Here is a 206,955-nt window from a genome sequence, read left to right on the forward strand (position 1 = left end):
TGGCTCACAGCGCCTGCTCCGAGCTTGACCTCGCTCAGCAGCTGCTGTCAGAGATGTGAAAGCTGCAGGGTGGGGAGGCCCCCACACCTGGGGAAGGGGTGGCAGGGATAAGGCCAAGGCTCCATCTCCTCCCCAGCCTCAGGACAGCGCGGGACACGTCCTCCGACGCGTCTGGAAGCCAAGACCTCGCCTGTGGGACGCAGACGGCACGGCAGAGCAGAGCCAGCCGCGGCAGGGGCCAGCTCCTTCACCCAGAGGCCGCAGCTTTCCCACCTCTGCCAGGGCACGGTCGGCCGCCGGCCGTCCTCCCGCAGCCCCCGGACCGGCAGGACGCAGCCCCGCGGAGATGGCTCCGGGGTGGGGACGATCCCACTCCCTGCCTCGTCCCGAGCACAGGCCTTGCCTCCGCGCACCCCGGGCCGTGCACAGCTGGGCGGAGGGGGCTTCTGGCAGGGCCGGCACGGCACCGGGCGCCGCGCCGTCAGCTGGGGGGGGACGCGGCTGCGGGGGGACGTGGGCCAGAGCCCCGAGGAACGGCCCAGAGACCCCGCGGGTCCTTCCCGAGACCCCGGAGGGGAAGCCGCATCCCAGGCACCCGGCGCCGCCGCATCGGGCAGCGGCACTCGTGCACGCGCGCTACCCACGTGCGGTGCCAAGCGCGCGCGGGCACCCACGCCACGGGCGTGCCGCACGCGCGCACACGCGCGCAGAGCCTGCCCCCCCTCCCTCCCTCGCCACGTGCGTCCCCAGCGCGGCCCCGCCCCGGCCCCGCCCCCAGCGGCGCGGGTCGCAGCGGGCGGAAGCGCGCGGGGCGTCGCGGCGCGGGATGGACCCGCCGGCCAAGGAGGGGTCGCTCCTCGTGCAGCACAGCCACAAGTTCGGCACCAAGGTGGGCGGCCGGCCGGCGCGCCCCTCTCGGCGGGCCGGGACGGGGCGGGCGGGGGCCGGGACTGGGGCCGGGACCGGGACCGCGACGGGGCTCTGGCTCTATTCCTCCCGCTCGGGGGCCGGGGCCGCGACCAGGCTCTGGCTCTATTCCTCCCGCCCGGGGGCCGGGGCCGGGGCCGGGACCGCGACCGGGGCCGCGACCGGGCTCTGGCTCTATTCCTCCCGCCCGGGAGCCGTGCGGGCTCCCTACCGCCGCCCGGGCCGGGCCCGCCGTCCCCGCTGCCCGCGGCCGCCCCGGCTGGGCGCGCTGCCGGGCCGCGGGCGCCGCTCGGCGATTGGGGAAGTGGGGCCGGGGCTTCGCCGGATCCGGCCCGGCGGCGGCCGGGGGGGTGCCGCGCCCGCCCCTCCGTCTGCGCCGTCTGGGCGCGGGGGTGCCGGCGGGCGCGGCCCGGGGCAGGTCTCCGTCGCTCGGCGGCGGGGCGGGACGCGGTAGCCGGGCCGGGGGCCGCCCCCCGTGAGCTGCCAGCCCGGCCGCCGCGCCCCGCGGAACATCCCGGGCGCCCTCGGCGGAGCCTTTCCCTGCGCCGCCCCGCCGCCGCCGCCCGGCCCGGTCCCGGCGTGACCCCGCTGCCTTGCAGAGGTGGAAGCGGAGCTGGTTCGTGTTGTACCCGGCCAGCCAGCACGGCGTCGCCCGCCTGGAGTTCTTCGACTGCAAGGAGCCGGCGGCACCGCCCGAGCGGCTGGGCACCAAGCGCCTGGACAAGACGGTGGTGCGGCTGGCTGACTGCACCAGCGTGGCCCCCGTGGCCGAGAGCGGCCCCCGGGCCGGCATGTCTGTTTTCCGCCTGGAGACCAGCGACAGGAGCTACCTCTTCGCGACCGACAAGCAGCAGAGCGAGGAGTGGGTGGCAAAGCTGTGCGAGATCGCCTTCCCGGTGAGCCCCGGGGTGAGCAGAGGGGCATCCCGGGCACCTCGCCGGGGCCTGGCCACACCACGGCTGCCCCCGGGGAGGAGGGCAGCTGCAGGCAGCTTGCGCGGGGTGGAGGGGCCGGGCATCAGAGCATGTGTGGTGGGGGTGGGGGTGCGACCCCTTCCTACCCAGCAGGAGGGCCCGGCAGCATGGGGAGGGAGACCCTAAGGCACACGTGAGTGGTCCTGGGCGGTCGGTCAGAGTGCCTGGACCTGGGACTCCGGTCACCTCTGAATAGCTCCCGCTGTGCCAGCAGCTGGGTGGGTTGCAGGACTCCTCAGCATGCTGTCAGTAATTCTTGGTTGCAGCTCCAAATTTCAAGTCAGGCTCTTCTCCGCTGGTGTGGAGCCTGTCCTCGCCCCCTCCAGAGACCTGGCGGGGGCCGGTTGATGGCTGAGGAGCGTTTCCTCTTGGCCCAACCACCGCTGCCTTTCCTGCCACAGCAGTGGCGGAAGCGGAGCCCTGAGCGTGTCGCAGTGCCTGGCTCCGGGACCCACCTGGCTCCTGGGTGGCAGCGCTAGCAGCTGCAGGGCCAGTGCACCCCCTTGCCCAGCCTTGGGGCTTGTTCCTGCCTGCTGTTGGGAGCACCCCATCAGTGCTGGGCCTGCGGCACAGTCCTCCAGCCCCCCCACCCCGGTCCTCTGCCTGCAGCCCCACAGCAGCTCTGTAGCCTTCCCTGGAGCTGATGGTCAGCCAGCGTGATGGCTCCCTGCGAAGGCGGTTTGGACAGCGGAAGGCCCATGAGTACGGTCGTCCGCTCCGCCCCGTGGGTCCCCTGCTCTCCCTCCTAGGAGATGTTTGCACAGCCCTGGGTTGTGCTCTAGCTGACTCCAGGCTTTGAGTGCTGGGCAGGGCTGCTCACAGGACAGCTGGCTGCACAGCTGGCAATCCCAGATCTTCCCACAAGGACGCAGGTGTCTGCCGAGTGTGACTTACCTTAAGCCTTTTTTTGTCCCTGCCTGCGTCTCCCTGCAGTCAGCTGTCAAGCCAAATGTGTCTGTGCAGCAAGTGCCCTGCTGACCAGGCCAAGAGGCACTGGTGTGGTGCTGGAGATTACTCCACCTTCATGCCCGTGTCTGTTTGGCGCAGACAGCGTTGCAGCCTTTGTCCTGGAAATGGCCTGGGGGGCTGAGCTAGGGACACAGCACACGCCCTTGGAGTGGTGCGGGGTAGCTGCAAGGCAGGAGAACATCTGCTCAGAGCAGGGCTGTGCTCATACCTTCTTTCACACGGTAGCTGTCAGTTGCGTGCTTGAGGTCCAGAAGCAAGCTGATGGTTTAGGAAGCGGTGAGCAAAAGGCTGCAAGGATGGCATGTGTTCTAAAAAGGCTTGGCCAGGAGCAAGAGGCACAGGAGCTGCACGTGGCCTCTCTGCAAAAAGCTGAAGATCCTCAGTTGTGATTTCTGGCCATCCACATGGAGGTCGTGCTTTTGTGTCATGTTGTTTGTTGCTGCCCAGAGGGTAAGCAGGGTCCAGTAGCTTAGGAGCTGGGGCCAGAGATCGTTTGGAGTTCAGAACAGAATTTCTTTTTCCTTTGAAAATGAGGGAAAGTGCAGTCAGAGCCCTAAGGTGCTCTGGCAGATTGCCTGGCCATTGATTTCCTGATCCCAGGCTGGAACCCTGCTGCATTAGATGCTTTAGCTGAGCAGGAGCTGCTGCTATCAGCTCTAAGGACACTAGGCTTTAGCAGTCCCCATTCTATTTAGGAGCCAAACAGGAGGGCCTGATGGCCCTTTTTGGGTCTTGCCTCTTGTTAAGAAGCTCATGTAGTTGGGTTTTAAACTGAAAGTGTGACAGCTTGCCTGCTGCAAGATGTACAGTCTGCTGCAACCCTATCCCACGTGACCCTGAGAAGCAGCTTCCAGCTCCCGTCCAAATACAGACCCTCATGCAACGGTGCAAACTCTGCTGAAGCAGCTCTTGCAGGGCATCTGTGAGCCTTTGATTTGCGTGGGGCTTCCCTGGAGGAGCATCTTTGCTCTTTGGTGGTAGCACCAAGGATGCATCCCCCACACAGGCCCTTAGGGGACCCTACTGCTGGGACATAGTCGCTGACAGAGTGTCTGCGTTGCACTTTCAGTTCTGCATGCACTAAAATAGAAGTGCTTGCTTCCCTTCTGTGGGCTGTGCACTGATACTGGCACCACCTTCCTGCCTGTGCAGAAGCAGCACACAGGCCCTTGAATTAGTGGGTCATCTCATCAGCTCCCTCCCTTGCTCATACCACTGGGAGAGCGTGCCTGGGCCTGTGCGATGATTTGGGAGCAAACGTTGCCTGCGCTGGAGCACAGTGGTGGGGAAGCAGAGCTGTTCTCTGCCTCGGCACCAGGGCGCCTGCATGGGCACACCATAGCAGTCAGACAAGCAGCAGGGGAGTGGGACACATGGGACCCCCAGGTGCTGCCCCGCAGGAGGCTGTGTCTCAGGGCTGGCTTGTGCTGCACTGGAGGGTAGGGTCTGGAGGGTAGGGCTGCCAGGAGTAACTGCTTTCTTCTGCACCCTGTCCAATGCACAGCCCAGCTGGGACCCAGGGTCATGCCAGGAGCTCCAGGGAAGGCCCTCCTGCACTGCCTGGCTCTGTTCATCTGTGTTCATGTTGGCTCAGGGTGGGGGCCCTGGGCTCTGTTGCTGGCTCTGGGCAGGGAAGGGCTTGGTATGATTGCAGGACAGCCAAGTTGTGTGGGGCTGGGGCCCCTCGGGGAGGGCAGTGGGGCCCAGGTGATGTGGGGATGGGGGGCAGTGGTTGCAAGGTGCTGATGTGGGAAGAGGGGGCTGGGGCTGATCTGCTCTCCCTTGTCAGGGCAACGGCCCCAGCGATGCTGGTGCGGCGGCACGGCGTGGCAGAGAGGGCAGCGGGCAGGCACCGACCCTGGAGATGGCTGTGAACTCCATCTACTACTCGAGAGACGAAGGTGGGACCTGCCACTGCCCTGACTTCGGGCCACCTTCTGCGGGGCCTGTCCTGCTGCTGCCCCATCACCGGGGCTCCGGTGGGCAGGGCGAGGTCTTGCCTGGAGCTGGGGACGTGGCTTCCTCTGCCCTCTCCTAAGCATCCCTGTCCCCACAGTGAATGCCTTCTGGGTGACAGTGCAACGGACTGAGGCCGCAGAGCGATGCGAGCTGCACGGTGCCTACGTGCTCAAGGCTGAGCGTGACAGCCTCGTCCTGAAGGACCCACGGACAAATGAGATCCTCTATGTCTGGCCCTACCGGCTGCTCCGGAGATACGGCCGGGACAAGGTGGGGGATGGGGGGGGGCCCTGCGTGCCATGTGCTGAGGCCTGTTCCCCTGCAGGCTTTCCCTGGCCAAAGGGTAAGGAGCTGATATGCCTGACCAGCCCGTGGAAGCTGTGCAGTGGGCCCTGCCAAATGCCTGAACTGCTAGAGCCCTCCGCAACCACAGGCGGGTCCCCAGGGGCATCTGTGATCCTGTCTGTCCTCAGCTCCCACCTGTGTCACCACACAGGAGTGTGGGCTAGCGGGACACCTGTCCCCACCAAAGGCATGTCTGTTCAGAGCCCCTCTCTGTGTGGTCCCTGCCCTACTCCCACTGGGGCCATTGCAGCCCTTGTTGGCCCCTCTGCTGGAGATCCCTTCAGCTGGCTTGCTCCTGTTCTCCATCCCAGCACTCCCCAGCCCATGCTGTGGGCAGACATGTCCTTCTGTGCTCCGCACAAGCTCTCCCTAGCCCTGGGGACCTTGGCTCCCTGCAGTCCTGGCTCTGCCCTGGATTCAGTTCATCCCTCCTAAAGGATGATGGCCAGAGCAGGAGGGGCTGTTTGAGACGCCAGTTACTCTAGATTTGTTCACCTTACGGGGCATACTGCTGTTAGCCTGGCTGACCTGCGTAGGTCTGTCCCTTCCCCAGTGTCCTCCAGCAGTGGTTCCCTGACCTGTCTTGCCACTACCCTGAGCGCAAGAGGTATCTGCCGGGCTGGATGGGGAGGAGGTGATCTCCCCAGGGCTGTTTGTAGAAGTGATGGTGTTGGCTGCAGTCTGCTGATGGTGCCTTCTGTGGCACTTTACCAAAACAGAAGTGGAAACTGAGCTGCTCTTGGGGAGGCATCTGGTTTGTCCACAAGGTCTTTGCCAGGGGCATGACGAGAGCCACGTGGTGTGAGGAGCAGGCAGCTGCACCCGCAGGTCCCCGAGCAGTGATAGGTTGGCTGTGCTTGTGTTTGGCAGCATTGACCCACAAAAGGAAGTCTGGCCCCAGAGGCTTTTGCAGCAACCCCAGAGGCAGCTGCTGCGTGTGAGAGAGCACCAGTGAGGCAGAAAATCTCACCTGGATTCAGGGACGGAGGTTCAGGAAGGGTGTGGGCATCTGCTGGTGGGAACCTGTGCATGAGTGTGTTCAGGCCTGAGGAACACAGCCTTGGTGCGAGACTTCTCTTTAAAGTGCTTTATACCATTAACAGAGTAATGCTGATAAGGCAAAGGCTTTGCTTACTATTGGTAGCCAAGTTGCTGCTTCTGGCTTTTTTCCTGTGGAAAGCCATGTTCCTCTGTCTTGTATCTCTTGCCCCTGGATCGCTTCCCTTCTGCCTGACTAATGCTGACTTACCCAAGATGCCCATAATAGTTTCCCCTGCTGAACTGTCACTCATCTTCTTGCCCTACTCTGTTCTCAGTGCTAACCACATGTTATTTCCTAGACTGTCTGGTGCCAGTTGCTGGCCGTGCTGGAATTCCTCAGGTAAGGCAGCAGGTCTCCAGCAGGACCTGCAGCTCTGGCTCTGAGGGATCTTGCAGTGATGTCCCCTCAAGTGTGCATCCCACTCCAGTTTCACAGCTTGTTCTGGGCTGCTGGGCAGCGCAGCACAGCATGGCCCTGGGGTGGTGCTCACTGAGCTGCGGCCCTTGCTGGTGGGAGCGGAAGGAGCAGGATGTTGAGTGAAGTCTCTTGCAGGCTGTGCAGTATCAGCACCGCAGCCACGCACCCTTCAGCAGGAAGCACAGCCTGCACAATGCGCTGGGTTGGCAGGTGCTGGGCAGGATGTGACCCTTCCACTTCCCCTGCAGGTGATGTTCTCCTTTGAAGCTGGCAGGCGCTGTGACTCCGGCCCAGGGAACTTCACCTTTGAGACCAAGCAGGGCAACGAGATTTTCCGCCTGGTGGAAGCCTCTATCCGGGAGCAGAAAGCACAGGTGGAGGAGAACCGGCAAAGCTGTGGCTCGCTGGATTCGGATAGCCCCAGTGTGGTGCTGATCCGCCAGGCCCTGGCCGACTCCCTGAGCCTGGAGCTGCCTGCAGAAGGGGATGACACCCTGGCACCCAAAGCGGTGCTGGCACCCAGGCCCAGTGTGGCGGCAGAGGAGAGAGATGCCACGTCTCTGCTGAAGACCCGGACTCTGCCAGAGCTCCCTGTGCCACAGGCCAAGCCTGTGGTTCCAAGCACACCCCCGCTGCCGAAGGTGCCCTGTGCCGTGCTGCCGGCTGAGGACCCATCCAGTGTGTACTCGGAGCCCCTGGACTCGGTGAAGGGCTTCCGGCCCTGGCTGGACCCTCTGTATTCGGACCCCATAGACAGCAAGCCTGTGAGCGGGGCCAAGGCGCCCAGCAGTGCCTCGGACGAGACAAAACACCGACTGCCGGCGCCGCAGTACTTGTGCACGTACGAACAGGTCCGGGCTGACGGACGCAGCCAGGCCACTGCGGTGCCTGGGCGGAGGGAGCACATCTATGATGAGCCTGAAGGTCGTGCTCCCCGCTCGTTGCCCCCCCCACCTTACATCTACGATGAAGCGCGGCCCACAGGTGATGCCTGGCGCACCCAGGGCCACGATGGCAGGGGCGGCTATGAGTATCCCTACAACCCCAGCACTGATGACTACTCAGTACCTGCCTTCCAGGCCAAGGCCAAGGGCCCCAAGCCGGTGCCTGCCCCCAAGCCCCAGACGGCCTTTATCCCTAAAGGTGCCGAGAGGAGTGGGGATCCTGGCAGGCGGCGGGGGAATGCTGCTCCTGAGAAGGCAGTCGTCAAACCCAGCCTCAACAGCAGCAACAACAATAATGTGGAGGTGCTGTACAGCCAGGTGGTGAAGCCCCAGCATGTGCAGAAGGAGGAGCAGTCTGTGGATGAGTGCAGCTTGTCGCCTGTCTATGAGGACTTAGGAGAGATATAGCATGGTGCTGCTGCTCTGTACCTGCCCGGGAGGGACTGGGGAGCCCAGGCCTGTTCGTGAGCAGTGCCAGCTGCTGTCCCCCACAGGTCCTGGGGGTGGCTTGGGGCCAGGGCTTGTTCTGGCTCAGGCAGAGCCCCACTTGCTCGCCAATGCTGAGGGGCTGCATTTCCCCGGAGGCCCTTTCCACAGCAAGAGCAAGAGACCTGTGGCTGGTGCAGGTGCCAGCGTGCTTTTCTGGCTCTGGAGCTGGCTCCACTGCCACCTCCTGATCCACAGGAGGGCTGGCTGTGTTGCCATGTGCCTGCTGCTCTGGCTCTGCTCTGTCTTCCTCTCTGACCAGGCTGCAGGGCTTCGATGCCCATTGCAGTGCATGGAAGACTGCTTGCTATCAGTCTCCAAAGGTATTTTTATACGAAGTTATTTTAATATTAAAATCTGTATGTCTCAGAATGAAACATTTGCCTGTGGCATGTCTGGGCTGTCAGGCATACAGCTGGGGAGATGCTGGCGCAGTGCTGCGGAGCAGGGTGGCCTGGTTGAGCAGTATTCGCATGGTGGCATGTTTGTGTCTTGTGCCAGAGCTACTGAGCTAAGAGGAAACCGCAAAGAAAAGCGTGTGTGAGGTTCAGCTGTGGCTAGGATGCCCTGATGCCAGGGGATTAAGGGTTATGAGAATCAGGCTCACAGATACCTTTATGTCCTGATTGGGGCACAAAATGTTGTGATAACCTCTGAGTGTAAGGCTGGGCAGGGCCATGCTCCAGCTCTGCTGCAGCTCAGTGACAGTCGATTAGTCACAGGATCTCTCCTCCCCCAGCCTGATCCTGCTTCTGATTTCCCCTTGCTCCCAGCTGCTCTTGAAAGGCCTGGGATGGCTCAGTCTGGATCCCACTGACTTTAATGGCAAAAACTCTGATCCCTGCTGTGTGGTCTGAGGCCAGGGGTTTGGCTGCAATTGCTGTGTGGCCAGCCTTGGGCAGAAATCTATGCAGGAGCAAAAACAGGTTGTTCTTTTGGTGCTGGTAATGGTTTTGAGAGATTTTATGTCCTTCCTGTGTGGGGCTAGACCAGGCACCCTGGCATTGGCTGTTCCTGAGTCTGGATGGGGCTGCTCATGACTTCTGCAGGTTTACCAGCCTGCTGATACAGACAGCAGCAAAACAGCCAGGTGACAAGCAGCACTATGATGTACCTGTGCAGAGGACCAAGCCTGACTTGTGAAGCCCCAGCTCAGACCCAGGGAGCCACAAACCGTTGGGGAAGTCTGGAGGATCAGGTTCAGGTCCCCAGACTGGTGACATGGTGGTGAGCTTTGATCGGGCATTTGTCTGATGCCCAAGTTGCAGGGGGAGAGCCTCAGTGCTGTAACAGTACAGCACAGCTGTAGCCATGACCAATTTGTAGCTGTTCTCCTGTGCTGGGTCCTCTTATCCACTGGGGTTTTGCTGTGGGAGAAGGGAAAAAGCCTAAGGGACTTTGGGAATCTGAGGGAGGCTGAGGCGGTTCCTGCCTGGGATGAGAGGCATGAGCAGCAGGCATCTGCTTCTCATGATTGGCTGCTGGGTGGTCCCGTGCTTGTGTTCCTGTCCATGGCAGGCCCATGTATGCATCCCAAGAGCAGTTCTGCCCACCTGCTCCAGAGGAGAGCTCTGGGCATTGCTTAGCAGGGGGCCCAGGCCACCTGCCCATAATCCTTGCTCGTCACTCCAGTGTGAGGCTCTAAGACTTAAATGATGAAGAGCAGCGTCCCAGGAGCAGAGCCCCAGGATCTCCCTTCTGTATGGCCATGGGTATGTGTGCATCTCCATCACTGCGGTCACTGTATCTCGGTGCACTGTGTCCACTCTGTCCTGCGGAGCTGAGTGTGGTGGACACGCAAAGTGGCTGACCCAGCTTTCACTAAAGAGGGTGATGGTGAGGAAGGAAAATGCTCCAGCATCTGTGCCAGATCAGTGGTCCCTGCATAGCCCTGCACTCCTCTTGGCTGAGAGGAAAGGATTTTTATTTTTCTTGCTTCACCAATGACATCATCTCTCGAAACAGCTGACTTGGGACTAAGACATAAGTGTGCAAGACAGGAGGAACGCTCCTACGTGTGGCCTGCTTTATTTATGCACCCTGCCATGTGATGGAGAAGTGCGTGCAGCGGGGAAGGCTCATAGTCTCTACTGATCAGGAGAGATGGTCCATTCTGTTCTGGCTCAGTGTGGTGGACCAGACCTGTCGTCTTGCTCAGACTGCTGCTCTGTGCTTCACCTTACCTCCTTTCTGGCAGCAGTTCAGGGTGTAATAGATGCTTTGGGAAAGCATAAGAAATAAGGTAAATGCAGAGTAAGCCTTTGACTCGTCGCAGCCTTCCTGTTGCCAAAGCAAAAGTCTGCAATGAACCCTGACTTCAGGACCAGGAGATGATCTTTCTGCCTAGATTAGGATTTCTTCTGTCTGCCTTTGTAGAATCATAGAATGGTTTGGGTTGGAAGGGACCTTAAAGATCATCTAGTTCCAATCCCCCTGCCATGGGCAGGGACACCTTCCACTAGACCAGGTTGCTCAAAGCCCCGTCCAACCTGGCCTTGAACGCTTCCAGGAATGGGGCAGCCACAACCTCTCCGGGCAACCTGGTCTAGTGCCTCACCTCCCTCACAGTGAAGAATTTCTTCCTTATATCTAATCTAAATCTACCCTCTCAGTTTAAAGCCATTACCCCTTGTCCTACCACTACTTGCCCTTGTAAAAAGTCCCTCTCCAGCTTCCCTGTTGGCCCCCTTTAGGTACTGGCAGGCTGCTGTAAGGTCTCCCTGGAGCCTTTTCTTCTCCAGGCTGAAAAAAACCAACTCTCTCAGCCTGTTGTCATAGGAGAGGTGCTCCAGCCCCCTGATCATCTTCGTGGCCCTCCTTCTTTCCCTTTCCTTTGCCTCACTTCCACTGTCTCCTTACAACTAATTTCCATGTGTTGAACAGTGAAGCACCTGGGTGCAGCTCAAACACAGCCATGGCACATCACAGTGGTCATGTTCCGTGGCTGAATTCAGTCTGTGTACTTGGAAAATGGCATCCTAGCAGCCGGTCCTGAACAAGGCTTTGCTGAGGTGCTTGGGGATAGGTGGCTTATGCTTGGCTGCTCACTCTGCCCATTTATCACAGTGCAGAAATGGTCCTGGACGAGCATCTATCTATGCTTTCTGCCCAGTCCAGGTGCTGTGGGCCAGACAGGGTAGTGCATGGGAAGTCCTTTGGATATCAGGCTTCCTCATGGGAGGACAGCCTGTTTGCCTCCTGTTCTCTGCTAAAAGCATGTGCCCCAGGTTAGCTGAGAAATATCAGAGTAGCAGTCTAGCAGCCACAGCTGGGATGCAACAGATGTAGAAGCCTTGGTCTCTGTAGGCCAGGTGGCAGTTTTTACCAGGAGAAAATTACTTGGGAGCTGCTTCAAAGCCCAATGAATCTCTTCCCCTTGGGGCTACTTTTTTCTGTTTCCTGTTCTGAAAGATATGTCCTTTTATAACTGCTACCTCCTCCCCGTTAGGGCCTAGTGTGGTGCAGGCATGAGACAACTGTTCTGCCAGGATATCTGTTTTCATGCTGGCATTAGGGAAAGCACCCAAGTTTCCTCTGGCTGGCAAGAGTTGGTCAGAGCAATAGCACAGTTGTTGCCCTGCTTCACACTGTGGTGATCAGGTGGAGGGCTTTTCAACAGGGACCCCCAAACAGCCCCAATTTTCTGATTTGCTTCCTCTTATGCCCCCTTTTCCCTCTTCCCAAGTTTCCCCTTTAGCAGCTTCCTTGTATCAGCAATAAATCACAAGCCCCTGTTTGTTTACCCCTTCCCATTGTCAAAGTGTTTTGTTGACTTTGTACCCCAGTTTGGTATTTATGATATAGTTGCCAAAGTAATTTCCACCTGCATCATCAGTTCAGTCAAGCTAATCCCCTGTCATCCCATTTGTGTGTGCCTTACTGCCCTTTGCTACTGCTCCTTCCCCAGTTCCTTATGCTGTGAGCTTGTTAGAGACAAGCAGGGGTTAGCCACCAGCTTGCACGCACTAACAAACCTGTATCCCTGTGCCTGCAGGGGTGTTTGCCCTGTCCTCAAGGTACCTGCCTTTGACATCTTGCCCCAAACAGCTGCCTGAGATGCAGCCTTCTGCCAGGCATGGAGTGCTGCCAGGGCATGGGAAGGGTAGGTCCATGCCCTGTGTGGCTAGCAGAGCGTTTTACTGAGCTGGGATCCCAGGGAAAAGAGATGGCTCTGATGGCTCTGCTCTCCTGCTGTAGCACTGCTCTGAAGAGCACAGTGTTCACATCATGCCCTTGGTCAACTGCAGCTGTTTCTCAGGAAGTACAGGTCAGTGCTGGGATTGCTGCATACAGTGCACATTATAAACTACAGGCAGTAAGTGGACGTTATGGTGGATAACTTTATTTTGAAACAGCTTGTCAGAACAAAGTAGAACACAAATCCCTGCTGGTGCTTTGCATCCAGGAAGCCCAATAAGACCACCCTACCTTGGCTCAGTCAAGCTGCCCTCAGCTCCTGCACAGCCAGGGGCAGCTGTCCTATGTCTGCACTGAAAAACAAGCTAGTATCTGTGCAAGCACTGGGCAGAAGCTCTCTGGAAAGTTCCAAGCCACCTCCCCCCATCTTCTGAACCCTGCCAAAAAGTACTTGCCGTGTTGGCTTGCAGAACAGCCCCATAGGCACAGGCGGGCCATAAGGAGGAGAGCATCCAAGCAGCAGTTGGCTCGGAGAAAGGTGCTGTGCTGCAGCTTCTCCAGCTACAGTGAGCTGTCACTGTGTAGGAGTTGGGCAGTGGGACCAGTTACGGAAGCAAGCAAATCAGCATCATCCTGGGTAGTGCTGCTCTCAGGAGGGCAGCATTCTGGGCTTTAAGATTAAATTCAAAAGCCCTGTTTTATGTCTATTCAAACATCCTGCTGAACCTGCTCCTGCAGGATGAGGGCAGCTTCATGTTACTGCCTACTTTATCTAGCTGCTTGCAGCTTTTCTGCACCCACTGACAACAATCTGTGGTTTGTGGCCTGTACTAGCCTAGTCTCAGAAACCAAAATGTGAGGCATCTGGTGATGTGTGAGACAAGAATGGGAGATACAGGGTGTTGTGGGGAATAGCTGAATCTCTGGACAGAGGGCCCCAGAGTAGCACGCTTCCTGCAGACTAACTTGGTGACTAACAAACCCATAAAACAACGAGGAACAAACAATGGGAAGTGCCCATCTGACCAAGGCCAAGCTTAGTGTCTTGCCTGACTGCTTCTGGCCCAGTGTGTAAGGCTTGGCACCCAAGCCATGACTGCACGTGAGCAGGCTCAAGCAATGTCCTGGACTTCACTGCAGGAACTCGTCATACTCTTTGGGGAGCAGGGAGCGCTCACAGGAATCTTTCCTCACTGCTGCTGGTCTGAACACTTGGACTGGAGAAGGAGCCATCAGAAGGGGTGCCACTGTGGCTTTGGCTCTGCTCTGTTGCTACAATACAGGGACAAAATATGAATGCATCTTGTGGAAGGAGGCACCGGCTTGTCCAACAGCACACTGTCCAACTGTGTCTGCATGGGCCAGCTGTTGAGCATCCCTCTCCTCAACTGCATGAGCTTATGCTATGCCTATCCCTCTGCCAGCTGCAAGTGAATGTTGCCCCTGCCATATGCTGCCTTCCCTGTACTGCTAGGGTATCAGGGAGCTGCCCTCAGTCCTTCTGTGGGAAGCAGACCAGAAGGGCAGAACAGAGAATATCTAGGCTAGTCAAAGGCAAGAGACATACCTGCTTGGGTTGATGCCGCTCTGGTCGCTGGTCCCTGGGCTGGGCCTGCTGTCTGTGCAGAGGTTTGTACAACATACTCTTCAGATACATGTAGAGGTTGCTTTTTAGGTGCAAGGGGTTATAAGCAACTTCCACTTCCAAGCTGTTCAGGGCACTCTGCTCAGAGAGAAGAAAGAACCTAGTGGCTATGACATGTGACAGGTAGAGGCTGTGGGGTTTGATTGGGTTTTTTTGTGGGTTTTATTGTTGAGGGCTTTTTTTTGTAGAGATGAGTGTTACAGACCCTCCACAATACCTTGCAGTGATGGGAGAAGGGATCTTTGGTTGTGCTGCTACCCACAAGGACCACTCTTAGCAGTGTATAGAGCAAGAGGCATCTGCAGCCAGGTCTAAAATGGATTTAAGCATCCCCTTGCAGGATGCACTCCTATCCTCCCCCATGCCCAGAATCAGCCAACAAGCTGGAGCACCCTTTCTGGGCCCCATCACCCTCAACTCTCTGCTTCATAAGGCTTCTTCCCCCTCCCCCCAACAGACATGCAACATTGTTCCAAAGGACAGCCATTTGCTGTCCATGAAAAAAGCTGTAGGATATATTGGCTGCTGGGAAGAAGTTTTGGAGTGCTCCATCATATTCCAGCTGTCACTAGACATCTTCACAGCTGTTTCCTCCTCTATTCATCTGCTAAGACCTACAGTGAGGGCTTTGCCCTTCCTGGCATCACCTGAAGCAGAGGCAGACAACTGAGAAGAACATATGGATGCACAGCAGGAAATCAGAGGCCTGTATCTATTGGAAGAAACAGAGACGCTTTATGTATTGATTTATCTTACACCTAAAGCACCTCTCTCTGCAGTCTGAGGAGATCCATGTTCCCCAGCAATGAGGGAGATAGATATATCTTCAGCAGCAGCTGCATGTCCTGTGCATAAAGACTGATCATTATCCTGATCCTTGCTTGTACAACTGGGATCCTTTCCACAGATTTGTGCAGGGCTGTCAATGACTTACCTCTATAGGGCCATGCACTCTCTCAGGATGTTCAGCAAGGAGGGCTGGGAAGGTTGATGGCAGCAAGAGCTCTCTGATGGCGACTGCTTTGACAAGTAGAGTGGCGGAGTCAGAAGGGACAATGATGTAGTAGGAATGCATCATAATGTTCCAGTTTTGACTAGTGTTCTGTGGCTCACGTTTGGCCAAAAGTATCCACTTCCTTTTCTAAATGGCAAAAGCCAAAACCAATGTGAACAATGGGCAATAGCCACTTCCTTCAGCACTTTTCACTGTAGGGGCTACAGAGTTCAGGAGCAGAGACATTCATACACATTAGAATAAGAACACTATTCTGCATTATGGTTGAAGATAGTATGTTGTTTGTTTAGTTTTTTTTTAATTGAATGTAAGACAATTCTTAAGAAAAACATTCAATTTTGCTTTACAACTTGCCAGTAATGGCAAGTCCTTCACATCCCAAGCCTTGGTTAATTATTTTCACAGTTAAAGATGCACATCTAACTCCAACCCTGACTTTTGGACTTCATACCTCCAAACACTGGATTTCTGGTAAGCTAGAGAATCTTCTCTAAGGTTTGATGTGCTGTAGTGTCTTTCCGGTGGATGCATTGCCTGGAAGGATTTACAAGACCAACGCTGGCCCATGAGATGAAGCTGCAGCTTTTGAAACATGTTTTCTGGTGCAGGCTAGACAGATCTTACCAGATGTGCACTAACTATCCCTTTCTATGGCAATGCCTCCCCATGATACTGCAATTTTCACACACTCACCAGAAGACTATGACATAGAGCATGGAAGCTGTGCTGGTTTATCTCCAGTTCATCCCAGTCTAGCTGCCAGCAGCTTGTGGGCTTGATGATGAAGGGCAGGCCATACACTACAGACTCACAGACCCCTTCAGACTTCAGAGCCCTGTAAATACACTGCTCATGTTAGTGAAGCACAGCCAACATGAAACCAGCAAGAAGACTCTACCGGGAGATGACTAGCTCAAGTGGCTATGGCAGTTATCAGCTGCAATACTGCTACAAGCATTTAATGTCTATATTGCTGTGGCCTGTCACTATGAAACTTTGCAGAAAAGCCCAACTGCAGTGAAGAGACTTTCTTGCTCATTTCCAGGTTCCCTTGTATCTGCGTTGACAAGAGCATGCCAAGAAGCAAATCCAATCTTCATGCATTTTGTATACAAACCAGATTGTTAATCTGGCCTCTTGGGCAATAACTCACCCAGGCAATTACATGTCTTCCTAAGGGATTTTTACTGGATCATTATCCTTCACTTAAACTGACATGTGCTCTACTCCTGCACAGAGCCAACATCCCACCACAAACACCACTACAGACTTTACAGTGCTTGACATTGCCTGTCCATAGCACACTTCTGCTTCACGACAGGGCATTATTAAGTAGCTTCAGTGCTTTGGCTCTGGGCCATCTACGCACAGTTCCTGAGTGCTCTTCAGCTACTGACAGGATGAGAATAATTTTAAGAACATCTGTACAGTTCAGACATTACACAATTTTTTTCCTATAAATAAACCACAGAAAAGACACTAGAGAGCATCACTCTTCTTGTTATGCTCGGTGCTTACCAGCCACAGACTGCTGATGAGAAAGCAAAGAACATGAAGTCACACAGCACTGTGAGGCTTTGCTTGCTTTTTTACTACTAGTTAACTAGTTAGCTCAGGCTCTGACATCCAATTAATTGCTGTGGCCTCATTGGGTAGTGAGAGAACAGCAGAATTATATATGGAGCAATGGCTGCAATCTACACAACTTCACACTGGAGGGAAACAACTGTTGCATGAAAAACATCAATGGTGTTACAGTCATAAAGTGCTAGTGTCATGGTTAACACTGGTTTTGAATCTGCACTCCTGTCTGCATGTGTGGGATGTACTGTTCCATAACACTAAGAGTTACGGGGATTGAGGGTATCTTACATCAGAATTTTGCTCACTAGCACTTTGAGTCTCCCAGCTCAAGTCTGCCACCATCACCAGTATGGTGATGCTACTAGGACTTAGTTGAAATTGCACAGAAAGAGTGAAGGCTGCTATTATGCCAGCCTTCCAGTTACCAAGCGCAAAGCACATAACAACACTTACTTTACAACCTGGAGTTTATACAGCACTGTAGCTGGCCAGGCTGCCATCTGGCAGGGTGAATTCAAATCTGCTGCTCTCATGGTGCCATCAACCATCCCAGAAAGTAGAGCTGGGTCGAGCAGTCTCTCCTGCAAATCGCACTTCAGGCACACTAGGAGAAGGAGATTGGTTTAGATTGCTGGAAATGGCAATGTTTAGCACATGACATGCTCAAGGCACTCACAATCACTAAGTTAATGTTTTCGAGCAACAACAACTATTAAGGGAAGAATAATACCGAAGCCTGTGACACAGGACAACAATCTATGACCATTTTACACACAAGGGGAAATACCACATGCTCGGCATGTTCATGAAACAATGATTGGTTGGTAACCGGGCAGGCAAGTTCCAGTTTTAGCAATGAGTGGCCAGTTGTAGTGGGAGCAGAAGCTTGTTTCCCAATGCCACACTGGGTTCAGGGCCACAGATTTCCTGCCAGCTTTTCAGTCTGTGTGGAGAAATCCAGCATACTGATGACACTAACTCTGGTATAATATGATTATATAGCTGCATACAATTTCTCTGGCCTTCTACAGATTTCTTGAGTTCAGGAAGGTGAAAAAAACTGACTGCAGTGTAACTTGGTTTGTCTTGCTAGCTATAATAAAACAATGCATCAAGTATGAAATTCAATGTTACGATGAAGGAAAATCCACCTTTAACAAAATATCATAATTGCCTGTGCTGGTATGGAGACTGTAATGGTAGCTACTACAGAAATAAAAAGTCACACCAGGCTTTCTGATCTGCTTGCTATGGAGCATATCTGCAAAAGCCACCAGCAACTCTCTATGAGCTTTGCTTCCAGTCTGGAACTGGCCTGTGGATCACCCGAAGAAAACAAGTGTGCTTCTGCTGTGATGGCGATGGGAACCTGCACATGAGTACCATGTTGGAGTGGCATATAGTACCATATTGGAGAGGCATGGAAAGGGGATTGCTGTAACTGCATGAGCAGATTCCCATGGCAGTGCAATGGTGACAATACAGTGAACAACTTATGAGAAACACCTATGTCTGCTGTAGCTGTTGGCATTTTCAGTGCTCACCCCAAGGATCAATTAGGGGTTTGGACTTGGACTAGTAAAGGAAAAAAAAATTACAGATTCCTTATAAATTTTCCCATGCATTATTATAACTGTTGGCAGCTCCAGCTAGAACATTAGCTATTTTAGGGCTAAATCAATAGATATAAATACAGGCCAAGTCCCTTTGTAAGACAGCCTTTATTTAAGTGCAGCTCTGGCACACACTTTTAGCATCAAACACAAGGAACACAATTTTTAGGGCTATACAACTGAGCCAGAAGGTCCTTGGCTCTCAGCAGGTAAGGGCCCTTTTACCTTGACTAAGTGGCTATAAATACACATATTCTTCAAGGCACATTTATGCTGCAGAATGGAAATGAATTGCAGCATCAACAGCCATAGGACATGACAGCAACCTAGAAGTAACCTAAGCAAATGGCCCCTCTCAGCCTGAGACCGCAGAAACTCCAGACAGCTTTCCAAGTCACCCAGAGATATTACTTGGGTCTCTAAATGTGAGGGAACATGCTCATAGAACAGGCCTGGGTAATTTTTAAGGCTGTGGAATTTAGGAGCTCCCTGCAGAGGGGAGAGAGAAAATGAAATACTTAGGGTGGTCTTGGGTGCAGTGTCATGACTGAAGCCTCCTGATGGAAGGAGGAGATGGAGGTGTTCTCTCTCTGTGCCATAGTCATGTAGCCATGTTTTAAACAGCATCTCCAAGCTGATGACATTGTCCTCTATGGTTTGCACATCAATGTCCATTCCCAGGATTGCAATGTCTGCAGGAAAAAATGGTGAAAAAGCACAAATATTTTCAACCATAGAAAAGAACATTCTTTTGCATTTTCCACTACACTATACCTCCTTAATCCCTCAAGTGCTTTCACGTAAGACATATAAACAAGTGACATGTCTCACTGAAAGCTTGAGCCAAGTGTCACAGCTGCCACCTCCCTAATGGCTAAACCTCCAGCTTGTTGTCTGTGGCTTCCCCAGTGCAAGTGTCTGTCTTGAATACAACATTCAGCAGCATATTCAACACTATAGGTATTTTTTTCTTGCATAAATAGAAACTTCGAGCCTTGACCAGCTATTTAACAAGCCCAGTTCAACAAGGCTGTTTCTGTGTTGTCTGACATTTGCCAAAGACAACTGCTTCATAGAGACATGGAACAACTGCACAAAAGTGCCCCAAACCCTGTTTTTATCTTACATTCATTAATTAAAATTTGTCTAATGTCCTTAAATTTCACTTCCAAAATTCCTTAGAGTGTTGAGGCAGGAGGAGGGAGAGAAGCTAAGTATTTAATTCCAATAGCTATATCTCAATATAGGTTTGTTACTCACAAAAGTGGTCTGCAGATGTACAGGATTTCTTTAAAGACAAAAAGAGATGATAGACCCCATAGCAACAGAGTCACAAGTTAAGTGAAAACAGGCTCACTTTTTCTTTTCTCAGGATAGTGTAAGCCCAGACCAGTTTCCTGATATCGAACAGTTTTGATGAAGGAATGGAATGGAAGGGAGGGATTTAGGACTGTCTCTTTCAGTAACAATGGCTTATACAGTACATGAAATTACAACTTTAGTTGTTCCTGGAAATTTTGGCAACTTCTTTCTTTCCAGTATGCCCTGAATACCAAGTCATAATTGTTAACCATGTCTTAGAGCTTCCAAACATCCTTTTATCAAAAAAAAAAAAAAAAAAAAATTAAAAAAAAATCAAACTTGCATTTATTCCAGTTATCTCATAAACATAGAAGGTCACAGAAGATCTAAACATAGACATGATTTATAAACATAGTTCCCAGCTCCTTAATTCTTAATTTAGCTGTTTTCCTGTGGTATGGCTTTTATATATAGGTATATATGTCCAATAATCTCAGTTTTGTCATCAAAGGCTTAAAACAACTGTGTTACAAGCATCAGAGAGCATGGGATTGGTTTTCCCTATCACACCATGATAGTAGTTCTCAAGCAATATAACATCTGTTGCTATATTTGCTGAAACAATTTTGTGAGCTGTTGCCAGTTGCTTCAGTGAAGCAGATTGTCTAGTAAATGTTTTCAGTTAATGTAGCAAGCTGTTAGGATACTTCTTCCATTTTGAAAGCAAGATTTTGTGATGCTTTTCAAAATGTCATTTAAGAGAAGTATGCTGTGCTATTAAAATGTAGTAAAGGCAAAGGTTTATTTCCTATTCAATCACTCCATGTTTCAGCATCAGCCATTCTTGGAAATCCCACATCCTGCATGGGATTTCCAGTAAGTTTATTCTATTTTTTCCACCTTTTCCTAATATATTTAGTCTGTGTCATTTTGAAGGTCACTAAATTAATAGTTTGGTTTAAATACACATGATGTTCACCACTACCTAACTCATACTGTAAACATTTTTGCAAACTGGGCTTAAAATTTCACTTTTGTGTCACCTTAAATAGTGTAACCATGCATAATGAAAGAGATTATTGGCTCGTTTTTGAGGTTTGGAGAGGATAAAACTCAGCACTACTGTTGCATGCAAAAGAACTGCCTGAATGCACTAATGTTATTCTTGAGTATTTACCTGTTACTTCCTTTCAAGGAGTCTGCCAGTAAGAAAACTTGGGTCCTTGGGTGAAAAAAAAATAATCTAGTAGTAATCAAGAGCTACAGGTCTTCATTGTTACTCAGTCCACATTTCTATTGCTTCCAAACTTGGCACTCGTGCTAATGGATGGCTGTTGCTGGTCTATAACAGACTTCTCCACCTTATTTCTTTACCTCAAAACTAGATGTTTTTCTAAAGGTTCTTGATTCTCCAGAAACTGTGGGCTTGATTCAGAAATCTAATAAAACTGTACCCCCATGTTATGAAGGGAACAAAATTAGGTCATATTCTGGAAGTTTGTCAGTATTTAAAAGACAAAACAAAAAATCCCTTACTCCAGTTGTGTAATGGCCAAGAGAGTTATCTCCCAAAGGAAATATGACATGCAGTCTGTTAAAAGAAAAGATTAATGCATCCAAGCTAACCGGGAAAGAAAGATGAAACACCAAACAGACCACCGTGGTCTATTCTACCAAGGTCCAGGTCAGTCATTACAGACAGATGGTGGATGTATTTATGAAAGATGGGTGAAGCTAGGAAAACAACATGTTCCTGTTGTCCTTCTTGAAATCAGGAGTTGTGGATATTAAGTCAGGAGAGAAAAAACCCCTTGATTTTAAGTATGTTTTATCAGAAAGTTCTGGAGAAGCAGAATGTTGGGCTTAGGGAAGAACATGTAAGGATTACTGCAGTGAATGTCAGAAGTCAAATATGGAGGCACTCAGACCCTTCATGCCCAAGAAACATCCATACAAGAGAAAGGGGAGAGATGCCAGTAACAGCTGCCTCCTACCACCCTCCCTGCCTGACAGGAAGGCTGTTTTGAAAGTAATACCCAGAATGGCTGGATAAAAAAATCAGTGTATGGTCTGGTCAAAAGGTGCATTGGACAGGAGAGCCTCCTGATTTGGGGACCAGATTTAAACCATGCCTTTTGAAAATTTGGAACAGTGAGATGAAAGAACTTTGAGGAAGTTTGGCTAGCAGGACACAGCTAACTGATCCTTAGAAAGCAGACATGAGGTCCAGCAGCTGGAACAGCAGAAAGAGACAGAAGCCTGCAATGGTACAAAGACTTTTCATGAAACCCAGTCAGAAAATATTTCCACTCTCATTGGTACATATGGAGGCTCTTAACTGTTAAGACTTCAAAACGAGGATGATCAGGCCAACCAAGAAGAGAGCTCAAACTCTAGCAATCTAACATTAAAGCCCTAGAGCATGTCAGAAGAGATTTTGAGAGCAATTTACCAAAGCCTTACAAATAGGTTAATTTTTTTCAGGCTAATCAGATTCACATTTTAAGATCTCTGAGCTCTGTAGTAGAGCTATATAAAACAATAACAGAAAAAAATAAATTGGAAACTGTTCTTTGTTTCCAATAAGCTGAGATGAAGAGAACACAAAATGAATTTCTCAGGCAGAGGATTTAAAAAGAGATGATTTTTCGATGTGCTACAAATATAAATGTAGGATGCAATATCACAGCAACGGTCTGGATATTAAACATGTAAGTAGGTTCAAACAGCCACTAAACAAACTAATGGAAGAAATATCCACGGTGGGATGAACCTTATAATTAAGTAAGTGCTACATCACAATATTTGTTTTGTAGTGGGGAATGGGCTGCAGTTGAACACAGCGCTAATTCTTGCACTTCCTGCATGCTAGATCTTGCAACTTCAATGTTCTTTACTGTAATTTTTTTCTAATACTTTTTTTTTTTTCAGAAACAGAGGAAAGGAGCTCCAACAGGTTAAAAAACCTCTTAATAAATCAGCTGGGCTCCTTTCTCAAATTATTTGGACTGTCCATTCCCCGGTGCTTCTCTTAGAGAGCAAATACATCATCTGAGTCTTCTTGTAAGTAGAAGACTCAGAAAATTAGAATTTCATCATCTGAAATTTCAGTCACCTTTGTGTCCCCATTTATGTTTTCATTCCATTTATTGGGTGAAAGGGCTACACAACTTCATTTTTTAAAACAATATGGTGGGCTTTTGCATGCTCTAAAGCAGTCTTGTGACTGAGAGGCACACAGCATCTCCTGTTCTGTGGTGTCTAGTTTTCCAAGGCTTTCTTGCAGGGTTCTGTGCAGCACCAGCTTGATGCAAGGTCCTGACAATAATCCTCCTCACCTGAGAAGCCAGCATTTGCAGCCACCCAAAATACTGCCCTCTTCCCATATGGTCATGTTTCTGCTGGTGCCTTGCCCTAGTATCCAGGATATGGTAAGGGGTTTCAGAGTCTCTTGATGTAATAGATTAGTCTTGAGGGCAGTGTGATTTCTTTCTGGTGCTGTTAAAGAATACCTCAGCCTTGGAGCTGTAAGCAACAGTTCCTTCCACAGTTTTGTAACTTCTGGTTTTGGTGTGGTTTTGGCATGTTAAATTAATTCTAAAGTCATGTCAGAGTGACAAAACCTTGATCCTCTTCCTTAGGACTCACCATTAATGTTAGTGGTAATGGTGGTGGTCAGAAAGAGAAGGTGCTCCCTTTCTCCGGGCAAGCAGTTTTACCCGTAGAGGTGAGCACTCTCCCCGAGGCCTCTGTTTTCAAACAGGCAGAGTCCAGAATAACCAGCTATGTCTCGTTGAGGGAGACTGCCCCTTCAGGGCAGGAAGCTTTTAATAGGTAGTAAGAGGGCTGATATATCTCTAAGTGCTTGATTATACAACTCAGTGTTTGATTTGGTCTGCCACCAGATTAGTGGGATGCAGAAGCAGCAGTGAGAGCAGCCATCATCTGCAGCAAGACGCACCTAGTCGGTGCTGTGCTGCAGATGGGGAAAACCAGTGCAAACTCCTGCTATTTAGCAGTCATTTTATTAGCCTATAGAAAGAGCTGAAATAAATGAGCAGATTCAAAAGTTAGGTAAAACGAAATACAGAAATGAAAGTTGCAGTTATAGCAGCATTGCAAGGTACAGGCTTCTACCACTGAACTGCTGTGGTACTGGACTTTTGATCACCATCTGGCTGGTTTATTTAGAGTCTGCTCAGCACCTTTTGCTTTGAAACAAAAAGGTTCAAAACAGGAGCTAACAGGAATCTCTGTTTCTGAATTTCTCATCACTATAGCTTAAATTCTCACTGCTGAAAACTGTTAGATTAAGGGAAGAGTTCTTCAGAGATAGGGCCTGGAAAAATAACATTCAGAATCTGGGGTGTACTTGCTCTTTCACTAATGAAGCATGTGGCCAGGTATATGAGGGACAGGGCAAAAGGGAATCTGCGATCTACCTAAACATTGCGAGCCCATACTCTGCCAATTGACCAGAAATTTGCAACTGCAACCAGAAAAGAAGAACAGCTAGAGACAGGTAAGGCAACAGCATCCAATGTTGCCTGTCACTCAGTAAAAACAATATTATCATTACTAGTAACAAATCTGACACCAACTTTGCAAGGCATCAGGACTCAGGTTTTTAAGCTTGTTATCAACTTGTGAGAACTTGCTGTGTGAACCAGAGATTGGTACCAGGTGTGTCTTGTTGATGGGGAGTTTAAGTGTCAGCAGTAAAGGCCTCTGAAATGGAGACCTGGATTGGAAAGCAGAGGCTGCAGGGCTACAAAGAACTGATTGAGGTGCAATTACTGGTTACTGAAGAAATATAACTTTAAGAGCTTGAGAAAAACTGCTCTAAGCATAAAGAAAAGCAGCAGCTATGCAAGAGCAGAATCAGTGGCAAAAAACCAGCTAATCAACAGGGTAAGTACCTGACTTGGTCTGGGAAAGAAACTCTTCCTGGCATTGTGCAATATGTAGTCTGGGGGAAAGGGCTAAAGGCTAAGAATTTTCTAGAAACCAAACATCTTGTAAAAGGACAAGATCTTGAGTTGGTGAGGGGGAGGAGGGGATTATCTCTGTAGGATCATTGAAACTGTAAATGGCCTGCCTGCTTCTCCTTCTCTCCCTCCCTTCTGCCTCTCTGCTTGCTTTTCTCCTCCCCCAACTACCTGCTTCAAGGATTCTGGCTGCCTCTACATGCACCAAGGACCTTTTGATCAGCCAGTCAGTTCCCCAGGGTGATGTTCAGCAGTATGAGTATATGTGTGTCTGAGAGTGTGTTAACCCCATAAACTCTATGCATTTTTCTTTTTAATCCCTCAATAAAGCTGTATTGCACATGAAGCCAATTTTAGGTAATATCAAGAGATGCAGTAATGCATGTTAATTTGGGCCAAACGTGAAAAAGCCCCAGAGAAGTGCTGTGGTACAAACTTTTTGCTGTTCCTCTGGGCACAGCAGTTTCCACTTACATGAGTGACACTAAATGGCACAAAGGAAAGTGGCATGTATCAGACCAAAGCAAGAACTAGTGGTTGTCCTGCTGTCCAAAGCCATAACTTCCCCGAGTACCCTGTCTGTCTTGTGCTCACCGTTGCTGCTGGGCTCTTCTGCTGGCATGTGCTGTTCTACGTCCTCAGGCTCCAGAAAGTCTCTCTTCAAAATTTCAATTACTTGTATTCTTCGCAGACTCACAAGGTCTACATCTTTTAACTTATTTTCCAGCTGCTTTACCATTTCTTTGCTGGACTGGCTAGTCAAAATTGTGATCTGAAACACAAATCAGAGTGTGCAAGAACTGCCTCTACCCTTGTCCTCTCTTGATAGGTGGTAATACCTGGTCTGTTTGAATAGCACAGGTCCCACTATGGAGAGAGGAGAGAAATCTCGCTAAAATATCTCATCTATTCAAAAGCAGATTTAAAAGCATTTTTTTCTTGAGCTTTGGCTTATATTTAAGCCAATATGAAATGGATTGAGAGGTTCATTGTAGGAACACCAACAGGTTTTGTGCTACTGCTGGAAGAAGATGAAACAGTCCATAACTGTCTTGTATTCTGTGCTTTGCACTTACAGTCAGCAAGTCTGTGTGTATAGGAGGGACTCTGGACTCTGCCTGAGACTTTCTGAGGGACAGCACCACTTCCCATTACTGCATCAGTTATAGTTCAAGTAGACTAAAGTTGGCCTTCTTACTTGAAGGCTGAATGTTTTGGTTTTTTTTTAAAGTAGTATATAGTCTATTCTGAAGATGTTTTTTAGGGGAGCAACAATAGGTGTGATTCCCATCTCCCAGTTTTGATGTAATACTAAGTGACTGCAAAGGGTTTCTTCATCACTGACAATCAGCAACAGTTTCTAGAAACATCAGTCATGTTTGACACCAGTTTCTACCCTGAAAGAGTAGTTAGGTGAGAAAGTTTTGCATTCCAACCTTGCCTGATATTTAGTGATGGTGAAGTAATGACTCTTCTCAGCACATCTGCTCATTGCTCCAAATGACTATTTAACAACCCTAAAGAAAGGATAAGGCGTATTTTAGGTGGGGCTGCTAACAAATGTCCTGTAGGGACCATTTGGGGAAACAACAGTAGACCTTCACAAATTAGTTCTACTACAAATATATTAAACAATGCCCACAGAAGTGACAGTTCAAGGGTTAGGGGTTGTTTTTGTTGTTTTTTGGGATTTCTTTTTGGGGAGGGGGGGGGGGGGGGGCGTGCAGAGGTCAGGGAACATACCTTCTCTACCCAGATCTATTCTTATTGTTAGTGTTTATCTATGAGATATTGGAAATGAAGTAGTAACTATGATTTCCTTTATGAACAGACAAATGTAGATAACAAGAACTGTTCTTGAGCTGTGGGGAGCAGGACTATCTACAGATGTTTTTTTTAATTTTTTTTTTTACAGATATAGATAGAGTATTTCCTACACTAGTATACCTTAATTTCACAAAGTCATTTAGGTTATGTAATGGAAGCTCGTCTACACACCCACGAAGGAGAAGAGAGACACAGTGACAGGCAGAAGAGCCCAGCTAATGCCCTGTCCTGGCTACTGCCCTCAGCCCGTCAAAGGCCCATTTTCCCCAAGCCTAAAGGACCACAGGGGCACAGTGTCAGACCAGGAAACCAAATTAGGGGCTTTGAGGAAGGGACCCCTCTGGGGGCTGCTGCCTGGGCTGTCCCCAGAGAGCCCTTGTCCAGGTGTGAAACCCGTGAAGACGAGTCAAACCTGGAGCACTTTTCCAACTGAAGGGGGGTTGCTCCCTGGGGGTGTGGGACACATTATGGATGCAGGGGAAGAGCAGCTTGAGATTGCACAAGGCTTATTACAGGATGTCCAGGGGAGGAACCAAGAGTGGGCAAAGGGATGGAGCTAGGTGACTTGGGAAGGAATGAGTGTGGGAAAACAGAGGAGTAAGGGGATAAAAAGAGCCGGTCCCGTGTAAACAGTTCGCTGGTCAGTATGCTTGCCTGGCCAGGCCCTGCCCTGATCACCACAGTCTGTCCCATCTGCTTCTTCAATTCCCCCCCAGCTCTGTCCTGGGTGAGGGCTCTCTTCTCTGTGCACGTGTGTGAGGAGCCACACCACAGGTTGGAGGCCCCTGTGTCTGTGGTGCAGTGGCTGGAGCAAGTGCGAGTGAGCATGTGATCGTCAGCAAAGATCAAAACGGACCAGCTGGTGAATAGGTGAAATGACCTGGGAGCAAGGGGTTCTCTAAGGGCAAAACCACAGGAGGAGCTGGCTATTGGAGGGACGAGGGGAGTCCTGGCCAGGTGTGTGTGTGTATGATGGTCTGTACCAGCAACTGGAGTGGGGCCGCAGCCCTGGGGACTTGTATGTCCAGATGCCAGCAACTGGGGAGACTGGGATCCAGGAGCAGCTACTAGGCAGACTGAGTGTCTGAGCCCAGGTGCTGGAGGGATCCACATGGTACATATGGAGACGGATATGTGCCTGTGCGTGTGTATATATATATTCCTGCTAGTGGATCTCCATCCTGCTCAGCCAGAAAGGGGAGCAGGCTGGGGCTATTGGTGCACTCTGTGTTTGTGTGAGTGCTCTGAGTGTCTGGCTGTGATCAGTGTGACCAAGCATGCATGTGTGTATGTGTTATATACATGTGCTCTGTGTGCATGTGCCTGCTGGGAATACATGCTCAGCCTCACAACTGGTTGGGCCTGGGAGCATGGAGCTGTGGCAGCCTTGCGGATGTCAGATCAAGCCTGATTTTCCTAACAAAGTTTACCTCTCCAGCTGAACTTAGCCCTAGTGTTTGCCTCTGAGTTACTGGGAATGAAGAAATTATTATGGGCTCCTTTTAGGAACTAATGAAAATGGCTAACAGGGACTGTTCTTGAGTTGGGGACAGCTGAGTTGTCTAAAAGATATATTATCTTTTGCAGAGCTATAGATGGAGTATTTGCTACACTGATGTACCTCAAAACCATGGCTGAGTTACATCTGTAGCCTATCACCTCCAATCTACCCTTTTCACAACCTGAGTCACACTAGCATGTGCTGGTCAGAGACTAGGAGAAATATTTTGCCACATACAAAAACTGAGGTAGCTACTGTGACTTCCCTTCATATTACCACAGTTTCTAGGTATAATCCCTTGATGCCATTACACTTCCTAATCTGACAAAAAAAGGGCTACTGGTGACTTGAAAAATGCTTTTCATCCTATTTCAGACTGGCCACATTTCCTGCCCTGTAGCTGCTGCTGAGACTTAGCTTTGCTGATGCTGCTGAATTTTCCCTTCTGAAGTCAGAATCTCAAAAGAGTAAGCATTTTCAATACTTTTAACAAATATTTGGGGTTTAAATGATTGCAGGTTATAATGAAGTCTGCCTCCTATGCTTCCTAGGCAGCTAGGAATCTTCTTGCCTCTTTGGGGGCTTAACGGTTAGGAAAATGCATGGTTGCCTAAAGACATCAGATTTGCACAAGTAAATTGCCAGTGGTGCTCTGGTACTATAAATACCGGCCATCGTGGTCTCATGCTAAAGAAACGGTACTTCTAGTATAACAGTAACGGCTCCTTAAAGCACTAGCGCTTCTGCTAGCTCACATGTAAGCGTACTTCTGCAACAGCTTCCAACACGCTGTGTTTCCTCGCCCTACTGCTGGTCGTAGTCCTCTCCTCTCCCTCCTGCCTCTTTCCGCGGAGGAGCCACCGTGTGCCCGGCTGCCCACCGCGGGCTCCACTGCGGCTGCTGCCCTCCCAGCTTTGCCTGCGGCGCAGTGGCCCTGCGCTCCAGCTCCAGAGTGGTCTTGTCCACATGGATGGAAGCATGTGGAAAGCTTTTCGGTTTAACCTGTGTCGCTTTAGAAGGGTAACAGCAAAAGAGGAAAAAAAAAAGCCCCTCTTTCAGAAAAGAAGGCTCCATAAACAGAAACAGCAACTTCCTCTGCTGAGAGGAGCCATGCACCTCAGGGACAGGTCTGGCCACTCGCTGGCTGCTGCTTCTCCTCCTGCCCCCTCTGTGCGTGCTCCCTCTGCTCAGCATCTTCCCTCTGCTGCAGGATTTCACAGCTAGTGATCTTGCTTATTCCCAATTACTTACTCCTCAGTTGCTTACTGACTGTAATTATATGTCTGTAATTTGCTGTTCCAGCCAGCAGCATGGGTTGCTGTATCTCAGTAACAGGGCCCCTGAGATGTCAGCTTGGCAATCAGGCACTGATGCACCAAAATGACACCAAAAAGCATTACATTTTGATGAATAACAAATGCTCCAGCTAAGTCTTATGTTAAACCTCAACTGCAAAATACTGGAATCAACTGATTTTATGAGGGCACTTGATTAAGGCATGACGCTCTTGAAACAGGAGGAAGAAATTGTATTGGTAGAACCTGGCATTCATCCCATTGAAAAGCAGATGGAACCAGCAAGTTCCAAAAATTTTATAAAGTAGGGCATATTTTCTCTTGTCCATGCCTTTTTACTTCTTTTTACTCTGAAAACTGATTTGAAGAGGACTGTGCCAAGACAATGACCATTTTGTAGGCTCTTCCTGTCCTTTGCAACTATACCAACTACTCTCAAGATGAAATGCATTTCTTTTGTCTGTAGGAGTTTGCTTTCAGGCACAATGAGAACCTTCGTACAAACATCCTGTTGTATCAGTGGAAGTTCCAGACACTATAACCGCAGAAGGTAACTGCAGTCTGAAAGGAAAATCATGTCCATAAGTACTGTGAATGTCTTTGCCTTTGACATAGTTCTGCTGTGAAAGTAATCAAAATAAAGCTGAAAAAACATCCAATCTTAAATGCCTGGAAATCAAACTCATTTTTCTATACTGTAAAGTCAGTCTCTGTACCTGAATCTGTCTAGTTTCTGTGAGCATTCAGAGATTGCCGCGTGGGGCTTTTTTGGAGGGCTTATTTTCTTAATTATTCTCTCCCTCCTATGGATCTTGGATATCAAACAGACTATCATCTTAATGTGCTAACAAGTGGCAAGTCTGGTGGATGGCTCCCCCTACCTTACCAACACTTTCTTACCTCAACAGAACTATTTGTTGAGCCTCCCGCTGCTGTGTGTCTGCTATATTGTTTGAACTGTTGCAATCCATCCTGCACAGCTTGTACCACTCCATTTCCCCCCTGTGGGAAACAGCCTTCTCTTGGTAGTGAACGGAGCTCCGAAATGCAGGCTTGAATTCGTGCAAAGTTTTCTTTCACTTGCTGCAAAACAGTATTCAATGAAATTGAAAGACTGGAAATGTCAAACTGATAATATGAAATATTTTTCCATAATCATAGAATCATGTAGGTTGGAAGAGACCTTTAAGATCATTGAGCCCAGCCATCAACCATGCCCACCAAACCATGTCCTGAAGTGCCTTGTCTATGTGCTTTTTAAATATCTCTAGGGATGGTGACTCAACCACTTCCCTGGGCAGCCTGTTCCAATGCCTGACACCCCTTCAGTAAAGAAGTTATTCCTAATATCCAACCTAAACCTCCCTTGCCACAACTTGAGGCCATTTCCTCTCATCCTATCACCAGCCATCTGACAGAAGAGACCAACACCCACCTCACTACAACCTCTTTTCAGGTAGTTGCAGAGAGTGATAGGGTCTCCTCTCAGCCTCCTTTTCTCCAGACTAAACAACCCCAGTTCCCTCAGCCGTTCCTCATAAGACTTGTGCTCCAGGCCCCTCACCAACTTGGTTGCCCTTCTCTGGACATGCTCCAGCACCTCAATGTCTTTCCTGTAGTGAGGGGCCCAAAACTGAACACAGTACTTGAGGTGCAGCCTCACCGGTGCCAAATACAGGGGAACGATCACTTCCCTGCTCCTGCTGGCCACACTGTTTCTGATACAGAAATGTGGAAGGAGGGTTTTGAATTCACAGCATCGAGATAAGACTGGGGGCGGGAGCCAAGCTATAAAACAGTAAACAGTGATATGAATCAAAATGAGCTGATTGTTATGCTGGTAACAACACACATGATCACTCAAGTTTTCAGCTGTCTACTTATTGCCTGTGGCTAGCCAAAATGTAGTAGTTCGGCATGCCCCCCTCCTCTGGCCCTGCATAACATGGAGGCAGAATATAAATAGGAGCACTGAGGTGGTGTGATATTGCCAGGCCATAGTCACCCCTGCCATATCCGTACACCTTTACTTATCAAGCTGTGGACTTCAGGAACCTGTGTTCAGGAGGGTTTGGGGTCAGACTATGGCAACAGCTTCAAAAAGGGGTTCCGCAAACTCATGGGTAACAGGTCCAGAAGCAGATACCAAGAGAAATAGCCTCAAATGTATCCTCTATCATTCTTAATACAACAGTTGTGGAACTAGGGGAGTTCTGTGAGGAGAATGAACTGCAGAAAGTGATTGGGCTGGGGCACGCCCCCAAAATAGCTTTTCCTTTTGAGACTGGGCTGGTGGACCATTGGTCTGACTCAGGAGGGCATTTCTTACGCTCTTATGCTGGTCTTTTAGGACATTCACCACAGTAATGATTATCAAAAAAGCAAACTGACGGAAGGTCTGTGGACCCTCCTGCTTCAAAGATGAGCTACCAGAGCAAGTGTTGAAAGGAAAATTTATTCTATAGCTGGTATTTGTAAAAATGTTTTATTCCTTCAGGCAACAGCTACCACTGTACAATGGCTGCCCCAAGGACAGCTGGTCTGACTCATTATGGCAAGATGACCACTATAAATGCACAGATTATTAACCCATTATGCTCCACTATGATGCTTTGTGCCAGTCTCATGGATTGGAGGATATTGGGCCATATTCTTACTGCTTGCTATGGTGATTTAGATTACCTGCAGTCCAGGGCTGCTGAACCCTTATATCACATATGTTGCTCAGCACTTCCTTGAACTTGGTATCACTTTATGGCGGTCACCTAAATCCACAGAAGGCAGTCTGAATATGAACCAGGCTGGCCAGGATCATGGTAGAGCCATCTCATACTCTTTCTCCATGCAATATTAGCTGAGACTACCTGGGATCTATTACCCAGCCATGACCTTTCCTTAGCATAGACATGACAATGCTAGGTAGCACCCAGGATCCAAAGGTGTGTGGAGCACCTCAGCTAGTGTTCACAGAGATGCCAGCTCACCTGAGCTTCAACGAGAACTCAAAGGACTTGACATACCCATCAGGTAAACTGGCAAATTTTGGCCACAGGAGAGATTATTAGTGAATTCTACCAAATCTGTTTGAAGCAATATAAGACACTGCTACCAGAGGTCACCTTCCTCACAGAAGAGGCAACAGATGAACATATGACTCCTTTGCTTCAGATGCTTGGAGCTCTGACTCACTTAACCACTCCTGAGAAGCCATGGTTTAGAGCATGGTCTTTCAGTGTGACCAAGTTATGAACCAGGGGGCTCAGAAATGTGTTCACAAACAGCTCTGGTGGTTCTGCAAATAAGGTGGGGAAGAAAGCTGGGATGGCTCAAACCTTGCCTTAGAATGGTGAAGAGAGCAGTCTTAAGGAAAGACACCGCATTTTGTACTCCACAGTGCAAGAAGTGTCTGGCCCATTACATCAATTCTGCTGTAAGGTTAGCAATCTTCGATAAATGCACCAAGCAGATGCAGCCAGGAGCCTCTTCAAAGTGCTACAGCAAAATTCCCTGCAGTTCAGATGCCTGCCCTGCAATCCCAGGAGGCAGTTGCAGCTCATGCAGACATAAACCAGCTGTCTCAGGTCAAGTATTGCTCCTAACTGTGGCAGAACAGGGCTTAGCAAGGGCTGCAGGGCAGCCTGAAGTCCAGTTAAGTACCTGTCCTTTGGAACTGGCACCAGCAGAGTTGCATTTTCTCTTGTATATGCACAGCTACTTTAAATGTTAATTTTGGGCAAGTCCACACAAGCTGCAGTTTCAACTCTGGAATGTGCTTGGGACATAAGTTAAACTTCTAAGCACAAATTGTGCTGTTTATTTCTGACTGCACCCCTGTTCTGGGCACTGATACCTAGCCCAGTGACATAGGCCTTGACATGTCTCCTCACATGTGACCCTGCTCCTTCATTGCACAACTCCAAGAATTCATGACTTCACACTATGTGGCCAGCAAAACATTTTAATCTGCAACACTACATTGCTTCCAGAGAAAAGCTACCAAAATGAGAGATCAAAGCTGGCCATGAGCTGCAGTAGGCACTGTGCTCTTGGCCCCATCTGGCTCCTTCCACATGTTCTACCCTCACCCACTTCACTTTCTTAATTTGCTTGTCCCTGTAATGAGTATCTTTCTCCCTTGTTTCTTTTCAGCCCTTTTTGTCAGGGAGGGTCTGGTAGTTGGGGGTATGGCTGCCTATCTCAAGGGAAAACCAGTAGGAACAGGTCCCCTCAGCTGGAGGAGTCCTTAGTCCCACATTAAATTTTTTTGATGCTTTAATCAATGCTCATTTAATGCTCATTTCCCCTCTTGTCACCATCTATTGTCCTCCACGGTTATTTACTTTCTTCCTTTTCTTTGGCATCCTGCTGCAGTTTCCAGGGAAGCTCTTTGGACTTGCTAGAGTTAGGCCAATAGGGGAGACCAGTAGGAAAAGAGACCATAAACAAGTGCTCAGGAAAGACTAAGAAAAGGGTAACCATATATGACACTTCCCCATGTACTCTCCCAATCTCTATTTTCAGCTCTGGGACTTTCCTGACTTCATATGATTTGTCTAATAAGCAACCTTTAATATAGCTCTATCTTGGTTCCTCTTTGAGAAGTAAGTTTTTCTCTAGCTAGATCAGAAAGTCAATGTGATAAACAGCATGCCCTGTTGAGACAAAGGGACAAATTCAGGAGTACAGAAAAAGCAATGGAGCCCTAGTATTTCTGAAGAAGGCTGAAACGGAGCAGATGTTTATCAGATAGAGATGTAGAACTGCTCCTGATTCTGGAAGCTGCAGAGGACCAGATATCATTATCAGTGAAATTAGGTCCATTGAAGAAGATAGTCATCTTGCTATACTTTACTGTTCCTAACAGAGAAAGAACAGTCCTGAAGAACAGCCTTCAGTACAACAGCGGATGTCTAAAATAAAGAGATGGCTCACTAGGCAGAACATCCAAGCAAAGCTGGGGAGAAAGGGAGTGGGGACTCATACTAGAGTTGTGCCTATCAACCAGGTCTTTGAGTCTGAACTTTGCTGTCTTAGACAAGTCCCAGAGAAGCACAATATTATGGCAAAAAAGCTGATGTGATTACCAGTTATGCAGACAGGAGGAGGGGGTATTTTTTAGCTCTCTGTACAGCATTGCTGAGTCTGGTATTGGAATGCAGCATCCAAAGAACCAGAGGAGGGAATACATAGAAGGGCTTGGAGGTTATTAAGGGCCTGTAAAAATGCCTTGCAGTTAGACATACTTTGTTCTCTTTCATTTACCAGTTAGAAGATTAAGATGGGACCTGCTTATGTTTAGAGGAAGAAAGTGTAAAATACAAGCAGGTTCTTCAGTCTAGTCAAAAGAGGAAATATATTAACAAATCCCTGGAAGCTAAAGCCAATAAATGCAAATTAGAAACCAGGTGAAAGTTTCACAATGGCAATGATTAACCACTGGAAGAAATGATTAACTGAATTACTTGATTCTCCATCTTGTAATACCTTCAGATCAAAACTAGATGTCTTCCTGGAGGAAGTGCTTTAATGATGTATGGGTACTTTAGTGAAATATAATAGCCTGTAATATGAAGGTAGCCAATGTTCTAAGGGTTTCTCTGTCTTTAAAAAATGTGATTATCAAAATGAGGAATTGTTGTTTAAATAAAAAAGACACCCTATTATGAGCAGAAGACTCGTATGATGAGGCAAGTAGAGGGATTGTGTCAAAGTGCAGTTGTGCTCTGGTGACCCATGATTACCAAATGAGATCTGAGGTTGCTGTCAGCCAGCACATGGATCAGTGTCAGGACACACCTAGCGAATACAAGAGCAGGGATTTGGCCCCAGACACTTACAAATTAACTTGGCCATAATGCAAAATCACAGAAAACAGGCCTGGAACCCATTGTGAAACAACTACCTAGTCCATCCTACAGTGACATGCCAAGATGAATTACATGTAAATTATTCCTAGGAAGCAAGAAAAGTGTCTGTTCTTAAAGCTCCTAAGCAGAGTGATCTCACAATATCTCCAGAAAATGTTTCTTTGGTATCCCCTTAGTTATCCTTGTCACATTATCTATAACCTATTCTACAAAATAAACACCACCATTAGCTACAGTCTTCTTGCAGATCAGACTTGCTAAATTACTGTTGACCTCTGATTTTTCTTTTCCCAGTTGGCCTCTATTTTTCCTGAGATGTGAATACTTGACAAAACATTTCAGAATGTTTTCACCATTGCTGAATAAGGTGGAAGGGTTAATACTGTGTGTTTACACTAATGTAGTGTAAATGAGAGTGCTCAGTATGACTGTTTATAATAGTATGACTTCATAGATTCTTGTGAACTTTATGATACTTTGTAATCCCAAACTTTTATTGTAGAGCTGCTAGTCGTTCTCCATCCATATTTATTATGCTGCATATCCCTAGATGAGTGAAATACTTGTTCTTACTGACATAGATCTAGATATTTAAAAGATGTCTAGATGTGGCACTTAGGACATGGTTTAGTAGTGGACTCGGCAGTGTTAGGTTTATGGTTGGACTCGATGATCTTAAGGGTCTTTTCCAACCTAAATGATTCTATGATTTCACGTATTTCTCAAATTTGGCAAAAATATTTTATATTCTGATACTTTCCCCTTAAATGTCTGGAACCTCTCCCAAAGTGGTAATATTTGTGTAATCAACAGGTATACAGACCACTTCACCATCCAAATTATTACAGCTGCAGAGTTGTGTTTGATAATTTTGATAGAGAAGCAGTATAGAGAGTACAGAAAGTAGCATATGAAAGGGAGGTACAACAGATGTTTTAGAAGGGAACAGCACAAAACCTAATTTATGCACATGAGCAACTTCACAGATCAAAGATATGACACTCCTCCTTTTAAACATTCTTTCATAAAATTCACCTCTTCCATGAAGTCTGTGAAACTATGCTCTTTGAGATTCATTAATTTTTAGATATACATTTGTAGTAAATCATAACTTTATTTACTGAACTGCAACGATGTATTGCATTCATGTCTGTTAGATCCCAAGAGACATGATTCCACACATACCGTAAAAGGAAGCAGGCACTCCTGCTGGTTCTGCACCACGTAGAGGCTCAGCAGGGGAACACGGCAAGGGCCTGTCAAACTGCATGCCAAACAGAGAGTGTTTTCCAGAGCTTCAGAGAGTACAGAGCAAGTGCTGGTCCAGGAAGCTGATGTGACATCCACAATGAGAATCCGTAATGGCTGCTGGCAGTGTACTTTAGGAGCAGGAAAGGTTCTCTGCGTTTCTGAGAATAATTTTCTGGAATTCATGGCTTCTGAACATGGGTATTAGATGTCCAGTTATTCAGCTGCATCTGAACAGGAAAAATTAAGAAATAATAGCAATGAGTGAGACTCTCCCTTTCCCATTCACTTGAAAGCAACCTGAGACATAGCAGACAATAATGAATTAGACCTCTACAGCTTTTTCCAAAGCAATCATTGTCCATACTCTAAGATAAGCCCACACAAAGACAAGGGAAAATGTATACAGTCAGAAAACAAAATGGTTCAACTAAAGAAAATGCATGGCAGATACACTCTTACAGATGCAACTAGAGCAGTTAAAGATATTAATAGCATAGCCATGCCTAGCCCATGGATGAGCTGTGTGATATGTCGCATGATCCTTCAGTATGGTTCAGGTGCATAGCAGCAATCTCCAGCAGAGAAGTGATCTCCAGCAGCTGGTGGATAGCAAGACATTGAACTCCTACTTCTGCAATGGCCAAGTGATTATACCCAAACACCCTGAGGAGGACACAGTCTCCCCTCCTTGATACCCAGAATAAGACAAGTAGCTGTCATATCCAAAAAAGGCAAGCATGATGCAGCCAGAAAATATTGCATATACATAAATTTTACTTTGTGGGTGGTGGAGAACCAACGACCTTTGTCCTTCAGAGTATCTAGCACCTGGGGTTAGCTCTCTGCACTGACAAAAGCCTCAATGAATGCAGCACTAAGGTTGCCCAGCAGTATCTCATACTGTTCAAGAACATGGGAGTGCTGCATGCCTTAAAAAAATCTGTAATGTCTGAAACTCCAACAGAAAGTATTTTCAGCCAAACACCAGCTTTGATTCCCAGAGTTGGCTGGAGATGCTGGGAATGCTATGCATGGAGGTGGCTGTGCTTCATGTGCCACAGAGCCATGCCAACAGCTCAGTGGTGCTGTCAGTGTTGCAGGCAACAGCTTGCACAAGGAAGGAAAGGAAAGATTAGGGTTTCTCAGCTCCTGGGTCCTGTGTGTGTGGGAAGAGAAGTGGTTCTTGTTGCAGTACCCTGGGAGACCAGAGATCCTTTAGGCGCATGAACAGAGTGTGTGGTCAGGACACACTTCTCCCCCACCTCTTTTTGTGTGTCTCCTTTCAAATGTCCACCCTTTCATCCAGCAGCACCACCACATATCTCTGCATGCATATGGCTCAACCGGTGCTGCTTTGAGAGACTTCCCCACAATCCTTAAGAAAATTTGACCATTTCTGTGAAATAGTAAGCAGAGAAGAAGTGAGAAGCAAACAGGAGGAGTGTGCTGTCAGGTCTTGTGTCTTTGCTGTGCCTCACATGTACAAAACAGAGGAAACAGCTGAGCCCTGAGCGAACACCTCGTAGTTTGGGTCAGAAGTTTAGAGGCAAAGTATTCACGTGCACTCATCCTCAGACCTTAAATATGACATTTGTTCCCACTCCGCCATTTCTCTTCAATGCATACATCTTAAGCACAACAGTCAGCATTTTCCTGTTAAAAAATTATTTTTCTTCCTTCATCATGAACAAAGATCCTGCCTGAAATCTTCTCTTCATGAAATCTGAACATATCTGCACAAAGCACTCAGTGCTGTTTCTAAGGATATAGAAAATGCTTTAAAAATGTGTCTTGGTCTTGGTAAAACTGTAGTATGTAACCATACAAGCCTACTTATGCCCAGAAAAGTGTTTGTATAACTGCACATACCTTCTCAATATGAACTAGAAAAAATTCTTTCTTCCTACAGCTGTGTAAATCCCTGGCAGGCTTTGTAAAAGTTTGAAGTGACTCTGGATTTACATAGTTGGGCTCTGGTCAGAACCCAGGCCCGTATGCACTCCTATAATTTCTGTGGTATGTTCAGCTGAGACAACTCTTTTATGTTCACTGAGGAGACAAGCTACTGTATTTCCTACAGCCTCCAGCACTTTGGAGTAAGAATTTCTGTAAGTCTTGAAAAGAGCAAGAAATGTATTTCTATTGATTTAAGTATCATCAGAGAAAAACCTCTGTATTTCTAGGATGTTTGTCAGTGAAGGCAAAACAGAGTGATCACAGATTGAATTTCAAAACTGAGGTTAACATTTCAGAACTGGTGAAAATGTTATATATATAGAGAGAGATCATGTACATATGTGTAGGTATCTTGCTTTGACTAGTAACCTAATATAATTTAATTGGAAAATGGAAAACTGCCAGGTACCACTTTAATCAGTGTCTCTTCTGGAGCTTTACAATTTACAGGAGAGTTTACTAAATTACTTCATTGAATCTAGGAAAATATTTGTCTGTCTGTATTTTTTGTGATGAGGCTTCATACTACTGAACTCTGCAAGCCCCCAGTGCTTTCCCAAAGAAGGAAAGAAAACCCATCCGGCAGTCAGAAATCTAGAAGAGCTGGGTCTTTGATTTGCATTGGTTTCAGAGAGAAAAATGAGCCTTGATTCTGAAAAAGACACAGTTTTCCTAAATTTGAGTGAATTCTCTCATTCTTGACACTGTACAGGACTATGCTTATTTTAAACTGCTTTAGTAGAATGGATCCTGCATTAGCTATGCTCTTTATCAACTGAATGAATTTAATTTCTTCATAATTGTAGTGTCATGATCTCTGCTTAGAAATTTTCATATGATTTATATGCATATATTCTCTGTACAGTATTTGACATACTGTGTAAGCTGCCCACCTTTTGGATATGACAGACTACACCAGTTACACTTAGCTGTGATGAGGCTGGATAACTGAAGAATTCTGTATAGTAGTCTAACTGGTTGCTATGGTAAAATCACATCTTCATTTAAGCAGCAAGTGAACTGATGGAGATCCTAGCCTAAGGGACTACACCATAATTCAGTGTGCATGAGTGAAAACCTTTAGTTCTAGCAGCTGATATGACATTAACTTATTGCTCAATAAAACAGGACTTATCAACTGTCAGAACTAGTTGCTAACGGTGATGTACATCTTCCTCAGTGCAAGAAGACATACATTTTTCAGAACTAGAAAGACAGGGACAGAAAGAAAACTTTGCCATTTTGAATGACTTGCTAGTGCTGATGACATTCTGCAGTTGCATATTATCCCTATGTACTTAATTTGTTCCACTTATACCAAACCATCAAATAATATCAAAGTCTAAAAAAGTGTAAATGAGAGGCAACACCAAAGCCACTGGTTAAAGAATACTAGGGATAGTCTCCATCTTCTTTCTGATATAAGAACCAGCAAAACCTGGATCCATCCTCAGTCTAAGTGGGAAGAAAAAAACCACAAAAATGTGAATAATGAGTTTAAGTTAAGAATGCCTTACTGGGTAGCTAAACCCTACAGGCCTACAACTACGAAGACAACTACTTTAACAGTGGTCTGTTTACGGAGAAGTAGGGAGTAAACCCAAGAAAACCTTGAGATGCGATGATAACACAAGCTATTGGCAAGAAAATGCACACAAAATGGTGAACAAAAGGCACCAACAAACAGTAATAGTCAACAGGTTTAAGCACAATAAAAACTTATTCTGTAAATTATTAAAGAATAAAAGCTACTCCTTAAACACATCAAGAACAAAAGACAATCTCAAAATAGCATAAATCTGCTATTAGCTTATATGATTTTCTTTAATGATGCAGAAAAAGTGTTCAATAACTATTTTGATCTGAATTTAGAAAAAAGCACTGATAACTAATTATTTTCTTTTCCATTAGTGGTTAGAGAGGATATTAACCTGCACGTGCTAGGACTGTGAGTTTTACATTTCTGAAAGGGGATCTTTGTGCCCAGGAGCTCTTTGAACCATTCTTGTTAACATTTAACTCATCCCAGAGCTGTGCAAGTTCCAGAGTAACTATAATGTTCTTCTCAAAGAGCGTGCAAAATGACTCAGATAGCAATAGCCTATATGTCATAATTTATGTACCAGGCAAATTCATAGGAACAGTGATATAATGCAGTCAATAACAAATTAAAAAATAGTTGCATGATTATGCAAATAAATCTCATTAATCAATACATTTTAGTAGCATTACATATAGGCCTAAGTGGTCGAGACAGGAGTGTCAGCAGAGTATAATTTGCCTCTATGAAGCATTCAATTTAAATACGCTTGCTTTTAGTCACCATATCACTATAAAAAGCAATGAATCCCCTCAATTAGTAGATTAAGAGCTCATTAATGGAGAAATTGCAGATATCTATAAATGAGGATTATTCAGTAAAATATCTCCACTGCAGTTATACAGCAATCTATTTTTTACTTAATTAGGTAGAAACCAGATGATACACAAAAATTTACCTCATAAAATTTACAGAAGACACAAACACTGACATTGCAAAGAAGAATCATTTATAAGGGCTAAACACAGTTGCTTATCAAATTGGGCTTATTCGCATACTAGACATTTTAATATAGCCAAATGCAATTAACCAAAAGAGCAGCAGAGGTAGTGGAAGATAAGAGCTTATGTCACCCTCAAGTCAGGAAATCCCCGAGCTGCAAATAGTTGGAGGCAGAGAGAGTAGGCACTCTTCCTACACTCTTCCCAGAGCATTTGCTGTGGGCCAGAAATTCATGGACAAGATGGATCTTGGGTCTTACCTTATGTCACTATTTTCATATATTTACCATTAGGAGTTTCAAACTAGCTGATTTAAAACCGTGCCATTTTCTGATTAAGCTTCAAGACCCTGGGAAACATGAATATTTGCATGTGCAAAGCAGATCAAGCTGCATAAGTAAGTGGGTTTACTAGAGAAAAAAACAGCAAGCCAAGGAGAAGCCTGAGCCATGAAGTGGCTATGCAGTGTGGATGGCCTCTGGTGTATATCTGTTTGTCTACCTAGCCTAGAAAGGAAGGCATTTATTTAAAAAGGTCAGGATGAACAGAAGAATAAAAGCAAACAAACAAAAAAAGTTAGCATAAAATCAAGCTACTGAAAACAAAATTATTCAAGATCCTATAACAGAAGATATTACATGTTTTTCTATACACAAGTGCTATAAACAATAATAAATAAGTGGCTTTAGGCTTGTGCTTTTATTGACATAAAATCACCAAATCTTAATAAGAATAGTCACTTTATCATAGTGTTAAAATAACTCATTATAACCTTTATAGTTTTTTTTTTCTTGAAAGAAGAATTATTATAACATCATAAGAGTTTAGAAAAAGGCATTTTCTAATTCTGAATCACTAAAAATGATGCAGCAAATTATTGTGAATGCTTATCAACCAGTGTCTTGACAGATAAAGCAAAACAAGGACAAGCTGATGCATAATGCATATGCCCAAGTGCCCCTATAGAACAACCAGCCAACTCATAAAACCCATCAAGAATGCTCTGAGGAAAGTTGTGTTATCATGAGGGACTTCTGTTTGAGTGATGTGCTGGAACTCTCAGAATTAAAACTTTTAGGTATTGTAATATCTTTTTGATGAGATTATATGTATGATTAATGAAGCCTCATAGGGCATATACTCTATCCTGCCTGGCATCTTGATTAAGAAACTAGAATGATATGAAGTCAACACACACATTAAACAGATAAAAACCTGCATAATTCATAAGCCTCAACACATAACCATAGACAGGCAATCATCACTGAGGGTGCTTTCGTAAGCACGGATGAAATCGTGAGATACATGCACTTATCAGAGCAGATTAGAATTGTCCTGCATAGTAATGCCTTACAGACAGACAGGTTCACTTTCATTTTCTTTCTCCTACTCCCTGACACAAGGCATCTTGAATCCTTTCAATGCAATGAAACAGGATGAAGCAAGAGGGGACTGTTATCTCCCTTTCATCACACCTTGAAATATGCTTTAACCTGATGGTCAGGGCACTTTTCTGAGAGGTAGGATATCTTATGTGAACTCTTCACCCTAAGAACAGCATTGAAGCCATAACTCACACATTCTGAATGTCTTTTCTAGCCATTCATCCAGCGTATGAAACAATTAGTGGCAATAACCACGTCAGCTTAAGCAGAGGAGTGATCTCTTCTGGTTTTTTGAATGCAGCAACTTAGTTAATGGCACCAGGAGAGAACTCTGGTGTGTGCATCCTCAGTGGAAGCAGCTGCCTCACTGTAACCCAGACCTGAGCATTTACATGCCAAAGAGGGTAGGGTTTAAGATACCGCTTTCCCTTCTCTACTCCCACTTGGCCAGCTGAGGTAATTCCTTTCTCAGGATTAGACCCAGAAATCTAACACCGTGGTCTGGGTTCTGCTTTGGTTCTGCACAGGATCTTCCCAACCGTGACTGAATAGGGCTTGTACCTGAACGACCAAAAGCAATGCTGAAATCACAAACATCAGACCAAAGAAGCCAGTCTTCTCTTTCTCTGTCAACACCAAATTCTGCTGGACTGTGGACAGCAAGAGGCTGAATCAGACAGAACTGCTGTGGTGAGGGTTTTGGGAAGGAGGTTTGGAACAGCTGCTCCTCTCAAATCTGCCCTGTGGGGAGGCAGTAGCTGGTACAGGAGAGCAGGAAGACATCCTCACAGATCCCAAGGCCTGCATCCTCAGGAGAAGTACACACCAGCCTGTGGTGCAGATGGATTCCTCAGATGCTACAGCCTCCCTTCTTATGCAGCTCCCCCACAAGCTGCAGTGTAACACAGAAGAGCTAGTAGGAGTTAAAGTTGCTTCACGGCAAAACTCATGACCAGATTTACAAAGGAAACCCGCAGTTTGGCAGGGGACAATGCTGTGGAGAGCAGCCAGTCCCCTGCTCCAATCTCTCCCTCTTCAAACCACTTTCCTCTACCAAATAAAAATTGGTGCAAGAAACAACAGAAAAACAAAGGGGCTTCTGTCAGCTCCTGGGCAGAATAATGTAGCAGGGGGCTGCGTCTCCCTGCTCTTCCTCCTTCCTACCTTCAAAGCACATGACACTCTTTTGAAGGTTGCACATAATGCTGATGGCCAGTTGCAATTTATCTCAAGTGATATGATTTCAGGTTATGCTAGAAGCAGTCTCATGATAGGATGTGTAAGACGTTAATGTCATGCTGTATTAGGAATATGGGATTGGTCAATGAAACTTTCCATAATATCACAGTTAGTGTGTCATGGAGTTTCCTTGTTAACTGGTCAAGACTTACTTTTAAAGTAGTTAGGGCTTCCTGTCCCACAGGAAATATTATCGTCGTCATCGTTGTCTTCTATTGTCTTTCTGTCTTCTGTTGACAGACTGCTCCTAAACCTCAGTGCTCTAGTGATGAGAAACCTTCCAGTAATTTCCATCCAAAACATGTGGTGTCTGGCCATTTTATACCATTGTTCTTGTGCCAGCATTTTTCTTTCCTTCCATAACTTTGCTCCTGCCTCATTATTTACACATTTTACATATTTCTAGACAAAAATCATACCCCCACTCAGCTTCTCCTTGCCTTTTTTCAATGGCTTTCAATTTTCCTAAGGTGTAGCTTAGGATTTTTCAAGTCTGGAAGCTGTCCTTGAGAGGTTTTAGAGAAGAATAAACAAATTTTACTGGACACAAGTGGCAGAAAACACCATTTCTGTGTTAATGATGTGTTATTAACAATTCTTGTTAATCAAGAATAAAATCCCTAGAATACTTATGTATGCCTGCTGCTTACAAACACAGTTCTGTGTGTTTAGATGACATTCTACAACCCAAACTCCTTGTATCCTGAATGTGACCTCTGAGTCTCTAAATTTTCAGACTCACTGTAACATTCTCATACGTTCATATTTCCTGTACTATTTTTATCAAAAGCTTTAGAAAGCAATACTATTTCACTCATGAGCCCTGTGACTGGATACTCAAAATAAGGGAATACAGCACAGCAGCCTGCTGCACTTGTCCTCTGGCCCACAAGATGGATACAGTAAAATCTGCACATTTTAACTGCATGTCCCACCTGGAATACAAGGAAATGCCAAGGCAGCTGTGGCAGTTGAGGTCTCTAAATTAGGCAACCTCCCCCGCTGCAAGCCATGTCTGTTCTGCTGCAGTGCTGTGGTAACAGCAGAGCCTCTCTGCTCTGCCCACGGTGGGTGCCCACTGGAGAAGGCCATGTGGTTAATACGGCAGGTTTAACACGGCAGGTTTCACAGCAAATGGGCAGGCTGGATGAAATCGGTGAAACACTGCCGGTGCCATTCCTCCTCCAGAACAGAATCGTAGAATCATTTAGGTTGGAAAAGATCATCAAGTCCAACCATTAACCTCATGCTACTAAGCCCACTGCGGAACCCTGTCCCTAAGCGCCATGTCTACAAACATGGGGAGGAGGGTCAGGACGAAGCTTCTCCCCATCCATGGGGACCTTGCCCCTGGGGGATGTGCCTGTGGCAGCCACCTTGGGCTGGGCAGGGCCCTGCTGTAGGGGATGTCCCAGCCGTAGCCATGCTGGGCTCGGCCAACTGCCGACCAAAGCACCCAGTGTGGGCCTGTGAGGGGCCTCCGCGGTCAGCCATGCTGGGCCTGTGACACAAGGGGAGCCCTGCACGGGCAGGTGGCAGCCGGCGCTGCGGTTACCTGCACAGCAGTGGTCCTGGCAGCTGTGCCCAGAAGCAGCGCAGCAGTCCTGGCAGACGGATGGCTCTGGCTGTCCTTGCTGAGGGCTGCCTCCGGCAGGGCGGCAGCCCGGGCAGCGGTGCCGGGCGGCCAGACCCTCCTCCCTCCAGCCAGGGCCGTGTTGCACACCCTCACCTGCGCACTGTGGTGGGTTGACCCTGGCTGGATGCCAGGTGCCCACCAAAGCTGCTCTATCACTCCCCCTCCTCAGCTGGACGGGGGAGAGAAAAATATAATGAAAGGCTCGTGGGTCAAGATAAGGGCAGTTTAATAAAATGATAGCAAAGGTTGCGCACGAAAGCAAAGAAAAACAAATGATGTTACTCTCTACTTCCCATCAGCAGGCGATGTCTGGCCACTTCCTGGGAAGCAGGGCTCCAGTACACGTAGTGCTTGCTCCGGAAGACAAAAATGCCCCCCCCTCCGTCTCCCTTCACTTAGCTTTTATATCTGAGCTGACGTCATATGGTATGGAATATCTGTTTGGTTAGTTTAGGTCAGCTGTCCTGGTTATGTCCCGTCCCAAGATCTTGCCCTGCCCCAGCCTGCCATTGAGGGGAGGGCAAAAATGTTGGAGAGACAGCCTTGATGCTGTGCCAGCACTGCTCAGCAGTAGCCAAAACACTGGTGTGTTATCAACACCTTTCTAGCTACAGAGCTGCAGAGCACAGTGCTATGAGGGCTGCTATAGGGAGTACTAACTCCATCTCAGCCAGACCCAATACAATCTCCACCCCTTATTCCATACCATTTGCGTCCTGCTCAGGTCCCACATAATTTAATACAGATATCTTCTAACCATACTATTGTATTTAATTCTCATTACTGAAATCCTTTCTTACCAACACTTACAACTGAAACTACATACTTAAACAACTTTTATACCCAACGTACAGATTTATACATTCTTATTAATTACTATCCCTTGTCCTTTAAGAGATAGATATTCCAGGGGCTTCTTCCACTCCTTCAGATGTTCACACACAGGTTATGACTTGGGCCCCATCCATCAAGATGAGTGGTCAGGACAGGAGAAGCAGTACGTTCAATCGTTGGGCACCAACGTCGGCTTGGTTTGGGTCACCGATGCACTTGTCTGGTTCCTTGCGAAGTTCACTCCTCTGCAGTTCACGTCATTCCTGCTTCATTACTTCCTGCAACATACAACTCACATCACAGATTATTTTTCCCCCAAGGTTAAATGTCCTTGAGGCACACACTGGGTCTCCCCATCCTTCCGCATTACCCACCAAGTACACCCAGGTCCCTGAGCAAAGACAATCCCACGAATGGGTTTGCCTTTCCCATGGGAGGTGCAATCCACACTGCCTTCCCCAGCCACTTCCCCATGTGCACCACGGGGACCTTATCTCCTCCCACAGTATGTAGGGGTTTTGTCTGGGCAGGACCAGGACGGTTAGCAGATCCTCTAGAGTTAACTAGCCAAGTGGCTTCTGCTAAATTTGCATCCCAATGCTTCCATGTCCCATTGCCTAGCGCTCTCAACATACTCTTCAACAGTCCGTTATATCTCTCAATTTTTCCAGATGCCTGCGGGTGATAGGGTATGTGGTATACCCACTCAATGCCATGTTTCTTTGCCCAGGAGCTTATAAGGTTATTTCGGAAATGAGTCCCATTGTCTGATTCAATTCTTTCTGGGGTACCGTGTCGCCATAAAATTTGCCTTTTGAGGCCTAAGATGGTGTTTCGGGCAGTGGCATGGTTTACAGGATATGTTTCTAGCCAACCAGTAGTTGCTTCCACCATGGTGAGTACGTAGCACTTGCCTTGGCGTGTTCGTGGCAGTGGTCCAATGTAGTCAATTTGCCAGGCCTCGCCATATTGAAAGCCCAACCACCGCCCTCTGTTCCAGGGAGACTTTACTCTGGTGGCTCTTTTGATTGCAGCACATGTTTCACATTCATGAGTGACCTCTGTGATGGCCTCCATGGTCAGGTCCACCCCTCGATCACGAGCCCACCTATATGTTGCATCTCTCCCTAGATGTCCCGATGTCTCATGGGCCCATCGAGCTACAAATAGCTCACCCTTACGCTCCCAGTCCAGGTCCACCTGAGCTATATCTATTTTGGCAGCCTTGTCTATCTGTTCATTATTTCGATGTTCTTCAGTGGCACGGCTTTTGGGCACATGAACATCTACATGACGTACCTTTAGAGTCATGTGTTCTACACGGGCAGCAATGTCCTGCCACAATGCTGCTGCCCAGATGGGTTTACCCTTGCGTTGCCAATTGGTCTTCTTCCACTGCTGTAGCCACCCCCATAGGGCATTAGCCACCATCCAGGAGTCGGTATAGAGGTAGAGTACCGGCCACTTTTCTCGTTCAGCAATGTCTAGAGCTAGTTGGATGGCTTTCACTTTTGCAAACTGACTTGACTCACCTTCTCCTTCAGTGGCCTCAATGACTTGTCGTGTGGGACTCCACACAGCAGCTTTCCACTTCCGATGGTTCCCTACCACACGACAGGATCCATCAGTAAACAAAGCATAACACCTTTCATCTTCTGATAACTCATTATATGGTGGTGCCTCTTGGGCACGAGTCACCTCCTCAGGTGATGCTCCAAAATCTCTGCCTTCTGGCCATTCCATGATCTCTTCCAGAATTCCTGGGCGGTTAGATTTCCCCAGTCGAGCCCATTGCGTGATCAATGCTATCCACTTACTCCATGTAGCGCTGGTTGCATGATGTGTAGAGGGGATGTTTCCTTTGAACATCCAGTGTAGCACGGGCAATCGTGGTGCCAAGAGGAGACATGTTTCTGTACCAACAACTTCTGAAGCGGCTCGAACCCCCTCATATGCTGCTAATATCTCTTTTTCAGTCGGGGTATAGTGAGCTTCTGATCCTCGGTACTCCCGACTCCAAAACCCTAATGGTCGACCTCGGGTTTCTCCTGGTGTTTTCTGCCACAGGCTCCAGGTGAGACCATGTTCCCCAGCTGCAGTGTAGAGCACATTTTGTACATCTGGTCCTGTTCGGACGGGCCCAAGAGCTACTGCACGAGCTATTTCCTGTCTGATATGCTCAAAGGCTTGTTGTTGTTCAGGGCCCCATTCAAAATAGTTCTTTTTCCGTGTTACTCGATAGAGAGGGCTCACAAGCTGACTATAACCTGGAATATGCATTCTCCAGAACCCCACAAGGCCTAGGAAAGCTTGTGTTTCTTTCTTGTTAGCTGGTGGAGACATAGTTGCTATCTTGTTAACCACATCCATAGGGACATGACGGCGACCATCCTGCCATTTTATTCCCAAGAACTGAATCTCCTGTGCAGGTCCCTTGACCTTACTTTTCTTTATGGCGAAACCAGCTTTCAGAAGAATCTGAATTATTCTTTTTCCCTTCTCAAACACTTCTTCTGCCTTGTTGCCCCATACGATGATGTCATCTATGTATTGTAAATGTTCAGGGGCATCGCCTTGTTCCAGTGCCATTTGGATTAATCCGTGACAAATGGTAGGGCTGTGCTTCCACCCCTGGGGCAGCCGATTCCAGGTGTATTGGACACCTCTCCATGTGAAAGCAAACTGTGGCCTGCACTCTGCTGCCAAAGGAATGGAGAAAAATGCCTTGGCAATATCAATTGTAGCATACCATGTGGCTGCCGTTGATGCCAGTTCATATTGAAGCTCTAACATGTCTGGTACAGCAGCACTCAATGGCGGTGTCACTTCATTCAGGCCGCGATAATCTACTGTTAACCTCCATCCTCCATCAGACTTCTGCACTGGCCATATAGGGCTATTAAAAGGTGAATGAGTCTTGCTGATGACTCCTTGGCTCTCTAGGTGATGAATCAGCTCATGGATGGGAGCCAGGGAGTCTCGGTTTGTCCGGTATTGCCGACGGTGCACTGTCCTGGTAGCGATAGGCACCTGCTGTTCTTCAACTTGCAGCAATCCCACAGTAAAGGGATCTTCCGAGAGGCCAGGCAGGGTAGATAGCTGTTTGATCTTCTCTGCATTTACAGCGGCTACACCAAAAGCCCACTGGCACCCCTTTGGGTCCTTGAAGTACCCTCTCTTGAGGTAGTCTATGCCAAGGATACAAGGGGCCTCTGGGCCGGTCACAATGGGGTGCTTTTCCCACTTGTCCCCTGTCAAGCTCACTTCAGCCTCCAGTATAGTCAATTCTTGGCATCCTCCTGTCACTCCAGAGATCCAGATGGATTCTGTGCCCCTGTATCCTGATGGCATCAGTGTACACTGTGCACCAGTGTCTACCAAAGCCTTATACTTCTGTGGGTCTGATGTGCCAGGCCATCGAATCCACACAGTCCAGTATATCCGATCATCCCTTTCCTTCTCCTGGCCGAAGGCAGGGACCCTCTATTGCTGTTCCTCATCAGAATATTCACTGTCCGATCCTTGCGGTACCAGACCAGAAGTCCCCTCACCAGAATCAAGGGAGGTGGTTTCAGTTCTTCTATGCCTGGAGGATCGCTGAGTGCCTTCTTGGGCCTCTACAGCAACTACGCTGACAGCCTTCTTCTTGGGTGACCCCTTCTTAACAGCTGTCTTCCCTCTCAGTTCACGTACGCGGGCTTCCAGCTTAAAGGTGGGTTCACCATCCCACTTCCTCATGTCCTCCCCTTGGTCACGCAGGAAGAACCAGAGTGTACCACGTGGCATATGCCTTAGGCTCCCTTTCCCTCTGACCGGGGCAGGGGAGGACTGATTTCTTGCAGCATCCCTAACAGCCAAGGCACTGTCCTGTAGGGATGAGGAGACACAGAGATTTTCCTCAAAGTTTTGGAGCCAAGACGACACTTTCTCCACAGTTGGTGTTTCCATATCTGGACAATACATTGCTGCCAAGCTGTTAGAATACGACGCTGGGGCACCTTGAATCACCTTTCGCCACATGGCTCGTGTGCACAGGACATCCTCTGGGTCTTTGGAAACTTCCTCGTCATCTAGATCACTGTAGATGACTTCCACCACTGCTAACTCTCTCAGGTACTGAATGCCTTCATCTGCAGTAGTCCACTTTTCTGATGAATTTACAAGATCTTCCTTGAATGGATATCTTGCCCTCACACTTGAGAGGAGCCGGCTCCAGAGACTGCAAATTGCTGCCTCTTTCCCAATTCCTCTTTCAATTCCCCGGTTTCTAGCGAGGGATCCCAGCTGTTGCGCTTCCTTGCCTTCCAGTAGCTGACTATCAGCCCCGTTATCCCAGCATCGGAGCAGCCAGGCAGCAATCCGCTCACCTGGCTGGCGGCTGTAATCTTTCCGCAAGTCCCGAAGTTCTGAGGACGTCAGGGACCGGGTAGTTTCTGCTTCTTGTTTAAGTTCCCTCACTCCTTCCTCCAATTTCTTTATCGAAGGACCAGCTTCTAAATCAAGCCTTTCCTCTTCTTCTTCTTCCCTCACTAATTGATGGTATGGACCCGTTGATCTCCTTGTCCACTGTTTCCGTTTCACTACTGGGGCAATTACTGTAGTTGTTGTTTGGGTCCCTATCTCGAGCATGGTGTCCGCAGGCTTGTTTCTCTTACATGTTCTCACTCCTCACTCCGGCGGCAGTTTCTCTCCGTCCCAACTTTTTTTCCTTCTTAAAAATGTTATCACAGAGGCGTTACCACTATCACTGATTGGCTCGGCCTTGGCCGGCGGCGGGTCCGTCTCAGAGCTGGCTAATATGGGCTCGCTCTCTCTCGAACACAGGGGAAGCTTCCAGCAGCTTCTTACAGAAGCCACCCCTGTAACCCCCCCCCCGCTACCAAAACCTTGCCAAACAAAACCAATACACGCACACAGGTATGCGTGAGGTGTGCGTGGGCACGCAGGCACGCCGGGATGTGCCCACGCAGCCACAGGCAGGCATAGGCACGTATAGGCTGCCATACGCGCCTGTAGGCGCACATGGGCAGGCAGCAGGAACCTGTGAGGCTGAACAGGGAGAAGGACTGACAGTCACTTCTGCATCAAAGGTGCTGCATTTTTTGTCTGTGCCCTTGCCTGCTCATCTATTAGGAAATGGATGTTTAAAGGAAAACCTGCATTTTTCAGAAGGGATTTTAGTCTAGGAATACATGCTGGAGATCTCAGGCTAAAATCACTGAAGATCCTTGCCATTTCAGAACATTTTATACTAATTTATAAATGAAGTATGCCAGTTAAATAATAAACTCAATAAAACTATAAACTAAGCTAAAATAAATATGCATTGAATCTCTATTACACTCTGATACCTCATCAGATGTTTCTGATCAGATGCTACAACAATCTCTTATCTCCTACGTCTTTATCATTCATTTGAACAGATGTTTCTAGTCATTGTGGATGAAGATTATAGATAACAGAATAACCAGAGCAGTAAATAATAATAAATACAGATCATCTGGAATAGAAATGTGTAGGACTTATTTGCAGGTTGCAGCACATTTGTGGGAAACTAGAAGAGAATGTGGATCATGGTGAAAATTATAGAACATCTTAGAGTGACATAATTGTTAAGAGAGGCAGTGCTATCCTCTTACATAGTTAAGGAGATTTCAGATTAGAAGTGCAGAAGCTCATTGTCTCTGTATCCTAGTGGAGAGGATTCTTTAATCTATCAGACTGAAGAACAGCAAAACCAATGACTGGAAGCTGAAGCTAGAAAATTATTTAAGTTTTAGAATGTTTTCTTAGGGAAAGCGTGGCTGGAGTCTCTGAATCTTTATTATTATTATTATTAGTAGTGTGTTTATATTATAATATATATATTATACAGTCATCTATCTGGACTTAATGGCACTGAACACTTCAAACATGGAACAAAAAACTGAGAGACTACAGAAAGCCAGGAGTATACAAGTGATTAACATTGCAGAAAACACTGTTTTGCATTGTGTAAGTCCACTGTGAAGCCATTTTTAGAGAATTCATGCTCTTTTGATGCTGCCATCTTGAAAAGGATAAAGTGCGGTTAGAAAAAGTCAGGGAAAACCAATGGTTATGAAATACATGTCAGAGTTTCTGAATAATGAGAGATTAAATAGATTCTGATTCCTTAGCTTCTGAAAGAAATGGCTTCTAAAAGACATGGGGATAGGTGACAGAACCACTTAAGGTTGTGAATGTTGTTGAGAAAGCAAAAAGAAATGCTTATTCATATTTCCCTTAACAAAAGAGGTAGGAGACATTGAATAAAATTATCTGGGCAGCATTTTAAAACAAAAAAATAAAGCATTTTCTCATACAGGGCAAAATTAGAGTTCATAGGCAGAGGATGGTGTAGAGGCCAAAAACTTGGCCTTGACACTTGAATGTGTTCCAAATGGTTTTGGAATTACTTCATGAAATGAGACTCCATCAGTGGCTGTTAAACTGAAAGACGCAGATAAAACCTTTGTCCTAGAAAAGTTCCTAATCTGGAGAGGTTCCAGTGGAGTTATCACCTGTATGTGCTCAGTTCTTACATTCCTGCTGTCAGCATCTCCTCCCGACTGCTGCCGGAAGCACCATACTGGGCAGACAGGGCCATAATCTGACCCAGCTCCCGCGAGCTAATTCATGATGATAAGCAATAGGCTCAGAGTATTATTTGCCAACTGTTATCAAGATTCTTAAGATATGGGATGAATATAATTTATAACATGCAAGGAGTTATAAAAATATACAACTGCTTTCAGGGGGCTAGTGTTTTTGTTTTGTGGATAGTGAGAGTAAAAGCACAGCATGAGGGGAAAAAAAAAAAAAAAAAAGGCAACAAAACCCCAAACCCAAAGACTGTCCATAGAGATTATATTTTAAGGCTTATTAGAATTAGAAGCTGAATGTATGACACTGAATGAGAAAAGGGCAATAGGTGGGGGATGTGCCAGGTCTCCAGGTGTACTATAGAAGCTAAGTCTAGTAGAAGGATTGGGATATGCCCCCTCTGGTCTTCAAGCATATAAGGAGATGATGCAAAGAGGAGGAGAATAAACCCCATTTTTCCCAGTGAACAGGCCAAGACACAGTGATGTTTGGATAAAAGCTTTGTAATAATGAAACACTGCAAATATATTACCTGCGGAGACTATGGCATCTCTCTTATTGGAGGTCAGAGAAGTGGTAGTGATATCTAACACGAGTAAGAAAGGACTTATTTGGAGAAGTTGGGAGTGAGGAAATACAAAGTTTGGTTTTAGATGTAAGGCACTCAAATCATTTTCAAAGAGGAAATGTTAGGGCCTGAGAATTTGGTTTCAGCAAACCTGAAGTAGTTTGGTTCATCTGTGAATCATCAGCATTAATTTACTTTAGTCCACAGAATCTGTTTGCATATGAGATCACACAGAGATCATGGAAAAATCAAAAAGAGAATTGAGGCCAGAGACCCATGGAGATGCATCACATGAAAGAAGAAGATAATTTCTGGAAAGACATCCCCAGAAAGGCATATGGAAAAGGAGCAATTACATAGGAATTGATGATTCATCCAGGAAATGCAAGGTCAGATAATATGTCAAGGACAATGAAATGTGTCCAGTCTGTGTAAGAAGGATAAAGATGGAGCAGTGCTGTGAGCTTTAGCTAAGAAGAGACTTGGGTGAGAGCAATGACAGAAGCTGGAGCAGAAAAAGAACCTCAAGTAACAACAGCAAAAAATGCATGCATGGAAAAGCAATGAAAGAAATGGTGCGATAACTGCAGAGGTAGGTGGAGTGATGATAGCTTGGGGGATGGCATAGATTTAATTGAAGCTACAGTAGGTACCGAGAAGTTCTGTTAAGGAGATGGAAAATATGTCAACAGATGAGCTCAGTTCATTTAGGTGGCAAAACAAAATGTGTGAGATGCCATGATTGTTGTTACAGCTATTTCAATGGTCAAACAATGCAAAGAGCTATTAAAAATAGAGGACAATGATGGATAACAAAAATTAAGTGTAAACTATCTGTGAATAAAGTTTGAGTTAATGGTTGGTTGTTAAATACCCAAGTACCTCAGTTCCTTTGTGGCTTCTGTGACAGTTGTTTGGCTAGGTGATGGAAGCTCATCTACACACCCACGAAGGAGAAGAGAGACACAGTGACAGGCAGAAGAGCCCAGCTAATGCCCTGTCCTGGCTACTGCCCTCAGCCCGTCAAAGGCCCATTTTCCCCAAGCCTAAAGGACCACAGGGGCACAGTGTCAGACCAGGAAACCAAATTAGGGGCTTTGAGGAAGGGACCCCTCTGGGGGCTGCTGCCTGGGCTGTCCCCAGAGAGCCCTTGTCCAGGTGTGAAACCCGTGAAGACGAGTCAAACCTGGAGCACTTTTCCAACTGAAGGGGGGTTGCTCCCTGGGGGTGTGGGACACATTATGGATGCAGGGGAAGAGCAGCTTGAGATTGCACAAGGCTTATTACAGGATGTCCAGGGGAGGAACCAAGAGTGGGCAAAGGGATGGAGCTAGGTGACTTGGGAAGGAATGAGTGTGGGAAAACAGAGGAGTAAGGGGATAAAAAGAGCCGGTCCCATGTAAACAGTTCGCTGGTCAGTATGCTTGCCTGGCCAGGCCCTGCCCTGATCACCACAGTCTGTCCCATCTGCTTCTTCAATTCCCCCCCAGCTCTGTCCTGGGTGAGGGCTCTCTTCTCTGTGCACGTGTGTGAGGAGCCACACCACAGGTTGGAGGCCCCTGTGTCTGTGGTGCAGTGGCTGGAGCAAGTGCGAGTGAGCATGTGATCGTCAGCAAAGATCAAAACGGACCAGCTGGTGAATAGGTGAAATGACCTGGGAGCAAGGGGTTCTCTAAGGGCAAAACCACAGGAGGAGCTGGCTATTGGAGGGACGAGGGGAGTCCTGGCCAGGTGTGTGTGTGTATGATGGTCTGTACCAGCAACTGGAGTGGGGCCGCAGCCCTGGGGACTTGTATGTCCAGATGCCAGCAACTGGGGAGACTGGGATCCAGGAGCAGCTACTAGGCAGACTGAGTGTCTGAGCCCAGGTGCTGGAGGGATCCACATGGTATATATGGAGACAGATATGTGTGTATATATCTATCTGTACCTGTATCTTTATCTAGAACTCTATCTATATCTATAGCTATACCTATCTGTGTATTCCTGTTAGTGGAGAAGATCATAATACATAAAAGGGTAGCGCAGAAATTATTGTGTGGATCATGGTAGTACTATGGGCTGTAGGCAACAGTAATAGATTTGAATAGACTTTAATATCTATTTTACACTGAATACTTTAGGTTAACAGTCCATTCCATTGCCATGAAGCAACTCCCTATCCCTTTTCAAGGCCTGTGTGGGAACTTGCAGGCCCAGGGAAACTTCCTTTGACTCTTCCACTAGCATTGTCATAAAGGCTTTCCTTTCCATAGCTTTGGGTGTCATTCTCCTTGTATTAGTTTTGTGTACTTGGGTAAAGTAACAGGTTTTCCAGATGTTTCATGTTAAATCCACATTTGTTAAATGAAATGTGTGTTTTTCCTTGCCAGGAATATAGGCACACTGTTCTGCCAGCTCTGATACAGTCTACACAATCACCTTTACCCTCTGTATGTCTCAGAAAATATTTGCCTTCTCTTCTCCCTCTCCCTCTTTTTTCCTTTGCCTCTCCTCCCCTGCTCCCCACCTTTTCTCCCCTCTTCTACCCTTTCTAATGTGACAATAAGAAAGTCACAGCTTGTGTTCAAATACCAAACAAAGGACTTTGTTAGAATAAGGAATATACCCAGTAATAGTTTCCTGTCTACTATGGAGCTGTTACTTCCCTCTCTTCTGACAGTTTTTTAATCTTTTTTTTTTCTCTGCAGAATTATAGCTACCAGTGACCAGCCTATTGTTACCCAACGGAATGGAGACATGGCAATCCAAGCATCAATTTTATTACATGGGGAAAGGCGCCTTGCCAGGGTTGATAAGGCAAACTGCTTCTCCCATCAGAGTTCGTTGGAGTGTGTACAAGCAGGGAAGCCAAGCTTCAAAGGGGTGGCAGGGCAAACCAGCAGCTTTGCTAGAGCCTTTCCCATACCATTTGTGTTTTTTGTACGTTATTCCATGCTGTTGTGGCATCTTTCTCTATACTTACACAGCTTACTCTGTGAGGCATGGATTGGGGAGGCAAGCACTACATGTTTGTTTCTTTTACAAGCTTCATGAAATTTTGGCAGGGAAGCCATCAATTAGTCACTTGCTGGTCACGACCCCTGCCAGTGAGGATTGGTGTGCAAAGGACTCCCTGTTCATCCTCCCAGGGTGCTTTCTGCAGTGTAGGAGGGATGTAGTTACTTGGCTCCAAAGGGGTCCCCTTATGTCTCTCCAGAGGGATACAGCTTTTCCCCGACCTGGGACCTTGAATGTGCATTTAGGCACTGCAATGAAAGCAAAAGCAGGAATGAAACCCTCTGCCTGATCTCTGCTCTTTTGATTTCTTTTTAAGGTATACCTTCCACTCCTGAGTTATTAATGTTTTTTGAAATTCGTTTGGGTTTTTTTTCACATTCACCCTCAAGTTTGCCATATGTTAATCAGTGCCTAATGCTGCTGTTCTTTGGGGTTTGGATGCCTTAAATGCATCTAAAGGGTAGGAAAAGTAACAAGTAATTATTAACTGTTCAGTGTGGGTAATAGCTGCATACTCCTGCATTTACCCCATTATTTTTCCTTTCAAATACTGAGAATTCAGAGATTATTAAAATGGAATCACCTCCAGGATGGTGTTTTCTTGGTTTTCTTTCAAACCAAAAATACCTGAAGTCAGTAATAGTACAAACTCTTCCAATGCATTTATTCATGACTGGTGAAAATACTGTACAACACCCAAGAAACACAGCAGGGGAAGGCAACATATTAATACTTGCATAGAAGATAAACCTGTTATACATAATGTAGAAACCTCTTTCCCCTTTTCAAGGCACAGGCACAGGACTTAACTTAGGTTCGCAGTTGATTTGAAAAATCCAGACAACCAAAGCAGTCAAGGCTTTCTCTCCACCATGGACCAGATTCAAGACCAATTCTGTGTTCTGGGTGCCCATACATACCTTAACATGCTGTGCTATATCCAGCAATCTGTCTCTTTTTCCCTCTCACTTTCTGTCCAGTGTCCTCTCTCTCTTGTTCCTCTCTTGTTCTGTCCTGCTCCCCATCCCTATCCCATTCCCCATCACTATTTTGGTCTCTTGTTTTCTGGTTGTTTTTTTTTTTTTTTAAAAAAAAGTTCCCCGTGCCTGTTCTTTCACTCCCCCATTCCTCCATCCTGTGCCATGTCCCATTTTTGAGGCCATGGAAGTGACATCAGGAGTGTGACAGGTTGTCAGAAGCAGGTCCTCCAGCCCATTGTTGTTTATACCTTCTCCATCTTTGTCCCAATCTACACCTCTCTATATGTTACTCAATCCCTCTTCCCTGTTCTCTGGCCTACTTCTTCTCCCTCCATGTATCCCACTCCCTGTCCCCATCTTTATCCTTCCTTCCTTCTTCCTCTCCTTTTTCTCTGTCTGTCCTTTTGTCCCGCACCCTAACCCTATTTCTTCCTCCATCTAATTGTCCTTTCCACTGTATCTGTCTTCTCCCTTGTCTTACTTTTCTCCTTATAATCCTCTGTCCTACTCCCCATCCCTCTTTCTCCTTCTCTCACCCCTGCTCCCATCTTTCTCTCTCACCCCACCCTCCACCATGCCGGTCATTACCTTTCTGTCCTCACCTCTCTACCACTGTCCTGCTCACTGCCCCTCTTTTTCTCATTCTGTCCCAGCATCCTGCTCCCTGCCCCTCTTTCCCTCTGTTGCTCTGTCCTTCTCCCTGCCCCAATTTGTCCTGCTCCCTGTCCCATCGTTTCTCACTGTATCCCTCTGTCCTGCTCCCTGCCCCGTTTTATTTAATCCCTCTCTGTTGTGCTGTCCATCCCAGTTTTTTTCTCCATCCTGCTCCCTGCCCTGCTCTTTATCTGCCCTGCTCCCTCTCCCTCTTTCTGCCCCTCTTCCTTGGTCCCTGCTGCTTCAGTCCCTGCTGCTTCTTTCTCCATCTCTGTCCTACTCCCTTTTGTCTTCCCTCTTGCTGTGCCTCTGTCATTTTTCCTGTACCTGTCTTTCTCTCGTGTCCCATTCCCTGCCTCGTGCTTTCTCGCTACACCCCCCCTGTCCAGCCAGCTGCCGCTTTTTTCCTCTCTTCTAGTGTCCTGCTCCTCGTTTTTGGCAGCCTTTGCCTCTGCCCAGCAGCCCATCGCTCCAGGAGCCAGCCGACCGACCGTGCGTTCCCCGACGGACAGACGAGCGTGGCTCTGGGACCGACTGCCGAGGTGTCCGAGGGGCAGGGGGAGCGCCGGGGGGCGCCCCGAGCCCCGGAGCAGACTCGCTGGCAGGACTCGATAGGCGCGCGACTGACTGAATAGACGCTGGCCGGCCGGCCCCTTTGCCCTCCGGGCTGCGTTTGCGCTCCCTCTGCACGGGGCGAGGGGCTGTGAGGGAGCCCAGGGGAGGAGGAGGAGGTGAGGCGCTGGGGGGGGTCGGGCCGTGCCCCCCCTGTTCCTGCTGGGCTCCGGCTGCGGGCCGGGGCTGGAGGAGCCCCAGGTGCGGGCAGTGAGGCTGATGGCGACGCCCTCTCCCTGGCAAGGGGAGGGGCTGCCGGGAGAGGAGCGGCCGCCGGGAGCGCAGGCAGGAGCGGAGCTGAGCGGTGACCGGGCTGCGGCTGCCCCGAGGGAGAAAGTGAGCGGGGCCGGGCGCCCCTCGGTACCGCGAACGTCGGGGGCGGGGGTGGCCCGGGGGAGGTGGGGGCCGCCTGTGCCGAGGCCGGGGGGGAGCCTTGGGGGCTCACAGGGCGGCTGAGAGAACGTGCGCGCGGGGGGGGGCTGCGCAGTCGGCCGGCGGGACCCGGGGAAAGCCCCGAGGAGGACGGCGGGGTCCGTGTCGGACGCACGGAGCGCCAGCGGGGCCATGCTGTGGCGGAGCGGTGGCGACGAGTGCTGCCCGGAGCCGGAGCCCGGCAGGGGGAGCGCGCCGGAACTGCCCGGAGCGGCGCTGGGGGCTCGGCGGGAACTGCGGCTGCGCCGGCTTGGGGGGGGGGGGGGGGGGCCGGAAAGGGAAGCGGCGTCCCCTCGGGGTCGGGCAGCAGGGCAGGCTGTCTCCCGGGGCATGCTGGGAGCTGTAGTTTTCGCGGACTCGGTTGCTGGGCAGCAGCGTGGCTCGGGCGCGGCGTAGTCCTCGCGGCCCCCGGAGTCCGACCAGGTCAGACTCAGGAGCGTTGCCGGTTTCGCGTGGTTTTCCGCGGGCTTCCCGCTGCGCCCGCTCCCCGACCAGCCGTGCGGACGCGCATCCCTGGCGCATGCGCCGTGCTTCGCGTGGGGCAGCCCGGCGTTCGCGCGCCGGCTCTGAGCCCGTCGGCGCGCATGCGCGGTCCCCGGGAGCAGCGTGGCGGCGCGCAGGGCGCGGGTGTCGGCGGCAGCGCGCGAGCGTCGGGACTGCGGGTGAGGCGAGCGATCCCCTCCGGCGGGGGCGGCGGGTGCCTCCTGCCCGCTGGCCGCCCGGGGCCGGCGGGACGGGAAGCTGCGAAGCGGCCGCCGCGGCAGGCTCCCGGTCCGCCGGAGGCGAGCCGGGCCAGGGCAGCGCCGGGCAGGTCCCCGAGAGCCGACAGAAGGGAAGAGGGGACGGAGGCGGGCACCCCCCAGGCGCGGCCAGCGAGCGCCTCCCCGAGTCGCCGGAGCTCCCCCGGCCCCGCTCGGCCCGTGCGGCTGCCTCCAGCTGCAGCCCCTCCCTTGAAGCCTGTGCTGCAGCCGCAGGCAGCCCCCGAGCCCTGTCGTGAGGGCGGCAAGCTGGCCCTCCGGTGTTCTCGAGTCTCCCTTAACGCGGGTGCCGTTAGCAGCGGCGCGGGGAAGGAGCGGCGTCCGTCTGCGGAAGCCCTTGCGGACGGAGGGGCTCCGTCCAGGGCGGAGCTGCGGTAATAACGGTCGCTGCTGCCTCTTTCCCTCTGCCAGAGGCCACGCTGTGAGCGCGGTTCTCTCTAGTTCCCTCTTTGGTTTTCTTGTTTTCCGGGTGGTTGGGCCCGGCTACCCGCGGGGGCGCTTCGGCTGGGGGGTTTGGGGTGGGGTGGTCTGGCCGTGCCGCTGATGGCGGGGAAATAAAGCCTGAAATGGCAATCAAGAAGAGGTGCCCTGCCTGTGCTGGGGCTGCCCCACAGAGGCGTGTGGCCGGGCCCTCCGCAGGTCCCGAGCGCTCCCTGCAAATACGTGTGGGGCCCCGGGGGTGCAGGGCCGTGGGGTGGCGACGCTCGGCGTCGCCCGTGGGCGCTGCAGGGTCAGAAATGGAGAACAAGTTTTCTGTTCCTGGGGCTTGACAACAGGCTCACATGGCTGATGTGGGGGCTCGGAAACAGACCGAGCTGCCCGGCTTTGGGCCCAGAAACAGAGGTCCGGCCCTGCGTGTTTGGGCCTTGAGAACAGGCTCAGCAGCCGGGTTTTTTGGTTCCCAAATGGGCCCCGAGTCAGCTGGTGTGGGGGCCAAAAGCAGGAGCCGGCTTGGCTGGTTTTGCAGGTGGGTGGGAGGGTGTTGGGGGCTGCGGGGGGGAAGCGGGGGGCAGCGGGGGGCGGGCAGGGTGCGTGGACCCTCCCCAGAGATGGGGGTCTGGTTGTGTCGGACACCAAAGTTCGGGAGGCCAGCACGCAGTGGGCCGAACTCAACATCTGCGGTGGTCTGTGGGGGGAAAGGCGCTTTTCAGACCCCACGTGCCCTCTCAGACTCCAGCTCTTCTTTCTGTGCTGCTCAGAATAGTTGTGAAGTAATTAATCACCCAAACTAACGGATATTTACTTGGTGTGTAACTCTGATGTTTAATCCTAATGCTCCAGTTTTGACAGCAGTTGATATACAGCCTGATGGAAAGCCCAGACCGTTGCACGTAGCTGGAGCTTGTAAGGAGAAGCAGCTGAAATCAGCCAGAGGTTCAGTGTGGAGCTGGGGCTTCAACAAGCCAGAACTGTAGCAAGCAGGAGCTGGAACGAGATGGGGTGTCCACTGGCTGGAGCGTGCGTTAGCCAGAGGCAAAAGTACCTGCGGCTGTAACAAGCAGGAGGCGCGATTAGCTGGAGCATCTTTTCGCTGGAGCGTCTGTCGGCCAGACTGCGCTCCCAGCACAGCCGAAGAGCGGCCGGGTGCAGGCAGGGCTGTCCACAGCAAGCAGCTCCGAGCAGCGGGGGGGTGAGTTGTCCTTCTGCCAGCAGGGAGCCCGGCCTCTTCCCTCGGAGATGCAATCCACGCCACGCTCCTCTCTCTGCGTGGAGGGTCTCGCCCGGTCCATTCCCGCGGGCAGAAGCGAGGTGGGGGTCCCCCAGCTCTCCTGGGGCAGCCTCCCCTGCAAGGGGGCACGGGCGAGTTGTCGTTGTCCCCTCGGTACCGGGCAAAGGGGAGAGAAACCGGCCAGCAGGAGCTCCTGGGGTGCAGAGCCCTTCCAGCAGAATCCTCCCCTGTCTTTTCACTGTTGGCTGGGTGTGACAAGCAGGTTCGTTTCTTTGTCTCCTCTTCTCCCAGTGTCACCTTCCGCGTCACACAAAGAAAATCCTGCGTGGTCAATGCCGCTTGCTGCTCAGGTAATCGCACGTATCGGGCTGGGGGAGCGGAGAGAAACGCTTGCGAGTTTGAGGGCACTACAGATGCTCCATGTTAAACCCACAGAGAAGGCAAATTTGCTGCTAGTGCAGAAAAGCTGATGGAAAAATTGCTGTTAACAGATCGTGCCCTGTTCCTGAACTGGTCCCTTGATGTGTTTTTGTTTCATGCAAAAGAATGAAATTTCCTGTCTGGTAAATTCAGAGCTGCCTGTTAGCTTCTTCAGGGTCGAGTGTTTCTCTTCTCTCTGTTCATGCTGATTTTATGGGCAAGTTGGAAATAGCCTTTTACTTTTTTATGTATAACTGAATTTTTAGGAATATGTGGTGTCCCTGTAGTTCATTTTTGAGCACCTAGATGCCAGTAGAAATGTAATGAGTGAAACATGATGGGAACTGGTACTTTAAACTTGATTTTTATTTGTTGGGGTTTGTTTTTTTTTTTCTTCCCCATTAAGAGTGTTGATGGCATGTTGTCTCATGGCACAATCCCCATTCCGTTCAGCGGAGTCTTCAGTCTAGGACTTTTAAGTAAAAAAGTTTGTCCTTCCAAAAAGGGGCTAATCATTCCTAGGACCGAGGCATAGACTTGGAGAGTCACTTAAGTACGTGATCGGAATTAAAGCCAACTTTCAGTTGAAGTTGCTGCTGTTGGTCTTTGCTTTCATTGATTTCTCCACCACTCCCTCGTGGTTGGAAGCTCTGAATCGTAACGTTTTTCAGTCTCTAACACATTTCCACCCCCACCCCCCAAAAAAAGGAGAGGCAGTGTCTAGAAGTTAATTAGTTTCCTCACAAATGCGTGAGTACATAAAACTTGAGTTATGATGATTAAAACCATAAAAATGACACCAGTCTTGCAGATCTGGACTATTTCTGGACAGGCATTCATCACACACAAAAGTCGTCAGGGTACGGATCACTTGTGCTTCATGCTCTGACAAGACAAAATGCTGAGGCAGGGATGAGCTCTGAAAGAAGAAAAAAAAAAAAAGGAGGATACAGGGTCACAGTTTTGTTGTGTTGTTGTTTGTTTTTAGAGAGTGCAATATTGACTGGTGCCAGCCTGCAGAGCTCTTCTGCTGCCTGACCTCTCCTTCTCTTTCATGGCTGTAATTGTCGTTTGGATAATTGTAGAAGAGCAGTTAAGTTACTTGCCTCTGTGAATGTGCTGGTAATACCAGGAAGGCAAATGCTTGAACCAGTAGTGAATAACTTAGCTACAGGTAGAATTTCTGAAGGAAGAACAGCAGCAGCAACAGGAAGCAAATAGCAAGTGACCAAAAACTTGCGTGTGTCAAACGCATCAAAGCTTTATTGCCGAATGTTGTTTGGCAATATGTTCCAAATGGCATTTTTTGGTAAACGTAAATATTCAGGAAGTTCAGGGTTGCGTGTGGCAAAACGTGTCCCTCTGCGTCCGCGTCCTGCTACGTAAATAGCATGGGTCGATGGCAAGTCCAGTGGCAGGGCTGCCGTTCCCTACTCTCGATGTTGTCTTAGTAGTGTTGCAGCATTTAGACCTTAATGGACGGGCTGAGGAATGGAAGGAGAATGCCTGTTTTCTGTAAGGGCTCAGAATGCCAACCCTTTTCTCTGCCTGCTGCTCCCTTGTGCGTGAGATGAAGTTGTTTTATTTTTCTCCCTTGTTCCTGGTCTAAATATTTCTGGAGCTGTTGCTGCTGTGGGTTTGCAATTGGTGTTACTGCGTTTTTGTAGCATTCTAGCGATGGGTCGTTTCTGCTGTGGCGAAGCGTCGAGATACGGTTTTCGGTGTAAAGTGTCAGAAACTACATTCACTGAAACCGGTAACTCGCGGTGCAGGTGAAACCAATCTGGTGCGTGCAGCTGTGCTCGCAGGGATGCTCGGTGGCTCCTCATCAAAATGGCAGGCTGTGTGCGTGGACGTCCATAGGGTTGCTCTCTGGGTCCGAGAGAGTTAACGTATTTTTGCTGTTGGAAGGTGGAATGGAGCGTGTGCCTGTTAAATCTCAGGGCGGTCAAAAGCTAGGAGGGACCCTGAGCGGGTTTGGTGGCACAGCTGCAGTTTTAAAAGATCTTGCCTGTTTGGAGCAATGGACTGGAAAAAATGACTCCTTTTTTGCAACAAGGCAGTTCACAAGGACAGATGTGTCGCTGTGCTCTTTAGCAAAAATACTCAACTTGGGACGTATAGGTTTGATGGAGCCTTGGCTGTACTAAAGCTTGAGAAAATATATGTAGATCTCTGGGTGTGTCACCTGCGTGTATCTAGGAAAGTGAGTTCTAGTGAAAGTAAAGTTGCCAATGAGTCAAAAAAGAAAGGAGAAAAAAAAAAGTACAGTTGTCTGAAAGATGCAAAAGCTCTAGTGGCCTGTGTCAACAGCTGTACCGAAAATGACGCAAAAATACTTTTTCCTCCGCTCAGTCATACTGTCTTCACAAACCTTCACAAACAAAAAGGCAGCTTTGGCTTCCTACCCAGCTTTGTGCTAATGTTTTTTTTCTTCTCTCAGCTGGATGTCAGCTGGCACCGATTCGTCGTGGTTGCCCTTTCTTCTGCCGTGAAGGTACGAGACAGATGGAAAGATTCCATAGTGGCCTGCAAGTACAAGGTACGCCTACAATGTGTGTCTGCATTTTTCCAAAGGTACTTGCAGTATGGACTTTAACATTGAGTGTGTGCCAACTCTCCTTCTACTTTTTTTACCTTAAATATTTTAACACAAATACTAAAAATAAGTTCTGTTCCGGAGCATGTTACACCTATACAAAGCTTAGTTCCCTCAGTTTATTTTCTCTTCCTGAAAGCATAATCATCTGTTTCTGAGTGCTTGCTAGTAAATGATACTGTGAAAATAATTTTGTACTAAAAGAAGGAAGAAACTGTTCATAAGAGTTCAGGTGTTCAGAAGAAACAGACTTTGTTTTCATGATAAAAGCTTTATGCTTTTACAGTCAATGAGTTTTTTAAAATATCTTATACTAGTACTCAAAAATGTTACGGGGATAATTAGCATCTGTACTAAAAGCAACCAAGGTCAAAGAAGAGACAGGGGACAAAACAGGACAAACGGGCGTTGCATCTGTGTGTTTCCCAGGCTTTCCCAGGAAGCATTAGCAGCCTTGTGACTAGTGACAGTGAGCCCTGAGGTGTTTTTGATGAGTTACTGCTTCAGGAATGTATTTTTTCCTTTAACCTACAGTGTGTAATTTTGACTTCAGTTAGAAAGAGATTTTCCAAAATGGAAGTCTTTCTCACTCAAAGAAATTTTGTTTTATGAACTTCCCATCAGAGTGGATCTTCAGAGGTGATTGACTTGACAGTAGAAGTCATCAGTAACGAGACTTTTCACTCTCTTTAAAAAAAAATAAAAGGAAGAAAAAAAAAAAGTCCAAAGACCCAAGCACAGCCCATCTTCCTAAAGTTGATGGCATCACTGGTCTTTGGCTTCTCAGTTGTAACAGTCGAGATAACATGAAAACGTGTTACTCTGCCTGCTTCAGTACCGCCAAAAGCATTAGGAAATCCACCAGTGCTTTTTGGTAGTCTGAGGTATTGCAGCACTGGGGATTTTACAAACTGACTTGCATTGTTTAAACTGTAACTGCCAAATAGCTGTAGTATATGATGTGTTAGGTGTATGTAAGCAGTTAGGTATTTTTCTAAACGTTTAAAAAGAGAGGCAACTGAATGTTATGGGGTTTTTTTCCTGTTGTTTTGACAGAGTGCTCTGAAGTACTTTCTTTCTGTCTGGCTTTCAATGGTGCATTTCCCTGGCAGTTCAGTAGCGCCTCTCTTGGGCAGCTCAGCTGGCCAGGTGTCCCTCCACATTACGCAACATGCACAAAACCCCCTAGTCCCATTATAACTGTGTACTTTGGAGAGGGATAATTTAACGGTACGAATTCAGAGCTGTGCAAGTTAAGGTAATGGGAAAGGGAAATCAAATACTTTTACAGTATAAGTATTTTCATTGGATGTATATAAACATGGGCACACTTTTTCAGTGTGAATTACTGAGATTTATTCTTTATTTATCATTTTGCTCTTTGAAGTTTTCTACTTCACTTTCAGCTTTATTCACCAAACAAGCAAGATGCAAAGCAGCAGCAGCAGCGCAAGGGCTGTAGCTGTTGTGGTGGATCCGTAAGTGTAGATTCTGATTGTGTACGACCTCGTCCCACAGCCTCCCAGGGTTATCTCCCTGCAGCAGTGCTGTAAGGGAGGAGACGTTTTCCAACAGGGGCAAGAGTGTTTATTTGTATGCTAAGAAGGTGTTCAAAATGGTATTGATTAGCCTAAATGCTGATTTTAAGTGTTCAAATCGCTCTTAACTTTTAGAGGAGGTGGTGTATTTCGAGCTGACCTTTTTTACCTGGAATCCTCCTTTAGCTCAGCGACTCTTCTTGTGCACCCCCAGCCTCTGCTGGCAGGGCGGTATGAGAAGCTGGAAGGTCCTTGACTTAGTATAAACACTGCTTAGCAACAACTATGGCATCGGTGTGTTGTCAACATTATTCTCATCCTAAATCCAAAATGGCCCTGTACCAGCTACTCAGAAGAAAATTAACTTTATTCCAGCCGAAACCAGGACAACCCCAAACCCCCTGATTCTGGGTCTGCAATGGAAAAAAACAAACGACTTTGGGACTCCTGGGAAAGCCAAATCCACCTGGATTTGTGCAGCTGGAAAGCAAAAACCCCACCCCATTTTCATGCATAAACCACAACCAAAAGATCACCCCTTTTTATGTTGTGGAAAAGCACTGAAACACACCCCAAACTGAGTATTTTGAAAGAGCAAAAAACTCCCCAGTTTGGGGAAGATTGGGGGTGAAGCACAGGCAGTTTGAGGGGCGTTGCTGGGGGTCCTCCCGGCGTGGATGATCTGGTGTGGATGCTCTGTTGCGGGTTATCCCAGCTGAGTTACCTGCTGTGGATCATCCTGGGTGGACTCCCTGGGGTAGGTCATACCCACCCGTGTCCCCCCATGCACCTTTGTACCCTCACCTACCCTCTCCCGGGCGTGTGTTTCTCCCCCATATGCCCCCCGCTGCTCCAGCCCGCCCCCTTCACCCATGTGAGTTTCTAACCCACGCGAGTTGTTTCCCCCTGCATCCCCTGCTCTCCTATCTCCTGCCTCCCCCCCTCCCCGCTTCCTTTCCCTCCTCCATATTCCACACCACCACCCCCATCATCCATCAGGCTCCAGACCCCTGGTGTGCTGCCTGCACCCTGTTCTCTGTCATTTTTTTTCCTTCTTTTCCTTACAAGTTGTTGTTGTTGTTTCTTTTTAATGATGATTAAACTGTTTTCATTTCAAGCCACGAGTTTTCTCACTTTTGCCCTTCCGATTGTCTCCCCGTCCCGCTGGGGGCGGGGGAGCGAGTGAGCGGTCGCGTGGGCCTTCGTTGCTGGCTGGCGTTAAACCACGACACGAGGTGAGTTGCAAGCCCTGCCTGGCTAATGCTGGAGGCGCTCTGTGTTCCTCCTGCCATCTCACCGGGCCGTCCTTGTTCTTCATCGCCGCTTTATAGCGAGCGCCTCTCGCTCTGTAAGCGGCAGTACTGGGGCCGTGTTGCAGGCGGCAAAGGGCAATTATGACGCTTGCTGGCAGGAGCGGCAAGGAGTGCAGAGCCACGCTCCTGTAGGGAGCAAAGATGGAACCTCGAGGGCTCTGTGGTCCTCTGCTGAGGACATCTAATATCCCGACAGGCCTCTCTGCTTTCCCTGCCTCAACGTCTAATTATGTTGCACACCGGAGGGCAGGATGGTTAAGTAACACCGTGCAGCGCCTCTTTGATAAGAGACAAGCCCCGCGCAAGGAGCCTTGCGTGCGTGCAGGATTAGGAGAGCAGCGTTCTGATAGCACGGAGGTGCCCACCCCGACCGAGCCCCAGGGTCGCCGGGGTATTGCTCGCTTGCAGGTGGGCCGCTCGCATCTGGTGCGCTGGGCCGCGGCCTTTCCTGCCGAACAGGGCTGCCCCTCTGGCACGAAGCAGCTTTGGGTCTCTTGTGGCCTGCCTTCAGGCTGTCACCTGAACCAGGCATTATTTTTTGTTGTAAATCTCTCGCCAGCGTCTGCTGACTGGCTGCTGTCGCTCCCGCAACCCTGATGCCACATGCAGAGGGATACAGCAGTCCCTGGGGCTTGCTCTAGGGGACACCCCCCCCCCCCCCCGCCCCCCCGCAGGTTCCCTGTGCTGCTTCTCCTCTCCAGATAATGGGGTGGGGGGGCAGGGACAGAAGCGGCCGCCCGAATTGTCTGTTCCTTGCACTTGACTGCTGTAAACGCTCCAGCTGCTCGGGTGCCTTTTGGAAGGGAGGCGATGAAGAGGCCTGCCCGGGATGCGAGTGGGGAAAGGGCAGGGCGACGTCAGCCCTGTGCCCCCAGTAAGGAGTTGCCGCCTGCGGCTGGTCTCTACTGGGCTGAGCTGTCAGTCGTCCCTCACGCAGCTGACGCTCAGAAGAGGATCGTTGCGGGGGTGCGGATTCTGCTGCCCCGTGGCCGAAGGTGGGAACTGGCGTTGGGGAGGCGCGCATGCGCGGTGGCGTGTGCCGGTGGGCTCCTGCTGTTGACGGGTAACCGAGATGCGGTAAGGCATCGCGATAGGCGTGTATTGCACGGCGTTCGACTCTGTTGCCTGGCAACTGGAGCACATTACGGCAGCTCGGGATCCGCGCATACGCACTACGCTTAGTACGTCGCACGCCGATGTTGCCTGGCAACCAAAGCTCGACACGACGCCTTGGTAATCGCGCATGCGTGGTGTCGCGGTTTACGGCGCTCCTCCTGTCGCCTAGCAACCAGAACGAGTTCGGCGACGGCTCATGCGCCCTGCGGCTTGTACGGCGCTCGCCGCTGTTGCCTGGCAACCAAAGTGCGACCGGAGACTCGGTAACTACGCACGCGCGGCAACGTTACTGGTGTTACCTAGCAACCAGAATGCGTTACGGCAGCTGGGAATCCGCGCATGCGCGCTGCTCCTTTTACGGAGCTCTACGCTGTTGTCTGGCAACTAGTGCGCGACACGGCGCCTTGGTCAGTGCGCATGCGCCGCGTCGCAGTTTACGGCGCTCCTGCGGTCGCCTAGCAACCACAAAGTTATGTCAGCTCGGCAACTGCGCATGCGCGCTACGCTTTGTACGGCGCTCGACGCTGTTGCCTAGCAACGACAATGCGTTACGGCACTTCTGCATCGGCGCATGCGCACTGCGCCTTGTACGGCGCCGCCGCTGTTGCCTGGCAACTAGAACGCGTTACGGCAGCTCGACATCCGCGCATGCGCGTCGGCATTCCTGGTGTTACCTAGCAACCAGTATGCCTTACGGCAGCTGGGAATCTGCGCATGTGTGCTGCACCTTGTACGACGCTCGCCGCTGTTGCCTGGCAACCAGTGCGCGACACGGCGCCTTGGTCAGTGCGCATGCGCCGCGTCGCGGTTTACGGCGCTCCTGCTGTCGCCTAGCAACCAAAAGTAGAAACGTCGCTCGGCAACCGCGCATGCGCGCTGCGCTATGTACGTTAGTCGATCATGTTGCCTGGCAACCAGAATGCGTAAACGGCAGTTGTGCATCCGCGCATGCACGCTGCGCCTTGTACGGCGCTCGCCGCTATTCCGTAGCAACCACAGCGCGACACAACGCCTCGGTCACTGCGCATGCACGTCGGCATTCCTGGTGTTGCCTAGCAACCGGAATGCGTTACGGCACTTCTGCATCCGGGCATGCCCGCAGCGCCTTGTACGGTGCTCGCCGATATTGCCTGCCAACAAGAACGCGTTACGGCGGCTCGGCATCGCGCATGCGCGCTGCGCCTTGTACAACGCGAGCGGCTGTTGCCTGGCAACCAAAGCGCAATACGGCGCCTCGGTAACTGCGCATGCGTGGTAGCGTTCCTGCAGTTGCCTAGCAACCAAAACGCGTTACGGCAGCTTGACATAAGCGCATCCGCGCTGCGCATTGTACGGCACTCGCCGCTGTCGCCTGGCAACCAGCACGCGTTACGGCAGCTTGGCATACGTGCATACGCGCTGCGCCTTTTACGGCGCTCGCCGCTCTTCCATGGCAACCAGAGCGCGACATGGCGCCTTGGTCACTGCGCATTCACGGCGTCGCGGTTTACGGCGCTGCTGCTGTCGCCTAGCAACGACAACGGGTTACGTCAACTCGGCAACCGCGCATGCGCGCTTCGCCTTGAACGGCGCTCGCCCCTGTCGCCTGGCAACCAGAACGCGTTACGGCAGCTTGACATCCGCGCATGCGCGCTGCGCATTATACGGCACTCGCCGCTGTCGCCTGGCAACCAGCACGCGTTACGGCAGCTTGTCATATGCGCATGCGCGCTGCGCCCTGTACGGCGCTCGCAGCTTTTGGCTGCCAACCAAAGCGCGACACGGCGCCTCGTTAACTGCGCACGCGCGGCAACGTTCCTGGTGTTGCCTAGCAACCACAATTCGCTACGGCAGTTCTCCATGTGCGCATGCGCGCTGCGCATTGTACGGCGCTCGCCACTCTTGCCTGGCAACCAGAGCACGACACGGCGCCTTGGTCACTGCGCATGTGCGGCGTCGCGGTTTACGGCGCTCCTGCTGTCGCCTAGCAACGAGAAGGAGTTACGTCACCTCGGCAAGCGCGCATGCGCGCTTCACCTTGTATGGCGCTCGACCCTGTTGCCTGGCAACCAGAACGCGTTACGGCAGCTAGACAGCCGCGCATGCGCGCAACGCATTGTACGGCGCTCGCCGCTGTTGCCTAGCAACAAAAGTGCGACATGACGCCTCAGTAACGGCGCATGCGCGGAGTCGCAGTTTACGGCGTTTCTGCTGTCGCCTAGCAACCAGAACGCGTTATGGCAGCTCGGTGACCGCGCATGCGCGCTGCGCCTTCTACGGCGCTCGCCGCTGTTGCCTAGCAACCACAACGCGTTACGTCAGCTCGGCTTTATTTAGTGAATAATAATGTGTCGTTCTCAGAGTAGCTGTTTGCATTTCACCATGATGCAGATGCTTTTTATAGCAGTTGTGTTGGCACATGTCTTAGAATTCGGTTAATCCTCTCCTGAACTCATTTAAACTTTTGGCTTCAACTGCATCACTGACAGTGTGTTTCACAATAGAAAAATTATTTCCTTTAAAAAAAGGGGGGTTGGGGGGAGAAGAAGAAGGGGTGGAGGAAGTGGGGATAAAAAAATCTGCTGTCTGCCAGTGCTGTGGGCTGCTCACTCATTTTTGTGTAGAACTCCTGGGGTTTTTGTTGTTGTTGTTTTTCTGCCTTAGCCTATTAGCCTCTCCTCTGCACCTTTGGTAATTTCCTGAAGTTTGTCTGTAGTTTCCTACATTAGCAGGGAAATGTATCTATTTTACTTTACAGAGCTTTGATGGTTTTTTAAATTGTACAAGTAATTTAAATCTTGGAACAAATGTCTTTGCTTATTGATTTTTGTGAGTAGCTGCAAAATCTTATTTATTAGTTGCCCCTTTTAAAATTAAAGTAAAAATGAATGCTATGCAAGAAACACGTTGCAAGTAACTGTTAGGGTCTTACTACTGCTCACTGTTGAGAGATCGTGGGCAGTGCAGAGAATTTGTGTTAAAAGTTATGGGCATTTGTCAAGATAGTTTTCCAGGTCTGAGGCGTGCTGAAATATCTCTTTCCTATGATGGTGTGTTTAGTTTCATTGACTTCAGTGGAACACACAGGATACATTGACTTAAACTAGCTGAGAATCTGATGATAAGGTTTTATACTCTACCTAACATAGTGTTGTGATGAATTGTCCTCTGAACTCAAAATTATGTTTGATGATCTTAACAGGAGGCCGGATCTTTGATCTGGAAATTATGCTGATAGTGACGTTACAGAATCCAGGCTTGTAACTTCACTGGTTTCTTGCAGCCCCTCAAGTTCATGAAGGACAATAAAGACCCATTCTTTTTTGTTCTTGTGCTATAATCAGTGATGGAAGTATGACATTGTCAGTTGTAAGAAGTGGCTTAACTGCTGTTGGAGTCTGCTTTTATGCCTGAAAAACCTGTTGATTTACATGGGTTTGCACAGCTTATGCTAATGATATGGCTGGAATGAGACAGAATCTTGTGTAGTCTGCAAGGGCTGTATGTAGTCCTGGTTTATAGCTGGATGGGAGGGATTGGTTCAAGTTACTTCTTATTTGCCCTATTTAATATCTTAAATAGGAGTCAACAGGGTGATTGGAACGGTTTCATTTTTACAAGAGGACATTTATAAATCGGTTTTTATCCTGTGTTAGAATTAAGATATGTATTTACTGGAGACAAGGAGTCTAGCCTGAACACTGAGACACCTCCGTCTTGGGCACACTATTAGAACTTTTTTAAAATTTTCAAATCATAACAGTCTGTCAGTTTATGCTTGTTGAGTCTGAGACATTACATGATGCCCTTTGAACAGGTAAATATTGCTAGTACTTGATACTTGGTTTGTAGACTATACCTTTTGTATGCTCTGAAATTGCATATAAATAACTTCTGTTGTTTCCCTTTCATTTATAAAAGCTCTGTTCATCAAACCATATAAGCACAGACCTAAATTCAGTGTTAAACATCCCGAATTGCTCTAAACTATTGTGTTGCTGTAAACTGTTTTGGCTGATAAACCTAAGCGGTCAGCTTGGTATTCCTCCATGTATATGTGATTAAGATGCAATAGCTCAGAACAACTTACCAGGCAACTGCATGCTCCAGCTGCAGAGGGGGCACAAAGCAGCTGGCCCGTTCCTTGTAACCAGTGGGAAAGTACAGATTCTCCTGTGACCTTGGTCACTCTTGTCTATAACATATTAGATAAGAGTATTTTGATACTCCTCTCGCAGTGGGAGAAACACTGCTTGTGTCTGTGCAGTGTGTGAAAATCACTTTACCAAGATGCTTTTATTTCTAAAACCCTTGGGAAAAAAACTCAAAACAAAGCGGAATTTTAAAACTTCTTTAATCCAAGGCAGACTTCAGGATTCTCATTCTTACAAAGTATTTTACAATTGTGTAACCTTGTAGACTGCACGGAGAATGAGGATCTTGCATGTGACATATTCAAAAGTTTCATTTTTGGTGTTCTACGCGCTTCTACTGATCGCAGTGCCTTTGTTTCCTAAGGGCAACTGGCAACAGACAATGTGTATGGGTTTCAAGGCCCTGTGGAACAAAGAAGGTAGTTTGCCAGTGTTCTTACTGCTGTTGCAGACATTGTTTCAGTGGATTGAAAGTGGCACGTTCCAAGTACCTTTTCCTACCATTACTGCGTTTTTTTTTTTTTAATCCAGAAGAATGTTTCTATACTTCCCTTCCCTATAGGTGCATGTTGATTTACATTGCATGCTATTGCAGTGTTCTTAGTCTACCAGTTACAGATTACTCCTTTCAGTTCTTGTGCATTTATGAATGTGTATCTACCTATACACCTACTAAACTCACATTTATTCAGACATGATATGCGACTGCTACGGAAGTCAGCTATTGTGCTAGTTATGGTGTTTGCCCCGTCAGTTGTTTTACTATCTAATAAGTACCTGATGACAGAGAAGGGGAGTGTCAGAAAATAGACAAGTCAGGCTTTATATTAGAGATGGTTTTCATAAGATTTAAGAGAACGCAGTTTTGGCATAAGGATTTACATACCGCTCCCGGTGTTCTGTTGGGCTAACGTTTTGCAAGAAGCTGAGGTGTTTAACTTTCAAAAGCTGTTTATGTAAATTGGCTTACCTATGAGTACTCTCCTTCAGCTGTGTGTAATGAAGAAATAAATGTGTGCATATCTAGACATGTGCATATGCATATAAAATTGCAAGTGCACAGCTGGGGATGATGCTTGTGTTTGATAAGGGTAGAAATACGGAAAGGGACAGCAGTGGGGAAAGAAGAACCTTTAAAGATAGTCTAGCGTTGCTCTCATTCTAGAGGTGAATGATCAACTTTCTGTACCATTCTTGACAAATGCTTGCCTAATTTATTCTTAAAAATTTCCTGTAATTATTACTACTGTTGCAAAGATTGCTACATACTCTAAGTTTTTCAAGTTGTAATTTAAGCCCCATGATTCCATGTAACTGTGTGCAGTGGATGTACACAAAAGTTCTTCCTTATAGCTATCTTTTAGAGTTTAAACATTGTTATTTCTCTTCAGTATTGCCCTTTCCAGGTTAAGCGGCTGTTTTTCAATTTACACTTTGAAGTCCGACTTTTGTACATCATTGAGCACCTTCTTGGACTTACTGTAGACTCTCGCCAGTTATACTACACCCTTCTTGAAAAGCAGTACATCATCTGGAGGGTTCAGCAGCTAATCCGTGCAAATGTAGCGCTGCAGAAATAATGCTTGGACGTACTAACTCCAGTGTGATGTGTGACGAGGAATCACTGGGCCTTTTGATTAGCAAGAAACGGTACATAAGAACTAGGTGACAGAAATAGGACATGAAGCTGGCTCACCGGCCTTCAAGCTTACAGTGCAGCTCCGTGGGCTTTGGCTGGCTAAAGAAGAGCATGAGGCACAGGAGAGAACTGCTGCTGGATCTTAGTGAAGGACGGTAAAGTCATTTGGAGAGAGGTTTTCAAAGCCAGGAATTCAAGTCGGGTGCCCGATTCCAGATTGCCTGTGAAATCACGGTGTACTGCCCTCGCTTGTCTAACTTTGTGTTGTATATTGTCTAGCAGCTTTTCTTTCAAAGTTAACGAAGCTACACTTGTGTGATAGGTGATGTAATGATCTCATAATAATAGGCAAAATCCAAGTCACAGAAAATGGCAGCATTTGAAAGAGAGCCCTGATAAGTTGCTAGTGCCTTATACCACTGCCACTTACCAGGCCTTCCATGTTAGAGCTGTCTTAATCATTGATGCTGTTTCCTCAGACTTGGAGCTGTAATATCTGCTTCTTGTTTTAGGGTATGTTATGAAGTTGCTGATGGTACTGCCTTGGACCTTTGGCTAAGAAGAAGAGCAAATAATTTGTGGATTATCCGTATAAGCAGCAGCCAAACATCATTCTCTTGGAATCAATAGGGAAGAAAGCTGCTGCACCGGTTTGTCTGGGTTCCCTCCTACCGAAGGTCTTTCTCACATTTATTGATCCTTTTATATTTTCCAGCTTGTTCAGGGTCCTTTGATGACCAGAGCGAACTGTCATGTCTTTGAAAAGTGCTTGTAACTGTGAAAAGAGGTTTGTTGACTTCCTCACATGATAAGTAGACATTGAAGAAATTGCATGTTGCTCATCTCTTAAGTCAGAGACAGGAATTGGATAGATACCGTGTTACTAGAAAATAAAATACAACTGGGCCCCTTGAGACAGAAATGTAGTGATGAAATCATGTAATATATTATCACAGAGACATAGTGACTGTTTTCTCAACTAACAAACAGATCCTAGGCAGAAAAAATGTTTGTTCCAGGTAATTCTGGTCAGTCTCCCAAGGCGGTGGATCTGCTTTGCAAATGAGAGAAAGTGGACCTAAATATTGAAACAGGAAGGGCTATTTTTCTTCCCCAGTTCAAAATGGGCACGGCAGAGCCTCTATAGTTTTCAAATTGGTAGCAGCTCCTTCGCCTGCTTGTTAGCAGACAGAGCAGAACCTGTACTTTCTCCTGTATGGCTCTTGAAAGGAACTTGGTTGAACTCGTTTGCTTGTTGGAAAAAGAAGTGGGATGTTGGATCAAGTGCAACTGTAGCAAATACTGACCTTCCTGAAACTATTTAGAGTTTTCATGTGTTGATACTCATTAGAAAAAAAACAAAACTTGAAAAAAATCCTATAAGGTTTAAGCTATAAGATTGTTTTCGGGGGGGGGGGGGGGGGGGAAGGAAAACTAAATGGAAGATAGTTTTAGAGAAAGTAACTTTCATAGCACTTTGAGGTAACATAGCTGTCTGTAAACAGGATGTTTAAGGAAAAGATACTTGGTCTGTTTATGATTCTTTCTGTGGCCTTCTAACTGAAAAGTCTGACTGTGTGAACCCTGGTTATCTGTGTTACGGAAAACTGATGTGCTTTGCAAGCTGAGATTCTTCTGAAACAGAGGAAAGTAGGAGAGACATGGTCTTGTGGTTTGGGTTACTATCATGTAATTTACACAGACTGTGTAACAGCGAAATCTTTTTGTGATTTAAAAACTTCATTTAACTGCATAAAGGATGAATGTGCCCCATGAATAGTTTCTCGTGTTCATGCACATTGCCAGTGATTTACCACTGAGAGAAGTCCTAGCAATTGTAAACAACTAGATAATTCATCAGAACATCACACATATAAAAATTATTTGAGATATATTTATCACAGCTAGTCTAGTGCATTAACTTTTTATCTGTGGAGCTCTTCCGTAATAATCTCCTTCTCATTTTATGGGATAGACAATGAAAGAATTTCTTGAAATATCTAAAAGAAAACATTGGATGACAAAAGGGGAGAGACAGAATGGGTTTGGAGGTGTCGATGCAGTATTACAGATTGTGTTGCCATTCATAGAGGAGAAGACTACTTTGGTTTTGATACCAAAAGATTTCTCTTCCACATCTGTAAGCTACACTAATTATTTTACGCTTAGAAGCTTAAAAGATCCTGAGAAGGTAATTTCAACCTCTTAATAAAGGCTACATGGCTAACATGATATTATTCACTTTGTGTGATTTAGATTAACACATATCATTCTCAGTGAAAACTGTTGAATTAAGAGTTTTATTTTCACATATCCTGGATATCAGAAATTATAAGACTATGTAAATTGTCAGAGGTTTCAGTTTGCAAGTCTACTGAAGCTTTTAAATGCCTGATTAATGTTTAAGCGCATAAGAAACCCTACTGAATTCAGGTGGGACCGTATTTCTGTGAAGCAGCACGTCTGGTTTTAGTACCCCGCCATGCACCTTTGTACCCTCACCTACCCTCCCCATTAGGTCCATGTCTCCCCCATGCACACCCCCATCTCCTGCTCCAGCCCACCCCCTTCACCCACACGAGTTTTTAACCCACGCGAGTTGTTTCGCCCTGCGCCCCCTGCTCTCCTATCTCCTGCCCTGCCTCCCTCCTTTCCCTCCTCCATATTCCACACCACCACCCCCCATCATCCATCAGGCTCCAGACTCCTGGTGTGCTGCCTGCACCCTGTTGTCTGTCATTTTTTTTCCTTCTTTTCCTTACAAGCTCTTGTTGTTGTTTTTTTTTAATGATGATTAAACTGTTTTCGTTTCAAGCCACGAGTTTTCTCACTTTTGCCCTTCCGATTGTCTCCCTGTCCCGCTGGGGGCGGGGGAGCGAGTGAGCGGTCGCGTGAGCCTTCATTGCCGGCTGGCGTTAAACCACGACACGAGGTGAGTTGCAAGCCCTGCCTGGCTAATGCTGGAGGCTCTCTGTGTTCCTCCTGCCATCTCGCCGGGCCATCCTTGTTCTTCATCGCCGCTTTATAGCGAGCGCCTCTCGCTCTGTAAGCGGCAGTACTGGGGCCGTGTTGCAGGCAGCAAAGGGCAACTGTGACGCTTGCTGGCAGGAGCGGCAAGGAGTGCGGAGCCACGCTCCTGTAGGGAGCAAAGATGGAACCTCGAGGGCTCTGTGGTCCTCTGCTGAGGACATCTAATATCCCGACAGGCCTCTCTGCTTTCCCTGCCTCAACGTCTGATTACTTTGAATGCCGGAGGGCAGGGCGGTAAGTAACACCGTGCAGCGTCTCTTCGATAAGAGACAAGCCCTGCGCAAGGAGCCTTGCATGCGTGCAGGATTAGGAGAGCAGCGTTCTGATAGCACGGAGGTGCCCACCCCGACCGAGCCCCAGGGTCGCCGGGGTATCGCTCGCTTGCAGGTGGGCCGCTCGCATCTGGTGCGCTGGGCCGCGGCCTTTCCTGCCGAACAGGGCTGCCCCTCTGGCACGAAGCAGCTTTGGGTCTCTTGTGGCCTGCCTTCAGGCTGTCACCTGAACCAGGCATTATTTTTTGTTGTAAATCTCTCGCCAGCGTCTGCTGACTGGCTGCTGTCGCTCCCGCAACCCTGATGCCACATGCAGAGGGATACAGCAGTCCCTGGGGCTTGCTCCAGCGGACACCCCCCTTCCCCCCCCCCCCCTCCCCTTTGCAGGTTCCCTGTGCTGCTTGTCCTCCGCAGGTAATGGAATGGGGGCATGGACAGGAGCAACCCCTAGACTTTTAAAGCATTTCAATGCAAGGGATGGCAACACTCCAGCCACTCGGGTGCTTTTTGGAAGGGAGGCGATGAAGAGGCCTGCCCGGGATGCGAGTGGGGAAAGGGCAGGGCGACGGCAGCCCTGTGCCCCCAGTAAGGAGTTGCCGCCTGCGGCTGGTCTCTACTGGGCCGAGCTGTCAGTCATCCCTCACGCAGCTGACGCTCAGAAGAGGATCGTTGCGGGGGTGCGGATTCTGCTGCCCCGTGGCCGAAGGTGGGAACTGGCAATGGGGAGGTGCGCATGCGCGGTGGAGTGTGTCGGTGGGCTCCTGCTGTTGACGGGTAACCGAGACGCGGTAAGGCATCTCGACAGGCGCGCATGCGCAGTGGCGCATGCGTGGCCCTCGCCGCTGTTGCCTGGCAACCAAGGCGTGACACGGCGCCTCGGAAACCGCGCATGCGCGGCGTCGCAGTTTACGGCAGTCCTGCTGTTGCCTAGCTACCAAACCACGGTACAGCAGCTCGGCAGCCGCGCGTGCGCGGTCGCGGCCCTACGCGCCAGCGCTCTCTTTTGCCACCTAACGACCAAAGTTCGATACTGCAGCTGGGGTGCCGCGCATGCGCGCTGGCGCGTTCTGGCAAGCCCTCGCCGCTGCCACCCCGCGGCCAATGTTCGGTACTGCAGCTCGGAGGCTGCGAATGCGCGGGGCTGCCCCGGTCCTGCACGTGCCGTCCGACGGTGCTGGCAGTGCGTCCCCGGGGGAAAGTGCCGCCGTGCTCGTTGCTTCCTCCCTCCCGGTAAGGAAAGGCCGCTGCCGCCCCGCGGGCGCGGTGTCGGCGGGCGCTCCGGGCGCAAAGCGCCGAACATGCAGCGCCGGCACCGCACAGGTGCGCAGCAGCAGCGCCGCCACCGCTGGTGCCGCCTTGTGGGCAAAGTGCGGTACTGCAGCCCGGCGTTCGCATGCCGGCTCTGAGCCCTCCGGCGTGCCGTCGTACGGCCGGCGCGCATGCACGGTCCCTGGGAGCAGCGTGGCGGCGCGCAGGGCGCGGGTGTCGGCGGCAGTGGGCGAGCGCCGGGACCGCGGGTGAGGTGAGCGATCCCCTCCGGCGGGGGCGGCGGCGGGGGCGGTGGGTGCCGCCTGCCCGCTGGCCGCCCGGGGCTGGCGGGATGGGAAGCTGCGAAGCGGCCGCCGCGGCAGGCTCCCGGTCCGCCGGAGGCGAGCCGGGCCAGGGCAGCGCCGGGCAGGTCCCCGAGAGCCGACAGAAGGGAAGAGGGGACAGAGGCGGGCACCCCCCAGGCGCGGCCAGCGAGCGCCTCCCCGAGTCGCCGGAGCTCCCCCGGCGCCTTCCCTTGGCCCCGCTCGGCCCGTGCGGCTGTCCCCAGCTGCAGCCCCTCCCCTGAAGCCTGTGCTGCAGCCGCAGGCAGCCCCCGAGCCCTGTCGTGGGGGCGGCAAGCTGGCCCTCCGGTGTTCTCGAGTCTCCCTTAACGCGGGTGCCATTAGCAGCCGCGCGGGGAAGGAGCGGCGTCCGTCTGCGGAAGCCCCTGCGGACGGAGGGGCTCCGTCCAGGGCGGAGCTATGGTAATAACGGTCGCTGCCGCCTCTTTCCCTCTGCCAGAGGCCACGCCGTGAGCGCGGTTGTCCGTTCGTCCCCGGGGATGCCGTTGACTGCAGCAGCCTCAGGCTCGCGTGGGCTGTCTCTGCCCGGCCTCCCTCTCCTCGCGGCACGGGAGCACAGAGGGACAGGCGGAGCGCTTACTGGCTGCGGACGGGAGCTGCTGAAGCTGGAGAGGCCACAGAAAGTTAAAGAAGAAGAAACGGAAGGCCATCTGGCTGGCAGCTGCCTCCCGCTGCAGGCCAGAGAGACCCTGCCTCTGTGGATGTGGGAGGATCCCTCCTCGTAGTCCACAGCAGGTCAGACCGCCAGGGTCTGTATGCGTGACCAGCAGCGCGGTACGGCCACGTAGTGAGTGAGCGAGCGAGGCTACATGTCTAGGAGGCCTCATCTTGTAAGAGCTGCGAGGGGCTCGCGTGTTCCACTATGCGGAGGACAGCCAAGCGACTGGAGTTACAGAAGAGGAAGGGAGGAGAGAAGGAGAAAGAAGTGGCTGAACTGGCAAAGTCTCCTGGCAGCGCCAAGAACAAGAGCTGCGGTGAGCCCCGGGCCCTCGGGGCCCTGTCTCCCGTCTTCGGTGTTGTGGTCCCTCCCTGCCCCTCCGTCCCCTGGTCCCCTCTCTTTCCCACACCCCGGCCTTTTTTTTTTTTTTCCTTTCCTCCCTTGTACCTCTGATACTGAAAAGCCGGTCGACGAAACTCCCTAAGACTCGTTTTGGAGTTTTAGAAAGGAGGCGTTCTTCAGTGCAGCGCTGGATGCACGGGGTATAGTTCCACCTGGCGTGCATGCCACAGCTTTAGCACAAACAGGTTATATAGAATAACTAATTGCTTATTAATCAGATTAGTATACATATACATAAAAACGACGGCAACCGATTATCATAGCACTGCCTACATCCGATCACGCGCAATGACGGATCCATTTGAGACGAAGGGGTGCTTTTGCGACCACCGACCCATTTGAAGTTCTTGCTGGCTGTCCTCGAAGTCTTTATTCTTGTCCTTGTTCTTTGATCTGAAGCTTAACGCAGTTTCAGTCACATGTGGTCAGTTTCAGCATTGTTCCCATTTAGCTTACAGGGGAACATCTAGTCCTAAGAGCAAAGAACTGCAAAACTTAGGAGTACCTACCTCTGCTAGTTAATTGCTTGGCTATACTTTTGTCTGTTGTTTCAGTTGTAGCGTTAGTATGAGATTTCTAACAATTATTTACCAAATCTCACTTTTACAGTCACCTAGCAGCAAACCACAGCTGGTACAAAGTATTAAAACCATCCAAATATTTAGACGTGCCATACAGAACGTATGGAAATATGCTATCAGAGGTGTCTGAGGGGCAGGGGGAGCGCCGGGGGGCGCCCCGAGCCCCGGAGCAGACTCGCTGGCAGGACTCGATAGGCGTGCGACTGACTGAATAGACGCTGGCCGGCCGTCCCCTTTGCCCTCCGGGCTGCGTTTGCGCTCCCTCTGCACGGGGCGAGGGGCTGTGAGGGAGCCCAGGGGAGGAGGAGGTGAGGCGCTGGGGGGGGGCGGGCCGTGCACCCCCTGTTCCTGCTGGGCTCCAGCTGTTGCAAATATTCTGGTAAAGAAATCAACATTTAATCACATAGAAGAGTTAGGTTTGATGAAGAAGTAAAATTGTGAAGCATAACGTATAGGATTGTTAAGTTTGAAACGTAGCTGTAGAAACTTTAGGAGCTGTGTTATGCGTGACACTAGGAACCGTAATATTGTTAAAGTTTGAAACAGCTAACCCTAGAGACCTCAACAGGAAGTTACTGTTTTTTCTGCATGCTGTTTCAGGAAACTAAGGAAACCGTCGCGGACACCAGTTTGCTGCCTGGAAACCCCCTTACCCTTCCCATCTTGATTTGAGTATCGAAGATGCCAGTCAGCAGAGCCAAGTGTCACTGACCAATGATTGTTTTTAAATAAGAATATTGATAAGGTTATATAATCACAGGACCGATCGTTACAATGGCTAAATTTGAGAACGAGCATAGTATGCGTTTTTACGGAAGGAGCTTAGGTAAAAATGACCTGGCGGGAAAAGCCTGAAAAAACTGATGGATTTTGATACTAAGTGGGACACGCCTTTGGAGGAGCGATCCCCCGTGTCCCCAGCGCTGCGATAAACAAAGTGCCTGCTTCTTAACTTCACGCTGGTGTTAAGGAGTTTTATTCTGGATTTCGGTAACGCTTTTGGCGACCCAGATGGGACCTTGGGAGTGAGACTGGACGAGATCGAGTGTCGATCGAACTCTGGCCGGCACCGAGGTATTGTCGGGGAGAACCGTCACCCTCGACACGCAAAGCTCCTCGCAGCGTCCCCTGCAAAAAAGGTAAGGCGCTGCTTCTTTGGAATTTGTTTGGAAAGCCTGCCCGTGAGGCGCGGCGAAAGCTTCGCAGGGTTGGGGCTTGGAGGGTAGCCGTCTGCAGTGGAAGCCTAGGCGTCTGCCCGTAAGTCATAAGCGAAAGCTATTGCTGGGTTGGACTTTGTGTATTATTTGGGACAGCTGTCGTTTGCATTTGTTTGGTATTTGGTATTTGAATGTATATAAGTATAATGGCATTAGCAAAATTGTTTAAGAATAAGAGTGCAGGAAATAGAACTGCTGATGAAAAGTTACCAGAAACATCACCGTTGGGATGTTTATTGGCCCATTGGGGTGAATTGCAGGAAAAACGGTAAACAAACAGAACTTTGAGTTACAATACTATATTGCTATTACTGTTGTTTTGTAGGAGAGCAAGTAAATAGAATAAAGTGCCATACGTAGATTTGTTCTTTTTAAGTGAACGTATCTGATGGGGACCGGAGGGGAGTCTCCCAGCAGAACCTCTGGTTACAGCTAAACTGGGAGAACAGAAAATTGAATTTGAATTGACACTAGAGTCACCTTTTCAGTTTTAAATACCTCAGAGGGAGAGTTAAGTTTTGAAGAAATTGGTGGTGGTGGTGCAACAAGCCAACGAGAAACTAGACCCTTCTTTAAATCTTTTAACAATGAAATTAGGAAAGCAATGGGTCACTCGGCAGTTTTTGTATGTGCCAAATTCTCCTAAACTCCTGTTAAGGAGAGATCTATTTGAGAACTTAGAGGCAGAAATTAAATTTAAAAATGGAAAGATTAAAATTTTAATTCCAGAAACTAAACGTATCAAAGCAGTGGCTTTGTTGTTAACAGGATGTTTACCGAAAGCAGAAGATTATACCAGTCCAAGTGTAATGCTGTCATTCCAATCGTCTGGACTGGGAAGTTCCTGGTAAATCCAAAAAGCAGAACCTGTGAGAGTTGATTTAAAGCCAGGATCGAATCCGGTAAGAATGAAACAATACCCCCTAAAACTGGAAAGTCGGAAAGGGTTAGTAATGGTAATACAAAAATTTTTAAGATACAAATTGTTAATAGAATGTGAATCCAGATATAACACCCCGATCTTGCCTGTTAAAAGGCTGATGAAAAAGATGACAGATTAGTTCAAGGCCTCCTCAGAGCAATAAATCAAATGGTACAAGATATTCATCCGGTAGTGGCAAATCCTTATACTTTGTTAACAACCCTAACGGAGAAACGAGAATGGTTCACAGCGTTAGACCGAAAAGATGCCTTTTTCTGTATTCCCTTGGCTCCCAATAGTCAAGAGGTTTTTGCTTTGGAATGGGAAAATCCTGAGACTGGGAGAAAAACACGATATACGTGGACAGTCTTGCCTCAAGGCTTTAAGAATAGTCTTACCATTTTTAGAAATCAACTGGCACGAGAATTAGAGATTTGGAAGAAAGAAAATAATCAAGAAATCTTGCTGAAATATACGGATGATCTGTAAATTGTAGCTGAGAAGCAAGAACAATGCACAAAGTTAACTCTTAACTTGTTGAACTTTTGGGGAATCAGTAGATATCGAGTGTCAAAAGAAAAAGCCCAAATAACCCAGAAAGAAGAAACTTATTTGAGTTTTAAAATCCTAAAAGGACAGAGGCAATTGGGAACTGAGAGAAAAGAGGCAATGTGTCGTCTCCCCGAACCTAAGACTAAAAAAATTAATGACAAGCATTTCCGGGAATGGTCGAGTGGTGTCACCTGTAGATTGTAAATTGTGGCTTGCTGGCCTGACCTTTATAGGAGCAGCTCAAAACCTCAAACAATGGATTGGACCGATGCCGAGAAAGCTACTTTCCAAGAATTGAAACAGGCTGTAATAGGGGTGCCAGCCCTAGCTTCTGCCAGATCTCACAAGAGACACTTGAACTTTTTGCTCATGAACGAAGAGGTAGAGCTCTGGGTACCCTGGCCCAATATTTAGGGCCAAGTGGGCGAGCTGTGGCCTACTTCTCGAAGTGATTAGATAATGTGAGTCTGGGATGCTCTGGTCGTCTGAGAGCCGTCGCTGCAACTGTGCTACTGATCCAGGAAGCTCGTAAGTTCGCCTGAGGACAAAGGATTACTGTACGTTTCCCATATGATAACTGTTGTGCTAAAACGGAAAGGGGGGCACTGGTTATCCCCTAGCAGAATGCTGAAATACCAAGTGGTGTTGTTGCTGGAACAAGATGATGTTTACCTAAAAACTACTACCGCCGTTAACCCTGTTGCGTTTTCAACAACTGACCAAGTTAAAGGAGAACTGGAACGTGACTGCTTGCAGGCAATCGAAAGAGTTTACTCCAGCTGACTGGATCTCTGAGATGTGCCACTAGAAGAAACAGATTAGGAACTATATGCCGACGGAAGCGGTTCCATCTATGAAGGAAAACGTTTATCGAGATAGACAATAACTACTGAGGAGGTAATTGCATTGCCAAGTTTGCCTTCGATGATATCTGCCCAAAAGGCTGAATTGATAGCTCTTACTTGAGCTCTGGAACTAAGTCAAGGAAAGCGAGTCAACACTTGGACAGACTCAAAGTATGCTTTTGGAGGAGTACGTGCGCATGGGAGCGATACGGGGAGAAAGAGGACTGTTACCTGCACCAGGAACCACTGTTCAGCACGCAGAACAAATACTGAAATTGTTGGAAACCATTCAAAACCCAACAGCAGTCACAATAATGCACTGTAAAGCACATCAGTTAGGCAAGACCGGTCCTAACGCAGGTAACTGACTGGCTGATAAAGCTGCTAAAGAGGCTGCAGAAAAAGGCATCCTAGCACTAGTTCCAGAGAAAGGTATAAAATTGCCTAAAGAAACTCCAAATTATAATGAAAAAGATGAAGAATTAATTATTAGATCGCAGGCTAACAAAATGAAATAGGATAGGCTGTAACACCGACAGGTCGAATAATAGTCCCACCCACCATAATAAGAGAAATTGCCCCACTCAACATCACAAAGTATATTGGGAAACAGAAAGTGAAATATGACAAAGATTGTTTAAACAATTATAAGCGGACGTGAAATGTATATGTAAAATTATCCCCGAATCAGTTATAAGATCATCTTTGGGACTATTAAATAAGGATTTTTTTTAGAAGAATATTAGCAAATTGATTTTATAGAATTGCCTTGAAAATAAGGATATATCCTAGTTTTAGTTGATATCTTTACTGGGTGGCCCAAGGCTTTCCCTTGTCGCACCAACAAAGCAAGGGAAGTAGTCAAAGTCTTGCTCAGAGAGATAATACCGAAATATGGGGTGCCTGTAAGAATGTCATCTGACAATGGCCCTCATTTTATAGCAAAAGATTATGAGACAAGTTGAGCAAAGTATTATCTATGGATTGAGACTATCACACCCCACATAGACCACAAGCAAGTGTGTGGGGGGGAGAGAGAGAGAACGAACTATCTCCTTAAGCAACAGTCGAGTAAAATTTGTCAGGAAACCTCACTCACATGGGTTAAAGCGTTATCCGTGGCTCTATTAAGAATCAGAGTATAGCCAGAAGAGAAAGAAAAGTCAAGTCTTTATGAAAGGTTGTATGAAAGACCATATCAAGAGTCCTGTGTTCTGAGTATCTTGAGTGCCTTTGGAGATATGTTTTTAAAAGGTGTTATAATTTCTTTAAGCAGTTCTTTTCAAGAACTTTGTCAGTATGTCTCCACAGCTGGACCCTTAGAATTGGACGTAGCAGCGCATCCCTTCCGACCAGGAGATTGAATATATATAAAATCACCGAGAAGTGGAAAGGACCGTATCGAGTCATTTTAACAACACTTGTAGCAGTAAAGGTCTGGGAGAAGAACCGTGGCTTCATTATTTGAGAATAAAGAAAGCACCCAACAAGAAACCGGAAGTCTAAAGAAACTGGCCCTTTAAACCGGAAAATCTATAAGTAAGTTTCACGTTATCTATTTGGGAAAACAGTTGTGTAAAGTTTATAATGTTGGGGTTGCTATTAGGAATATTGTCGAGGGCAATAATCTTTTTGTGTGTTTAGAGGGTGTATGTATTTTTTTTGAGGGGTTCTAAACATGAGATAAGCAAAATGAAACAATTATTGTTTGAGCTATTAATCTTGATATTAACCGTTTTGGATTAAAAAAAATAATCTAGTTTTGTAACTGATTCAAAGTTTTGTAAAGACACAAAATTTAACCTCAGTAACAGCCTGCCTTCCGATTCCAAAGTCAGATGAAAATCTAGTTCCGTGGAGAATACTGACATTGAATTTAACCAAAACTTGAGAAAAGAGGTAGAACAATGAGAATCATTTTAGCTGAGTAAATTGGATGGATTTAAAAGGCAATTTTCTTATTTTAAAATTTGAAAAAAGGAATTATAGCGTTGTGAATTATAACGTTACCAAACCATCCACCTCACGGACAAAAGAATTAATTTACTCGCCCTTCGGGAGAAACTTGTACAAGCACCCCTTGGGGCTGTCAGCTGCCAAAACCGTAGAGACAAGTGCAAAAAGGAACTTGGGATCACGTTTAAAATATAAAACGATGTTTAGAACTTACCGGAGTTCCAGGATCCTTGTTAGAGCCACCCAGAGTCGGGACCATCTGTGGAAGTTTAGACCAGTTTAGACAACCAGAGAAACATCACACATCCTAAACAGAGCTGTATGAAAGTTTATACTTGCAGCTCCTCTGACCCCAAACTCCCAAGACTTTCTCTAGTAGCTAAAGCTCTAAGATGGGGGTGTATTTGTAGAAAGTATAATAATATTTCACATGGTCTTTGGTCCCCTCTTAATAACGGGAAAAATTTAGCTTGGAATTGACTGCATTAAAGGACAGGTGAAAAGTTCAGGGTTAACTGCTTGGGTGACTAGTGATGCTATATGATCCACTCACCTTTTCATGAAGGAGAAAAGCAAATTGTGGTCTTTAGACTTAATAACTCTATCCTCTCTCTGGAAGAAATCTCCCTTGTGGCCTCGGTCGCTGGTGGACCTGGGGAAATCGAAAAGGTGATACCTGGCAATCGCCAAGTCTTAGAACTAAAATAAGATGGGTATTAAAATCTGTATTTTGACCCCAGTTAAAACCTCTTCCACATCAGATGACTCTTGACATCTTTCACTCAATCAAGGCAGTGCCTGCTGCTTCACTTCACCTTGGTGTTGAGGGGTTTTGTTCCGGGTTTCGGTACCACAGCTGCGGGCCGGGGCTGGAGGAGCCGTAGGTGCGGGCAGTGAGGCTGAAGGCGACGCCCCCTCCCTGGCAAGGGGAGGGGCTGCCGGGGGCGGGGCCGCCGGGAGCCCAGGCAGGAGCGGAGCAGAGCGGAGCTGAGCGGTGACCGGGCTGCGGCTGCCCCGAGGGAGAAGGTGAGCGGGGCCGGGCGCCCCTCGGACCGCGAACGTCGGAGGCAGGGGTGGCCCGGGGGAGGTGGGGGCTGCCTCTGTGGAGGCTGGGGGGTGCTCTGGGTGCTCACAGGGCGGCTGAGAGAACAGGCGCATGGGGGTGGGGGGGGGCGCTCAGAGGGCGGCTGAGAGAACGTGCGCGCGGGGGGTGGGGCGTTGACAGGGCGGCTGAGAGAACGGGCGCGCGGGGCTGGTGGGGGCGCTGACAGGGCGGCTGAGAGAAGGTGGGCGCGGGGGGGCTCAGCGTGGCGGGGCTGCGCAGTCGGCCGGCGGGTCCCGGGGAAAACCCCGAGGAGGACGGCGGGGTCCCTGTCGGACGCACGGAGCGGCAGCGGGGCCGCGCCGTGCCGGAGGGGCGGTGGCGGGAGCGCGCCGGAGCTACTCGGAGCGGCGCTGGGGGCTCAGCGGGGACTGCCGCTGCGCCGGCGTGGGGAGGTGGGGCGGAACGGAAGCGGCGTCCCCTCGGGGTCAGGCAGCAGGGCAGGCTGCCTCCCGGGGCATGCCGGGAGCTGTAGTTTTCACAGACTCGGCGGCCGGGCAGCAGCGTGGCTCTCGGGCGCGGCGTAGACCTCGCGGCCCCCGGAGTCCGAACCAGGTGAGACTCGGGAGCGTTGCCGGTTTCGCGTGGTTTTCCGCGGGCTTCCCGCTGCGCCTGCTCCCCGACCAGCCGTGCGGACGCGCTTCCCGGGCGCATGCGCCGTGCTTCGCGTGGGGCAGCCCGGCGTTCGCTCGCTGGCGCAGGCGCCGTCCCCGGAGTTTTGTGATGTTGGGAAGCCCATGTCCTGGATAGCTGGGGTTGTGGCTTGCAAGCCTGTGACTCCCACCGAGTTCCCAACGAATTCAAAGGTAGAAATTGTGCATCAGCCCTCCTCGCCCCCTCCAAGCTGGTCTGTTCTCTGTGGTCACCATTAGTAGCCTCTGTTATAGACACTCATGACAAATTGGAGGAGCCAATTTGTAGTGAATAAAAAAGGTCAAATTTATTAGCGAGCTATAAAAGAGCAAAACAGCGCTGGGCGGCCGGGGAGGCAGTGCTCCGCCACAAGCTCGCAACTTTAGGTTATAGTTACATTCCTTATATACATTCCATGTATCTCTTTCTTGCAAGTCTCCGCCTTGTCCTGCTTCTTCTTTCTTCATTCGTGCAGGTCTGTCACTAGGCAGATTCGGTCTATCTTCTCAAGGACGAGTGTCTTTTGATATAGAATGTCCTTTGATGTAGAAAAGTGCAGTCTTGGTGGAGTCCATCCCGTTATCTGGTAAATTATAGTTGTTATTCTTTTCCCTCCTTAGCTAGTAAGTTATAGCCGTTGCCCTCTTCCCGTGACCTTTACGCACCAATTAAGCAAGTTTTGTTATTTACACAAGGCATCTGCTAACTCTCAATATGTCTCTTCTCCCTTCCCGATTTCATGAACAAAGTTAACTCATTCATTACAACTTTACCAAGATGCTTTTATTTCTAAAACCCTTGGAAAAAACCCTCAAAACAAAGTGGAATTTTAAAACTTTTTTAATCCAAGGCAGACTTCAGGATTCTCATTCTTACAAAGTATTTTACAATTGTGTAACCTTGTAGACTGCACGGAGAATGAGGATCTTGCATGTGACATATTCAAAAGTTTCATTTTTGGTGTTCTACACGCTTCTACTGATCGCCGTGCCTTTGTTTCCTAATGACAACTGGCAACAGACAATGCGTATGGGTTTCAAGGCCCTGTGGAACAGAGAAGGTGGTTTGCCAGTGTTCTTACTGCTGTTGCAGACATTGTTTCAGTGGATTGAAAGTGGCACATTCCAAGTACCTTTTCCTACCATTGCTGCGTATATTTTTTTTTAATCCAGAAGAATGTTTCTGTACCTCCCTTCCCTATAGGTAGGTGCATGTTGATTTACATTGCATGCTATTGCAGTGTTCTTAGTCTGCCAGTTACAGATTACTCCTTTCAGTTCTTGTGCATTTATGAATGTGTATCTACCTACTAAACTCACATTTATTCAGATGTGATATGCAACTGCTACGGAAGTCAGCTATTGTGCTAGTTATGGTGTTTGCCCCGTCAGTTGTTTTACTGTCTAATAAGTACCTGATGACAGAGAAGGGGAGTGTCAGAAAATAGACAAGTCAGGCTTTATATTAGAGATGGTTTTCATAAGATTTAAGAGAACGCAGTTTTGGCATAAGGATTTACATACCGCTCCCGGTGTTCTGTTGGGCTAACGTTTTGCAAGAAGCTGAGGTGTTTAACTTTCAAAAGCTGTTTATGTAAATTGGCTTACCTATGAGTACTCTCCTTCAGCTGTGTGTAACGAAGAAATAAATGTGTGCATATCTAGACATGTGCATATGCAGATATAATTGTAAGTGCACAGCTGGGGATGATGCTTGTGTTTGAGGGTACAAATACGGAGAGGGACAGTAGGGGGGAAAGAAGAACCTTTAAAGATAGTCTAGCGTTGCACTCATTCTAGAGGTGAATGATCAACTTTCTGTACCATTCTTGACAAATGCTTGCCTAATTTATTCTTAAACATTTCCTGTAATTATTACTACTGTTGCAAAGATTGCCACATACCCTAAGTTTTTCAGGTTGTAATTTAAGCCCCATGATTCCGTGTAACTGTGTGCAGTGGATGTACACAAAAGTTCTTCCTTATAGCTACCTTTTAGAGTTTAAACATTGTTATTTCTCTTCAGTATTGCCCTTTCCAGGTTAAGCGGCTGTTTTTCAATTTATGCTTTGAAGTCAGACTTCTGTACATCGTTGAGCACCCTCTTGGACTTACTGTAGACCCTCGCCAGTTATACTACACCCTTCTTGAAAAGCAGTACATCATCTGGAGGGTTCAGCAGCTAATCCGTGCAAATGTAGCGCTGCAGAAGTAATGCTTGGATGTACTAACTCCAGTGTGATGTGTGACGAGGAGTCACTGGGCCTTTTGGTTGGCAAGAAACGGTACATAAGAACTAGGTGACAGAAATAGGACACGAAGCTGGCATCCTGGTCTTCAAGCTTACAGTGCAGCTCTGTGGGCTTTGGCTGACTAAAGAAGAGCATGAGGCACAGGAGAGAACTGCTGCTGGATCTTGGTGAAAGATGGTAATTCATTTGGAGAGAGGTTTTCAAAGCCAGGAATTCAAGTCGGGTGCCCAATTCCAGATTGCCTGTGAAATCACTGTGTACTGCCCTCGCTTGTCTAACTTTGTGTTGTATATTGTCTAGCAGCTTTTCTTTCAAAGTTAACAAAGCTACACTTGTGTGATAGGTGATGTAATGATCTCATAATAATAGGCAAAATCCAAGTCACAGAAAATGGCAGCATTTGAAAGAGAGCCCTGATAAATTGCTAGTGCCTTATACCACTGCCACTTACCAGGCCTTCGATGTTAGAGCTGTCTTAATCATTGATGCTGTTTCCTCAGACTTGGAGCTGTAATATCTGCTTCTTGTTTCAGGGTATGTTATGAAGTTGCTGATGGCACTGCCTTAGCCCTTTGGCTAAGAAGAAGAGCAAATAATTTGTGGATTATCCGTATAAGCAGCAGCCAAACAGCATTCTCTTGGAATCAATAGGGAAGAAAGCTGCTGCACCGGTTTGTCTGGGTTCCCTCCTACCGAAGGTCTTTCTCACATTTATTGATCCTTTTACATTTTCCAACTTGTTCAGGGTCAGTTGATGACTGGAGCGAACTGTCATGTCTTTGAAAAGTGCTTGTAACTGTGAAAAGAGGTTTGTTGACTTCCTCATGTGATAAGTAGACATTGAAGAAATTGCATGTTGCTCATCTCTTAAGTCAGAGACAGGAATTGGATAGATACCATGTTACTAGAAAATAAAATACAACTGGGCCCCTTGAGACAGAAATGTAGTGATGAAATCGTGTAATATTATCACAGAGACATAGTGACTGTTTTCTCAACTAACAAACAGATCCTAGGCAGAAATAATGTTTGTTCCAGGTAATTCTGGTCAGTCTCCTGAGGCAGTGGATCTACTTTGCAAATGAGAGAAAGTGGACCTAAATATTGAAACAGGAAGGGCTATTTTTCTTCCCCAGTTCAAAATGGGCACGGCAGAGCCTCTATAGTTTTCAAATTGGTAGCAGCTCCTTCGCCTGCTTGTTAGCAGACAGAGCAGAACCTGTACTTTCTCCTGTATGGCTCTTGAAAGGAACTTGGTTGAACTCGTTTGCTTGTTGGAAAAAGAAGTGGGATGTTGGATCAAGTGCAACTGTAGCAAATACTGACCTTCCTGAAACTATTTAGAGTTTTCATGTGTTGATACTCATTAGAAAAAAAACAAAACTTGAAAAAAATCCTATAAGGTTTAAGCTATAAGATTGTTTTCAGGGGGAAAAAAAAAGAAAAAAAGGAAAACTAAATGGAAGATAGTTTTAGAGAAAGTAACTTTCATAGCACTTTGAGGTAACATAGCTGTCTGTAAACAGGATGTTTAAGGAAAAGATACTTGGTCTCTTTATGATTCTTTCTGTGTCCTTCTAAATGAAAAGTCTTGACTGTGTGAACCCTGGTTATCTGTGTTACGGAAAACTGATGTGCTTTGCAAGCTGAGATTCTTCTGAAACAGAGGAAAGTAGGAGAGACATGGTCTTGTGGTTTGGGTTACTATCATGTTATTTACACAGACTGTGTAACAGCGAAATCTTTTTGTGATTTAAAAACTTCATTTAACTGCATAAAGGATGAATGTGCCTCATGAATAGTTTCTTGTGTTCATGCACGTTGCCGGTGATTTACTACTGAGAGAAGTCCTAGCAATTGTAAACAACGAGATAATTCATCAGAACATCACACATAAATATATCTCAAATAATTTTTATATCACAGCTAGTCTAATGCCTTAACTTTTTATCTTAGGAGCTTGTTGGGAAGTGGCTTGCTGAAAAAGGACATGGGCCTGTGGAAAAGTTGTGCGAGCAGAGTTCTGTGTGAAAGAATGTCAGTTTGAGCAACAAGACTAGGCCTTGGCTGAAAATAGCTGGCTTTACTGATATTGGGAGAAAATCAACAGCTGGTCTCGCTGTTATCAGGAGAAAGACAGGGACGGTGTGACCTTGGCATAACTTCACAAGTAACTTTTGAAGAAGTTCTCATGAGAAAGTTACTGAACACGCGTAGCTGCCAACCACAAGTGGGTGTGTTTTAGTAATGAATAAACATTAGCAATGTACCAATCGTATTAGGACTAGTAGGCATAATTATCGCAAACTGTATAAATATGAGCTATCCGTGCAAATAAAGTTGAATCACTTCTATCACTCATATTGGGTCGACTTATGTGTATTCCTCCGCCGCTCCAACAGGAGCTCTTACATAATAATCTATTGCTCATATTATGGGATAGATAATGAAAGAATTTCTTGAAATAAACAAAACATTGGATGAGAATAGAGGAGAAACAGAGTGGGTTTTGAAGTGTTGATGCAATATTACAGATTGTGTTGCAGTTCACAGAGGAGAAGACTACTTTGGTTTTGATACCAAAAGATTTCTCTTCCACATCTGTAAGCTACACTAATTATTTTACGCTTAGAAGCTTAAAAGATCCTGAGAAGTTAATTTCAAGCTCTTAGTAAAGTCTACATGGCGAACATGATATTATTCCACTTGTGTGGTTTAGATTAACATGTATCTTTCTCAGTGACAACTATTAAACTGAAAGATTTATTTTCACATATCCTGGATATCAGAAATTATAAGACTATGTAAATTGTCGGAGGTTTCAGTTTGCAAGTCTACTGAAGCTTTTAAGTGCCTGATTAGTGTTTAAAAGCAGAAGAAACCCTACTGAATTCAGGTGGGACCGTATTTCTGTGAAGCAGCACATCTGGTTTTAGTACCCCCCATGCACCTTTGTACCCTCACCTACCCTCCCCACTATGTCCGTGTCTCCCCCATGCACACCCCCATCTCCTGCTCCAGCCCCCCCCCTTCACCCACACGAGTTTTTAACCCACGCGAGTTGTTTCCCCCTCCCTAAGACTCGTTTTGGAGTTTTAGAAAGCGGGCATTCTTCATTGCTGCGCTGGATGCACGGCGGATAGTTCCACCTGGTGTGCATGCCACAGCTTTAGCACAAACAGGTTATATAGAATAACTAATTTCTTATTAATCAGATTAGTATACATATACATAAAAACGACGACAACCGATTATCATAGCACTGCCTACATCCGATCACGTGCAATGAAGGATCCATTTGAGATGAAGGGGTGCTTTTGCGACCACCGACCCATTTGAAGTTCTTGCTGGCTGTCCTCGAAGTCTTTATTCTTGTCCTTGTTCTTTGAACTTGAAGCTTAACGCAGTTTCAATCACATGTGGTCAATTTCAGCATTGTTCTCATTTAGTGTACAGGAACATCTAGTCATAAGAGCAAAGAACTGCAAAACTTATGAATAATTACTAGTTCATCACTTGACTACACTTTTGTAATTATGTCCCCAGATACCCTTTGTCTACTGTTTCAACCATAATGTTAATATATGATCATTTATCAAATCTCACTTAAACAGTTATCTAACAGCAAACCAGTTTTCCTCAGTCTACATTCTAAAGGATGTGTTGTATTGTGAGCTGGCCTGTTTAGCTCGAGTCCTAATTAGGGCACCTGCTAGCCTCTCCCTTTGCTGGAATTCCTCTATTCATTTGGTGTTATTTTCTTAATATGCTGAAATACAGTTTGTGATTTTAATTTTTTAGATGTGGTGTCGTAAGGATGTGGTGATGCTCAGCAGATGCCCCATCCTGTGGGAAGCACCCCCTCCATGGGGCAGGCAGTGTGGATTATCTGGTGTTGGGTCAAGAACCCAGAGTGGAACTGCTGTTGCAGATTATCCCAGATGCGGTTACCTACTGTGGATTACGTGGGTTGAGCCCCTGGTGAAGGTAAACCTCATGCATGACCCCCCCAGCCTGTGCATGTTCTTGCGCACATATTTTACCACCGTAAATTATCCATCTAACCCACCATCCCTGTGAGTTTTTTCCCATGCCGATTAGTGAGGGCATCACCCCCTTCCCCCCACCAGCCATGTATCCCCGAAGTTCCATGTTGTCTTGGTGTCATTTGTGGCTGCAGCCCCCTCCCCCCCGAACCGTGGGGGTGTGGCTTCTGCTGAACCTTTCCTGCATGACTGCAGGGGCAGTCATTGCCCCCCTGCCCTGCCCTGCTCTGTCCTTGTGGGGCATGGCTACTGCCTGGTCCCCCCCATGTATTTCCATGGGGTTTTTTTGGTGTCTTTTGTGCTTTGAGGCTCTTGTACCTCTGTTAAGGGAGTCAGCTGGAGACATGCTCAGGGGGACTCTGCATCATTGGCTATTCACAGTAAATAACTTGTTTTGCAACCAGAGATATTTTGGAGATGGAATTCTTAAGGGATCGAATTCTGCTCTTTGATTCATTCCTATCCAGAAGGTAGTTCTGGTAGAAGTAAGGTGGTATGCACAGTCTTGCTAGAAATGAAGCATAACCCCAGAGTGTTTTGGCTTTTTTATAAGAAACTAAAGCACATCATTTTTTTATAACAACAATGTCATTGCATTTAATGAGCTAGTTTCTTACCTAGTTTAGAAGGGCATCTATTGTTTTCTGTCTACAACCCAGACAAATTAAGTTGAATTCCCTACCTGGTCCCATTGCTGATGCAATAGGTGTAGCTGCAGCATAGGAGCAAGTAGTGTCATTTCCTGGGGAGTTACCTTCTCTGTTCAGGGTCTCATTTGCTGTAAATTTAAGGCAGGTGAGAACAGTGCTGCTGCTCCTCCAGATGACTCTATAACTGCTGGTGGTTTGCCCTTCCCCTTTCCCAGGTGATTGTGGTGGTGGAGGCTCGGGGCTATTTGAGCCACAGCCTCTCCTGAGGGAGCTCATTGTGCTCCTGGGTTTCTCTGGTGTTGGTGCTCAGCTCTTCCTTGAGTGCTTTGCAGCTTTTGAGCTGGCTCAGCCCTTTGGGAAGAGGTGTCTGCCTGAGGTAAGAGCTTCAGGACCAGTCAAGGTTCAGCAGCATGTGCGGTAGAAAGTAACACTTGTATAAAGCTGCTTTTTTTTTTTTCCCCCTTTTTTCAGGTCAGTAATTTTGTTTTGAGTGTTCAGGGGTAGAAAGATGGTTTAATAGTATGTATTGTATTTTTTTTAATTCTTCATGTATTGTGTTTCCCTGGAATTCCCAACTTCACTGAAAAAGGAAACTTGTTTTCTTCACCGGTTCTGCTATATGCTGTCTACATTGCTGATATTTCTCTTAACGGGACTGACGGTGACGTTGTTTAGCAGGGATTACAGTGAATGTCTTGTATGTATTTGTATATAGAGATTTAGTATTTCTGAAGAAAGTAGAAAGGCTGTGAGGCACAACCTTTCAGGGTTTGGGATGCCTCGTTGCCTTTCCTCATTGCCCACACAATGCCACGTTATCCTTAGAATCTTTGCAGCTGGTGGCAGGCCCCTCATAGATTACAAGCCTTGGGACTTGAGTTTATTTTGTGGGCATGGAGCAGAGCTCGGAGTCTCTGGGGAGCTGTAGGTTAGGAGGTGCCCCCAGAATTTGGGATGTGGCTCAGAAGAGCGGCTCCTGAGGAGTAGCCACTGAAGGGGGTTCAGGGTCGCAAATTGAGGGCAGGAGGTGTCAGGAAGCAGTGGGGTTCCTTTCCTGACAGTTGAGGAGAAGAAAAGGGGTTTCTTAAGTTTTGGGACTGCTGGGGAAAGGGAGGAGGGTTCACCAGCCCTTCTCAGAGGAGTTTTGTAGTTGGATTTGAATGTCATAGAATCGTAGAATGGTTTGGGTTGGAAAGCACCATAAAGATCCTCTAGTTCCAAGCCCCCCAGGGACACCTTCTGTGAGACCAGGTTGCTGAAAGCCCCATCTGACTTGGCCTTGAATGCTTCCAGGCAGGGAGCATCCGCAGGTTTTCTGGGCAACGCGTTCCAGTGCCTCGCCACCCCTAGTGAGAAACGTCTTCCTAATGCCTAAACGAAATGTACCCTCTTTAGGACTAAAGCCGTTACCGCCTTGTCCTATGGCTGTACACCCTTGTAAAAAGTCCCTCTGCAGGTTTCTTATAGGCACCCTTTACGTACCGTCAAGTCTGCTATAAGGTCTCCCGAAAAGCTGCGTGCCGGTGAGCGGTCCGAGAAGGTGAGGCGGTCGTCAGCCGGGTCGGTGTTGAATACCAAAGTATTATGGGGCTGCTCGGTTCAGCGTTTACCTTCTGTTGTGGAGGTGCTGTGTGGGCTGTCTTTGAATTGGATGAGCGTTTGAGGTGAGCTGTGGATTAGCGAGGAGGAGCGTGGGGCCGATGGCTTCTCATGAGTGCCACGCTAACGTGGTTTCTCTCGGTACCTTAGGTACCACGAGTGATGACGGCTGCAGGGTCTGAGTCTGGAATGAGCGGGGAAGCGAACACAGTGGCACTCGTGAGGAGGGGGGAGTTGGGTGTTGGCTAGTGGGATGCCTACGCCCTTTTCTGATTTGTTTGTGTTTGTTTTTTTCATTGCAGATGTTGAAGAGCAATGTGTCCCCTTGAGGAACATCCCAGTTAGCCCGTGTGGTTTTGTGGAGGATGGATTTGGACCCTCGGCCCTCTGAAAGCTAAGTTGAGGGACCAGGCTGGGAGGAAGGGACAAAGCTGGGACTTGCAGGGAGGAGTTTTAAAGTTAGCGCAGGAGAGAGGGCTGTCCCAAAGCAGTCGCCTTTGCGCAGGCGAAGGGGGCGGGTTGCTTTTCTGCACGAGACCCGTGTGTGCCGGACCGGGCAGTTCCAGCCCGTGTCCGCGGTGGCGTGTAGTTTGTGTAGTCTGTCTTGTGCGCTTAGACCTTCCTCGGGTCTCGATGTCCTTGTCGCGCTTTGCGCCAGAGGAGCGAGGCATGTGCTTCGGGTGCTGTCCCTAGGGTTTCGAATGCTCTTGCTCATCGGCCCGGTGCCAATCAGGTGCTTCTTTTCTTGTACTCGGCGCTCTAAAGCATGGATCGGTCTCGGCGGGTTCCGGTCGGTGCTCTATGGCAGCATTCTTTCGGGCTGCATCGGCAGCTCTGCTCTCTAGCTGTCCGTTTTCTCGGACCGGGACTTCTTACCCGCATCCTGACATCCTTAGGTCTTGACGCCAGGCTACTGGCGCATCTGTCGTCTGGGTTTTGACAGTGCTGTCTTGTAACGGGCCGTTCCGTTTGACTCCTCTGGGTCTGCCGTGGAGCCTCCTGGCCTCGCGGTTGTGGCCCCGTAGGTCATCTTGCTCGACGGCGCCTCCCGTCCGGGGGCATTCTTCTTGCCGAGAGTTTTCTCTCTCTTTGAATCACCTCGTTGGTAGCGTTCCGCGTGGTGACGTTCTGCACGCGGTGTGCTTGGCTTGGAGCTGCTCTGCCCGGGGATGTAGAGTCAGGGGTAGGTGGAACAGCGATAAGAGTCTACGGGTGAAACGTTGATGTTCCTAGACCGTTTAGGCGAGGGTTGTACAGTCATCTGGGCTCGAGTAGCCATCAGCGGGCTGCGTGGACAGCCGTGCCGATAGTGTTTCACGGAGACGATTGGAGCCGTGTGGCAGGGGCTGTTGAGGGGCAGTGAAGCGGATTTGAGTCTCTAAGGTGTTAAGACTTGCACGTGATGGGCTTCAAGTTTGGCCCTGGGTTTTTTTTTTCTGGTTGGTGGGGTGTAGGGTTTAGGGTTACTCCGTGCGGGGCCCGGACGATAGAACACCAGTATGATGATTAAAGTCGCCCCTTTATTGAGCTTAGCTGATCATCCTTATACAATTCTCTAAGTTGTTTAGAAGCTTTGATTGGCTGCTGCACGCAAGCATGTGGTGTCCACGCGCACAAGCATAAGCGGTGATTGGTTACATCGATACTGTCCACGCGTATAAACCTAAGATACAGTTAGTTATACTCGCTCTGTACACGCACATACACACAGGATATAATTGGCGATGTTAGAGCATGCAAAACTTGTCTTAGTCCAATCGGTCGAGATAAGCCCCTGAATTGAGGTCGGTTGTGCCAAGTTCCCTTTATCGTGGAATGTGCACCTGTGTTTTTCTAATCGGGATCTTTCTTCTATCTTCTTGTTTGTTCTGTTCAGGGCCTTCAAAGGTGTCTGGAAGGCTCTTGCGACCATGAGCTACTTTCAGGCCCAGTAACTAAGTTCCATATAATTGAACCCTACAGTGGGGGTGGGGGGGGATTGGTTTTTGTTGTTGTTTTTTGTTTGTTTGTTTTCTGGTTTTTTTTAAATGACAGGCTGTAGCTGGACTCCAGATGGACTTTGTAGATGGAATCAAGACCTCTGGAGTTGTGAAGCTCTTGCTCTGCATCCAGGTGACTCGTTCAATATGTTTGTGGGGGTTTTCAGATGTGGAGGGACAAGATGCATCCCAGCGAGCGATGCGGGAAGGCAGCAGAGCGCTGTAAGGAGGTGGGTCCGTGAGTGGACTCTGAAGGAAGATGGGTCCGGTGGCTCTATGAGACTGCTTTGCTTTGCTGTGTTTTGCAGTTTTCTTGCATTGTATTGGTCTGTATTTGCCTTTGCCCTGTGTTGTTTTGTTGTGTATTTGTATTGACTGTCATGTGAGACTGTCTCGCGTTGCCTGGCCCTGCATTGTGTTTTGTATTGCAGTGCTCTGTACTTGTATGGATTGCCACCTGAGACTGCCTTGCCTTCTATGGTTCTGTATTGGTTTTGTATTGTTTTGGTCTGTACTTGTATTGACTGTCACGTGAGAGTCTCTTGCATTGGCCCTGTTCCGTTTTGTCTGGTATGGCAGTGCTCTGAGTTGTTTTGCCTTGACCGAGGTAAGAGTACTGCCTTGTATGGCATTATATTTGCACGTGAATTACATGGCTCTATGTTCGTGTGTGTCTTGTATGGCATTGTAGAGGCAGCATAGAAGGTTTAATGTCTTTGGGCTCTTTGCATGCAAAGAGTTGAGGGGATCGCAATTGGACTGTGAACTAGCATTGAGTAAGGCAGGAACTGGGCAATGGTGTTCATCTTGTTTACGCGGATGCTTTGTGGCAGGTCTCTAGAACTGGTCAAGGCCTTGAGGTCTGAGTAGCAGCGTGATGGGTCTTGGAGCGATCGGTAACTTTGGGAGAGCTCTGTGTTTGTGATGCTCTGTTTTTTTTTTCAAGTGCCATGGAGGACACTGGCTGTGAGGATGTGTTATTTTTGGAATAGGTGGGAAGCAGGGTAGGGGAGCAGTGGAGGACTTGACTTCTCTCTCAAGGATGAAGTGTCTGTTGACAAGCTTTGTGTGTTGTTTTTGCAGGTGATGACAGGGCATGAGAGGTGCTTGAAGGAACCTTGCGTTTAGGTGACATGGCTGCTACGGAGGTTGGACTGTGACACGTGGCACTGTGAAAGCTCAGTATCGGGTTGAACATGCACGGATGGTGGAGATGATGGTGCGTATTGAAACGTTGGTGTAACGGAAGGGCAGTTTGTGGGGAGGTCGGTTGGAAGGAGGTTGGGCTGGGGCCCGGGTTTTTGCAGGTAGGGCGATTTTTGAGGCCTCCGCTGCCGCAGGCACGGGGTGACGGCCTCTGCAGGCCTGTGGGCGGTAGGATAGATGAGGTGGGAGTGAGGGCTGGCGTGCATGTCGTGTGAATGTGTGGTGTGTTGTGAATGTGTCTAATCTTGTTTAGGGTTATGTGGTTTAGACTTTTTGGTTTGTTTTTTTTTCCCTTTCAGGTTGGATGTAGAGTTGAGATGTTTTTTCAGGGAATTAGGAAAAAACCCCAAAAACTTAGAATAAAAAACCCCAGCTGGGATCTGGGTTGGTTTTTGGTGTGTCCTCCCCTGCCCCAATTTTTTTCCTTTCCCTGGTCCCAGCTGCTCCATGAGGCAATGTTGATCGCCAATGTTTGGACTGGGGTCTGCCTCGGGCCCGGGTTTTCAGAGGCAGGGCGATTTTTTTTTTTTTTTTTTTTTTTTTTTTTTCAAGGCTCCCGGGAACGCCGTTCCCGTGGAGCGCTCCCCTGGAACCTGGTAATTGCCAGTCAGCACAGGGAAATATGTTGTTCGGTGGATGGTGTTTGGAAGACAGTTGAGGATTTTGTGGGCGAAGGGTGGGGGGAGTTGGACTAGATGGCCAGCATGGAGTAGGCCAGGGTTGTGAAGTGCGTGAGCGTAACTCTATTTGTCTGTGGTGGGTTTGTAAAAAAAAAAAAAAAAAAAAAAAAAAAAAAAAAAAAAAAAATAATTTGGGTGCTGTTTGTAGTTTGTGATGTAATGATATGTTTCAATTTCTGGTTTTGTGTCGAGGTGTGGAAGTGGACGGTCCGTCAAGATGAGCGGAGCTCACTCGTTTGCTGCCCGGGAACGGGCATCGTGCAGGTAATGTCACCTCAGGGAGTAAAGCTTCTGGATGTGCAGCGACGGATGTAATGGGAGCGAGGAATGTGGAAAAGACCACTCCGTAGAGCATTGCAGGTACTAAATAGTGGCATTTCTTCTTCAGGTAATGCTAGATTTTTTTGGAGTTTAAATGTATTTGTAAAAATAAGGATTAAAAGAGGACTAGAACTAATAGTGTCAAATATTTGATGAGTGAGGCCGTAAAGTCTTTTCTATATATTGTAGAAAAAGAAGGTTGTAGAATTTGACTTTAAATACTGACATAGCTGAAAGTATGTGGAATGAGTAATGGACCAAATGAAGCACTAAGAACAAAATGAAAGAAAGACAGGTAATTAGGTGTCCTTGTGGGAATCACAGTACTAATGGCAATCACAAAGGCAAGTGCAGAGCGAAGCATGTGCCCATAGGTAGACTTAGCTGTTGAAGTGAGTGAAAGTGTCTGTTGGAATTAGTCATCCAAGGGCGAGTTGTAGATACCTTGAGGTAAATGTAGCTGCTGCTGGGTTAATGGAAAGGGGGTGCATTCCTGGCTCTAGTGATTGCACAACTTTGAAATTGGAGCTGTAGCTCCATAACCGTGAAGCGGGCTCGGGCGCGGTGCGGCGCCGAAATGGGCTCGGGCGCGGTGCGGCGCCGAAATGGGCTCGGGCGCGGTGCGGCGCCGAAATGGGCTCGGGCGCGGTGCGGCGCCGAAATGGGCTCGGGCGCGGTGCGGCGCCGAAATGGGCTCGGGCGCGGTGCGGCGCCGAAATGGGCTCGGGCGCGGTGCGGCGCCGAAATGGGCTCGGGCGCGGTGCGGCGCCGAAATGGGCTCGGGCGCGGTGCGGCGCCGAAATGGGCTCGGGCGCGGTGCGCCGCCGAAATGGGCTCGGGCGCGGTGCGCCGCCGAAATGGGCTCGGGCGCGGTGCGCCGCCGAAATGGGCTCGGGCGCGGTGCGGCGCCGAAATGGGCTCGGGCGCGGTGCGGCGCCGAAATGGGCTCGGGCGCGGTGCGGCGCCGAAATGGGCTCGGGCGCGGTGCGGCGCCGAAATGGGCTCGGGCGCGGTGCGGCGCCGAAATGGGCTCGGGCGCGGTGCGCCGCCGAAATGGGCTCGGGCGCGGTGCGCCGCCGAAATGGGCTCGGGCGCGGTGCGCCGCCGAAATGGGCTCGGGCGCGGTGCGCCGCCGAAATGGGCTCGGGCGCGGTGCGCCGCCGAAATGGGCTCGGGCGCGGTGCGCCGCCGAAATGGGCTCGGGCGCGGTGCGCCGCCGAAATGGGCTCGGGCGCGGTGTTACTTTTCTTAAAGGGGCTGAGGTACTGTGTAACTCTGAAGTGGGCTTGATAGTGGATGAGATGTGTGTAATATGTGAGGGTTTTTTTATTCTGTATTTCACTGTCCCTGTTGTCCTTCCTGTTCTTTTCTTTCCCTGACCCTTTGTGGTGCTCCCTACTCTTTTTATTCATGTCTTCTCTTTCTCTCTCCAATCTCCTGTGCTTTTCATAGTCTCTCTCTATCTCTTGTCATTATTCTCATCTGTCACGCTATCTTACTTTCTGTCCCATCGTATCATGTTGTATCTGCTTTTTTCTCCATTTGTCCAGAGTCCTGTCCCTTTTTTCTTCTATTGCTGTCCGTCTGCCCTGCTTCCTCTTGTGATCTTTTTTGTATTTCTCTGTTTCCTTCCCTCTTCCATCCTTTCTAACTGCATCCCCCTCTCGAGCTAGCTGTCCCTTCTGTTCTCTCTTCCTCCATATCTCTCTCACAGCCTATCAATCACAGTTGTTTTTTCCTCCAGTGCTGTCCTGCTCTGTCCCTTGTTTCTCACTCTCATTCTGTCATGCTCCCTGTGTCTTTTTTGAAGTCCTCCATCTCTCTCCTACAGCCTATCGCTATTTTTTTCCTCTGTCATCCCTTTGTCCTTCTTCCAGTCTTTGTGTCTCTCTCCCTTTGTTCTCCCTCCCTTCCTTTTTTTCCTTTCTTGCTACGTTTCTGTTCTGCTCCCTAGAATAGAATCAAATCGTCAAATTTGGAAAGGACTTCTAAGATCATTAAGTCCAACCACCAACCCAACAGCACCATGCCTGCTAAATCATGTCCCGAAGTGCCACATCTACGTGTGTTTTGAACACCTCCAGGGATGGTGACTCCATCGCTACCCTGGGCAGCCTGTTCCAATGCCTGACAACCCTCTCAGTAAATAGGTTTTTTTCTGATATCCAATCTAAACCTTCTCTGGCGCAACTTCAGGCCATTTTCTCTCATCCTATTTCTAGTTACTTGATAGAAGAGACCGGTACCCACCTCGCTACAATTTCCTTTCAGGTAGTTGTAGAGAGCGATAAGGTCTCCCCTCAGCCTCCTTTACTCCAGACTAAACCACCCCAGTTCCCTCAGCCGTTCCTCATCAGACTTACGCTCCAGGCCCCTCGCCAACTCGGTTGCCCTTCTCCGGACACGTTCCAGTAACTCAACGTCTTTCCTGTAGCAAGGGGCCCAAAACTGAACGCAGTACTCGAGGTGTGGCCTCACTAGTGCCGAATACAGGGGAACAATTACCTCCCTGCTCCCGCCGGCTACACTATTTCCGATACAGGCCAGGATGCCACTGGCCTTCCTGGCCACCTGGGCACACTGCTGGCTCACATTCAACCGGCTGTCAACCAGCACCCCCAGGTCTTTCCCTGCCGGGCAGCTTTCCAGCCACTCTTCCCCAAGCCCATAGCGCTGCACGGGGGCGCCGCAACTGAAGCGTAGGACCTGGCACTCAGCCTCGCTGAACTTCATACAGTTGGCCTCGGCTCATCGATCCAGACTGTCCAGATACCTGCGTAGAGCCTTCCTACCCTCAAGGAGATCGACCCTGCCTCTCAAGTTGGTGTCGTTTGCAAACTTGCTGAGGAGGCACTCGATCTCCTCGTCCAAATCGTCGATAAAGGCGTTAAGCAGAACCGGGCCCAACACCGAGCCCTGGGGAACACCACTAGCGACCCGCCGCCAACCGGATTTAACCCCATTCACCACAGCCCTCTGGGCTCGTCCATCCTGCCAGTTTTTCACCCAGCAAAGAGAACACTTGTCTAAGACAGGACATGACAGCTTCTCAAGGAGTATGCCATGAGAGATGGTATCAAAGGCCTTGCTGCAGTCAAGGTAGGTATCATCCACAGCCTTTCCCTCATCCACTAGGTGGGTCACCTGGTCATAGAAGGAGATCGGGTTGGTCAAGCAGAACCTGTCTTTCATAAACCCACGCTGACCAGTCCCAATCCCCTGCTTGTCCCAGACTTGCCACGTGAGCGCTCTCAAGGCAAACCGTTCCATAATCTTCCCCGGTACCGAGGTCAGGCTGACAGGCCCGTAGTTCCCCGGATCCTGCCTCCGAACCTTCTTGTAAATGGGCGTCACACCGGCAAGCCTCCAGTCCTCTGGGACCTCCCCCGTTGACCAGGATCGCCAATAGATGACGGAGAGCAGCTAGGGAAGCACCTCTGCCAGTTCCCTCTGCCCTCTTGGATGGATTCCATCTGGTCCCATAGATTTGTGAGCATCCAGATGGAGGATAACTGGTCTCCCTATTAAAGACTGAGGCAAAGAAGGCATTAAGTACCTCGGCCTTTTCCTCATCTCTGGTGGCAACGTTCCCTTCTGTATCCCTTAAAGGATAGATATGTTCCTTGGGATTCTTTTAACCATTAATGTATTTGTAAAAACATTTTTTGTCGTCTCTTATGACAGCGGACAGATTTCCTTCTAGCTGAGCTTTTGTCTTTCTAATTTCCTTTCTCTATGACCTAACAAGATGCCTGCACTCCTCCCAGGTTGCCCGCCCTTTCTTCCAGAGATGATAGATTCTCCTTTTGTTTCCCGACTCCTAGCAAAAGTTCCCCGTTCAGCCAGGCCGGTCGTTTTCCTCGGTGATTCGACTTGCGGCACGGGGGAATAGCCTGGTCCCGAGCTGTTAAGATTTCCTTCTTAAAGAACGTCCGTCCTTCCTGGATCCCTTTGCCCTTCAGGACCGTCTCCCAAGGGACTCTCTCAACCAGTGCCTCAAAGAGGCCAAAGTTTGCCCTCTGGAAGTCCAGAGCGCTGGTTTTGCTAACCCCCTTCCTTGCCTCACCAAGAATTGAGAATTCTGTCATTTCACGGTCGCTAAGCCCAAGACGGCCTGTGACCATCACACCTCCCACCAGTCCTTCCCTGTTCGTAAACAATAGATCTAGCAAGGCTCCTCCCCTGGTCGGCTCACCTACCGCCTGTGTTGGGAAGTTATCTTCCACACGCTCCAGGAACCTCCTAGACTGTTTACTCTCTGCTGTGGCATGTTTCCAGCAGGTGTCTGGACAGTTGAAGTCCCCCACGAGAACAAGGGCACGCGATTCTAAGACTACTGCCAGCCGCTTGTAGAACGATTCATCCGTCACTTTGACCCGGTCGGGCGGTCTGTAACAGACTCCCAGCACAATATCTGCCTTATTGGCCTTCCCTCTCATCCTTACCCATAAGCACTCCGTCTTGTCATTGCACTCGGGTAGCTCTGTACGGTCCAAACCCTGCATAACATAGAGAGGTACCCCACCACCTCTTCTACCTTGCCTATCCCTTCTGAAGAGCTCGTAGCCATCCGTCGCAGCACTCCATTCACGGGAGTCGTCCCACTGTGTTTCTGTGATGGGGATTAAGTCATATGTATCCTGCAGCGTGATGGCTTCCAGCTCCTCCTGTTTATCGCCCGTGCTGCGTGCGTTGGCATAGATGCATTCGAGCTGGCCTATCGAATCCACCCCTAACATCAGCACACGCTGCCCCCAGGCTCACCTGGTGCACCTAGTCTTATCCCTTACCCCCTTCAACCCTAGTTTAAAGCCCTCTCTATGAGCCCCGCTATCTCACAAGCGAGGATTGTTTTACCACTTTGAGATAGCCGGATACCATCTGTCACTAGCAAGCCCGGTGCCGTGTAAACCTCCCCGTGATCAAAAAACCCCAAATGCCACCGATGGCACCAGCCTCTGAGCTACGTCATCACCAGGTGTGGTTTCCTGTTCCTTTCAGTATATTTCCCTGCCACTAAGGGATTGAGGAAAACACTACCTGTGCTCCTTCCACTAATCGCCCCAGTGCCCTGCCAGCCGCTTGTAGAATGATTCATCCGTCTCTTCAACCTGGTCAGGCGGTCTGTTACAGACTCTCAGCACAATATCTGCCTTATCGGCCTTCCTTCTCCTCCTCATCCTGTGGGATGGGTCAGGACTTCATATTGGGCCCTCTGTCCCCCTCAGAAGGGACTCGCCTATGACAATTACCCTCCTTTTTCTTTTTTTCAGAGGCTGTGGGAATGCGTGGGGCTGCCCGACTGAGCCTAGGCGCCTCCCTGGATAGGGCTTTGCCTACACCCTGATCTTCACTGACCTGGTCCTCAAGTTCCAGAGCCACGCTCCTGTTGCGTAGGGGAAACTGGGAAGGTGAGGGAGACTGGGAGGGGACTCGCCTGCCTCCCCGAGCAGGGACCTGTATCCATTCCCCTGCATCTCTTAGGTCCCCTCCTGCCCGGTGGCGATGGGGCAGGGGAACCTCCGCTTCTCGCGGAGCCTCCATCCGCTGCCTCTGCCCCAGGGATGGTAGGGTGTGGGTCCACCAATCTATCTCCCTCTCACGCTCCCTGATACTCCTCAACCTTTCCACTTCCTCCTTCAGCTCTGCCACCAGGCTGAGCAGATCCTCTACCTAGTCACATCTCACACAAGAGGTGTCCCCGCTGCCCTCCGGCATCAGTGATAGACTCAGGCACTCTCCTCAGCCAGATACCCGGACAGCTGCACGTTTACATGGGAGCTCAGCCCGCGTCACCACGTTTTTCCTAGCGATGGCTTTCACCTCAGTGGCAGCCATACCGGGGTCCCCTTCTGAGGACGATGCCCACCGCTTCAGTAGCCTGCTTGAGCTGGGAAGGGGGGGGGCTGCGCCCTGCCTGCACGAACTGCCACGCAAAGTGCCGCACCACTGTCGCGGTAGAGACGGACACGACAAGTAATGGATCACGCAAAATGGCTACTTTATTGTTCTAACACACCTTTTTATCCCCTTCTTCAGAGTATGTGTTAGTATATGATTGGCTTAGTTAGTAACTAACAATTCACGATTGGTGAGTTTGTCAGGACGGTTCTTCTTATCACTATCTTGTTTTCGTACTGGTCTTCTCGGATCTTTCCAGACTTCTCAAGGATATACTATAAGCTGCTCAAGGTCGCGCTGTTCTTGAACTGTCAGGAATTCCGTAGACTCATTGCATCCCCCGACACACCACGGCACGCCTTTCTGACGCACCACGCCCTGCTTGCCAAGCTCCCGGTCGCTGGCGCTCCTCAGGGCCATTTAAATCTCCCACGGTTGCCCCGGCAATGCCCACGCCGCGTCAGCCTCTCTCGCGAGAGCTGCCGGCTTTGCACGGTTCCTCTGCTCTTCCCCAGGGCTCCTGGGCCTCGGGAACCTCCTGGTCCGCCTCAATCTAGCGCTTAGCTGCCAACTTACCATTGTGTCTGCTGGCCTCGCCGGTGACCGATGTGATTTTAATAACTACATTGTTATTGCATTTAACGAGCTAATTTCCTACCTAGTTTAGAGACACAAATGTCTTTTTCTGTCTGCGCCTCAGAAAAATTAAGATTAACTCCTTACCTGGTCACATTTGCCGATGCAATAGTTGTAGCTGTAGTACAGGCGCAAGTAGTGTCATTTCCTGGGGGGGTTACTTTCTCTGTTCAGGGTCTCATTTGCTGTAAATTTAAGGCAGGTGAGAACACTCCTGCTGCTCCTCCAGCTGATTTTATAACTGCTGGTGGTTTGCCCTTCCCCTTTCCCAGGGGATTGTGCTAAGGGTGGTGGGCGGAGGCTCGGGCCTATTTGAGCCACAGCCTCTGCTGAGGGAGCTCATTGTGCTCCTGGGTTTCTCTGGTGTTGGTGCTCAGCTCTTCCTTGAGGGCTTTGCAGCTTTTGAGCTGGCTCAGCCCTTTGGGAAGAGGTGTCTGCCTGAGGTAAGAGCTTCAGGACCAGTCAAGGTTCAGCAGCACGTGTGGTAGAAAGTAACACTTGTATGCAGCTGCTTCCCCCTGCCCCTTTCTTTTTCTTCAGGTCCGTAGTTTTGTTTTGTGCGTTCAGGGGTAGAAAGATGGTTTAATAGTAGGCATTGTTGGTTTGTTTTTAATTCTTCATGCAATGTGTTTTTTTGGAATTCCCAACTTTATCGAAAAAGGAACCTTGTTTTCTTCACGAGTTCTGCTGTATGCTCTGTACATTGCTGATACCTCTTAACGGGACTGATGGTGATGTTGTTTAGCAGGGGTTAGGGTGAGCATCTTGTATGTATTTGTATATGGAGTTTTAATATTTCTGAAGAAAGCAGAAGGGCTGTGAGGCACAGTGCCCTTCAGGGTTTGGGATGCCTTTCCTCATTGCCCACAGAATGCCACGTTGTCCCTAGAATCTTTGCAGCTTGTGGCAGGTCCCTTGTAGATTACAAGCCTTGGGACTGGACTTTATTTTGTGGGCATGGAGCAGAGCTCGGAGTCTCTGGGGAGCTGTAGGTTAGGAGGTTCCCCCAGAGTGGAATTGCTGTTGCAGATGATCCCAGATGAGTTTACCTGCTGTGGATTACCAAGTTGGAGCCCCTGGTGAAGGTAAACCTTATGCATGACCCCCCCAGCCTGTGCATGTTCTTGCGCACGTAGCTTACCACCCACCGCAAATTATCCATCTAACCCACCTTCCCTGTGAGTTTTTTCCCATGCCGATTGGTGGGGGTGTCACCCCCTTCCCCCCGCTGGCCGTGTATCCCCGAAGTTCCATGTTTTCTTGGTGTCATTTGTGGCTGCCCCTCCCCCCCCCCCAAAGTGCAGGGGTGTGGCTTCTGCTGACCCTTTCCTGTATGACTGCAGGGGGTGTCGTTTCCCCCCCTGCCCTGTCCTCGTAGGGCATGGCTGCTGCCTGGTCCCCCCCCCATGTATTTCCATGGGGGTTTTGTGGTGTCTTTTGTGCTTTGGGGCTCTTGTACCTTGTCGTGGTTTCAGCCCAGCCGGTAACAAAGGACCATGCAGCCGCTCACTCAGTCCTCCGCCCCCCTCCAGTGGGATGGGGAGGAGACGAAGGAGAGAAAAGAAAAAGAAACTGGAACCTCGAGGGTTGAGATAAAGGCAGTTTACTGGGACAAACACAAAGAAAAAATTACAACAACAACGGTACTAATGAAAAAGTATACAAAAAGAGTGATGCACAGTGCAACTGCTCACCACCTGGGACCTTACACTCCACCACTTCCCCCACTGAAAAGAGAGAGCACCCTCTGGCCCGCTCCCCATTTATATACTGAGCATGATGTCATATGGTATGGAATAGCTCCTTGGCCAGTTCAGGTCAGCTGCCCCGGCTATGCCCCCACCTCCCAGGTTCCTGTAAAAATTAACTCTATCCCAGCTGAACCCAGGACATTATCCACCCCTTATTCTATACCATCTACATCATGCCCAGATCTTACATTTTTTTCCCAATCAACCACTACTCCTTTCCTTGTCTTATATATAAGTATATTGACTCCGCTCCGACCTTGCACACACACAGACATGGTGTTCTTTTAGCCTATGGGCTATCCCTCTAATGTGTCCATCGATTTTGGGGCTCTATCTGTTGTAACAGTTCTTCCAGGATAAGAGAGAGATGGTGAGATGTTGGGTCGTTGTATGTTGTCTCTGGAACTTGTGGCTAGTATAGTTGGTGCAACTCACGCCCTTGGTCTGCAAGTCAAAGATGTTGATCTTGAGGAAATTGCTGGGTGCCAGTTCAAGTTCTATCGCTGTTGTACTTGGCTCAGTTTCAAATGTCCATTCTGTAGTCATTTGGATAATTCTCACAATAATACCCTTGATATGGCATATAGACACTATAGATACAATGACATGCATTGGCAGGTTATTTAGCAGTTAAATATCATACAGCCCAATTCACTGGCTATTCTCTCCCAAAATCAAATCTCCCTGAGGTACACATCGAACTTCCCCATCCTTCTGCATCACCCACCAGGCGTACCCAGGTCCTTAAGCAAAAACAACCCCTTGAATGGGTTTGCCTCTGCTTGAGGGAGGACTAACCCAGACTGTCTTTCCTAACATACTCCTCATGCGCACTACAGGGGCTTTATCCCCTTCTACAGTATGTGGAACTCTTGGTTGGGCGGGGCCAGCCCGATTGGCGGATCCTCTAGTATTGACTAACCAGGTGGCTTTTGTTAAATGTGTATCCCAATGCTTGAAAGTTCCACCCCCCATCGCTCTCAATGTAGTTTTCAGCAGTCCATCGTATCGTTCGATTTTTCCAGAGGCTGGTGCGTGATAAGGGATGTGATATACCCACTCACTGCCATGTTCTTTGGCCCAGGTGTCTATGAGGTTGTTTCGGAAGTGAGTCCCGTTGTCCGACTCGATTCTTTCTGGGGTGCCGTGTTGCCATAAAATTTTCTCTTCAAGGCCCAGGATAGTGTTCTGGGCAGTGGCATGGGACACAGGGTATGTTTCCAGCCATCCAGTGGTTGCTTCCACCATTGTAAGCACACGGCACTTGCCTTGGCGTGTTCATGGGAGTGTGATATAGTCAGTCTGCCAGGCCTCCCACTGTTTATATTTCAGCCGTTGCCCTCCAAGCGCCAGGGGTTTTTGCCGCTTGGCTTGCTTAATTGCAGCACGTGTTTCACATTCACGGATGACCTGTGCAATAGTGTCCATGGTCAAGTCCACCCCTCGATCTCGAGCCCATCTATATGTGGCATCTCTTCCCTGATGGCCTGAGGTATCGTGGGCCCACCGAGCCATAAATAGCTCACCCCTACGTTGCCAGTCCAGGTCTACGTGAGACACTTCAATCTTGGCAGCCTGATCTGCCTGCTCACTGTTTTGATGTTCTTCAGTGGCTCGACTCTTGGGTACATGAGCATCTACATGATGTACTTTTACCACTAGCTTCTCTATCCAAACAGCAATATCTTGCCACAGTGCGGCAGCCCAGATGGGTTTACCTCTGCGCTGCCAGTTGCTCTTCTTCCATTGCTGTAGCCACCCCCATAGGGCATTTGCCACCATCCATGAGTCAGTATAGAGATAGAGCACTGGCCACTTTTTGCTTTCAGCAATGTCTAACGCTAGCTGGATGGCTTTCACCTCTGCAGACTGACTCAATTCACCTTCTCCTTCAGCAGTTTCTGCGACTAGTCGTGTAGGACTCCATACAGCAGCCTTCCACCTCCAATGTTTTCCCACAATGCGACAGGACCCATCAATGAACAGGGCATATTGCCTCTCATTTTCTGGCAGTTTATTATACAGCGGGGCCTCTTCAGCCCGTGTCACCTCTTCCTCTGGCGACATTCCAAAATCTTTGCCTTCTGGCCAGTCCGTGATCACTTCTAACATTCCTGGGCGACTGTGGTTTCCTATGCGAGCCTGCTGTGTGATCAGTGCAATCCACTTACTCCACGTGACGTCAGTCGCGTGATGCGTAGAGGAAACTTTCCCTTTGAACATCCAGCCCAGCACTGGCAGTCGGGGTGCTAAGAAGAGCTGTGTTTCAGTACCAACCACTTCTGAGGCGGCTCGAACTCCTTCATATGCTGCCAAGATCTCTTTTTCAGTTGGAGTATAGCGAGCCTCAGATCCTCGATATCCCTGACTCCAAAACCCCAGAGGTTGGCCTCGGGTCTCCCCAGGTGCTTTCTGCCAAAGGCTCCAGGTAGGGCCATTCTCACCAGCTGCAGTGTAGAGCATATTTTTAATATCTTGTCCTGTCTGGACTGGCCCAAGAGCTACCGCGTGAACAATCTCCTGCTTAATCTGTTCAAAGGCTTGTCGTTGCTCAGGCCCCCATTTTAAAATCGTTCTTCTTCCGAGTAACTTGGTAGAGAGGGCTTACAATTTGACTGTAATTTGGAATATGCATTCTCCAAAAGCCCACAACACCTAAGAAAGCCTGTGTTTACTTTTTGTTAGTCGGTGAGGACATAGCTGCTATTTTGTTGATCACGTCTGCAGGGATCTGACGATGCCCATCTTGCCATTTTACTCCTAAGAACTGGATTTCCTGCACAGGTCCCTTGACCTTACTTTCTTTTATGGCAAAACCAGCCTTCAAAAGGATTTGGATTATTTTCTTCCCTTTCTCAAAAACTTCTTCTGCCGTGTTGCCCCATACAATGATGTCATCAATATATTGCAGGTACTCTGGAGCTTCACCTTTTTCTAGTGCAGCCTGGATCAGTCCATGGCAAATGGTGGGGCTGTGTTTCTACCCCTGGGGCAGTCGATTCCAGGTGTACTGGACGCCCCTCCAAGTGAAAGCAAACTGAGGCCCGCACTCCGCTGCCAAAGGAATGGAGAAAAATGCATTAGCAATGTCAATTGTGGCATACCACTTAGCTGCCTTTGATTCCAGTCCATATTGAAGCTCTAACATATCTGGTACAGCAGCGCTCAGCGGTGGCGTGACTTCATTCAGCCCACGATAATCTACTGTTAGTCTCCATTCCCCACTGGATTTCTGAACGGGCCATATGGGACTACTAAAGGGTGAGTGAGTCTTGCTGATCACTCCTTGGCTCTCCAATTGGCAAATCAGCTTATGGATGGGGATCAGGAGGTCTCGGTTGGTGCGATATTGCCATCGGTGCACCATCGTGGTAGCAATTGGCACCTGTTGTTCTTCAACCTTCAGCAACCCCACAACCGAAGGGTCTTGGGAGAGACCCGGCAGGGTAGACAGCTGTTCAATCTCCTCCGTCTCCAATGCAGCTATACCAAAGGCCCAACGGTACCCTTTTGGGTCCTTGAAATACCCCCTCCTGAGATAATCTATACCAAGGATGCACGGGGCCTCTGGGCCAGTCGCAATGGGGTGCTTATGCCACTCATTCCCGGTTAGACTCATTTCAGCTTCCAATATGGTTAGCTCTTGGGATCCCCCTGTCACACCAGAGATACAGATGGGTTCTGCCCCTTTATAACTTGATGGCATTAGGGTACATTGTGCACCAGTGTCCACTAGAGCCTTATATTCCTGTGGGTCTGATGTGCCAGGCCATTGAATCCACACTGTCCAGTAGACTCGGTTGTCCCTCTCCTCCACCTGGCTGGAGGCAGGGCCCCTCTAATCCTGGTTAGAATATCTGTTACTTTCTGCACACGTGAATCAGAAATCCCTACAAGGGGATCAGAAATGAGATCAGCCCATCTGCTGCGTCTGGGGGACTGCTCACGGGAAACTGGAGCAGCAGTTTTCCAAGAAGAATTCTCTTTTCTGGTTGCTTTTTCTCGCAACTCCTGTACCTGTGCATCCAAGACTGAGGTAGGTTTTCCATCCCACTTCCTCATGTCCTCTCCATGGTCACGCAGGTAAAACCACAGGTTAGCCCGTCGTGTGTACTTTCTCTCTCCTCTCTCTTGGGCAGAGGAATGCTTACTCCCAATAACTGCGATGCGGGCCTGTACAGGTGAGGAGGAGGACAGATCCACTTTGAATTGCTGGAACTCTCAGGACAACTCCTCTACAGCTGAGACACAGGCCCGTAGGGAGGAAGAGAGACTTCCTTTGTATTGCCGGAGTTGGACAGCCAATTCATCCACCGTTTGTCCATAGCCTTCTTTCCAGGACAGTACTGCCAATGAGTTGGCATAGGTTGGTGGTGCACTTTGTAGAAACTTCTGCCACATGGGTTGTGTGCATTGGACTTCATCTGGGTCTGTGGGTGACTACGCATTTTCTGGATCATTATAAATCACCTCCAGCACGGCTAATTCTCGCAGGTACTGGATATCTCTCTCCATGGTGGTCCACTTGCCTTGGTGACATGTAACTTCATCCCTGAAGGGGTATCTTTCCTTTACACCTAACAGAAGTCGCCTCCAGAGGCTGAGGACTTGTGTTTTTCTCCCAATTGCCTTGTCGATGCCTCCTTCCCTAGACAGAGATCCCAACTGCTTAGCTTCCTTACCCTCTAATTCCACACTACTAGCCCCACTATCCCAGCATCGGAGCAGCCAGGTAACAATGCGCTCACCTGGGTGGCGGCTAAAATCTTTTCGCATGTCACGCAACTCACTCATGGATAGAGATGGGGTAATTATTTCAGGTTCTGCCTCTTCCTCCTGTTCTCGCGATGACCCTGGTTCATCTTCATCTTTCGCTAAGCGAACTGATGTCTTTGTGTGTTTCTTTTTCTGTACAGGGGCGACTGATACTGGCACAGGTTGGTTCTCTGGTTTAGCCGCGGTGCCTGTTGTCAGGGTTGAGGTAGCCGCGGTGCCTGTTGTCCTGTTTTCCATCTTTTCTCCCTGAGGGTGCTGCCTAGTATCAAGCAGTGTTTGGTAGATACTGGCCAGGGCCCAGCACAATGTAGTGAGTTGTGCGTCTCTGGGATAGCCACAGCATTTTTCTTTCAAGTATTCTATCACTTCATGAGGGTTCTGTAGTTGTTCGGGAGTGAACTTCCAAGTCACTGGCGGTGAGAAGTTCTCTAGGTAACTGCCCACATCCTCCCACATGCCGTGCCACCCATGAGTATCCAGCTTTGGGGGAGATCTCTGAGTGGTACTCTTAAAGAGCCTTTTTGTAGCCCTAAAGAAGACATGAAACATATTCAGGAGGCATAGCACTAACAGCACACTGGCTTGCGCATCCCAAGGATGTTCAAAATTCTCAAAAGCTGTTGTAATTAGTCGGAAGGAGAAAAGGGAGGTGAACGGACGGGGGGAGGTATCCCCCCCTAATTTCCCCATGGATTGGGTGTAATTACCAATAAAATCCGACAAAATGTGCCCAAAGTATGGAAATGATATCACTGCCTCATACAGATACCAGCTTGACCTCATGACCAGTGATGTAATCATTTCATAAGTCGACATTGCCCAGTACAGCAAAATGATAATCCCAATCACTCTCCCAGAGATGAGATACGCAACTACAGGCAATACATAGAGCATATAAGAGCTTACAAAATGCCACCATGTAAACAAATGAAACAACATTGTGACTAACATCTATTTATCTAAGAAATGCGTTTGGCAAATTTGTTTCAACATGCTCTGGCCAGATCTGTCGTTATCGCAACCCTTCGTGCCCCACATTGGGCGCCAAAAAAAGACTGTCGTGGTTTCAGCCCAGCCGGTAACAAAGGACCACGCAGCCGCTCGCTCACTCCTCCGCCCCTCTCCGGTGGGACGGGGAGGAGACGGAGGAGAGAAAAGAAAAAGAAACTGGAACCTCAAGGGTTGAGATAAAGGCAGTTTACTGGGACAAACACAAAGAAAAAATTACAACAACAACCACAACGGTACTAATGAAAAAGTATACAAAAAGAGTGATGCACAGTGCAACTGCTCACCACCCGGGACCTGACACTCTGCCACTTCCCCCACCGAAAAGAGAGAGCACCCTCTGGCCCACTCCCCATTTATATACTGAGCATGATGTCACATGGTATGGAATAGCTCCTTGGCCAGTTCAGGTCAGCTGCCCTGGCTATGCCCCCACCTCCCAGGTTCCTGTAAGAATTAACTCTATACTAGCTGAACCCAGGACATACCTCTGTTAAGGGAGTCAGCTGGAGACATGCTCAGGGGGACATTGCATCATTGGCTATTCACAGTAAAGAATTTGTTTTGCAACCAGAGATATTTTGGAGATGGAATTCTTAAGGGATCGAATTCTGCTCTTTGATTCATTCTTATCCAGAAGGTAGTTCTGGTAGAAGTAAGGTGGTATGCACAGCCTTGCTAGAAATGAAGCGTAACCCCAGAGCGTTTTGGCTTTTTTATAGGAAACTGAAGCCCATCAATTTTGATAACAACAATGTCATTGCATTTAATGAGCTAGTTTCCTACCTAGTTTGGAAGGGCATCTATCGTTTTCTGTCTACACACCAGACAAATTAAGTTGAATTCCCTACCTGGTCCCATTGCTGATGCAATAGGTGTAGCTGTAGCACAGGAGCAAGTAGTGTCATTTCCTGGGGGGGGTACTTTCTCTGTTCAGGGTCTTATTTGCTGTAAATTTAAAGCAGGTGAGGACAGTGCTGCTGCTCTGCTGCTCCTCCAGCTGACTTTATAACTGCTGGTGGTTTGCCCTTCCCCTTTCCCAGGGGATTGTGCTAAGGGTGGTGGGCGGAGGCTCGGGGCTATTTGAGCCACAGCCTCTGCTGAGGGAGCTCATTGTGCTCCTGGGTTTCTCTGGTGTTGGTGCTCAGCTCTTCCTTGAGTGCTTTGCAGCTTTTGAGCTAGCTCAGCCCTTTGGGGAAGAGGTATCTGCCTGAGGTAAGAGCTTCAGGACCAGTCAAGGTTCAGCAGCATGTGTGGTAGAAAGTAACACTTGTATGCAGCTGCTTTCCCCCCCCCCCCCCCCCCCGTCTTTTTTTTGAGGTCAGTAGTTTTGTTTTGAGTGTTCAGGGGTAGAAAGATGGTTTAATAGTAGGCATTGTTGGTTTGGTTTTTTTAATTCTTCATGCAATGTGTTTTCCTGGAATTCCCAACTTTATTGAAAAAGGAACCTTATTTTCTTCACCAGTTTTGCTGTATGCTGTGTACATTGCTGATATCTCTGTTAACGGGACTAATGGTGACATTGTTTAGCAGGGGTTAGGGTGAGCATCTTGTATGTATTTGTATATGGAGTTTTAGTATTTCTGAAGAAAGCAGAAGGGCTGTGAGGCACAGTGCCCTTCAGGGTTTGGGATGCCTTTCCTCATTGCCCACAGAATGCCAAGTTGTTCCTAGAATCTTTGCAGCTTGTGGCAGGCCCCTCGTAGATTACAAGCCTTGGGACTGGACTTTATTTTGTGGGCATGGAGCAGAGCTCAGAGTCTCTGGGGAGCTGTAGGTTAGGAGGTTCCCCCAGAGTGGAATTGCTGTTGCAGATGATCCCAGATGAGTTTACCTGCTGTGGATTACCTAGTTGGAGCCCCTGGTGAAGGTAAACCTTATGCATGACCCCCCCAGCCTGTGCATGTTCTTGCGCACGTAGCTTACCACCCACCGCAAATTATCCATCTAACCCACCTTCCCTGTGAGTTTTTTCCCATGCCGATTGGTGGGGGTGTCACCCCCTTCCCCCCGCTGGCCGTGTATCCCCGAAGTTCCATGTTTTCTTGGTGTCATTTGTGGCTGCCCCCCCCCCCCCCCCGTGCCGAACTGTGGGGGTGTGGCTTCTGCTGACCCTTTCCTGCATGACTGCAAGGGGTGTCGTTGCCCCCCTGCCCTGTCCTTGTAGGGCATGGCTGTTGCCTGGTCCCCCCCATGTATTTCCATGGGGTTTTTGTGGTGTCTTTTGTGCTCTTGTACCTATGTTAAGGGAGTCAGCTGGAGACATGCTCAGGGGGACTCTGCATCATTGGCTATTCACAGTAAATAACTTGTTTTGCAACCAGAGATATTTTGGAGATGGAATTCTTAAGGGATCGAATTCTGCTCTTTGATTCATTCCTATCCAGAAGGTAGTTCTGGTAGAAGTAAGGTGGTATGCACAGCCTTGCTAGAAATGAAGCGTAACCCCAGAGCGTTTTGGCTTTTTTATAGGAAACTGAAGCCCATCAATTTTGATAACAACAATGTCATTGCATTTAATGAGCTAGTTTCCTACCTAGTTTGGAAGGGCATCTATCATTTTCTGTCTACACCCCAGACAAATTAAGTTGAATTCCCTACCTGGTCCCATTGCTGATGCAATAGGTGTAGCTGTAGCACAGGAGCAAGTAGTGTCATTTCCTGGGGGCGGGGGGGGGGGTTACTTTCTCTGTTCAGGGTCTTATTTGCTGTAAATTTAAAGCAGGTGAGGACAGTGCTGCTGCTCCTCCAGCTGACTTTATAACTGCTGGTGGTTTGCCCTTCCCCTTTCCCAGGGGATTGTGCTAAGGGTGGTGGGCGGAGGCTTGGGGCTATTTGAGCCACAGTCTCTGCTGAGGGAGCTCATTGTGCTCCTGGGTTTCTCTGGTGTTGGTGCTCAGCTCTTCCTTGAGTGCTTTGCAGCTTTTGAGCTGGCTCAGCCCTTTGGGAAGAGGTGTCTGCCTGAGGTAAGAGCTTCAGGACCAGTCAAGGTTCAGCAGCATGTGTGGTAGAAAGTAACACTTTGTCCTGGGTTCAGCTGGGATAGAGTTAATTTTTACAGGAACCTGGGACGTGGGGGGCATAGCTGGGGCAGCTGACCTGAACTAGCCAAGGAGCTATTCCATACCATGTGACATCATGCTCAGTATAGAAATGGGGAGCGGGCCCAGGGAGCGCTCGACTTTCGGTGGGGGAAGTGGCGGAGCGTCGGGTTCCAGGTGGTGAGCAGTTGCACTGTGCATCACTCTTTTTGTTTACGCTTTTGTTAGTACCATTGTTGTTGTTTTTGTTGTTGCAATTTTGTTTTGTGTTGTCCCAGTAAACTGCCTTTATCTTAACCCTCGAGGTTCCTTTTTTTTTTTCCCTTTTCTCCCCTCTGTGTCCTCCCTATCCCACCGGAGGGGGGCAGGAGGAGTGAGCGAGCGGCTGCGTGGTCCTTTGTTACTGGCTGGGCTGAAACCACAACACACTTGTATGCAGCTTCCCCCCCCCCCCCCCTCCCCTTTCTTTTTTTCAGGTCAGTAATTTTGTTTCAAGTGTTCTGTTTCTCGAAATGAGCATTCGGCGATGGAGTTAAGTATTCTTTATTGTAGCGCTGGAAGCACGGGGGATCACTCCTCCAAACGTGCTTCCTGGCTGGGACTAATTGTATAGGTTAAATACATGTCTTACATATTCATAAAATTTCTGAGAAATAATATACATATTCATTGATTTTTCTGAGAAGTCATTAGCATATTTAAATGTCCTTTACGCATGCGTGTTGAAGGTCTTCGGTGGTCTTCTGGAGTCCTCTGGTGGTCTTCCATAGTCTTCCTCACTTGTCCGCTGTTTGGACTTTGTTGTATGAGTTTGCGCAGTATGATCCCCTTCTGGGCCCCACAAACAACTTCTCTGCTTATCACCTAGCTTTTGGCTCAGTCATCACAAGAGACAACATATTTTCTTATCAAACAGAATACCTCCTCAAAGAGGGCATGTTATTTTGTCTTATATTACAGACACGGGAATCCTGTGCTTTATGTCCTTGGCTTGTCTACGTAAATCAACTTACAGAGGCAGTTGTTAACCTTCTAACAAATTCCTGAGTCTTTTATTTAGCAATACACTGAGTCTAAACATACGTTCTATTTCTACATCTACTAGGCCTAGTGTCAGTCTCTGCATCAGTTCAGGGGGAGAAAGATGGTTTAATAGTATGCATTGGTTTTGGTTTTTTGGTTGGTTTTTTTTTTTTTTTTTTATTCTTCATGCATTGTGTTTTCCTGCAATTCCCAACTTTACTGAAGAAGGAACGTTGTTTTTTTCACCAATTCTGCTGTGTAAGTTGTTGATATCTCTCTTAACGAGACCAATGGTGATATTGTTTAGCAGGGGTTAGGGTGAGCATCTTGTATGTATTTGTATATGGAGTTTTAGTCTTTCTGAAGAAAGCAGAAGGGCCGTGAGGCACAGTGCCCTTCAGGGTTTGGGATGCCTTTCTTCATTGCCCACAGAATGCCACGTTGTCCCTAGAATCTTTGCAGCTGGTGGTAGGCCCCTCGTAGATTACAAGCCTTGGGACTTGACTTTATTTTGTGGGCATGGAGCAGCTCGGAGTCTCCGGGGAGCTGTAGGTTAGGAGGTGCCCCCAGAATTTGGGATGTGGCTCAGAAGAGCGGCTCCTGAGGAGTAGCCACTGAAGGGGGTTCAGGGTTGCAAATTGAGGGCAGGAGGTGTCAGGAAGCAGTGGGGTTCCTTTCCTGACAGTTGAGGAGAAGAAAAGGGGTTTCTTAAGTTTTGGGACTGCTGGGGAAAGGGAGGAGGGTTCACCAGCCCTTCTCAGAGGAGTTTTGCAGTTGGATTTGAATGTCATAGAATCGTAGAATGGTTTGGGTTGGAAGGCACCATAAAGATCCTCTAGTTCCAAGTCCCCCAGAGACACCTTCTGCGAGACCAGGTTGCTGAAAGCCCCATTTGACTTGGCCTTGAATGCTTCCAGGCAGGGAGCATCCGCAGGTTCTCTGGGCAATGCGTTCCAGTGCCTCGCCACCCCTAGTGAGAAACGTCTTCCTAATGCCTAAACGAAATGTACCCTCTTTAGGACTAAAGCCATTACCGCCTTGTCCTATGGCTGTACACCCTTGTAAAAAGTCCCTCTGCAGGTTTCTTATAGGCACCCTTTATGTACCGTGAAGTCTGCTATAAGGTCTCCCGAAAAGCTGCGTGCCGGTGAGCGGTCCGAGAAGGTGAGGCGGTCGTCAGCCGGGTCGGTGTTGAATAGCAAAGTATTATGGGTCTGCTCGGTTCAGCGTTTACCTTCTGTTGTGGAGGTGCTGTGTGGGCTGTCTTTGAATTGAATGAGCGTTTGAGGTGAGCTGTGGATTAGCGAGGAGGAGCGTGGGGCCGATGGCTTCTCATGAGTGCCACGCTAACATGGTTTCTCTCGGTACCTTAGGTACCACGAGTGATGACGGCTGCAGGGTCTGAGTCTGGAATGAGCGGGGAAGCGAACACAGTGGCACTCGTGAGGAGGGGGGAGTTGGGGAAGTAGTTGGTGTTGGCCAGCGGGATGCTTACTCCCTTTTCTGATTTGTTTGTGTTTGTTGTTTTCATTGCAGATGTTGAAGAGCAATGTGTCCCCTTGAGGAACATCCCAGTTAGCCCGTGTGGTTTTGTGGAGGATGGATTTGGACCCTCGGCCCTCTGAAAGCTAAGTTGAGGGACCAGGCTGGGAGGAAGGGACAAAGCTGGGAATTGCAGGGAGGAGTTTTAAAGTTAGCGCAGGAGAGAGGGCTGTCCCAAAGCAGTCGCCTTTGCGCAGGCGAAGGGGGCGGGTTGCTTTTCAGCACGAGACCCGTGTGTGCCGGACCGGGCAGTTCCAGCCCGTGTCCGCGGTGGCGTGTAGTTTGTGTAGTCTGTCTTGTGCGCTTAGACCTTCCTCGGGTCTCGATGTCCTTGTCGCGCTTTGCGCCAGAGGAGCGAGGCATGCGCTTCGGGTGCTTGTCCCTAGGGTTTCGAATGCTCTTGCTCATCGGCCCGGTGCCAATCAGGTGCTTCTTTTCTTGTACTCGGAGCTCTAAAGCATGGATCGGTCTCGGCGGGTTCCGGTCGGTGCTCTATGGCAGCATTCTTTCGGGCTGCATCGGCAGCTCTGCTCTCTAGCCGTCCGTTTTCTCGGACTGGGACTTCTTACCCGCATCCTGACATCCTTAGGTCTTGACGCCAGGCTACTGGCGCATCTGTCGTCTGGGTTTTGACAGTGCTGTCTTGTAACGGGCCGTTCCGTTTGACTCCTCTGGGTCTGCCGTGGAGCCTCCTGGCCTCGCGGTTGTGGCCCCGTAGGTCATCTTGCTCGACGGCGCCTCCCGTCCGGGGGTCATTCTTCTTGCCGAGAGTTTTCTCTCTCTTTGAATCACCTCGTTGGTAGCGTTCCGCGTGGTGACGTTCTGCACGCGGTGTGCTTGGCTTGGAGCTGCTCTGCCCGGGGATGTAGAGTCAGGGGTAGGTGGAACAGCGATAAGAGTCTACGGGTGAAACGTTGATGTTCCTAGACCGTTTAGGCGAGGGTTGTACAGTCATCTGGGCTCGAGTAGCCATCAGCGGGCTGCGTGGACAGCCGTGCCGATAGTGTTTCACGGAGACGATTGGAGCCGTGTGGCAGGGGCTGTTGAGGGGCAGTGAAGCGGATTTGACTCTCTAAGGTGTTAAGACTTGCACGTGATGGGCTCCAAGTTTGGCCCTGGGTTTTTTTTTTCTGGTTGGTGGGGTGTAGGGTTTAGGGTTACTCCGTGCGGGGCCCGGACGATAGAACACCAGTATGATGATTAAAGTCGCCCCTTTATTGAGCTTAGCTGATCATTCTTATACAATTCTCTAAGTTGTTTAGAAGCTTTGATTGGCTGCTGCACGCAAGCATTTGGTGTCCACGCACACAAGCATAAGCGGTGATTGGTTACATCGATACTGTCCACGCGTATAAACCTAAGATACAGTTAGTTATACTCGCTCTGTACACGCACATACACACAGGATATAATTGGCGATGTTAGAGCATGCAAAACTTGTCTTAGTCCAATCGGTCGAGATAAGCCCCTGAATTGAGGTCGGTTGTGCCAAGTTCCCTTTATCGCGGAATGTGCACCTGTGTTTTTCTAATCGGGATCTTTCTTCTATCTTCTTGTTTGTTCTGTTCAGGGCCTTCAAAGGTGTCTGGAAGGCTCTTGCGACCATGAGCTACTTTCAGGCCCAGTAACTAAGTTCCATATAATTGAACCCTACAGTGGGGGTGGGGGGGGATTGGTTTTTGTTGTTGTTTTTTGTTTGTTTGTTTTCTGTTTTTTTTTAAATGACAGGCTGTAGCTGGACTCCAGATGGACTTTGTAGATGGAATCAAGACCTCTGGAGTTGTGAAGCTCTTGCTCTGCATCCAGGTGACTCGTTCAATATGTGTGTGGGTGGTTTTTTTTCAGATGTGGAGGGACAAGATGCATCCCAGCGAGCGATGCGGGAAGGCAGCAGAGCGCTGTAAGGAGGTGGGTCCGTGAGTGGACTCTGAAGGAAGATGGGTCCGGTGGCTCTATGAGACTGCTTTGCTTTGCTGTGTTTTGCAGTTTTCTTGCATTGTATTGGTCTGTATTTGCCTTTGCCCTGTGTTTTGTTGTGTATTTGTATTGACTGTCATGTGAGACTGTCTCGCGTTGCCTGGCCCTGCATTGTGTTTTGTATTGCAGTGCTCTGTACTTGTATGGATTGCCACCTGAGACTGCCTTGCCTTCTATGGTTCTGTATTGGTTTTGTATTGTTTTGGTCTGTACTTGTATTGACTGTCACGTGAGAGTCTCTTGCATTGGCCCTGTTCCGTTTTGTCTGGTATGGCAGTGCTCTGAGTTGTTTTGCCTTGACCGAGGTAAGAGTACTGCCTTGTATGGCATTATATTTGCATGTGAATTACATGGCTCTACATTCGTGTGTGTCCTGGATGGCATTGTAGAGGCAGCGTAGAAGGTTTAATGACTTTGGGCTCTTTGCATGCAAAGAGTTGAGGGGATCGCAATTGGGCTGTGAACTAGCATTGAGTAAGGCAGGAACTGGGCAATGGTGTTGATCTTGTTTACGCGGACGCTTTGTGGCAAGTCTCTAGAACTGGTCAAGGCCTTGAGGTCTGAGTAGCAGCGTGATGGGTCTTGGAGCGATCGGTAACTTTGGGAGAGCTCTGTGTTTGTGATGCTCTAGGTTTTTTTCAAGTGCCATGGAGGACACTGGCTGTGAGGATGTGTTATTTTTGGAATAGGTGGGAAGCAGGGTAGGGGAGCAGTGGAGGACTTGACTTCTCTCTCAAGGATGAAGTGTCTGTTGACAAGCTTTGTGTGTTGTTTTTGCAGGTGATGACAGGGCACGAGAGGTGCTTGAAGGAACCTTGCGTTTAGGTGACATGGCTGCTACGGAGGCTGGACTGTGACACGTGGCACTGTGAAAGCTCAGTATCGGGTTGAACATGCACGGATGGTGGAGATGATGGTGCGTATTGAAACGCTGGTGTAACGGAAGGGCAGTTTGTGGGGAGGTCGGTTGGAAGGAGGTTGAGCTGGGGCCCGGGTTTTTGCAGGTAGGGCGATTTTTGAGGCCCCCGCTGCCGCAGGCACGGGGTGACGGCCTCTCCAGGCCTGTGGGCGGTAGGATAGATGAGGTGAGAGTGAGGGCTGGCGTGCATGTCATGTGAATGTGTGGCGTGTTGTGAATGTGTCTAATCTTATTTAGGGTTATGTGGTTTAGACTTTTGGTTTTTTTTTTTTTTTTTTCCCTTTCAGGTTGGATGTAGAGTTGAGATGCTTTTTCAGGGAATTAGGAAAAAAACCCAAAAACTTAGAATAAAAAACCCCAGCTGGGATCTGGGTTGGTTTTTGGTGTGTCCTCCCCTGCCCCAATTTTTTTCTTTTCCCTGGTCCCAGCTGCTCCATGAGGCAATGTTGATCGCCAATGTTTGGACTGGGGTCTGCCTTGGGCCCGGGTTTTCAGAGGCAGGGCGATGTTTTTTTTTTTCAAGGCTCCCGGGAACGCCGTTCCCGTGGAGAGCTCCCCTGGAACCTGGTAATTGCCAGTCAGCGCAGGGAAATATGTTGTTCGGTGGATGGTGTTTGGAAGACAGTTGAGGATTTTGTGGGCGAAGGGTGGGGGGAGTTGGACAAGATGGCCAGCATGCAGTAGGCCAGGGTTGTGAAGTGCGTGAGTATAACTGTATTTGTCTGTGGTGGGTTTGTAAAAAAAAAAAAAAAAAAAAAAAAAAAAAAAAAAAAAAAAAAAATTTGGGTGCTGTTTGTAGTTTGTGATGTAATGATATGTTTCAATTTCTGGTTTTCTGTCAAAGTGTGGAAGTGGACAGTCTGTCAAGATGAGCGGAGCTCACTCGTTTGCTGCCCGGGAACGGGGATCGTGCAGGTAATGTCACCTCAGGGAGCAAAGCTTCTGGATGTGCAGCGACGGATGTAATGGGAGCGAGGAATGTGGAAAAGACCACTCCGTAGAGAATTGCAGGTACTGAATAGCAGCATTTCTTCTTCAGGTAATGCTAGATTTTTTTGGAGTTTAAATGTATTTGTAAAAATAAGGATTAAAAGAGGACTAGAACTAATAGTGTCAAATATTTGATGAGTGAGGCCATAAAGTCTTTTCTATATATTGTAGAAAAAGAAGGTTGTAGAATTTGACTTTAAATACTGACATAGCTGAAAGTATGTGGAATGAGTAATGGACCAAATGAAGCACTAAGAACAAAATGAAAGAAAGACAGGTAATTAGGTGTCCTTGTGGGAATCACAGTACTAATGGCAATCACAAAGGCAAGTGCAGAGCGAAGCATGTGCCCATAGGTAGACTTAGCTGTTGAAGTGAGTGAAAGTGTCTGTTGGAATTAGTCATCCAAGGGCGAGTTGTAGATACCTTGAGGTAAATGTAGCTGCTGCTGGGTTAATGGAAAGGGGGTGCATTCCTGGCTCTAGTGATTGCACAACTTTGAAATTGGAGCTGTAGCTCCATAACCGTGAAGTGGGCTCGGGCGCGGTGCGGCGCCGAAATGGGCTCGGGCGCGGTGCGGCGCCGAAATGGGCTCGGGCGCGGTGCGGCGCCGAAATGGGCTCGGGCGCGGTGCGGCGCCGAAATGGGCTCGGGCGCGGTGCGGCGCCGAAATGGGCTCGGGCGCGGTGCGGCGCCGAAATGGGCTCGGGCGCGGTGCGGCGCCGAAATGGGCTCGGGCGCGGTGCGCCGCCGAAATGGGCTCGGGCGCGGTGCGGCGCCGAAATGGGCTCGGGCGCGGTGCGGCGCCGAAATGGGCTCGGGCGCGGTGCGGCGCCGAAATGGGCTCGGGCGCGGTGCGGCGCCGAAATGGGCTCGGGCGCGGTGCGGCGCCGAAATGGGCTCGGGCGCGGTGCGGCGCCGAAATGGGCTCGGGCGCGGTGCGGCGCCGAAATGGGCTCGGGCGCGGTGCGGCGCCGAAATGGGCTCGGGCGCGGTGCGGCGCCGAAATGGGCTCGGGCGCGGTGCGGCGCCGAAATGGGCTCGGGCGCGGTGCGGCGCCGAAATGGGCTCGGGCGCGGTGCGGCGCCGAAATGGGCTCGGGCGCGGTGCGGCGCCGAAATGGGCTCGGGCGCGGTGCGGCGCCGAAATGGGCTCGGGCGCGGTGCGCCGCCGAAATGGGCTCGGGCGCGGTGCGCCGCCGAAATGGGCTCGGGCGCGGTGCGCCGCCGAAATGGGCTCGGGCGCGGTGCGCCGCCGAAATGGGCTCGGGCGCGGTGCGCCGCCGAAATGGGCTCGGGCGCGGTGCGCCGCCGAAATGGGCTCGGGCGCGGTGCGCCGCCGAAATGGGCTCGGGCGCGGTGCGCCGCCGAAATGGGCTCGGGCGCGGTGCGCCGCCGAAATGGGCTCGGGCGCGGTGCGCCGCCGAAATGGGCTCGGGCGCGGTGCGCCGCCGAAATGGGCTCGGGCGCGGTGCGCCGCCGAAATGGGCTCGGGCGCGGTGCGCCGCCGAAATGGGCTCGGGCGCGGTGTTACTTTTCTTAAAGGGGCTGAGGTACTGTGTAACTCTGAAGTGGGCTTGATAGTGGATGAGATGTGTGTAATATGTGAGGGTTTTTTTATTCTGTATTTCACTGTCCCTGTTGTCCTTCCTGTTCTTTTCTTTCCCTGACCCTTTGTGGTGCTCCCTACTCTTTTTATTCATGTCTTCTCTCTCTCTCTCCAATCTCCTGTGCTTTTCATAGTCTCTCTCTATCTGTTGTCATTATTCTCCTCTGTCACGCTATCTTACTTTCTGTCCCATCGTATCACGTTATATCTATTTCTCCTGCTTTTTCCTCCATCTGTCCAGATCCCTGTCCCTTTTTTCTTCTATTGTTGTCCATCTGCCCTGCTTCCTCTTGCCATCTTTTCTGTATTTCTCTCTGTTCCCTTCCCTCTTCCATCCTTTCTAACTGCATCCCTCTCTCGAGCTAGCTGTCCCTTCTGTTTTCTCTCTTCCTCCATATCTCTCTCACAGCCTATCAATCACAGTTGTTTTTTCCTCCAGTGCTGTCCTGTTCTGTTCCTTGTTTCTCACCCTTGTTCTGTCATACTTCCTGTGTCTTTTTTAACTCCTCCATCTCTGTCCTGCAGCCTATCACTATTTTTTTCCTGTTATCCCTTTGTCCTTCTTCCAGTCTTTGTGTCTCTCTCCCTTTGTTCTCCCTCCCTCCCTTTTTTTCTTTTCTTGCTACATCTCTGTTCTGCTCCCTACAATGGAATCAAATCCAGCCAGTTTTTCACCCAGCAAAGGTTACGCTTTTCTAAGACAGGAGATGACAGCTTCTCGAGGAGTATGCCATGAGAGACGGTATCAAAGGCCTTGCTGCAGTCAAGGTAGGTAACATCCATAGCCTTTCCCTCATCCGCTAGGTGGGTCACCTGGTCATAGAAGGAGATCGGGTTGGTCAAGCAGAACCTGTCTTTCATAAACCCACGCTGACCAGTCCCAATCCCCTGCTTGTCCCAGACTTGCCACGTGAGCACTCTCAAGGCAAACCGTTCCATAATCTTCCCCGGTACCGAGGTCAGGTTGACAGGCCCGTAGTTCCCTGGATCCTCCTTCCGACCCTTCTCATAAATGGGCATCACACCGGCAAGCCTCCAGTCCTCTGGGACCTCCGCCATTGACCAGAATCAACAATAGATGATGGAGAGCAGCTTAGGAAGCACCTCTGCCAGTTCCCTCTGCCCTCTTGGATGGATTCCATCTGGTCCCATGGATTTGTGAGCATCCGGATAGCGTAGTAGGTCACTATTTCCTTCCAGATTAATGGATTAAGGGGTGCGTGTGTGTGTGTGTGCATATATTCTGCTCTTCATCCTCACCTTCCAGCTCAGGAGGCAAGAGTACCCTGAGGACAACTGGTCTTCCTCTTAAAGACTAAGGCAAAGAAGGCATTAACTATCTCAGCCTTTTCCTCATCTCTGGTGGCAACGTTCCCTTCTGTATCCCTTAAAGGATAGATATGTTCCTTGGGATTCTTTTGACCATTAATGTATTTGTAAAAATATTTTTTGTCGTCTCTTATGACAGCGAACAGATGTCATTCTAGCTGAGCTTTTGTCTTTCTAATTTCCTTTCTCTATGACCTAACAAGATCCCTGCACTCCTCCCAGGTTGCCTGCCCTTTCTTCCAGAGATGATAGATTCTCCTTTTGTTTCCTGACTCCTAGCAAAAGCCCCCTGTTCAGCCAGGCCTGTCGTTTTCCTCAGCGATTCAACATTGTGGCACGGGGGAATAGCCTGGTCCCGAGCTGTTAAGATTTCCTTCTTAAAGAACGTCCGTCCTTCCTGGATCCCTTTGCCCTTCAGGACCATCTCCCAAGGGACTCTCTCAACCAGTGCCTCAAAGAGGCCAAAGTTTGCCCTCTAGAAGTCCAGAGCGCTGGTTTTGCTAACCTCCTTCCTTGCCTCACCAAGAATTGAGAATTCTGTCATTTCACGGTCGCTAAGCCCAAGACGGCCTGTGACCATCACACCTCCCACCAGTCATTCCCTGTTCGTAAACAATAGATCTAGCAAGGCTCCTCCCCTGGTCGGCTCACCTACCGCCTGTGTTGGGAAGTTATCTTCCACACGCTCCAGGAACCTCCTAGACTGTTTACTCTCTGCTGTGGCATGTTTCCAGCAGACATCTGGACACTTGAAGTCCCCCACGAGAACAAGGGCACGCGATTCTAAGACTACTGCCAGCCGCTTGTAGAACGATTCATCCGTCACTTCGACCCGGTCGGGTGGTCTGTAACAGACTCCCAGCACAATATCTGCCTTATCGGCCTTCCCTCTCATCCTCACCCATAAGCACTCCGCCTTGTCATCACACTCGGGTAGCTCTGTACAGTCCAAACCCTGCATAACATAGAGAGCCACCCTGCCACCTCTTCTACCTTGCCTATCCCTTCTGAAGAGCTCGTAGCCATCCGTCGCAGCACTCTGCTCACGGGAGGCATCCCGCTGTGTTTCTGTGATGGGGAGTAAGTCATATGTATCCTGCAGCGTGATGGCTTCCAGCTCCTCCCGTGTATTGCCCGTGCTGCGTGCGTTGGCATAGATGCATTCGAGCTGGCCTATCGAATCCACCCCTAACATCGGCACATGCTGCCCCCAGGCTCATGTCTGGTGCACCTAGTCTTATCCCTTACCCCCTTCAACCCTAGTTTAAAGCCCTCTCTATGAGCCCCGCCATCTCACGAGCGAGGATTCTTTTACCCCTTTGAGATAGCTGGATATCATCTGTCACTAGCAAGCCTGGTGCCGTGTAAACCTCCCTGTGATCAAAAAACCCCAAATGCCACCGATGGCACCAGCCTCTGAGCCATGTAATCACCAGGTGTGGTTTCCTGTTCCTTTCAGTATATTTCCCTGCCACTAAGGGATTGAGGAAAACACTATCTGTGCTCCATCCACTAATCACCCCAGTGCCCTGCCAGATGCTTGCAGAATGATTCATCCGTCTCTTCAACCTGGTCAGGCGGTCTATTACAGACTCTCAGCACAATATCTGCCTTATCGGCCTTCCCTCTCCTCCTCATCCTGTGGGATGGGTCAGGACTTCATATTGGGCCCTCTGTCCCCCTCAGAAGTGACTCGCCTATGACAACTACCCTCCTTTTTCTTTTTTTCAGAGGCTTTGGGAATGCGTGGGGCTGCCCGACTGAGCCTAGGCGCCTCCCTGGATAGGGCTTTGCCTACACCCTGATCTTCACTGACCTGGTCCTCAAGTTCCAGAGCCACGCTCCTGTTGCGTAGGGGAAACTGGGAAGGTGAGGGAGACTGGGAGGGGACTCGCCTGCCTCCCCGAGCAGGGACCTGTATCTATTCCCCTGCATCTCTTAGGTCCCCTCCTGCCCGGTGGCGAGGGGGCAGGGGAACCTCCGCTTCTCGCGGAGCCTCCATCTGCTGCTTCTGCCCCAGGGATGGTAGGGTGTGGGTCCACCAATCTATCTCCCTCTCACGCTCCCTGATACTCCTCAACCTTTCCACTTCCTCCTTCAGCTCTGCCACCAGGCTGAGCAGATCCTCTACCTGGTCACATCTCACACAAGAGGTGTCCCCGCTGCCCTCCGGCATCAGTGATAGACTCAGGCACTCTCCTCAGCCAGATACCCGGACAGCTGCACGTTTACATGGGAGCTCAGCCTGCGTCACCACGTTTTTCCTAGCGATGGCTTTCACCTCAGTGGCAGCCATACCGGGGTCCCCTTCTGAGGACGATGCCCACCGCTTCAGTAGCCTGTTTGAGCTGGGAAGGGGGGGGGCTGCGCCCTGCCTGCACGAACTGCCACGCAAAGTGCCGCACCACTGTCGCGGTAGAGACGGACACGACAAGTAATGGATCACGCAAAATGGCTACTTTATTGTTCTAACACACCTTTTTATCCCCTTCTTCAGAGTATGTGTTAGTATATGATTGGCTTAGTTAGTAACTAACAATTCACGATTGGTGAGTTTGTCAGGACGGTTCTTCTTATCACTATCTTGTTTTCGTACTGGTCTTCTCGGATCTTTCCAGACTTCTCAAGGATATACTATAAGCTGCTCAAGGTCGCGCTGTTCTTGAACTGTCAGGAATTCCGTAGACTCATTGCATCCCCCGACACACCACGGCACGCCTTTCTGACGCACCACGCCCTGCTTGCCAAGCTCCCGGTCGCTGGCGCTCCTCAGGGCCATTTAAATCTCCCACGGTTGCCCCTGGCAATGCCCACGCCGCGTCAGCCTCTCGCGAGAGCTGCCGGCTTTGCACGGTTCCTCTGCTCTTCCCCAGGGCTCCTGGGCCTCGGGAACCTCCTGGTCCGCCTCAATCTAGCGCTTAGCTGCCAACTTACCATTGTGTCTGCTGGCCTCGCCGGTGACCGATGTGATTTTAATAACTACATTGTTATTGCATTTAACGAGCTAATTTCCTACCTAGTTTAGAGACACAAATGTCTTTTTCTGTCTGCGCCTCAGAAAAATTAAGATTAACTCCTTACCTGGTCACATTTGCCGATGCAATAGTTGTAGCTGTAGTACAGGCGCAAGTAGTGTCATTTCCTGGGGGGGTTACTTTCTCTGTTCAGGGTCTCATTTGCTGTAAATTTAAGGCAGGTGAGAACACTCCTGCTGCTCCTCCAGCTGATTTTATAACTGCTGGTGGTTTGCCCTTCCCCTTTCCCAGGGGATTGTGCTAAGGGTGGTGGGCGGAGGCTCGGGCCTATTTGAGCCACAGCCTCTGCTGAGGGAGCTCATTGTGCTCCTGGGTTTCTCTAGTGTTGGTGCTCAGCTCTTCCTTGAGGGCTTTGCAGCTTTTGAGCTGGCTCAGCCCTTTGGGAAGAGGTGTCTGCCTGAGGTAAGAGCTTCAGGACCACTCAAAGTTCTGCAGCATGCGTGGTAGAAAGTAATGTTTGTATAAAGCTGCTTTTTTTTTCCTTTCTTTTTTTTCAGGTCAGTAGTTTTGTTTTGAGTGTTCAGGGGTAGAAATATGGTTTAATAGTATTCATTGTTTGTTTTGGTTTGTTTTTAATTCTTCATGCGTTGTGTTTCCCTGGAATTCCCAACTGTTTTGAAAATGGAACCTTGTTTTTTTCACCAGTTCTGCTGTGTGCTGTATAAGTTGATGATATCTCTCTTAACAGGACTGATGGTGACATTGTTTAGCAGTGGTTAGGGTGAGTGTCTTGTATGTATTAGTATATGGAGTTTTAGTATTTCTGAAGAAAGCAGAAGGGTTGGTGAGGCACAGTGCCCTTCAGGTTCTGGGATGCCTCGTTGCCTTTCCTCATTGCCCACGGAATGCCACGTTGTCCCAAGAATCTTTGCAGCTGGTGGCAGGCCCCTCGTAGATTACAAGCCTTGGGACTTGACTTTAATTTGTGGGCATGTAGCAGAGCTCGGAGTCTCTGGGGAGCTGTAGGTTAGGAGGTGCCCCCAGAATTTGGGATGTGGCTCAGAAGAGCGGCTCCTGAGGAGTAGCCACTGAAGGGGGTTCAGGGTCACAAATTGAGGGCAGGAGGTGTCAGGAAGCAGTGGGGTTCCTTTCCTGACAGTTGAGGAGGAGAAAAGGGGTTTCTAAATTATTGAGACTGGTGGGTAAGGGAGGAGGGTTCACCAGCCCTTCTCAGATGAGTTTTGCAGTTGGATTTGGGTGTCATAGAATCGTAGAACGGTTTGGTTTGGAAGGCACCATAAAGATCCTCTAGTTCCAACCCCCCCCCCTCCGGGGAGACCTTCCGTGAGACTAGGTTGCTGAAAGCCCCATTTGACCTTGCCTTGAAAGCTTCCAGGGAGGGAGCCCCTGCAGTTTTTCTGGGCAACGCGTTCCAGTGCCTCGCCACCCCTAGTGAGAAACGTCTTCCTAATGCCTAAACGAAATGTACCCTCTTTAGGACTAAAGCCGTTACCGCCTTGTCCTATTGCTGTACTCCCTTGTAAAAAGTCCCTCTGCAGGTTTCTTATAGGCACCCTTTACGTACCGTGAAGTCTGCTATAAGGTCTCCCGAAAAGCTGCATGCTGGTCCGAGAAGGTGAGACGGTCATCGGCCGGGTCGGTGTTGAATAGCAAGGTATTATGGGCTGCTTGGTTCAGCATTTACCTTCTGTTGTGGAGGTGCTGTGTGGGCTATCTTTGAATTGGATGAGCGTTTGAGGTGAGCTGTGGATTAGTGAGTAGGAGCATGGGGCCGATGTCTTCTCATGTGTGCCATGCTAACTTGGTTTCTCTCAGTACCTTAGGTACCACGAGTGATGACGGCTGCAGGGTCTGAGTCTGGAATGAGCGGGGAAGCGAACACGGTGGCACTCGTGAGGAGGGGGGAGTTGGGGAAGTAGTTGGTGTTGGCCAGCGGGATGCCTACGCCCTTTTCTGATTTGTTTGTGTTTGTTGTTTTCATTGCAGATGTTGAAGAGCAATGTGTCCCCTTGAGGAACATCCCAGTTAGCCCGTGTGGTTTTGTGGAGGATGGATTTGGACCCTCGGCCCTCTGAAAGCTAAGTTGAGGGACCAGGCTGGGAGGAAGGGACAAAGCTGGGAATTGCAGGGAGGAGTTTTAAAGTTAGCGCAGGAGAGAGGGCTGTCCCAAAGCAGTCGCCTTTGCGCAGGCAAAGGGAGCGGGTTGCTTTTCAGCACGAGACCCGTGTGTGCCGGGCAGGGCAGTTCCAGCCCGTGTCCGCGGTGGCGTGTAGTTTGTGTAGTCTGTCTTGTGCGCTTAGACCTTCCTCGGGTCTCGATGTCCTTGTCGCGCTTTGCGCCAGAGGAGGGAGGCATGCGCTTCAGGTGCTGTCCCTAGGGTTTCGAATGCTCTTGCTCATCGGCCCAGTGCTAATCGGGTGCTTCTTTTCTTGTACTCGGAGCTCTAAAGCATGGATCGGTCTCGGCAGGTTCCGGTCGGTGCTCTTTGGCAGCATTCTTTTGGGCTGCATTGGCAGCTCTGCTCTCTAGCAGTCCGTTTTCTCGGACTGGGACTTCTTCCCCGCATCCTGACATCCTTAGGCGTCGATGCCAGGCTTCTGGCGCATCTGTCGTCTGGGCTTTGACAGTGCTGTCTTGTAACGGGCCGTTCCGTTTGACTTCTCTGGGTCTGCCGTGGAGCCTCCTGGCCTCGTGGTTGCGGCCCTGTAGGTCGTCTTGCCCGACGGCGCCTCCCGTCCGGGGGTCATTCTTCTTGCTGAGAGTTTTCTCTCTCTTTGAATCACCTCGTTGGAAGCATTCCACATGGTGATGTTCTGCACACGGTGTGCTTGGCTTGGAGCTGCTCTGCCCGGGGATGTAGAGTCAGGGGTAGGTGGAACAGCAATAAGAGTCTACGGGTGAAACGTTGATGTGCCTAGACCGTTTAGGCGAGGGTTGTACAGTCATCTCGGCTCGAGTAGCCATCAGCGGGCTGCGCGGACAGCCGTGCCGATAGTGTTTCACGGAGACGATTGGAGCCGTGTGGCAGGGGTTGTTGAGGGGCAGTGAAGCGGATTTGAGTCTCTAAGGTGTTAAGACTTGCACGTGATGGGCTCCAAGTTTGGCCCTGGGTTTTTTTTTTGGTTGGTAGGGTGTAGGGTTTAGGGTTACTCCATGTGGGGCCCGGACGATAAACACCAGTATGATGATTAAAGTCGCCCCTTTATTGAGCTTAGCTGATCATTCTTATACAATTCTCTAAGTTGTTTAGAAGCTTTGATTGGCTGCTGCACGCAAGCATGTGGTGTCCACACGCACAAGCGTAAGCGGTGATTGGTTACATCGATACTGTCCACGCGTATGAACATAAGATACAGTTAGTTATACTCGCTCTGTACATGCACATACACACAGGATATAATTGGCAATGTTTGAGCATCCAAAACTTGTCTTAGTCCAATCGGTTCGGATAAGACCCTGAATTGAGGTTGGCTGTGCCAAGTTCCCTTTATCGTGGAATGTGCACCTGTGTTTTTCTAATCGGGATCTTTCTTCTTCTATCTTCTTGTTTGTTCTGTTCAGGGCCTTCAAAGGTGTCTGGAATGCTCTTGCAACCATGAGCTACTTTCAGGCCCAGTAACTAAGTTCCATATAATTGAACCCTACAGTGGAGGGGGGGTGGTGGTTGGGTTTTTTTTTTGTTTGTTTTTTGTTTTTTTGTTTTTTTTGTGTGTTTTTTTTTTTTTTTTTATAAATGACAGGCTGTAGCTGGACTCCAGATGGACTTTGTAGATGGAATCAAGACCTCTGGAGTTGTGAAGCTCTTGCTCTGCATCCAGGTGACTCGTTCAATATGTGTGTGGGGGTTTTTTTTCAGATGTGGAGGGACAAGATGTGTCCCACCGAGCGATGCAGGAAGGCAGCAGAACCCTGTAAGGAGGTGGGTCCGTGAGTGGACTCTGAAGGAAGATGGGTCCGGTGGCTCTATGAGACTGCTTTGCTTTGCTGTGTTTTGCAGTTTTCTTGCATTGTATTGGTCTGTATTTGCCTTTGCCTTGTGTTGTTTTGTTGTGTATTTGTATTGACTGTCATGTGAGACTGTCTCGCGTTGCCTGGCCCTGCATTGTGTTTTGTATTGCAGTGCTCTGTACTTGTATGGATTGCCACCTGAGACTGCCTTGCCTTCTATGGTTCTGTATTGGTTTTGTATTGTTTTGGTCTGTACTTGTATTGACTGTCACGTGAGAGTCTCTTGCATTGGCCCTGTTCCGTTTTGTCTGGTATGGCAGTGCTCTGAGTTGTTTTGCCTTGACCGAGGTAAGAGTACTGCCTTGTATGGCATTATATTTGCATGTGAATTACATGGCTCTACATTCGTGTGTGTCCTGGATGGCATTGTAGAGGCAGCGTAGAAGGTTTAATGACTTTGGGCTCTTTGCATGCAAAGAGTTGAGGGGATCGCAATTGGGCTGTGAACTAGCATTGAGTAAGGCAGGAACTGGGCAATGGTGTTGATCTTGTTTACGCGGACGCTTTGTGGCAAGTCTCTAGAACTGGTCAAGGCCTTGAGGTCTGAGTAGCAGCGTGATGGGTCTTGGAGCGATCGGTAACTTTGGGAGAGCTCTGTGTTTGTGATGCTCTAGGTTTTTTTCAAGTGCCATGGAGGACACTGGCTGTGAGGATGTGTTATTTTTGGAATAGGTGGGAAGCAGGGTAGGGGAGCAGTGGAGGACTTGACTTCTCTCTCAAGGATGAAGTGTCTGTTGACAAGCTTTGTGTGTTGTTTTTGCAGGTGATGACAGGGCACGAGAGGTGCTTGAAGGAACCTTGCGTTTAGGTGATGTGGCTGCTACAGAGGTTGGGCTGTGACACGTGGCACTGTGAAAGCTCAGTATCAGGTTGAAAATGCGCAGATGGAGGAGATGATGGTGCATGTTGAAACGTTGGTGTAACGGAAGGGCAGTTTGTGGGGAGGTTGGAAGGAGGTTGAGCTGGGGCCTGGGTTTCTGCAGGTAGGGCAATTTTTGAGGCCTCTGCTGCCGCAGGCACGGGGTGACGGCCTCTTGAGGGCCGTGGGTGGTAGGATGGATGAGTTGAGAGTGAGGGCTGGCGTGCATGTCGTGTGAATGTGTGGTGTGTTGTGAATGTGTCTAATCTTGTTTAGGGTTCTGTGGCTTATACATTTTGGGTTTTTTTTTCCTTTCAGGATGTAGATCTGAGATGTTTTTCAGGGAATTAGGGAAAAAAACCCCAAAAATTAGAATAAAAAAGCCTAGCTGGGATCTGGGTTGGTTTTTGGTGTGTCCTCCCCTGCCCCTGGCTGTTTTTTTTCCCTGGTCCCAGCTGCTCCATGAGGCAATGTTGATCGCCAATGTTTGGACAGGGGTTCGGCTCGGCCCTGGGTTTTCACAGGCAGGGTGATTTTTTTCCAAGGCTCCTGGGAGCGGCGTTCCTCTGGAACGCTCCCCTGGAACCTGGTAATTGCCAGTCAGCACAGGGAAATATGTTCGGTGGATGGTGTTTGGAAGACAGTTGAGGATTTTGTGGGCGAAGGGTGGGGGGAGTTGGACTAGATGGCCAGCATGGAGTAGGCCAGGGTTGTGAAGTGCGTGACTGTAACTGAATTTGTCTGTGGTAGGTTTGTAAAATATTTGGTTGCTCTTTGTAGCTTGTGATGTAAATATATTTTTCAATTTCTGGTTTTCTGTCAAAGTGTGGAAGTGGACGGTCTGTCAAGATGAGCAGAGCTCCCTTGTTTGCTGCCCGGGAACAGGGATCGTGCAGCTAATATCACCTCAGGGAGTAAAGCTTCTGGATGTGCAGCGATGGATGTAATGGGAACAAGGAATGTGGAAAAGACCACTCCGTAGAGAATTGCAGGTACTGAATAGCAGCATTTCTTCTTAAGGTAATGCTAGATTTTTGGAGTTTACATGTATTTGTAAAAATAAGGATTAAAAGACGACTAGAACTAATAGTGTCAAATATTTGACGAGTGAGGCCGTAAAGTCTTTTCTATATATTGTAGAAAAAGAAGGTTGTAGAATTGGACTTTAAATACTGACATAGCTGAAAGTATGTGGAATGAGTAATGGACCAAATGAAGCACTAACAACAAAAATGAAAAAAAGGTAATTAGGTCTCGCTGTGAGAATCACAGTACTAATGGCAATCAGAAAGGCAAGTGCAGAGCGAAGCATGTGTCCATAGGTAAACTTAGCTGTTGAAGTAAGTGAAAGTGTCTGTTGGAATTAGGCATCCAAGGGCGAGTTGTAGATACCTTGAGGTAAATGTAGTTGCTGCTGAGTTAATGGAAAGGGGGTGCATTCCTGGCTCTAGTGATTGCACAACTTTGAAATTGGTTCTGTAGATCTATAACTGTGATAGGGGCTTGGGTGCGGTGTGGTGCCGAAATGTGCTTGGGCATCGTGTAAGTTTGAAATTTGCTCGGGTTCTGTGTGCTGCCGAATAGGGCTCGGTCAATGTGTTACTTTTCTCAAAGTGGCTGAGGTACTGTATAACTCTGAAATGGGCTTGATTACTGGATAAGATGTTTATAATATGTGTGTGTGGGGTTTATTCGGTATCTCACTGTCCCCATTGTCCTTCCTGTTCTTCTCTTTCTCTGACCCTTTGTGGTGCTCCCTACTCTTTTCATTCATGCCTTCTCTCTCTCTGCAGGGGTCCTAATCTCTCTCTCCCCCCTGCCCATCCTCCTGTGTTTTCCATAGTCTCTCTCTATCTCTTGTCATTATTATAATCTGTTGCTCTGTGTTATTTCCTGTCCCATCGTATCATGTTGTATCTGTTCCTCTTGCTTTTTTCTCCATCTGTCCAGATCCCTGTCCCTCTTTTCTTCTATTGCTGTCCCTCTGCCCGGCTTCCTCTTGCGATCTTTTCTGTATTTCTCTCTGTTCCCTTCCCTCTTCCATCCTTTCTAACTGTATCCCCCTCTCCAGCTAGCTGTCCCTTCTCTTTTCTCTCTTCCTCCATATCTCTCTCACAGCCTGTCAATCACAGTTGTTTTTTCCTCCAGTGCTGTCCTGTTCTGTCCCTTGTTTCTCACTCTCGTTCTGTCATGCTCCCTGTGTCTTCGTTGAACTCCTCCATCTCTGTCCTGTAGCCTATCATTATTTTTTTTCCTCTGTCATCCCTTTGTTCTTCTTCCAGTCTTTGTGTCTCTCTCCCTTTGTTCTCCCTCCCTTCCTTTTTTTCCTTTCTTGCTACATCTCTCTTCTGTACCACAAAAGCACAGAGGGTGTTTAGTAACAGAGAAGAAGGATATAGGCAAGGGCAAAGGAAATTAATGGCTGTTATTCGGGAAGAAAGAGGAAGAGGGCCTAGACGAGACTTGCCCTGACTGGGCAAGGATCAATGCGCTTTGTGTAAGAAATTCAGTCATTGGAAAAGGGAATGCCCAAGGAACAAGGAGCATCAGAGGGCTCAAACAGGAAGAACGGTAGCCTCTGTGAAGGGAGACTGACGAGAACCTGGGGAATCTACCCTAGCGGATCCACTGGTTATAATTAAGCTAGGGAAAACACACCAAGAGGTAGAATTTTTGGTAGATACAGGAGCAACATACTCGGTTTTGAATCAGGCTTTGATGCCCCTGGGAAATGATTATGTCACGGCGAAAGGAGCGACTGGCCAAAGTGAAAAGGCATAATTTTGTAAACCTTTAGAATATAAATTAGGAAAACAGTGGGGCATTCATAAATTTTTATATATGCCCAACTCCCCAAAGGCACTTTTGGGAAGGGACTTGTTGGAACCATTGGGAGCAAAAATTGTGTTCAAGAAGGGAGAAATTACTCTGGAGGTAAAAGATCAGCAAAATATTCAAATATTGAGCCTAACCTTAACCAGTCTCCCCCTAGAAGAAAGCATTAATGAGGACATCTTAAAGCAAGTGTACCTGGGGGTATGGCCTACCGATGCACCTGGAAGAGCAAAAAGTGCTCCACCTGTTGAAGTTAGGATCAAGGAAGGCCAAAAGCCAGTAAGAATTAAACAATATCTCCTAAAGAAGGAAGACAGAGAAGGAATCCGGCCGGTGATAGAAAAATTCTTGTAGTTGAGACTATTAAAAGAGTGTGAGTCTGAATTCAATCCCCCTATATTACCTGTTCGGAAGCCCGATGGGTCATATCGGGTGGCCCAAGACTTACGGGCAGTGAATAAGATAACTGAAGATCTTTACCCGGTAGCGGCCAACCCATATACCCTGTTAAGCGTACTAACACCTGAATTGACTTGGTTTAGTGTTTTAGATTTGAAGGATGCTTTCGTTTGCCTCCCTCTCCATGAAGCCAGGCAAAACTTACTTGCGTTTGAATGGGAAAACCCCAAGAGCGGTCGAAAGACCCAGCTCACTTGGACGGCCTTGCCACAAGGATTTAAGAATAGGCCTACCGTTTTTGGCAATCGGTTTGCAAAAGACTTGGAATCCTGGGAAGCCCCGTCTGAGGAGGGGAAGCTGTTGCAGTATGTGGATGATATCCCGATCACCACCAAAACAGAGAAAGATTGTATGACGTGGGCGGCGAGTCTGTTGAATTTCCTGGGACTTCAGGGGTACCGGGTATCCAAGAAAAAGGCACAGGTAATGCAAGGCAAAGTGAATTATTTGGGCTATGAAATTAGTGCGGGACAAAGAACTTCGGGACAGGCCCGTAAAGAGGCAATATGTCAAACTGGGAGACCTCAGACAGTAGAAGAGTTACGGACTTTTCTGGGAATGACAGGGTGGTGCCGATCGTGGATCGATAATTATGGATTGCTTGTTAAACCACTGTATGCGTTGACAGCCACTGAGCAGAAACACCTTGAGTGGAATAAGGAGACCGAACGAGCCTTTGAGCTACTGAAAAAGGCTTTGATGTCGGCCCCGGCCTTAGGACTCCGAGATGCGAGTAAGCCGTTTCTTCTTTACTCCCATGAGAAGCAGGGCATTGCCCTGGGAATATTAGCACAAAACCTGGGCCCGTCTCGACGGGCAGTTGCCTATCTCTCTAAGCAGTTAGACACGACTGCAAAAGGTTGGCCTGGATGCCTGCGGGCGGTTGCGGCTGTGATACTAAATACAAAGGAAGCCCGAAAGTTTACTCTGGGCCAGAAGATGACTGTTCTGGTGTCTCACGCAGTATCAGCAGTACCGGAAGCAAAAGGCAGACACTGGCTCTCTCCACAGAGATTCCTGAGATATCAAGCTATATTGGTAGAGCAGGATGACGTGGAGATTGTAGTCGCTAACATTGTCAACCCAGCTTCTTTTCTCAGCAGGAACACAGGAGAACCGGTACATCGTGACCGTTTGGAATCCATCGAAGCAACACGCCAGTCGCCCAGACCTGAAAGACGGCCCCATGGAAAACGGGGAAACTCGCTTCACAGACGGAAGCAGTTACGTCCTAAACGGTAATCGACACGCGGGATACGCCGTCACCGCCAGCCAAGAGGTAATAGAATCGGGGGCTTTGCCCGCGAACACCTCCGCACAGAAGGCAGAAATAATTGCTCTAACCCGCACCCTGGAATTGGCCCAGGGCAAAGTTGTGAACATTTATACAGACTCAAAATATGCCTTTGGAGTTGTACACGCACATGGAGCAATTTGGAAGGAGAGAGGACTAGTGAGTTGTCAAGGGAAAAATATCAAACACGCAGAAGAAATTCTGAAGTTACTGGAAGCTGTCCAGCTCCCTAAGAAAGTGGCAATTTTCCATATTAAGGCACACCAGAAAGCGAGCTCAGATTTGGAAAAAGGGAATGAGCTGGCGGACAGAGAGGCAAAACAAGTGGCCAAAACACAGGTAAAAACAGAAGGGGCCTTAATTCCTGATAGGCGGATTTCCCTAGAAGGTAAGCCAGAATACACTAAGGAAGATCAAAAGCTCATTACAGGTTTAGAAGGGTCATATAATGAAGAGGGGTGGGCTCATACCCCACAGGGAAAGCTAATCGTTCCCTCTTGCTTAGTATGGCATTTGATACGGGAGGAACATAGGGAAAGACATTGGGGAACAGAAGCTCTGTATAATCATTTGATAGGAGAAATTGTGGCTAGGAATTTATACACCACAGTGAGACAGCGTGATCACACGACAGTGTGATCTTTGCCTCCAGACTAATCCTAAGAGCACCCCCAAGCTGGAAATGGACCAGATTAAAAAAGGCAATGGGCCTGGACAACAATGGCAAATTGATTTTACAGACCTTCCAAGAAAAGGGGGGGTATCGATATCTATTGGTATTAACTGATACCTTTTCAGGTTGGCCAGAAGCATTCCCAAGAAGAACGGCTAAAGCTCGGGAGGTAACTAAAATACCGGTACAAGAGATAATACCACGTTTTGGGGTTCCAGCAACCGTATCCTCTGACAGAGGACCACATTTTGTCTCAAAAATAGTACAACAAATTAGCCGCCACTTGGGTATAGGTTGGCAGCTTCATACTCCATATCACCCCCAGTCGAGCGGTCAAGTGGAAAAAATGAACCCCTTAATCAAACCGCAAATTGTGAAATTAGGACAAGAAGCAAATTTGACATGGCCTCAGTCTCTCCCTTTAAGCCCTTCTGCGTATACGAATGAGACCAAGGGCGAAAGGAGGACTGAGCCCCTTTGAAATTCTGTATGGACAACCCTATGGGATACAGAGAGGGGTGTCTGTACAAGCGGGGGATGAAATTATGACTTCTTACATGGTGGCGTTAGGTAAGCAACTTAATAAAATCAGGAAGCATGCGGTAGGGTCTCGAGGGAGAGGTTTGGATGGGCCTGTGCATAATATACAGCCAGGAGATTATGTGTATATAAAGTCTCTTACAGAAAAAACTCTGGAGCTGCCATGGGAAGGACCATTTCAAGTACTACTTGCCTCCTTCACCACGATTAAGATCAAGGAACGGAACGCCTGGATCCATCACGCTAGGGTGAAGAAGGCACCCAAAGGACAATGGACTTCACAAGAAAAAGGACCTTTGAAGCTCAAATTGGTGAGACGTTGATTGTTACGTTCCCGAGTTGGACCTTGTGCAAGGGGCAGGCTTGGGATCGAAATACTTGTTTAAATATGACAGAGAGTATCTTGATGGTACTAAGCTGTTGGGAATTGGCTTGATGAAGAAGGACACGGGTCTACAGAAAAGTTGTGCGAGCAGAGTTCTGTGTGAAAGAATGTCAGTTTGAGCAGCAAGACTAGGCCTTGGCCAAAAATAGCTGGCTTTGCTGATATCAGGAGAAAAACAACAGCTGGTCTTGCTGTTATCAGGAGAAAGACAGGGACGGTGTGACCTTGGCATAACTTCATAAGTAACTTTTGAAGAAGTTCCCATGAGAAAGTTACGGAACACGCATAGCTGCAAATCACAAGTGGGTGTGTTTTAGTAATGAATAAACATTAGCAATGTACCAATCATATTAGGACTAGTAGGCATAATTATCGCAAACTGTATAAATATGAGCTATCCGTGCAAATAAAGTTGAATCACTTCTATCACTCATATTGAGTCGACTTATGTGCATTCCTCCGCCGCTCCAACAGCAGCGGCTGTAAGTCTGTATTTGTAATACCACAACAAGGTCGAATCCACTGTAGGTCTCCATTTAAATCTTTCTCCCTCTTTTTGTTTTTGAGCAATCCAGGCTTGCTTAATAACTTGGGATGCCATTTTCCTTAATAAGCTGAACAAGGTAAAACTATTACAATAGCTAAAATCACAGTAACTACAATAATGCCCATAATTCTTTGAGCCAACCTGTTACCCCTAATGACCCAGACCATGAGGACTATGAGGAAAATGAACCATCCATACATTCTTGTGCCATCTTGCTCCACGAACTCAGCCCAGCAATCAGTAGGTGCCAGCTTTCCGTGGGCATCCCCACAGAGGCAACGATGGCCTCACTGTACACCAGCCCGATGCTCTTCGGAAAATCCTGGTATTTATACATTTGCAGAGGAACGGGTTTTAGCACACGTGGCCAGCGGGTGCCAAAAGTCCGCCTCTGTTGCAATCTATGACACATGCGCTCGCTGGCCAGGCGCGCTGCAGGAGTCATAGCCATCTTGTCTATTGGTTCGTGGGCTTTATGATACAGTTGCAATGCACAGAGAATCTTGACCTGTTATGTTAGCCAAGGTGACCTATACATTAGTTTTTGGCTGAGGTAGTATTCATATTGTCACATCATCTATGATGCTCCAGATGATGATGGTCGTGCAAATCGAACAGGAGTCCGTCGTGGGCCTGTATCTGTGGAAACACAATCAACCTCGTTCCCAGGTTATTAATGGAAATAGACCTTACCCCTAATTTTGGCTTTAACTAACTTTTACATTTACCCCACACTGTCTTCCCGTAATCACACTATGTTTAATCAAATTATGCTTTACACACTTTTTACCTAAAGCAAGTTCTATATACAATAAGGCACGCTGTTCTAAAAACCTGTCTGAAGGACTCAGTGTCCGCTAGTAATACTCTATTAGTTAGAATCTGTCGGATCAGTGGCTTCAGCACCTGCCAGTGCCGTGCCAGTTGCCATTGGGACAATTCCGGGTCCAGCGTCAATGCGAAGCCATGGCTTGACCCACTTAGCCGGGATCTCCCGGTAAGTTTTACTTCTGCTGATCCGCACCATTTCCCGGATTCTGGGTCCTTACACATTACCATGATTCCTGTACTTTGTTGCGTCCTTTCTGCCTGTAAAAGAACATGATGCACTACCATTGGTGGGTCTTTGTGATCACCTGTCAATCTAAGATAATTTAGCACAAATAAGGCTTTGGCCAATCGTTCCTCTGGGAGTAAGCCCTGGGTTCCCCCCTTTTGTTTTTGCAGCATGTTCTTTTAGGGTTTGGTTGGCCCGTTCGACAATAGCCTGTCCTGTGGGAAGATGTGGAATACCGGTACCACGGTGAATTCCCCACAAATTACAAAATTGAGCAAATCGTGTAGAACCATAGGCTGGGCCGTTGTCCGTCTTAATTTCTTTAGGCACACCCAGTACTGCAAAAGAAGCATGAAGATGTCATTCAATATGTAAGGCCTTTTCTCCAGTTCGGGCCGTGGCCCACATGGCAGCAGGATAGGTATCAATACACACATGCACAGAACGCTTTGCACCAAACCACGTGACATGGGTGAAATCCATTTGCCACAACTGCAATGGCAAAAGACCTTGTCGGTTAACCCCACAGCCCAAGCCGAGCCCCTCCTTTTGACGATCAGGGCATGCTTTAAAGATACCTTGGGCATCAGTAAGCGGTAAGTCAAATTGCTTTGCTAACATCCTAGAGGATTGGTGCAAGAACGCATATGATTGCTGTGCTTTGTTGAAAACGATTCCCTGGAGGAGGCTCCCATGGCGCTGCAACCAATTGGTCAGCTCTGTCATTTCCCGTTTCTCATCTGCACAGTGTTCTCATACCCAAGAGTTCTACCAGAGGAGTCATATTGCCATTAGTGATACCGCAAAGATTCCGCACCCACTGGATATCTCCCACAAGCTTCTGGACATCATGTAACGTTGAAATTTCTCATGTTATTTGAACCTTCTGAGGTTTAACATTGCTAGCATCTATGTGCCACCCCAAATACTTCCAAGGTGCTGCCTTTTGCACCTTTTCAGGAGTGATTATTACTCCGTGATGGCTAAAGATATCCTGCAATTAAGTTAAAATTTCATCCTGTGCAAGTTACTGAGGAAACTGCTTTCTTACAGGCTCTGATGCCCAGGCCACATACACCTGACACATCGTGGGGGAATTGCGCATTCATTGCGGTAACACGACCCGATGGTATCTCTTATAGGGTTCTGCCTTGTTAATCGATGGTACCGGAAAGGCGAACCGTTCAGCGCCATCTGGGTGCAATCTTTTAGATTTTTAATTAACAAATCCCATTCTTCTGGAAGCATAACTGGAGAAGGCAAACCTGGCTGCAGGGCTCCCATACTGTCCATCACCGCATTCACAGCTCTGAGATCATGTAACAGTCTCCATTTCCCACTTTTCTTGGGAATGGTAAATATTGATGTATTCCATGGACTAGTAGAAGGAACAACATGTCCCGCTCTCAATTGGTCCTCAACTAACCCTTGTATTTTTAGCAGCCTTTCAGAATTTAGCGGCTACTGATCAATCCAAACAGGCTCATCTGTTTTCCAGCTAATTTTCAGGATTGGCTACCCCTCAGTGACCACTCCTAAAAAGGATGCGTCACTAACACTGCCTTCATTTGGCTCAATAAATCACGGCCTACGAGGCCAAACAATTCAGTTGGGGTAGTCATGACATACGGACACGTCGTAATGTGTTCACCATCGGGGAACACAAATGTAATCAGTAGCTGACTTACTAAGGTGGCTTGTGTGCCCCCTATCCCAGCAATACCAAAATTTGGATTGATCGATGGCCATGATGGAGGCCAAATGCATCGTGAAATAATCGTAACATCAGCTCCTGTATTGATTGTCATCGGTTTCTTGACGACAACTCCATCGGGCCCTTCCAATTGCACTACCTTTTCTGGTTTACCTCTTGTTGTATCCATGGCAAAGTATACCTGCGGTTTCCCTGTGGAGCCGAATCCACCATCTCCACGTTGTACTTCACCTGGGTTCGGAACGCACGACCTGAATGGAACTAATTGTGCTATTCTGGTACCTTTAGGAATAGAAACAGGAGGGATTACAACATGAATCATAATTTTCACAGTCCCACAATAATCTGCATCCATAAGCCCTGGGAGCACCAGAATTCCTTCTAGAGCTGTTGAAGATTGCCCCATTAAAAATGCACTAAGTCCAAACCCCAATGGTCCCTTTATGTTGACTGCGGTTTCCACATCCACTCCAGAGCTTCCTGCGGTGGCGGATCTGGTGGTTGCGAGGCTGCCTGAGGGCTGGCAGCTCAAGCCCCTTGCATTCGTGTCGTCGCGCGAGGGGTCTCCGCGGTCGGTGTAAAGTTTCCCTTCTTCCTCTATTCTTGGTGGTATGGTTATCTTTCTTACACTTGTTGCAGCGCTTACTGTTAACAGTACCTGTACGTTTGCTCCTAATGTGTCCACGTTTGCCACAGTTAGAACACTTGACCAAGGGTGTCTTACTGGCCTCGTGTTTCTTTGTAGCTCCTTGGAGAGCTGTGGCAGCGTAGGCTACTTTCTGTGAGTCCACTGATCGATCCACGTATTCTATCATATCAACGACGTCTGCATTTTTCGGCAAATTACACAATGCTTTGTGTGTCTTTTCAGCAGCATTTTCAAAAGCTGAATATTTTGAACATGTTTTCTTTTATGCCCTCGTTCATGTCAGGGTGGTCGTAAATTGTATTCTCCTGTTTCACCTGGGTAAAAGCATGGCTGTACATATTGTCTGGTATGGTAAGAAAAGCTTGATACGCCAAGATCTGCGATAGATGATGAACCTCAGTGATACATTGTAACTGAGCGTTCCCTGATGCGAAGGGTCCAGTACCCATCGGCATCTGCGTGGTTACTCCCCATAGGGGATCTGTTTGTTGTCGTGATGTTGCTTGTTCCCTATCACAGAACGTCTCCCACTGCCGGAAAAACACTAACATTTGGGCGGGTGTCAAAATCAATTGTGCTAGCTGTTTAATATCTTGAGGTATCAGCGTATCAGCAGAAAAAATGAATTGCAGTATTTGGTGAGTTAACGCAGATTTGATTCCGTACTGACTCACAGCATTCCTTAATTTCTCAATAACCTTCCAGTCAAACGCCTCCCATTTTTTCTGTCCATTTGATGCAATAACTGGGAATGCTTGGAGCATAGTCCCTTCTATAATGGCATCTTTTATTACATCCCTCCAATGTCTCTGCCTTTCTTCTGCAGCGGCTATTACAAGCGGCTCCGTGTCTATCACGGGCGCGGTTGGTTTCCCCGTCTCTTTTCCACATTTCCTTTAACAATTCTAACATTGTCTCTTTTTGTTCTATTATTAGAGTAGCCAAGTCCTTGTTTGCATTATTTGAATCAGGGTGTATGCTAGGTATAATTTGTTCATGTTGAACGGTGGTATCTGGGGGCTGTGTTTTCGTAGGCAGATTTTTACTCACTCCCTGATTCTGTAGGGTTTCCTTTAATCGTACGGTTAGGGAGGCTTGGGAACTGTCGGATGGCTGATTAATATCGGCAGTCCCAGGGAGTGGAGCAGAAGTCAAGGGCACAAGAGCAGGCGAACAAGCTCCAAAAAGTCTCTCTCGCTGCATTATGTTTTTCTCCCCGCTTTTCCCTTTCGCTTGCGGTTGGAGAGAGCGAGCAGCAAAAGCAGACGCAGACGCTTTACGATCTGCTTTCATTTCTTACAGAGTTGTCTTAATCAATTTCCATAAAGTTGCAAGACCTTTAACTTCTTTGGACCCGTCACTAATTTCATCCCATAGGGAGGTTCCGATAGCATTCCAGGTACTAAGCTCAAAAGCTGTACCCACACTAATTGAAAGGTTTCTGTCCTTGCTTCATTAGTTTTTTAGCTGATTTATCATCGTCAATTACCATATCCCATGATACGTCTCCTAATCTACACCATTCACTCTCCTCAAATAATAAATCCGGATTCTTAAAGCATCCCTTAACACGACCTAAAGCAACTAATCCCAAAACTTGCTTAACGCAATTTACCCCCCGCTTTTCTAAAAAGCACAGTAATAATTTTAGGGCTACCTCTTGATCCATTGCCGGCCGGCTTCTTGATACTCCTGGGTGCTACCTTGATTAAGGCACCTCGGTTAAAAAGTCTTTGCAGCCTTTTTCCAGTAGCCCTCACTGACGGCGAACCCCTTTTGGACGGTCCAGGCACGAGAGTTAACACACCAACCAAGACGATCAGCGTTCGGTTAATCTTTTGCCCCCCGGTCGCTGCTACCGGTGCTTCTCAGTGTCCGTCGCTCCAATTCCCCTTTCTTCGGTCCCCGTTCGGGCGCCATTTGTTGGAGCGGCAGAGGAATGCACATAAGTCGACCCAATATGAGTGATAGAAGTGATTCAACTTAATTTGCACGGATAGCTCATATTTATACAGTTTGCGATAATTATGCCTACTAGTCCTAATATGATTGGTACATTGCTAATGTTTATTCATTACTAAAACACACCCAGTTGTGATTTGCAGCTATGTGTGTTCCGTAACTTTCTCATGGGAACTTCTTCAAAAGTTACTTGTGAAGTTATGCCAAGGTCATACCGTCCCTGTCTTTCTCCTGATAACAGCAAGACCAGCTGTTGTTTTTCTCCTGATATCAGCAAAGCCAGCTATTTTTGGCCAAGGCCTAGTCTTGCTGCTCAAACTGACATTCTTTCACACAGAACTCTGCTCGCACAACTTTTCCACAGGCCCATGTCCTTTTTCAGCAAGCCACTTCCCAACACGCTGCTGGATTTATCGCGGGGCAGCGATAGCTTGACTTCTACAAGACAACTAAGTGCACCGGGACGGCAAGCCTTGGCAGCAATTGGACAAAAAAAAAAATCACATCATCCATGTCTGGCAGATACGTTCCTGATTTACCCATAAATTTGAAACCTTATGCTGAGATTGATATGGAACACACTGATTGTAGTAAGCAGCATGACAGTGACACCGGTGATTGATCTACATCGGTTAATGCTGTGGGACAGTAAGAATGTTTGTGTGTCACTAGCTAAAGCTATTAATCAAATCTCTTTTTTTGTGTCATTGGCATTACCTGAACAGTCTTTTATTCTTATGTATTTTATTAGGTATAATGTTGGTTTTACTGTGTTTAATTAATTGTGTTCATAGATCTTTGCAAAGCGCAATACAGCAGGTGTTAAAATTTTACCTCAATCTATACACAAACAAATAGATTGGCTGAAAAAACATACACAAAAGATCCAGCAAGAAACTAGTTGGTTTGATGGGGTGTTACAGTCAATATTCGGCGGGATAACACCATGGCTAATGGCATGGATTAAGGAAGCCTTACGATGGTTAGGTATATTGATATTAATCTGACTAATAGTCAGGATTGCGTATGGGTACATGATGAGAGGAGTCTCAAGGCTGACACACCAAGCTCTAATCGCACAAAAAGAAAAAGGGGGAATTGTTGGGAATTCGCTTGATCAAGATGGACATGGGTCTATAGAAAAGTTGTGCGAGCAGAGTTCTGTGTGAAAGAATGTCAGTTTGAGCAGCAAGACTAGGCCTTGGCCGAAAATAGCTGGCTTTGCTGATATCAGGAGAAAAACAACAGCTGGTCTCACTGTTATCAGGAGAAAGACAGGGACGGTATGACCTTGGCATAACTTCATAAGTAACTTTTGAAGAAGTTCCCATGAGAAAGTTACGGAACACGCATAGCTGCAAATCACAAGTGGGTGTGTTTTAGTAATGAATAAACATTTGCAATGTACCAATCATATTAGGACTAGTAGGCATAATTATCGCAAACTGTATAAATATGAGCTATCCGTGCAAATAAAGTTGAATCACTTCTATCACTCATATTGGGTCGACTTATGTGCATTCCTCCGCTGCTCCAACACTAAATTTATCAGATTGTTGGGTACGTAATCCCCTTCCTCGGGGGAACATGGAACTCCCCTTTTTAGGAATCCCGACCGCAAATTGGACATCTCTTCTTAAAGATGGGCCAGACAGGAATGGATCATGCCCTCATGGAAAAGGAAACACCCAACAGGGACCCAACTTTGATCTGGAGGTGCCCAACCCTAAAGAGCTCTTACTTACTGTCCGTTGCTTAAATATTACTGATAATATTTGGGGAGACGTGGATAATTGTAGCCTTGCGGAAAATCTGGGAACTTTTGATAAAGGAAAATTAGGATGTCTTGGGCTAAACTCAAGTATCAGTTTCTGTTATATCCGGAAACCAAAGGGTGGGCCAGGGAAGAAGGGGCAAGAGCAAGACAGAAGGGAGATGCATCTCGGTCCAAGATGCAACACAGGGCCAGGCTACTGGTGGCTCTGTGGGGATGGCAGGGCCAGAAAGAGTTTACCACCCCAGAACTGGAAGGGACACTGTGTTCAAGGATACCTTGCACCTCAGGCCGGTATATTCGAGGGAGCTTCGCCTCCCCGAGGGTTTTTGAGAACGCCTTGGCTCCGTGTAAAATGGGCTGAAAACCCACTAGGTATTCGAGGTACTGGGTACCATAGTTTTGTCCGATGGTTAATCCCCTCTTTAGGGGTGAGCGAGTTGGAGAAAGCTGTCGTGAATATATCTGCTACGTGAGAGACTGTAGAAAGTGCTACAATTGATGCAATTTGAGGGTTGCAACTGGAAACGCAATCCCCAAGTAAAGTAGTGCTCCAAGAGAGAATGGGATTGCACATGCTTTTAGCAAAAGAAGGGGGCTTATGTGTAGTTATCAACCAAACTTGCTGTACCTATATCAATCAAACCAACGAATTGAAACAGATCTTGAGGAGATATGGGAAAGGACTAAAATACTACATGAAGTTTCCCAAGATGACGCTTCTTGGGGCTCGACAGGCATATTAGAAAAACTAACCTCCTGGTTGCCAAATTTGACGTGGTTAAAGCATTTGTTTGTCACTGTAATAATCATCATTCTCTTGTCAGTGGTCCTTTGCATAGTGGTTCGATGTGGCCTCTTGTGCTGTAAGAGTACAGGAGACTCTTACAGTGAATGGAAAAAAGAATCAGTTACGACGAGGACTCGAGACCAACAAATACTTTGAGAGGTTGCTAGATAGGGAAATAATGTGTTAGAAGTACTAGGATTAAATATAGTAAAAGAATTTACTATTTTCTAGAAAAGGGGGGACTGAGACAAGGGGAGTCAAAAGAATCTTAGTAGACATAATCAAGGGGGGTGAAAGTTAGTGCTTACATCATTGAAATTAGCTGAGGTAGAGACAGTCCTTGATAAGAAGAGCTGGTCCCAAGAACCAGCCAATGAGGTAAAGACAATCCTTGGTAAGAAGCAGGAGCAGGCCCCAAGAGCCAGGTAAGACTGGTCTTGCGGCTTGGGTGAATACCAAGAAATCGCTGAGCCTGCGCAAGGGAAGAGGTTACTAGCGGTGACGAAGAGGAGTCATCCATCTTCATCTCTGTGACCACCAGATGACCACCATAAAGAGGCCCTGCGCAGGCGCAATTGGGAGGGGACTATGGAAATGACCTCTCGGAGCTAATTTTAATATGAAGCGGGGATAGGTCATGCATATGTATAAGCGTATTGTAAATATGTAACACCAGACGGTATAAACTTGAGGCGAACCGCCGAGTCGGGCGCGCATGACTTTGGTGGGACTACCCCCCGTGCCGCCCAGCGCTGAATGCACATACCTACTTTACAGTCTCGCCGATTGTGGAGTCTGTTTTCCGCACGTCAAACTTACCATTGCGTCTGCTGGCCTCGCCGGTGACTGATGTGATTTTAATAACTACATTGTTATTGCATTTAACGAGCTAATTTCCTACCTAGTTTAGAGACACACGTATCTCTTTCTGTCTACGCCTCAGAAAAATCAAGATTAACTCCTTAGCTGGTCACGTTGCCGATGCAACAGTTGTAGCTGTAGTACAGGAGCAGGTACCGTAGTTGCCAGTAAGTGTTGCTTTCTCTGTTCAGGGTCTCATTTGCTGTAAATTTAAGGCAGGTGAGGACAGTGCTGCTGCCCCTCCAGCTGCCTTTATAACTGCTGGTGGTTTACCCTTCCCCTTTCCCAGGGGATTGTGCTAAGGGTGGTGGGCGGAGGCTCGGGGCTATTTGAGCCACAGCCTCTGCTGAGGGAGCTCATTGTGCTCCTGGGTTTCTCTGGTGTTGGTGCTCAGCTCTTCCTTGAGGGCTTTGCAGCTTTTGAGCTGGCTCAGCCCTTTGGGAAGAGGTATCTGCCTGAGGTAAGAGCTTCAGGACCAGTCAAGGTTCAGCAGCATGTGTGGTAGAAAGTAACACTTTGTCCTGGGTTCAGCTGGGATAGAGTTAATTTTTACAGGAACCTGGGATGTGGGGGGCATAGCTGGGGCAGCTGACCTGAACTAGCCAAGGAGCTATTCCATACCATGTGACATCATGCTCAGTATATAAATGGGGAGCGGGCCCGGGAAGCGCTCGACTTTCGGTGGGGGAAGCGGCGGAGCGTCAGGTTCCGGGTGGTGAGCATTTGCACTGTGCATCACTCTTTTTGTTTACTGTTTTCTTAGTACCGTTGTTGTTGTTGTTGTTGCAATTTTGTTTTGTGTTGTCCCAGTAAACTGCCTTTATCTCAGCCCTCGAGGTTCCTTTTTTTTTTTTTTCCCTTTTCTCTCCTCTGTCTCCTCCCTATTCCACCGGAGGGGGGCAGGAGGAGTGAGTGAGCAGCTGCGTGGTCCTTTGTTACTGGCTGGGCTGAAACCATGACACACTTGTATGCAGCTTCCCCCCCCCCCCCCCTTCTTTTTTTCAGGTCAGTAATTTTGTTTCAAGTGTTCTGTTTCTCAAAATGAGCATTCGGCGATGGAGTTAGGTATTCTTTATTGCAGCGCTGGAAGCACGGGGGATCGCTCCTCCAAACGTGCTTCCTGGCTGGGACTAATTATATAGGTTAAATATGTGCCTTGCATACATATTCATAAAATTTCCGAGAAATAATATACATATTCATTGATTTTTTTCTGAGAAGTCATTAGCATATGTAAATGTCCTTTATGCATGTGTGTTGAAGGTCTTCGGTGGTCTTCTGGAGTCCTCTGGTGGTCTTCCATAGTCTTCCTCACTTGTCCGCTGTTTGGACTTTGTTGTATGAGTTTGCGCAGTATGATCCCCTTCTGGGCCCCACAAACAACTTCTCTGCTTATCACCTAGCTTTTGGCTCAGTCATCACAAGAGACAACATATTTTCTTATCAAACAGAATACCTCCTCAAAGAGGGCATCTTATTTTGTCTTACATTACAGACACGGGAATCCTGTGTTTTATGTCCTTGGCTTGTCTACGTAAATCAACTTATGGAGGCAGTTGTTAACCTTCTAACAAATTCCTGAGTCTTTTATTTAGCAACACACTGAGTCTAAACATACGTTCTATTTCTACATCTACTAGGCCTAGTGTCAGTCTCTGCATCAGTTCAGGGGGAGAAAGATGGTTTAATAGTATGCATTGGTTTTGTTTTTGTTTTTTTATTCTTCATGCATTGTGTTTTCCTGCAATTCCCAACTTTACTGAAGAAGGAACGTTGGTTTTTTTTTCACCAATTCTGCTGTGTAAGTTGTTGATATCTCTCTTAACGAGACCGATGGTGATATTGTTTAGCAGGGGTTAGGGTGAGCATCTTGTATGTATTTGTATACGGAGTTTTAGTATTTCTGAAGAAAGCAGAGGGGCCATGAGGCACAGTGCCCTTCAGGGTTTGGGATGCCTTTCCTCATTGCCCACAGAATGCCACGTTGTCCCAAGAATCTTTGCAGCTGGTGGCAGGCCCCTCGTAGATTACAAGCCTTGGGACTTGAGTTTATTTTGTGGGCATGGAGCAGAGCTCGGAGTCTCCGGGGAGCTGTAGGTTAGGAGGTGCCCCCAGAATTTGGGATGTGTCTCAGAAGAGCGGCTCTTGAGGAGTAGCCACTGAAGGGGGTTCAGGGTTGCAAATTGAGGGCAGGAGGTGTCAGGAAGCAGTGGGGTTCCTTTCCTGACAGTTGAGGAGAAGAAAAGGGGTTTCTTAAGTTTTGGGACTGCGGGGGAAAGGGAGGAGGGTTCACCAGCCCTTCTCAGAGGAGTTTTCCAGTGGGATTTGAATGTCATAGAATCATAGAATGGTTTGGGTTGGAAGGCACCATAAAGATCCTCTAGTTCCAAGTCCCCCAGAGACACCTTCTGCGAGACCAGGTTGCTGAAAGCCCCATTTGACTTGGCCTTGAATGCTTCCAGGCAGGGAGCATCCGCAGGTTCTCTGGGCAATGCGTTCCAGTGCCTCGCCACCCCTAGTGAGAAACGTCTTCCTAATGCCTAAACGAAATGTACCCTCTTTAGGACTAAAGCTGTTACCGCCTTGTCCTATGGCTGTACACCCTTGTAAAAAGTCCCTCTACAGGTTTCTTATAGGCACCCTTTACGTACCGTGAAGTCTGCTATAAGGTCTCCCGAAAAGCTGCGTGCCGGTGAGCGGTCCAAGAAGGTGAGACGGTCGTCAGCCGGGTCGGTGTTGAATAGCAAAGTATTATGGGGCTGCTCGGTTCAGCGTTTACCTTCTGTTGTGGAGGTGCTGTGTGGGCTGTCTTTGAATTGGATGAGCGTTTGAGGTGAGCTGTGGATTAGCGAGGAGGAGCATGGGGCCGATGGCTTCTCATGAGTGCCACGCTAACGTGGTTTCTCTCGGTACCTTAGGTACCACGAGTGACGACGGCTGCAGGGTCTGAGTCTGGAATGAGCGGGGAAGCGAACACGGTGGCACTCGTGAGGAGGGGGGAGTTGGGGAAGTAGTTGGCGTTGGCCAGCGGGATGCCTACGCCCTTTTCTGATTTGTTTGTGTTTGTTTTTTTTCGTTGCAGATGTTGAAGAGCAATGTGTCCCCTTCAGGAACATCCCAGTTAGCCCGTGTGGTTTTGTGGAGGCTGGATTTGGACCCTTGGTCCTCTGAAAGCTAAGTTGAGGGACCAGGCTGGGAGGAAGGGACAAAGCTGGGACTTGCAGGGAGGAGTTTTAAAGTTAGCACAGGAGAGAGGGCTGTCCCAAAGCAGTCGCCTTTGTGCAGGGAAAGGGAGCGGGTTGCTTTCCAGTACGAGACCCGTGTGTACCAGACCGGGCAGTTCCAGCCCGTGTCCGTGGTGGCGTGTAGTTTGTGTAGTCTGTCTTGTGCGCTTAGACCTTCCTCGGGTCTCGATGTCCTTGTCGCGCTTTGCGCCAGAGGAGCAAGGCATGCGCTTCGGGTGCTGTCCCTAGGGTTTCGAATGCTCTTGCTCATCGGCCCGGTGCCAATCGGGTGCTTCTTTTCTCGTGCTCGGAACTCTAAAGCATGGATCGGTCTCGGCGGGTTCCGGTCGGTGCTCTACAGCAGCATTATTTCGGGCTGCATCGGCAGCTCTGCTCTCTAGCTGTCTGTTTTCTCAGACTGGGACTTCTTCCCCGCATCCTGACATCCTTAGGTCCCGACGCCAGGCTTCTGGCGCATCTGTCGTCTGGGTTTTGACAGTGCTGTCTTGTAACGGGCCGTTCCATTTGACTCCTCTTCTCTGGGTCTGCCGTGGAGCCTCCTGGCCTCGCGGTTGTGGCCCCGTAGGTCATCTTGCCTGACGGCGCCTCCCGTCCGGGGGTCATTCTTCTTGCCGAGAGTTTTCTCTCTCTTTGAATCACCTCGTTGGTAGCCTTCCGCGTGGTGACGTTCTGCACGTGGTGTGCTTGGCTTGGAGCTGCTCTGCCCGGGGATGTAGAGTCAGGGGTAGGTGGAACAGCGATAAGAGTCTACGGGTGAAACGTTGATGTTCCTAGACCGTTTAGGTGAGGGTTGTACAGTCATCTGGGCTCGAGTAGCCATCAGCAGGCTGTGCGGACAGCCGTGCCGATAGTGTTTCACGGAGACGATTGGAGCCATGTGGCAGGGGCTGTTGAGGGGCAGTGAAGCGGATTTGACTCTCTAAGGTGTTAAGACTTGCACGTGATGGGCTCCAAGTTTGGCCCTGATTATTTTTTTTTGGTTGGTGGGGTGTAGGGTTTAGGGTTACTCCGTGTGGGACCCGGATGATAGAACACCAGTATGATGATTAAAGTCGCCCCTTTATTGAGCTTAGCTGATCATTCTTACACAATTCTCTAAGTTGTTTAGAAGCTTTGATTGGCTGCTGCACACAAGTATGTGGTGTCCACACGCACAAGCGTAAGCGGTGATTGGTTACATCGATACTGTCCACGCGTATAAACCTAAGATACAGTTAGTTATACTCGCTCTGTACACGCACATACACACAGGATGTAACTGGCGATGTTAGAGCATGCAAAACTTGTCTTAGTCCAATCGGTCGAGATAAGCCCCTGAATTGAGGTCGGTTGTGCCAAGTCCCTTTATCGCGGAATGTGCACCTGTGTTTTTCTAATAGGGATCTTTCTTCTTCTACCTTCTTGTTTGTTCTGTTCAGGGCCTTCAAAGGTGTCTGGAATGGTCTTGCAACCATGAGCTACTTTCAGGCCCAGCAACTAAGTTCCATATAATTGAACCCTACAGTGGGGGGTGGGGGGTTGTTGTTTGTTTGTTGGGTTTTTGGTTTTTTTTGTTTGTTTTTCAATGACAGGCTGTAGCTGGACTCCAGATGGACTTTGTAGATGGAATCAAGACCTCTGGAGTTGTGAAGCTCTTGCTCTGCATCCAGGTGACTCGTTCAATATGTTTGTGGGTTTTTTTTTTTCCAGATGTGGAGGGACAGGATGCGTCCCACAGAGTGATGGGGGAAGGCAGCAGAGCGCTGTAAGGAGGTGGGTCCGTGAGTGGACTCTGAAGGAAGATGGGTCCGGTGGCTCTATGAGACTGCTTTGCTTTGCTGTGTTTTGCAGTTTTCTTGCATTGTATTGGTCTGTATTTGCCTTTGCCTTGTGTTGTTTTGTTGTGTATTTGTATTGACTGTCATGTGAGACTGTCTCGCGTTGCCTGGCCCTGCATTGTGTTTTGTATTGCAGTGCTCTGTACTTGTATCGATTGCCACCTGAGACTGCCTTGCCTTCTGCGGTTCTGTATTGGTTTTGTATTGTTTTGGTCTGTACTTGTATTGACTGTCACGTGAGAGTCTCTTGCATTGGCCCTGTTCTGTTTTGTCTGGTATGGCAGTGCTCTGAGTTTTGCCTTGACCGAGGTAAGAGTACTGCCTTGTATGGCATTATATTTGCATGTGAATTACATGGCTCTACGTTCGTGTGTGTCCTGTATGGCATTGTAGAGGCAGCGTAGAAGGTTTAATGACTTTGGGCTCTTTGCATGCAAAGAGTTGTGGGGATCGCACTTGGGCTGTGAACTAGCATTGAGTAAGGCAGGAACTGGGCAATGGTGTTCGTCTTGTTTACGCGGACGCTTTGTGGCAGGTCTCTAGAACTGGTCAAGGCCTTGAGGTCTGAGTAGCAGCGTGATGGGTCTTGGAGTGATCAGTAACTTTGGGAGAGCTCTGTGTTTGTGATGCTCTGTTTTTTTTTTTCAAGTGCCATGGAGGACACTGGCTGTAAGGATGTGTTATTTTTGGAATAGGTGGGAAGCAGGGTAGGGGAGCGGTGGAGGACTTGACTTCTCTCTCAAGGATGAAGTGTCTGTTGACAAGCTTTGTGTGTTGTTTTTGCAGGTGATGACAGGGCACGAGAGGTGCTTGAAGGAACCTTGCATTTAGGTGACATGGCTGCTACGGAGGTTGGACTGTGACATGTGGTACTGTGAAAGCTCAGTATCGGGTTGAACATGAGTGGATGGTGGAGATGATGGTGCGTGTTGAAACATTGGTGTAACGGAAGGGCAGTTTGTGGGGAGGTTGGAAGGAGGTTGGGCTGGGGCCCGGGGTTTTGCAGGTAGGGCAATTTTTGAGGCCCCTGCTGCTGCAGGCACGGGGTGACGGCCTCTCCAGGCCTGTGGGCGGTAGGATAGATGAGGTGAGAGTGCGGGCTGGCGTGCGTGTTGTCTGAATGAGTGGTGTGTTGTGAATGTGTCTAACCTTGTAGGGTTATGTGGTTTAGAGTTTTTGGGTTTTTTTCCCTTTCAGGTTGGATGTAGAGTTGAGATGTTTTTTCAGGGAATTAGGAAAAAAACCCCAAAACTTAGAATAAAAAAGCCTAGCTGGGATCTGGGTTGGTTTTTGGTGTGTCCTCCCGTGCCCCATTTTTTTTCTTTTCCCTGGCCCCAGCTGCTCAATGAGGCAATGTTTATTGCCAATGTTTGGACAGGGCTTTGGCTCGTGCCTGGGTTTTCAAAGGCAGGGTGATTTTTTTCAAGGTTCCCGGGAACGGCATTCCCGTGGAGCGCTCCCCTGGAACCTGGTAATTGCCAGTCAGCACAGGGAAATATGTTGTTCGGTGGATGGTGTTTGGAAGACAGTTGAGGATTTTGTGGGCGAAGGGTGGGGGGAGTTGGACTAGATGGCCAGCATGGAGTAGGCCAGGGTTGTGAAGTGTGCGAGTGTAAGTTTATTTGTCTGCGGTGGGTTTGTAAAATATTTGGTTGCTCTTTCTAGCTTGTGATATAAATATATTTTTCAATTTCTGGTTTTGTGTCGAGGTGTGGAAGTGGATGGTCTGTCAAGATGATCGGAGCTCCCTCGTTTGCTGCCCGGGAACGGGGATCATGCAGGTAATGTCACCTCAGGGAGTAAAGCTTCTGGATGTGCAGCGACAGATGTAATGGGAGCAAGGAATGTGGAAAAGACCGCTCCGTAGAGCACTGCAGGTACTAAATAGTGGCATTTCTTCTTCAGGCAATGCTAATTTTCTGGAGTTTAAATGTATTTGTAAAAATAAGGATTAAAAGAAGACTAGAACTAATAGTGTCAAATATTTGACAAGTGAGGCCGTAAAGTCTTTTCTATATATTGTAGAAAAAGAAGGTTGTAGAATTGGACTTTAAATACTGACATAGCTGAAAGTATGTGGAATGAGTAATGGACCAAATGAAGCACTAAGAACAAAACGAAAGAAAGACAGGTAATTAGGTGTCCTTGTGGGAATCACAGTACTAATGGCAATCACAAAGGCAAGTGCGGAGCGAAGCATGTGCCCATAGGTAAACTTAGCTGTTGAAGTGAGTGAAAGTGTCTGTTGGCATTAGGCATCCAAGGGCGAGTTGTAGATACCTTGAGGTAAATGTAGCTGCTGCTGGGTTAATGGAGGGGGTGCATTCCTGCCTCTAGTGATTGCACAACTTTGAAATTGGAGCTGTAGCTCCATAAATGTGAAATGGGCTCGGGCGCGGTGCGGCGCCGAAATGGGCTCGGGCGCGGTGCGGCGCCGAAATGGGCTCGGGCGCGGTGCGGCGCCGAAATGGGCTCGGGCGCGGTGCGGCGCCGAAATGGGCTCGGGCGCGGTGCGGCGCCGAAATGGGCTCGGGCGCGGTGCGGCGCCGAAATGGGCTCGGGCGCGGTGCGGCGCCGAAATGGGCTCGGGCGCGGTGCGGCGCCGAAATGGGCTCGGGCGCGGTGCGGCGCCGAAATGGGCTCGGGCGCGGTGCGGCGCCGAAATGGGCTCGGGCGCGGTGCGGCGCCGAAATGGGCTCGGGCGCGGTGCGGCGCCGAAATGGGCTCGGGCGCGGTGCGGCGCCGAAATGGGCTCGGGCGCGGTGCGCCGCCGAAATGGGCTCGGGCGCGGTGCGGCGCCGAAATGGGCTCGGGCGCGGTGCGGCGCCGAAATGGGCTCGGGCGCGGTGCGGCGCCGAAATGGGCTCGGGCGCGGTGCGGCGCCGAAATGGGCTCGGGCGCGGTGCGCCGCCGAAATGGGCTCGGGCGCGGTGCGCCGCCGAAATGGGCTCGGGCGCGGTGCGCCGCCGAAATGGGCTCGGGCGCGGTGCGCCGCCGAAATGGGCTCGGGCGCGGTGCGCCGCCGAAATGGGCTCGGGCGCGGTGCGCCGCCGAAATGGGCTCGGGCGCGGTGCGCCGCCGAAATGGGCTCGGGCGCGGTGCGCCGCCGAAATGGGCTCGGGCGCGGTGCGCCGCCGAAATGGGCTCGGGCGCGGTGCGCCGCCGAAATGGGCTCGGGCGCGGTGCGCCGCCGAAATGGGCTCGGGCGCGGTGCGCCGCCGAAATGGGCTCGGGCGCGGTGCGCCGCCGAAATGGGCTCGGGCGCGGTGCGCCGCCGAAATGGGCTCGGGCGCGGTGTTACTTTTCTTAAAGGGGCTGAAGTACTGTGTAACTCTGAAGTGGGCTTGATAGTGGATTATATGTGTGTAATACGTGAGGGTTTGTTTTTTTATTCTGTATTTCACTGTCCCTGTTGTCCTTCCTGTTTTTCTCTTTCCCTGACCGTTTGTGGTGTTCCCTACTCTTTTTATTCATGTCTTCTCTTTCTCTCTGCAATCTCCTGTGCTTTTCATAGTCTCTCTCTATCTCTTGTCATTATTCTCATCTGTCATGCTATCTTACTTTCTGTCCCATTGTATCACGTTGTATCTATTCCTCCTGCTTTTTTCTCCATCTGTCCAGATCCCTCTCCCTTTTTTCTTCTATTGCTGTCCCTCTGCCCTGCTTCCTCTTGTGATCTTTTCTGTATTTCTCTGTTCCCTTCCCTCTTCTATCCTTTCTAACTGCATCCCCCTCTCGAGCTAGCTGTCCCTTCTCTTTTCTCTCTTCCTCCATATCTCTCTCACAGCCTGTCAATCACAGTTGTTTTTTCCTCCAGTGCTGTCCTGGTCTGGCCCTTGTTTCTCACTCTCGTTCTGTCATGCTCCCTGTGTCTTTTTTGAACTCCTCCATCTCTCTCCTGCAGCCTATCGCTATTTTTTCCCTCTGTCATCCCTTTGTCCTTCTTCGAGTATTTGTGTCTCTCTCCCTTTGTTCTCCCTCCCTTCCTTTTTTTCCTTTCTTGCTACATCTCTGTTCTGCTCCCTACAATGGAATCAAATCCAGCCAGTTTTTCACCCAGCAAAGAGTACGCTTGTCTAAGCCAGGAGATGACAGCTTCTCGAGGAGTATGCCATGAGAGACGGTATCAAAGGCCTTGCTGCAGTCAAGGTAGGTAACATCCACAGCCTTTCCCTCATCCACTAGGTGGGTCACCTGGTCACAGAAGGAGATCGGGTTGGTCAAGCAGAACCTGTCTTTCATAAACCCACGCTGACCAGGCCCAATCCCCTGCTTGCCCCAGACTTGCCACGTGAGCACTCTCAAGGCAATCCGTTCCATAATCTTCCCTGGTACCGAGGTCAGGCTGACAGGCCCGTAGTTCCCCGGATGCTCCTTCCGACCCTTCTCATAAATGGGCATCACACCGGCAAGTCTCCAGTCCTCTGGGACCTCCCCCGTTGACCAGGATCGCCAATAGATGATGGAGAGCAGCTAGGGAAGCACCTCTGCCAGTTCCCTCTCCCCTCTTGGATGGATTCCATCTGGTCCCATGGATTTGTGAGCATCTGGATAGCGTAGTAGGTCACTAACTATTTGCTCCTGGATTAACGGGGGGGGGTGTGTGTGTGTGCATATATTCTGCTCTTCATTCTCACCTTCCAGCTCAGGAGGCAAGAGTACCCTGAGGACAACTGGTCTCCCTCTTAAAGACTAAGGCAAAGAAGACATTAACTATCTCAGCCTTTTCCTCATCTCTGGTGGCAACATTCCCTTCTGTATCCCTTAAAGTATAGATATGCTCCTTGGGATTCTTTTGACCGTTAATGTGTTTGTAAAAACATTTTTTGTCGTCTCTTATGACAGCGGACAGATTTCCTTCTAGCTGAGCTTTTGTCTTTCTAATTTCCTTTCTCTATGACCTAACAGGATCCCTGCACTCCTCCCAGGTTGCCCACCCTTTCTTCCAGAGATGATAGATTCGCCTTTTGTTTCCTGACTCCTAGCAAAAGCCCCCTGTTCAGCCAGGCCTGTCGTTTTTCTCGGCGATTCGACATTGTGGCACGGGGGAATAGCCTGGTCCCGAGCTGTTAAGATCTCCTTCTTAAAGAACGTCCGTCCTTCCTGGACCCCTTTGCCCTTCAGGACCATCTCCCAAGGGACTCTCTCAACCAGTGCCTCAAAGAGGCCAAAGTTTGCCCTCCACAAGTCCAGAGCACAGGTTTTGCTACCCCCCTTCCTTGCCTCACCAAGAATTGAGAATTCTGTCATTTCACGGTCGCTAAGCCCAAGACGGCCTGTGACCATCACACCTCCCACCAGTCCTTCCCTGTTCGTAAACAATAGATCTAGCAAGGCTCCTCCCCTGGTCGGCTCACCTACCGCCTGTGTTGGGAAGTTATCTTCCACACGCTCCAGGAACCTCCTAGACTGTTTACTCTCTGCTGTGGCATATTTCCAGCAGACATCTGGACACTTGAAGTCCCCCACGAGAACAAGGGCACGCGATTCTAAGACTACTGCCAGCCGCTTGTAGAACGATTCATCTGTCACTTTGACCCGGTCGGGCGGTCTATAACAGACTCCCAGCACAATATCTGCCTTATTGGCCTTCCCTCTCATCCTTACCCATAAGCGCTCCACCTTGTCATTGCACTCGGGTAGCTCTGTACGGTCCAAACCCTGCCTAACATAGACAGCCACCCCGCCACCTCTTCTACCTTGCCGATCCCTTCTGAAGAGCTCGTAGCCATCCGTCGCATCACTCCGCTCACAGGAGGCGTCCCACCGTGTTTCCGTGATGGGGAGTAAGTCATATGTATCCTGCCGCGCAATGGCTTCCAGCTCCTCCCGTTTATCGCCTGTGCTGCGTGCGTTGGCATAGATGCATTCGAGCTGGCCTATCGAATCCACCCCTAACGTCGTCACACGCTGCCCCCAGGCTCACCTCTGGTGCACCTAGTCTTATCCCTTACCTGCGGAGAGTTGCGAGCAGGGAAGACACAGAACACTCAATATGAGATCCTGCAAGCGTCTTCAATCTTTATTTCTAACAGGGTTCTTTTATATGATTTCTATAACATATGCCTACTAGTCATTCTCTTATTCGTTACATGATAAAAAAGTTACACTCACATACTGCACATACTTACGGTTACAGGCTACTTATTTTTACATTTCTTCAACCACAACTTCTCTTCACAAAGTTCCTTGCTTTCGCCACTGTCTTGTCGAAGCAGAAATCTTCTTGCTTGCACAACGCCTCTGCAGACTTGTGACCCTGTTCCATTTAGCATTCCTCAACACTTACCCCCTTCAACCCTAGTTTAAAGCCCTCTCTCTGAGGCCCACCATCTCACGAGCGAGGATTCTTTTACCCCTTTGAGATAGCCGGATACCATCTGTCACTAGCAAGCCCGGTGCCGTGTAAACCTCCCCGTGATCAAAAAACCCCAAATGCCACCGATGGCGCCAGCCTCTGAGCCACGTCATCACCAGGTGTGGTTTCCTGTTCCTTTCAGTATATTTCCCTGCCACTAAGGGATTGAGGAAAACAGTACCTGTGCTCCTTCCACTAATCGCCCCAGTGCCCTGCCAGCCGCTTGTAGAATGATTCATCCGTCTCTTCAACCTGGTCAGGTGGTCTGTTACAGACTCTCAGCACAATATCTGCCTTATCGGCCTTCCCTCTCCTCCTCAACCTGTGGGATGGGTCAGGACTGCATATTGGGCCCTCTGTCCCCCTCAGAAGGGACTCGCCTATGACAATTACCCTCCTTTTTCTTTTTTTTGGGGGCTTTGGGAACGCATGGGGCTGCCCGACTGAGCCTGGGCACCTCCCTGGATAGGGCTTCACCTACACCCTGATCTTCATTGACCTGGTCCTCAAGTTCCAGAGCCACGTTCCTGTTCCGTAGGGGCAACTGGGAAGGTGAGGGAGACCGGGAGGGGACTCGCCTGCCTCCCCGAGCAGGGACCTGTATCCATTCCCCTGCATCTCTTAGGTCCCCTCCTGCCCGGTGGCGATGGGGCAGGGGAACCTCCGCTTCTCGCGGAGCCTCCATCCGCTGCCTCTGCCCCAGGGATGGTAGGGTGTGGGTCCACCAATCTATCTCCCTCTCATGCTCCTTGATACTCCTCAACCTTTCCACTTCCTCCTTCAGCTCTGCCACCAGGCTGAGCAGATCATCTACCTGGTCACATCTCACACAAGAGGTGTCCCCGCTGCCCTCCAGCATCAGTGATAGACTCGGGCACTCCCCGCAGCCAGATACCCGGACAGCTGCACGTTTACATGGGAGCTCAGTCTGCGTCACCACATTTTTCCTAGCAATGGCTTTCACCTCAGTGGCAGCGATACTGGGGTCCCCTTCTGAGGACGATGCCCACCGCTTCAGTAGCCTGCTTGAGCTGGGGGGGGGGGGGGGGGAGGCTGCGCCCTGCCCTCACGAACTGCAGCGCAAACTGCCGCACCACGGCACACCTGTCTGACGCACCACGCGCTGCTTCCTGTGCTCCTCAGGGCCATTTAAATCTCCCACAGTTGCCCCTGGCAATGCCCATGCCGCGGCAGCCTGTCTCGTGAGAGCTGCCTGCTCTGCTCGGTCCCTCTGCTCTTCCCCGGGGCTCCTGGACCTCAGGAACCTCCCGGTCTGCCTCAATCTATCGCTTAGTTGCCAACTTACCATTGCGTCTGCTGGCCTCGCCGTTGACCGATGTGATTTTAATAACTACATTGTTATTGCATTTAACGAGCTAATTTCCTACCTAGTTTAAAGACACACATGTCTTTTTCTGTCTACATCTCAGAAAAATTAAAATTAACTCCTTACCTGGTCACATTGCCGATGCAGTAGTTGTAGCTGTAGTACAGGAGCAGGTATTGTAGTCGCCAGTAAGTGTTGCTTTCTCTGTTCAGGGTCTCATTTGCTGTAAATTTAATGCAGGTGAAAACAGTGCTGCTGCTCCTCCAGTTGACTTTATATCTTCTGGTGGTTTGCCCTTCCCCTTTCTCAGGTGATTGTGCTAAGGGTGGTGGGCGGGGGCTCAGGGGTATTTGAGCCACAGCCTCTGCTGAGGGAGCTCATTGTGCTCCTGGGTTTCTCTGGTGCTGGTGCTCAGCTCTTCCTTGAGTGCTTTGCAGCTTTTGAGTTGGCTCAGCCCTTTAGGAAGAGGTGTCTGCCTGAGGTAAGAGCTTCAGGACCAGTCAACGTTCTGCAGCATGTGTGGTGGAAAGTAACACTTGTATGCAGCTTTTTTTCCCCTTTTCTTTTCTTCAGGTCCGTAGTTTTGTTTTGAGTGTTCAGGGGTAGAAAGACAGTTTAATAGTATGCATTGTTTGTTTTTGTTTGTTTTTTTTTTCTTTTAATTCTTCATGTATTGTGTTTCCCTGGAATTTCCAACTTTATTGGAAAATGGAGCCTTGTTTTTTTCACCAGTTCTGCTGTATGCTGTGTAAGTTGATGATATCTCTCTTAATGAGACCGATGGTGACATTGTTTAGCAGGGGTTAGGGTGAATGTCCTGTATGTATTTGTATATGGAGTTTTAGTATTTCTGAAGAAAGCAGAAGAGCCGTGAGACACAATACCTTTCAGGGTTTGGGATGCCTTTCCTCATTGCCCACAGAATGCCATGTTGTCCCTAGAATTTTTGCAGCTTGTGGCAGGCCCCTTGTAGATTACAAGGCTTGGGACTTGACTTTACTTTGTGGGCATGGAGCAGAGCTCAGAGTTTCTGGGAAGCTGTAGGTTAGGAGGTTCCCCCAGAGTGGAACTGCTGTTGCAGATTATTCCAGATGAGTTCACCTACTGTGGATTACCTAGGTGGAGCCCCTGGTGAAGGTAAACCTTATGCATGACCCCCCCAGCATGTGCATGTTCTTGTGCATGTATCTTACCACTGCGAATTATCCATCTAACACACCTTCCTTGTGAGTTTTTTCCCATGCTGATTGGTGGGGGTGTCACACCCTTCTCCCCCACCTGCTGTGTATCCCTGAAGTTCCATGTATTCTTGGTGTTATTTGTGGCTGCTGTCCTGTCTGTGTTCCCCCCCCCCCCCCCCCCCCCCCCCAAAAGTGCAGGGGTGTGGCTTCAGCTGACCATTTCCTGCATGACTGCAGGGGGTGTTGTTGCCCCCCTGCCCTTCTGGGACATGGCTGCTCCTTTTCCCCCCATGTATTTCCATGCCCCTCCATGGAAAGGAGCATGAACATGTGGTGTCTTTTGTGCTTTGGGGCTCTTGTACCTCTGTTAAGGGAGTCAGGTGGAGACATGCTCAGGGGGACTCTGCATCATTGGCTATTCACAGTAAAGAATTTGTTTTGCAACCAGAGATATTTTGGAGATGGAATTCTTAAGGGATCGAATTCTGCTCTTTGATTCATTCCTATCCAGAAGGTAGTTCTGGTAGAAGTAAGGTGGTATGCACAGCTTTGCTAGAAGTGAAGCATAACCCCAGAGTGTTTTGGGTTTTTTTATAGGAAATTGAAGCACATCATTTTTGGTAACAACAACAGTGTCATTGCATTTAATGAGCTAGTTTCTTACCTAGTTTAGAAGGGCATCTTTTTTTTTTCTATCTACACCCCAGACAAACTAAATTTAATTTCATACCTGGTCCTATTGCTGGTGCAATAGGTGTAGCTGTAGCACAGGAGCAATTAGTGTCCTTTCCTGGGGGAGTTTACTTTCTCTGTTCAGGGTCTCATTTGCTGTAAATTTAAGGCAGGTGAGGACAGTGCTGCTGCTCCTCCAGCTGACCCTATAACTGCTTGTGGTTTGCCCTTCCCCTTTCTCAGGTGATTGTGCTAAGGGTGGTGGGTGGGGGCTCGGGCTAATTGAGCCGCAGCCTCTGCTGAGGGAGCTCATTGTGCTCCTGGGTTTCTCTGGTGTTGGTGTTCAGCTCTTCCTTGAGTGCTTTGCAGCTTTTGAGCTGGCTCAGCCCTTTGGGAAGAGGTGTCTGCCTGAGGTAAGAGCTTCAGGACCAGTCAAGGTTCTGCAGCATGTGTGGTAGAAAGTAACACTTTTATACAGCTGTGCTTTTTCCCCCCCCTTTCTTTTTTTCAGGTCAGTAGATTTGTTTTGAGTGTTCAGGGGTAGAAAGATGGTTTAATAGCAGGCACTGTTTTTTTTAATTCTTCATGTGTTGTGTTTCCCTGGAATTCCCAACTTTTTTGAAAATGGAACCTTGTTTTTTTCACCAGTTCTGCTGTGTGCTGTATAAGTTGATGATATCTCTCTTAATGAGACCGATGGTGACATTGTTTAGCAGGGCTTAGGGGGAGTGTCTTGCATGTGTTTGAATATGGAGTTTTAGTACTACTGATGAAAGCAGAAGGGCTGTGAGGCACAGTGCCTTTCAGGGTTTGGGATGCCTCAATGCCTTTCCTCATTGCCCACAGGATGCCATGTTGTCCCTAGAATCTTTGCAGCTGGTGGCAGGCCCCTCTTACATTACAAGCCTTGGGAATTGACTTTATTTTGTGGGCATGGAGCAGAGCTCAGATTCTCTGGGAAGCTGTAGGTTAGGGGGTGCCCCCAGAATTTGGGATGTGGCTCAGAAGAGCGGCTCCTGAGGAGTAGCCACTGAAGGGGGTTCAGGAGTGCAGATTGAGGAAGCAGTGAGGTTCCTTTCCTGATAGTTGAGGAGAAGAAAAGGGGTTTCTTAAGTTCTGGGACTGCTGGGAAAGGGAGGAAGGTTCACCAGCCCTTCTCAGATGAGTTTTCCAGTTGGTTTTGAATGTTATAGAAGTGTAGAATGGTTTGGGTTGGAAGGCACCATAAAGATCCTCTAGTTCCACCCCCCACCCCCCCCCCCCCCACCCCCCCCCCGGGACACCTTCCGTGAGACCAGGTTGCTGAAAGCCGTATCTGACCTTGCCTTGAATGCTTCCAGGGAGGGAGCACCTGCAGGTTCTCTGGGCAATGCGTTCCAGTGCCTCACCACCCCTAGTGATAAATGTCTTTCTAACACCTAAACTAAACGTACCCTCTTTAGGACTAAAGTCGTTATGGCCTTGTCCTATTGCTGTACTCCTTTGTGAAAAGTCCCTCTGCAGGTTTCTTATAGGCACCCTTTACGTACCGTGAAGTGTGCTATAAGGTCTCCTGCAAAGCTGCATGCTGGTCCGAGAAGGTGAGGCGGTCGTCAGCCGGGTCGGTGTTGAATAGTGAAGTATTATGTGGCTGCTCGGTTCAGCGTTTACCTTCTGTTCTGGAGGTGCTGTGTGGGCTATCTTTGAATTGGGTGAGCATTTGAGGTGAGCTGTGGATTAGTGAAGGAGGAGTGTGGGGCTGATGAATTCTCATGAGCGCCATGCTCACTTAGTGTCTCTCGGTACCTTAGGTAGCAGGAGTGACGACAGCTGCAGGGTCTGAGTCGAACAAGTGGGGAAGCGAACATGGTGGCACTTGTGAGGAGGTGGGAGTTGGGGAAGTAGTTGGTGTTGGCCAGTGGGATGCTTACTCCCTTTTCTGATTTGTTGTTTGTTTGTTTTTTAAATTGCAGATGTTGAAGAGCAATGTGTCCCTTTGAGGAACATCCTAGTTAGCCTGTGTGGTTTTGTGGAGGATGGATTGGGACCCTCAGCCTTCTGAAAGCTATGTTGAGGGACCCGGGCTGGGGAGAGGCTGGGAGGGAGGGACAGAGCTGGGAAGTGCCGGGAGGGGTTTTAAAGTTAGAGTAGGAGGGCAGGAGCCGTCCTGTGTGGGCAGGCGAAGGGAGCAGGTTGCCTTTCAGCATGAGAGCAGCGTGTCCTGGGCAGGGCAGTTCCAGCCTGTGTCCATGGTGGCGTGCAGTTTGTGTAGTCTGTGTTCTGTGCCTTAGGCCTTCCTCAGGTCTCGATGTCCTCATCGTGCTTTTTGCCGGGGGAGCGCGGCATGCGCTTTAGGTGCCGTCCCTAGGGTTTTGAATGCTCTTGCTTATCAGCACAGCGCCAATCGGGTGCTTCTTTTCATGTGTTCGGAGCTCTAAAGCATGGATTGGTCTCGTCATATTCCAGTCGGTTCTTTTTGCGTTGCTCTTTTGGGCTGCTTTGGCAGCTCTGCTCTCTAGTAGTCCGTTTTCTCAGACTGGGAGTTCTTCCCTGCCTCTTGATGTTCCTAGATCTTGATGACAGGCTTCTGGCGCGTCCATGGTCTCGGTTTTGACAGTACCATCTTTTAACAGGCTGTTACGTGGGACTCCTCGGGGGTCTGCCGTAGAGCCTCCTTGTCTTAGTGTTTTGGACTCTGTAGGTCATCTTGCCGGATGGCACCTCCCATCTGGGAGTCATTCTTCTTGCTGATAGTTTTCTCTCTGAATCACCTTGTCTGTAGTCTTCTGTGTTGTGTTGGTCCGTGCACAGGTGTGCTTGGCTTGGAGCTGCTCTGCCCGGGGCTGTTGAGTCAGGGGTAGGTGGCACAGCGATAATAGGGTTGTACTGGTTTTTAAATGGCTGGTTGTAGCTGGAGTACTGGTATTCCTAGATGGAATCAAAGTCTCTGGACTTGTTAAGCTCTCGCTCTGCATCCAGGCTGATTCATTCAATATGGGGCTTTATTCAGATGCGGAGAGATGAGATGTGTGCCCCAGGGCAACGGAGGAGGGGAGCGGAGTGCCATAAGGAGGTGGATCTGTGAGTGGAGTGGGAGGGAAGATGTGGCTGGTGGCTCTATGACTAGCTGATAGGGATTTCTTTTTTCTTTTATTAATTTTCAGTTGTGAAGCAAGGAGTGAAGCGGCCATGAGTGCTGGAGGTGTCTCTGGCAAGGTGAGCTCTGACTACTGGGTTAAAGGAACTGTTCCTTTGGAGGTGTTGCATTGTTGGTAAAGTTGGAATCACCCCTTGTTTGACTTTGCAGGCAGTGCGCATGCTTTGATGTGGCAAGCTCTTGATGACAGAGCGGGGTATTTGAGTGGCCAAGGTAGAGGAGAGGGAGTTGGGAATCGGTCCAAGCAGGCTAAGGTTTCAGGCGGCCTCTCAGCATGCGTCTCCCGCTTTGTTTTTTCCACGTGGGGCACGCAGCCTCAGAGGAGCCATGCCGCAGGCCAATGAGGAGTTTGAGAAGGTGAGGTGGTTGTGGGCTGGGTCGGTGTTGAATATCGAAGTATTGGGTGGTTGCTCGGTTAAGCGTTTACCTTTTGTTTTGCAGGCGCTATGCAGGCCAGCTTTGGAATGGCATGAGCCTTTGAGGTGAGCTGTGGCTGATGGAGGAGGAGCATGGGGCTGGTGACGTCTAGCGACTGCTGTGCTAATTCTGTGCCTCTTGCTGTCTCAGGTACCCTGAGAGATGATGGCCGCAGGGTGTGACCCTGGAAAGAGCAGGTAAGCATAACACTGTGTTGGGGGTGTGTGTGTGTGAGATTGTGGGCTTTTGAGAAATTAGCTCGTGTTTGCTGATGGGTTGGTTACTGCCTCTTCTGATTGTGTTGTTGGTGGTTTGGTTTTGTTTACTCTTTTCACTGCAGATGATGAAGAGGAACCTGGCGACTGCCAGATGGTCCCAGTTAGCCAATGTGAGTTGTGCGGAGGCTGGATTCGTACCGTCGGTCCACTGAAAGTTAAGTTGAGGCACGCGGGCTGGGGAGTGGCTGGGAGGGAGGGAGGGACAGAGCTGGGAATTGCCGGGAGGGGTTTCAAAGTTAGAGTAGGAGGCCAGGAGCTGTCCTGCGTGGGCAGGTGAAGGGAGTGGGTTGCTTTTCAGCCTGAGACCAGTGCGTGCCAGGCAGGGCAGTTCCGGCCTGTGTCTGTGGCGGTGTGTAGTTTGTGTAGTCTGTCTTGCGTGCCTTTGACCTTGTTCGGGCCTTGACGCAGTCATCAATCTTTGCGCTCAGGGAGCGTGGCGTGTGCTTTGGCAGCAGTCCCTCGGGTCTCGAATGGCCTTACTCATCGGCACTGTGCCAATCGGGTGCCGCTTTCTTGCGCTTGGAGGTCTGAAGCATGGTTTGGTGTCGGAAGGTTCCCGCCGGTTCTCTTTTGCGGTGCTCTTGTGGGCTGCTTTGGCAGCTCTGCTCTCTAGGCGTGCGTTGTCTTGGAACGGGAGTTCTTCCCTGACTCTTGACGTTCCTAGGTCTTGATGACAGGCTTCTTGCGCATCCACTATCTCGGTTGTGACGGTACCATCTTGTAACGGGCCGTTCCTTTTGCCTCTTCTTCTTTGGGGCCGTTGTCGAGGCTCCTGGCTTCGTGGTCTTCGACGCCGTAGGTCATCTTGCCGGCTGGCAGGTCCTGTCTGGGAGTCATTCTTCTTGCAGAGAGTTTTCTCTCTCTCTTTGAATCGCCTCGTTGCTACGTTTTGTGTGGTGCGTGGGTGCGTTTGGCTTGGAGCTGCTCTGCCCGGGGATCTGGAGTCAGGGGTAGGTGCAACAGCAATAGGAGCGTATGGGGGAGGTGGTCAAATGTCATGGGGTCAGGGTCAAAGGTCAGCATGGTCAGTGGTCAAAGCTCACAGTGCCTGCCTAGGGCCAGACTTCGTGGGGGTCAGGCGTCAACAGTCACAGGTCAGCTGTCAAGGGGTTAGGATTAGGTTGTCAGTTTAGGATTAGAGCTTAGGGTTAGGGAGTCATGTCAGGGTTGGGGTGGAGCCGCAGGCCGATGTGCCGTCTGAGGAGGTGAGGTGGGTGGGGGCTGGGTCCGTGTTAAATATCGAGGTATTAGCTGGTTGCTCAGTTAAGCGTTTCCCTTTTGTTTTGCAGGCGCTGCGCGGGCCATCGTTGGAACGGGACGAGCGTCTGAGGCGAGCTGCGCCTTAGGGCGGAGGAGCGTGTGGCCGGTGCCTTCTCGTGAGGGCTGTGCTAATTCTGTGCATCTTGCTTTGTCAGGTACCATGAGAGAAGGTGGCCGCAGGGTGTGACCCTGGAAAGAGCAGGTAAGCATAACGCTGTGGTGTGTCTGTGAGAAGTGGGCTTTTGGCAAAGTAGCTGGTGTTGGCTGATGGGTTACTTGCTGCCTCTTCTGCTGGTGGTGGTGGTGGTTGTTTTTTTCACCGTCTTCACTGCAGATGACGAGGAGGAAGCTGGCGACTGCCGGACGGTCCCAGTTCGCTGATGTGATTTGTGCGGAGGCTGGATTCGTACCCTCGGCCCTCAAAGTTAAGTTGAGGGATGCGGGCTGGGGAGCGGCCGGGAGGGAGGGAGTGACAGAGCTGGGAAGTGCTGGGAGGGGTTTCAAAGTTAGAGTAGGAGGGCAGGAACTGTCCTGTTCGGTAAGGTTTAATGGAGCGGGTTGCTTTTCAGCCTGAGACCAGCGCGTGCCGGGCAGGGCAGTTCCGGCCTGTGTCTGTGGCGGTGTGTGGTTTGCGTCATCTGTCTTGCGTGCTTTCGACCTTGTTTGGGTCTCGACGCCGTCATCGGTCTTTGCGCTCGGGGAGCGTGGCGTGCGCTTTGGAAGCAGTCCCTAGGGTTTCGAACGGCCTTCCTCATTGGCACCGTCCCAGTCGGGTGCCGCTTTTCTTGCGCTCGGAGGTCAGAAGCGTGGATCGGCGTCGGAAGGTTCCCGCCGGTTCTCTTTTGCGGGGCTCTTGTGGGCTGCTTTGGCAGCTCCGCTCTCAAGCCGTGCGTTGTCTCGGAACGGGAGTTCTTCCCCGCCCCTTGCTGTTCCTAGGTCTCGATGACAGGCTTCTTGCGCGTCCACGATCTGGGTCGTGACGGTACCATCCTGTAACGGGCTGTTCCTTTTGCCTCTTATTCTTCGGGGCCGTCGCGAGGCTCCCGGCTTCGTGGTCTTGGACGCCGTAGGTCATCTTGCCGGCTGGCAGCTCCCGTCCGGGAGTCATTCTTCTTGCGGAGAGTTTTCTCTCTCTCTTTGAATCGCCTCGTTGCTACGTTTTGTGTGGTGTGCGTGGGTGCGTTTGGCTTGGAGCTGCTCTGCCTGGGGATCTGGAGTCAGGGGTAGGTGCAACAGCAATAGGAGCGTATGGGGGAGGTGGTCAAATGTCATGGGGTCAGGGTCAAAGGTCAGCATGGTCAGTGGTCAAAGCTCACAGTGCCTGCCTAGGGCCAGACTTCATGGGGGTCAGGGGTCAACAGTCACAGGTCAGCTGTCAAGGGGTTAGGATTAGGTTGTCAGTTTAGGTTTAGAGCTTAGGGTTAGGGAGTCACGTCAGGGTTGGGGTGGAGCCGCAGGCCGATGTGTGGTCTGAGGAGGTGAGGTGGGTGGGGGCTGGGTCCATGTTAAATATCGAGGTATTAGCTGGTTGCTCAGTTAAGCGTTTCCCTTTCATTTTGCAGGTGCTGCGCGGGCCATCTTTGGAACGGGACGAGCGTCTGAGGCGAGCTGCGCCTTAGGGCGGAGGAGCGTGGGGCCGGTGCCTTCTCGCGAATGCTGTGCTAATTTTGTGCATCTTGCTTTCTCAGGTATCCTGAGAGAAAATGGCCGCAGGGTGTGACCCTGGATAGAGCAGGTAAGCATAACACTGTGGTGGGCCTGTGAGAACTGGGCTTTTGGCAAAGTAGCTGGTGTTGGCTGATGGGTTACTTGCTGCCTCTTCTGCTGGTGGTGGTTGTTTTTTTCACCGTCTTCACGGCAGATGACGAAGAGGAACCTGGCAACTGCCGGACGGTCCCAGTTCGCTGATGTGATTTGTGCGGAGGCTGGATTCGTACCCTCGGCCCTCTGAAAAGTAAGTTGAGGGACGTGGGCTGGGGAGTGGCCGGGAGGGAGGGAGGGACAGAGCTGGGAAGTGCTGGGAGGGGTTTTAACGTTAGAGTAGGAGGGCAGGAGCCGTCCTCTGTGGGCAGGTGAAGGAAGCGGGTCGCTTTTCAGCCCGAGACCAGCACGTGCCGGGCAGGGCAGTTCCGGCCTGTGTCTGTGGTGGTGTGTAGTTTGTGTAGTCTGTCCTGTGTGCCTTCGACCTTGTTCGGGTCTCGGCGCCGTCATCAGTCTTTGCGCTCGGGGAGCGTGGCATGCGCTTTGGGAGCAGTCCCTAGGGTTACGAACGGCCTTCCTCATCGGCACCGTCCCAGTCGGGTGCCGCTTTTCTTGCGCTCGGAGGTCGAAAGCGTGGATCGGCGTCGGAAGGTTCCCACCCGTTCTCTTTTGCGGCGCTCTTGTGCGCTGCTTTGTCAGCTCCGCTCTCTAGCCGTGCGTTGTCTCGGAACGGGAGTTCTTCCCCCCACCTTGACGTTCCTAGGTCTCGATGACAGGCTTCTTGCGTGTCCACGATCTGGGTCGTGACAGTACCATCGTGTAACGGGCCGTTCCTTTTGCCTCTTATTCTTCGGGGCCGTCGTCGAGGCTCCTGGCTTCGTGGTCTTCGCCGCCGTAGGTCATCTTGCCGGCTGGCAGGTCCTGTCTGGGAGTCATTCTTCTTGCAGAGAGTTTTCTCTCTCTCTTTGAATCGCCTCGTTGCTACGTTTTGTGTGGTGTGCGTGGGTGCGTTTGGCTTGGAGCTGCTCTGCCCGGGGATCTGGAGTCAGGGGTAGGTGCAACAGCAATAGGAGCGTATGGGGGAGGTGGTCAAATGTCATGGGGTCAGGGTCAAAGGTCAGCATGGTCAGTGGTCAAAGCTCACAGTGCCTGCCTAGGGCCAGACTTCAGGGGGGTCAGGGGTCAACAGTCACAGGTCAGCTGTCAAGGGGTTAGGATTAAGTTGTAAGTTTAGGTTTAGAGCTTAGGGTTAGGGAGTCACGTCAGGGTTGGGGTGGAGCCGCAGGCCGATGTGCCGTCTGAGGAGGTGAGGTGGGTGGGGGCTGGGTCCATGTTAAATATCGAGGTATTAGCTGGTTGCTCAGTTAAGCGTTTCCCTTTTGTTTTGCAGGTGCTGCGCAGGCCATCTTTGGAACGGGACGAGCGTCTGAGGCGAGCTGCGGCTTAGGGCGGAGGAGCGTGGGGCCGGTGCCTTCTCGCGAGGGCTGTGCTAATTCTGTGCGTCTTCCTTTGTCAGGTACCCTGAGAGATGATGGCCGCAGGGTGTGACCCTGGAAAGAGCAGGTAAGCATAACACTGTGGTGGGCCTGATGAAGCGGGCTTTTGGCAAAGTAGCTGGTGTTGGCTGATGGGTTACTTGCTGCCTCTTCTGCTGGTGTTGGTGGTGGTTGTTTTTTTCACCGTCTTCACTGCAGATGACGAAGAGGAACCTGGCGACTGCCAGATGGTCCCAGTTCGCCCATGTGATTTGTGCGGGGGCTGGATTCGTACCCTCGGCCCTCTGAAAGTTAAGGTGAGGGACGCGGGCTGGCGAGCGGGAGGGAGGGAGGGACAGAGCTGGAAAGTGCTGGGAGGGGTTTCAAAGTTAGAGTAGGAGGGCAGGAACTGTCCTGTTCGGTAAGGTTTAATGGAGCGGGTCGCTTTTCAGCCCGAGACCAGTGCTTGCTGGGCAGGGCAGTTCTGGTCTGTGTCTGTGGTAGTGTGTAGTTTGTGTAGTCTGTCCTGTGTGCCTTCGACCTTGTTCGGGTCTCGACGCCGTCATCGGTCTTTGCCCTCGGGGAGCGTGGTGTGCACTTTGGGGCAGTCCCTAGGGTCTCGAATGGCCTTACTCATCTGCACCGTGCCAGTCGGGTGCCGCTTTTCTTGCGCTCGGAGGTCAGAAGCGTGGATCGGCGTCGGAAGGTTCCCGCCGGTTCTCTTCTGCGGTGCTCTTGTGGACTGCTTTGTCAGCTCCGCTCTCTAGCCATGCGTTGTCTTGAAACGGGAGTTCTTCCCCGCACCTTGACGTTCCTAGGTCTTGATGACAGGCTTCTTGCGCGTCCACGATCTGGGTCGTGACGGTACCATCTTGTAACGGGCCGTTCCTTTTGCCTCTTCTTCTTCGGGGCCGTCGTCGAGGCTCCTGGCTTCGTGGTCTTGGCCACCGTCGGTCGTCTTGCCAGCTGGCAACTCCCGTCTGGGATTCATTCTTCTTGCCGAGAGTTTTCTCTCTCTCTTTGGATCACCTCGTTGGTACGTTTCGCGTTGTGTGTGTTGCGTGCATGAGCGCGTCTGGCTTGGAGCTGCTCTGCCCGGGGATCTGGAGTCAGGGGTAGGTGCAACAGCAATAGGAGCGTATGGGGGAGGTGGCCAAATGTCATGGGGTCAAGGTCTAAGGTCAGCATGGTCAGTGGTCAAAGGTCACAGTGCCTAGGGCCAAACTTCATGGCAGACAGGGGTCAACAGTCACGGGTCAGCTGTCAAAGGGTTAGGATTAGGTTGTCAGTTTAGGTTTAGAGCTTAGGGTTAGGGAGTCATGTCAGGGTTGGGGTGGAGCCGCAGGCCGATGTGCCGTCTGAGGAGGTGAGGTGGGCGGGGGCTGGGTCCGTGTTGAATATCGTGGTATTGGGTGGTTGCTCAGTTAAGCGTTTCCCTTTTGTTTTGCAGGTGCTGCGCGGGCCATCTTTGGAACGGGACGAGCGTTTGAGGCGAGCTGCGCCTTAGGGCGGAGGAGCGTGGGGCCGGTGCCTTCTCGTGAGGGCTGTGCTAATTTTGTGCGTCTTGCTTTCTCAGGTATCCTGAGAGAAGATGGCCGCAGGGTGTGACCCCGGAAAGAGCAGGTAAGCGTAACGCTGTGGTGTGTCTGTGAGAACTGGGCTTTTGGCAAAGTAGCTGGTGTTGGCTGATGGGTTACTTGCTGCTTCTTCTGCTGGTGGTGGTTGTTTTTTTCACCGTCTTCACTGCAGATGATGAAGAGGAAGCTGGCGACTGCCGGACGGTCCCAGTTTGCTGATGTGATTTGTGCGGAGGCTGGATTCGTACCCTCGGCCCTCAAAGTTAAGTTGAGGGATGCGGGCTGGGGAGCGGCCAGGAGGGAGGGAGGGACAGAGCTGGGAAGTGCTGGGAGGGGTTTCAAAGTTAGAGTAGGAGGGCAGGAACTGTCCTGTTTGGTAAGGTTTAATGGAGCGCGTCGCTTTTCAGCCCGAGACCAGCGCGTGCCGGGCAGGGCAGTTCCGGCCTGTGTCTGTGGCGGTGTGTGGTTTGCGTCGTCTGTCTTGCGTGCCTTCGACCTTGTTTGGGTCTCGACGCCGTCATCGGTCTTTGCGCTCGGGGAGCGTGGCGTGCGCTTTGGAAGCAGTCCCTAGGGTTTCGAACGGCCTTCCTCGTTGGCACCGTCCCAGTCGGGTGCCGCTTTTCTTGCGCTCGGAGGTCGAAAGCGTGGATCGGCGTCGGAAGGTTCCCGCCGGTTCTCTTTTGCGGGGCTCTTGTGGGCTGCTTTGGCAGCTCCGCTCTCAAGCCGTGCGTTGTCTCGGAACGGGAGTTCTTCCCCGCCCCTTGCTGTTCCTAGGTCTCGATGACAGGCTTCTTGCGCGTCCACGATCTGGGTCGTGACGGTACCATCCTGTAACGGGCCGTTCCTTTTGCCTCTTATTCTTCGGGGCCGTCGCGAGGCTCTCGGCTTCGTGGTCTTGGACGCCGTAGGTCATCTTGCCGGCTGGCAGCTCTCGTCCGGGAGTCGTTCTTCTTGCGGAGAGCTTTCTGTCTCTCTTTGAATCGCCTCGTCGCTACCTTTTGTGTGGTGTGCCTGGGTGCGTTTGGCTTGGAGCTGCTCTGCCCGGGGATCTGGAGTCAGGGGTAGGTGCAACAGCAATAGGAGCGTATGGGGGAGGTGGTCAAATGTCATGGGGTCAGGGTCAAAGGTCAGCATGGTCAGTGGTCAAAGCTCACAGTGCCTGCCTAGGGCCAGACTTTGTGGGGGTCAGGGGTCAACAGTCACAGGTCAGCTGTCAAGGGGTTAGGATTAGGTTGTCAGTTTAGGATTAGAGCTTAGGGTTAGGGAGTCACGTCAGGGTTGGGGTGGAGCCGCAGGCCGATGTGTGGTCTGAGGAGGTGAGGTGGGTGGGGGCTGGGTCCATGTTAAATATCGAGGTATTAGCTGGTTGCTCAGTTAAGCGTTTCCCTTTTGTTTTGCAGGTGCTGCGCGGGCCATCTTTGGAACGGGACGAGCGTCTGAGGCGAGCTGCGCCTTAGGGCGGAGGAGCGTGGGGCCGGTGCCTTCTCGCGAGTGCTGTGCTAATTTTGTGCATCTTGCTTTCTCAGGTATCCTGAGAGAAAATGGCCGCAGGGTGTGACCCTGGATAGAGCAGGTAAGCATAACGCTGTGGTGTGTCTGTGAGAACTGGGCTTTTGGCAAAGTAGCTGGTGTTGGCTGATGGGTTACTTGCTGCCTCTTCTGCTGGTGGTGGTTGTTTTTTTCACCGTCTTCACGGCAGATGACGAAGAGGAACCTGGCGACTGCCGGACGGTCCCAGTTCGCTGATGTGATTTGTGCGGAGGCTGGATTCGTACCCTCGGCCCTCTGAAAAGTAAGTTGAGGGACGTGGGCTGGGGAGTGGCCGGGAGGGAGGGAGGGACAGAGCTGGGAAGTGCTGGGAGGGGTTTTAACGTTAGAGTAGGAGGGCAGGAGCCGTCCTCTGTGGGCAGGTGAAGGAAGCGGGTCGCTTTTCAGCCCGAGACCAGCACGTGCCGGGCAGGGCAGTTCCGGCCTGTGTCTGTGGTGGTGTGTAGTTTGTGTAGTCTGTCCTGTGTGCCTTCGACCTTGTTCGGGTCTCGGCGCCGTCATCAGTCTTTGCGCTCGGGAGCGTGGCATGCGCTTTGGGAGCAGTCCCTAGGGTTACGAACGGCCTTCCTCATCGGCACCGTCCCAGTCGGGTGCCGCTTTTCTTGCGCTCGGAGGTCGAAAGCGTGGATCGGCGTCGGAAGGTTCCCACCCGTTCTCTTTTGCGGCGCTCTTGTGGGCTGCTTTGTCAGCTCCGCTCTCTAGCCGTGCGTTGTCTCGGAACGGGAGTTCTTCCCCCCACCTTGACGTTCCTAGGTCTTGATGACAGGCTTCTTGCGTGTCCACGATCTGTGTCGTGACGGTACCATCTTGTAACGGGCCGTTCCTTTTGCCTCTTCTTCTTCGGGGCCGTCGTCGAGGCTCCTGGCTTCGTGGTCTTCGCCGCCGTAGGTCATCTTGCCGGCTGGCAGGTCCTGTCTGGGAGTCATTCTTCTTGCAGAGAGTTTTCTCTCTCTCTTTGAATCGCCTCGTTGCTACGTTTTGTGTGGTGTGCGTGGGTGCGTTTGGCTTGGAGCTGCTCTGCCCGGGGATCTGGAGTCAGGGGTAGGTGCAACAGCAATAGGAGCGTATGGGGGAGGTGGTCAAATGTCATGGGGTCAGGGTCAAAGGTCAGCATGGTCAGTGGTCAAAGCTCACAGTGCCTGCCTAGGGCCAGACTTCAGGGGGGTCAGGGGTCAACAGTCACAGGTCAGCTGTCAAGGGGTTAGGATTAAGTTGTAAGTTTAGGTTTAGAGCTTAGGGTTAGGGAGTCATGTCAGGGTTGGGGTGGAGCCGCAGGCCGATGTGTGGTCTGAGGAGGTGAGGTGAGTGGGGGCTGGGTCCATGTTAAATATCGAGGTATTAGCTGGTTGCTCAGTTAAGCGTTTCCCTTTTGTTTTGCAGGTGCTGCGCGGGCCATCTTTGGAACGGGACGAGCGTTTGAGGCGAGCTGCGCCTTAGGGCGGAGGAGCGTGGGGCCGGTGCCTTCTCACGAGGGCTGTGCTAATTTTGTGCGTCTTGCTTTCTCAGGTATCCTGAGAGAAGATGGCCGCAGGGTGTGACCCCGGAAAGAGCAGGTAAGCGTAATGCTGTGGCGTGTCTGTGAGAACTGGGCTTTTGGCAAAGTAGCTGGTGTTGGCTGATGGGTTACTTGCTGCTTCTTCTGCTGGTGGTGGTTGTTTTTTTCACCGTCTTCACTGCAGATGATGAAGAGGAAGCTGGCGACTGCCGGACGGTCCCAGTTTGCTGATGTGATTTGTGCGGAGGCTGGATTCGTACCCTCGGCCCTCAAAGTTAAGTTGAGGGATGCGGGCTGGGGAGCGGCCAGGAGGGAGGGAGGGACAGAGCTGGGAAGTGCTGGGAGGGGTTTCAAAGTTAGAGTAGGAGGGCAGGAGCCGTCCTGTTCGGTAAGGTTTAATGGAGCGGGTTGCTTTTCAGCCCGAGACCAGCGCATGCCGGGCAGGGCAGTTCCGGCCTGTGTCTGTGGCGGTGTGTGGTTTGCGTCGTCTGTCTTGCGTGCCTTCGACCTTGTTTGGGTCTCGACGCCGTCATCGGTCTTTGCGCTCGGGGAGCGTGGCGTGCGCTTTGGAAGCAGTCCCTAGGGTTTCGAACGGCCTTCCTCGTTGGCACCGTCCCAGTCGGGTGCCGCTTTTCTTGCGCTCGGAGGTCGAAAGCGTGGATCGGCGTCGGAAGGTTCCCGCCGGTTCTCTTTTGCGGGGCTCTTGTGGGCTGCTTTGGCAGCTCCGCTCTCAAGCCGTGCGTTGTCTCGGAACGGGAGTTCTTCCCCGCCCCTTGCTGTTCCTAGGTCTCGATGACAGGCTTCTTGCGCGTCCACGATCTGGGTCGTGACGGTACCATCCTGTAACGGGCCGTTCCTTTTGCCTCTTATTCTTCGGGGCCGTCGCGAGGCTCCCGGCTTCGTGGTCTTGGACGCCGTAGGTCATCTTGCCGGCTGGCAGCTCCCGTCCGGGAGTCATTCTTCTTGCGGAGAGTTTTCTCTCTCTCTTTGAATCGCCTCGTTGCTACGTTTTGTGTGGTGTGCGTGGGTGCGTTTGGCTTGGAGCTGCTCTGCCCGGGGATCTGGAGTCAGGGGTAGGTGCAACAGCAATAGGAGCGTATGGGGGAGGTGGTCAAATGTCATGGGGTCAGGGTCAAAGGTCAGCATGGTCAGTGGTCAAAGCTCACAGTGCCTGCCTAGGGCCAGACTTCATGGGGGTCAGGGGTCAACAGTCACAGGTCAGCTGTCAAGGGGTTAGGATTAGGTTGTCAGTTTAGGTTTAGAGCTTAGGGTTAGGGAGTCATGTCAGGGTTGGGGTGGAGCCGCAGGCCGATGTGTGGTCTGAGGAGGTGAGGTGGGTGGGGGCTGGGTCCATGTTAAATATCGAGGTATTAGCTGGTTGCTCAGTTAAGCGTTTCCCTTTCATTTTGCAGGTGCTGCGCGGGCCATCTTTGGAACGGGACGAGCGTCTGAGGCGAGCTGCGCCTTAGGGCGGAGGAGCGTGGGGCCGGTGCCTTCTCGCGAGTGCTGTGCTAATTTTGTGCATCTTGCTTTCTCAGGTATCCTGAGAGAAAATGGCCGCAGGGTGTGACCCTGGATAGAGCAGGTAAGCATAACGCTGTGGTGTGTCTGTGAGAACTGGGCTTTTGGCAAAGTAGCTGGTGTTGGCTGATGGGTTACTTGCTGCCTCTTCTGCTGGTGGTGGTGGTGGTTGTTTTTTTCACCGTCTTCACTGCAGATGACGAGGAGGAACCTGGCGACTGCCGGACGGTCCCAGTTCGCTGGTGTGATTTGTGCGGAGGCTGGATTCGTACCCTCGGCCCTCTGAAAAGTAAGTTGAGGGACGTGGGCTGGGGAGTGGCCGGGAGGGAGGGAGGGACAGAGCTGGGAAGTGCTGGGAGGGGTTTTAACGTTAGAGTAGGAGGGCAGGAGCCGTCCTCTGTGGGCAGGTGAAGGAAGCGGGTCGCTTTTCAGCCCGAGACCAGCACGTGCCGGGCAGGGCAGTTCTGGCCTGTGTCTGTGGTGGTGTGTAGTTTGTGTAGTCTGTCCTGTGTGCCTTCGACCTTGTTCGGGTCTCGGCGCCGTCATCAGTCTTTGCGCTCAGGGAGCGTGGCATGCGCTTTGGGAGCAGTCCCTAGGGTTACGAACGGCCTTCCTCATCGGCACCGTCCCAGTCGGGTGCCGCTTTTCTTGCGCTCGGAGGTCGAAAGCGTGGATCGGCGTCGGAAGGTTCCCACCGGTTCTCTTTTGCGGCGCTCTTGTGGGCTGCTTTGTCAGCTCTGCTCTCTAGCCGTGCGTTGTCTCGGAACGGGAGTTCTTCCCCCCACCTTGACGTTCCTAGGTCTTGATGACAGGCTTCTTGCGTGTCCACGATCTGGTTCGTGACGGTACCATCTTGTAACGGGCCGTTCCTTTTGCCTCTTCTTCTTCGGGGCCGTCGTCGAGGCTCCTGGCTTCGTGGTCTTCGCCGCGGTAGGTCATCTTGCCGGCTGGCAGGTCCTGTCTGGGAGTCATTCTTCTTGCAGAGAGTTTTCTCTCTCTCTTTGAATCGCCTCGTTGCTACGTTTTGTGTGGTGTGCGTGGGTGCGTTTGGCTTGGAGCTGGTCTGCCCGGGGATCTGGAGTCAGGGGTAGGTGCAACAGCAATAGGAGCGTATGGGGGAGGTGGTCAAATGTCATGGGGTCAGGGTCAAAGGTCAGCATGGTCAGTGGTCAAAGCTCACAGTGCCTGCCTAGGGCCAGACTTCATGGGGGTCAGGGGTCAACAGTCACAGGTCAGCTGTCAAGGGGTTAGGATTAAGTTGTAAGTTTAGGTTTAGAGCTTAGGGTTAGGGAGTCACGTCAGGGTTGGGGCGGAGCCGCAGGCCGATGTGTGGTCTGAGGAGGTGAGGTGGGTGGGGGCTGGGTCCATGTTAAATATCGAGGTATTAGCTGGTTGCTCAGTTAAGCGTTTCCCTTTTGTTTTGCAGGTGCTGCGCGGGCCATCTTTGGAACGGGACGAGCGTTTGAGGCGAGCTGCGCCTTAGGGCGGAGGAGCATGGGGCCGGTGCCTTCTCGCGAGGGCTGTGCTAATTTTGTGCGTCTTGCTTTCTCAGGTATCCTGAGAGAAGATGGCCGCAGGGTGTGACCCTGGAAAGAGCAGGTAAGCGTAACGCTGTTGTGTGTCTGTGAGAACTGGGCTTTTGGCAAAGTAGCTGGTGTTGGCTGATGGGTTACTTGCTGCTTCTTCTGCTGGTGGTGGTTGTTTTTTTCACCGTCTTCACTGCAGATGATGAAGAGGAAGCTGGCGACTGCCGGACGGTCCCAGTTCGCTGATGTGATTTGTGCGGAGGCTGGATTCGTACCCTCGGCCCTCAAAGTTAAGTTGAGGGATGCGGGCTGGGGAGCGGCCAGGAGGGAGGGAGGGACAGAGCTGGGAAGTGCTGGGAGGGGTTTCAAAGTTAGAGTAGGAGGGCAGGAGCCGTCCTGTTCGGTAAGGTTTAATGGAGCGGGTTGCTTTTCAGCCCGAGACCAGCGCATGCCGGGCAGGGCAGTTCCGGCCTGTGTCTGTGGCGGTGTGTGGTTTGCGTCGTCTGTCTTGCGTGCCTTCGACCTTGTTTGGGTCTCGACGCCGTCATCGGTCTTTGCGCTCGGGGAGCGTGGCGTGCGCTTTGGAAGCAGTCCCTAGGGTTTCGAACGGCCTTCCTCATTGGCACCGTCCCAGTCGGGTGCCGCTTTTCTTGCGCTCGGAGGTCGAAAGCGTGGATCGGCGTCGGAAGGTTCCCGCCGGTTCTCTTTTGCGGGGCTCTTGTGGGCTGCTTTGGCAGCTCCGCTCTCAAGCCGTGCGTTGTCTCGGAACGGGAGTTCTTCCCCGCCCCTTGCTGTTCCTAGGTCTCGATGACAGGCTTCTTGCGCGTCCACGATCTGGGTCGTGACGGTACCATCCTGTAACGGGCCGTTCCTTTTGCCTCTTATTCTTCGGGGCCGTCGCGAGGCTCCCGGCTTCGTGGTCTTGGACGCCGTAGGTCATCTTGCCGGCTGGCAGCTCCCGTCCGGGAGTCATTCTTCTTGCGGAGAGTTTTCTCTCTCTCTTTGAATCGCCTCGTTGCTACGTTTTGTGTGGTGTGTGTGTGGGTGCGTTTGGCTTGGAGCTGCTCTGCCCGGGGATCTGGAGTCAGGGGTAGGTGCAACAGCAATAGGAGCGTATGGGGGAGGTGGTCAAATGTCATGGGGTCAGGGTCAAAGGTCAGCATGGTCAGTGGTCAAAGCTCACAGTGCCTGCCTAGGGCCAGACTTCATGGGGGTCAGGGGTCAACAGTCACAGGTCAGCTGTCAAGGGGTTAGGATTAAGTTGTCAGTTTAGGTTTAGAGCTTAGGGTTAGGGAGTCACGTCAGGGTTGGGGTGGAGCCGCAGGCCGATGTGTGGTCTGAGGAGGTGAGGTGGGTGGGGGCTGGGTCCATGTTAAATATCGAGGTATTAGCTGGTTGCTCAGTTAAGCGTTTCCCTTTTGTTTTGCAGGTGCTGCGCGGGCCATCTTTGGAACGGGACGAGCGTTTGAGGCGAGCTGCGGCTTAGGGCGGAGGAGCGTGGGGCCGGTGCCTTCTCGCGAGGGCTGTGCTAATTCTGTGCGTCTTCCTTTGTCAGGTACCCTGAGAGATGATGGCCGCAGGGTGTGACCCTGGAAAGAGCAGGTAAGCATAACACTGTGGTGGGCCTGATGAAGCGGGCTTTTGGCAAAGTAGCTGGTGTTGGCTGATGGGTTACTTGCTGCCTCTTCTGCTGGTGTTGGTGGTGGTTGTTTTTTTCACCGTCTTCACTGCAGATGACGAAGAGGAACCTGGCGACTGCCAGATGGTCCCAGTTCACCCATGTGATTTGTGCGGGGGCTGGATTCGTACCCTCGGCCCTCTGAAAGTTAAGGTGAGGGACGCGGGCTGGCGAGCGGGAGGGAGGGAGGGACAGAGCTGGAAAGTGCTGGGAGGGGTTTCAAAGTTAGAGTAGGAGGGCAGGAACTGTCCTGTTCGGTAAGGTTTAATGGAGCGGGTCGCTTTTCAGCCCGAGACCAGTGCGTGCTGGGCAGGGCAGTTCTGGTCTGTGTCTGTGGTAGTGTGTAGTTTGTGTAGTCTGTCCTGTGTGCCTTCGACCTTGTTCGGGTCTCGACGCCGTCGTCGGTCTTTGCCCTCGGGGAGCGTGGTGTGCACTTTGGGGCAGTCCCTAGGGTCTCGAATGGCCTTACTCATCTGCACCGTGCCAGTCGGGTGCCGCTTTTCTTGCGCTCGGAGGTCAGAAGCGTGGATCGGCGTCGGAAGGTTCCCGCCGGTTCTCTTCTGCGGTGCTCTTGTGGACTGCTTTGTCAGCTCCGCTCTCTAGCCATGCGTTGTCTTGAAACGGGAGTTCTTCCCCCCACCTTGACGTTCCTAGGTCTTGATGACAGGCTTCTTGCACGTCCACGATCTGGGTCGTGACGGTACCATCTTGTAACGGGCCGTTCCTTTTGCCTCTTCTTCTTCGGGGCCGTCGTCGAGGCTCCTGGCTTCGTGGTCTTGGCCACCGTCGGTCGTCTTGCCAGCTGGCAACTCCCGTCTGGGATTCATTCTTCTTGCCGAGAGTTTTCTCTCTCTCTTTGGATCACCTCGTTGGTACGTTTCGCGTTGTGTGTGTTGCGTGCGTGAGCGCGTTTGACTTGGAGCTGCTCTGGCCGGGGATCTAGAGTAGAGGGGTAGGTGCAACAGCAATAGGAGCGTATGGGGGAGGTGGCCAAATGTCATGGGGTCAAGGTCTAAGGTCAGCATGGTCAGTGGTCAAAGGTCACAGTGCCTAGGGCCAAACTTCATGGCGGACAGGGGTAAACAGTCACGGGTCAGCTGTCAAAGGGTTAGGATTAGGTTGTCAGTTTAGGTTTAGAGCTTAGGGTTAGGGTGTCATGTCATGGTTGGGGTGGAGCCGCAGGCCGATGTGCCGTCTGAGGAGGTGAGGTGGGTGGGGGCTGGGTCCGTGTTGAATATCGTGGTATTGGGTGGTTGCTCAGTTAAGCGTTTCCCTTTTGTTTTGCAGGTGCTGCGCGGGCCATCTTTGGAACGGGACGAGCGTTTGAGGCGAGCTGCGCCTTAGGGCGGAGGAGCGTGTGGCCGGTGCCTTCTCGCGAGGGCTGTGCTACTTTTGTGCGTCTTGCTTTCTCAGGTATCCTGAGAGAAGATGGCCGCAGGGTGTGACCCCGGAAAGAGCAGGTAAGCGTAACGCTGTGGTGTGTCTGTGAGAACTGGGCTTTTGGCAAAGTAGCTGGTGTTGGCTGATGGGTTACTTGCTGCTTCTTCTGCTGGTGGTGGTTGTTTTTTTCACCGTCTTCACTGCAGATGATGAAGAGGAAGCTGGCGACTGCCGGACGGTCCCAGTTTGCTGATGTGATTTGTGCGGAGGCTGGATTCGTACCCTCGGCCCTCAAAGTTAAGTTGAGGGATGCGGGCTGGGGAGCGGCCAGGAGGGAGGGAGGGACAGAGCTGGGAAGTGCTGGGAGGGGTTTCAAAGTTAGAGTAGGAGGGCAGGAGCCGTCCTGTTTGGTAAGGTTTAATGGAGCGGGTTGCTTTTCAGCCCGAGACCAGCACATGCCGGGCAGGGCAGTTCCGGCCTGTGTCTGTGGCGGTGTGTGGTTTGCGTCGTCTGTCTTGCGTGCCTTCGACCTTGTTTGGGTCTCGACGCCGTCATCGGTCTTTGCGCTCGGGGAGCGTGGCGTGCGCTTTGGAAGCAGTCCCTAGGGTTTCGAACGGCCTTCCTCGTTGGCACCGTCCCAGTCGGGTGCCGCTTTTCTTGCGCTCGGAGGTCGAAAGCGTGGATCGGCGTCGGAAGGTTCCCGCCGGTTCTCCTTTGCGGGGCTCTTGTGGGCTGCTTTGGCAGCTCCGCTCTCAAGCCGTGCGTTGTCTCGGAACGGGAGTTCTTCCCCGCCCCTTGCTGTTCCTAGGTCTCGATGACAGGCTTCTTGCGCGTCCACGATCTGGGTCGTGACGGTACCATCCTGTAACGGGCCGTTCCTTTTGCCTCTTATTCTTCGGGGCCGTCGCGAGGCTCCCGGCTTCGTGGTCTTGGATGCCGTAGGTCATCTTGCCGGCTGGCAGCTCCCGTCCGGGAGTCATTCTTCTTGCGGAGAGTTTTCTCTCTCTCTTTGAATCGCCTCGTTGCTACGTTTTGTGTGGTGTGCGTGGGTGCGTTTGGCTTGGAGCTGCTCTGCCCGGGGATCTGGAGTCAGGGGTAGGTGCAACAGCAATAGGAGCGTATGGGGGAGGTGGTCAAATGTCATGGGGTCAGGGTCAAAGGTCAGCATGGTCAGTGGTCAAAGCTCACAGTGCCTGCCTAGGGCCAGACTTTGTGGGGGTCAGGGGTCAACAGTCACAGGTCAGCTGTCAAGGGGTTAGGATTAGGTTGTCAGTTTAGGATTAGAGCTTAGGGTTAGGGAGTCACGTCAGGGTTGGGGTGGAGCCGCAGGCCGATGTGTGGTCTGAGGAGGTGAGGTGGGTGGGGGCTGGGTCCATGTTAAATATCGAGGTATTAGCTGGTTGCTCAGTTAAGCGTTTCCCTTTCATTTTGCAGGTGCTGCGCGGGCCATCTTTGGAACGGGACGAGCGTCTGAGGCGAGCTGCGCCTTAGGGCGGAGGAGCGTGGGGCCGGTGCCTTCTCGCGAGGGCTGTGCTACTTTTGTGCGTCTTGCTTTCTCAGGTATCCTGAGAGAAGATGGCCGCAGGGTGTGACCCCGGAAAGAGCAGGTAAGCGTAACGCTGTGGTGTGTCTGTGAGAACTGGGCTTTTGACAAAGTAGCTGGTGTTGGCTGATGGGTTACTTGCTGCTTCTTCTGCTGGTGGTGGTTGTTTTTTTCACTGTCTTCACTGCAGATGATGAAGAGGAAGCTGGCGACTGCCGGACGGTCCCAGTTCGCTGATGTGATTTGTGCGGAGGCTGGATTCGTACCCTCGGCCCTCAAAGTTAAGTTGAGGGATGCGGGCTGGGGAGCGGCCAGGAGGGAGGGAGGGACAGAGCTGGAAAGTGCTGGGAGGGGTTTCAAAGTTAGAGTAGGAGGGCAGGAGCCGTCCTGTTCGGTAAGGTTTAATGGAGCGGGTTGCTTTTCAGCCCGAGACCAGCGCATGCCGGGCAGGGCAGTTCCGGCCTGTGTCTGTGGCGGTGTGTGGTTTGCGTCGTCTGTCTTGCGTGCCTTCGACCTTGTTTGGGTCTCGACGCCGTCATCGGTCTTTGCGCTCGGGGAGCGTGGCGTGCGCTTTGGAAGCAGTCCCTAGGGTTTCGAACGGCCTTCCTCATTGGCACCGTCCCAGTCGGGTGCCGCTTTTCTTGCGCTCGGAGGTCGAAAGCGTGGATCGGCGTCGGAAGGTTCCCGCCGGTTCTCTTTTGCGGGGCTCTTGTGGGCTGCTTTGGCAGCTCCGCTCTCAAGCCGTGCGTTGTCTCGGAACGGGAGTCCTTCCCCGCCCCTTGCTGTTCCTAGGTCTCGATGACAGGCTTCTTGCGCGTCCACGATCTGGGTCGTGACGGTACCATCCTGTAACGGGCCGTTCCTTTTGCCTCTTATTCTTCGGGGCCGTCGCGAGGCTCCCGGCTTCGTGGTCTTGGATGCCGTAGGTCATCTTGCCGGCTGGCAGCTCCCATCCGGGAGTCATTCTTCTTGCGGAGAGTTTTCTCTCTCTCTTTGAATCGCCTCGTTGCTACGTTTTGTGTGGTGTGCGTGGGTGCGTTTGGCTTGGAGCTGCTCTGCCCGGGGATCTGGAGTCAGGGGTAGGTGCAACAGCAATAGGAGCGTATGGGGGAGGTGGTTAAATGTCATGGGGTCAGGGTCAAAGGTCAGCATGGTCAGTGGTCAAAGCTCACAGTGCCTGCCTAGGGCCAGACTTCATGGGGGTCAGGGGTCAACAGTCACAGGTCAGCTGTCAAGGGGTTAGGATTAGGTTGTCAGTTTAGGTTTAGAGCTTAGGGTTAGGGAGTCACGTCAGGGTTGGGGTGGAGCCGCAGGCCGATGTGTGGTCTGAGGAGGTGAGGTGGGTGGGGGCTGGGTCCATGTTAAATATCGAGGTATTAGCTGGTTGCTCAGTTAAGCGTTTCCCTTTCATTTTGCAGGTGCTGCGCGGGCCATCTTTGGAACGGGACGAGCGTCTGAGGCGAGCTGCGCCTTAGGGCGGAGGAGCGTGGGGCCGGTGCCTTCTCGCGAGTGCTGTGCTAATTTTGTGCATCTTGCTTTCTCAGGTATCCTGAGAGAAAATGGCCGCAGGGTGTGACCCTGGATAGAGCAGGTAAGCATAACGCTGTGGTGTGTCTGTGAGAACTGGGCTTTTGGCAAAGTAGCTGGTGTTGGCTGATGGGTTACTTGCTGCCTCTTCTGCTGGTGGTGGTGGTGGTTGTTTTTTTCACCGTCTTCACTGCAGATGACGAGGAGGAACCTGGCGACTGCCGGACGGTCCCAGTTTGCTGATGTGATTTGTGCGGAGGCTGGATTCGTACCCTCGGCCCTCTGAAAAGTAAGTTGAGGGACGTGGGCTGGGGAGTGGCCGGGAGGGAGGGAGGGACAGAGCTGGGAAGTGCTGGGAGGGGTTTTAACGTTAGAGTAGGAGGGCAGGAGCCGTCCTCTGTGGGCAGGTGAAGGAAGCGGGTTGCTTTTCAGCCCGAGACCAGCACGTGCCGGGCAGGGCAGTTCCGGCCTGTGTCTGTGGTGGTGTGTAGTTTGTGTAGTCTGTCCTGTGTGCCTTCGACCTTGTTCGGGTCTCGGCGCCGTCATCAGTCTTTGCGCTCGGGGAGCGTGGCATGCGCTTTGGGAGCAGTCCCTAGGGTTACGAACGGCCTTACTCATCGGCACCGTCCCAGTCGGGTGCCGCTTTTCTTGCGCTCGGAGGTCGAAAGCGTGGATCGGCATCGGAAGGTTCCCACCGGTTCTCTTTTGCGGCGCTCTTGTGGGCTGCTTTGTCAGCTCCGCTCTCTAGCCGTGCGTTGTCTCGGAACGGGAGTTCTTCCCCCCACCTTGACGTTCCTAGGTCTCGATGACAGGCTTCTTGCGTGTCCACGATCTGTGTCGTGACGGTACCATCTTGTAAAGGGCCGTTCCTTTTGCCTCTTCTTCTTCGGGGCCGTCGTCGAGGCTCCTGGCTTCGTGGTCTTCGCCGCCGTAGGTCATCTTGCCGGCTGGCAGGTCCTGTCTGGGAGTCATTCTTCTTGCAGAGAGTTTTCTCTCTCTCTTTGAATCGCGTCGTTGCTACGTTTTGTGTGGTGTGCGTGGGTGCGTTTGGCTTGGAGCTGCTCTGCCCGGGGATCTGGAGTCAGGGGTAGGTGCAACAGCAATAGGAGCGTATGGGGGAGGTGGTCAAATGTCATGGGGTCAGGGTCAAAGGTCAGCATGGTCAGTGGTCAAAGCTCACAGTGCCTGCCTAGGGCCAGACTTCATGGGGGTCAGGGGTCAACAGTCACAGGTCAGCTGTCAAGGGGTTAGGATTAAGTTGTAAGTTTAGGTTTAGAGCTTAGGGTTAGGGAGTCACGTCAGGGTTGGGGTGGAGCCGCAGGCCGATGTGTGGTCTGAGGAGGTGAGGTGGGTGGGGGCTGGGTCCATGTTAAATATCGAGGTATTAGCTGGTTGCTCAGTTAAGCGTTTCCCTTTTGTTTTGCAGGTGCTGCGCAGGCCATCTTTGGAACGGGACGAGCGTCTGAGGCGAGCTGCGCCTTAGGGCGGAGGAGCGTGGGGCCGGTGCCTTCTCGCGAGGGCTGTGCTAATTCTGTGCGTCTTCCTTTGTCAGGTACCCTGAGAGATGATGGCCGCAGGGTGTGACCCTGGAAAGAGCAGGTAAGCATAACACTGTGGTGGGCCTGATGAAGCGGGCTTTTGGCAAAGTAGCTGGTGTTGGCTGATGGGTTACTTGCTGCCTCTTCTGCTGGTGTTGGTGGTGGTTGTTTTTTTTCACCGTCTTCACTGCAGATGACGAAGAGGAACCTGGCGACTGCCAGATGGTCCCAGTTCGCCCATGTGATTTGTGCGGGGGCTGGATTCGTACCCTCGGCCCTCTGAAAGTTAAGGTGAGGGACGCGGGCTGGCGAGCGGGAGGGAGGGAGGGACAGAGCTGGAAAGTGCTGGGAGGGGTTTCAAAGTTAGAGTAGGAGGGCAGGAACTGTCCTGTTCGGTAAGGTTTAATGGAGCGGGTCGCTTTTCAGCCCGAGACCAGTGCTTGCTGGGCAGGGCAGTTCTGGTCTGTGTCTGTGGTAGTGTGTAGTTTGTGTAGTCTGTCCTGTGTGCCTTCGACCTTGTTCGGGTCTCGACGCCGTCATCGGTCTTTGCCCTCGGGGAGCGTGGTGTGCACTTTGGGGCAGTCCCTAGGGTCTCGAATGGCCTTACTCATCTGCACCGTGCCAGTCGGGTGCCGCTTTTCTTGCGCTCGGAGGTCAGAAGCGTGGATCGGCGTCGGAAGGTTCCCGCCGGTTCTCTTCTGCGGTGCTCTTGTGGACTGCTTTGTCAGCTCCGCTCTCTAGCCATGCGTTGTCTTGAAACGGGAGTTCTTCCCCGCACCTTGACGTTCCTAGGTCTTGATGACAGGCTTCTTGCGCGTCCACGATCTGGGTCGTGACGGTACCATCTTGTAACGGGCCGTTCCTTTTGCCTCTTCTTCTTCGGGGCCGTCGTCGAGGCTCCTGGCTTCGTGGTCTTGGCCACCGTCGGTCGTCTTGCCAGCTGGCAACTCCCGTCTGGGATTCATTCTTCTTGCCGAGAGTTTTCTCTCTCTCTTTGGATCACCTCGTTGGTACGTTTCGCGTTGTGTGTGTTGCGTGCGTGAGCGCGTCTGGCTTGGAGCTGCTCTGCCCGGGGATCTGGAGTCAGGGGTAGGTGCAACAGCAATAGGAGCGTATGGGGGAGGTGGCCAAATGTCATGGGGTCAAGGTCTAAGGTCAGCATGGTCAGTGGTCAAAGGTCACAGTGCCTAGGGCCAAACTTCATGGCAGACAGGGGTCAACAGTCACGGGTCAGCTGTCAAAGGGTTAGGATTAGGTTGTCAGTTTAGGTTTAGAGCTTAGGGTTAGGGAGTCATGTCAGGGTTGGGGTGGAGCCGCAGGCCGATGTGCCGTCTGAGGAGGTGAGGTGGGCGGGGGCTGGGTCCGTGTTGAATATCGTGGTATTGGGTGGTTGCTCAGTTAAGCGTTTCCCTTTTGTTTTGCAGGTGCTGCGCGGGCCATCTTTGGAACGGGACGAGCGTTTGAGGCGAGCTGCGCCTTAGGGCGGAGGAGCGTGGGGCCGGTGCCTTCTCACGAGGGCTGTGCTAATTTTGTGCGTCTTGCTTTCTCAGGTATCCTGAGAGAAGATGGCCGCAGGGTGTGACCCCGGAAAGAGCAGGTAAGCGTAACGCTGTGGTGTGTCTGTGAGAACTGGGCTTTTGGCAAAGTAGCTGGTGTTGGCTGATGGGTTACTTGCTGCTACTTCTGCTGGTGGTGGTTGTTTTTTTCACCGTCTTCACTGCAGATGATGAAGAGGAAGCTGGCGACTGCCGGACGGTCCCAGTTTGCTGATGTGATTTGTGCGGAGGCTGGATTCGTACCCTCGGCCCTCAAAGTTAAGTTGAGGGATGCGGGCTGGGGAGCGGCCAGGAGGGAGGGAGGGACAGAGCTGGGAAGTGCTGGGAGGGGTTTCAAAGTTAGAGTAGGAGGGCAGGAGCCGTCCTGTTTGGTAAGGTTTAATGGAGCGGGTTGCTTTTCAGCCCGAGACCAGCACATGCCGGGCAGGGCAGTTCCGGCCTGTGTCTGTGGCGGTGTGTGGTTTGCGTCGTCTGTCTTGCGTGCCTTCGACCTTGTTTGGGTCTCGACGCCGTCATCGGTCTTTGCGCTCGGGGAGCGTGGCGTGCGCTTTGGAAGCAGTCCCTAGGGTTTCGAACGGCCTTCCTCGTTGGCACCGTCCCAGTCGGGTGCCGCTTTTCTTGCGCTCGGAGGTCGAAAGCGTGGATCGGCGTCGGAAGGTTCCCGCCGGTTCTCTTTTGCGGGGCTCTTGTGGGCTGCTTTGGCAGCTCCGCTCTCAAGCCGTGCGTTGTCTCGGAACGGGAGTTCTTCCCCGCCCCTTGCTGTTCCTAGGTCTCGATGACAGGCTTCTTGCGCGTCCACGATCTGGGTCGTGACGGTACCATCCTGTAACGGGCCGTTCCTTTTGCCTCTTATTCTTCGGGGCCGTCGCGAGGCTCCCGGCTTCGTGGTCTTGGACGCCGTAGGTCATCTTGCCGGCTGGCAGCTCCCGTCCGGGAGTCATTCTTCTTGCGGAGAGTTTTCTCTCTCTCTTTGAATCGCCTCGTTGCTACGTTTTGTGTGGTGTGCGTGGGTGCGTTTGGCTTGGAGCTGCTCTGCCCGGGGATCTGGAGTCAGGGGTAGGTGCAACAGCAATAGGAGCGTATGGGGGAGGTGGTCAAATGTCATGGGGTCAGGGTCAAAGGTCAGCATGGTCAGTGGTCAAAGCTCACAGTGCCTGCCTAGGGCCAGACTTTGTGGGGGTCAGGGGTCAACAGTCACAGGTCAGCTGTCAAGGGGTTAGGATTAGGTTGTCAGTTTAGGATTAGAGCTTAGGGTTAGGGAGTCACGTCAGGGTTGGGGTGGAGCCGCAGGCCGATGTGTGGTCTGAGGAGGTGAGGTGGGTGGGGGCTGGGTCCATGTTAAATATCGAGGTATTAGCTGGTTGCTCAGTTAAGCGTTTCCCTTTCATTTTGCAGGTGCTGCGCGGGCCATCTTTGGAACGGGACGAGCGTCTGAGGCGAGCTGCGCCTTAGGGCGGAGGAGCGTGGGGCCGGTGCCTTCTCGCGAGTGCTGTGCTAATTTTGTGCATCTTGCTTTCTCAGGTATCCTGAGAGAAAATGGCCGCAGGGTGTGACCCTGGATAGAGCAGGTAAGCATAACGCTGTGGTGTGTCTGTGAGAACTGGGCTTTTGGCAAAGTAGCTGGTGTTGGCTGATGGGTTACTTGCTGCCTCTTCTGCTGGTGGTGGTTGTTTTTTTCACCGTCTTCACGGCAGATGACGAAGAGGAACCTGGCGACTGCCGGACGGTCCCAGTTCGCTGATGTGATTTGTGCGGAGGCTGGATTCGTACCCTCGGCCCTCTGAAAAGTAAGTTGAGGGACGTGGGCTGGGGAGTGGCCGGGAGGGAGGGAGGGACAGAGCTGGGAAGTGCTGGGAGGGGTTTTAACGTTAGAGTAGGAGGGCAGGAGCCGTCCTCTGTGGGCAGGTGAAGGAAGCGGGTTGCTTTTCAGCCCGAGACCAGCACGTGCCGGGCAGGGCAGTTCCGGCCTGTGTCTGTGGTGGTGTGTAGTTTGTGTAGTCTGTCCTGTGTGCCTTCGACCTTGTTCGGGTCTCGGCGCCGTCATCAGTCTTTGCGCTCGGGGAGCGTGGCGTGCGCTTTGGGAGCAGTCCCTAGGGTTACGAACGGCCTTACTCATCGGCACCGTCCCAGTCGGGTGCCGCTTTTCTTGCGCTCGGAGGTCGAAAGCGTGGATCGGCATCGGAAGGTTCCCACCGGTTCTCTTTTGCGGCGCTCTTGTGGGCTGCTTTGTCAGCTCCGCTCTCTAGCCGTGCGTTGTCTCGGAACGGGAGTTCTTCCCCCCACCTTGACGTTCCTAGGTCTCGATGACAGGCTTCTTGCGTGTCCACGATCTGTGTCGTGACGGTACCATCTTGTAACGGGCCGTTCCTTTTGCCTCTTCTTCTTCGGGGCCGTCGTCGAGGCTCCTGGCTTCGTGGTCTTCGCCGCCGTAGGTCATCTTGCCGGCTGGCAGGTCCTGTCTGGGAGTCATTCTTCTTCCAGAGAGTTTTCTCTCTCTCTTTGAATCGCGTCGTTGCTACGTTTTGTGTGGTGTGCGTGGGTGCGTTTGGCTTGGAGCTGCTCTGCCCGGGGATCTGGAGTCAGGGGTAGGTGCAACAGCAATAGGAGCGTATGGGGGAGGTGGTCAAATGTCATGGGGTCAGGGTCAAAGGTCAGCATGGTCAGTGGTCAAAGCTCACAGTGCCTGCCTAGGGCCAGACTTCAGGGGGGTCAGGGGTCAACAGTCACAGGTCAGCTGTCAAGGGGTTAGGATTAAGTTGTAAGTTTAGGTTTAGAGCTTAGGGTTAGGGAGTCACGTCAGGGTTGGGGTGGAGCCGCAGGCCGATGTGTGGTCTGAGGAGGTGAGGTGGGTGGGGGCTGGGTCCATGTTAAATATCGAGGTATTAGCTGGTTGCTCAGTTAAGCGTTTCCCTTTTGTTTTGCAGGTGCTGCGCAGGCCATCTTTGGAACGGGACGAGCGTCTGAGGCGAGCTGCGGCTTAGGGCGGAGGAGCGTGGGGCCGGTGCCTTCTCGCGAGGGCTGTGCTAATTCTGTGCGTCTTCCTTTGTCAGGTACCCTGAGAGATGATGGCCGCAGGGTGTGACCCTGGAAAGAGCAGGTAAGCATAACACTGTGGTGGGCCTGATGAAGCGGGCTTTTGGCAAAGTAGCTGGTGTTGGCTGATGGGTTACTTGCTGCCTCTTCTGCTGGTGTTGGTGGTGGTTGTTTTTTTCACCGTCTTCACTGCAGATGACGAAGAGGAACCTGGCGACTGCCAGATGGTCCCAGTTCGCCCATGTGATTTGTGCGGGGGCTGGATTCGTACCCTCGGCCCTCTGAAAGTTAAGGTGAGGGACGTGGGCTGGCGAGCGGGAGGGAGGGAGGGACAGAGCTGGAAAGTGCTGGGAGGGGTTTCAAAGTTAGAGTAGGAGGGCAGGAACTGTCCTGTTCGGTAAGGTTTAATGGAGCGGGTCGCTTTTCAGCCCGAGACCAGTGCTTGCTGGGCAGGGCAGTTCTGGTCTGTGTCTGTGGTAGTGTGTAGTTTGTGTAGTCTGTCCTGTGTGCCTTCGACCTTGTTCGGGTCTCGACGCCGTCATCGGTCTTTGCCCTCGGGGAGCGTGGTGTGCACTTTGGGGCAGTCCCTAGGGTCTCGAATGGCCTTACTCATCTGCACCGTGCCAGTCGGGTGCCGCTTTTCTTGCGCTCGGAGGTCAGAAGCGTGGATCGGCGTCGGAAGGTTCCCGCCGGTTCTCTTCTGCGGTGCTCTTGTGGACTGCTTTGTCAGCTCCGCTCTCTAGCCATGCGTTGTCTTGAAACGGGAGTTCTTCCCCGCACCTTGACGTTCCTAGGTCTTGATGACAGGCTTCTTGCGCGTCCACGATCTGGGTCGTGACGGTACCATCTTGTAACGGGCCGTTCCTTTTGCCTCTTCTTCTTCGGGGCCGTCGTCAAGGCTCCTGGCTTCGTGGTCTTGGCCACCGTCGGTCGTCTTGCCAGCTGGCAACTCCCGTCTGGGATTCATTCTTCTTGCCGAGAGTTTTCTCTCTCTCTTTGGATCACCTCGTTGGTACGTTTCGCGTTGTGTGTGTTGCGTGCGTGAGCGCGTCTGGCTTGGAGCTGCTCTGCCCGGGGATCTGGAGTCAGGGGTAGGTGCAACAGCAATAGGAGCGTATGGGGGAGGTGGCCAAATGTCATGGGGTCAAGGTCTAAGGTCAGCATGGTCAGTGGTCAAAGGTCACAGTGCCTAGGGCCAAACTTCATGGCAGACAGGGGTCAACAGTCACGGGTCAGCTGTCAAAGGGTTAGGATTAGGTTGTCAGTTTAGGTTTAGAGCTTAGGGTTAGGGAGTCATGTCAGGGTTGGGGTGGAGCCGCAGGCCGATGTGCCGTCTGAGGAGGTGAGGTGGGCGGGGGCTGGGTCCGTGTTGAATATCGTGGTATTGGGTGGTTGCTCAGTTAAGCGTTTCCCTTTTGTTTTGCAGGTGCTGCGCGGGCCATCTTTGGAACGGGACGAGCGTTTGAGGCGAGCTGCGCCTTAGGGCGGAGGAGCGTGGGGCCGGTGCCTTCTCACGAGGGCTGTGCTAATTTTGTGCGTCTTGCTTTCTCAGGTATCCTGAGAGAAGATGGCCGCAGGGTGTGACCCCGGAAAGAGCAGGTAAGCGTAACGCTGTGGTGTGTCTGTGAGAACTGGGCTTTTGGCAAAGTAGCTGGTGTTGGCTGATGGGTTACTTGCTGCTTCTTCTGCTGGTGGTGGTTGTTTTTTTCACCGTCTTCACTGCAGATGATGAAGAGGAAGCTGGCGACTGCCGGACGGTCCCAGTTTGCTGATGTGATTTGTGCGGAGGCTGGATTCGTACCCTCGGCCCTCAAAGTTAAGTTGAGGGATGCGGGCTGGGGAGCGGCCAGGAGGGAGGGAGGGACAGAGCTGGGAAGTGCTGGGAGGGGTTTCAAAGTTAGAGTAGGAGGGCAGGAGCCGTCCTGTTTGGTAAGGTTTAATGGAGCGGGTTGCTTTTCAGCCCGAGACCAGCACATGCCGGGCAGGGCAGTTCCGGCCTGTGTCTGTGGCGGTGTGTGGTTTGCGTCGTCTGTCTTGCGTGCCTTCGACCTTGTTTGGGTCTCGACGCCGTCATCGGTCTTTGCGCTCGGGGAGCGTGGCGTGCGCTTTGGAAGCAGTCCCTAGGGTTTCGAACGGCCTTCCTCGTTGGCACCGTCCCAGTCGGGTGCCGCTTTTCTTGCGCTCGGAGGTCGAAAGCGTGGATCGGCGTCGGAAGGTTCCCGCCGGTTCTCTTTTGCGGGGCTCTTGTGGGCTGCTTTGGCAGCTCCGCTCTCAAGCCGTGCGTTGTCTCGGAACGGGAGTTCTTCCCCGCCCCTTGCTGTTCCTAGGTCTCGATGACAGGCTTCTTGCGCGTCCACGATCTGGGTCGTGACGGTACCATCCTGTAACGGGCCGTTCCTTTTGCCTCTTATTCTTCGGGGCCGTCGCGAGGCTCCCGGCTTCGTGGTCTTGGACGCCGTAGGTCATCTTGCCGGCTGGCAGCTCCCGTCCGGGAGTCATTCTTCTTGCGGAGAGTTTTCTCTCTCTCTTTGAATCGCCTCGTTGCTACGTTTTGTGTGGTGTGCGTGGGTGCGTTTGGCTTGGAGCTGCTCTGCCCGGGGATCTGGAGTCAGGGGTAGGTGCAACAGCAATAGGAGCGTATGGGGGAGGTGGTCAAATGTCATGGGGTCAGGGTCAAAGGTCAGCATGGTCAGTGGTCAAAGCTCACAGTGCCTGCCTAGGGCCAGACTTTGTGGGGGTCAGGGGTCAACAGTCACAGGTCAGCTGTCAAAGGGTTAGGATTAGGTTGTCAGTTTAGGATTAGAGCTTAGGGTTAGGGAGTCATGTCAGGGTTGGGGTGGAGCCGCAGGCCGATGTGCCGTCTGAGGAGGTGAGGTGGGCGGGGGCTGGGTCCGTGTTGAATATCGTGGTATTGGGTGGTTGCTCAGTTAAGCGTTTCCCTTTTGTTTTGCAGGTGCTGCGCGGGCCATCTTTGGAACGGGACGAGCGTTTGAGGCGAGCTGCGCCTTAGGGCGGAGGAGCGTGGGGCCGGTGCCTTCTCACGAGGGCTGTGCTAATTTTGTGCGTCTTGCTTTCTCAGGTATCCTGAGAGAAGATGGCCGCAGGGTGTGACCCCGGAAAGAGCAGGTAAGCGTAACGCTGTGGTGTGTCTGTGAGAACTGGGCTTTTGGCAAAGTAGCTGGTGTTGGCTGATGGGTTACTTGCTGCTTCTTCTGCTGGTGGTGGTTGTTTTTTTCACCGTCTTCACTGCAGATGACGAAGAGGAAGCTGGCGACTGCCGGACGGTCCCAGTTTGCTGATGTGATTTGTGCGGAGGCTGGATTCGTACCCTCGGCCCTCAAAGTTAAGTTGAGGGATGCGGGCTGGGGAGCGGCCAGGAGGGAGGGAGGGACAGAGCTGGGAAGTGCTGGGAGGGGTTTCAAAGTTAGAGTAGGAGGGCAGGAGCCGTCCTGTTTGGTAAGGTTTAATGGAGCGGGTTGCTTTTCAGCCCGAGACCAGCACATGCCGGGCAGGGCAGTTCCGGCCTGTGTCTGTGGCGGTGTGTGGTTTGCGTCGTCTGTCTTGCGTGCCTTCGACCTTGTTTGGGTCTCGACGCCGTCATCGGTCTTTGCGCTCGGGGAGCGTGGCGTGCGCTTTGGAAGCAGTCCCTAGGGTTTCGAACGGCCTTCCTCGTTGGCACCGTCCCAGTCGGGTGCCGCTTTTCTTGCGCTCGGAGGTCGAAAGCGTGGATCGGCGTCGGAAGGTTCCCGCCGGTTCTCTTTTGCGGGGCTCTTGTGGGCTGCTTTGGCAGCTCCGCTCTCAAGCCGTGCGTTGTCTCGGAACGGGAGTTCTTCCCCGCCCCTTGCTGTTCCTAGGTCTCGATGACAGGCTTCTTGCGCGTCCACGATCTGGGTCGTGACGGTACCATCCTGTAACGGGCCGTTCCTTTTGCCTCTTATTCTTCGGGGCCGTCGCGAGGCTCCCGGCTTCGTGGTCTTGGACGCCGTAGGTCATCTTGCCGGCTGGCAGCTCCCGTCCGGGAGTCATTCTTCTTGCGGAGAGTTTTCTCTCTCTCTTTGAATCGCCTCGTTGCTACGTTTTGTGTGGTGTGCGTGGGTGCGTTTGGCTTGGAGCTGCTCTGCCCGGGGATCTGGAGTCAGGGGTAGGTGCAACAGCAATAGGAGCGTATGGGGGAGGTGGTCAAATGTCATGGGGTCAGGGTCAAAGGTCAGCATGGTCAGTGGTCAAAGCTCACAGTGCCTGCCTAGGGCCAGACTTTGTGGGGGTCAGGGGTCAACAGTCACAGGTCAGCTGTCAAGGGGTTAGGATTAGGTTGTCAGTTTAGGATTAGAGCTTAGGGTTAGGGAGTCACGTCAGGGTTGGGGTGGAGCCGCAGGCCGATGTGTGGTCTGAGGAGGTGAGGTGGGTGGGGGCTGGGTCCATGTTAAATATCGAGGTATTAGCTGGTTGCTCAGTTAAGCGTTTCCCTTTCATTTTGCAGGTGCTGCGCGGGCCATCTTTGGAACGGGACGAGCGTCTGAGGCGAGCTGCGCCTTAGGGCGGAGGAGCGTGGGGCCGGTGCCTTCTCGCGAGTGCTGTGCTAATTTTGTGCATCTTGCTTTCTCAGGTATCCTGAGAGAAAATGGCCGCAGGGTGTGACCCTGGATAGAGAAGGTAAGCATAACGCTGTGGTGTGTCTGTGAGAACTGGGCTTTTGGCAAAGTAGCTGGTGTTGGCTGATGGGTTACTTGCTGCCTCTTCTGCTGGTGGTGGTTGTTTTTTTCACCGTCTTCACGGCAGATGACGAAGAGGAACCTGGCGACTGCCGGACGGTCCCAGTTCGCTGATGTGATTTGTGCGGAGGCTGGATTCGTACCCTCGGCCCTCTGAAAAGTAAGTTGAGGGACGTGGGCTGGGGAGTGGCCGGGAGGGAGGGAGGGACAGAGCTGGGAAGTGCTGGGAGGGGTTTTAACGTTAGAGTAGGAGGGCAGGAGCCGTCCTCTGTGGGCAGGTGAAGGAAGCGGGTTGCTTTTCAGCCCGAGACCAGCACGTGCCGGGCAGGGCAGTTCCGGCCTGTGTCTGTGGTGGTGTGTAGTTTGTGTAGTCTGTCCTGTGTGCCTTCGACCTTGTTCGGGTCTCGGCGCTGTCATCAGTCTTTGCGCTCGGGGAGCGTGGCATGCGCTTTGGGAGCAGTCCCTAGGGTTACGAACGGCCTTACTCATCGGCACCGTCCCAGTCGGGTGCCGCTTTTCTTGCGCTCGGAGGTCGAAAGCGTGGATCGGCGTCGGAAGGTTCCCACCGGTTCTCTTTTGCGGCGCTCTTGTGGGCTGCTTTGTCAGCTCCGCTCTCTAGCCGTGCGTTGTCTCGGAACGGGAGTTCTTCCCCCCACCTTGACGTTCCTAGGTCTTGATGACAGGCTTCTTGCGTGTCCACGATCTGTGTCGTGACGGTACCATCCTGTAACGGGCCGTTCCTTTTGCCTCTTCTTCTTCGGGGCCGTTGCGAGGCTCCCGGCTTCGTGGTCTTGGACGCCGTAGGTCATCTTGCCGGCTGGCAGCTCCCGTCCGGGAGTCATTCTTCTTGCGGAGAGTTTTCTCTCTCTCTTTGAATCGCTTCGTTGCTACGTTTTGTGTGGTGTGCGTGGGTGCGTTTGGCTTGGAGCTGCTCTGCCCGGGGATCTGGAGTAGAGGAGTAGGTGCAACAGCAATAGGAGCCTATGGGGGAGGTGGTCAAATGTCATGGGGTCAGGGTCTAAGGTCAGCATGGTCAGTGGTCAAAGCTCACAGTGCCTGCCTAGGGCCAGACTTCAGGGGGGTCAGGCGTCAACAGTCTCAGGTCAGCTGTCAAGGGGTTAGGATTAGGTTGTCAGTTTAGGTTTAGAGCTTAGGGTTAGGGAGTCACGTCAGGGTTGGGGTGGAGCCGCAGGCCGATGTGTGGTCTGAGGAGGTGAGGTGGGTGGGGGCTGGGTCCGTGTTGAATATCGTGGTATTGGATGGTTGCTCAGTTAAGCGTTTCCCTTTTCTTTTGCAGGTGCTGCGCGGGCCATCGTTGGAACGGGACGAGCGTTTGAGGCGAGCTGCGCCTTAGGGCGGAGAAGCGTGGGGCCGGTGCCTTCTCGCGAGGGCTGTGCTAATTCTGTGCGTCTTCCTTTGTCAGGTACCCTGAGAGAAGATGGCCGCAGGGTGTGACCCTGGAAAGAGCAGGTAAGCATAACACTGTGGTGGGCCTGTGAGAACTGGGCTTTTGGCAAAGTAGCTGGTGTTGGCTGATGGGTTACTTGCTGCCTCTTCTGCTGGTGTTGGTGGTGGTTGTTTTTTTCACCGTCTTCACTGCAGATGACGAAGAGGAACCTGGCGACTGCCAGATGGTCCCAGTTCGCCCATGTGATTTGTGCGGGGGCTGGATTCGTACCCTCGGCCCTCTGAAAGTTAAGGTGAGGGACGCGGGCTGGCGAGCGGGAGGGAGGGAGGGACAGAGCTGGAAAGTGCTGGGAGGGGTTTCAAAGTTAGAGTAGGAGGGCAGGAACTGTCCTGTTCGGTAAGGTTTAATGGAGCGGGTCGCTTTTCAGCCCGAGACCAGTGCGTGCCGGGCAGGGCAGTTCCGGTCTGTGTCTGTGGTAGTGTGTAGTTTGTGTAGTCTGTCCTGTGTGCCTTCGACCTTGTTTGGGTCTCGACGCCGTCGTCGGTCTTTGCCCTCGGGGAGCGTGGTGTGCACTTTGGGGCAGTCCCTAGGGTCTCGAATGGCCTTACTCATCGGCACCGTGCTAGTCGGGTGCCGCTTTTCTTGTGCTCGGAGGTCAGAAGCGTGGATCGGCGTCGGCAGGTGCCAGCCGGTTCTCTTTTGCGGCGCTCTTGTGGGCTGCTTTGTCAGCTGTGCTGTCTAGCCGTGTGTTGTCTCGTAACACGACTTCTTCCCTGCACCTTGATGTTCCTAGGTCTTGATGACAGGCTTCTTGCGCATCCACGATCTTGGTTGTGACGGTACCATCTTGTAACGGGCCTTTCTTTTTGCCTCTTATTCTTCGGGGCCGTCGTAGAGGCTCCTGGCTTCGTGGTCTTGGGCGCTCTAGGTGATCTTGCTGGCTGGCAACCCCTGTCCGGGAGTCATTATTGTTGCCGAGATTTTTCTCTCTCTCTCTTTGAATCGCCTCATTGGTATGTTTTGTGTTGCGTGCGTGAGCGCGTTTGGCTTGGAGCTGCTCTGCCCGGGGATCTAGAGTAGAGGAGTAGGTGCAACAGCAATAGGAGCGTATGGGGGAGGTGGCCAAATGTCATGGGGTCGAGGTCTAAGGTCAGCATGGTCAGTGGTCAAAGGTCACAGTGCCTAGGGCCGAACTTCATGGCGGTCAGGGTTCAACAGTCACGGGTCAGCTGTCAGAGGGTTAGGATTAGGTTGTCAGTTTAGGTTTAGAGCTTAGGGTTAGGGTGTCATGTCAGGGTTGGGGTGGAGCCGCAGGCCGATGTGCTGTCTGAGGAGGTGAGGTGGGTGGGGGCTGGGTCCGTGTTGAATATCGTGGTATTGGGTGGTTGCTCAGTTAAGCGTTTCCCTTTTGTTTTGCAGGTGCTGCGCGGGCCACCGTAGGAACGGGACGAGCGTTTGAGGCGAGCTGCGCCTTAGGGCGGAGGAGCATGGGGCCGGTGCCTTCTCGCGAGTGCTGTGCTAATTCTGTGCATCTTCCTTTGTCAGGTACCCTGAGAGAAGATGGCCGCAGGGTGTGACCTTGGAAAGAGCAGGTAAGCGTAACGCTGTGGTGTGTCTGTGATGAAGTGGGCTTTTGGCAAAGTAGCTGGTGTTGGCTGATGGGTTACTTGCTGCCTCTTCTGCTGGTGTTGGTGGTGGTTGTTTTTTTCACCGTCTTCACTGGAGACGATGAAGAGGAACCTGGCGACTGCCAGATGGTCCCAGTTCGCCCATGTGATTTGTGCGGGGGCTGGATTTGTACCGTCAGCCCTCTGAAAGTTAAGGTGAGGGACGCGGGCTGGCGAGCGGGAGGGAGGGACAGAGCTGGGATGTGCTGGGAGGGGTTTCAAAGTTAGAGTAGGAGGGCAGGAGCCGTCCTGTGTGGGCAGGGGAAGGGAGCGGGTCGCTTTTCAGCCCGAGACCAGCGCGTGCTGCGCAGGGCAGTTCCGGCCTGTGTCTGTGGTGGTGTGTAGTTTGCGTAGTCTGTCTTGCGTGCCTTTCATATTATTCGGGTCTCGACGCCGTTGTCGGTCTTTGCCCTCGGGGAGCGTGGCGTGCACTTTGGGAGCAGTCCCTAGGGTTTCGAATGGCCTTCCTCATCGGCACCGTCCCAGTCGGGTGCCGCTTTTCTTGCGCTTGGAGGTCTAAAGCGTCGATCGGCGTCGGAACGTTCCTGCCGGTTCTCTTTTGCGGCACTATTCTGGGCTGCTTTGTCAGCTCTGCTCTCTAGCCGTGCGTTGTCTCAAAATGGGAGTTCTTCCCCGCACCTTGACGTTCCTAGGTCTCGATGACAGGCTTCTTGCGCATCCATGATCTCGGTCGTGACGGTACCATCGTGTAACGGGCTGTTCCTTTTGCCTTTAAGTCTTTGGGGCCGTTGTCGAGGCTCCCGGCTTCGTGGTCTTGGACGCCATAGGTCATCTTGCCGGCTGGCAGCTCCCGTCTGGGAGTCATTCTTCTTGTCGAGAGTTTTCTCTCTCTCTTTGAATCACCTCGTAGCTACGTTTTGTGTTGTATGCGTGGGTGCGTTTGGCTTGGAGCTCCTCTGTCCGGTGACCTGGAGTCAGGGCTAGGTGCAACAGCTATAGGAGTCTGTGGGTGTTACATTGATTTGCCTTGATTGTTTAGGCAAGGGTTGTCAAGTCATCTGAGATTGGGTAGCTGTCGGTGGGCTTTGTGGACGGCCACATTGACAGTGTTTTACAGAGGTGATTGGAGCTGTGTGGTGTGGGCTGTTGAGGTTTAATGAAGCAGATTTGAGTCTCTGAGTTGTTATGTCTTGCATGGGAAAGGCTTAAAGTTTTGGCCTTTTTTTATTTTTTTTCTTTTTCTCACAGGGCAGGCTGTAGTTGCACTCCAGATGGTCTTCGTAGATGGAATCAAGACCTCTGGAATTGTGAAGCTCTTGCTCTGCAGCCAGGTGACTCTTTCAATATGGGATTTTTTTCAGATGCTGTGGGATAAGCTGTGTGTGATGGAGAAGGGGAGCGGAGCATAAGAAGGTGGGTCCGTGAGAGGAATCGGACGGAATATGTGGCTGGTGGCACTAGGACTAGCTGAGCGGGTTCTTTTTTTCTTGTATGTGGAAGGTCGCAAGCAAGGAGCGAAGCGGGCCATGGGTAGTGGAGGTGACTCGGGTAAGGTGAGTCGTGACTGCTGGGTTAAAGGAACTGTTCCTTTAAAGTGTCCTGTTGTTGGCTGAGTTGAAAGCATCCCTTGTTTAGAAGGTCATCTACCTAATTTAGAAGGCCATCTATGGGTTTTTTTATCTACCTCCCAGACAAGTTAAGTTTAATTCCTGACCTGGTCCCATTGCTGATGCAATAGGTGTAGCTGTAGCACAGGAGTAGGAGTAATGCAATTTCCTGGGGGGGTTACTTTCTCTGTTCAGTGTCTCATTTGCTGTAAATTTAAGGCAGGTGAGAACAGTGCTGCTGCCCCTGCAGCTGAGTCTATAACTTCTGGTGGTTTGCCCTTCCCCTTTCCCAGGTGATTGTGCTAAGGGTGGTGGGCGGGGGCTCAGGGGTATTTGAGCCACAGCCTCTGCTGGGTGAGCTCATTGTGCCTCTGGGTTTCTCTGGTGTTGGTGCTCAGCTCTTCCTTGAGTTCTTTGCAGCTTTTGAGTTGGTTCAGCCCTTTGGGAAGAGGTGTCTGCCTGAGGTAAGAGCTTCAGGACCAGTCAAGGTTCTGCAGCATGTGTGGTAGAAAGTAACATTTGTATGCAGCTTTTTTTCTTTCTTTCTTTTGTTCAGGTCAGTAGTTTTGTTTTGAGTGTTCAGGGGTAGAAAGATGGTTTCATAGTAGGCTTTGTTTGTTTTCTTTTTTTTGTTTTTAATTGATGCATTGTGTTTTCCTGGTATTTCCAACTGTAATGAAAATGGAACCTTGTTTTTTCACCAGTTCTGCTGTATACTGTGTCAGTTGATGATATCTGTCTTAAGAGGAATGATGGTGACGTTGTTTAGCAGGGGTTAGGGTGAGCATCTTGTATGTATTTGTATATGGAGTTTTAGTACTACTGAAGAAAGCAGCAGGGCCGTGAGGCAGAATGGCTTTCAGGGTCTGGGATGCCTCATGGCCTTTCCTCATTGCCCACAGAATGCCAAGTTGTCCCTAGAATCCTTGCAGCTGGTGGCAGGCCCCTCACAGATTACAAGCCTTGGGACTTGACTTTATTTTGTGGGCATGGAACAGAGGTCCGAGTCTCTCTGAAGCTGTAGGTTAGGGGATGCCCCCAGAATTTGGGATGTGGCTCAGAAGAATGGCTCCTGAGGAGTAGGCACTGAAGGGGGTTCAGGAGTGCAGATTGAGGGCAGGAGATGTCAGGAAGCAGTGGGGTTCCTTTCCTGAGTGTTGAGGAGAAGAAAAGGGGTTTCTTAAGTTTTGGGACTGCTGGGAAAGGGAGGAGGGTTCACCAGCCCTTCTCAGAGGAGTTTTCCAGTGGGATTTGAATGTCATAGAATCATAGAATGGTTTGGAAGGCACCATAAAGATCCTCTAGTTCAACTCCCCTTCCCTTCAAGGGACACCTTCTGTGAGACCAGGTTGCTAAAAGCCGTATCTGACCTTGCCTTGAATGCTTCCAGGGAGGGAGCACCCGCAGGTTCTCTGGGCAACGTGTTCCAGTGCCTCGCCACCCCTAGTGCGAAACGTCTTTCTAATGCCTAAACTAAATGTACCCTCTTTAGGACTAAAGTCGTTACCGCCTTGTCCTATGGCTGTACACCCTTGTAAAAAGTTCCTCTGCAGGTTTCTTATGGGCACACTTTATGTACCGTGAAGTGCACTGTAAGGTCTCCTCCTAAGCTACATGCCGGTCCGAGAAGGTGAGGTGGTCGTCGGCCGGGTCGGTGTTGAATAGCAAAGTATTTTGGGGCTGCCCGGTTCAGCATTTACCTTCTGTTCTGGAGGCTATCTTGCTCTTGCAAGGAGCGAAGCGGGCCATGTGTAGCAGAGGTGACTCGGGCAAGGTGAGTCCTGACTGCTGGGTTAAAGGAACTGTTCTTTTGGGGTGTTGTATTGTTGGCAAAGTTGAAAGCATCTCGTTTGTGTTTTTTGCAGACGGTACGCATGCCTTGACGTGGAAATTTCTTGATGACAGAGCGGGGTAGTTGAGCAGCCAAGGTAAGGGAGAGGGAGTTGCGAATCAGACCAGGCAGGCCGCAGTTTCGGGCAGCCTCTCGGCATGCATCTCTCGTTTTTCCAGGTGGTGCATGTAACCTCAGAGGGGTGAAGACACAGGGCAATGTACAGCCTGAGAACTGAGGTGGTTGTCGGCTGGGTCCGTGTTGAATATCAAATTATTAGGTGGTTGCTCATTTGGTTCTTTACCTTTTGTTTTGCAGGCACTGCGTGGGCCAGCTTTGGAATGGCACGAATGTTGTAGGCGAGCTGTGTCTTAGAGAGGAGGAGCGTGGGGCCGGTGCCTTCTTGCGAGGGCTGTGCTAATTCTGTGTGTCTTGCTTTGTCAGGTACCCTGAGAGATGATGGCTGCAGGGGGTGACCCTGGAAAGAGCAGGTAGGCATAACACTGTGGTGTGTGTGTGATGAAGTGGGCTGTTGGGAAAGTACCTGGTGTTGGCTGATGGGTTACTTACTGCCTCTTCTGATTGTGTTGGTGGTGGTTTGGTTTTTTTTGACTGTCTTCAGTGCAGACGAGGAAGAGGAGCCTGCCGACTGTCAGATGGTCCCAGTTAGCCGATGTCAGTTGTGCGGAGGCTGGATTTGTACCCTTGGCCTTCTGAAAGGTAAGGTGAGGGACATGGGCTGGGGAGCGGCCGGGAGGGAGGGAGGGACAGAGCTGGGAAGTGCTGGCAGCGGTTTTAAAGTAGAGTAGGAGGGCAGGAGCAGTCCTCTGTGGGCAGGCGAAGGGAGCGCGTCACTTTTCAGCTCTAGAGCAGCGCATGCTGGGCAGGGCAGTTCCGGTCTGTGTCTGTGGTGGTGTGTAGTTTGTGTACTCTGTCTTGTGTGCCTTCGACCTTGTTCGGGTCTCAACGCCGTCATCAGTCTTTGCGCTCGGGGAGCGTGGCGTGTGATTTGGCATCAGTCCCTCGCGTCTTGTATGGCATTGTTCATAGGCACCGTGCTAATCAGGTGCTGCTTTTCTTGCGCTCAGAGGTCTGAAGCGTGGATCGGCGTCGGAAGGTTTCCGCCGGTTCTCTTCTGCGGCGCTCTTGTGGGCTGCTTTGTCAGCTCTGCTCTCTAGCGGTGCGTTGTCTTGGGACGGGAGTTCTTCCCCGCCCCTTGCCGTTCCTAGGTCTCAATGACAGGCTTCTTGCGCGTCCACGATCTTGGTCGTGACGGTACCATCTTGTATAGGCCATTCCTTTTGCCTCTTCTTCTCCGGGGCCGTCATCAAGGCTCCTGGCTTCGTGGTCTTGGACACCGTAGGTCATCTTGCCGGCTGGCAGCTCCCGTCCGGGAGTCATTTTTCTTGCCGAGAGTTTACTCTCTCTCTTTGGATCACCTCGTTGCTACGTTTTGTGTGGTGTGCGTGGGTGCGTTTGGCTTGGAGCTGCTCTGCCCAGGGATCTAGAGTAGAGGGGTAGGTGCAACCGCAATAGGAGCGTATGGGGAGGTGGTCAAATGTCATGGGGTCAAGGTCAAACGTCAGCATGGTCAGCGCTCAAAGCTCCCAGTGCCTAGGGTCAAACTTCATGGGGGTCAGTGGTCAACAGTCACAGGTCAGCTGTCAAAGGGTTAGAATTAGGTTGTCAGTTTAGGTTTAGAGCTTAGGTTTAGGGTGTCATGTTAGGGTTAGGCTGTTGGTTTAGTGTGTCTGGTTAGGATTACGTTTCCAGGTTAGGGTAAGGGTAAGGGTGTTCTGTTAGGGGTCAGGGGGAGTGCGTCACCCTAGGGTTAATGTGTCGGGTTAGGGGTTAGGGTGCGGGGTTGAGCTGTCAGGTGAGGGTCATTAGGGTCAGGGGTTTAGGGAGTTAGGGGTTAGGGTCAGGGTCATTAGGGTTAAGGTTAGGGGTCAGGTTTAAAGGTTAGGGCTGTTACGGTGTTGGGTTAGGGTGTCGCCTTAGGGTTATGGCGTTGCTTTAGGGTGTTGCCTTAGGGTTAGAGCGTTGCCCTAGGGTTAGGGTGTTGGGTTAGGGTATTGGCATAGGATGTTGCCTTAGGGTTAGCGCATAGCCTTAGGGTATTGCCTTAGGGTTAGGGCGTCGCCTTGGGTTGTTGATTTAGGGTTATGGCCTTGCCTTAGGGTGTGGCCTTAGGGTGTTGAATTAGCGTTAGGGTGTGGCCTTAGGGTGTTGAATTAGCATTAGGGTGTGGTCTTAGGGTGTTGAATTAGTGTTAGGGTGTGGCCTTAGGGTGTTGAATTAGCATTAGGGTGTGGTCTTAGGGTGTTGAATTAGTGTTAGGGTGTGGCCTTAGGGTGTTGAATTAGTGTTAGGGCCTGGCCTTAGGGTGTTGGCTTAGGGTTAGGGCCTTGCCTTAGGGTGTTGATTGAGGCTTAGAGTGTTGGGTTTTGGTGTTGATTTAGGGTTAGGGTGTTGTCTTAGGGTTAGGGCCTTGCTTTAGGGTTATGGCCCTGCCTTGGGGTGTTGAATTATGGTTAGAGTGTCGGGTTATGCTGTTGACTTAGGGTTAGGGCCTTGCCTTAGGCTGTCGCCTTAGGGTTAGGGCCTTGCCTTAGGCTGTCGCCTTAGGGTTAGGGCCTTGCCTTAGGCTGTCGCCTTAGGGTTAGGGCCTTGCCTTAGGCTGTCGCCTTAGGGTTAGGGCCTTGCCTTAGGCTGTCGCCTTAGGGTTAGGGCCTTGCCTTAGGCTGTCGCCTTAGGGTTAGGGCCTTGCCTTAGGCTGTCGCCTTAGGGTTAGGGCCTTGCCTTAGGCTGTCGCCTTAGGGTTTTGACT

At 50.4% G+C, this 206,955-nt stretch overlaps 3 protein-coding genes and 4 long non-coding RNA genes across 24 annotated transcripts; 5 read left to right on the top strand and 2 right to left on the bottom strand.

Moving 5' to 3' along the window:
* The first annotated feature begins 789 nt into the window (after nucleotides 1-789).
* DOK1 (docking protein 1) lies at nucleotides 790-8,491 on the top strand. 3 transcript variants are annotated; one of them, XM_049791317.1, is made up of 5 exons: nucleotides 790-889; nucleotides 1,527-1,835; nucleotides 4,660-4,771; nucleotides 4,927-5,099; nucleotides 6,882-8,491. In XM_049791317.1, exons 1-5 carry the CDS (start codon nucleotides 827-829, stop codon nucleotides 7,983-7,985), a joined length of 1,761 nt encoding a protein of 586 aa, XP_049647274.1. In that variant the 5' UTR covers nucleotides 790-826; the 3' UTR covers nucleotides 7,986-8,491. The 3 variants fall into 3 exon arrangements, with proteins under 3 accessions (XP_049647274.1, XP_049647282.1, XP_049647290.1); XM_049791325.1 differs by having other exon boundaries at nucleotides 1,527-1,823; nucleotides 6,882-8,490; XM_049791333.1 differs by lacking the exons at nucleotides 4,660-4,771; nucleotides 4,927-5,099 and having other exon boundaries at nucleotides 1,527-1,823; nucleotides 6,882-8,490.
* A 1,389-nt stretch (nucleotides 8,492-9,880) lies between these two features.
* On the bottom strand, nucleotides 9,881-36,274 carry M1AP (meiosis 1 associated protein). The gene is made up of 9 exons (XM_049791341.1): nucleotides 36,023-36,274; nucleotides 29,871-30,053; nucleotides 24,942-25,119; nucleotides 18,576-18,749; nucleotides 16,898-17,048; nucleotides 15,554-15,695; nucleotides 14,780-14,986; nucleotides 13,768-13,923; nucleotides 9,881-13,472 (listed from the first exon to the last, which is right to left on the bottom strand). The coding sequence occupies exons 1-9, from the start codon at nucleotides 36,269-36,271 to the stop codon at nucleotides 13,332-13,334; spliced, it is 1,581 nt and encodes a 526-aa protein (XP_049647298.1). The 5' UTR covers nucleotides 36,272-36,274; the 3' UTR covers nucleotides 9,881-13,331.
* Nucleotides 36,275-58,271: 21,997 nt separating this feature from the next.
* On the top strand, nucleotides 58,272-122,814 carry LOC126052088 (uncharacterized). Of its 14 annotated transcripts, XR_007509943.1 has the most exons (11): nucleotides 60,370-60,937; nucleotides 61,268-61,326; nucleotides 63,840-66,768; nucleotides 79,086-79,620; nucleotides 80,888-81,426; nucleotides 82,273-82,406; nucleotides 85,135-85,362; nucleotides 86,636-86,805; nucleotides 93,567-93,752; nucleotides 119,919-121,832; nucleotides 122,682-122,814. It is a non-coding gene; the product is annotated as an uncharacterized LOC126052088 (long non-coding RNA). The 14 variants fall into 14 exon arrangements; XR_007509942.1 differs by lacking the exons at nucleotides 60,370-60,937; nucleotides 61,268-61,326 and adding an exon at nucleotides 58,272-58,453; XR_007509945.1 differs by lacking the exons at nucleotides 60,370-60,937; nucleotides 61,268-61,326 and adding an exon at nucleotides 59,144-59,211.
* LOC126052079 (uncharacterized) lies at nucleotides 86,979-91,148 on the top strand. 3 transcript variants are annotated; one of them, XR_007509934.1, is made up of 4 exons: nucleotides 86,979-87,436; nucleotides 87,990-88,100; nucleotides 88,535-88,717; nucleotides 89,540-91,148. It is a non-coding gene; the product is annotated as an uncharacterized LOC126052079 (long non-coding RNA). The 3 variants fall into 3 exon arrangements; XR_007509933.1 differs by having other exon boundaries at nucleotides 86,983-87,436; nucleotides 88,421-88,717; XR_007509935.1 differs by lacking the exon at nucleotides 87,990-88,100 and having other exon boundaries at nucleotides 88,421-88,717.
* Nucleotides 98,211-100,207, top strand: LOC126052107 (uncharacterized). The gene is made up of 3 exons (XR_007509955.1): nucleotides 98,211-98,269; nucleotides 99,123-99,258; nucleotides 100,118-100,207. It is a non-coding gene; the product is annotated as an uncharacterized LOC126052107 (long non-coding RNA).
* Nucleotides 122,815-138,474: 15,660 nt separating the features above from the next.
* On the top strand, nucleotides 138,475-141,229 carry LOC126052071 (uncharacterized). Its single transcript, XM_049832168.1, has 2 exons — nucleotides 138,475-138,637; nucleotides 139,005-141,229. Exons 1-2 carry the CDS (start codon nucleotides 138,604-138,606, stop codon nucleotides 139,835-139,837), a joined length of 867 nt encoding a protein of 288 aa, XP_049688125.1. The 5' UTR covers nucleotides 138,475-138,603; the 3' UTR covers nucleotides 139,838-141,229.
* A 1,083-nt stretch (nucleotides 141,230-142,312) lies between these two features.
* LOC126052101 (uncharacterized) lies at nucleotides 142,313-146,722 on the bottom strand. The gene is made up of 3 exons (XR_007509951.1): nucleotides 146,421-146,722; nucleotides 144,296-144,396; nucleotides 142,313-142,432 (listed from the first exon to the last, which is right to left on the bottom strand). It is a non-coding gene; the product is annotated as an uncharacterized LOC126052101 (long non-coding RNA).
* Between the last annotated feature and the right edge of the window lie 60,233 nt (nucleotides 146,723-206,955).

This window comes from Accipiter gentilis, chromosome 3, assembly GCF_929443795.1.
Source record: "Accipiter gentilis chromosome 3, bAccGen1.1, whole genome shotgun sequence".
Lineage (NCBI taxonomy): Eukaryota > Metazoa > Chordata > Aves > Accipitriformes > Accipitridae > Astur > Astur gentilis.

Bases quoted from the DNA above. Each gene is read 5' to 3' on its own strand.
- LOC126052071 (XM_049832168.1), top strand. From the start codon at position 138,604: ATGTCGGCCCCGGCCTTAGGACTCCGAGATGCGA. The intron at 138,638-139,004 runs GTAAGCCGTTTC...TTCTTTTCTCAG, and splicing joins CTTAGGACTCCGAGATGCGA to CAGGAACACAGGAGAACCGG.
- M1AP (XM_049791341.1), bottom strand. From the start codon at position 36,271: ATGAATTCCAGAAAATTATTCTCAGAAACGCAGAGAACCTTTCCTGCT. The intron at 13,924-14,779 runs GTAAGTCATTGA...CTCTCTGAGCAG, and splicing joins GAGTGCATGGCCCTATAGAG to AGTGCCCTGAACAGCTTGGA. The intron at 13,473-13,767 runs GTATGTCTCTTG...CCTGTATTGTAG, and splicing joins AGCGGCATCAACCCAAGCAG to CAACAGAGCAGAGCCAAAGC.
- DOK1 (XM_049791317.1), top strand. From the start codon at position 827: ATGGACCCGCCGGCCAAGGAGGGGTCGCTCCTCGTGCAGCACAGCCAC. The intron at 890-1,526 runs GTGGGCGGCCGG...GCTGCCTTGCAG, and splicing joins GCCACAAGTTCGGCACCAAG to AGGTGGAAGCGGAGCTGGTT. The intron at 1,836-4,659 runs GTGAGCAGAGGG...CTCCCTTGTCAG, and splicing joins CCTTCCCGGTGAGCCCCGGG to GGCAACGGCCCCAGCGATGC.